This window comes from Symphodus melops, assembly GCF_947650265.1.
Source record: "Symphodus melops genome assembly, chromosome: 10".
NCBI classification, from domain to species: domain Eukaryota; kingdom Metazoa; phylum Chordata; class Actinopteri; order Labriformes; family Labridae; genus Symphodus; species Symphodus melops.
This window is the reverse complement of record NC_136700.1, coordinates 14,002,890-14,289,681: the sequence shown is the minus strand read 5'-3', so window position 1 is coordinate 14,289,681 and position 286,792 is coordinate 14,002,890. Positions and strand designations below refer to the sequence as shown.

Below are 286,792 nucleotides of genomic sequence, written 5' to 3'. Positions count from 1 at the left end.
AGATCTTTCATAATCATAGAGGATACAGTACAAGTACACACTAGTGAAGCTCGAATACAAACAAGTTGCTTTAAAACTGTCAAAAGGCTGTTGGGTTTACTAGCGAGCAGATGTTAAATATCTTTTATAGATCAGAGAAAAATAAAGTTCACATCCATCAAACTCCCAATGTTCTGTGCGTCTTCACACAATAGATTCCCATGTTCTTTGTAGAAACATCAGATGAGGATTTGGTCTCTCTGGATGTAAATAATGATGCGAGATGTTTAACTGCACACAAAGAGGCAGAGCAGAGTCAAGCAGAGGTGTTTTAATTGAGGTTAAACGGACAGTTTCTGATGAACTCTGAGAACAAAGGAACAAATCGAGAAAGATATGCTGTAACGGGATAGCGTCATGCATATTTCTACCTATAGATTAAAATGTTTCTGTATTACTTGCATCGATGTCTCCACCTCAAATTTCAATCCAATCCAATCATTAACCATCATAAACCGCTAAGTGCACAAAAACATGTGGCCCTTTTTGACTGGCCTGTTTCACTGCATGTGTTAAGAAAAGGCTAAAACCTTCATTGAGCACTGATGTGGAAATAAGAAATACCAGCAACGTACACTCGATGTATTTCAACAAATGCATCCAAAATAATTCAGTATTTTCGTGGTTTTCTTTTTGTATCTGACAAACCAATTAGTTGAATTCCAAACTGAATTTGATGAATTAACTAGTTTATCAAAACTGCTAAACAGACGTTCTCATTTCACTTTCCATGATAGTAAAGTGAATCCTCTATGGGGTTTTAAAAAAATGAATACGCTAATAAAACACAAGGAAGACATTACTTCTGCTTCTGTGAAGTTATTATTGCTGCTGATGATTACTTTCTATACCAACGTTTTAGGTACAAATTAATTAGAGAGTGTCTGGCAAATTAATTGATAATAAAATAATGTTAACAGGTGTTACAGTTCCACACACACACACTCTGCTTCAATATGTGAGCTCACTCACGTCAATAACATAAACGCATGCCCTCGACACATCCACGCCTAAAAAATAAAACACACCTCAATCACATGTTTGACCTTGAAGCACTCTGACCTCTCTTCCTCCTCTCCTACATTTCTCACTTTCCCTCTTCCTTCCTTCCTTCCTTCCTCCCTGCTCATGTCTTTCTCCCTTGTGGCATCACGTCTTTTCCTCTTGTCTGACTTCAGCTCCTCCTCGCCTCAAATCTGTTGTTTTTTCTGTGTTCTCGCTCTAGGTATGCAACGTCAAACAAATCACTGCTGCTGTCATAGTGCCCCCAAGTGTACAAGTACCTATACCGCAATTCTACTGCAAATCAGATCAGTAACACATCGGATATAAAACATCTTGGTTGCATCTTTATAGCATATAAATTGAATAGAAATACATTTTTTCACATTTTTTGACAAATTTATATCGTATTTTTCTTTTTTCCCTTCTTTTAACAATAGTACAACACACTATGAGATTTATTTTCCCTGCATGAACTCCATTTAACATGAAAAAGGGTTACAGTCTAAAAAAATATGTAACCCTAAGCGTATGCTATCAAAGAAAAATTCCAGCTGCATCGGGATTACCCGTCTCAATCTTACTTGGATCTTTGTTGATTAAGACTGCATCGCTCCCTGTGCAGACACAATTTTTCTCAAAGGTGTTATGATCATACAGCAGCACCATTAAAGAAGAGAAACTTCTGTTTTCATTTCATCCGAAATGCCCCAAATCAATTACAACTTCAGTCCACCCCCCAACACACAAACTTCAAAGTCTTACAAGTGTTCTCAATCCCTCTCTGCTGCACTTGCAGGACTCTGTAAGGAATACCAATCAGCTCATTGTTTGCATTTCAAAGGGAAGCTGCAGCCTAAAGAAAGTAAGAATTAAGAATTAATCACAGATGTCCCCCAAAACAGGATTAAAAAAGACAAAGAAAGAAAATTATCGAGAAAAGTAAACATTTTTATCCATCAAAAGGCTAGGAGTCAAGTAGGCCAGGTTTATGGTACAGTATAATGCAGACTTTGTCTCTTTGTTTAGTGTCTCTTCATCTTAGTGGTATCCTCTCACGAGTAAGTCTGATTGACTATGACATTGGTGTTCCAGGATACAATCATATATGTGTGCCACAAGTGCGGAGGGAATATTTCTACTCATAATTTACATGCAATATATTCATGTGTGCATGTGAGTGTTAGAAAGGATCAGGGTCTCACTCCAGCAGGAACTCTTCAGTCACATGAGGTCGAAACAAGAATAAGGCCCATTCTGTGTGTAATGCATGTGTGAAGATGTGTCTGTGTCGCGTTTTGTTTAAGTCACAGGACTACAATATGATGATCTTCTATTAATGTGTCTGGTTTCATTTAGAGCAGGGGTCTTCAACCTTTCTGTATCTGAGAGCTACTTTGACAAAGTGAGCCAAGGGCTACTTGCATGACATTGTTTGCATTTATTCACACAGCACACATCAGCTGAAATAAGCTGCTCTTTGTATACGCGTGAAATTGCAATAAACCAAAGTTTACCAATAATCTGAAATTCGCATCGAGGGGAATGTTTCACACTTCTTAATGTGCCACGTAGTCAGCTATGTTACTGTCCAAGAAGACATGACTACTTTACAGTTGTTTTATGGGCCAAATATATGAATAGTGGGAAGAGGAGTGTTTACTGTTGTGGGGTTTATTCATGTTTTTTGATATGTTGCCTTAGTTGTGTGTTTCTTCGAGTCCTCCAGTTCTACCATTTCCTGTGAAGTCTTTTAAGTGAATGACCAATTTAGCCTGTTTTTTTTAAATTCAGCTTTCCCCTTTGGATTGTTCCAGATGGGCAGGCATTGATTACCCATCTACCCACCTCGGACTGGAGATTAAATTCAGCCTGTTTTTGCCATACTCTGCTCTGTGTGAGTCATGTATTTTTGTCTCCATCCCCGTTTCCATTGGTTGAGTTAGCTTTCAATGACTCGACACAAATAAGGCTATGATGCAGATTAGGAATGCTAAAAGAAAGGCAGTATGATAGTGTAGTATATACAGTATTAGAAAACTTTTCTATTTGTCCTATAAATGTGTTTGTCAGCGTGTATCAGGTGATCACCGGCTAATCCTAACAATGACTACTTTTTCTTTTTTAAATTTTAAGATTTTTGCCTGATTACGGCTCAATTAGTGCCCTGGACTCAGAAGAACCAGATTGCATTTTGAGAATAACCTCCCCAATCCGGTACATCACAGAGATTAAAGGATAAGAGAAGTGATTCTGCTCCCAGATTAAAACAGTTTATCTCCTGATTACTATCGCTAGGCACTGCTTGTGGCTCTACAGCATTAAAGTACAGAAAAAGTGTGGCTGTGAGCGAGGGATACTTGTGTGTGGATGTGTGTGTGCACGTGTGGCAGCTGTCCAATTTCCTTACCACTCCTGAGGAAATCAGAAATCATTTTCTTTCCAATTATCCTCACCTGTCTCCTCGCTGCACCTTCCTTTTTTTTCTTCGTTCGGAAGTAACTTGAGCCAAACCTATTTTCTGTTCTCAACGCTGTCCACTAAAATGATTGTTTCCGTACATGATGGGGTCTCTGGAAAATGGTTTGTTGCTGCCATTTGTTGAACTTCTTCAAATCCTCCTGTGTCTCAGTTCTCCCAACACGCATCTTCCAGAGAGACGATAGCTCAGTTAGACACACGTGCATGCAAAAAGTAACGGACACAAACGGCGCACGTCAAACAGACATGCATTTAAAACTGACAGTATGATTCAACACATACACACATGCAAACACCTTTTTCTTTATAACAGCCAGTGATCAAGGCTGGAAACCTGCTGTCACCATGGTAACCTGACAAAAACAACCTCCCCCAGTCCTCCTGATAAATACATACCTGATTCTCCCATGATTTCTCTCCTTTATCTGCCCCTTCTGAGTTTTCTTTCCACTCGTCATTTCGCTCCATATTATCCCTCTTTATCTTGCTCCTCATTTTCCTTTTTCTAACTCTTCATCTCCGTCCTTTTCTTTTTGTCACAGCCCTTCACTTTTCCAACTTCTCCACTTAACGCCTTTCCCTCTGTTTTCCTCTTGTTGTCTATACTCAGGAACTTTCAAGTCACAAACACCACACTATGACAGCCGGGAGGACTGAAATCGAGGAAGATACAAAGAAAACTATCCGGGAAGGAAAGAGCCATAAATGAAAAGGACGTTTTTTTTAGAGCTCTCCGTTTCAAATCTGTTTTCACACTGATGCACTTAAAGAAAGCCCTGCCAAAATGGAATATTTAGTGTGATACAACACTAGGCAATACTGATGATGAAATATTTTCAACAGTTTCATTTCAACACTGCTCACTAAAACACATCAAGGCTGTGGAACGATCTGCCTTAGGGTCAGTCGAGTCAGTAATCTCTTTTAAATCCATTCTTAAGACAAACTTTTACCCATGAGCCTTTCTTGATTTTGAATTTTATGTATTTTAATTCCTTTTAAATAATGGTGTCTCTTTTACAGTTCTTGTAAACAAATTTACTTAAAATGTTGATTATTTCTTAATCATTGCCTTTACTTTGGATTGTATGGCCTGCATTTTTCACATTTGTTTTATTATTGCTGTCCATGTAAAACACTTTGATTTTGAAAAATGATTGATTTTTAATAATGTGGAAAAAAGCAAGCTTGCCATTCTGTCTAGACTTGATTAATGCAAAACAAATCTGAAATATGCAACCCTGAACTGATTGGTCTTTATAGAAGAGGGAGAACTGACAAACTTAACTTCAAATGCATAACTGTAGTCTACTACCATCAGAGTGAGAGCTGCCTAACAAGTGTTAAGCCCAAGGTGTTGAAGATAAACCACATGGCTGTAAATTAAGATATGAGTGTGTTGAAATTGTTCCAGCTGCTCCGAGGTGAAGCCTGGTCTTTTCTTTGATTTCAGGCCAGATATATGTGATATGTGTGAGCCTTTGTTCTCCTGAAGGATGACAGACAGGTAGAGAGAGGAAAACATGAAAGAAAAACAGAGGGGGAAAAAAGTGGGAAACAGTGCTCTCAGATGAAAGTAATGCATGTCGAACCAGGTTTACCCATGTACTGAGGTCTGCATGTTTAGTTCTGTGAACCTCTCAAACGTTTTCCTGGTAGAAGTCAGTGTGGCTGCATGTATTGAACAAGTCTGACACATGGGTTAGAATCAGTGTAACAGCTGCCTGACAGAAGTAGCCTCACAGAAGGCAGCGTCAACAGCATGACATTTCCAGGCATGTCAAAACCAATGGATTTTGCTCGGCTCTCCGTTAGATTTGCATACAACTGATCTGGATGTCAAATTTGAGTCCATGCCACTTTGCAGACAGAAAGAAAGGAAGCCCTGCTGCTCAGTCACATTTTGCAGGTTTGAATCCAACATAGATGTGAGTAAGAAAGTTACTTTTAAAACTTGTTTTGTGATTGTAAATGTTCCCGTTTTCTGTCTCTGTTAAGATGCAAATTGAATTATTTTGTCAGTTTCAAGCCTCAGACTAATGTGTGTACAATTTAATACAAGTTACTGTAAAGCACATAATCCTCTTTAAAGTCAAATAAAGACAATGGTTTTATATGAGATGAATAATATAGAAGCGCCTCTTTTCTTGTTTTTGAAGGTTCAATATTCAAAGTTGATGATAGACTTCTGTTTGGTGCCTCCAAGCATGCATGGCCTTTTCAATTAACTCCATCAGAAGAGAGAGAGAGAGAGAGAGAGAGAGAGAGAGAGAGAGAGAGAGAGAGAGAGAGAGAGAAAGAGAAAGAGAAAGAGAGAGAGAGAGACAGAGAGAGAGAGAGAGAGAGAGAGAAAGAGAGAGAGAGAGAGAGAGGAAAATGATTGAACTGTCACTCTGCTCAAAACTCAGTTGTGGATGCAAATGACTTGAAATCATCTTGAAAGGAGAGACGGCGTATGTAAAGGCTGCGTGTGTTAAACGACATGCAAATGTTGGTGTACGAGTGTGAACAGGCTGATAAAGAGTTCTTTTTCAAAGCGAGATACCGTTTCTTTCATTCTTCAATTATTGTCCCTCTTTTTCTCCATTCTTTTATCTCCCCCCCTTCCTCTCACTTCCCCCCTCTTATACCTCACCATGCACTCACATACCGTTTTATCATTTAGCTGACATTCTTATGAAGAGCGACTCATATACATGCCATGAAAAAAGTGAACGCTCCTGTGCAAATATGAGGTGGCAGTTTTGACGTGCTCCTGCAAAGCTCAGTTTGTCTTAACAGAATGTGGCTGAATTATTCAGTATTTGACCTTCAGCGTAAAGATTCTTCCTAATTATGCTGAATTACCATTTTCATCGATACATTAATAATGACTTCTTACTGAGCTCTATGCTTAAAGGCAGCTCACGTACTCCGGTAGGTGACAGTAAAGTGTTGCTAAATGGGCTTTAAAAACAGCTCTATGTCATGCACTTTCCTACCAACCAAAGCTTCGTCCATTTTTTTTCCTGAATGTAGTTGGTTCCGAAACAATTTCCAGTTTTGTGACGTCTACAAAAATGACTCATGAATATTTCTGTTGCCTCTGCGGCATCAAACATTTTGCTTAAGGTCAGGAAAAGGTCATGGTCATTAGGAAAAGATCTCCATCCCGTTACATTGTTTCCGGTGTCAAAGTCACACAGTTTGTGTCACACATTACACAGTCCACTCTTTACTTGAGGAGATACATAGACTGGTTATTTGACTCGTACTTGAGTCTGTACACCGCTGATTACCATAAAGGGCACTTCTGAAGCGGAGGATTGTGTGTTATAAATAACAGCATATGCCTAAACTTGAAGTGCAGTTTGTTCTGCTTACTAAAAGGCCATTTATTTGACGCCTTTTAAACAAAGAGCATTGCCAAGGGAGTGACTGTCCCGACTGTAATCACCTTCAACTTCCACGCCTGTGTAATTACCCTCATTAATTTCTGAGGATTTACCTGTGGGATTACAGCTCATCAAAAGACTGTTATGGTACAGTCACATCATGTCAGGAGACAGGACACTGCTGTTTGATCACTGACTCCCCTAGCTGTGTAGCATTCACTGCAGCTCATTGTTTCAAACTTTGATTACTGTGTTTAATGTCGAGCATTCCTTTCATACTCACAGGGCCACATTGTCATTTTTGCAAATGAAACATATGGTAATGTCGTACTTCATCACCTACTGCTTTGGCACAATTGTCTGCCGATGCTTCTCTATACTATAAATGCACTCTATAAACATACTTTGAATTCCCTGTGGGGTCGTAATGTTCTGCCATCGGTTTCATAATGCAGTTCATCCTGTGCGTAACCACCATAATAAACATTAATACTTAGTGACTGAGCTCTCCCTCTCTGAGCAAAATAAGAAGACACCAGAGACAAACACTGTGAGACTGCAGATTTGACCGCATATAAGAGTACTTCTGTCTGCTTACACCAACACTAAATTAAACAAACAAAACAAGTTAGGTTACATGGATAACACCAGTTCTCTGAGCAACATGAGTGAGTGTCTGACGTTGGGAATGCCTCCACAGTGACATCCAAAGAAGCTCATTCTGCAAACAAGTATTGGCTGGAGTCAAGAGTCACACAGGGTGGATTCCCTCCCCCTGAAAAAGGGGTTGACACTATGCTGCCAGTCGTTCAACAAACACTCACCTGCTACGAATAAGCCATTAGGGTCGTCTGGTGAGACCCTCACCCATCCTACTTGGATAACTGGGTTTACTCCAGTTAGTTTAGTAAGATAATGTTTTCTTGCATAGCATTAATTTTATGTCACGTTGGAAAATACTGATTCCTGTATTGATAGGCAGATGTTACTTTGAAACTCACACTCACCAGCAAAGACTTACTGGGTCTCAGGAACACTTTGCACAGAATGGGCTAGAGGAGGAGCTGTAACATCAAACCTGTAGAACCTGGCAAAGGTGTGTGGAGACGCCCAGCATGCTGCAGCAGAAATTTTGTTGGAATGGAAATCCAATCCTCTTCACTTTGAGTGTAGCAGCGGGGCTCGTGCACACATCCTGCAAGTCTAAGTCGAATACCAGGGGAGAGGAAGTGCCGTCTCCCGTCGGCGTAGTAATTGATGGCTGGGGCATTGCGGCCCTGCCCAACAGTGCCAGTGAGTCACCGTCCTCCTCATTGTCAGTCATGAGGCCCACCATCTGAATCATTGCATGCCATTATCAGCAGACAATCCCACGCATCGACTGCAAGGCTTGGGTCGTCCAGCTCCTTGGCCAGCGGGTCAAGTTGAGCTGTTCCCAGCAGCTCTGTCCTACTTCAGCTTAAGGAGCGAGGGTATCAGCGAGATCTATCGCTTCCTGAGCTGCGACAGTGGAAACCATTATTGGGTTATCATCAGACAAATTCATCAAACGAGCCGGACAGCGACGAAGCACTTTAAGGGAGAGTTGTCACAGTGGGTGCAGTTGTCCTTGGGCTCAAAGAAAGCTTGGGCATGCTTCAAACTGAGACACATCACACACATCTGCTGAGGACCAAACTCGATATTTTATTCAGGGACAGGCTGTTTTCTCATCTGCATTGATGGGTATCATAGCCATGGTCATAGGTTTACTGTATTTCAGTCTCACTACTTTAGGTGTGATATTGCTTCCGGACAGTAAACCTGTCTGGCAAAATGGAAAAATGACCTTCTGATGACATTTCCATTTCCAATCCCTTGATTGACAATGTCTCCTGGGATCTGGTTTTTATATTCAACAATCCATACTAGCCATATATCAGCGTCAAATAAATGTCCTTTTTAACAAGATATTGAAACTTTTTGATATAACACAACCGGTTGCACTTTGAAGCTAACATGCTTGAAATAACTGCTACTACTCTGATGGTGGCTAACTAATCTCAGCACAGAGGAAAATACTGTAAAATAAACAAGAAAACAGAATAACATAACTTTATTTCAAACATCTGTTTCACCCTTCAAACATTCATCCAACACAAGACATGCCTTTTACATCTGTCTCCGTCTATAAAAAAATGTGGTGAGTACTGGACCACAGTCAAATATGACAATAAGAACAATATGGTTAGATTATATAACAATCTCTTACGATTTAAGTTGGTACACCATTTTCACAAATGCACAAGATAAGCATTTGGGAAGAGAAAATCAGAGCGTCTTTCGAGACATTATTGTGCCATCCACCAACAGGCTACATGTCGTCATGGGTCTTTATGTGACTGCAACTGAGGTGGCTAGTGGCCACATGTACAGCAAGAGCATACATAGAAAGATGAGGAAATGTGTCTGATGGTTGCATGAAGATGTACAGTTACAGCACCGTTATATTTTATAAACATCCGAGCGATAAAGCTTTCTCTGTTTTTTTTTTTTTTAGCCCTGATCCAACCCTTGTTTTGGTCAAAGCTGCTGATTTGAATCATCTTGTTGCACTTCTATGAAATGAAAAACATACAACACATTTCCCATCTCCCTGCTCTTTGCACCACATCATCACCTTCACACATTAATTAAATAGAAAGTGAGCCTATCAGATATTTCTTTCTGTGTAAATACACACTGCACAAATTAAATCTGAAAACTGCAACCACACATTGAATCTGACCTTAAACCAACCACATGTATGACCAACCTGCATACTGTAATATTATAACTTTTCCTGTTGTAACATAGTTGACACTGTATAGGCACATAAACCCATGCACACAAACTTAAACACACATACACGGTGTACAGTCAACACTGCTTTGGATGTGTGCACGCTTGTTTGAGTAAACAGTGTGGTGGGGTTTGGAGTGATAAGGTTTCTGGTCGTCTGTTGATCCAGTTCCTATGTGAAGCTGATGATAAGAGAGCGCTGCCTGTGTGCATACACCCATACAGAAATTTACAAACATGATATATCACACTTCCAGCCATAAACAGACAAACCCACATAAACAAAGCACTGCAGTTAAAGACATAAACCTGTGTGTAGTATATAACGCTCAGTGACAGACACACACACACACACACACACACACACACACACAGACAAACAAAGGATAACGGCGCAGTGTCTGATGTTCACACACAAACATTTACACATGAGTGAATGTGTCGGCTGTATCCTGACGGGAATCCGCTCCGAGTTTAAGCGGCTCAGGACACAAATTCAGAACACGGGAGAGAGCATCACAAAGAATCCATAAATTATCCAACGGGAGGTTTCAAGATTTAGCTAAATGTTCTTCAATTTTACTTTCTTGAAGCAAAAAGCTCTCAGGCTTTCCCTTGGACTCCTTCTCTCAGCATATTCACTATTTACGCCTGTTTTTCATAAAGTTGTGTCACTTTTGTTGTTGCTTGGGATTGTGTCAAGTCGTAATTTCAAGATGAGCAACAGAGTAAGTCCACCTAGCTCGCCGCCGTAAGTCCAGTGAAAAGCTTCTGTAGAGGATTTAGAAAAAGGTTTTCTTTGACTCCTCTCAATCGAATCTAATTCTGTTTAGTGATCAAATGTGTTCACATCTACTTGCATAAAAAATGACAAAGGTTGAGCTTGATGTTTTGTCAGGCCATTTTAATAATTTGAGACCTCTGATAAAAGATACATACTAGATCTTATTTTAAATGTAAGGTCTGAATTTCTCCATTACAATGATTGCTAATGTTACAGTGTTAAACGTCGATGTTTGAGAATAATGGGAAAATTAAATTCATTTGTGCACATCCATTGTGAGATTACAAACAATAAAGTTGCCAAGTGAACTATGTTTAGTTTTGCTCATGAAACAGGGTACTGTAAACTCCATGAGGGGATGGGAATGTTGCTTAAAGAAAAACATTCAAGAAGATTTTAAAAGTTATGTGATGTTTTCTTTATTTTCTAATGAAACTGGAACATATACCTCCCTTTAAAATGACTGCATAGACTTATAATGAAATGAAATGCAAACTTAGTATATATGATTCACTGTTCCAAACAAACGGTTCCAGTGTGTACTATTTGTTGAGATCTGAAATGGATCACAGTTGATTCATGATTCGTTCAGATGCCAGAATAACTTCTGTTTGGCCTTTGTTTGTTTTTTGCATTCTAAGATCATTCCTCATCTTCTTAAGAAAAGAGCTAGCTGATCAGTCAGGATCATTTGTATTGTACACTATGCGTAAAAGCTTAATTAAGAGCAGATTTTTATAGATAATGTAAATATCTGATCAACAAGAAAAGAAAAAAAAGCAGAGAGGTGAAGTGAAGGAATGAGGACCTGAGAAGTGACAAAACAAAAGGGAAAGAGAATGAGACCGTCAGGGGAGGGTGGGGAAGAAAGGAGATGCCAAGAGCAAGTTTAATAAGCAACTGCAGGATGATAAAACAAGGCAAATAACACCCACAGAGTGAGGTAACACACACACACACACACACACACACAAGCAGTAGTGAAGTAAATGGAGCAGTGATGACGACTACCAAAGAGTCAGGGAAACGTGTGAGATGATGGCTACCGGAATTGACATGAACCCATGAAATGACACACACACACCTTTTCAACAGTCAGACAGGCACACACAAAATACACAACCAAACGTGCATTGACACACCGTTATACATACACACACAAGTGCTGTGCAGTTGTGCTGACATTTAATCTGGCAGTGCGAACATGATTTTCAGTGGCAAGGTAATTAAGCTGCTCAGCAACCTGTTGACCCTCTCTCTCTCTCTCTCTCTCTCTCTCTCTCTCTCTCTCTCTCTCTCTCTCTCTCTCTCTCTCTCTCTCTCTCTCTCTCTCTCTCTCGCTCTCTCTCTCGCACACGCACACACAAGCGTATAAAGACAAAAAACACAGATCTACATGTACACACAAATGCGCACACAAACTCTAACTCAATTCAACACAATGCAGGCACAATTTAATGACTCCAGTTTAGATTCATCTGATTAGCCCTGTACTATTTATTAACAATGACACAAGATTAAACCTGCCTGAGAGTACAGTGTGTGTGTGTGTGTGTGTGTGTGTGTGTAATAAAATATCTGTTTAAGCAGCCTATTGGATCCTTAGACAGAGAGCAGGGGCTTTCTCCTCTTCCCTCCCAGCTTGACCTGTGGTACAAAAACATATGGGAGCAGAGTGTTTGTGTGAATGTGTTGTGATTGTTCAGATACCAATACGTGCAGCCAAGATTATACATGTGTGTTCAGGGCTGTTTGCATTGGCGTATGCACAGGAGCTACAGCATGGGACACTATGTCTGTGATTTGTCAAGTCATTTAAGGAAATCTAATGAGGATCAATAAAGGGTCATGGCGACTCACAAACCCCTTAATAACATGTTATAGACTGGCTGGCAGACACACACACACACACACACACACACACACACACACACACACACACACACACACACACACACACACACACACACACACACACACACACACACACACACACACACACACACACACACACACACACACACACACACACACACACACACACACACACTCTCAGGGCTCACATTCACAAACACAATGACATTTCAGAGGTTAATAGCATGTTCAAATGCCTTGTGCTCCCAGTCATTTGTCAACATTATATCTCTTAAAGGGACAGTTCACTGATATGCAAAGGCCTGGCATTTTACACAGTCAGGTCATTTATTATTAATACTGTAGCTGTCATGGACAGCGAGGGGGCAGTAAAGAGAGAAAGAAAGAGGACATCATAAATGAGTGATGACATCAGGAAAATAAACCCTCATGATATCAAAAATCACTGATTACTTGCATTTCTTCAGATATTAATAACACTGTCCTTGGAGTTATCTATCTTTCAGCTATTTGGAGCTGCCATGGAAAGACACAGCAGCGTGTCTGTTCAGACATAATATCATGCTGCTGTATTCAGGTTTTTGGTCGGGCATTGCCACTGGTTTTAATTCAAGGCACTCACAAAAAGGTGTATTGCTTGTTCTTCATACATTTACCAAGGATGTCCTGGAAAGCAGGATTGATGCAACTAAAAGCAAAAGAATTCATTTTATATGGTCAATTCAGCAGCTGCTCTGGAGCGTTGAATCGTGACACATGATCTCTGTGCGCACATTTGAGCTAATAGAGACTACACTGCAATGAAATTATTCAATTAAATATTAGTTTATAAGACCTTTGATTTTACAACAAAGTTGTCTGTAATGTCTGCAGATTATAGTTTTTAAGGTACCAAGCAACATCTGAGTCTAAACTCAGGTTGTTAACCTCCTACACTAAATTGCAATTCTGGGATTAATAGAGCTGACAGAATCTGAATCGAATGTAGGATGACTGCCAACATTTTGTACATTTTAACTTAATAATTGATTGATCAATTGACTATGAAAATAGTGGTTCATCCAGTTTTTGTCAAGCACTAAGTGATTTATCTTACTGTGTATTTTCTAGTGAAAACAAACAAACAAAAAAATAATTCACATACACTCACACTAAATCCTGATGTTCGAGTGCTTGAGGAGGCTTCAAAAGCAAATGAAGTTAAATGTAAATGTATTAGTTTGTGCAGGCGTGATATCAGCACTCCACCTGAAGATTGTACAAGTGTGAACATACTTATGAGGAGAGAGGGGGTCATATGAGACTGAACTTCATTAAAAAAAAAAATCAAATTATTATGTGACATGTGATGATAAAAACCTCCCAAGCTGAACTCCAGCAATGATCCATAAGAAGTGTTTTGTGTTTACAACCTGTCACACCAATTATGCTGGAGGGACTGGCTCGGGATTGAAACGCTGTGTGTTCAATCTGATGTCCTGTTGCCGGTCAATTTGGCTTCACTTGTCTCTAATGGGTCTGTGTGTGTCCTTTCTGCTGGGAAGCTGATGGAAGACACACCTCACAGATGCACACACATGCACGCACGCACCCACCCACACACGCACAGGAAACAATTTGGCCGCTCCCTGGGTAAAATGGGTGTTATTGGACAATATAGTTTAATGGTCATCCTACAATGCCATCAGCTACTACAAACACTACCCTTTTCCACATCCTGTCTATAGTAACCATCAAGGAACAATGAACCATGACTACGCAGAATAACTGTGTCTGATTGGATGCCGGATGTTAATTGAAAGTGTGTATCAGGGCACAACAAACACAGTTCGAGTTTATATTATGGCAAAGTGTATAGTAAACTGCAGGTTAGAGCACCAGGGGCTTTATTAGCTAACTGTTAAAATTGATAAACCAAGAACCAAAACAACACAGCAAACTATTTTCATAGAAGTGGATTTACTGTAATAACAGAGTACTTCCAATTATTTAGAGAAATACTTAATCAGTAAGTGTTAGATTTCATGGCCCCATAGCCTCACCTAGCTTGTAATGTTGGCCCTCCATGCAACTCAACAATGCAATAAAATGCCATAAAACTTAATGACTATATTCATAACTACAGCCTCACCCCTCGGAGAAGCTTCATATCATAATTCCCTGAGCAGGGAGGAACAGTCAATCCAAACAAGGTTTTACAAAAGGTCACCTCACAAATCCCCATAACTGCACCCCGGGTTATAGGTTTGTTTATACTTTGACCTATAAACACAGAATACAAACATTCATTATCCCCCAATATCCTTTCCCTCCACAAAAGATACTGCCCATACCACAGGCAAAAATAACCTTTAAAAGGTTTTATTGGAAATATATCAGGAAAGCATACAAGAGTGAATAAGGGCAGAACAAAGCCTTAACGAATATGAGAAAAGGCAGAAATGACTAGAACAAGTGTTTAACTGTTGTGTCACAGTTGTAGTTTACATCCATTCATCTGTCTCACAGCATGGTGCCTTATAATGGATTTTTATTTCAATAAAAAGACCTTGACTTTTGACCACCCAATCTCAAGTCCAATTTTTTATTTAACCAGGAAAAGTCCAAGCAGACATTTAGGCCACAGAAGACATTAAATAAGTCACATTGAAGTTGACCTTTAACGTTTTGTCATCCTTTTTGACAAAAGAGGTTTTTAAAGTTCAAAGTAACCATGAACTAAACAGGATCACCGATGAGAACTTTTAACTTCCTTTAATTCCTTGAATATCTTATTTACAACGATGGGTCATAGCCCTTACAACGCTCTTTAAAGGCCGAATGTGCAACTTTTTGCTAGATGTCACCCTTGAGCACCAGTATGAAACCAAAACAACTCAAGTTGAATTGTTGTGCTAGCAGGCTAATGGTAGCGCTCTTGGTTTGTTCGTAGCTTCACACGTGTACATTTACATTAAATGACCATGATCTAAAAAGACTTTCATGGCATTTAAATAAGCAGTGAGTACAGTACGTTATTCTTCTTTTCTCTAGTCCCTTACTTAAACAGCTTTTAAAGGCAAGATAATGTTCATGTAAACATGACGTAGATATGGCTCAGACAGCCTCACAGACAGCGGGACTCTGGTGTCACACACATAGACAAAAATGACTTAGACAGTATATTTTCAGAGGATGTACTCGATTTCTCCTATATTCATAGAGAAGCAGCAGCAAAAATAGCAACATAGTAAAATGTTGCACATTCAGCTTTGAAGTAGAAAGAGTGTTTTGCTTTGATTTTACTCGGATTTAAAGTTCAATGTGAAGTTCAATTATTGAAAGGGAGTAACATAAAGAAGAATATGAAAGGAGGGCTTCTTAAAACACTCAAGTGAGAGTGATGTCACAAAAAAAGATACAACGCTAAATTAATAATACAAACATTTCTTCCAGAATACAAATCCCTGTGGAGTACAGCTGATATTAATAAAAGACCACTTAAGAGGATGTGTCATTTAATATTTTCCTCTGGCCCAAAGCCAGAATTAATCATCCATGAACTCATCATGCCGACTAGTTGGGTGACATTTCATTGTTAGCACTTTTTTGACTATGTAGCATAGAAAAAAAAAAAAAGAACTTTGTGAACACCTCCTCTGTGGTTTGTGCAAACAACATTAATGAATAGGTGTGATCTCTTTCTGCTCACAGGCTCAGATCTCAGGGGATCAAGTCTGATGTGCCTGCCATCCATCACCAACCTTAACCATCTCTTTTCTGCCTCCTGTCGGACATCATACGGCGACCAGTGTACCTCAATCAATCAATTACAGCTAACAATGCCAACTATACAGAAACACAAAACAAGCCAGAGAAAGACTCTGGGAAACAGGGGGAAGAGGGAGAATAAGATTGATGTTGGGATAGGAAGTAGGTGAGGGAGGAGAAAGTTGGATAAGGAGAATCGACAGGGAGAGAGAAATAGGGAAAGGGGGAGGGAGGAAGCCCACTTGGTCTCTGTTGTAATGTATTATTTATCAAAATGGGCAGACCAGCAGGAGAAAGCATATGAGGAGTGTATTCTAACAAGCTCCAGTGTAAGTCTGTGTATTTATGTGTCCTGTATTTGAGCATGTGTGTGATACTGGTATGCACAAAAGGGATTAATAATAAAAGCACGCAGCAGGCGTTTGTACTTGTTTTGACCAGAGCCATAGAATAGCTATTACATTTTAATCTGTCAATCAATCAATGTTATTTCAATCCATGATTCAAATTCGAATTGTTGCACCGCATTTACTTCTTTACTTCATTTTATTTTGTACAATTCTACAAATCTGGGAATAACTTTTGTCCAAAGCAACATACTGTACATCAGAGAGTAAGTACAACAAAAGCAACTTCAGGAAGTGCAAACAAACAATGGACACAGATCCATTGTTTGATTGCACTTATTGATCTTTCCTCCTGTGACAGGCAGTGCAGAGGCACAGCATCATCAATCAGCATCACAACCATCATAAATACCCCCTTACCTGCTACTCCCTGATGCATCCACAGCGTCTCTGTACACCATTATTTTGGAGTAGCAACTCTTGGTGTGTCTCGTCTTGGTACAAGGAAGTATGCTCTTACTACAGCAGCTGATCTTCTTGTTAGAGCTTCTATATCAGATCCCAATCTGACCGCAGAGACAATTCTTCACAGAAAGGCCCAAGGGACGACTTTCCAACTCAGTTTGCCGCTTCGCAATCGAGCACATCTCATCCAACAGCTGATCGTTCTCCTTGGCTTCTGAGTTTGACCCCACCCTCTGCCTCATCCAAGTGGAAAGGAAGAGGCTTCGTAGAGCCACTGATCTTGACCATCCATCCCATTGTTTTGGATCCCAATCACCACATCCCTCAGCTGCTGACTAAAGATTATGATAACCCTGTTGCCAGAGAGAGTCTTCAGCGAGATCCAAAGAGCAAACTGGTTGCTGAGTGGCAGAGCAGCTGTTCGAAAGTTTCAATACTCATGTAAGCAATGTCAGAGGTGGCGAGCCTCTTCTGATGAACCCCAAATGGCTGACCTACCACCAGCCCGATTTCGTCTTGTCAAGCCACCGTTCTGGTCAATTGGAAGTGATTGCTTTGGACCACTAACGATCAAGTTTCAAAGACGAATGGAGAAATAGCGTGGCATTATCTTCAAGTGCATGACAACACACTGTGTTCACTTCGATGTCCTTGAGAAGCTTGACTGTTAGCCTTCCGCACTTCATCTCAAGGAGAGGTCTGCCCCATGAGCTCACATCAGACTGAGGCGCTAACTTCCGTGAAGGTCAAGCAGATAAAACATTCAACAAAATTGCACCAAGCCTCATCAATAAGAGACCCGGCCTGTAAAGGATGCTCAGTGGGAATCCTTGGAGGCCAGTCAGTCTCTGAAGCTATACTCTACACTGCTCTCATAGAAGATGAACTCAAATCCACTTGGATACATTTCCTCAGATGCTGCAGACCCTGATCAGGTCACTCCCTCAGGTGGTGAACCACAGTGATGATCTTATTGGAAAGAGACGTTGGCTTCAGAGTCAGATACTTACCAACCAAGTGGCACGTCGACACCAGCATCCTTTAATGTAGCAAAGTGGTGCCGAATGTAGACTATTTAGTTAATGACTTTGGTGATTCAGTTTGTTTGTTGAGCATATGCAGACTTTTATTTATTGTTTAATTGATGCACCTTATGTTTAAGTATAATTCTATGCTCAGCTTTAATTTGTTAACAAGGCAAACAATTAATTGTCATTTACCTTATTTGTTGTGTACAGGATAATCATTTAAGAAATTACAAATCTGTACTAATAAAAAACCTTGAAGTAGAATCATCATCTCATTGCTGTCATTGTTTTGTCTGTTTTAGTTGTGTATTTCAGAGTTTTGATTTCTTATATTGTTTCAGTTCTCATTTTCCCTGGTGTTAATTCCCTGTGTGTTAATGTTTCCGTGTTTGGCGTTAAGTGTTACTGGTTCAGGATTTAGAGTTTCTCCAACCGGTGCTCTGTGGATGTTAAAGGAGTAGGGTCTTATTGTAATGTAAAGTTGTAATAATAACAATAAGAAGAAGAGTCTCAGACAGAAGTTATCGCTCTCAGGATTCTTCAGAGATTTGGAAAGGTCAAAGTTTATAAGATTATGCCAAATGCAAAAAGAATATTCATTGTACTTGGTTTTAAAGACTTATGTTCCTTTTTCTTTCTTTTGACACTTTACAAGATCTGACAGATCAACACAGTATCAGGAACTTACTTGATGTGCATTTAACTGTCCCCCGAAGAATTACATCTAACCACAGCATTTCTTCACCCTAAAGTCCATAAGTGTTCATAACTGGTGAATGAAATTTAATTTCAACAAAAACATCTTTTCAAGTGCTCATTAAAACTTCTCTTAGATAAAAGGCTCCAGACCCAGAACTAAGTTTTATTTTCTTCTTGAGGCCTCAGGCATGAAGAGTTTTGACATCCTTTTGAAGCTTTTTTCCTTTATGTTCTGTAAACTGTTGTAAATTGTGTCTTCTAGCAGTGGATTTGGATGAAGGGAGAGAAAATCTGGGTGAAAGCTTCTTTTCTATTAATGAGCTCCTTTTTTTAAAGAAAACATTCCTGGTCAAGGATCCCAAGAAACAAAGAGGCAAATGAAAACTTTGAAACTCCATGATCTATGAAAGTTGTGGCTAAATGAACAGGCGTAAAGCTGTGAACACGCACAGAGGTTCTAAAGAATAGGAGGAAAAAACGAGGATGACATCACACTTTAAATTGTGCAGTTCCTTACTCTATTATGAAAACAACAGGAAGAGAATATGGGGGACCTTAAAAATAAAACCTGCCAACCCAAGTCTTGTCCTTTAAATGACAACCCAAACAAACAGCTGCATATTCAGCAAGACAGCATCCTGACTAGTGAAAGGATCAGAAAGGCAGAAGGTAGCTTATGTAATTTATATAGAGAGAAAAAAATGAGCATATGCCAGGATGAATCAAAGGTTGCATGATTTCAAACCGCAAATATTGGATATTTTTCTTGACTGTTGCTATGGCAGATAAAGATCTGAGATGGACTGTCACTTTTGCATCACTTTATTTTTCAAATTGTTCACCTTGATCAAATGGTTGATAGGAACTTTTATTCCTGATAGTTGTACCATAAACAAACTGCTACAGGGAGCCATCAGAGCCTCTACATACTGAGATAATGCAATCTACTGCAGTTTTCATATACGCACTCCTGAAAATATCCAAAACATTTCAGGCAGACTCCTCTTACATTTAATGAGAATGAACGTTTTTTTCCCATTCACATCAATGTTACCTATAGTTTGACACAATCACAATTATCACAAACGAGTAGAGAGGAGCATTCTGGTGAACAAAATACATCATTAAGAAGTCTCAGTTGAATGTATCAAAGGCTGTACATGTAATGCACAAACAGTTTTATGCAGGTCCAAAGGGTAAACAGTAAATGTCACTTGCTTGCGTTGAATTTTCAGACACATGCGGCAATATCAAAAGAAAAAAAAAAGCTATTTTTGTCTTTGTATATCCGTGCACACCAACAACTTTTTTTCCAGCCTGATTCTAAAAGTTTGCATCTCAGTTGTAATAACAAGGTTGTGTAGTTGAATTGACTTGCTTATGGTTTGTGTGTTGTCGTAAATATCTGTCAACTCTTTCCCTAATGCTTCATAGACATCACGCTGCGATTGGTCATCAAGTCAACCAAATGTTTTGATGTATTGCTGTCTGCATTTATCACACACACACACACACACACAAAAATCAAAGTAAACAGCTGGAGGCAGACACGTACAATGTTGTCCCTCTTTCAGCTTTGTTTAAGGGCAGCTGTTCTTGATTTGTTTCATAACATCAGAGTGTAAGAGGTTTTGCAGAAGCAACCGTCTTTGTGGGGAAAAGGTTCCGACAGGCAGCAGACCTGCCTAGTTAGCTCTGCCTGGATGCAATCTCACTGAAACAGGCGACGGTACGACACACAACCTCTCTCCCTTATCCAGCACGCACGGATGAAAGAGACAGGCAGGGAGGGATAAACGGACTGATGCAAAAGTGAGGAGAAAAAGATAAAGACACAGCAGAGGCAGTTTTAAGATGAATAACAAAACAAAAAAAAAGATGAAAGCAAGTGTGCCCCCTATTAGACATCAATGAGGGAGATTCTCAGAAAGACTTAAAAAAGGTGCAACGGGCCCATCAAAGACTTAAACTCTCCCTCCTCTCATGAGACCACGGAGGTTAGCATTATTAAAGATGCAAACTCTCTCCATATTGACTTTCATGTTGCAAGGGAGGCTGCACCTGAAGCCATCTCTGTAAATCTATGACACACATGTAGAGCTGCATGTAGATAAAAACAACAACAGCCAGAGGCGCATGCCCGGAGACACACAGCTTCCCTCAGGAGTAACACAAACACAACAAAGTGAGCTGCACGGCTTCATTCATATAATGACTGGTATTTCTTCGAATGTGCTCATGCACAGCTGTGTGCACATTGATGTACATTTACAGTTTGTTTGTGCAAGCATGCATGAATACAGGCATGTACTGTACGTTACAAATGCATGCATACATCCCTGCTAGACCCCCTACTGGCGGTAAAAATCCTTCATTTTTTTGCTTGAGTTGCTTTGAAAGGGGCATTTCTCACAAGAAAGTAGTAAGGGAAATAGATGCAAGAAGAAGTGCATCGAGAGGCAGACTTGATCTTAATGGAGTGAGTGTGAAAGATGAGCGGTGGGGGATCAGTGACGACAAGGGAAGGAGCAGCGAAACGGTAAAACGTGCGTCTGTGATGAAGAAACGTCTGCTGGTAACACAACGTAAAACGCATAAAGAAAATAATAATACACACTCGTTTTGTCTTGACAGTGGGGCAACATAATGAGCATCAACTCTAATGAAGAACTTCAGAGTCAGGCTGCACAACAGTGCATCTGTGTGTGAGAGTGTGTACATCTGTGTGTGTGTGTGTGTTTACAGATGTCTGTCCCTGTCTTATCCTTTAGAGGTTAGAAAAGTGTCAGAGGGAGAACTGGTTGGGATTGCGCCGTAGCAATCCCATTAGCATATGATAGAGCTGCTGCTTTAACAGCCAATCAAACTGCTGACAATGTTGTCTGAATGCAAATGCCTTCCACCCAAGCTTACCAAACTATTACAAGACACTGCTGCAAGACTTCAGGACAAATCAGCAGCAGTTTCGAGAAATCAGTCTTGTGACTTTGCGTGTGTGTATAATTTCTTCTTTAGCACACACGTGGCCCAGGGCAGAGTACGTTCCCATTGGAATACAAGCAAGCATGGGTCAAGGACAACCTTGTGTGTTTGTCTGGGAGCAGTTTATGGTCCACTGTGTTATACGCCTGTGTGTTAAAATGTGACACAATAGGTCAAACAAACAAAAAAAAGAACTGTCCATGCTTAAAGGGGAAACACATTGCTGGAGAGTCTTTTCATGAATCTAAACCATCTAAGCAGCATGAAGAGGATTGTTTTATTTTATTTTAATCTATGCAATAAAGCTGTGTAATTTCTCTGCCCAAAGGGATCAGTTAATCCGAAGCCCAGAATGCACTGGGCTTGTTGTCTTCCAAGGCCACGCCCAGGTCGATCCCTATTAGCTAAGCTTGACCTGGGCTACATGTGCGTGATGAAATTGAACTAGGAAGCAGGTTTCTATGCATCATTTGTTTGTTAAAACTGTCTCGTGTTTTCATAATGAAAATAATTCTGTTTAAATCAGACTACAAGCCTCTCATCCCACAACCTTACTCCTAGATATGTGTCTTGTATGTTTTCTAAAGCCTGTACGCTTGTAAAATAAGACGTGACACATGATTTCTGAGAAACGTGGCCAGCAACTATTGCCTCTGTGCAATATTCCACATTTATTCACAGGAGCAATCAGAATGAACAGCCACAGAGAGGGATACAGACAGAGACACAGAGCAAGAAATCAATGAAACGAGAAGACGATTACCAGAAAGATAGTCTTTAGAAGAAGCTTTGGCAAAGATTCCAGAGATGTGATTAAGAGAACAGCGCAACCGTTTGAGAAACTGTGAAAGCGGCCGACAAGCTATAGGCTAAACTTTAAAATCACTTTCACCAACCAATAAGAAACTATAATGTAGTCTCATGTAACATCTGAACAGGGTGATCTGTGCATGCTGAGCTCTGAGAGAGATCAGACCTCATGTTCAGGAGGAACAACATGAGTCAGTTTCTGTTTTGTCTATGTCCAAGGCAAACGGCAGACCAATACACGAGGGTGTGACCTCTTTTCTAAAACCTAACGTAACAGAGCTCAACAGTGAAAACAGCAGCTGAGCAGAGCACGACTCGAACATCAAATGCTCCGTCCATAGATTCAGGATCTACAAATACAGAAACTATTCCAAAGTACACCAAAACCAAAAACATTTCTGAAATAAGTACAGACAAATGCAGTTACAGAGAGATGAGGAGCATGCGTTAATAAAAAAGTTTCCTGTCATTATTTCAGTGCTTGTCTATTATGTCTTTTTTTTAAATGCATAATATAACCAATAACATAGAAGATGGAGGGTTGTATGTATTTTTTATTATAGTTTATTTTAGACAATTTTCCATTTCAACAGAAGACTGGAAGCAGCAAAAAATATATATATTATGCACGGTATAATAATACACAAATAATAAACATACAAATGAAAGGAAAATGTGACGCAGTCGCAACATATGAAATGCTGGTTACTATTTAGTGTGTTCTAGTTACCTCTAGGGTTGTGTTGTCGGTAAGAAAACCTCTGCATAATGTTTGCTATTATTAGTCACCGCCAAGGCTGGATTGTCAACCATGGAAGCAAGCAGTCTGACCTCAGAATACAGAGGGACTCAAAAACACCTAGTTCATCGTTCAGCACTTGGGTGTGGGTTATTCTTTTTTAAATGTGTTTTATGTGGATGAATTTACACGATTAAAGCGCAATATCTACTCACATGACAACTACCTACTACTCTGGAGCTTGGACTTTGAGAAATAAGGTTAGACAGAGGTCAGACATGTAATAACCAATTAAAATGATAAAGATGCATTTAGGCAGAAACATTTCATTGTTAAATGTTTTTTTTTTTACAGAATCAATCTAAAAAACTTAAAACCATATACTTTTTGAATTTATGGGACTTTTGGTCACACAAAAGAAGATTTGACTTCACCAGTTTGGGCTCTCCCTCTTTTCTCTCGTGTTTTATGCATTCAGTGGCAAATCACTTGATCAGGAAAGCACCCATCATTTCAATGGACACTGTCTGATGTAAATATTCATTTAAATCTAATCTAATTGACACACAGCGGGGGGCTCATTAGGAGCTCAGCAGCTCATTTTTGTCCTGGGGGTAAGCTGATCCAGCTTTGGCTGCAACCTTTATTTAAATAATCATTACTGGATATTCATCAGTAGATGATTCCGTTAGAATCGTCAAATGGTGGATAACACATACTGTGTGTTACATGGTCACGTGTTAATGTAGTCCATTTACAGATGAAGATGCTTCATAAAATTATAATATTTTATAAGTCCTGTGGTGAAATGATATGCCTCCAGCCTCGGCCTCAGTTCAACTAATGCGTCTTGATTTAATGTGTATCAGAAGCCTCTACATGCACTTTACTTTTCTGTCCATCTTGATGTTGCATTAGTTGGGAGAAGGACTGAAATAAAGAGCACTTAGCGACGGTGTGGTACACATCGTTGATTAATAGTTTACATTATGTCCAATTAGTGTCTCCAAAGCCGTTATTATTTTAGACGGAGCTGTGAAGATAATTACAAACATATGGCCCCATATACACAACCTCAACCATTAGGAGCAGTCTTGGAAGCCTCTTTACAAAAAATGAGTACACTTTAGAGACTGATTTTAGACCTGCACCTCCTCTTCGTCATTTGAATCGTGACATTTTCTTTTTTCTGATAGTATAAAAGTCTTGTTTTGACTGCTGCACTGGCTTTTATTCACATCCTAATGAAAAGATGAAAACACAGCTGCAGGCTGCAAGTGAACACGCCGCACTAGCTTCACTGAACTGTATGAAGATAAGATCCTGGACAGATTTAAAGATCAGACTGCTCGCATGTAAAGCCTCACAAATATATGTCCATTTGAGACAGGGCTGTAGATCCACATGCTTTTAGGAGCTTAGCTTCCTCATAAAGTCGAGTCGAGTATGTTCCTCTCATCTTGAACTTCAAGTACCATGGGCAAAAACTCTAATTGTGTCGTAAAGCGGAATGTCGCTTTGTCCACCACCTGCATAGTGCCTCTCTGAGACACCCCTGCAGCTCTCAGTTTCCTGTTGACAGTTGTGAACAAACCACTCAGGAGGATTTCAGGGGCTACACGTCTGAAATGTTCTAGAAATAGTGAGGAGTGCTATGTCAATACAGCTCATGTTACATTTTGAGTTCTCTCTGGCTAATCTGATTCGTAAAGCATTGGTTCGGTTATAGGAGGCAAACAAAAATGAAAACTTGAGCTATTGTACTGGATAAGTAGCTATGATAGCAGTAAACATGTATACATATATATGTTAAACAAAACAGGTCGTTTAGGGATTGATGACTAGTTTGTTTCATACTGTCACAGTATTAAAGTGCTAAATTCACAGTGGACTGTTCTGCTCTCAAATGCATCGCTTCATCCTTTCTCAGCAGCAGGAAGCAGCGGGGAGCACAATGCTCCTGCTGGCTTTCTATCCGTGCAGCAGTCAAAAGCAATCACCTGGTGTCCAGGTAAAAATGAATCTGCGTTAAAGGGTGAGAATGAAAACCAGCATGACTTCAAATGCTGAAAAGAAAGACAAACAACTAGTTCAGAGGGCTAATAATAAAAGGAACAGTGAAGAAACTCATTATCAGTCACATTTACACATTTACGTTACATTTGAAAATTGTAATAATTTATTCGACATAACGCGTTTTGTTAGTATTCAAAGCATAGAGAATTAAAACTGTTGAATAGCTTCTCATACAAAATCTAAGCTAGTGGTACAAGCATCTTTTTCATTAAGTGGACATACATACTTCCAAACAGCAGAAGCCTTTTTAATTTAGTCAATTATGTGACGCTGAAGAGGAAAACTCTCAACATTAAAAGGCACAGTCAGCATTAGTGCATACATTTATGGCAACAATTTATGTTTCTTTTAATGAAGCTTTTTTTTGTAAATTTGGTTGTGCAACATGCTTTCTTCATTTATAAAAAACATTCAGAGTTATACAGTTGTCTAACTGTATATCTGTTCTGGGTTGACGCGAAGAAAGATTGATTTATTCATGTTCCATATTGCAGTCATACTGACAACTTAATCAATCAATCGATCTTTATTTGTATAGTGTCAATTTACAACAGGTGTTATCTCAAACACTTTACAAAAAGCAGGTAAAGGACCTTACTCTTTGTCAGTTAACATTAACAAAAGAGAAGGTAACAAGACCATGCTCATCGTTATGTTTACAAAAAGCAGGTAAAGGACCTTACCTTACCAACTGCACAGATGAAAAGTGCAACACCACGACATTTCAGATTTACAGATAATTTAAAGGGGAAAATACAACATCCAGGTCTGATAGAATATAACACCCCTTTATCTTGGGTACCCTGTGATACCATTAGTTGCCAGGCAACCTTTCCTACGCTTTGGACAAAAACACCTGCCCTTTCCCTATCCAGCCATCTCTACAGCCTCTCCCCCCCGCCCCCCGTCACACCTGTCTCCTTCTCTCTGTCTCCATCTGGCAGGTGAGATTTCAAGGGCGAAAAGGTGAAAGAGTTGGGGCAGAGATGTGAGAAAATTAAAAAAAAAAAAAAAAAAAAAGGACACATAGCACATAGCTATAAAGAATGGCATGCACGCAACTGTGGTGCAAAAGAAAGTTGACAGTCAGCAGGAAATTAAAAAAAAAAAAAAAGAGTGAACCACCGACAGGGGGCACAAAGAAGGACAGAGGATGGATAGATACTGTAGACAAACAGTCAATAGCTTATCGCCCATGTGATCACATGATCATCACCATGTTTCCATTTGGCTATCAGCATAAAAATAGCCGCTGAGCGCTGCAGGAGCTCATGTAAAAATAGTGGCTGTACAGTAGACCGTAGACAGAAACACAAGTTTAATGAAAATGTTTACAGTATGTTTGGAATGACACATGCGTCTTTGCGTTTGCATACACTGAAGTCTATTCATGCAAGTATCTTTTCTCTCTGCACACTCTTTCTACAGTCTGTGTGTATAACAAGTAATTTCATTGGGCACTACAAGCCTCATAAAACCCCTGAATGTCTCAAATGCGACACTTGCAGCCTGTCAGTAGCTTTATCTCTGTGTGAGTTAATCAATAGAGCAGGTCGATGAGAAAAAGGCCTGCAGTCAGAGCAAGAGGAGCCTGAACACAGAAACACATTCTGCTGCTCACCGAGCACAACAATTCTCACACTAACAAACAACAATAATGACCGCTGGAACAGCGTCGACACAGTGTGGTTGGACAAACTGCTGAATGTAAGAGGGGAAAAAATCATCTGCAGCGACTTTAAGAGCAAATAACTGCTTCGACATCTGGAGCAACACAAACATTATCTGTGGGTTCACATCAGCAGCACAGGACAAATATCTGTAATATCCGTAATAAAGTATTAAAACAGATCACGAGCACAGTGTAGTGTATTTAAGTGTCTACCCACACTGTGGGCAACTGTGGTTCAGTAGGGGAGTTGGTAGTTCATTGCCCAGCTCTTACAGCCACATGTTGATGTGTTCTTGTCCCATCTCCCCCATCCCATTTTCAAGCCCAGCACAGTTTAGCAGATGGCTGTTCCGTCATGAGCCCGGGTCTGCTGAAGATTTCTGCCTGTTAAAAGGAAGTTTTTTTTTGCCACGCCATGATTAAGCTGGGCTCTTGTAATATAGCCATCAGTAAGGTCCTTTACCTGCTTTTTGTAAACATAACAATGAGCATGGTCTTGTTACCTGCCCTTTTGTTAATGTTAACAGACAAACAGTAAGGTCCTTTACCTGCTTTTGTAAAGTGTCTTGAGATAACGCCTGTTATGAATTGACGCTATATAAATAAAGATTGATTGATTGATTGATTCTTGTGCAACACACTGAATCTCCAGTTGCTCCCGCTGCTCCGTTGGTGGTGAGTGAGTGTGTATGAATGGATCAGTCATACTGATGGACACTTTACAAAGCAGCTTCTGTCATACATGTGTCAATGGGTGCTGCGTAAAAAGTGCTGCATTTACATCCAGATTGTAACAAACATAAGAGCGCTGTAATATATGCATGTATGTATGCACTGAACAGGCCCCCTAGAGGAGACGGGTGTCACAATGAAAAAAAAATCTATCTCTATATTTTCCTGAATCAATATTGAATCCGTAAAATAATAATTGCACTGCACTGATGAATCGCTGTTTTGTTTTTTTTGTTTTTTTAACCAGTCCACACTGTAATATTTAACTTTTTTTTAACTTTTCACCCTCGCCTTTAAACCAGAATGACCGAGCTTCAACATCTCTCTGGCAGGTTACACCAGGTTTACTTCACATGATTTACTCTTTAAGTTACGAGTAAAGACCTCGCTCACACACACAAGCACACACACACACACACACCTCAGCTGCCTGTCAATTAATATGAAGTCATGCACATGGGGATACTTGATACCATTTTATAAATCAACCAAAGCTCTGTATCAAACACTGCTGCAAACACACACACGCATGCACCACACACTGACAAAAAACACTAAAAACTGAAACACATGTAGTCGTGCATATACACTACAAAAGCACATTCACACTTCTAACACACACACAAACACACACACCTAAACACACACACACACACACACACACAAACACCTGTTTGTGGCAACAGTCCATAGAGATAGGAAGGCTGACAGGAGCTGCTGAAGCTAACCATGGGAGCTGTCAGGCTCATTTTCCTGTAACACTTCTAGGCTTACACACGCACACACACGCACACACACACGCACACACACACACACACACACACACGCACACACGCACACACACACACGCACACACGCACACACACACACGCACACACACACACACACACACACACACACACACACACACACACCACTTAGAGCTGCATATTCCCAGTAAAAGTGTTAAAAACTGAATCCAAACTTTAAATGATTTTCAACAAACATGATCATTACTAATATCTAAAATCTGCAACATCTACAACATGAAACTCAAGGTAACTGTAATTCTAGCCTCTGTCTTTAAAATAACACCTCCTAATAAGGTGTGAGAAAACTGTCAAAACAAGTGAGCAGCTGGCAAGCTTTTCTATTCTTGTGAAGAACCCACAATAGAAACCGCAGCGACTGGCTTCCCAACTTACTTGGTTTAAAATAAAACTGTGAAACAACACCACCTCTCCTTACACGTGCCCTGAACAGAAGTGGAAATAAGTGTTAAGAAGAGGAAAATATATATAACAAGAAAGAGAGAAAACAAACACTAGGATGTTTTAACATGAAATATAAAGATGATAATTTACTACATGTATGCACTTGGGTTTTTTTATTATTATTATTGCACTCAATAAATTGCACCAATCAGAGTTACTGATAAAAGTGTGAAGAACAACAACAAAACTAGAAAACACTGTCAACTTTCTAAATTAAATCTGTGCTGTTTCCACTGCCTGAACTTAACATGTGAGAGAGAAACATCTGTCCCTCTAAAGCTCGACTCGACCTTGTAGACTCTGCGCTGGCGCCATCTACATCACAGTTAGGTTGCACTGAGTCTGCGCGTCTGTATGCAAAGATCCGATTTTTCACCATCGACAGCGATTATTGTGATTCAATTAGGATAAAAAGGAAATGACTTGCAGACAACAGGACAAATGAAGGAGAATCAAAGAAGACTAAGTGAAAACTAATGATGGGAAATGATTTCCACTCTCTTAGAGATATGGACAGTCGTACTACATCGTATTACATTGATAAGCCCGTTTCGGAAAATCTTCAACAGCTTCTTCTGCATTACTACACCTGCGATGTGTGACCTCCACAACTACGGGGTTTTTTTTCAAGCTGAAGTTTATGGAGCAGGCAGTGTGCTTCACACTGTATTTGTTCTTGGGGTTATCTCTCGATGATAACCTCAGTGCTATTCAGAACCAGGACAGACTCATGTATAATAGTGTGATTCCAGTCAATGGTTGTAATTTCAGCTATGTTTTTGAGCTATAGAGATAAATACTTCAATTTGTTATTGGCCCAAGTCCACATATATCTGTCCCTGATCACCCACTAAAGTCTCGGTTCATGTTGTGGAGGGAGATAATGATCTCAGATTCATATCACAATTTTTCCATTTGAAATAATAATATGACATTGCAGTATTACATTTGAATATTAACGCACTATAACCCCCCCCCCCCCTCCCCCCGTTTTCAAACCTGTTTGATGCAACACTCAACTCATTTCTGTGTGTGAGACCACAGCAAGATGTTTTACGTTGGAGCTTTTAACTCAACGGTTTGATCCAAAAGCCCTGAAAGTCTATGCCTATTTTAACGGGCTAAAAAAAAAAAAAGTGCAACTGCTTGATTCAAATAAAGTAGTCAGAGTACGCATTTCCAAAATGGCGATTGCCGCTGTTAGGCCTTAAAACTCCACTTGAGAAACCAATGTGTTATGTCATTGAGACTACGTCCTTTTTTTTTTTTTTTTTTTTTTTTACAGTTTATGGTTATTATACACTCACAATGACGGAGGTTTGATAGATTGTAAAACAGTACATGATCTACAAAAATCCTGGACTTTGTGACCTGAAGGAAATCAGGTATTCTTCGATTTTACACAGTGAGTTATGCTGCACCTAGTTTGAGGATAAACAAAGCCATATGCAAAAGCATTGAAACACACAACACACGAGGTTTTCTCTCTGCTCTCCGTTTCTCCATCTTCCCTCCCTGTCTCTCTCCCTCCCTCTGAATATTTTAGTATTGATGAGCCCATTACTGATGATAACACACTGCATCGTCAGCATCCTCTCTCCTTTTCTCCCTCTCTCTCACACACACACGCAAACACACACACGCACGCTCATGCTCAATCATCAGGAGTCGAGTTACAACTCGGCTGCTGCTGTGTACTTCTGGATGTTTGTGTCTGAGTGTGTGTTGAGTGTATCTATTCAGCTGTGGGGATCTGACTTCCTGGTGTCGGTCCAGCATATTGCTATATGTTTCAGGCTCTGGACCGGGACACACGTACACAAACCCAAACGGTGATTGTAGGGGAGATGTTGTTAAATAAGTAAAGATAATGATAACAGTCAAAGAGATTGAATTGAAATGTGTTCTCCTACAAAGACTGTTTCAGAGCAACAACAAAAAATAGCAATAACAAGAACTTTGGGTGGAGGGAGGCTTGTTGTGGTTAGTCAATATCTCTCATGATAAATAACTTGCAGTGAAAACCGCAGTCAAGAGATCCAAGGCCCAGGACCACAACCCCGATAAAAGAACCTCTGAATGCTTCTGTAGCTCGTTTCTCAGCCTATAGGTGTCTATCATATACTGATGCTCATTTTCAAAGACGAGCTGTATCCCTGACATCCCATCTGCTCGCGTATACTTAGTGACAGCATCTCACTTCTCGACATAAAACTTAGACCAGAAATGCTCAGGCTGGAGGGAAGCAAGTGAGAGAAGCTACAAAGACTAATTGTGTGTCAGAGATCACCGACGTCTTCCAGGCAGTTTCATTATTTCTCTACAAGGCTGGTTATTTTCTCCTGGAACTGCAGAGAAAATGCTCAAAGTAGCCTCCTCCTCAGGTGACTAAGAGACATTACTTATCCACTGATTATGGTTTGGAGATTTAAACATCAAGCTTTGAGTTGTCAGAAGACTAGAAGAGTGCTATAAGATCAAGTCTTTTTACCACTGAACTAACATAAGGCTATAACTTCAGTGTGCTTCTGGCATTTAAAAGCTCATTTTTCAACACTGAACAAGGTTGTGACACCAACACAACTAATTGTTTGAACAGTTATCACAGATTCTAATTAGCAAGCCTTTGAGAAAGGCTCAGAAGCGAATAAACACTTTGTATAAAGACATTATGCAGGGGCTTGCTGCTTTATCACATTGAAGTTGTTAAAACAAGCAAGTCAGCCTCCTTTCAACCGTGACACATTATTTACAGTCTAGGGAAAACAATTTATTTACAAAATGTCAACGTTCAATAATAAAAAATAAAAAAAAACCCTCAGGGTTAAGATTGAATAGCCTTGTTTAAGCAACCTTGCAAAATTTGTAGGAGAATGTAAGCTCTTCTTCAAAACTTACAAATCAGCTGCATAAACAGTTTTATCTGTTATGATTAATAATGAGGACATATTTTGAGAAGTCTATAGACTGCCTCTTTGGTTTTATCCTTTACTGTTCATACAGCTGTTACACATTTCATTAATGTATACATTTATAATAATTGTGTCCTGTGTGGAGCACTCAAAAGCTTATTTATAAACACTTTCAAGGGAAGATTCACTTTACAAGATTTTGTAAATGAAGCTAAACTCATACAAATCTGTGATGTAGGATAAGGAGAGTTGCCCAAAGTCAGCTCTTTAAAATCGTTTTAGCATAACCTGCTATGGACAGAATCTGTCCCAGTAGGAATATAAGAGTGCTAATAGCCTATCAGAGTGCTGTTATTATGATCCCCTGGAAGATACAAAGGCATGATAAGGTCACTAACCCGTCTGTGGAGCAGACATAAACACTATGGGAACATTAAAAGGGATATTACAGTGTGATGGAGGTGAGCTCGAGCTCTGCCCACCAGTGTATAGCCCTATTGACAGCTGCGTGCACAACTCAGATGGGGTAGACTATTCACTGCCAGGAGGGATAATGACAGCAGGTCACACTACTACTACACCATCGCTCTCTGTTGGGCTAAATATGCGCCATGTGTCTCGTCACCCCGTTCAGTTTACACAAGAGACAGAAAGCTTCAACATGAAACACTATATACAGTTATTTACACTTACATCTCAGAGGACGGTGGCTGGCTACGACAGAGGAGCGCGTGTCCACACGCTTGTCCCATCGCGCATCCTGCCTCGCGCCTCTCCAGTTGACCCGAACAGCTGCAGTCAGGAGAACCTGACAGGTGAGAGGAGGAAATGAGAGGGAGGGAGTTGCTGTCTGTGTGCCGAGAGGGGGGTAACTGAGGATAGACGGTGGCTGAAGAGACAGAGAATTGGTTGGGTGTGTGCTCCTCTTGCCTTCTCCCCCTTCTCTGTCTGCCTCTCTCCACTCTGCTCTCCGCTCCTGTCTCCTCTCGAGCTCTGACAGCGCGCGGGGATTGGTCGGGACCCGGTAACTGATACTAGAGCTGTGGCGCGCGAGGATATAACGGCTCACGAGAGAGACAGATGGAGAAGGGAGAGAGAGAGAGCCTCGTTGTTGTTTCCACGTTCACGCCTCATGGACACAACATTCAGACGCATGTGTCAAACAGGAGCTTGTGAAATTGGTCACTCTTTCGGGTGCTCTTCCTCTGGTCGTGCACAGTCTTCCGTGAACTGCATTGGCTATTTCGCCCGTGAGGGAAAAAAATAAAAAGTTATGTTTTCGTGAAATGTAACTTTCACTGTGTATCTTCGCACCTCTGCTGAGCATTTTCACACAACTCCCACCAGCTCTTCTTCTGCACCATGAATCCTGCTCACTTTACTTTTCCTGAAACGTTATTCCCTCTTCTCTCCAAAACAGAGATCTTATCTCCTTCTTCTTTACTATAAACTACATACCGTAGGACTCCTCTCTGTCTATTGGACTCGGGTCTCAAGGTCCAGAACATATCTCTTTCCTTATATGGCCTTTCCAGTCTACACACAAGGACACAGTGATTCGCCAAAGAACAACACATAGGCCTAGTGAAACAGGAGCCTTTAAAATGTTTGTTGACATTCAAGACCTTAAAATATCCCTCAATTGAAGCACATGTCAGTTGTTTCACATTCTGAAGACTATGGATCGCTGGTTATTAACATAAAACCAATAGAAAATCAGAAGCCTGTTTTATGTAAACAATTTGAAAATGTGAAACTTCCTGTTAGCCTATATATACAGACATATTTAACCTTAACAGGTGTTTTCAATTATTTTTCTAATTAGTTCTCAACTCCAGCTGCATTGCAAGAGCATGCACAGACGATGATTGATTGACAGTTTTGACACTGGCATAACTTTAATCTGATTGGTTTCATCTGTTTTCCATTATCATCATCATCATCTCTATCATTCCTTTCAGTTAATGAGTTTGGTGACCTGAAGCAATTTCTCAGAGTTCCCCAAATTCCAACTGAAAAGAGAGCTAATCAGCCATAACTGCAAACACCTGTATGAATGTGATGCTCGAAGGCCTCTAAACAAATGTGTGTGTTTTTAAAGAATGAATACGTGTTGTTCTAAAGACTTTAAGTTCTGCCAAAAAAATGTTTGGATGACTCTCTTTTGAAAGACCAGCTTGATAAGTGGTCAGCTGTGATATGTTAAGTTTCAAACATTACTTGTCACTGCACAAAAGAAAAATATACAGATGTATATAGGAGAATTTTACAATCAAGCAGGTAAGCAGGACCCTTAAACTAGCAAACCTAATGGAATTAAGTCAATCATTAATAAAGTTATCAGTGACAACAACAATGTATTCCATATGTCACAGGCTATACACACTGAATCCAAAGATCCTCTAGGCTTTAGGTGCATATTATATGACCTCTATATCACTGTCTAAAGAGATGATTACTAATTAAGCCAAGCTTTCTCACTGTAAGAGGGGAAGACCAGAAGCAATCCAAAAAAAAAGAAAGAAGAAGATAATTTCATCGTAGTATCACTGTCCATCCAAAAAAACCATCTATTTAATTATACACACATAATGTGAATGTAAATTGTGCTTAAACATAATAGCTGGCATGTTTTAACATGATATTTATGGGCCATAATTATAATGTTGATGGGGGAGTTCATTTTTTTACTCTCAATTAGGAAGCCATTAACCAGTGGGATGTGGGGACCAATTTATTTAACAGTAAATTACAAAATTCAAAGGGACAAGGCTGTGTCTGAGAAGTAATTTAAACAGAGGCATCTTAGGTCAGGACGCACAAGCTGTCAATCACCAGGGGGTGCGAGACAAAGGGACAAAGATGTTTAGAGGGGATGAAGACAGAACAGGAGAGTGTGACACCATGGTGTGAAGAGAAGGATGATGCAGGAGTGAGAGCGATGGAAAACGGTCAGGAGAGGTTTGCTGCAACAGAATGATGAAAACTGTGAACCTTATTAGTGTCATGTCAAGTTGGCCAGCGTGTGCATGGTTGCATAGATGTGTGCACATGTCACATCTGGTGTGCTGGCAAACTGATCTATGGTCCTCAGCTGTGTCTCAACATGTGTGTGTGTGTGTGTGTGTGTGTGTGTGTGTGTGTGTGTGTGTGTGTGTGTGTGTTTGTCCAGCAGAACTTGTGTGCCTAAGGCTCCCTGGTCTCAGATCAGTCAGTGTGGGCACTAACAGATCCTCCACCGGGACTCAGGTCAAAGAACTGTCTGCAATGGACACTCAACACCAGCTGGAGCAACTCTTTACAGTGTTTTTGAAACTCCCCTTCTCTAGCATCAATAAATGAACAGCAGCAGCTGTTTGAATTTTGAAATTGACTGTAGAGAAAAGGAAGTGACCCCAATCTTTTTTAACTTCAACGACAACTTTCTGTCTTATACCTATCCATAGCAAAATCTTAATACTTTCATTTATCTTTCATCTAATATTCCCTATAAAGACTGCACAGCTATGCTTTTTACTTTAATGTCAGCCATTTTTCTCTGATGTCATGCTTAGCGTCTGAAGCTCAAATATCATAATTTTGTTGCTATATTTTAGGTTGTAATGCAAAGTAATGTGATTGATAAGCCACTAAAAATTAAAGAATATGTTTGGGGACATTGGCCATCTCAAAATAAAATAGCATATTTTATCCAGTCATAAGCTACTGTTAGACAAGAGCTATCGGCATGCAACCACTTCCTGGCCTACATTTTGGTGGAAATATATGCCCTTCGTATTGAATTGTATTGTGTATCACTACAAAACACAGATGTTGGCTTTTATCCTGAGCTAAGTTTGTATTATATACTAAATTACATTATACTAACATTAGCTTTAGTAAAGCTTATCCATGGGTAATCAAATGTGTTGTTTTAAATAAGAATATGGCCAATGTCTTTGTGGATTTTTACTGTTCATAGTCTTCTTTCAGTTACTGATTAATCAAGATGTGGCAAATTATAAAATTTGTTGCATACCCTAAATCTCTACGACTGACAACCAGAAGCACAACAGCACTGCCTTGTAACGGCCAGTAAATATGGTCAATTGACTATGTGAGACTGCAAAAGCCTACAGAAATTCAATAAACAACGAGGCCAAATGAAGCTAGTTGTATTCCAACAATACAACTGAAGAACACAGGGGGGAAAAAACCCAAAGAGGATCCAAAAGAAAAACAATAGAGATACCCATGGGAAGGGCATGCAGAACAAACGGAACAGACCGAAGAGAAGGAACTCAGACTAATTACATTAGAGGTAATCAGACACAGGTGAGAATAACAAGAAGACACAGGTGAAATCAATAAGGACAGGGAATACAATCACAAAGGACAGACACCAAAAAGGCAGGAAGTTAAAAAAAAGACACCAAACATATGGGGAAAATAATAATAATAAAACAGGAAACACTCTAATCCAAACTCAATAATGGTCATGATTTTATAGCTGAAATGCTGATGAAAAGCATGTATATAATCCACAGGTTCATAGGATTAGATCCATAGTAGACCCCAAAAGAGTGTGGCTTTTTTATTTAATCTGTAGATTTGCTGTTGATATTTTAGACCAATGACAGAACCTTTGTTGAGTTTACACATATTTGCCGCTTTTTTTTTTTTTCATTTCACAGAAACGTCTTAGAACACTGAGTGTTCAGAGAAAAATAAACATTTGGTACAGAAATGGGTAGTATAGTAGTGAGCAGCTGTGATGTGACAGTGTCTGACTAGTGCTCAACAATAAAGTGCAGTGAAGCTGATTTTTATTCGAGCGGAAGTTCCCATTGTTCTATACTCAAACACACTGAACAGAGCTGCTCTTGTAAATAGCATGATACTGATGAGCAGAGCAGGCAGCCACTGTTTGTATAAAAACTCTTATGTGATTAAAACTGAAGCGACCCATTATTGTGACCCTAAACAGTCTTACCTTCGTTAAACCTGGTTTGTGTGTTGCATAAGTTTAAAATAAGCGAAATTTTGTCCTGTCTGCGACAAAATCAAATGTGTTTAAAGTTCATAGACGTGAATATAGTTTGTTAAATCTGGCAATAAAAAGGCAGACAGAATGTGAGATGTGCTTCAGTTTATGGCTCAGTGGGATCAATATCACTACCAGACGCTGCGCTCATGTTGAGCCTCCCTTGGTAAGGTCTGTGAGTCAGATAAGAGAACAACAAGAAAGGACAACTCCCATGGCATCAATATAAAAATTTAGTGGCCATAAAGCTAAAATCCTCTTGTTGTGATTCAACAAAGCAGGAGAAAAAATCGTGTCACGCTTCAGCTGATTAAGTTCCCCTGAGTGTTGTTCTCCTATCAGCTCCTCGACTTGATTACACCAGACCTGATTAGACCTTCTGTCCTCAACCTGAAGTGTTGACTGACATTTATGAGCAGTCGAATCTACAGTTCCAATCGTTAATACTTCCTGGAATTTCAAAGTGCCGACCGATTGGACGCTTAATTATTTATGATCCTCTCTCTGCCCATGGCCTGATTGGTAAATAGCTTTCTGTTGAGCCACAACATTAGTGATAATGTTATCTGCCAACAGTCTGTGATAACTGGTGTTTGAGACATTGCTGTGAGCTATAGTGCCTGTGGCAAACATATGTAGTGACAGCATGGCTGTAAATAACAATAAGGACAACAGGGGTAATTAAAGAGTCTTGAAAGCTGTTGTTAAAATATAGCCCGGTTATGTCTTGTCCTTCTCATGAAAAGATTCATCTGCTCCCTCTGTTGTAGTAGGCTTAAATCATACACTGTGGGTCAGACTGAGAACAACCTGAGAAATTGTGTTAGTATTTATTGCTTGAATCACTTCCTTCCCTTACCCCCCTCGATTAATAGACACATATCTCCCACCTGATCTTCTTGACACTGTTTGTGTTTGATTTTGGCACACAAATGATCCAACCTCAAAAGCACTATTACAAACAGACAGAAACAGAAAAGCCCCCTGTGTTTACCCCTCAACTTGTTCCTAGCTTGTTCTACTACTGTAACATGGGGTCTGTTGCAAGCAGCTAAGGACTATTTGACTTGAATTTCCCTCGGGATCAATAAAGTAACTATCTATCTATCTATCTATCTATCTATCTATCTATCTATCTATCTATCTATCTATCTATCTATCTTTTTGTGGCCGATTCTGTGGCCCTTTTTGTGAGGACATAAAAAAAAAAACCCACATTGTAAGTATATCAGGACTAAAGAGTTTTTTTGGAATGTGGGATGTCACCTCTTTGGTGGGGAATGAACCAGAGTTGGATCAGGAGTACTACAAGTTATATGGAGTTGGGCCGACCTCCATACACACCACAAGTTTTGGAACAGAACTTATGGGGAGGGGCTGGACTTTCTCCTATTCTGGAGTTGCCCACGGTGAGAGGTGCAGGTTGTGTGTTGGGACATTGAAAGCTGATTTGGATAGACAGCCTTACCAATCTGATTGTACCTAAATGGTGCTTTGGTATTGGACTTATGTGCTTGTCGTGGATTGGCCATAATGAATACCACGTTCGAGCAAAGGGATGTTTATTAGTGTACCTGGTTACAGAACACTCTAGACCAAGGCAAACTTGACCTTGTAGTCGTATCAGCCTATCTGGGGCCATATGTCTTGAACATTAGGATGAAGAGAGGAGCAGAGCTGTTAACTGATCAACAACTGGTGGTGAGTTGGATAAGATGGCAGGTAAGGCTGCCAGATAGACCCGGTAAGCCTAAAGATGTAGTGTGGGTGAACTGGTAACGTGTGGCAAAACCCCTGTCTGCAAGGTATTGAACACCAAACTCCAGAAGAACTCAAGTGGTCTATGCTCCAAATGTCCATTGTGGAAGCAGCTGCTAGGAGTTTAGGCTGTAAGAACATTGGTGTCTGTTGCAGCAGCCTTGACCCGCTGGTGGAAGAATAGCATGCTTATCAATAGACCATAACCACCCTATGTTGTTGTCTTGTTTTCTTTGCTTGATAAGGTGAGCTCTTATTTCAAAAGGTTTTTGTGTGTGGTGACACACAAGTAACATAACTGTGACCATAAGCTATTTGATTTTATTTTTAAATAAAGTACATTGTTGTGTCTCTTAAACTGAACTGTCTGATTTATTTTTATGCAGGTGCCAGAGTTGCTGGCAAAGGGCCGAACCAGGTTAAGTAACATGAGGATTGGGTTTTGTTTTATCAAAGCAAAATAGACTTCAAATCCCAAATAATAGAAAGTTTGATTTTGGATTTCTTATTGTAAAAACATATATTAAAAAGACTTGCTTCCTGAGATTATTTCTGATACTTTCTTATTTCACATTTTAAAGTTAAAAAAAGAAAGAGAAAGTCGTTTTATGTTACCAATATCCAGAAAAACTTCCTCTGACCACACTCTTTATACTACATGTAAAGTTCTCCCAGGTGCCAATCAACTGAACAGATAATAGCACATTAAAATAGACCCTTCTGCACCTATATGTGAGATGTGCCAGAGAAGCAAGGTGCTAATCTTCAGATTACTGGACAAAAGCAGAGTGAGCCACAATAGCATTTCTTGTTTCTTGAAATCAGCAGCGTATAGCCATAAGACTGCCATGGGACTAACACAATAAGAAGGGCTTTCTGTAAAACATAAAAACCAATGGGCTAAAAGACACTAAGGGCTTTGTATAGCGATTAAGAATGGAGTCATTTAATCCATCCTTAATATATAAATAGTGATTATAACTGAACAAGTACTTTCATGCGCTTAAAGCTAGGCCAGGAAATTCACTGTATGTTAATATGTCAGTTTAACAATATTTTCAGGAAACGGTCGTATGAGTTGTGGTGGTCTAACCATTTAGGTGTGAAGAATTCTTGAAGTAAAAATAGACTTCTTATAACGAAAATGAGTTCTTGTTGAGCTCCCAATCTTTTCTGACATTTCTCACTCCTCATATCTCTCCCTCCTTATCTTAATCCCATCTTTTCTTCTGTTTAAGATCCCCCTCCTCTTCCCTGCCCATCTTCCTGCTGTGCCATCCTGAATACCGTCCTGTAGGCCACGATAACGGCTTCTTTTCCCCATTCCTTCTCTTTTGACATACTTCCTCTTGCTTCTACCTCCAGTGAGCATTAGCGTCTCCATACAATCCATCATCTCAGCACAGAGTTAAACCCTATGGGTGCTGCCACCTTCACTTGATCTTTTCGCAGTTTTATCATGTTGAGCTCTTGCTCAGTGTTATCCTCAGCCCTGGGCTGAGTTATCCCAAACTAATTAAACCCCCTTCTCAAAGTATTCATCCTCTGCAATTTATATTTTCTTTCCCAAGTTCAGGGCTCAGGGCTTGAAGTAGAGTTAGCGCAAGCAGTACAAAAAGCTTTGCTTCATTGGTTCAACATAACATGAGTATTGGAGATAACCTCTTAGAATCCATCATGAACAAAAACATATCCTACTGTTTATTCTTGTGTATATATGTACTGTATACATTGTCTTTTCAAGTGGGTACAGTATTTCTGTACACTTGCACTTTATGTTCTGCAAGTGCATACAGTATTCCTGCATGCTCCTCTATGATCTTTAACAGTGCTGACATGACTCTGCCCCCTTGAACTTTGCCAGAGAACATCTACTTGATTACATCAGATCAGCACGTAGAGAAGAATTCACTGCGAAAAGGGATGCTAGGCGTAGTATTGAAAAGCTCCTTCATGTGAACTGTTTTCTGTGTGCATATTTTAATATTTTCATCTGCCAGGGCACTCTCTTGATGCATAACTTATCAGAGGAACAGAGAGGGTTTAAAAAGTTGCTTAGCAAATCAAGCCTCAGTCTGTAAACTGAGCTTAAAGTGGCCTCGCAGTAAGCTAAAATGAAACTGCTGAGTGATTTATTTTTTATTGTAGAAATGGGTTGCATGTTTGGGTCCTCTTTTCTCATCTTCTACTGTACATCCCATTTCTCTTGGTTTTAATATTTTTTCACTCTGGATTTAGGAGAAATAAATAAAAAATTAAATTTGAACTGTCTACTGACACGTTTGTGTTGGCGTGGGAGACCTTAAAGGCAACATGAAACGATGCTGTGTCACAGTACTTCATTTGAAATGGAAACTTTTCTGAGGCTATGTTGTCAAAAATCTGCCATCATTATTCAACAAAACCCCACAGTGTTTGATTTTCATGTCAGCAAAGAGCCAACTGACCACAGTTAGTCATGTGTCAAGACTGTCATTTCCACAGGTTCTCATCTTAACATTGATTTTCACAGCACAACAGTTAAGTCCTTTTTTGATTCCCTACCATGTGTCACATGAGCAACTTGTACATCATTTATTTGGGTCTCAGCCAGAGGCAAAGCACCACATATTGTGTCGGGCTCCAACATATTATCAAGGAAATCTTTTGAACCCTGCAGGGGGGAAACACAACAGCTCTCCTATTACCAGACACACACACATAGTGCTGCCTTTTAGTTCCTTTCAGTTTTTGCTCTAGATGTCCTTGATGGACTGAGGCAGGTTTAGTAGACATGTAGCTTTTGAGTCATTTAAGAGCCTCAAATGGTTTAAAAATGTGTAGAAGACAGACACAAAAAAAACACAGAGCATGACAAATGATTTTATTCTCCAGGCCCTTCAAAAAAAGAACAGGCTTTTTCTCATGACTGTCAGTGTGTGCGTGTGTGTGTGCGTGTGTGTGTGCGCGAAATAGAGAGAGGGGTATGAACTGTCTGAGTGCCCCATCAGCCGGGAGTCACTGTCACTCTAGCCTGTCTTAATATCTTCTCTCTGGCCGCATGCCCTCAGATTGTCATTCCCATTGAGTTTGTTATATGCTTGTGTGTTCAGTATGTGTGTGTTTCATGGAGAGCAAGATGACTACTGGCTGTCTTAGAATTAAAAGTAAATGATGAGACAGTTCTGCCTATCTATGAAAAAGACTGATTGTGTTTGGTTTTTCCTGAAAATAAGTATTTGACAACCCCGATTATGTGCTCATTCTTGCATTTTCTGTTATTCAATGTCACCAAACATTGTGATTAGATGTGCAGTTTAAGGAATGATTATATTGGGAGGTGATTTGAATGATACTTTTTGTACAAATTACAGTCCATTTAGAAAAAAAGGAAGACAAACCCAGCCACATACTTTACAATATATATTAGAATGTTTGTTAACAAATGAAAGGCCGGATGTGGAGAGTAATGCATTATTCATATATTTAACAGCATTTTTTAATGACATTAAACATAGTTGAGATATTCATAAACACAAGTAGAATGTGAATTTACATGTGTCTTAAAATGTTTGTGTCTTTGTGTGTCATGTCCCTGGCTTTAAATGTATTAAATGTCTTACAGGATACTATTCTTGAAAAGTGTAATCTAATATGGTAAGCTATGATTGGTTAACGCTTGTGAGTAGATCCTGTGGTGAAAAAAAGAAAAAGATTTTGCAGTTCAATTCATCTTGGCAAGCAACATTTTTAATTAATTCATGCACTCAATCATCCAATGAGTGTTCCTCATTTTTAAGGCTTAGTCCCAGCAACACTCACACTCTTATTTAAGGGTGTATTCACACCAGGGAAGTCCTTTAGTCCGCGTTCTTTGGTTAGGACCAAATACAATGTTTCTTTTTTTGGTTTAGTGCGGTTTGTTTCCACATTGCACTTTTCGCACGAGGTCCAGAATTCATTCAACAAAACCACATGTGTGCAAATATCGTTCAATCATTGGATAAAAAGGTTTAGGGCGGGGTAAAGCGGTAATCGCAAGATGAAAGTAAACAATCATGGAGAACTCGGGTGCTGCACTCGCTGTCCTGGTATTGAACATTTTAGCAACAATTTCATCCATTTAGTACAGGTACGAAGATCTACGTGTGGGCAATCAACCGGTTTTATGATGAATGTGGCCGAGGTTATCAATGAAGCATGTAGCGCAAGGGAAAGGAGGAGGATCAGAATGCCGCCAGGAAAACTCTGCTACAGCTGCTGTTCTGTTCATAGTCTGTGTGATTTCAAAGTATTGGATAATAAAAGAACAGACCAATGAAACACCAGTGAAAGTGTCTGAAAGATAAACTAATGATTACCTCCGCGTCTTATATCAAAGAAGTAGGCAATAGAAACAAACAAGAACACTGTGCTGCTAACCAAACAATTATTTCCCTTAATGCACGAGGCAACGGGAGCCTGTTATGTCCAAAAAGCCGTATGATTTTTAGAACTGGGTCGGACTGAGGTCTGGTTGCTTTAACACCTCAAACAAACGTACCAGGGTTCATTTGTAAGCGAACCTCAATAACCTCTTTGGCTGGGTCTCGATCCGGCTGTTTGGTGCACACCTGAGTTCGATGGTTTGTATTCACACCTACCCAAAAGGTCCGCACCAGGGTTTTAGTTTGTTTCAAGTGAACCAAACAAGGGTGTGAATACACCCTAAGGCTCAGGCAGAAGCTGATTGATGTATCAACAAGTCAATGCTCGTGTTTTCTGTACATTATAACTTCCCTATAGAGACTGAGTGGAAACATCAATATCTGAAAACAACAGCCTCGAGGGAGGAAAAAAGTTAGCCCCACAATAATGCAACTCCAGGCTGAAATGCTCACCAAATGCATATAGCTCATAGTTTTTGAGAAATCTATTCAACTATTGTCAACCTAAGTATAACAAGCACTTTTAAGGTAAAGATAAGTTTAAGCTCTGGCAAACTCACTCATTTGGGACAAATTAAAGAGTGCATCTCATTTATAGGCAAGGTAGGTCATTTTTCCCAGATACATTTCCCAGATTTTGGTTGAAATCATATATATTTTTATCAAACATTTCAAACCCAATTTGCCTTTTCAATCTGCAGTGAACACTCAGTTCATATACATTCAATTACACTCTCAGAAGTCTTCATTCATTGCATCTGACTTATTCTGCGATACATTCATTTGTATTTGCAGCCTGTCTGCTCTGTTGCTTCTCTCTGCTGAGCCTAAGCCAGCAGTTTTAAAGGTCTGTGTCTCCAGCCAGCACCTCCTCAAGCTCTTTGGCTTCCACAATGACAAGCAATGACCACCTTCTGGCTATGGATTTATGCAGCTGCTCCCGTGATGGAAGTTTTAAAAAGAGTCCATTCAGGCTCATGAAGTTTGAAGAGAACTGAAAGATGAAATAGTTCTGGGCACTGTCATCTAGGTGTTCACAATATGTTTGGGCTTTCAGGGCCTGAAAGGCAGCCCACCAAAACACTGTTCCAAATAGTTTATTGACAGTCCAGCTTGTTTCAGCTCAAATCTACATTAAGGAGTTAATCTCTCAGCCCAGATTTATCCAACCTACTGAAATAAAGGCAAAACCAGTCATTGTTTTGTTATTCACATTTAGGGAAATGTTGGTAGCCAATCATTACTCAAATGTGTTCTCGTCTTAATCCCAGCTATCATCTGTATCAAACAGTAAAGGGAAGGGATTATCTCTTAAGTGCAGACGACATAAGTACACAACACCAAGGCATCAGAGTCTCAAACAGATGGTGGCATTTTCTGTAAAATGCTGATGTGTTTTCACAGCTAAGCAGGGGCCTGGTGCGTCACACATCAACATACTGTGCAGCACAGTTTGTGCAGCCGAGACATACACAACACAACAAATAATGAAGTGAGAGTAAGAGCAAGTGAGGATGGTGATTTTACAGAATAGAGAGACATGAGGAGGGTAAAAAAAAAAGATGACACTACTACTACTACCGTACGTCAAAAGTTCTGCACAAATTAAAAAAATTGGCCGAGGAATTAATTATGAGATTAGAGGAATAGCTGTATGTTGCCTGTGCGTGCATGTGTGTCTTTGTTTAATTAAGTCCGGGTCATTTTCAGAAATTGTAAATTGTCATTTCCCTCATTTTACTGTACACAGTATTTCCCAAGCAGCTTACATAAGTCAGTACGCACACGCACACGCACACGCACACACACACACACACACACACACACACACACACACACACACACACACGAGAAGGCCCCTGTGGCTGCATCATCTGCAGAGCCTCTATTTTCACTCCCCTTCCCTGAACAGCACCCATGTGGTTTTGTGCTCCGAGGGCTGATACTAACAGCATACATATGATGCATGAGGGCCTCCTGTGTCTGTATGCTGTCTATCTTCATGACTTAATTTTCAGCACTTCAGCTCAGCCCAGTGCAACACGACTTATATGACACGGCTATAATGCAACTTTAAGAAGATCTTTGGACTATTCTTCTTCTTTTAAGTTGTGTTTTTAGGCCTTTTTGCCTTTAAATGACAGGACAGCTGAAGAGAGACAGGAAACATTGCGAGTACAGTGGGGGATGACATTCAACAATTCAACAAAGTACCAAAGTTGGATTCGAACACAAGGTCGATTTGATGAGGATTGTTATTGCCTCTTGACATGGGGTGCACAAAATGACTGCTAGGCTATATTAGAGCCCCAAGGATATACTGTAGTAGCTTCAAGATTCCCTTCAAGTAAGATTTGGCCCACAATCTTTTAGTTATAATAAAACTAGAAAATACAGAAAGGAATTAATAATCCTGAAATAACTTTTATTAATTTGTCATCACATTTACGAATGGGTGACAGACCAAAAAAAGCAAGCTTTTTTTAATGTCTCAAGAACTAAATCAATAATTAAACTGTACATTATGGATGAACAAATCAAACGCATCTAAAGTAACAACCACAAACAACTTCTGCAATTTATATCCTCTATGACAAACATCTGTATTTAGCGCATAACAAAATGAGCACACCTTCAGCGAATGGTGATGGCCTGCATTAGCTGGTTTACAAAGTTATCTCCTTCACTATCCTCTTTAAAGACCTCATTATCCTCCATGTTTGGCATCATGCTGTCATGTAAGAAATTAGCATCATTGTTGCTGGAATGCGCAGGCTAAGATCACCAACGACATCATCCATTCCCCCCTTGTTTCTTATTCAATATAGCACGGTCAGATAGTGGCAAGACCTTTTTGTGTGTCACCAAAGAAAAAAAGTTGGTTTGCTCTACCTCTTACACTACAAACTTTTAGTAATCTCTTACACATAAATAAGATGTTGTAATCCCATGAACACCATTTAAATAGTCCAAGCAGCAAAGGTCAACAGTACTCATCACTCGTGTCACTGGAACTTCATGATATGAAAAAGAAAAAAAGAATTGGTTTTATACATGGCAGGTCAAACCACAAGTGCACGAATTAAAAAATATATATATTAATAATAATATGTTCATCATTACATAATTTATTTTTTGCCTGAGTAGCCTAAATAAATATGTTGATGAACACCCTTCACCAAACCAAACACAAATGAGAAAGACATGCACATTATGGCAGATGAGAAATGTCTAAAAAAATTCAAGTTAAACAAGGAAACAGTTGCTACACCATCACTTCAGTAGCTCACCTTCCAGATGCAATCTGTAGCTAAACAGTGTTAGAAAACTGCATGCCCTTAACAAATGTTAAACATGAAAATACAATTCTTACTACAACAAGAGTTTGTAATATAAGCCAGATTAAGAGATAAGTGAAATTTGCAAACATGAAATGTGCACCCAAGGGACCAGAATAAAGAGGAATAAAAGGAGGGAGACAAACATAAGAAAAGGACAAACTTGCTGTCAAAATGTTAGAAGAGATAAGTTGTATTTATGCCACTGTGTCAGGAAAAGAAATGTGTTTGCTGGCACAGATGACGCCATTACTGTTCCAGCTGCCTTTACAATATAATACTGTGACATCATCTGGCCTGCGGCACTGTGTGTGTGTGTGTGTGTGTGTGTGTGTGTGTGTGTGTGTGTGTGTGTGTGTGTGTGTGTGTGTGTGTGTGTGTGTGTGTGTGTGTGTGTGTGTGTGTGTGTGTGTGTGTGCTCTTGTGTGTGCTAATCAAGTCAATCAAGTTTAATTAAACTCAACAATGATAAAAGGGAAGATTCTTCATTCTGTCAGTGTGTACATGTCCTGTTTCACCCATACTATAAATTAATACACACACACGGAAGCACGCACACACACACACGGTGCTCTAACCCAGAACAGCTTTAGTGTGACTTATCTACTATAAGCACTTGTCTCCAAAGGACCTTTGCTCCCCCTTCCCCCCTGAAACACGCATACTCTTCCTCTTCTCAGTCTCCTCACTCATCGATGCAGTTCCATGCTGTTCTCTTGCTCTTCCTCTTTTTGCCCATCTCTCCATTCTTCTTCATTTCCAACCTTCAACACTTGCTCCTGTGTTCCTTTATTGTGACTGTGTGTTAGAGATAAGCTGGGTGTCTGACATGAAATGTTACTAATTTTCCTCTGTCTGGAGCTGCGATGGAATGGACAGACTGAAAGATAAAGTCAAAGAAAGAGTGCAGAGGACTGGAGGGGCAGAAAAAGAAAAAGAGTGAAAATACAGAGAGATACTAGCCTATGGGCATATGGAACAATAGGACATAAAGGCATATATATGTTAATGTTTATCGTCAGTCATCCTGATCTGTTGAAGTTGAGAACAACAGAAGAAGATGCCAAAAGAAAATACTGTTCAATTTCTTGTGGATACAGGTGATTTAGATCTGTAAGATAAACAGGTATTTGGACCTCGCAGTTGGTTAGCTAAGCTTTGCCAAAAGACTGGAATTAGCAGTTTAACACTGTAGCCAAGAAATATCTTACCCCACGTCTAAAAACAAAAAGTCATTAACATTCATCTTTTTTAAAAACTAGATAAAGAGGCTTTCAAGACACACTATATGTGTACCCCACTGTTGTCATCAGAGCATTGGCCAAGCTTTGTTTGTTAAAGGCTGATAATCAGCTGGCCTTAACCGTTTAAAGAATCCTCTAACAGCACCGCCTAAGATATAGTTGTAGGCAACATTTACCTCATCATAAAACAACAAACCCTACCCTTACCTCTTAACACTTATTTTTTTTATATGGGCATTAATTGAGTGGCTGAGAGAGAATGAATTACCCTTTGAAAGAGCCCGTTTTCCTCTGTTTCCAATCCAGCTTTGCTAAGCTAAACTAGCATACCTGGCCACTAGCTGTTGCTTTAGGCTGTACATATTTGGCTGCGGTCAATCTTTTCAACAAAATTTCAATTTTCTGCAAGTTAATTATTTATCCGTTTCCAAAATGTCGAACCATCTCTTTAATATTTTATATTGCAAGATGCAAGAGCCAAAACATGACTGCACAGCAGGGAGAAGGGAAATGGGTACAAACTAACGATGAGATGCAGATACTAAAGAGATTGACAAAAATGGTGCTGACCAAACCTCTGAAAGTGATATTTAGAACCCATGTGTCTGCTTTCTAGTCGGGCTGAGGCAGAGCAGCCAGAGAGTCATTGTCTGATTGATTTGGGGGGAGAGCTGTTGCCATGGGGATGAGGAAAAGGTCCTTTTACCTCCTTATTTCTTTCTCTTTTGAGGGGCCAGTAATTGGTGATAAACTTGAAGGGAGGGGCTGGAGGGCGAGAATCTGATGCAGTAAAGCATGACAGCTTTAGCACGGCTAAAAAAAAGTGCTGCAGGACAGAGGAAGTGTACGACTGTGTGACACAAAAGTCACACGTGTTGTTGATAGCAAAGAGAAAGCTGGAGAGGAGATTGCATGTAAGACGGCAAGTACTTTACTGTGAGCTGATGTGAGTGGATATGAGTTGTTAGTGTATTGTGTTGGAAAAAAAATCCATTCTGACCTTATCGATCCATACACATTCACAGATCTGGACTGGTAGACTATAGGACACAGAGTGGAAAGAAGTGATCGACATTTATTATGCTGTCAGAGCTAGAAAATAATGATAATATAAATAATAAAAGGTATTTCCCCATAAGGCTCCAGGCGGCATGCTTCTTTTATGTTTCTTTAAGATTTACATATCTGTACAATCCCTATATTACACACTGGAAACCAGAGTACATAATATGCTGTGTGATTCATCGTTTTATATCGGGTCTTTATGTTCAGGATCACGAAGAGTGATATATTGGGCCAATTTTGCAATCCTCTGATACTTCAGATTCTCCTACAAGACACCATCAGCAGATGTGCTGTCAGAAACACAGGTCACAGCCTGTGGAAACAGTTAATTGTGAACAAAGCCTCACTTCATGGTTCATTTAGCAGAGGTTGTGGAGCTTATGATCATATTATGCGATCTTGTCATAACAGTGCAAATGTGAATACACAATTAAAGGAACACTCAATTGTCACATTATAACACCAACTCTGTTACGCTTTAGAGCTCTCAGTCTGTCCATTTAGCACATTGGGAAACCATTTCACAAGCTTAGGTGCATATGATAGAAACAACAGGTGTAACAGAGGCAAAAGCAAGCTAACCCCCTTAAAGGAAAGGGTATCGCATGTGGAGGCCAAAGAAAATTTCCCTCTCCCTATCATTCAAGATTGATTCTTCTCGAGTTTTGTGAATTGTTAGTTTTCTTGTCAATCCTGGGAGCATTAATGTGGTGTATGCCAACCAAGTTTCACAGGTCGTACAGCTCCTCTAGGATGGTACATATATATGTGGTTTGCTGTGTCCCCTAGCACGGTCTCAAAAGAATGAACGAGATACCAGGAGGCTACAGTAGCAGTTACCAAAGCAGGGCCGTAAAGGGCATCAAACCAGCAGCAGGACCGGTATCTGCTTTGTGCATGGAGGAACAGGAGGAGGAGCGCTGTCAGAGCCCTACAACATGACCTCTGGCAGGCTACCGTGTGCATGTTTCTAACCAAACTGTCAGAACAGACTCCATGAAGGTGGCATGAAAGCCCAACTCCCCCTTGGACCATGCTTTCACACCCCTGAACTATACAGGTCGATTGGTGTTGGAGAACACAAGTACAGGCATTTCCGCCATTGGCACCCCGTTCTCTTCCTACGGAGTCCGTTTCTGACAGGGTGGTCTGAATCATGCACACCGGTAGCCTGCTGGAGGTCATTTTGTAGAGCCTGGGCAGTGCACCTGTTGTCACTTTTCATTCGCATCAAATCTACCTCTCCCTTTTTTTGCATATGCAACCTTCAGGGAACAAAGTTCCTGGTTACTGTCCTTTTTGAAATTTAAACAGATGGGTGTCAGATAGTCAGTACGGTTATATTGCACACCCCCCATGTATGAAGGCATGGTATGGTATAGTCATAGTCCTCGTAGCATCAGCTGTAAGTTTGAGTCCTACCTCTAACCTTTGCTGCTTGTCTTCCCTTACTCTCTCCTGCCAACATTTTCTGTCCCTTCTGCTGTCCTATCTAATAAAGACAAAAGGCCCAAAGAAAGTAAAGAATAACAAATTGAAACAGATGATAGTCCTCCTGTTTACAGTATGTAATGAAAACATGGCGGCAAACCAATAGTCGGCTGGATCGCCGATGGGGAACCGGGAGAACTGGGAGTCAGCCAGAGCTTAGCTATCACATGTGGCTGGATTCGCTCAGCAGGCACTGGGGGCCCGAGTAGCTCAGTAGGCAAACAGCGCTCCGCCGGAATTGGTGGCAGATGATGCCCTGCTTATCTGGAATAAAGGGAAGTTGAGGCCTGGGCTGATGCTTAGGTTGAGCCAAGGCTTGGACTGGTTCACAGGCTGCTGAAGTTGAGGCTTAGGCTAAGGTTTGCGCTGAAGCTCGGGCTTGGGCTGGTTCATACACTGCTGAGGATGAACCAGCTCAGAGGTCTATACGCCTGGGAAGAGGAAGAAGTGAAAAAGTCTATTGTCTACTCAAGGAGAAAGTGCCTGAGCTGTGGCTTTGAGAGGAACTCCTTTTGACCCCTGGAAACCGCTTCCTTTCTGTCCCCATCCAAGCAAGCATTCTTAATACACATGTGGTTATAAGTAACCTCACGTAATACAAAACAAAATAATCCTTCCGCTGGGTCCATCGTTTGGCAGATCATGGATGTGGAATAAAACAAAACAAAGGAGGTCAATCCAATTGCAGAAACTAAGAAAAAGATGTATTAAACAAAAAGTCAGAAACAAGATTAACTTCTTAAAAAGTCCAACTAAAAGAATCACAAGTCGATATGAAGAGACCACACAGGAGCACGAGGAAAAAATGGACATCTGACGTCTGAAAAATGCAACAATGATCTAACCACAAGGGGGAAGAAACACTGAGACAAAATAGACAATGAGTAATTGAACACAGGTGAGACCAAAGACAGAGGTGAAGACAATGAGGGCAATAAACAAAACACAGAGGCAGGAAGGAAATACAAGAAACACTGAGGACAACTACAAAATAAACCATGACACACAGAAGACATGGAGAACTCAAGAATGTAACAAAAAAAACACTAGAACATAGAGAGAGAAGAATAAAAGATGACACCAACACAACAAGAAACACTCTAGACTAAACTAGGAAACACAGAAGGGAAACAAACTCCAGGAAAGAATGAAACAAACTACAACAATAAAATCAAAACTCAGAAAATCTACAAAATAAGAAATCAAGTGAGACCAACTCAAAACACTATGTTTGTAAAAAAAATAATAATTTGACATGTGATTTGATTTTCTAGTCATCTGCTAACATGGTGAGGGTACATGACCTATCGTGCAGCAAGTCATTAAGGGGAGCTCCAAATGTTTTGTATCTTTTTTTAAAGACAGTGTATAATATGACTTCATTGCAAATATTTTAAAATGCATGTTCAAGTAACCACAAGCTGTGATGATACAATTCAATTATATCTGTAAAGCACATCAATGGTGACCTGCATGCGGTTCGATATTGATATTGTGCTGTTACAGGTTATGATAGACAGACAGACAGACAGACAGACAGACAGACAGACAGACAGACAGACAGACAGACAGACAGACAGACAGACAGACAGACAGACAGACAGACAGACAGACAGACAGACAGACAGACAGACAGACACTTTATTGATCCCGAAGGAAATTCAAGTCCTTATAGTAGTGGAAAGCTTGACATCTACAGAAGCAACATGCACATTGATTGTGTCTTTTTCTTGTGTTTTTTTGCATTTGACATGTGAGACTAAGGTGGCAGCTTTTACAATGACTGTAAGCATCAGGCCCAGGTGTTCTCAGTCAGACTGATCAGATAGACACACATACCAATGACACAAACAAAAACAGAGAAGGCACAACCTCAGACTTTCAGTTTTTAACATAATAGAATTTTACTTTACAAATGCTTTGCTCTGAAACTTGAACCACAAAGATGTATTCCAAAAGGCAAAACCAAACCCTTTACCATTCCCTTTCATTTCACTCTACACCACTTTTACTTTTTCAAGTTCTGCTTCGATAGTATAACATTAAATATGAATCGACAGTGTAATAGTCCAGTTTTCATTGGCTTCAGGCCTGCTGTTTAAAAAGTAATCATCTGAAAACAGAAAACATTAATCAGTATTTGGCTCGCTCGCTACAGAGTCACTCGGGAGGAGCTCCTTTTACTGTCATCTCTCTTCTCACTGTCTTGTAGTCTGTTCTAAAACTGACATTAATGCTGATATGTCAGTCATTAGAACTTAAATTTAAAATCTGAAAAACCTTTAAGTGAGCTGGAAAAGAGTTTAACATGTTCTATAAACCAAGCATGGATTTTTGAGCAAACAGCATTTTGTTACATCTTCGTGTTGTTTGTTTTAATGATTTTTTTTAATTTTTTACAAGACTTTTACCTTCGACAGTAGTGGAAGGTTTTTTTTCTGCATTAGCAGCAGATGATTGATGCAGTTCGGTTGTGTTCATTTCTCATGTCTCATTATATTAATATGAATGACAAGTTATTCACAGATCCAGGACACGAGAAAGAACCAAAAGGATGGCAGCTGTTGCACTCTGTCCTCTCTCACAAGAACACATCTCTTTTTACACTTCTTTCATCTTATTGAAAGAAGGCTTCAAACAACTTTTGCTTCTGGGGGAACTCAGATATTACAGAATAGGAAAAAAAAAGGCGCGTGCTCCCCAAAGAATGTGCAAACCTTCGAATGCAACTTTCTAGATACCACAAGCTCAATCCACACATCAGCTATCGAATAAAACACAGTAATACCTATATTCTGCTTTCATATGAAAAATGCTGCAAGGGTCAGTTTCTGAGTCATTCATGCTATAGAGCTATCTTGTTTCCTTGACAACAAAGCCAAAGATTTTAAGATTGAATGAGAATCAGACAAGTAGATGCAATGGATTATATCTGTTCAGCTATTCTGCAGCTCATCAGGGGTGGATTAGAGTTGTACTGGGGGCGGACAGCAGGTTCTGGCAGAGCGCAGAGTCATTACCCAAATGTGGACTGACGTCTCACGCAGCTAAACACTGCAGGTGGATGTAGAGGGTGCAATGAAAGGCGTACAGCGTGACAAGAAAATATGATTTATAGTCGGAGCGCAACTATGTGGCAGTGTAGCGAAAACATGATTGATGATGATACAATGTTAAAGTTATATTTTAGCCCTTAAAGACAACTGAGCGTTAAATATATTTATTCAGACATTAGGCCTACTAGACAACGCTAAAACTATGATGACCAGAGAATTAAAGTGTAAATAAAACTTTTTTTCCCCCTAACTGTGAGCAGTCATGTGAGCATGAATACATAACTTTACACCTGCACGTATAGCACTAGCATTGCTATCAGTCCGTATGTCAGAAAAGATCATTATCAGCAGTAAAATAGCCAGTACACTCACGTTATTATTAGGGGCGCACATGTTGAGGACACAGACAACAGGTCCTCTTTAAGGAATCCTTAAGTATTGAGCACTTTATTTTCTGCATTCTGGTTCATTGATGCCTGGATTGGTACAGAATTGCATACTGGGAACATCTACATTGTTGTAGGTTTTTCAAAGTTGAAGTCCTTTTTATATTTCAAGTGGCACTCCATATAGCCACAGAAATCTACACCCATTTGTAATTGGAATTCAGGTGCTACATGTCTTCTGTAGAAAGTGTGTGGAGACTTAAAGCTTCTGCAATGGTACACCGATCAAAGTGCAGGGACCAGGGTAAAGCTTCATTGATTTAATTCCACTTTTAGTGATGAGGTAATCAGGTGATTTTAAAGCTTGAAGGAAAACAATAAATACTATTTAGAGGCACACCAATAAATCAAATAATGAACTTAACAGTCTTAAATGCACAAAACGATATATTTACGCAAACAAATTACTCACTCAATAGTGCACCTCTAATCAACACTAAGGAGCACTGAGCTGCATGTCCAGCAGCTCAGCATGTTGCAGCAAACAAAAGTGAGCATGGTCTGTTGCAGGCTTCTTAATTACCGTAAATTCCGTACTATTGAGCGCACCTGGATATTAGCCGCACCGGCTAAAAATAAGTAAATAAATGTATTTGTACATATATAAGCCGCACTTGATTATAAGCCGCAGGTGTCCACGCTATAACAAGAGCTATTTACACAGACGTAGGCTACCGGTAACATCCGCAAATACTGTAGCGTCCGTACGGACGTTAAAGGACGACGAGAGCGTTCAAATAATAACTTAATAACCCGATCACTGTCGGCCGTGACCACGCCGTTTACAGCAGAGAACAACACATAACTTGCCGTAACAATCCAACTCTCTCCCCCAGCGTTCTCTCATACAGCCACTCAACACGTTCTCGCTGGTGCATTCACTGACTCTCCACATAATCGGAATTATGAACACATTATCAACTACTGACTTTACATCATGAACCGTTACAATACGAAGCCTAGCCGACGGTGTCTGTAACACGGCTGATGAAAAAGATGACCGTAATATATTTCACAAGAAAAAGTCCATCCATTCACTGCCTCAGAATGACTTCATTACTCACTTCCTCAGTCTCTGTTGTCGCTGTCAGTGTCATCTTAACGTGCAGCAGCTCTGTTAGCTTCTTTGACAGCCAGGTCGATCGCCTTTAACTTGAAAGCTGCATCATATGTATTTCTCCGTGTGTTTTCCATCATGAGGGTGCGTGCATGAAGCGCAAAATGACTGATATTAAGATCCGACGTGACGAAGTCAAAAGTTTTTTTTTTGCAGAAGCTCATTGTCCCCCATAAAAAATCCATAAATAAGCCGCACCGGAGTAGAAGCCGCAGTGCTCGAAGTGTGAGAAAAAAGTAGCGGCTTATAGTCCGGAATTTACGGTACACAGGTGTGGCCTGATAGGCTAAAGTCAGGAGAAGGCCTTAAAGGGGTAGCGCTATCTGCAAAAATGTCTGACATAAAAAACTTCAATAATTACAATCATCATTGTGACTTCACATTTGTGGACTCGAAATCTACACAAGGCTGGGTAAAACAAAAAGCAGGCACAGTTTATTTTCCAGTCCAAGATTCATGACAGAAAATATCGGTCAGCAATCAAACCCAAGAGGGTTGACAAAAAAAAAAGAGTCAGACAACAGACAGAGGTCAATTTACAGCAATCACTCACAGGCACTGGATACAAGAAGTGTGGCACAAAGGAACAAACAATGAACTGTCAATGAGAGGGAAGACGCACAAAGACAATCTAGGAGAAATTGAGATACAGGTGAGATCAATTAAGGTGAGCAAAGGAGGCAGATAGTGGAGCACAAATCTAGAAATGAATGAAACAGTTTTCTGAATAGACTTTTTTTTTTCTCAAATGAATTAGTAACACTTCTTAGCTTACAAAACAAATAAAGCATAAAGAACACCAAGGTTCAGTGTGCAGTATTTATTATTAAGGCCAGTTTGATTTCTCCTCCTGACTAGAAAAAAAAGGAAGTATAAATATCTTTTAGAAATATTACACTACAAGACAAAGGGAAGCAAACAAACACGTTATGGAAGGTGGTGTATCTCAGGATGAAATGTGAGAATTAGGGCTCTATTGTGCACAAATCAGGTGTCGTGTACCTTTGAGCAAACAATGATCACAGTCTGTCATTATGCTCTCAGACCCATGCTGGCTTTTTGTTGTTGTCTTGATTCAAAAGGTGCAGAAGCTTTCATGTCTGCTGATGCAGCACAGTGCGAACAGAAAGCCAATTTAAGTGTCACTCACTCACGCTGCTCTCGGTGCCGTGTGCTCTGAGTGGAAATGAAGGAAATTGGCGCACACAGGTGGATGTCCAAATTTCTGTGGGAGGCAGCTGGCTGCTGCTGTCCCTCCTATTATGTGTCGTTTTTTTCAGGAGAGTTGGCACACTAACTCCAGAGAAATTTACATTTTATTTTTTGGAGCTGGCAGGTCTGCAGGCAGGTCCTGGCTGTGAGTCCCTCCATTCCCAGTTTGGACTTTATCTGTGTCTTTCATTCATGCCCCTTCTCTGACACACACACATTACTTTCTATCCCTCTGTTTATTCAACTGCTGCGTTAACCTATCTCGTAAAGGCCATATTAGCGTGTTTGTTCATTCCCCGTGGGTCTCCTGTGTTTGTGTGTGAATTTTATTGCAGAGGCCTCCTATGTGAGTCGCTGTTGGGGCTCTCTTGTGTGTGTCTCGAGGTACAGAGTGACCCTGATGTGTCAACTCTGCTTAGAAGAAGGAACAGAGAACTGGTGGACCACCATGAGTCACACACACACACTCGTATGGGAAACCTCCGGAGGCCTCTCCCTATGACCACTGTACCCCACCCACACACTCCTGACATTTTTCCTCGAAGCACATCTATAGGCTTCCACTTAATGCTTTTTCCACTGTAGCATGACATTGTCATAAAACCTGGAGGCCCTGAAAGTTTCTGGCCATATACATTTGTGTACATGTACACGTGTTATGTATAGAGTATGTGGTTTGAAAGTTATCCTTTAGGGTATGTGTTTAATAGTTCTTGCACTGAAGAAAAAACAGTGTATTAAGTGGAAAAAGCAGAGCCATAGGCCATCAACCTTTTATAAAAAAAACACATTTTTGTGACTACAAAGGGTAATTATATGCATGTTCACAAAGAGAAACACACACAACTAGCTGGATGTGTTTAATATAGTTTCAGAGATGAAAAAAAAGAAAAAAAAAAGACTGCTTACAAAAAGAAGTCATCACCCCTCTCTCTCTCTTTGTACTCCATTCTTTTACAACATGCATCACTGTGATGTATTGAAGAAATGTTGACAGTAATCAATGTAAAAAGGTATGCAGACTTACGACCAAAAGTATCCAAATCATTTGTGGATATAAACAGAAAATAAATGATTGCATATATATTCATCCATCATGGCTTCAACCGATTGTTTTTCTGAAGTCACATATATAATTTGTGAGTAATTCCATGTGTGGACGGTTACATAAAGGAGCAATGTGTAAAATATCTACAAAACGGAATTATATAATGACCTCACTGTATCATCAGTCATTGAGAAAGTGCTGGCTTCTCTGTCAACAGTGCAGAAACCACCATGTCCTCCTTCACGAGACTGTTTTTGACAGTTTTGACTGTTTTGGACAGTTTTGGACACGCTTTTGAACATTGGACATGGTTTTGAAAACAAAAGAGAGAGGTTAGAACGCAGAAAGGTTTCAAGACTGATGCACAGCTGGGAAAACACTGAAGCTTCTGTGTCCGCAACATGGCAACCCGTGCAGGATGGAGGGGGCGGAGGGAGACAGCTCTCTCAAATGTTTTGAATTTTGCCTGCATTTTAAATGTTACATGTTTAAGTGACATATTGCTCCTTTAAACACACCTCTCTCTCTTCATCCATTAACATGAAGACAAACAAGTTGCAAAGAAAGATGCACTGAAAAGTTCCACAAACTGAACCATCCCTTAGAGCACAGTAAAAACCATGAAGATACAAGAAGGAAGCAGGAGCAACAGATAATTTTCCTAGAATAACTGACAGTTTAAGATTGAGGGACCACATAAAGGCCTATGGAGTCATTATTGGAACGGTGAGCACAACAACTAGCGCTTTGTGCTTCACCAGAGGCCGCTTTATGACTGGAGAAAGACATCCCACTTTGAAAACGTCTGCCAGAGGGCATATAAGAAGAAAAAGGATAATCAATATTAAGTTTGTGCTTATAGACTGGAATAATTAATATATTTTTTGTTTTCATCATCATACGCACGCACGCACGCTATGGGAGGTGCACGCACACACGCGCGCGCACACACACCGTAAGTATGTTTTACACAAATAACTGCTTTGAAAAGTGTTAAAAAATTAACTTTGAGTTAGGGGGCTGGTGCCATAGTCGTCTGTGCTTGTGCCCCATGTACAGAAGCGTCAGTCCTCAATGAGGGCAATCGGATACGACCTTTCTCGCACGTTGTTCTCTCCCTGTCCCTGATTTTTTTAACTCTATCCGCTGTCCGGTCTTGACAATAAAAGCATACCCCTCCAGAAGAGGTGGACCTAGCATTCTCTGCCGTCCAAATAAAAAGGAAACTTTCGGACAGGTCACACCTTAAGGTGCCACACAGGCAACATGGTTTTGAGGGATATGCCAGCTCATTCAAGCTGGTTAGGCCTGTTGACACGTTCTTGCAGTCCATACAGAATGTTTCGTGGCTTTTCTTCTTCTTCAAAAAACAAAAAACAGTTGAAAAATGTAATGTTTTTAATCCACTTTAATTACAGATAATTAAATGTTACTTTTGTGCAATGTTAGAGGTGTTGATGAACTATACCTATGAACTGCTGCAAACATTTTTATTCTGAGCATGATAAACATATTTATTCCAATATGACTAATTCATTGTACGACTTTACAAATACAACTGGTTAATGACTAAACTGACTATTTATGTACAGAATAGTACGTCTAATAATAACAGGTTTCATTATGTGACCTATTTAAGTTAAAAAATATGTTTATTACATCTTAAAATTGTAAATCATTATATCACATTTTCTGAGTGTAAAACAAAAAAGCCACCTGGCCCTCGACCAGAACTTTCCTCCTTAAATCAGAGGAGAATTAGTTTTTCCACATGCATTTCCTTCATTCACACCCCAAAACAGACACTATGGAGACTATATAATACAACAACAATTTATACAATGTTTCATTCACAAACACACATACAGGACAAAAATATGGAAAGACAAATGGACACAAGCAACATAAAAGAAACTCTAAGGAAGGTTTTCAACAGTACTGGCAAAAGTCTTGCAGAGTAACAAAGATCTGTCACCTGTCACTCCTCATCTCTCAGTCCTGGTCTCAGTGGAACAACTTCTAGACTGAATTAGGTCATTGTCATCTCCGACATCAGCTTTGCTCCAAAAACCAATATTTACGCAATAGAATAAGAGTTAAACATATCAAACATTAAATTAGGATTCAGCTACAACTGAAAGTCAATAACCTTAATTACCTACACTCAGAGCTCGTGCTGACAGTGGTCCAAAGAAGTCTCTTCTGAAACAAATACATTTTCTCCAAATTATGGTTTGTCTGTCATTCCTGTGTCCCATCATGCAACACAGTGATTGTGTCCATCAATACTAAACAATGCAAACAGTGGAATGTCACGTGCAGACTTCCTTCATGTTGAGCACGATGCGAGGCACGACTTCATGATTGTAGTCCATCAAAGGTTCCAGTTCTGTACATCCAGTCGAGTCAAATTGTTCTGTGCATGGAAACCAGCGGTGATGTGTAATATACATGTGCTCCTGTTGTCTGTTTGCTTTATGGTCCGGTTCATTTTTAGCAGAGCAGACGGCCGTGTGAGGCCATAATCCAGAAACAGTATTATTGTCCTTCTTTCTGGTCCATACCGCCGCAGGACGAGGATGTCATTCAAATGTGTGAGGGCAACCGCCAAACCTTCAAAGAGTCAAGAAATCAAAGGAGTACCGTTACATTCTATACTTTTTTTTTGTTTCATATTTTAAAACTTAAACATGTGGTTTTAATGCCTAAACCTACAGTACAGGCCTTTTAAACACAAATGTCTCTCAGACTAATGAGCGTATGGGTGGGATCCATGGCAACCAGAAATTAGACAGGTGAGAAGAGGTGGACCAAACAGTAAGGGTCAGAGGGCGCATACATGCACAAACAGCCAGACGGATGGGACAGTGTGAAAGATAATCCTTCATTTTACACACAAACATTAGGATGTTTTAGTGCCACATTTTGTTTGCATGCTTGTTATTCACCTTCAAAATGATCTGAGAGATGAGTTGCCTTACCTGTGCTTCTGCAACCATTATCGAACATCTCTAAAGAGCTGAAAGATAAATGATAAATGGGGTTATGACAGGGAGGGAGGGCGAGGTACAGATGGAGAGTTGGGGAGGTGTAAAAGAAGAGGGAAGTGAAGACTCTGGACTAAGGGGTGAGAGGCATAAGAAGAGTGTGAAAAATGTTTTTTTTTTTAAGTCTGTGAGGAAGGAGTGATGTGGGGGGAAAAAAAGTGGTGTTAACATTTGAAAGTCATTCCAAACATCACAGATTCAGCTTCAGAGTCAGAACATGGCAGTCAACGATGTTTTTCCATTTGTCCCACACATACACGAGTGTCACACAAACGGACAAACCAACACACGCGGCCAGCATCCAATATTCATATCACTTCAGGTTGAAAATTGGACTTTGCATTGGATTAAAGTCAGTCTGTCACACACACACAAACACACACACACACACACACACACACACACACACACAAACATCCCACACAATAACCCAGGTCCTGCTGCTGCCCCATCACCAAAGCAATCCCACCTCCTAACGCAAAAATTGCACCAAAAAACCCCCCAAAAAAACCGTTGATCAATAGAAAATATCTGGAAGGCAGCTACACAGCAGTCTGATGGTGTCAGGGAAAGTCACAGCAGACTGAGTTGAATTCTTATGTGCTGCTGCAGGCTGCAGCAAACTAATGAGAGGCATGTGATGGCTGAAACAGCAGAAGGAGATGACTGCATCATCAGATTGTGGATATTCGGTCCCTTAGCACAAAGACTTAGTGCAGACTGAATATGTCTGGATGGCTGCACTCTATTTTAAATGAAAAAAGAACAGATGGTAAGTGGGGATGCTAATGCCGTTGAACAGGTCTGGTTTAATGTCAGTGCGCTTGAAATGTAGTCCAGAACACTAATGTTGATGATTTGCTAAAGCATACAACTGTGTGAGCTGATAAGGCCAGCAGTGCTTTGAAAAACAGTCTTAACCAGAGTTTGCCTGCAGGCAGGAGTTTAATTCAAATACGTTACGTCTTGGTTTCTGTCCTTGGTGTTTTTGCAGCCGGCTTTGGCAGAGCCTCGCCAAAATAACATTTCTAAATTCTGTTCAGTTGTTTCTTGGTTCAAACCTCCTACAAAATGAAGATGCAGCTGTCTACTCCTCTTAACTTTGTCTGGGTTCTTAAACACTTTTAGTGCCAGGCACAAATTAGTCTTTTTTTTGTTGTCGTGGGGAAACAAAAAACAAACGACAACAATCACTAGCGTATCTTAAAGAGCCTCAAAGTCTAATTTAAAGTTAAGAAAAGTTAAGAACCCAGATCCTGTCATGGTTTTTAAATTAATGATAAATCATGGATCAGAGACTGTTGATGCTGAGCAGGCGCAGCCCTCACCCTCTGTCTCCTTTTTGGACGACTTAATAACGAAAGAGAAAGAAAAATAATGAGAGATCACCGAGTGTGCATGTTTTAACACATTTTAATGCACGATCGTACATCTCAAATATTTAAACTTCTGAATGGAGTCCTGTTCTGAAAATGTAAACAGCACATGCTCAGAGTAAATTTGTTCTGCTCACTGAGGATTAAGGCTGAGGGTCTGGACCACCTGAACAGCATGAATGCCTCTGATAAGCCAGGAGCTTTCGACTGAGCTTCCTGGTTTGTCCGAGATTAGTCCCAGTGATTGGTAGGTTCACTCACAGCAAGCGGGTCTTGGCTGAAAGCCGCTACGCTGTTCCGCATCTCATTCTCACTGCCGCGCAGTGGAATCAGCGACACGTTACCATGACGCGCGTCCGTCGGCCTCTCACGGTTCACGCGTTTCTGCTGGATGCCGTCTTGGGGCCACACGTCTCCATCATACTGCGATGAGAGGTGGACACGGACAGAAGAGGAATAAAAGACAGATTTTACAATATAGCATTAACATGGTCAGCTAAACATTTAGAATCATGTCACCATCCTATAATGTTTTTGACTCAAAACTGAGGATGACCACATTCAAAATGAGGCGAGTTTGAAAACAGGACGAGTGAACTGTGTCGTAAACAGTGAGATATCCTGATGCATGAGTTTTAAACAATAAAAAACAGTGTGGTCAACTTCTTGTTTCTCGTGTGTTCTTTTTGGTGCGCGAGAGTCACAGTGAGAAAGTCACACCTGGATACTGAGAAAAGTAGCATACCACTCCCTCATCTCCGACTGCGTGTCACAGCAAAGATACCTGCAAATCAAAAAAAGGGTGACAAAGTGAGGCAGACAGCGTGATAATAATCTGGAGGTGGTGTGTGTGTGTGTGTGTGTGTGTGTGTGCATATGTGTGTGTAAGGTCTGGGGAGGAAAGAGTAGATAGGGACCTTTAGAAGGAAAGGGAAAAGTCGATAAACAACCAGAAGAAACGGAGAGAGAGAGAGAGGAAGTCAGAGATATTTAATGAAATCACCACATCATCTTTTAGGACCTCCTTCTTGTTACATAGCACTATAAGCACAACCACAGAGTGTTGTTCCTCATTTAAACTACCCAATCAGAGGCAGTGATCAGAGTGTGTGTTTGTGTCCATCAAAAAAGGTTTTACACTTCTCTGTGATGTCTGTATATTTATGCCCCTCAAGGTGTTGTGATCGAGCCCTCTGAGCCATCAGCCATGCTGAATAAATAGGTTTTATTCATGCCGTAAAGGTTGCTATGAGCTCACATGTGTTCTACAACAATTATGCAAGTTCTCTCCACTGAGGCGCAACGAATCACCGACTGGAGAGCTGAGCAAAAACACTGCGGTGCACACCAAATATAAATTTAGCTACCATCAAGAGATTTGCTAACTCACACACGCGCACACACCTCCTCCTTTTCCCAAGTTTACATCATTAAGGCCAGCAGAGCTTGATAGTGCTTGTTGGGATACGAAACAGTGCGGTGACTCTACTCGAGCAGTTCTGTCTTCTGCTATGTTCTACAATCACGTTCTCTCTTTGCAATCAACCGCGTCGCTAATCTGAACACATTATCAGCTGCAGAGAAAGGAAAATGCCTCTCATTTAACACTGATTCAAGCGTACATAATACTCTGGAGACATAAGAACTTCTTAAAAGGATGTCGGCGGCTACCTTTAGCTGATAAAATACTGCCACAAATTGTGAAAATTAACAAAAATTAATTAAAGTGATAAGAGTTTTAAAAGGAAAGAAGCTGAAACAGGATAACACCGAGCATAGAGAGCGGCTAGCTAAGTTAGATTAAAGAAAAAGGGTTTTTGTCAGCCCAACATTTCTAGATCTTTATCCATCTTTTCTAACATATTTTCACATTATTTCTAACTCTTACACTCTTTTCCTCACTAAGTTTCCTTCTTGACATACTGTTTCTCCCTCTTCACTGTGACATGCCGCCTTTCTTTTTTCCCCACTTCCTCTGCATGCCTTCTTTCACGCTTTCTTCTCCACTCCCCTCTCTCTGTCTCTTCCTCTCAGGTGTGTGTCTTTAACTTTTGTGAGTCCCGTTACAACAGAGCTGACGTCTCCTGCTGACACAGTGGAGCCCACTATAGCACGAACACATGGACACACACTGAGCGAGCACACTGATGTACACACGTTCATGAATGTAGTGTACATACAGAAGCATGTTTAAGAGAGGGACTCACGATCAGAATAGAGTCATGGTTACAGGTGTCGTCATGTGCATTTCCCCCCCCTGGGTGGAGACGACCTTTCATACGCCTCCTCTTCCAAACTCTCACGCAGAGATCTGACCCGTTTTCCCTGCCTACAGAGATACAGCTTGCTGTTTCTAACGTTGGTCATGTTTACATGCGCATCAAAAATGAGATTATGCTGCCACTGAGGGGAAATAAGACGGTGTAAACCAAGAACGTGACAGGAGGACTGAATCAGTTACGACTGAACGCGGTGCAGAAGTGCAGAGAGGTGAGAAAGGAACAAAGCATGTGGCTTTAACTGCAGGAAGAGAACTAGTTCTCGTAGTTCTCACCTGTGCGCCGACGTGAGTGGCCGCATATCCAGTAGCACCTGAATTTCCCTCGGGATCAGTAAAGTATCTATCTATCTATCTATCTATCTATCTATCTATCTATCTATCTATCTATCTATCTATCTATCTATGAATGACTGAACGTGAATAAGAAAATGACAGTCTTCCTCTTCTCTACTTCACACTCACTTGGGCGTGGAGATAGTTAAAGAGCATTAGGATGGCTAACTGTTCAGACCATGCACCAAATCTGTCTTGGGCTGGGATGTAGCACAGTGGAGAGAATTGTTTGGAATAAACCATCTATACTTGTTTAACTTTAAATTGCACATACAGTACATTTTCATTCCTGCAGCGTTCATGCCTTAAATTTCCCTCAGGATCAATAACGTATCCATCCATTAATCCATCTAACTTGAGTTGGACTCTGCTGAGCTCCGACGTCCTGCCTGACAGTTATGATTTGTATAGTTAGGTCTACAAGCTGCAGATGTAACTGTGGACACATACTCACCACTGCTGTTTCTCGGGCTTCTCTTGTTTCTTACTCTCATACACCACTGTCAGCCCCCAACTAGAAGACAGACAGAAACATGGAATAACAATAACAATCAACAACAATCATAAAAGCTCCAGTGCTTGTGATTCATGAGCTCAGTCTGCCCCCTAGTGGTCACTCTTTTCACAAGACCAAATTAACCATTTCAGAGGAGTCATGTCTGAGGAAATATTAGCTTTATATAAACAAAGAGGAGAAAGAACATCAGAAGTATATTAACTGACAACAATTGTAACTGTTATATTGTAACTGTTTTTAAAGACTCTTATTTATTTATTTTTATTTATTTGAACCAATGTGGTTGTTTATAACGTGTCAGTGGTTTTCTTATTTTGTACATTCATTCACATAACGACTAATGCATTCAAAAGATTTTTTCATCTACATTTAAACGATCCATCTTGTATTTGCCCTCCTGCTTTATTCAAACAGAGGAGGGGTGCATAGGTTTGTGTATACTGAAGTTACTGAAGTGGCGTACACTTCACCGTCTGAACACATATTTAAAAGCATCCGACTCGATAACTCTTTGTGTGACTGTATCGTCCTCATGTCACATGTGACGTGTGCTCTTTATACACGACAGGTATGTGGTATGTTCTGACTTTTTTTCATGAGTGATTGACAATAGTCGATATTTTCCCAGTGGGTTTCAATTTTTCTTTGTTGTTACTGGAATAGCATCACCGGTCACACTTTTCTAGCTGCTCTGTAGTGGTGTTGAGGATGATAGGAAGTGACATCAGTGCTTCTGGTGCTCACCATGTGGGAGGCCTGAGTTTCTTCTTCACTCCTAGGTAGACCTTTAGGTTTTTAACGGGCCATTCACGCTCTGAACGATTACTCTGAGAGACGAAGAGACAGAAAAAAGTCATTCAGCCGGACAGCGAACACACAGTGACGACTTGATAAAGATGAACTCGAAATCTTACTCGGATTTCTTTGTACATTCTCAGAGAGTTAGAATTGAGGATGAAATATCGGTCATGAAAACTTCCAGAGGAGAGTCCCAATCCCAAGATGCTTCGCTCTTCTCTGAATTTCATAATGCCGTGTTTGGAAGCATCCACTTTACTGGCTGAAGAGCAGATTGAGAGATTAGTAACAATATGAACTGAGAATAACAAAAGAGAATCATTGTCATCATTAGTCTGTTTGTTCACCTAAGTAGAGGATCATCATGTCCATTGCAAAATGCTTCTTGATGAGCAGATTGGAGTCTGTTCCAAAGGAGTGAAGGATGGGTAAGACTCGCTCCTGGTAGTGCAGCGGCCGCTCTGAAAAAAGCACAGCAAAATACAGACGGGTGTATAAAACAATGTGAGAGGCGGTCATTCTTTTTTGAAAGATTTAATTTATGGCTTGTAATGTAGGACAGTGGATCGAGCCAGAAATCACAGATTGAGAGAGTGGGGTTAACATGTGGCGCACAGGTCTGAGACGTGGGCTTGAGGACTAAAGCCTTTTGTACATGCGGTGTGCAAACCGAACACACCGTCGCTCCTGGTGCACAATGTTTTGAAAGCTTTAAAAAAGTTCTAGAGTTTCTATTTTCAAGAATTTTGAATTTAGTTGACAATGTGTTTATGTCTTGCTTTCACACCTACATACCAAGCTTAAAAATAGCTGCTGATATTGTTTGTCTTGAAAGGTGACTGACAGAATTCCCTGCGGCTCATCCCATGACTCATCCTCTTTCTGTATTCTTTATTTTCCTGATATCATTCCACAGTGACTTTCTCTAACCAGCAGGTTGGGTTTTCAGTCCAGTGACAGGAAATTTGCCAGATGAGTTGAGCGTTTCTGGCATTTGATAAGCCACCCGCAGGTTGTCTGGGTAGGAACCAGATGGCCCACATACCGTGGCTCAAAACAAACCACGACACACCGTCACATTGCTGACAGTGATCTCTTGGTCTCTGGAGTTTGTGTTTTGGCTTCAGGTAGGTCAGATTGCAGGTTGAGCTGAGAGCTATATACAAGATTTGAGGTCTTTACATTTGTTGAGTTGTTTATTGTTCTTCTTTAAAGAGGACATGTTATCCCCCTTCTCCACCTTTACAAACAGTCTCCTGTGGTCTAGATGGAACATCTGTGCTGTGGTCAAAATATAGCATGAATCAAGAACCAGAGGAGGTTTGTGACCCTGTATAAACCAGCTCTCTCAGAACACTTTGTTTTAGTGTGTGTCTCTTTAAATGCAGTGAGCACCCCCTAAGTTTTTCCCATTAGACATCACTCCTTCGCTAGCAAGAATAAAAATTAAAAATGGCAGACCTGTGCAAAGGTTTGCTCTATCAGCTGGGGGTGGAGTCTATGGGTGGAGATACCAGGGAAGGGGATTTCTTTCCCAGAACCCCACTGTGATGTCACAAGGAGAGCACATGTACCTCGTGTTTCCCCAAACATGTTAAAATACACGACATGTAGATTTTCCACAATATATCCCATTTAAATGTTAATTTTGCATTATTCATCATGTTGCTGTCTGAATGAAGAAATAATAATTGTTGATTTAGAGAGGAAGAGAGCGGAAGAATTTAAGAGGTCAATTAAGATATGTCTATGGACAAATAATTAAAAAGCTTCTTCCTGTATTTTTATGCGCCCTACCCATTTCCTCCTTGTCGCTGACCTCCCAGCAGCTCCAGTACTCTTTGTCTTTTACCGGGATGTTGCGCCGGTCCAGAACCTCACAGGTCAGCTCTGCAGCTGTCATAGAACCAGGGATCTGAAGGAGGAAGTCGCACGGCTACTCAGCAAAAGGGTTGACAGTAGTGTTACCCTGCAGCACTAATTTTAAGGTCAACCGGGTGCCAAAATTGTAAAAAGGAGAGTGTAACTGTCTCAGTACATCACCTTGACATGTTGCTCTGCTGTGTCCTTCTTCTCCTCCAGATAAACCGTGCAGATGAAGTGACCTCCAGGTTCAGTGCTCTGAAGCGTCCGTGGCAAATAAACAAAAAGAATGAAGTAGTGATTGTCATTTTTGTTTATCTTTATAGAATGACGATTTCTAAAAGATTATCATGTCACACTCTGACAGAAGTCAAAACACTGAACAAAAACAACACAGATCATAATCAAAGCAACAGATTATCCAAACCGTCTTCAATAAACAAGATCGTTACTTGATTTACATGACTGTGTAGGACTCACAGGAAACTTCATGTTGAGTTTCTCTCGAACTTGGATGATAACAGTAATCTCCTCGAGCTGCTTCTTTAGCTGCTGCTCATCCACCTGCAAACAATGAATCTATTATCAAGTAGCATAATACTTTAATTACACATCATGGCACTCTTGAGAGCTCGATCAGAAACCTCCACTCATTATCTGCTCATTTTTGATGAATGAAACGAGAGATTCATTATTGATGTTATGTGAGCTATTCATAATCATATCATAAAAAATGTAATGTGCTTACTGTAGCAGGGTGGTTTCTTTATATAAAAGTCACATTTACTCAGGAGAGGAAAACAGTGGGCATTTAGTACCTTCTAATATTTTTGAAATATATTTTTATTACAAACTGATGGCTTTAAGAACCACACAGTATCCCTGAACGCTGAAGTAAACAAATGCCTCTTGGAAATTAGCCACAAAGGCTCAATTTGCTCCTTTTCTCGTCCATGTCATCATTTAAGACAAAGTGATCGAAACGTTCTGTGCTGTGGTGTGTTGTGCTTTTAGGGCATTTCCTTTAAAAGGTGTCTTTTTTTTATCTACTCCAGAGATTCAGGACATTGCCCGGAGCATATTTCACTCTACATTTTTAACTTGTCTTGGAAAAATGTTGCCCTCCCATTAAGCCCCATGTCTGATAAGGTTAGTAGTGAGTCTGACCTCAAAGATGAGTGTGTAGAACTGGATGAGGTCCTCTATGGCGCGACCAGCAGTGTAGTCCTTTCCGTCAGTTTGGAACAGTGTGGGACCGAATACTATGGCCAGGTTATGGAGGTTCATCTGATTGAGCTCTGAAAAACGCTGCACGCTGAAACACACGTGGGACAAAAACATGAGCATACAACAGACACACAGACACGTACAAGAAGATGTGTATTCATGAGGGTTCCGCGTGTGTGTGTGCGTTTCTCACCAATAAAGGTGGTTAATAAGAGCTTGGAGAGTAGCTTTGTTGACCCGTGGCAGTCTCTTAAACAGCAGCTGGTACTGGGAAATTTTCATACTTTCGTCTTGGAGGGCTGGAGTCACAGATAAAGAGCGGGAAGGAGAACAGTGAAAATGGAGGGGACGGCAGGATCAAAAGGAGTGTCATAAAATGTGAGTGAAAGAGGAGGGAAGTACAAAATGAAAGCGGGAGGAAATAAAAGGGAGACTGTGACAGATATAGGAGTCTTACCGACACATACAGCATCTTCGAACCTCGTAAAATAAATATAACAGGCATGGTACCACGAGGTGTAAGTGGAAAACTGTGTTTTATGCCGCGGGTGAACTGACCTGTTCTTAAATCACAGCACTTGACTGCACTTAAGAGAACAACCTCAGTGTGGTAAGTCTTACCAGCAGTATTGAGCCAGGTGGAAGAATCCTTTGACGTGAACAGTCCCTCCTCTAACTCTCTGAAGAAGCGTTTGAGTGTGTTGGACACGTCGTCTACCTGGTGCTCTCCTTCCCTCAGGCGAACACTGCGAGCGTCCTGACGGAATTTCTCCAGCAGCGCTGCCACGCGGGAGTTCACTCCGCTCTTACGATAGATCCCCTCAGATGTCAGGCCTTTAAAGAAAACAAATACACAACACAAGAAACTCAACGACTTGGAAAATGCACATTAAGAAGATGGACCTCAAAAAGGAACATTAATGAAACACAAGAGAAAGGATATAGGGACAGCATAAACATATTGTATTTTACATTCTTCAGTGTCTTTAATAATGGATTGTTTAAAGACAAAAATAGAAAATATATGAAAATGTCCTGACAGTGAATAAGTGTTTAAATGACAAAGTACACATTATGTCCACTAGAGGGCTTCTGCCCATTACAAAACGTGTGTCACTTGTAGGGAAACAGATACCAAAGCTCAATGAGCTGCATTTCCTTTTACGGCTCCGTCATCAGAGGTCCAGTGTGTTTCAATAATTTGTCATACGGTTTAAAATATCCTGCACTGTATTACAACACAAAGGACAATTACATCAGACAATGCGTCATCACAAATGAGCACTATGACGAGAAGCCAAAGAGTTCTGCCCTGACATCCAGGAAAACTGACCAGAAGGTTTTATGTTCCTGACAAGAATATAGAGAACATCAGCATAATGACAGCCTTACACACACATACATGGAAACACACGTGCATACAGATAACAGTAGAAATGCAGGAGTTAGAGGAGGAAAGGATCCAATAGAAATAGACGAATAGTCAGAGTCAAAGAAGACAGGTCAGCTGTTAGAGGTGGGAGGAAGACAAAGAATGAGTAACAAGGGACAGAAGAGGGAGAGAAAAGGAAGGAGCAAAGGGAGAAACAGAGGTGGAACAGAGTAGTTTTGTTTTCTTGCTGTCTGCTGTTCTCATGCTGAGCCAGATATCCTGCAGTTTAAAGTCACACAAGGACACACACAGAAAAATAGACAGCGCCAGATCAGCAAACACAGTCACGCCAAGAAAGATACAAAACTGCTTACAGCTCAGCAGCCTGTGTACATCAACGTCTGTGATGTAAATGCATGTGTACATGTGTGGCAGAGATAAGGAGAAGGGTTTGAGGACTGTGTGTGTATTTCTTTGTATACACACTGTGTGACATGAAGGGAAACTCTATCTTTAAAAAAACATTTGTTCCAGCATCTTTGTCTCCGTGTCTCACCGCACTGCGTGATGTAGCCGATGCAGCTGTGTACTATGACAGGGATGTCTGTCTCTGTCAGCTGCTGCTGGCTCAGAGTGTCTCCTCCGCTACCCGCTGCCGCCTGGATGGCACTGCACCAGCCGCCAAAGTCCAACTTCCTCTCTCCCTCGATGTACAGGGTTCTTAAAAAAGAAAAGAGACGAGACGAGAAGGGTTAACAAGTGACAAAAACATTCAACAGCCGAAGAGAAGACGGCAAAAAATAAAAACATGTAATTGTGGGAAAACTTGAAGATAAGACAACAAATCATCTATTAAAGATTTGGCTGAGTTGCATAGATCTGAACACAGATTATTTTTTTTCTCCATGAATAACTAGTAAACTCTTCTCTCACCTGCCTTTCTCCACCAGCACCAGCACCTCATTGTCTTGTTGAATAGCTGTACAACACAAAAGCAGAGTTAGCATGTGTTTCTAACCTGAGCTTGTAACTGCTTCATTTTACTCCCATGTGTGTCTTTGTTTACTTCCAAATGACTTTCAGTCTGACTTCATGCGTGTACTGAGGGCAGTGTGTATTCATTCAAAGTGTGAGCGTGTATTTTTGTGGTTTTCAAACGCCACACTCACAGAGTTCATTCAGCTTGCGGAGGTGGATCTCCTCTCCGTGGCTGTCCGCCAGATAAGCGTGGAGCGTGGAGCCCACCAGAGCGAACCAGCCGACCTTGGATGTTTGTAGGTTCAAACCGTCTTTACACTTCAGACGTCCGATCCGCTCAAAGCCCAACCTCAATAAAGGCTCTGCAGAGGCTGGGATGAGGCTCTGCGAATGAACACAAAGCACCGTATTCATTTGTAATTCATTCATTATTATTATTTTGCAGTTCTTTTGATGACGATTTAACCACTTTAGTCGGCCTATTACTGAAACACTTGGCTCAAAATAATATGAATTAAGTTGTTTGAATAATGGTTAAAGCTCCTTCACAATAGTGCAATGCTGATGGGATTGCTGGTTACAGAGTGGTGTTTCAGTAACCATGCAACAAAATTCTCCTTTCGTTTAGTGTCACAATAAATAAACTTGTCTTAAATCAGCCAATTCAGAAATGTCTGTTTAAGTTCAGGTGCTTTATGATCCTCAGCCTAACTGACACATTTAAAGGATTTACAGATAACTACAGAAAGAAGAACACCTTGGCTGATGCATCTGCTCTAGAATAAAGCCAACACTGGCTTTCAACTGTTGTGAGCAGGGGATCAAATAAACCATAATGCAGCTTACAGTTATCTCAGCTGTTAAAGGGTGCTACTCTGAAGGAAAATATGCAACACAGGAAACAAGTCAGCAGTAGCCAGCCGGTCCTGACCGCGAAGCAGCACTTCCCGAATCAGCGATGTAGAACTCCAAACCTTCCACTTAGCGGTGCGCTCCAATTTCATTCCTCCCAAAAACTATGAGGGCGTCAAATCTTCTCTATCTAAATAAAGGCTCCTCTGAGTCTTTGTATATCTATGAAGTGTTTGGTGGTTACCTTCGCGATAGACTTGACCCATTCCTTGTGGCTGTCTGGGTCATCTGTGCCAAACAGATAGAGACGCTCTGACTCTGAGTAGAGTTCAAACGTGTGTTCATACCTGATGGTCAGGAAGAGGAAGTGAGGTGAGGACATGTCAAATATATTTCTAATCACAGAAAATTCTGGATAACACACCAATTCAGTTTTAGCTGAACATTTTATTACCGTGTGTAGAATAGTATTTCAAGACGGCCGATCGATAGATAGATAGATAGATAGATCGATAGATAGATCGATAGATCGATAGATAGATACTTTATTGATCCCAAGGGAAATTCAAGGCATCCAGTAGCAATATACAGACAGGCAGGACACAAGACATTAGTTACAATACACACCCGCTGTCCCCCCTCCCCTCTGTATACAATAATCCCCCAAACAAGATTTAGCAGCCCCTATGTGACTAAGAGTAAACATAATTACAGGTTAAACCTGTGCAGTTAGCATTAGCATTAGACTTAAACTTATAGAAGTTTAAGTTAAAGAGCCTTAGAAACAAAAGTGCTGACCTTCTAGAAACTAGTTACATGTGCATGTACAGAGGTGTTTGAGGTAGTGAGAGAGGTGTGAGTACAGTCATTAAACAGTCAATGCAGGGATGCAAATTGGGCCAGTATACAAAAGGAAAATAAACATGTTCGCATGTTTGTCTTTGTGTGTGTGTGTGTGTGTGTGTGTGTGTGTGTGTGTGTGTGTGTGTGTGTGTGTGTGTGTGTGTGTGTGTGTGTGTGTGTGTGTACCCGTGTTTGTCATGGGCATCAACAGTCAAGCAGACTATCTCTGAGGCCTTCAGGGATCCATTCGGGTTCGAGTTCTTGTCACTCTCATAGTAGCTGAAGGTGCCATCATTCAGCGTGCACCAGCGACGGCTGAACTCTACACAAACAGCACAAGTAAAGATGAAAGCAATCAAAAGAATACCATTTCCATCTATTCTCAATCAGTCTCTTCATCGTTTGAGCTAATTATCGCTGTGTTGTGAAAAGAATCGGAGACTATGTTAGACGTCTGTAAATACCTTCTCTGGTCTTGCGCTCTGTGGTTGCCCTAGCCATGGAAGCAGTCTTGAATAGGAAGCCATTGTGAGACACGCATGGTTGTGGCGAATAATGAAGCGCCTCCATGTCCCCGCCCACCTCTGACCGCGGCAGCTCTGCAGGGGAAAAAAATGGAATAGACAAAGTCAAATTATCTTCTAGTGCAAAACATACCATAAGAGCTGTCATGTGTTGGCAGTCAAAAAAGTTAAATGGGAAAGTTGTGAATACCAAAAACCTCCTTAGCACGGCAGGAATGTGAGTTTGGTTATGTAACATTTAGATATATCATTATTGTTGGGAAAGCAAATGTCACCGAGACAACAGCTTTATATCCAAGACACACTTTAGAATATCTTTTTTCAGTTTCAAACCCAGATAACAATCTGCCACAATAGCCAGAGTTATACTGTACCTGTGTTGAGATTGTGGCTAATTAGCTCAGCCTGCAAAGGCTGCGAGTGTGCGTTGGCCAGGGACAGAGGGGAAGGCCAACTTGCCATACCAGTAGAACAATTAACATCTGCGCCACAGAAAATCAGGCTCAACGTCTCGAGAACATCGCTGCACTGCACGTTTATACAGAGAGCCTGGAGAGATAAACAGAACGTCAAATGGTAAGTAAATCCTCATGTGCAAAGTAGAAGAAGACAGACACAAGATGCACGGTGAGCAATTCATCTAATAGTTGTATTCATTGCAGCCCTGGTGTCAGGGGTGGAATATATTGAAATGATGTGGACAGAAGAGAGTGAGTGTCCAGGAGTAATAGGGCGCCAACGACACAGAAGAGAAGAGGGAATATATAATAAAAAAAAGTAGTGGGAATAATACTAAACGGATAATAAAGTCATCACTTTTGTACTTTGGTCCTTCAGCTGACTGGGCTTTAACCATGGCATGTGATCCTCTGTCAGCTTTGCTACAGAGGAAATAGCTGAGTTCAAACTCGGGGTTGTCTGTGTACTCAGGCTCTGAAAACATGATCCAGAACTCGCAGTGCAACAGTGTAACGTGCATCCTGAAGCTAAGACTTGCCAACACTGCTGTGCCCTCATCTGGTGGAAATAAAGTCATGTGTGCACTGTTATTGTTGAAAAAAAAACCTAATATACAGTAAGGTCAATATATAAAAAATAACCTAATATACAGTAAGGTCAATATGAAAAAAAAAAAAAAAAGCTAAAGCAATTATTTTTGGAATCAGCAGGATCTATGGAGGTTATTATGATGAACAAACTACAAACAGGGTTCTCCCAAGCATTTCAAGTTTTGTTCTAGCTAGTTGAGTCCCCTTTAAGTCCACTCCATGCACTTTTAATAACAAAGCAACCCACACAGTCATTTTAGGGTGATTAGTATCCAAGTCCCAATCCTTTTTGGTTCAACCCAGAGGTTCACTGGGGGAAAGGGACACTGCACTAAGACTCAAGTAACTGCTTTGAGAGATGTTCGCTATGTTTGTTTATTGCTGCTGGATCCCTGCTGGAACATTTTTAATATATTCTTGTCATGTTTCTGGGTTGTCTTGAGGTGTTAGATTGACTACGAGGGTTGTCTCTTTGTGTCTTTGAAGGGAAAATGAGGACATTTCCAAGATATTTTCCTCTGAAAAGTTCCTGTTGAACTTTTGTGTGCAAGAAGCAGCATGACACAGATCTGCTGAAAAAAGAGGAAAACTGAAAACCCTTACAATCAGTTAGTGAAAGGTGAACACACTTGCCACCGACATCACCGGACTGTACAATCTCTGATTTACTTCATAGAAGTAGAATCATTTAAACAGCCCAACCATGAGAACCAAATACAGACTTAATCTAATTTATTGAATTTACTTAACAAGGACAGTGCACATTCATCAAGATATCGGCAAAACGTGTGTGTGTGTACATATGCTGTAATCAGAACAACAGTTTAACTTAATCTGTAGTCCTGAGGCGGGCACTTACAGAAAATATTTAACAATTCGACTATTGTAATACACTGCACAGGACAGTCCAAAAGACGGCACACAGAAAAGCACACAAACCGTTTTACAGGCTAAATTGACAACTTTGTCACATTACAAATAACAGGCCCACATACAATAAGAGATGAGCCAGAGGCCCCCGGCAAAAGAGCTGGAGACAGATAACATGTACGATATAAGGTGAAATACTTTGAAATTCAAAAAGTCAACCTCATAGTGTTATCCAGGGACATAACAGAACTTTATTTCTGTTTTGTTTTTTTTAAATAGAAAGTGTAATAAATGTTGACAAAGTTGCTGTATTTGGTTCAAATGCCACAATAGCGGGATCAGTGATGTAGGGTGATCTCTTCTGATTGGCTGAGTGAGGATCACATGCTTCTCGACCTTACTGAGGTGCAGAAGGCTGGCCATATGTAATGTTTGTGGAAATTACCAAAAATAGTCACTTGCCCTATAAAGGGTTAAACAGAAATTATTATTTCTCCTGGTGTAGTTACATTGTGTTGGTACTGAACCGTCTCTCCTAATTTGTCACCTGAATAATATTCATCCTGTCACTGTGCTTTTTCTGGATAAAACCCCTCAATGGTGAGGGGAACACTTCAAACTGCACGTTTGTTACCTGTACTTCTATTACTCATTATACTGAAAGTATAGAAAATCAAAAGGTTTCCTGTCCAAAATGTCTTTGTGCTCTTGGAGACAGAGCTGATGGCTTTCCATGTGCTCAACAGTACAGCAGTATGTCGTCATGTTTGATACGAGCATGACGTGCATATCGGCTTGTGCTGACTGTGAAGTGAGTAAATGTCTTAAAAAGTATGTGACAGACTTTTCCAAGAATTATATCACAACAAGCAGGATGATAACACCGTGCTGTCATCAGACTGTAGCCTCACTGTAAGCTATGAAGTATAAATGCAACCACAAATAATGAATCCACCTCTAAAGAAAGAGGAAGGAGTTATGGTAGTTATGAGTGAGTTATAAAAGCGTTTTGATTGGAGAAAAGGAGGATGCAGTGTTTTTATAGCTGTGGAACTCAACTCACAACTACACACACACACACACACACACACACACACACACACACACACACACACACACACACACACACACACACACACACACACACACACACACACACACACACACACACACACACACACACACACACACACACACACACACACACACACACACACACACACACACACACACACACACACACAGGATCGGACTGAGAAATTCCACAGCACTCTGTCACACATACAGACAGAACCCCTCCTCTATTTAAGCAACGTTGAGCCTCTGCACACACACACAGACACAAACAGACCAATTTACTAAGATTAAAATTACACAAGAGACCCCTCCACACACACACAAACACACACACAAACACACACACGACACAGTGGAAAACTTCATGTGTCTGTCTCACAGAAAGTTGATGACATTTGAATGTAAAATGTATGCACAGCCGAATGTAGTGAATCGTCGACAGTCCAGTAATCCTATTACATGGGTCACATGAGTTTCACCACAGAAATGGTAAACACTGCCGAGCTTGGTTATGTTATTTACATTCAGAGAGGAATTCTGGGTAGTTTAGTAGCTCCTATATGTATATATGAAAACAGTATAAATACACATAGATACATACGTGTGTGTGTGTGTGTGTGTGTGTGTGTGTGTGTGTGTGTGTATAAATATATATGCATGTATATTTATACAGTTTTCATCCATCCATTTCCTTCCTCTTCTCTGAGGTCGGGTCACGGTGGTACGAGGTGAAGTAAGACTTCCCTCTCCCTAGCAATGTTTTGCAGCTCCTCCTGGTGGACTTTTCCCAGGCCAGACGGGAATTATCCTGCCTCCAGGGAACTCTGGACTGTTGCTTGTTATGTTCACAGTTCAAATATTATCGACAGGTGCAATCAACGTCAGCCTCTTTAATAAATGTACTTAGTTCAATCAATCAGTTATGGTAGTTATGAGTGAGTTATAAAAGCGTTTTTATGGAGAAAAGGAGGATGCAGTGTTTTTACAGCTGTGGAACTCAACTCACAACTTCTCTCACACACACACACACACACACAAACACACTTTATTTGTATAGTGTCAATTCATAACAGGTGTTATCTCGAGACACTTTACAAAAAGCAGGTAAAGGAGCTTACTTATGGCTATATTACAAGAGCCCAACTTAGTCCATCATAGTGTGGCAAGAAAAAAAACTTCCCTTTATCAGGCAGAAATCTTCAGCAGACCCGGGCTCATGACGGAACAGCCATCTGCTAAACTGTGCTGGGCTTGAAATGGGATGGGGGAGATGGGATTAGTTGTTACTTCTTTTACTACACATACTCTAACTGAACTTGTAGCTATAAATATAATCAATGTTGTTGTTGTAGCTGCTGCTCTGTTTGTTTTGATCCTTATTTCTGCATCTCTCTCTATTCTACTGTCCGAGCCCAGCACCGTTTCTGTGGATGGCTGTTCATCATGATCATCTCCAGTTTTTCCTCGTCACTGTAACTTTGCTAACTGTTGCTTTGTGCTAACCTTCACGATGGATTAATGTTGGCTCTTTGTAGAGAATACAACATGTTAAATGTCTTGAGATAACATTTGTTACAAATTAACATTTGTTTTTGTTTGTTATGGATATAAATATACATTTATATATATATATATATATATATATATATATATATATATATATATAATTCCGTATATTTTTACGTCTATAAAAGCACCTACCTAACAGTACTGCTATAACTAACACAGCTTAAAGTAAGTCACATATAAAAAGTCATCTGTGTGTTTGTGTTGATCATTAATGTGCATTTCTATACAGCTGACCATTAGAAGCAGATTCGAAGGGAAAAGTTAAAGATAGCCTCTTTAAAACTTGGAGTAGATTGAAGTTTAAACAAGTGAAACAAAACCAACAAGAGTGGAAACAGGGAGGTGAGAGAGTTCAAAAGTACACAAGTGCCAGTAAGTAATCACACTATCAAGGAAAACTGGATTAATAGGAAACCATGTGCTCGACAGAGTGCTGATCTCAGCATGTTTCTTACCTTCACTTCTCTCCCTTTATCTTCGAATTGAAAAATATTAGCTTCATGTCTCAGGCGTTCTGTTAAATCTTCCTATTTCATTTCTGTCACTTAATTCACTTTCTCCTGCATCCTCCTGAAGAGAAACTTTTCGAGGGTTTTTAAATGATACGTTGAAGTCGAAAACATTTTAAATGTAGCCTGGAATTTGGGAAAACCATATACTGTAGACTCGCACCACACAAATAAAACCAAGTCTGCCGTCGTGGGACTGCAGATGTAAACTAGCTCTGAGCTAACTCTGGTGCAATACAGCAAATGGCAACATTTACATTTAATATTGTACGTGGTCCCTTTACAAATAAAGCTGGTAATAATAATAATCATAATAATACTTCAGATCATTGCCTGCAGGCTAACAGACACGTCTAAATTAAATGCTGATGTACAGAAATCTGGTCAGAAACAAAAACACAGATCAGTGTGTTCTGACGACACATTTCTTCGCCTTATAACTCTGTGACCATCAAAATAAATAAAATCAGCACTGCCTCATGTGGACGTAGACATTTAAAAGAGATGATATAGATCAGTGTCCTGTAATGCATCGATAGCCAACCAGGCGTCTTCTGACCCTGAGAATGGTCCAATCGGGAGAAAGTAGAATGAGGAAATGGTTTTGATTGTTTGAAGACCTCACATCCTCGAACATCTGCTGCCTATGAAACCGAGTAATGTAATAACACACACACACACACACACACACACTCACACACACAAGCTTGAGAGAAGGGAGGCGAGGGGAATTCAAGAATCCTTCCCACTTTTCCCCAGAGAAGGAGAAGGAGAGACAGAGAGAGATTTTATCTGGGTGTGTCTAAAAATCCTAGCTCTCCATCTGGCCTGGGCTCTTATACTGGACAGAAGTGGAGAAAAAAAAACTGATGAGCGGCGCAGACGAAAGAACAATATTGTGAAAGGAAGATGAAAGCATTTCAGTGAGGCACATTAATCAGACACTGATTGTACTTGGCTTAGAACAAAACGTTGTACTCAGACCTCCTATGTGTGCGCGCACACACACACACACACACATACCTTCTAATCAAGGACACACCCACATTTATATCTTGTGTATATTAAATCCAGATGAGAAAAGTGGATATCCACATTTGTTCCATCATTACCTCACCAGGAGAGAGAGAGAGAGAGAGAGAGAGAGAGAGAGAGAGAGAGAGAGAGAGAGAGAGAGAGAGAGAGAGAGAGAGAGAGAGAGAGAGAGAGAGAGAGAGAGAGAGAGGTCAAAATCCAGACAGAAGAAGAAGGGAGGGATGAAAATGACAAAGACACAAGAGGCAGAGAGATACAGTAGGCAAGAAAAGAAAACCTTAAGAAGTAAATAAGTAAACACAACCTCAAAAAAGTGGAGGAAGTGAGAGGATGAAAGCTGAGACAAAAGGACAAGGGACAGCAGGAAAAGGACTAAAAGAAAAAGGAGACGTGAAGCTGTTCTCATGTGGAAAACCAATTTCCCAAACTCTTAAAGCACAAAACAAACCCATAAAGAGTTTTATTACGACCTCTTTACGACGTCAGTGTGCTAAAAATAAGTCAAAAAGCATGATAAATTCAGTCCACACAGACACAAACTAATGACACAGGCTAATGCTTAAAGCACATCTAATGTGACATGACATGTCAAACCCTTATTACTGTGACAGTAATACGGGTTTAACTGAAGACAGACACTTCAGTCTGTGTGGAAAAACTCCTGTAACTTTTTTTCTTTCCTGTTATATGGTTGTCATCGTATACAAAATCCTACTTGCGGATTTAAGAGAAGATAGAGGAGCAAAAGGCAGAGAGAGGAGGAACAAAGCAGGAGAGGAGAGAGAGCCAGAAAACAATGATGTCCATTGAGGGAGGTGAGCCTATCATCTGCTCTGACTACACAGAGAACACACATGGACACACACAATCAGGCACGCACAGACTGAGATAGTAGTACAAAAAATGCAAAGACTGCTCCCATGCCTACACACACATATATATGCATGTCAAACTATCTCAGCCCCCTCCACTGAAAAAACATCTAACGTGCTCTGTAGCATACAGCGACATGAGCTCAACAGACTCATGACAAAACTATGCCCCACAAACAGTCAGATACAGGTTTGTGCAACTGTGCAAGATCACACACTGTCAGAGAGCCAAAGTCTATTGACACACATTCCTACTTTATACTGCCCCGATTCTAACACACAACCACTCACAGTCTTGACAGAAATAAGCTAAATACACAGAGGCAAAAAAAAAAACACTTCCTTCTCCTACACCTCACTAACACACAACCTTACCTGTAACTTTTCAGTTCCTTTTCAGTCACCTCTCAGTTTGAGTCTAAATTGACACAGAGACACTCTCAAGTTTTAAAACGAAAATGAATAAGTTTGTTTGTTTTTTTTTGTTTTCTCTAAAAGACAGTTTAGGGAAAAACTAGTCACTTACAAACAAAAGAGAGCCAGGAGTGAAGAGATCAACTTTCTTCGGCAGTCCCGACCAAACAATGAGGAGGAGATGAGAGAGAGAGAGAGAGAGAGAGAGAGAGAAAGAGAGAAAGAGAGAAAGAGAGAGAGAGAGGCGGGATCTCAGCACATTCCAGCTTAAGCTGTGAGTAGTGATGTCACATTGAGGGGGGAGAAAAACAAAGGAGGAAAGGAGAGCAGAGAAGTGGGGATAAGAAGGAGTAGGTGCTTACCTCACACAGTCAAAGACAAAGCTTTCTCTCTTTCCCTGAACTCATTTCTTTTCAGAGGCTGTCAGAGCATAAAGGTAACAAAACACACTGCACAGTCTGGTGCTGTTAAGACACACCCACATGGAAGTAGTAATGCAAAACTGAAAAAATAGCAAGTGATAGAGAGGAGGAACAGGTAAATCAGCAATCATTGAATATCCGTTTGAAAGGAGGGGAAGTAAAAAAAAGTCCCAACCTGAAGAGACAGCAACAGGAAGAGAGAGATAACATCATGGAGGAGGACTGAGTGAAGAAAGAAAACTTAAACCAGCGCAGGAGTGAAAATAAGAGAACTTCTTATGTTGTTCTGCACATCCCAAACACAGTGACTCACATACGCACAGGGGTTCCAAGGCTGAACGCTGGAGGCAGGAAAACTAGTACTCACAGTCAGGTGCTTAATGTGACTCACTAAAGCACTCAGTATGTCTCTGAGCAGTCCACATTGTTCGGAGTAAGTGGGTTAAGCAGCTAATGAGTGACCAAGCAAAGTCTGAACACTGGGACATTTAGCGCACAGCAATGGCACGACGACTAAAACGACCCCCGACTCTGGAAATACCCGACCTGTTCCCTGATGTCCAACTTCAAACTTTACTGATGCATTTAAAGGAGAAGGCACCGCTATATGTTGTTGTTGTTTTTTAGGACAGACACACTGAGGTTTACATCCTGACTGAGAAGGCTGATATCTATAGGTACTGGAATTCTTGGACTTGATTGTTAATATTTCTCCAACACAGAGGCCTCTGATATTTGTCTGACATGATTAAGTGACAGCACTTCAGTTTCGCAGACACTGCTAACTATGGAGCGCTCCAGACATTTCTGCAACTTAGTCTGACTGGCAATAACATCCCCCTGTCTCTGCTTCCATGTGTCACTTATTGATTTATTGGATTATTTGGCAGACTTTGTGCTTTATAGATGTCAAACTCAATCAGGGATTCAGACGGCTTCTGGAATCTAGGGGACATCTAAGGTTTCTCTCGAACCTTTGGCAGTTTAAATCAGTTCCTTGAACGCCCCGCATTGCGGGTAAGGACACATGTAGCTCGCACAAATCCAGTTACAAAAGGAAACAACTTCTCACCAGTCACTTTACTGTCACATATAAAAACAGAGCTAAGACAACATGCTTGTTGGTGAGGTGAGCATGCTGACACCTTTTACAATTAACTCCAAAGGTGAAATCTGTACGTTCTTCAACCTGAGCTTGAACTACGGGACTCAACTAGATTGTTCTTCTTTTAACTATTTTCATAGAGAGTGGTGTGTGTTGTTGCTCTGTTAGAATGTGTATGTGCGTCTTTGTCCCTGGACTCTTAGTCATGGTTTGAGTAAGTGTGTGAGAGTGCACACATGCACTGTATTGTGTCTAGCCTGTCAAGCCTGTCAGCTAGCAAGAAATGTCTTCTTAACTTAGCCTGTGCCCCTAAATGAGACATACACACACATGCTTTAAAAGAGCTTCATGGTAAAGGTAAATGTAGCTGTCAATAATACAACTGGCAGTAAGCGGTGTCTGAATGCAAACAAGTTGTTGAGCCATATTGGTTTGCGAAAATATCCATCTCAATTCCTTTTTGAAATCCTCCCTGCCTTTTTTCCCCTCAGGGTGTGCTGACTAACTCTGAAGGAATTCACAACATACAGCATGTGGATTTAAAGACATAAAGATAACACAGACAAAAAAAAGCAAAACAATCAAAATAGAAAGGTTAACTTACATTGTTGAGCTCTGTCTGGTTTCCGTACAGAGGGTGGTACTTTCTGTATTTGCCCTGGCGGTATTTGTTGGCGATGAAGCGCCGTCTCTCGTCGTTGCAGCTCGAAGGTGTCAAGGCTTCACTTGGTGGCACGTTAGCTGCCCAGAAACTGTTAACCCTCTCGTTACCAAGCAAGAGGAAAACCTGTAGCACAGTTTGGATTTAGTCCCACATTTAGAAAAAATAAATAAATACATAGAGGGTCTACATTGTGCAGAATTTATGTTGTCTCTTGATACTATGCACTGTGCAGTTTGTAAAGTGTGGCGATTTTTAGCTTTATTATTAGCATTGCAATTTTGTGGGGGGCAAAATAGAAGGAAACCTTTAGCCCTCTCCACATGTGGAGGTTGCTGCTCTCAGAGAAGGACCGAAGGCATCAAGAATATAATTCTGTACCTGTATTAGCCCCTCTGTCCAAACCTTCCTGTCCATCTTCAGACTCCGAACCTTTGAGATGCTTGGACCCAATCCTCTGTGCTCTCCTGTACAACACACGCACGCACGCACACACACACACACACACACACACACACACACACACACACACACACACACACACACACACACACACACACACACACACACACACACACACACACACACACACACACACACACACACACACACACACACACACACACACACACACACACACACACACACACACACACAGGATATATATATATATAACAGGATGTGAAAGATAGCAATGACAATACATCCCCATTACTGTCATTTCAACAGGCAGCAAAACAACAAGGAACATGTTTGTTGGTCATTTTTTGCAAATTCTGAACACAAATAAATTATACAAGAAAAGAACGCTTACAATAGAACTTGACATATTCTCTGACATCATATTTACTAATGTAAGCAAAGACCACTGAAATATTCACACAAAAATACACTCATACACACAAACCTGCACATCTTTTGCAGATCACCACACACAGGTTGATTGCAGCCCATTCTGGCTTTGAAGCGCCACAGTCGGCACAGAGGCTGTTGCTGGGCTCCATCCAGATCTGATCTGCCACCTCGCTATTCGACAAGGCCTCGCCTATCGCGTCCCGCATGGCTTCGACCCATTGCTCTCGCAGCTGTTCAGACTCGGCGATGAAACTGCGAAGAGAGACGCACACACGCCCGAGTGTTAATGCCGACATCATGGTGTCGATATCAACTCCCAAGTGACGGAAATAGAAAAGTATCTACGCTCATGATCCACTGAGTTCTGACTCCTACTCGGCTCTTGTGCTAAATCTTTTTGAGTCAAAGACTGGAAACTGTTCAAAGACAGTTCTTCCTCTTCTCATCCCTCAAACATGTTACTTCTGTGTTTCCTAAACCATATGCAAACATTTCCCACCGACTACAGACAAAAGCACACACGTAGACTGAGACACACACACACACTGACTCACAGTCCAACTCTTATACAAATACACATGCCATTTCAGATTTCCCCATCCTGTCAAGCTGAGCTCTTGCACTGCAGGCTTTGCACCGTCAGCCAAAAGACCACACACACAACATCAACACAGACACACACACTCACACAAAGGGCTTTTCACTTTCACAAAAGATGTCCAGCTGAGGACTCTGAAGATAGTTGGGTGGTGAGAGTTCTCAGTAAAATAACAACATCTTATTTCCCGAGGGCTACTCAGCCCGACTCAGACTTTCACTAAAGAATGATTCTCTTCGCATTTTAATCCTTTAATGATAATGTGCAGTTTACTTACAGAACAAACGTTCAAAAAGCACACATTCTGGTCAAGAGTATACATTGAAAGTATTTATATAGAATGCCACGCTCACAAAGTGTGAGTGTGTGTGTTGCAATTTTGAGAGCTTGCAGTACCTGAATATGCGGTAAGGTGTGGTGAGATCAAAGGTACGACGATCAGTTTCTTTAACATTTCCTACATTCATCTCAATGGATGTGATTCCAACTCCTATTCGATAGTCCTGCAGAAAGAAAAAAAAAAAAAGTTTGATCAAATTGTGCAATTTTTAAAACCTTAAATATTCTGTGTGAAGGTAAAGGGTGACGTGAACAATGATTTATCATACATGTAGATCAAGAGAAGACTTTGACTGGTTTTATACTAAACAATAAATAATGGCATATCACCAAAACATTATTTTCTTCGAAACATACAATATTCCAAAAAAAGACACCAAAATGCTCAAAGAAGATTCATTTCAAGTTTTTGTTTTAGATCTAACATTTTCAGCAAGCACACACAGAGAGGCTACTTACCTCTACATTTTTGTAGAGAAAAACTTTATCTAATGCGACAACAGTATAAAGTTTGGAGCGTAACCCCCTCAGTTCCAGATTGCCTTGAAAGTCTGGGGCCATAGGTGAGCCAGGGCACATGGTATTGCGTGTCTTGCGCCCCCTGGTGCAGTCTTGCAGTACAGTCACCCATTCGTTTCTTTCAGCTGGAAGGATGTGTAAACACAAATAAGAAGTCACAGGTTTGTATTACCTATTCGTATGATGTATTACAAACAGCAGCGTGCACATGTTTTTTTTGTTTGTTGTTTTTTTATGGGTGTCGGGCCACACAGAGGAGAACATGAAACAGACTGACCTTCACTTTCCGCCCTGAAGATAAACGTCCGGTTGTGAGTGACGACCTCAAACTTCAGCTCTCCCACACTGCCCACATTAGTGATGAAGGCGGTAGAGATGATCCCCTTAGAATACACCTCCTACAACATAAATCAGCCTTTATAGATGGAGTGCACAGTATGCAGGAAGTGTTTGAGTGAGCAAAAAATCCATTATGTAATGTGTCTGAAGTATCCTGCACATCTGTCAAACGCCTGTCTCAAATGAGGGGGGGACACACTTCAGAACTGACGCCACTGTGTGTAAAGCATGTCACCACAGGTCCCCCCACCTTTTTTTAATCCCTATTTTTAGCGCTTCTTAAATTCTTCTGAATATAAAAACCTGTTGAAGTAACACGCACACATCTCCCACTGCTGCTATCTTTCATTAATGGTCATGCCCCTTCATGCTTTCTAAAAAAAAAAAAAAAAAAAAGCACACTAGCACACCTTGTCTCATTCCTGCATTGAGCCAGACATCACAGAGACATTAACGCTGTCTGTTATCATGCTGGGAGATTTCCAGCTGTTGTCGTAATAATCCTAGTTTTGGTTGTGACTGGAGCAATAACAGCTGGGTTAGAGCTTTAAGTCGACTGAACAGACTTCAGTGTCTCCTGTTAGAATAATTCATGTGTTGACATGATGGACTTTACGCTTTGTTGTTACCTTGTCGTTGTCGAAGTATCTCAGGTAGTCGACATCCAGCTTTACCCAACGTCTCTGATAATAAAGGGCCCTGTGGGCAAGGACACACACACACACACACATTTTTTAAAAGGGTGTCTTTTGGCAAGCTGTCCTTTAATTGTAATGCTAAAGTAAGGCAGTAAGTAAGTTATTCAACTCTGAAACATCCTTATTGTTTGTTTTGAAATGAATGATGGCGAGTCTTAGATTCCAAAAACCAAACCAGTTAAACCAAACGTTTACAGTATGTTCTGTATTTACACCATGTTGGAAGTGCTATGGTCGTGTACTACGCAGATATCGGTGTGGATTTGTGTTTCGATCTTGGGATTCGTGTTCGGGGTTTGTATACGTTTTCCTTCCTACCCCTGAGGTGGATTCTTGTCCAGCCAGCCCATCTTGATGACAGCAGCGAGCTCAGAGCTGTCCTCTTTAGTGGCCTGAGACAGTCTGCCTGAGCTTGGCAGGTAGACACTGCCTTGCAGGTTACTGAGAACCTCATCCTGCCACAGGGTTGGCCTTCAGATACGCAGAAATAAGCACACAACAAACTATTAGTTTAATTATTAACAGAAAGAAAACTCACATATTTGTATTGTAATAATGCCAATTTTCGGGAACAAATAAATCTTTCACTAAATGTACGAGGAGCCACAAAGTCTTTTATTAAACTTAAACGTCACTATGTTAAGGGTTTCCTCTCAGTACTTTCAAAATCAGCTTTCAAACTGTCCTGCAAAGTTGCCCCTATGTAACAACAGTGTTTTTGTTCCACTGATGATTGGCATGAAGCATGATAAACCACATATTCATCTTGAGATCCTAACACATTCCTTTGAAATACTGGCACGACATAGAGAAGTTATACAGGTGTGCTAGAGGAGCATTCCTGTTCAAACAGTCGCTCATCGGAGATCAAAATGATTGCTGCGTTGTGAAAAGCCACAATGTAAAGCTCTCTAGGAGCCCTATTCTTATTCTGCACTGAACAAACCACAGCACTGTCAATAGCTCCCATTGCTGCTTATTGCATAAGTCAGATTTCTGCTCTACATTAACAGCTAACTCTACTTAACCAATGAGTGCAAAGGAAGTTTTAATTTACGGTTAAAGCCAATAGTTTAAAGTTTTCCCGTGTTTTATTTTGAAGGGCTCTATCTGATACTCAGAGGCTAAGACAAAAAGATTTTATTAAACTATTATTAAACAAAATTTTGGGAGGTTGATTTCAAAAGTTACTGAGGTTTTAGAGGGCATTTCTTTTAAGCTAAATAAGTGGAGCCAGGACAAATCAGATATAAGAAGTGAATTCTTGAGTGAACTGAAGTTACAATGATATACTGTGTAAAAAAAGCTTGTCATCCTTCTTCATTTGTATTGTATATTTGCATATGAGTTTGTGAGTTTGAAGTGAACGGTGTGTGTTTGTGTGTTGATGAGTGACTCACTCATCATCATCCAGCACTTCATCATCGCTGCACAGAGAGCTGTACCGTCCTTTTGTCATTCTGGGAACTTGCAGGGACATATCCTATAGGAGCAGACAGACTTCATCCACAATGTGCAGGAGAGGAAGAGGAGTGTGTAACAGATGGGGAAACAACCTCACTCACCCGGTCTGGTGTTTTCATGCAGTGAACACTGGGGAAAAACAAGTCTGGGTCTTCGTAGTCATCAGAGTCATTATCCAGTGAATCCAAATCTAATCGAGAAAATAAAATGAATTAAAAGACCCAGATCAGAAGCTACTTCTCCTGACTGAACCCAACAGATAGTAACTTTCTCGTGGGGTCATATTCCTGTACATACAGTTTAGAATATTAAGGACTCGAGACTGATTTTGCTTTGGAGCAGTATTGTTCCTTTCAAGCACAGGAGTTGAAAGTCATTGTACTATAGCAGACAGTTGATCAAATGCAGTTGTCCTTTTTAGCATCAGTAGCACAAAACTACTACACAAACTATCCATGTCATACTTCAGGGGTTCAACATAAAAAGGGACTCTACAAGAAAAAGTTGAGTCAGCAACGACATTGTGCTACATGATTCTTAATCTGAGCTGAACAGATCATCTGAATAATTTAAACGTATTCCCCTGAATCCTCATTTGAATCAAATATCAAAGAGAGAGAGACTCAGCTCACAGTGATGGAGGATGGTAAAGAGAGAGTTTGAGGTTCTCTTTTAATTTTATCCAACTTTGTGTCATTTCAATACTCTTCTTTTTTTGAAGAAAAAACAAACAAACATCTATTCATTTATTTGTTTTGTAACGTGGACATACAGTTTCAGTGTTGCTTTAATATTAAACCATGTGGAAGTCCTACATGCACTGCTCTCAGTGTTTAAGGCAAAATACACATTTGCCGTCTTTTTGAGAAAGTAATAAATAGAAAGAAGAGAACAAAACAAAAGAGAAGGAAACAGAAAAGGCATTGCAGTTTTGAATGCAATACAGAAACAGAAAACAACAGAAACCAATACAATTATTAAAAGAATAAGTATAAATGTGTATATTCGTCAAATTATCCTGAAATTTTAAGCTAAGAATCTGAGTGCTACATTTTAGTTCAACAGTAGATATACACAAAGTTGAATGTGATACATGAGTGAGATGCTGCAGTTTGACTGTTACCCAATAGATGTTCCTATCACAGCATTAAAAAGAGTCACAAAGATTATTGTTTAAAACCCTTCATTAAAAGCAGAACGTCTGCTCAACAAGAAAAACATTTAAATATATATATATATATATATATATATATATATAAACTATTCACAATTCTTAAACTGTATAGAGTATGGACTAACATAAAGCTATAGCAGGCTAAATCAAAACTCATGTTCCCAACCATTTTTAAAAGGAGCACAATCGTTATGCGTTTTATTTCTCTCATGCGTCTAAGTAAGGCGGCCCTGCTGCAGTACACGATACAGTCATTATTTCAGGTGTTGACACTTTATTTAAGCTCATGTTGGCGAGGGTTTCGTTTATTTTTCCAACTTTTATGGATAATTCTGAAGACATTTGGGCGCTAACATTTTGTCCTTATTCCATACACAACACGAGAGTATGTTTCCATCAACTTAATAAGCAGGTTAGCTCATGATGCCCAGGGCATAAGGTGCTACTTAACCATGAAAGTCACGTAAACATTTTTGCCTGTTGTTCTCCTTCTTTATCTCTGTCTCTTATTTCAATGTGACGCCTCCACTGTGTATCCCTTTTTAAAAAAAAACTATTATGCCGTTATTACGGTACTCACTTGGCTCATGCAGGGGCTGGGAGATCCTCTTATCAGGCAGAGCCTTTTGAAGGTCAGCTTGAGTTGGCTGTTGTGCGTTTTCCTGAGATTGAGGTGTCCTGATGCGAGGTGGGACCAGAGGAGTTTGTTCCCTGTGCAACTCATCAGCAACCGTCTTGGTGGGGAGTGGAGGAGAGCGGCTGGAGGATGAAGGGGAACAGGACATGTCAGCAGAGGTTTCGAGAGCAGGAGGTGAGTCCTCGGGCACCGTGTCAATCTGAGGTCTGGAGAGAATCCCAAACAGACGGCTGATTCTATACATGCTCTACAGGGAGGAAAGCCCTTCTCCTCAGCTCTTCTTCTTTTTGGTCCTTTTTATTCCATTGTAAAACTCAAAAAAATGAAACTTTTAGAATGTTTGATCCAAAAACAAAATACAAAGAAAAATGGATTGCTGGCAACAAAATTTGCAGCACTCATTGCAGGAACTTTAAACTATCCGAGAAGGTCATGAAGGAAAAGACAAACTGTGTATCCCTGAAAAGATCTCTAGTAATTGTGTTAATCCTCATTGTTGACGGCTGCTCTTAAGTCTTTTTTCAGCGGTGTAAGAATGAGTCCCAGATCTAACTGACATTCCCCTCTGCTTTGCTTCTCTGGTTTTCCCTCTCCTCCTGTTTTAAGCTGCAAGTCTGAACCTGCCTCAACCAGCAAAATCTGGATGTAAACACAGCATACCCCTGTAAACACACTCGCATGAAAACAAACACAGTATGTGTTCACAGGGGATCTGGTACGCTGGCGACACATTGTGTGATGGTTCTAGTACTGCTCATGCTGTTTTAGCACTTTTATTTTGATAACGTACAGTGTACAGGAGCACCAATTGGAAAGTCACACAGAGTCGCACATGCATAATGTACAAAGGCACAACATCTGATTGGCCACACCAGGTGCCACCCCTAAATCCAAACCTATGATTGGCTATTTGCCTAATCAGATCCAGGACTTAAGAACAAATCAATGATTCTGTTTTCAAACCTGGCTGTTTGTAGAACTTTTAGTTGTAAATAAATACTTTTGCTCTTTTCATGAAAAAAAAAAACTTGTGTACACTGTCCAACTTCCAAGCCAATATAGAACATTAATACTTTTGCAAGTTGCACAGTGTACACGCATGAAATGTTCCAACACTTTAAATTGTGATTTTGCACATCTTTGATTTTGAGTCTCTAAAGGATCAAGCTAAGAAGAAGTACTTGTTAAAAAAAATTGTGTAACTTCACAAGGACTTATTAGAGGAGACATAAAGGGTAAACATTCTCTGTATCTGTTTACTCTAGCCAATTACAATAATAAATGCTACGCTAACATTTTCAGTCACAATAAGCTGCATGTTCTTATCAAAGCTACACTTCGATACAGTCTATGGTGCACACTAAAACGTTAGAGAACCAATACTAGTGTTTCCCCTATATGCATTAAACAGCGGGATGCGCCTCTGCTGCAATATGACCACCACTGCTGATTTTTTAATTTTTTTTAAATTTCATTTTAAATATAAATGATTCATTTTCTTTGCAATTACCCAGGAGCAGGGTTATGACAAACAAATTTTTTTTTTTTGATTATTTTGTCCGATAAATGTAAATCATTATTTTAATGACAAATGTGTTTTAAAAAATTGAACGCTATTAAAACATTGTTCCACTTCATCTACAACTAGTACCGAGGGGAAAACACTAAATACAGTCCATCGGCTTCTCTGAAGTGACACCATAAACAGTCAACTCCACCACTTATTAATGCAGACATAAAAACTCCATAGTTGTGGAATTCAGTCATTCACACGATCTTTTACGCCCTCAGACACTATTGCCATGCAAATGGGAAAGTCGAGAGTTAGCACACATAACCTCCCTCAAAAGTATTGTGCAAGATCCTCTTTATTTGGATGTCTCTCGTGAATTTCCTTCTCTTTAATGTTACAATGCTTTTACACTTTTTGGTGCAGAGATAATTGTCACAGAAAACAGCACTGATATGGAAAGTTAATCAGCAGTAAATTCAGCTATAGGAGAGTCAAATGCTTGTAAAACAGCGAGTGGTTTTGAGAAAAGCAAGCTGTAGCAGATATTAGGACTGGTTAGTGAAGCTCACATGAGGGCACTGGATCAATAGTTTGATTCACTTCAGAGATAATCCTGCTCCACAGCAGCATTTTTCATATGTGACTATTGAATAGTAATGATATATATTATATACAATTGAATAGTAATCTAACACATGAATAACCTGCTCCATTGTGTTGGCTGTATTTTAAGTAACCCATCTATGGAGTAAAACTAATTCTGGCTCATCTGTCCATGCTAAACTCCAGCTAAGGTTTATACAGTTTACACTTGAAATCAGAGTGTTGCACTAAACATACACTAAAAATATACCCTCTTGTCATTAGCTCCTCTATTTTGGAATAAACCTTTATACAGATGGACAAAGTTCACAATGACGGGAAACTGAGCCGTTCACACAGTTCCTCCTTTCTCTCAGAGGAAGAGTGCTGAACTGGGAGCTGTTAGCTGGGTGCTATATTTAACCCAGCGAATGCTGGTAAATAGATGAAGGAAAGCTGAAGAAACAATGACTACCCCCTTTCTCTGAGCAAACCGAGTGCATGTGATCAGTTTTACGTGTTATCTCCAGATCGATGGCAACAGCTAGCATACACTGTTGTTATGATGTCGAATGATGGGACGTATTTTAACCCTAGCCTGTGTGTTGTTGCTGAACAAGAGGCATAATTCTTGAAAAAGAGGCATATTTTATCATTCAAAAAGCAGCAGCGAGCTGCTCCTTTAAGTGGCATTAAAAGTAAAAGCACGTTCTATGTGTGTGTTTTAAGAAAAAGGAGCACAAAGAAAGTGTAAACAACTTCTTTGTATGACAGCTAAACACAAGGGGCCCCTCCACATGATCTCATCTTAATACTTTATTAATTGTAAAAATAATTCATTTATATCAAAATCTGCGACCTAAACTCATACAACCTAAGGGCATGCGGAATAAATGGTCTCAATGGTCAATATCTACTCAGCTCCAGGTAAACCAGCCTCATGTAACCATGATGAACTTGACATTTTGTAGCATATTTCTAATCAGCTGAAAAGAAGCTGAACTCAACTGTAACACAGCAGAAACCATGACAGAGTTTAAAAGAAAAAGCTTCCTTGTTTAAAGCACTCAAACAGCGAGGTGAAGAGGGAGGAGAGGGCGCATTTTTGAGACAAGTACAAACTGAGAGGTTTAAAAAAAAAAAGAAGAAGAAAAAAGATAAGCATTGATGTTACCTGTTGTGACATGTTCAGAGGGAGTCCTCTTTCATGGTGATACAAGAGTCATAAGCACTCACAAACACGTAACGGGGAGAGGAAAAGAAAAGGAGAGAAGGAGGAGGAAATGACTGGTCAAGCAGAAGATGGGAGGAGACAACGAAGCACGCTGACGAGGAAACAAAGAGAGCGTGTGAGCGTGTACTAGTGGAGGCTTCCAAAAGTGAAGGTAAGTTCTAGTTAGAAAAGCCTTTGGGTTTCTTTGATCTTTTTGTGGTACTCTCTCTTTTCTTTGTCTGTCTGTCAATCACAGAAGCCGGTGAAGAGATGTAGCCACTCTGTTATGTTCTCCATTGTAACTTCCTCCCTCTTTCTACAGAATGTTTCCCTTTAAACACACGCTGAAAAAAATGCATGATACTCAGAAGTGAACAAACTCAAAGGCTGAACAAACCTGAAGTTCACTTGTTCCTTAAAAGTGACAAAACACACAAACAGGAAAAGAGCTCCAAACATTCAATTCTTGGAAATGCACAAAACAACAAATGAAAAAAAAAAAACGAATGCTAATGCTTCAGTGTGTGAAAAGATAAAAAGGGGAAGTCTTTTTTACAAACCTGCATCAGCAGTTTTATGACTTCTGAAATAAAACATCCACAGAGTCAATGTCCAAGACAGCACGTGAAACTACAAGAGTTGAACATTTGTAACATTTGAACCCTGCAAAAAGGTAGATTCACATATGTAGGAGTAATAGCTGAGAAAAGGTCACCACAGAGCCTTTATAACAATAATAAAAAAAAAAAACATCATGCATCTCACACTCTAGTGGTCAGGTATGAGCAACCACAAAAACAGACTGTGGCCTCACGGACAGGCAAGGCTCACTTTGTTTACACATGAAAGGGCTTGAGAGGGCCACTTCGCTTTAGTTCACTTCTGTCAGGCATAATGTGTCGGCCTCTCAGTTTCAGAACGATTCTATTTTCAACATCAGGATGTGTTTAAAGCCACCGATGTAGTGTGCTTTGTTGAGACTGCAGCACAAGTAAATATGACAAGGAGTTGCAGTTTTCCGTTTTGTCCAATAGATGGCAGCATAATACACTAGGACACAGGTGTCAAACTCCAGTCCTCCAGGGCCGGCTTCCTCAGACTCTCCCCGCTCTAACACACCTGCTTTAAACCAATGAGTTGTCATCAAGCTCTGCAGAAGCCTGATAACGAGTCACTCATTGGATTCAGCTACGTCCAAGTCTGCGGAAGCCGGCCCTCCAGGACTGGAGTTTCACACCCCTGCACTAAGAAATTCAATTTAAACACTGAATACCCGTCACTGATATTGCTTTATAATCTATGTTGCTGATTTTGATTAGGATAACATCCTATCATGAAAATTGACTGTTTCTTTTGTATTTACCATAAAGTCACCTTTTCCTCTGTATGAATCCGAAAAGTTTATTACTGACAAGTATTTACATACACATGAAGTGAGCGTGCACAAGTTAGAAGAAGGTACACATTTAAGGGGAAGCTTTAATGTCAACACTCAAAAGGCCCAGAGAGGGAACCATAAAACGATACTGATTGTAATAGTAAGATATGAAGTTTATCTGTCGCTTGTTCTTTTTTTTTCCCCCATTTAAAAACAGGGACAGGAAACTTCAGGTGGAGCATGTTTCAATTCAAACTCATGCCTTACCTTTTCTTTCTGGGAGACTGTGCTGGAAACCGCTGTGGGATTGGTGGAGGGAACTTTGGTCCCACTCCCACTTTCGGAGGGAGAGGTGGAGCGTTTCTGTCGTCGCTGGGCGAAGCCATGGGTGAGACAGGGGAACTTGTTCTTCCTCCATCACTGCCTGAACGTTGGGCAGGTGGCTGAATGGCTAAAGTCTGAGGTCGAGCGAGGGCTACGGGGAAACTTGGAGGGTGAAGAGGGGCGTGTGTGGGAGTACGGGAGGGGGTGCTGACTGGGGATGCGCTCTTGGGAACGGATCTGCTCAGTAGAGGCGGGGCCGTTCCGTCATGTTGGTCCGGTTTGGGCGACGCGGGGGAACGAGGGGGAGGCGAGGGGTTCGAGGGGGAGGCGCTGAAGCGCTGTGGGGGGCAATTGGGAGTGCTGCGTGGGGGCACAGGGGGGAGAGGGGTGTCAGAAGTTGGAGAGTCATTGGCACAGGGTTGGCGATCGACTTGAGCACTCGGGCGAAACTTAGTCCTCTCTTTAGGCACCGGCCTCTCCTTCGCTCCATCTTTTCCTCCATCGCTCTCTTCTTCTCGTCTTTTTCCAGGAAGTGGCGTCTTCTCTGCTCCTTCGCTAACTTCCTCTTTCATCCTTGAAACTTGTCTCTCCTTGGGGACTGGTCGCTCTTTATCTCTGGGAATTGCCGTCGAAGGATCTCCACCTTTCAGTTTCTCCCTTTCCTTAAGGTCAACTTTTTCTTCCACTGGGACGGGCACAGATCTCTCGCTCCGCAATATTTTACCAGGTCCCGTTTCCTCGCACCTCGGATCTCTCTCAGGATGCGCGACGTGAGATTGTCTTTCAGATTTTGCGCCGGCAGTCCCCTGCGTTTTGTTCAAGCTAGCCAGAATGCGTCTCCTGTGACCTGACAGGGTGATGCCCATCTGCTCCAGCTGATGCGGCGTGAGGTTGCGACATTGTCGTAGAGTCGCCAGCCCGGCACTCCGAAATGCCTCAGAGTACTGCTCAAGACGAAGCACGCACAACCAGTCCCACACCGACAAACAGGACTCAGACTGAGACATGGCTGCTGTGTGCGAGGGCGAGTGTGTCCGCAGAGGAAAGGCCAACTTCACACGCCTGAGATCATGGTGTACAATACCTGGGAAAGAAACAAAAATTAACATGTGCGGTTTAACAAAAAAACATTTAAGTCAGACAAAGAACCTATGTTGTAATACAGTTCCTAAAAAAAAAAAAAAAAAAAAGGTAATAGCAGAATTGCAGACCAGATGATGGGACATTTAGCGTTTCCAGCAGTGTCAAAGTTGTATGTGATTAATTAACGTCATAGCTGTGACCATAAAGGAGGAAGTTGTGAGGAAGCCTTAACAGAAAGATAGCACAGCAGTTTTATCACTTTGATAAGCGTTATCATTGTACACCATACTTCTGCTGAATTTCGTGTGCATCCTTTTGGTCGGGCTCGTGAAGTCGGAAACTCTCGGGTTACAAGTTTTACTCGCGAGTAAAATAGCTGCCATCGCCATCCTTACGTGCTGCACATGCACAGACCGTGCTATTAAAACACAGCAGATCACCATGGGAGGAAGTGTTACTGACACAACAAGCATTGGCACACACGGCACGTTCACACCGACTGGCTCAATTCTCCCAAACACACACTTGAAGGCTGCTTAAGAGCAGCCTCACAGAAAGCCTCCTCCTCTCCCTCTTTCTTTACTCTTCTCTGTGCGTCTTTATTTACGATTTACGTACATCATGCCAGTGTTGTAACTGTCTAAGAGTGAACATTTTACTTTCGAGTTTTCAGTAGGCAGATCAGTCCCCATTTCAGGCGCTGATTTGGAAACAGCAGGCAGCGCCGGCTCCCTGCGTTCACATGATTCAAACCTGCCTGACTGTGAGCAATAGCACAAGAAGGGCTGATGTCATTCTAAATCAGCACTACCGAAAAAAAACCAACACCAGCAAAAAGGAGTCCTGACAGCAAAATAACTTTGGACCTCCAAAAGCCATTTGTTTGCTTTAAGAAATATTCAAACATGTCCTGGATGTGCTGTGTTTTAACTCGACTGTAGGCCTATGCTCCACTCTTCATAGAGAGGAAGCTGATGGTTGGCCAGTCTGACCCACAAGCAGTCATTCACACACACACACACACACACACACACACACACACACACACACACACACACACACACACACACACACACACACACACACACACACACACACACACACACACACACACACACACACACACACACACACACACACACACACACACACACACACACACACACACACACACACACACACACACACACACACACACACACACACACACACACACACACACACACACACACACACACACACACACACACACACACACACACACACAATATTGCTTGCACTAAGGTATCTCAAATGTGCCGAAGCAAACACTTAAAAGTTGATTGCACCTGTTTTTTAAAACTCCATCTCAACGCGAGGTCGGCTAAAAGAACATTAGCGAACTGAGCTAACTGTACAACCGTTATTACGCCGTAATGAAAGTACACACACAGGACACTTCCCTGGAAACAGGCTGATGGATGTTCATTCACGAGGCCTTCAAAACAAAAGGAAAAAAACAATGACACAAACTTTGCATTTGCTTGTTGCAGTATTTGAGGTGTTTGAATGTTTTTAAATGAACACGTTTAAAAAGGGTTTCCCCATGAAAAAAAGGAACATTAAGTACACAAGTGGTAGATTATATCTCAAACTACTATTTTAAACTTTGAGAAGTTGCCTAAAGATGCTCCATTTAAAAGGGAATGAGCACACAGGAACCCACAACGTCCAGTCCGGGAAATGCCAACACGTGTTTGATGATGCTGAAATGAGTGCATTTCATTTCCTGTTTGAAGGTTTCTTCTGACACGGCTGAGAACACAAGACGCAAGGGACAGGGCTGGCAATCGCCTCTCTGATCAAACACAGTTCCTATTTTTAAATTGAGGAAGTCAGAAACACCACATTGAGCGGATTTTGGTCTTCTTGGTCCTTTAGCAGTCACTGGGGTGTTACAAACAAAAACACACGTATGCAAAGACAAAAAAAAAAAAAAACCCCCGACACCAGAATACACACTTCCAGATTGAACAAGCACGTCTCAGCATTTTTGACCAGACAAGCCCTTTATCGGCCCTTCATGATATCTGTGTGTGTGTGCGTGTGCGTGTGCGTGTGCGTGTGTGTGTGTGTGCCCTTTCATAACTGAGCCGTCTGATCTGTCATGAGCAGAGGAGGATGCTGGAATTACACATTGATCAAGTAAATAGACTCGAGCTTGGTTAGCGCTTTGCTAGGCTTCTGACTAGTCAAAGGGGTTTTTACGCCGTGTGTCACACCTGCACAATCACTCACTGACGGCAGAGGTTGCTACGTAGTGACACCATCACAAGTAAATAATCCCATTCATACGCCGCCGAGAAAGCAGCGGGAGCCAGTCGGGTGGAAGTGTCTTACCCAAGGGCGCATCGGACATGTTCTCCTTCCGGTTGAGAGACGCCGACTCCACTGCCTGACCCACAACCGGCCCACAAAGGGACCGTGTCGCAAGAAGCTTAACTGTATCTCCAAGGGAACCCAGTAAACTAAGGTCATGTGGTAAGAGGAAGGTAACGCTATAGTGTCATCTGCATGCACAGCAGTGGATTGGATCTCACGCGTGATGTGATACAGCTGTGAATTCAGCCTATAAACATCATCATCCTAAATGAGACAGTGGGAGAGGTGAACATCTTACACTAAATATCTTCCTGGTCTCCCTCGATCATGATGTGTAGAAATGGATTTATCGCAAAGCTTTTGCAGTGTAGAATTATTAGTTTGAATTTGCCGGCCGTCCTCTTGCAAAAAAAAAGAAAGGAAAGAAAGCTTGAATGTATTTAAAGAAATTGTTTGCTTGTCTTTTTTTTTTTTTTTTTTTTTTTTGAAGTTGTTGGAGTTGCTTTTTTATTTCCGTAGTGACCATCTACTTCCTCTGTCTTTGGCTCGTCTTCTGTGTCGTACAGACTGGAAGAGAGCAAGAATCATAAACATGTTTAATCTGACAAGGCAAAAAAACCCCTCAAAAAAACCCGCCCATTTTCAAAAATGTCAACATCCCATGAGCTGCTGAAATCAACAGAACTTTCTTATGAACTCACATAATACTGCAGAAAAAAACTGAAGATTGGTCCTAAAATCTGACTCCCTCTGCTTTTATTTGACTTTGCTCCCTGGACATTTCAGGTCCTTTATCTTTCCATACCTCCCTCCCTCCCTCCATTTTTCTCTGCTCTGCCTCCCTCCAACTCACAAAGCAGCCAATAACAGAGCCTCTGTGCTGCCTTCACAATGGGCCATTCTGTTGGCATGGGCAAGCAGCAAGTGAAGAGAAGGAGGGAAGAGAAGGGAAATACATGGTGGAAACCCGTTCTGGTAGAATCTGACTAAACCAGCGCTCACCTTAAAACACTGTCCGTGAAATGCTTGGTGTGGAAGGAGTGGACATCTCATTTCAATTCAGCAGACTTTCTCTCACTTTGCCTCCAAATGATGTCAGGCCCTCGTCTACTTACAGTGGATCTGGTGAAGTTGTTTCCTCAACTCATAAGACTGTGCTGAAAACACATCCACATCTCACACAAAGTTCTCTTTCACACATTACACAGTGTTTGACACCTCGAAGCAACGACTTAGTGCATTAGCATGCACAACACCTTCCCAGTGTCAGGGATGTTACTGACAGCACTAGAAACATCATTGTGTATGTTGACTGTTTTTTGTTTTTTTTTGGGGGGGGGGGGGGGGGCTTTTTAACAACTCTTCCAACGATGACAAAAAGGAAGGTGCAGGTCAAATATCAGCTGTGGAGTCAGAAATGTTTGGACGCAAAGAAGGAATTCTAAATTCAGTTCAGTTGTTACAGTTCGAACTGCTCCACTGAAAACAAAGGCGACGCATCAATAGTTCTTTTTGATTGCACAGACACAAACTGCATGTCCCAGACAGAGTACAAACTCACTGTTCCTGAATGATTCCACAACAATATGACATCATAAAATAACTGAAGCTAAGTAAACAGAACAGCGTCATTAAGATCACAGCAATATCACCTGCATTCAGCTGATGTTCACCTTTGTGAGGTCGGATGTTTACATTTGTAACCAGTCGGCTCTGGTTGTGCTGTCATTTCGACGACTCATGTGGGGCTACAGGCCACTTCGTCGGCTTCCTCTCACCTTCCTGTGCATGACAGTGCATCAAGTAGAAGCGGGCAACACCTCTCATTGAGCCACATTGTTTACGTCAGGATTGTGTTATTTTAGGATTTAGGAACCCTTTTCACAGGAAAAAAAATGAAAACAGAATGGGATGATTTGCAAACTATTACGACTCTATATTTCATTGAGAATAGCACAAATTCAAAATCAAATGTTGAAACGTGTGTAGACTTTATTTTATTTTTTCTTCTCCTATAAATATGGGACGAAAACAAGAAGTGTGGACTCGGCCGGTATAATGCAACAGTTCTGCATTAAATGATGTCGCATGAAGTTTACGATCTATAATAAACATCATGATGTGGTGATCAAACTGTCTGGTTCTAATTATCAGGATGTCCTTTGTTTAACCATGTAACCTGCATCACATTCAAGTAGGAAGTATCGTTTTCCAAAACGAAGACATTTCTCAGTTTCAACATCTGACATGATGTCTTTTTTTTTTTTTTTTTAATCAAATGTGGACTTTCAATGTTTGGCAAATCATCATTCTGTTCATTAACATTTGACACAACTTTCTCGGACATGGAGGCGGCTGCGGCTCAGTTCTACGAGTCGTTGTCTTTCAACTGGAAGGAAAAGAGAGTTTGATGCCCGGCTCTTGCAGCAACATGTCCAATGTGTCCTTGGGCAAGGCACCTAACCCCGACTCGCTCCTTCTGCGTCGACAGCGGTGTGTGAATGGGATTAGTTACATCTGATGGTCTCACTACATAGCAACCTCTACCATCAGTGTGTGACTGTGTAGGTGTGACCTGCAGTGTAAAAAGAGCTCTGAGTGGTCTGAAGACCAGAAAAGCACTTTACAAAAAGATTTATCCATTTACAAAAAGAGATTATCTTTAGAGGAAATCGTCCAGAGAAAACAAAACAAAACATAAGAACAAAATCACTAAATAAAAAAAAATGTTTGTCTCTCTATTCTGCATGTTGAGGGGAATCTAAGTTTTTAAGTTTTGCATGCTGATTCTCAAGTTGACTGATTTGCGAATAGACAAAAGTTGTTTCCTGAAGAAGATGCTATTTGTGATGGTATCTGTAGGAGCAGTCTGTGACTTCGACCTGAAGATAAGAGGGCTAGTTAAACCCACGTTTGCCCATGTTGCAGTGAAATTACAATAATCCATTCTCAGAGAAGCTGTAGTAGCTACTTGATTAAACGTTACCGTGACCCAGGTGGAAATAGTTTGTTCTCGTCAAGAAGTTTATCCAAAAAAAGTGACATTTTCTTGACCAATTTCTAAACGGGATTGTTTGTCGTTCAGAGTTAACATTCCTAGACGTTTTCGATTCTCATCAAGGTGCATTTCAAAGGACTTCTGTCAAGAACTGACTCACACTCACACACTCACAATGACTCATAAAGCGACCACCACACACTGCTGCTTTCAGCCCACTCTCAATGAGGACTCAATATAGTGACTCAGCCCTGCCAGTAAGGAAATGCAACTGAACAATGTCCACTGACGAACAAGCCTGAGTGTGTGCCTCCAAATCCTCCGGCTGCAACATTTCACAGCAGGATGTTTCCCATGTTGACCAGCCACTAACTAACCACATTTAACCTTTGGGTCTTGACAGGGGATCGAAGTTATCCGCAAAAAGAAAAAAAACAAGAAAAAAAACAATGTCTCGTCTCCAGTGAGTGTGATGGGCCTGCTATATTTAAGACTCTTGTGAAAAAGGGTATTTTGTTTTTTTATATGTTGTATGGCTGCCTATTGGACTTAGAGCCTGTAATAAAGTGTATATATATATATATATATATATATACACACACACATATATATATATATATATATATATATACACAAGAACAAACTGTGGATACCACGAAGTTAAAACCTCTTCAAGAGTTCCTGCGCCGGCCTGACCTTCAGCTTAGTGACAAGCTGAAACTTGAGCATGCTCTTCGATATCTTCAATACTACTCCTTTACAGCTTGGAAAAGCAGCAGCTCAACTAAACGTCATTTACACCCCTCAGACTATAAGAGCAGAACACATTACATCCTCATAATAACCATAAAGTTTAATCCCCGCCTCTCCTATAAACTCGTCGTACAATCATCATGTTGCCGTTTTGATCGAAGTCATTCCAAAGTTAACAATCGTTTGGTAGCTGCACCACCTCACCATTATTCATCCTGCAAACATCAGTGTCAAAATGTTACTGAGAAGGAACTTAGGAAGCTGTCTTTCTTTCACATCATTCTGATACAAAAGCATACGCTAGTGTGTATGTATGTGTGTAGTCAGTTTATGTGTCAATATTAAGTTTGTATCCTAACTTCATGAGCTGGGTGTCCGGGTTATTTGATCCCGAATAAGACACCTGAGGTTTATCCTGAGAAGTAAGTAGTGTAAACTCACCTGGAATAAACTCTTCAGTTGTTCATTTTAGTCATCACTTTGTGCACAACCTGGCTCTTCATACAGCATGTGAACTACAGCCGTCTGGCACTTGAAGGCTAAAAGCAGACATTTAAACACACTTATTTCCTCCTCTGACGAAAAAGACTGAAAGTCAGCAGGGCAATAAATCTGTCAGATATCTTCTGTTTTGCTCTTTGAATCAACAAGTTCTGGCACAGTTTTCTGCATCACCGCTGAATGCATGATCCTGTTTAAGCTTTCTTAAAGAGGGATAAACGCACCCGAGTCTCAGTAGAAATGTGCACCAGAACATCGGACCACATGATTCAGGAGCCCGGCTTCTTTGAGAAAGATGAACTGTGCACATATATTCCAAATATAACAGGCCTATTGAGCAAGTAATTCATGCAAAATGGACTCTATTCTTAGGCTTACCACAGGCAAACAAGTCTCACCCAGAGTGCTTGGGCTCAGGAAAGGGAAACACTATCAGAGTTTCCACTCATCTTCAGAACTAGAAGCTTATTTCAAAGGTTTCACTATTTATCACACCTCACCACTTCTTTGTATCAACTCAAAAAACACATGTAGGAGTAATGCCCCATAAAAGCATCACTGACCGCAAGCATGTATGTGGGTCTCTGTGGGCTGATAGAGAATTTAAAACATCTGGATTTAAATGCTGTATGGACTGAGCTTCACCTGTCCGGCAGCACGAGACGATCTGACAGGTGAAGTCGTAGCTGTGGTTCAAACCTCCATTTCATGCTCAAATCACCCCTTCAACCAGCTTCAAACAAATAATGAATTCCACTGGGGATAAAGAAAAACTTTCCAAAAGAAAGAAATGAGCGGCCAAGCACAACCAGCAAGTTACAATGAACCAGCTGAAGGTGGAGAATAATTTCCTGTTCTTCACTGTTAGGTCGACAACTAAAAGCAGAACTGGACACGACTAACGGATTTATATTTCCTAACATGTCCTCGTTTTGTATGTTGGGTTAATAAGACCTGCAGCTGACGTTGTTTTGGTCGCAGCAGGTCAGGCTATGGTCAGGACTTCATTTTCCCTGTACACTTCACATTTTCAGAGTTTAGGAGACTCTTGTTTTCAACTGTTTTCGGAAAGTTTCTATCTGGGAAAAGAATGATAACTTCTTGTCATGCACTTACCTTTTAAGTCTTTGACGTAGTCTGTTAAACTCACTGAAACCAAATTAAAAGTCGTTTTTTGCAGTTTAACAGGCAGCCACAACTCAGACACAAAGTAGCGGATAACATTTTTCACACGAATGAGAAGCAGCAGCAATAAATAGACAAGTGGTGTTAAGTTAAAGCAAAAGAGCTATACTACTTCCGTCCAATTATTCCAAAATAAAATCTCACATAGATAAACAAGTGATTACAGTTTTACTTTTAAATACACGAACTATGTTTTTCGTTGTGTCTTCGACTATTTCATTCTAACTTTGATTGCGATAAAACTGCAAAAACTTCCGTAAGTCCGTCATGTGACCACAGAATAACAGTGGACAGCCCAGTATTTTCTTGTAAATAGGTCTAACTTGGACTGGGTGTTTTCACACATGGGCCTACTTCTCTTCAAGAATTTCAGCTCACACGAGGCTAATTATGTTAATTACAAAAGGATTAGACTTAGGGTTGGATAAATATACAAAAATATTAAATCGTATACGAAATAACTTTTAAAAATACATATATTAAAGGGCTGTCATAAGAGATAATCACAAAGATTTGTAATAGTGTGATTAACTATTGTAGCTACAAACCACTGGAATAAACCACGGAGGCCTATTCAAAATATATTTTAGGCTTTTTTCTTAAGTTATATGGGAAACTATCTGGCATATTAAGCTACCATGATACAAATTATGGTGATGTTGAAATATGAAGATTGTATTGGATAAATTAAAATTTAAATAGGCCTATGTAATAACAAATGAAAACTAACGAAATTAGTAGACTACTTAAACCAAACGTGCATTTGGTATTCAGCAGGTCTTGGCTGGAGTTCATGGGGACATGTTGCCATGGCTGTGACTATGAACATTTCTAAATATGTTTGGAAGGAGTAGGCGCTGATGGTTAAAGCTGACATGTTGCTGATTTGCCGTTGTAGGCTCTCATAGGAACCAGAAGAGGGCAACCACTCATCAAGATACCATGCCTCATGGGAGGAGAAAAAAAAGCCAAAGCAAGAAGTTATAGAAAGGACTCATTTAAAAAAGCAGACTGGATCAGTAAGTAGAAGGTGAATTCTTTTAATTGCATTTCAGCCACAATGAAGAGTCCAAAAGATGAGAGCAATTGAGATAGGAGGGAGGCTGACAAAAAAAATAACAACAACAGTGCATTGTGATGTACCCGGAGACTCTTTGAACTTAATATATCTTGCTTCCAAGTTTACACATATATAAAAGCTCACATTGTGGCCATACTGCTCCTGTTTTTCACTGTGCTAAAAGGGAAATTGATTTTCTATAAAGGCTGTTATGTTTCACTGTGTCATGTGTAATTCAGTGTAGCCTCTGGGCTTAGTCAGGGGGCCCTGTCACCTGAAGCAATCCATGATTGAACTAGCGACTGTAGAGGAGATAAAAATGGGATTGGACTGAAATAAATGGGGGAGAACTAATGGTTTTGATGAAGAGAATGAAAAAGAAGGAGAAGAACAGATGTGAAGAGGAAAGGAAGAGATGGAAAATAGGATCTGAGGAGAAAAGTGGAAAACAGGATTGATGAAATGCAGAAGAGCAGAAAAGAGAAAGACATGAAAGAGAGCACAGAGAATATGTACTCAGGGAATGAATGAGGGGCAGATGATAACGGGGCAGGAAAAGAGTAGGGGGGAGAAAGAAAAAGGAGAGTGAGGGGAAGAAGAGAGGGGGGCGGGGGAGGTGATGAGTCATCACCAGGATACCAGCCCTGGTGGGCCGGGTTGCTGTGGGGGTGGCAGTGTGACACATATGCAGAGACACACACACAAACTGTGAGGGATGCCAGCCATCATGCTGCTTATATGTCTCCTCCTGCTGTGGAGGAGGATGGAAGACAATACAGGGATGCCACTGGGACACAGAGTGCACACAGACATTAGTGCACTCAGTTTTTCCTTTGACACACACACACACACACACACACACACACACACACACACACACACACACACACACATCCTCACAGGATAACTGAGCAAGAGGCTTCATTAAACTCAGAGGATGGAGGGATGGTTATTTACAAGAGAAGAGGCGTAAACAGACAATACGTTATAGGAAAGGACAAAAAGCTGGTATTGCTCTACATTGGTTATGCAGCTCTCCCGTACTCTTTGGCGTTATCATTCATATTTTATTGGGTGGTGCATATGCAAAGGCGGATGTTGTGAAAGGGGAACATAGAGCCACGATGAATTGCAAGAAAAAACAAACGTTTTTAGTCATTCTGTTTAAAGAAGAGTAGTGTCCTCTTACTGATACACACACTGATCGTTTCGCAATAAATGTCCTCATCTTGGGTTTAACTTGGCGAGTTTGGGACGTAAATATCTAGTTTCCTGACATCCAATTAACAGATCTAAGGGAAGCTGAAAATGCAGCCCTTACACACGTGCTGTATAATCAGTATACTATTCAGTTTCTCTCTATATGGTAAAGAAGAGGCTGACACCCTGCAATAAGTCTCTCTTTCTCTGTGACATGTTTTCGCTCTCTTCTCCGTGTCTCCCTTCACTGCTGAGTCGTTCTAGAGTTGCCATGCCAACAGATTGGGGGATTCCTAAATCTGATCTAGGCCACTGTGCACACAGAGATGTGTATGGCTGCATCTACACACATACTTTCCAGTGAGTGAAAACCCGTTTGTCAATAAAACTGTTATCTTTGGTAATCATGGCTGTGCAGTTTTGGAATCAATGCCTCTGTGTGTGTGTGTGTGTGTGTGTGTGTGTGTGTGTGTGTGTGTGTGAGTGTGAGTGTCTGAAAGAGGCTGCAGATCATCCAGTTGAACAGGTTAGTGACTCTAAACTTATTTTAGCATCAGCCCAACCAGGCAAACCTGCAGTCAGCAACCAAGCAAAGACATGTAAAAACAAAACCCACACATACAGTATATGCAGAATAAATGACTCAGATTACAAGTGTAATTTGAAAACCCTTGTAGGAATCTGTTTTTAATTTTCAAACTCTACATACATTCATACATCTCTAAAATAGAGGAGTAGACAGTACATCTGTAAGTAAAATCTGTTTGTGTGTGTGTGTGTGTGCATGAGGGGATTACAGGTTAGGATGAGGTGGAGTGGGGGTTCCAGCTGCCTTCTGCACACCTGATTTTTTTATTGTGTGCTTACACATAAATGTGATGGAGACAAGGAGTGATAGTAAGACAACTTGGGAATAAACACAAACTGTGTCTGGTGTGGAAATGTACAAATCAATAGTAATAATTGGTAGAAGTGAAGGAGAGTCCAATTGGGGTTGCTTTGTTGATTGACACGTTGTGCACTGTTAGGTTAAGTCTGTAAACATTTTGTCAGTAAATCATAATTATATATTTTGCGACAGCAAACTGCATAGGTCCAAATAAGAAAGCTTTATTATCGCTCTACCATGCAGGAAACATCTCGTTACTGGCCCTTCTCTGGTAACAACGAATAACAATTTACTGAATCGTATGAATATTTCTCACTGCCACTTGTGAGTGGATGCATTAATGTGAGTCCATCCATGTTTCATTTAATATATATGGTGTGTTCATACATTATGAACGTACACAAGGACGGAGTCGGTCAAGGATGCATCTGTCTGTTTGAATGAATGCTTACATATGACTGGAGATGCACCAAACATGGACAGTATGTATGTAAGTATGTGTGCATATACTCTACATACACACACATTTACATATAGAATCACATAAACATAGGTGCATTTATGGATGTGTATCAAGCATGCATGTAACCCTGCATTATTGTATGTGTGTGTATGAATTTATGACTGCGTGTGTGTGAGTTTCTGTTTTAGTCGCTGTCCTCTCTCTCCTGGGTGTCCGCCAGGGAGCTCTCGTCAATATTCTCCAGGCTTTCAGCGTGCTGGATGCTTAGCTCGGAGAGTGGGATGCTGGGTAATGTAGTCTGTTCCGGGTAGAGCCAGGGCTTGAAGCCTGGGTTGTGTCTCTGCTTCCAGTCTGAATACTTCAAACAGGCTTTGTTGATCTTTCTCATGGCCTAAATAGGAAACAAAGACGATGAAAGACAGAAAAACAGTTGGATTTATTGATTTTAGATTCAATAGATAGATTTTTATTGGGAACTAACAACTTCATTAGTTGGTTAACTTGCTCTCAAACAAGTGTTGAATAAGGCAGACCCAACTAAACTCATACACATTCAAAGGAGTGTTACTAATGTTGGATTTTTAAATAGTCAATGAAGCCAAATGAAAATTCAAGATAGCTGATGTTGTATTACTGTGTGGCAGACACAAGCCTTGTTATTTTCAATGGGAGCCGTGCGTCTCCCTGAGCTGCTATTTTTACAACTATTGCCAAGGGAATGTTTTAAACCCGCGTGGTCTCCGGGGGAATCTTTGCCATATCTCATGTGAAAACAAATACAGTAAACAACGTTTGCAATGTCTATGAGAATCTTTTACAAGCATGCAAGCTCTATATCCCTCATCTTGAAAAAGCCCTGTTCTGTGTGTAACATTATTCAACTGTCTAAGGATTCATTCATCAATATACACCAACAGACTCCTTTTTAATCTGCAAATTACTTACACGAGGAGCAAGGTACTGGGAGGACTTGTTGACAACCCACTTGGGTAATGAACCTGTAAATAAAGGATAGAGTTAACACTGGAATAAGACAGAAAGAGTTATAACATGTCACGTCATCGAGGATCAAAAGACAGATTTGTAACCATGACTGCAACGAGATGGCTTTCACACACAGCATACACTCACTCACTCCGAAAGAGTGGTCAGAGACATTTAGACAACCAGTTTGCATGTAAAAAAGGCAGCAAGGTATGATTGCATGGAAAATGAGGAAAAATGATAGATGAATCAAAGAAAAAAAAAAAAAAGATGGAAGGAACAAGAGGAAGGAGGATAGATCAGAGAAAGAGCAAGACAGAGATGGTAATTGTAATTTTATTGTTTTACATCAAATGCTTTGGCAACAATCATTTTTATCTGTTTATGCCATTAACGCACCTTCAACTGAAGCTGAAAGAGAGAGAGAAAGAGAGAGAGGCAGCAGAGTAAACTAGACTCTGTCCTTCATATGGTTTCCATGGCGACACAGATAAAGACAGGAGAATGAATCATTCATTACAACTTTAATCACATGTTATGCACCTGGGAGTGTTTCTGTGCATTTATACCTTTGTGATTAAATTTTTTTTTTCTGTTGCCCTTTGTATGTGTGTTGTGTGTTCCTGTGCGTGTGTGCGTGTGTGTGTGTATCGTTACCTCGTGGATCTACTTGGGCCAGATAAGTGAGATGGCAGCTTTTGGGTCCCTGGCACTGGATCAAGTAGCCTGTCTGAATGGAGACAGCTCGCACCATGTCCTTTCTTGGGGGATACTTCTGTTGAGACAGCACATGTGCACATCAGAATTGACATCAATCTCATTTCCAGCATACATCAACATTACTGAAGGAGAGAGGGAGCCCTATACGATCATTCCTTTATTCAATGCTTTTAATGAAATTTATTGCTGAAAGCAAAAATGCCAAACATGCATCCCTAAGCAGATACACTTAAAATTCACTGCTAAAAACAAAAAAATTGTTTTTTTAAATATCTAACTGTCATCATAAATTGTGCAGGGTTAGCATCAGAGCGTTTTTCTGCTACCTCTCAATTTGAATTTCACGCTTCACAATCATCTCTCTGATGCAAATCCAGTCCACACTATGTGATAAAGAATATTATGAGGGCATCATGTGTCTTGAGATCACCATCGGAGCCACATAGCTCGCTGCAATATCACACAAAGTGATAAGTAAAAACAAAGACAAAGAAACTGAAAGAGAAACATACCACCGAGGAAAGCTTATACTGCTGTTGAGAAAGAGTTGGAGGAGATCAAGAAGTCTCTTAACTTTATTTTGGATGAACTTAGCAAAGTGGCTGAAGCAAAGGCGTAGTGGGCTAAACAGCAAGCTATGATACTGAACCTAAGTAACCTTAATGTAATGTAACAAGAGCTCAAGAATTATTTTGATATACTTATATGAGCTTCATAAAATGGTTATACATTGTAGGTAAAAAAAATAAATATTTGATATCGTTAGAAAACATCAGAATAAAAGTCCACTGATTGTTGTGATATTGAAATATTATTAGTGAAAATTATTTGTATTAGTTTGTCTTCAGAGGAAATAGGTCCCCCTCATTGACCATGACTTAGTAATAAATAAACAGGGCAAATAGAGCGTTAACATACTTATGGTAAAAGACAGATCTCAATATGTACAACTAAATTATGTGAAATCAAATGTGGGGTTCCACAAGAGTCTGTGCTTGGCCCTAAACAGTTTATTTATGTACAAGCATTCAAGGTTTATGATTTTGTTTAACCTAAAAACAGCACATGTGCTAGCGTGTTCCATGTGTTCAGAGGAGCCAGTATAAAATTGGGAAACAGGTATCTTAATAAACAACAAACGTAAGGACACACAGAGGGGAAACCCTGTGGAATAGTTTAGATCAATCTAAAAATGTTTATTCAATAGAATTAATTTAAATAGGGTGATAAATATAAAGAGAACACATGATGATTGGGATCTATGGTTTGTTTTCTTTTCCTGATTCTTACTCGTTAAGTATGAAATACTGGACTTTCGGTTTTTTCTGTCCTTTTGTATGACTCATTTGGAAAGTTGTTTTGCTCCAGTGTGTCGTTAAACAGTTAACTAGAAGAGTATGTTTTGTAATGAGGGTGAGCATAACAAGCCACGATTCAGCTCACGTCCTTTTGGTCCGTTTATTCCCTGAATGTATTTAGATTTAACTTTCATGTGTCTGGATAGATAGAAATAATCTACTGCTACAAAAATCACAAAAGTAAAGGCCAGCTTCAGCCCTCTATTCCTTTGCTGACTCCTTTGACTTTACATCTCTGGCTAATTATTCATGAGGAAAGTACAGTGTACTGCTAACTGGGACAGGCACACTGCAGTGCACTCCAGAAGCACACAGAGCAGCAATCTCCTTCAGAAGTTTTTAAACAGAGGTTTTATTTTGTTCCTAATGTTTTTGGTGCTAGCATTTCTCCATCTAATATCACATTGTAGAACGTTCTGCTGCTCTCTGCAGTGACATTAAAGCATTCATTAATCATGACACAATTCATTGTGAAGGGGACTACAATCTGAGCTGTTTGATCACAAATCCAACGTCATGAAAACTTCATATACGATATCAATAAATTGGGAGAAGTTAAACTGCATGCTTTGGTATTTTGTAATGTTTGTTTCTTTTACATTTTATACTCAACAAATATTTAGAACACAAACATCTACAGCCTCACTAGCAGCTCTCCAAATCTTTCCTTACTCAAAGAAGTGCCAAAATATAATGGTAATATATCCTTGTGCTAATATTCCCACAATTACAGTGTTCGGTAATTACGATGATGTGCAGAGAAGGTATAATGTTGATGTTGATCATGTTCGCCATCATTCTTTAGCTATAAGTGTTTAAATGCTGTGAGTACAAAGTATAGCTGGGGCTGATGGCTCACCATTCAAATAAGGTTTGAATTAGTAAGACCTCTTGATGCAGCTACATGAAAAATTAGGGGATTCAGAAAACTGTGAAGATTTCTTATCGGGATAATTTGGATTTCTGAAACACAGGTCAGGTCAGTTTTACTTTTAATGAGAAATTTGACATGAAGCCTATTGAAAATGATTTGATAAAATTGTTGATTGAAATCCCTGTGCATTGCCTGTCGTCACATGTGTCTAATCTAACTTGAAGCTGTTTGTACAGATGTTTCCTCCTTTTAAGAGTCTTGCTGGTGTTGAACTTAGTCTCAGATGTACGTTGCTTTGGACACATTTGTCTGCTAAATTAAATTGCGGCACTGTTATATCGGCTGCATCCTCTGTGGAACACGTTGGTCTCTGATCAAAATCTCTTCCATCCAATAGTTGTTGAGATATTTCAGGCTGGTATTAAGCTGGGCATGAGACAACAGGCTGTTTGGCTGGTGCTGCAATTCCTGGAGCAATGGCGCCATTGTGGCAAAAAAAGGTACTTAACAGATGACTGATAAAATAGACATTAGTAGTCATTACTTGAGGCCTGCTTTATAAATGTATAGGCCTCTCTTCAAAGCACAAATTAGATTCTTTAGAAAACTGCACAATTTCAAGTTTTGTAATATACATTCAGCTCCGTGAATTAGCAGCTGAACGTCATATAAGCTGAAAACCTTCCCAGGTGTACGACCAAAGTAGTTGAGTTGAGTGTCAAAGCCAGCACAAGTGGACGGACTTATAGCAGTCCAAATGAACTCTACTACAAATCCCCATAAGCTGCAAAGCACAGGTCAAGTTCTCAAAATGTACTTATTATCAAGAGTGACCTTGGCTAATCACAGACGAGAGTCATGCACACACATGCGAAACACAAACACAAACCCACGCACTGTCTATTATGTTCCGAGCCACGAAACTGATGCAGGAATGCGGAAGGGGAGGAGGAAGTCAACAACTAAAAAGTCACATGAGAGGTCTTATCCTTATATAAACATTTGTGTAAAGAGCGACATTGATAGGGGGAAAAAAACAAGGGAGGATGAAGAGAAAAGCAAGAATAAAGAGAGAGAGGAAGGACAGATTGAGAGGCATACAGCTTGAACATCGACTGAGTTCACTTCAAATGATCGATCGTTGCAGCCCATGAGCGAGGTGTCGATTATAAGCCTTTACACAAAACAGTTCTTTAGCACTTCTTCCAGTTGGACAAGGAACAGGGAAATGGAGCCAAACATGAGGCTGAGGATTTTGGGACTAATTCCAAACTGAAAGTCACTCACACAGTCTCGGGTTCTCTAATCAGGCTATCCGTTTTACTGGCCTTTGGCATTCAAATCACTCAAGCTCGTAAAGAGGCATGAGTGGAAACACAATGTGAGTCAACTGAATCAGATTAACTGTCCCACACTTGATGTGAAGCACTTCCAGTGCTCAGTACATCCATCATCCCTACAGGTAAAAGCTTCAGGAAGCGATCTTCTCTTTGGAAAGACGCCAGGCAGACGAAATGGTTCTGTAAAAGATGGTAAGACGATTGACATGACTGATGCAAACACACACAGGGCTTTGTGCCGAAGACTATCCACTAATACATTCATACAATGCCCTTAAGCTTGCTAAACTGGATCAGCATTTATGACGGCTAACCCGATGTGCACTCATTTCTAAATGTGCCATGTGTTTCACAATGCACCTATGAACACACTTGATAGAGTTATAGAGGGGTGACTGAGCAGGTTCCCAGCGGAGCATGCATAAGTCCTGCATGCATATCTGTGTTAATGCGTATACTCACGGGATGTTTGACCGAGTAGTTCATGATGATGTAATCCTTCCCGATCGGCAACCAGGAGCGAAGCGTGATGACATCGCGGTTCCTCAGAGGTGACGGACAATGCCCTGTGAGCAGACGAGACAAATCTGTTGAACTGAACGTTGAAGAGCAACAATGCACTGCATCCGTGCCTCGGCCTCCTCTCACAGCCCCAAAAATCAAATGAATGCTTTTGTAAACGTTTTAATGCGACCGTGTTCGGCTGGAACATACATGAGTAGTATCCGACATCTGCATTGACCGTAAGTTTCCCGATATCGAAGGTCTCGATGACGTTTGTGTCCCATTTCCTTCTGTACTCCGTGTCATGGAGCACGTCGTACATGTTGTCGGCTGATACCTCCTTACACACCATCCGACACTGAGGAAGAGAGAGAAGCACACTGTTTATTATTTGGCATCCAAATATGTGCACAAAGCTAACTGCGAACTCAACTGAGTCTGGGAGATATTCAGCATACATTTCCTATAAATAAATAAAGCTCCTGCACAAATCCTTAAATGTTTCATAGCTCAATACAACGCAGGCCATGAAGCAGTAAAATCTAATAGATTTCAATGAAGCTGCATCTTATAAATACACGGACACAGTAGAGAAGGAGATCATTGTTGAAAAGTGAACCGTCCTGAACACATCGACGTCAGAAATTAGAAACTGGCATGTAAACAGCCAGACATCAGATGGTCACGGAGTGCCAGAGTCAGTAAAGCAGCGGTGTGTGTGTGTGAGCGGGAAAATATTATGAGGGCATCAAGAGACGGACCTCAGACAACAGATGAGTCATTACCAGAACGAAACCGCTCAGTGGGGAACAACACAATCAGTAACAGTGCACGGAGAGACAGACAGCACATTCACAGCCTGTCAAACGGTCAGTCGGTGTGAGTGATGAGTGCCAGATTAAAAAAGGAGAGCGTACGGGTCCCCTGCTGTTTGGACTAAACTATGAAGAGAAAAGTTTAGGGTTTTTTTTAAGAGACAGAAATAAGACCTAGTTGTTTAACACTGAAACACAGATTCAATAAAACATTAGTGAAAATGTAATCTAGGACAAAACAGGCCAGCACACAGTTTGGATCCAAAAAATCTAAAAAGAAAAACCTCAAGGGAAGTTAAATAGATACAATTCAAAACTTCAGTCTCAGAGGATTTTTTTTCTCCCCCACTTGTTGATTTGGAACATCTTCAGTGTATGTGTGTCACATTCGATAAATAAAACCATGGGGACTCCTGCCTATGTCAGCTTTGAAAGCGATGACACTGGTGTAAAGTCAGCGCTGCAGGCAGGCCCGGAGTAAAGCTGTTACTACAGTTACAATTGCCATGGGGGACTGGTCTTAATAAGAACAACAAGGAGAACCAGAAGAGCCACATGAAGGAGAAAGACAGATAATGAAATAGGAGGATGAGTGACACACGTAAACTAGGAACGAGTGAGAGGCACGGAGACACTACGAGAAGAAAAAATAAATAGAACAAGAGAAGACGAGTGGATGAGACAGAAATGGGCCGAGGGTGGTTGTCTGTCCCCGATGATTTCAGCTCCCATTATGAATCAGCCCAGAGGGTTTATGGCTCAATCTGCTTTGTCTCCTCTCCCACTGTTCCCCGAGGGCTTCACTTTAAGAAAATGATCACAAACTTCGCTCTCCAACTGTCTGTACTCTGTACGGCTGCTTAAACGGGAGACCGTGTCACTGTATGACAATAAACAGCTAGTGAACAGCACAGTGGCGCTAATATCAGCAGGCTAACATGATCTGACAATGATACAGCAGGTAGAATGTTTACCATCTTACTTTAACATGTTAGCTCACTACTTAAGGGAGAACTAGATGAAAGAATTTTCCATCCATAGAGCCATCTTGGCAAATACGTGTTTAGGACATAAAGATGTTGAGAAGCATTTGTTAGAAACAACATCTAAAGTGTCCATGTCCATTCTTGTCACACTACCTCTGAATAAATATATATAGGCATACATACAGTACAGCGATACATTGTGTATATATGTAGGTAATTCTATTACACACTAATTCAGCGAGGTCAACAGATGAAGCACGGAGATGGAGATGAGAGAGAGTTCAGAGGGGTAAAACACAGAGTGGAGGAGACAACAATAGGTGTGTGTTTGCTGAGTGTAGACACAGTATATACAGTATGTCATGCCTGTCTCGGGCCACACTGTGCCCGCTGCCCACGCAGAATAACCAATGACCTGCGATGCCTGCATCCACCCCCTGCAGTTCTCCCAACCCTTTCTCGCTCACTTTGTTCTCTCTCTCTCTCTCTCTCGCTTTATCATCTCTCTCTTGAAAATCTGGAACCTCTCTCTTCATCTTCTTCTCTCGGTGCTGATTGTGGAAGTCAATTAGGTATAACACACACACACCGATATCTATCTATCTATCTATCTATCTATCTATCTATCTATCTATCTATCTATCTATCTATCTATCTATCTATCTATATGCATATGAATATATGTAGGGGGGTGGGGGGGGGGGTACATTTGGGATTCCCAGCTGGTCTGCCCTGTGTGTCAGTAGGAGAGAAGGTAAACCCCAGTAGTTGCCAGTATACAAATAGCTGTGTACAACCTTCTGACAGCTCTTCCAATTATGTAAGCAAATAAAACCAACCACACACTGATTAACATGCACCCACATGTGCGCTGTGTGTGGCGGAGTCATGTGCTGACAAATGATATATCATGATGATATCATGATGGCTGGTGTGAGTGATTACAGCTGTGATATGGAAGTCATTATTGAGGGATACGTCATGGGGGGATGATTACAATGATAACGAGTCTGCTGATAATTACTCCCCTAATGATAATGATGATTGCCCGCCTGTTCTCTCTCACTCTCTGATTTCGTGTGCGTCGCACTTTGTCTTTACAGACACTTGTGCCATAATGTGGAGGCTAGAGGAAGGAGCGGAGGAGAGCTTTAAGTCTCCAAACTCACATTAATCATTCCACATGCATCAGCAAAGATGCATGCTTTTATATGGGCTATAAATAGAGGAGCCGTCTCTGTGGCATCACTGCATACCCCACCCTTACCAACACAATATTCATGAGCACGATGCATACACACAGCTACAATAAAAGTTAAAGAGGACATATTATATCCCCTTATCCAACAGTCCCCTGTGCTCTAAATGAAACATCTGTGCTGTGCTTTGGTCAGAACATGAGTCAATCACCAGAGGAGGTTTGTGGCCCTGTATAAACCAGCTCTTTCAAAACGCTGTTTTGGTGTGCATGTCTCTTTAAATGCAACGAGTCCCCCTGAGTTTTCCCAGTAGACATCACTTATTTGCTAGAATGAATGAAAATGGCTGACCTGCGCAAAGTTTTGCTGTACGCTGGAGGTGGAGTCATGGGTGGAGCTACGGGGGGATTTTTTTTTTTTTTTTTTTTTTTACTAGAGCCCCACTGTGATGTCACAAAGTGAGCAAATTTGAAATGTAGCATTTTTCTCTGTGTTGTAAGACACAACCATATAAAAACATTTGAATTAAATCAGGGTTTGGATGAAATGAGCTGTATGCGGTTGTCTGTATGCAAAAGAAAGAGACAGAAAGAGAATAATGCAAAATCCAGCGCCTGTAACTGTTATATTTACATAAAGATAAACTGCCGGGACAAGAGAGATACCCCACCCCAACTTTAAACGTCTGTGTGCACTTTCTACTTCTGTGTTTGCAGAGCTGATGTGAGGAAAGACACCTGTCCTGCTTTAAAAAGCATGAATAAGCAGAACCTTATCCTCTGCGCACACACACATTTTTTTTCCCCCTGCTGATGCAGACGTGATACACCTCTCCTTCGGCACACACAGGACTTACCCGGAGGAATCACATGGGCTTTAAGCAATCCTGATTGGCCACTTTTCTACCCAACACTCACACAAACACACACACAAAGAGCCTGTGTCACAGGTAAAATGATAGGGCTCTGGGATAGAGGGAGTTTGGAAAAGCCTGTAGCACCTTATGCATACAGAGACACACCCAAATACACACAGCACATTATTTAACAAAGTCAACACCTGGTGGCTTGCTCGTGCTCCTCAGACCCGGATACACCAACAGGAAGCACGCCACAGATATTTAGCTCGAGGATAATGGGCTTAGCTCCTCTGTCTTTATACAGGAGGAGAATGTATCCCACAGCGAGTGACGTTAACCAGATGTTTATGTCAGGTCCCATCAGTAAAGCTCTACTAAGTGTCGAAGTCTGTCGGCTGTAAAGCCTTATCGGTTTTAAAATGAAAGTGACAAGACTTTAATAAGTTTTGTATTGAATTTTGTGTCACTCCATTTTTAAGGTTACATTTAAAGCTAAATGAAGACGAAAGTGTCCCTTGGATCTATCTTTTCATTGAGACAGAGATCACAGAGATCCTGAAGACATGCTCCTTGTTGTTTCTTTGCACATGACTTGGCCTTTAGCTTATTCTTCATCTATAATAATCTTTCTTTCCACAATTACTTTTCAAGTTTAAACAATTTCCACAGGACGTGTGGAACAAGTCACACTGTTTGACTACTTGTCTATGAAGAATGCCCACATTATACACTGCAGCATGTGTATTTATTAACTTTTAGCAGACATGAATACAATCTTAACTCAAACAGGAATTTTCAGCCAATCAATGTTGAGAAGAATCAATAAAGTAAAATCAATTATAACTGCGCTCCGACCATTCTATTTACTTTAAATCAATTATTCATGACTGATTAACTTAATTATGTTTTTTTTGAACGGTTTAATTAGAAAAGGACGCTACACCCCCTCTATATTTCAAAACACTTCTGAGTGAACCAATCGTGTATTCAATGGATTTTTGTTTTGTAGCAATGTGCTGTGTAGAGTGTCGAGTGTGTATTTGTCCGTCCTCTGGCTCTTAAGACACAAACAAAACATTATTAATGACTGCTGTCAAACATAATAGGTTTGATGGTTCACGGCAGTTTTTCCACAGCTTTGAGTGACCTTGCTGTCCTGATGACACCTCGGCACCAACTCCCAAGACAAACACATTTGTGACAAACTACCACAGCTGCTATTTGGCTAGATAGCAAAGTCATCAAGTACTTTTACATGTTGGTCCAATAAAAACAAAGAGCAGGAACTACAGCATTTTTGGTACAACCTGTAATTGTATTATGCAACATGAATGAAACGTGGAATGTTCGACAACATCATTGAAGAGTGCACATTAGCTACAGCTCATAGCGTCAATGTGTTTTTGCTGTTATTTATGTTTTACATAAGAACTTTTCTTCACCAATAAATAGGAATCAATAGATTGGAGGGTAGTTGATAGGTAGATTAAGCTTCATCTGACAACATCAAAAAATGTTGCAAAAGTACAACTATTATGCTCTGGATTCCCTTCAATGGGTAAAATGTGCAAATATTGAGTCAAAAAGTATTGGTTGATTATTAAAAAAAAGTCTTGTTTTTTGCGATAAATAAATTCTGACTTATGCAATGTGTTTGGTTTTTTTGTTGCAAAGGCTCATGCTCATTGTGAAATCACATTGCAGTTTATTGTGCAATCTTTTTTTTATATAGAACTATAAAAGAGTGCACTTCTGAGGCTAGTTGATGATCTAGATATTAAAATATACCAATAATAGCATGTCAATCACACAGCATGCACAGCAACCTTTTAAACCCTTACAAATGCATTTGCTTCACCAGAGAACAATTCTTCTTCATCAGTCCACACACTTCGTTGGCACTACTGTACACCGCAACCAACCATAATGCAATCCAGGAAACCATCAGCCCACTGCTGACCCCTGACCATCAAACTAGCCTTTCTCCAATTTCTCTCTCACCTTTAACTGCTGCTCTCCCTGTTACATGATTACAGAAGACAATTAGTAAAAAACAGGAGTGCTTATATGACTCTGAACCAGCCTATAGCTATTGCTCTTATGACGATTTCGCTTGTTGTGTTCATCTCTATAAACAGACATCGCTATGCAAAATAAATAAAAATCTGCTCCTTGAAGTCGTTTCTGGACTCCAACTCCAGTCTTAATTTGCCAGTCATTAGAGAGTATTGAATATCACAGAAAACACAGTGTGTTCAGCTTGTTTCAGGTATTCAGCTTTTCAAAAGGTGTAACATAAGCTAAAACCATACAACAAAGTTCAAACTGGAATCTAATTGGTTCTTTGCCAATTTGCAAACTCATGTATTGGAACCTGTGTTTGCCTGAAAAAAAGAATTCTGACATTTAACTCAAACGTTATTCAATGAGAAGCAAGAAATTCTAAGAATTGAGTCTGTGATACTAAATAATTAATGTATCCCATTTCACCCGTTCCTTTTATTGACTTGTCAGACAGCTGACTCCTGTCACCTCTATTGTCTACTTTGCTTTTCCAGGATGTTTTTTATTTACTTTCCTGAGTGCTACATGTCTGACAGACTGCACAAAGTGAACCGACACTTGTCATCACTACCTACAGTAAATATGCTCTTTGTAAGAAAGTTGAAAATAGTTTCACTCGCAGACAGGATAACACGTAACCTCCCACTGAGCCTGCTCTCACTTCTGTCTACAGTGTGCATTAGGCATACAAATTCACAAACCTAACACTATACACACTTATAAATAGATCTAGAATCTAACACAGGATGCATTAACTCACCAAGTGGAAAGACAGCCTTATTGTACAACACTAATGTTACTCATACTGCACGTAGCATGGGCCTTTAATGTGCTGTATTCAGAAGTCTATGCACCAATGCAGCATGAAGCAGTGTTGCATGGTAGCAGTTTGAATCACTTGGGAATTTGCCAACTGGGTTATAAAGTGGTGGTTCTCCAAAACCTTTTGTGTTGCATTTGGCTCTCCAGCTTTTATTATTCATGTGGATTACATTATTCATCTTTAAGTGAGTATCCTACACCAAACTTATAGCGTGGCGTCTTTTGGAGATCAATGCATGTAAATACTGTCTAACCTTAAATTTGTGGACGGACTTCCCCTCCTCCAGACGCTGGGTCCACACCGTCAGGCCCTCCTTGTTGTATTTTATAGTCCAGCCCTCCTCGCACAAGCACTCCGATTTAAAGCTGGCGAACGCCCGATCGTCCGGGATGGTCACAGTCTGGTCAGACATGGCTCCTCACCGAGGGCTGGAGGTGGGAAGAGAGTGTTGTGCTCGAGAGACAAGTTGGGTCAAGGGAAGAAAAAAAAAGAAGGGAGGGCAAGAAGTACAGTAAAATGTGTCCTCGTCTTCTGTGGGAATAACTTAATCTAATTCAATTTCCTCCTCGCAAGAAGCTTGTAGAGGCTGCGCCGTGTCTTGTGACGATCACTGTGTGTGTGCGCGTGTATGTGCGCGCGCGCTCGGGGAGGTACAACAGCCGCAACCCAGCCCGCACAAACTAATCAAACAGAGGTGGGAGTACCGAAGCACACAGCTGAGAGAACAACGAGAAAACAAAAGTGTCCAATAAAAGAGAATGGCGAATCAAATGTTGGCTCTTAGCTGCTTGCGGGTGGATGAATAAGTTTCAGCAGCCCTCAAGCATATGTTTCTGTGTCTCCGCCTCTCGCTCCACGTTTCTCTGTCTTTCTCTCCGTCGCCTTCTTTATCTGTCCTTTCCTACCTGTATCTCTCTATTTCTATCGCGAATGTGCTCTTCCATGGGCTTACATCAGCATGCAGCAGCTCTCCATCTCTGCAACGCTACTGAAGCAGGTGGCGTAGGAGATGCGGTGAGAAATAGGAGGAAGAGGAGGGGATGAGGAGAGGAGGGGATGAGGAGAGGAGGAGAAATCATGCTCAACGAACAGGCAGGGCGACGCAGCGGCTGCCACGACGGAGACGCCTCCCTGTGCTGCCTTCAGGTGCTCCCTGTAATGTTTTAAACTCTGCCTGGAAAAAAACTTTCCAGATGGAAATACCAAGAGGATTTTCAAATACTATCTTTGAGTTGCATTATTCTTTGTTTTAGTGTTGCTGCTTCACACGGTAAAGGTAGCCAAACAAATAGATAGGAAAAGTTTCTACTTTGGCTAACAGGCTACAGTAATTGTAGATAAAGCAAAAATATCGCCTGTCATGTAACATTGGGCAAATAAAATGATACCATTAAGGAAAGTGAAACTTATAGGTGGTTTTGGCTTCCATATCTGTGATGTTAGTTTTTTTTAAATAAATGATCTTACTGTCTAAACTTACCGTTTGAAAGTAGACTAATAATGCCTCTGAGGCATATAGTAGACCTCGATCAAATTAAGGACAAACTGAGGTTGAAAGGTAGGCTAGTCTTTTATTTAACCATAGGACTAATTTTCATTACGTGTCCCTCTCAAGTTGTAGCTCACACGGAGCGGAAAATGTGTGTACGTTTTTTGCAGAAAACGTTTATGTCCAGGCAACTCTTGAAGGGCATATCACATTCCCGATAGTTTTTGAATGCACCCTGTCAATCCTTACCATGATGCATACACGCGCAATTTATTTAGTAAATGAGGTTGTAATGTAGCGGGGTCGCGCGTTGCTCCTTTTGGCCGACGTGCGAAGTTGGCCTGTATGATGTGACAGTCCTCTCTTGTGGGTTTATGTCTGAACTGAACACTGAAGTTTCCTTTTCGGCTACAACAAGGCAAAGTCACCTGTTGGCTATAGCCTACTACTACTACTACAACTACTTCTACTGAGAACAATAGACTAAAGTGTTCATACATTTCTTACTGGACTAGTTTATAATGTGTCATGGTGTAGGATAGCCTGCTATATTCTGTCAATCGGAGTTATTTTTCATGAGCCTCCTTCGGTTGGCTGTCCCTCATGTGTTGGCGTGTGTAAGCCCATTATTGGCCTGCTTCACTCTATTTCATTTGTGTGTTCTCACGACGTCTAGATGTATTAATTATCTGTAGGTCTATTGCAACTCGTATACTTTCTTTATATAATTCCATAGTATTACTATGGAAAAAAAAGTTTCCTACTATGATAGTAATGATAGAAAACAGGTCTTGCAAGTCTTACATGTGCGAAATTTACTCTTGTGTTGGGTTGCAGGTTGGTTACTATACAGTGTATACTGAATGATACTTTTTTATTTTTAAGGAATTTAACTAATCTCTCCAAAGATGCAGTTTCAACTTTGTGTAGGATTAATGCAACGTTTTAATAAAACCCTGAAATAAATTAAATAGGCTATCAACCTACCTTGAAGTATGACCTCATGTGATGGGGGAGTGACTTTTCCTTCCAAGATAAGGAATAAATGACATAACTAATTACTACATTGCAGTGGTTAATTGAACAGAGTGATACTAAACAAATTAAACTAATTGGTCCAGCCTGAGATTTTCCATCTGTGAGGCATCAAATTGCTGCCTTTGTTTGTTGTAAGATACTGTATCTTGTACATGTCACAAACACACCTTTAACAGGGTGAAAAATAAAAACTATACATAATTTATGAAGAACAGGAAAGCCATTAAATTAAAAATATGAGAATTAGTCTATCGTTCTTTATAGTTTGCTGTCTGTATGGTACAGTTTTGTTTGTGATGTCATCTCACTGCTTTTGTAGCTCCCATAGCCTTTATTTGCAGGTGAAAATGGATTGACAGAGGTGGGGATTACTTGAACTGTGTTTGTGGGTGAGAATTAAAATATTGCCAGGAGTCATCCACACTGACACCACTGTAGCATGGAGAAGATATGCTGTTAAAGGTGGAATTGGATTTTTGATAGCTCAGCAAGATGTCCCATGATTCACGACTGGTGAGGGGCAAGCCTGCTGCCAGTACACAACATTCCCACCTAATAATTTACAGCTCTACTCCATAGCAGGAGGCACTTGCATGCATGTCAGATTGGTTCTGCTAGTTTCTCAGTCACAGGAAAATGGCACTTGTGAATTTCTTTCTGGAATACAATACTACAATATTCACCTTATGAGCTAGTAGTTGTGAATGCAAGTGCCTTTAAGTAGAACCATCAGATTTCCTCCAGCCCTCCTGTTGCTGAAGCACCTTGAAGACAGAAAATATTCATTTAAATAGACCAGCTTTTATTTCATTTTTCTACTCTCTTTCCCTTAACTAATCCCATTAGAAAAAGCTTGTTGTTGAGCTTACTGCCAGTTTACAGAACATCAAATGTAGGTGCACATTAAAACACAGGATCTGATGCTGCTTGGTTTCAACATGTTTATTATGTTGACCACGTGGATGATTTTCTCTGTGCACAAACAGTAAAACAAATGAAAACATTAAACTCTTTAAATTATAATACCAAAAAAGTCAGAATAATCCAAATTATAGTCTTATCTTAAGTGTATCAAACTGCATCAATAATGCATCCACGTTGTCATGCATCCTGTTGTTGAACATACAACAGGAATGTTGGTTTCTTTGTTCTTCAGTCTTTCAGACTTGGTTCAGAGGGATAAGGGGGGAGTTTGAGGTATGGGGACAGGCTTTTATAATGTTGGGGATGTGGCTTACACAGGTGTAGAAGTCAGGTATGGTGATGCTGATTGAGTGGAGCTTGTGATTTTAATACCATTCATACACATTCATACAGCAGCGAGGAAGCAGCAGGAGCAACATGGTGTCTTGCCCAAGGACACTTTATGTGGCTGCAGTAATTGGGATAGAACCCGGCCTTTTGGCCAATGGCGACCAATTCTACCAACTGAGCCACAGCTGTCCCTTTATTTAAAATGACTCTCTCAAGATGCTCCTTGATGCTAAAGACAAGCCGGTGCATTGTTATGAAGTTAACAGGATAGTTTTTTGGAACAGAAAGACTGATAGTTTCCTCTTAGATACAACCCTGCTTTGGAGGGCATCAATGTGTGGAAGACAGCTTTCTTTTGTTAATCATAACTGGGCCTTTTTTATTGGTTGGCCTTTGAAAAACTTACCATAAAATAAAGTTAACAGGTGTGACATTATACAGACACCTGGTAGATTATAGAATAATTAAAGTTTAATAAAGGGGGACTATGTTAAAATAGATTTATAATATTAGTATAGCTAATATAGATTGTTAATGGCATATATGACTTAACAATCTATCCAGAAAATCCTTTTTTTCTCCTAAAATTAAAGACATTTGATGAAATAAGGACATTGGCCTCTGCCTTTAACCTTTTTGCCATGTGCTTTACTGCCATCTGGTGGCAATAAATGACTTTCAAAGGATAAATAGCTACACTGTCAAAAACACTTGCATCATCACATTTTCTGTTTAGGAAAGGACCAGAAAACCCAACAATGATGGTGTCATGAGATGTGCTAAGTTTATACAATACAATACAACACATTGGTCCTGTAAAAAAAAAGAAGAAAAATTAGGAAAGCTGAAAGCATTTTTATAATTAATGGGAATCATTTCTATAAGCACATTGACACATTGAGCATGCGCTGAGGTATGTGGACACTGCATTCCTTTAGCCTACCTTTCTGTCAAATTATTAATTACTTAAATTAATTACAGTTCATCCGTTCAATACATTGAACAAGGAAGCATGCCCGGCGCAGACAGTTTCAGTAAAACACAATTTCCCAGAATGCACCGCGCCTTCCAGTGACATCCATGCGACGATGAGGTGAAGTGGTTGTTTTCGTTGTCATAAGGTACCTGTTTACAGAGGTATAGCGGCAGATACATCGGTAGAAACGCCGTGTCCCCGAACTGTAGGGCACCAGTTACCTTCTGGACTTACCTCTTGACTAAGACGTTCATCCTTGCCTCTGTTTACGGTAATTTTACCACCATGTTATCATCAGTTCCCACTCGGCTAATTGCACGAAGGTCGCGCAGCCTGTCACCGTGCAGCCGCGTGCTCCAGACCAGTGCGGGCGGCGCTGCATGTCAGAGCATCCGGGAGACACCTAAGGAGACCAACCGTAACCCCATCGTTTCCACCTCCCGGGTCTCCAGAAAGAGTATTTTGGCTGACGAAAGTGCCAGTTGTAGTACCAATGTGAATCCGTCGGTGCAGTATCACAACCTTGCCCCTAGATGGCTGTCCAACCTGGAGAACCGCCGCAGCTCCTGGGCGGCTCTGGCCAGCAGAGGACGCGGCACTAACCAGTACTGGGAGGAGAGCGGTGGAGGTGAGGGCCGGGGGACAGGTGGAGGAGCCAACCGGGCAGGAGCGGCCTCTGTCGGTCTTCTGTCTGCTGCAGCCGCTGCTTTCTGCCTGAAGAAAGATTCAGATAACAAAGGTATGCCCAATCAGCGTTGTGCTGTCTGAATTGGTATTATTGTTTCGACTTTATTACGGAAGCCATTCACGAGTTTTGGTTGAAAATTATCCTAAATTAATATGAAAGTAACACAAAATAAAAACATTTTAAATTGTCATAATTCTCAACTGAGTGAGGTAAATACAAAGCAGAAATGGATTTGGACACAACAGATAGTATTGGTAAATCCACTATGAGCTACTTTGTTCACAATTTCTACTTTCTTGTTTCTTCTGCAATAACAAGGCGATGCACTTCTGGAAGCAGCAAGGACCAATAACTCTGAAGATGTGGCAAGGTAACACAAACACACCCATGCATTGACAATCTGAGTGAACACATTTTACTCTCTATGTGTGTATGTAACGTTTGTCTACTTTTACCCTAAGCATACAGTCTTCATATCCAGGGCGGCAGTAGCTCAGTCTGTAGGGACTTGGGTTGGGAACCGGAGGGTTGCCGGTTCAAGTCCTGGCACGGACCAAGTCCGGAAACTGGTCTGGTAGCTGGAGAGGTGCCAGTCCATTTCCTGAGCACTGCCGAGGTGCCCCTGAGCAAGGCACCTAACCCCAAAACTGCTCTGGAGCGCTCGCTGTGGGCAGCCCCCTCACTCTGAGACCTCTCCATTAATGCATGTCACTAGAACCCTGTTTGTGCATGAGTGTGTATCTCGGCCTATGTGTGTGTTAGACAGAGTGTAAACCGAATTTCCCCTCGTGGGATTAATAAAGTGTAAATTATTATTATATTTACACTTTGTGCACGCTTCTTTTACTCAATTAATTCTATGAAATGACTCTACTTTTATTTGGGACAGGTTTTCATGCGACACAGGCCTTTATTTATTTTCAAACAACACTCGTTAACAGAAAATATGAGAAAGAACATATCATTTAATTTGCACTTACTCCGGAAATAATGTGTAACAAATTGAGGATATGGAATAAACAAGCTACAACTTCATAGTGCTTTGTAAGTCTGTGAGACTGAGTGCTGTGCTGGCCTTTAGGACTGTGTAAGGAAATGTTGTTTTTGCCATAAGTTTAAGTGTTTGCACAAGAGGTGGAAAGAAATGTTGTCTAAATGTTGACGTTTATTTCCATCTCTAAAGCCAGCTCGAGCAGCAGAGTTCTCCCCGTCCCTCCTGTTTGGCTGTTTAGTCTTAATCGAGCAGGAGACTCTGAGAGGCAGTGTTCACTCTCTGTTAATAGACATGCACATTTGAATCAACAGATGACCTTTAACCTTCTGGACACATGTTGAAGGTCATCTATACTTTTAGTGTCTTGCTCCATATTTTTGTTCCGCAAACTAATTCAACACTAAATGCACATGTGCCTAAACTAGAGACCTGCCTTTATGCTGCATCACCAGACTAGCAAAAGGGATGGGGCCTTATGTTGGGATGGGCTTTAATGGAAGTTTTATTCAAGTTAAATGAGAAAGCACTTAGCTGTCTGATAACCATTAATCACACCTATGTAGTTTTCTGCATCAGTGTAATGCAGATTTGAGAAAGCCAGCGTTTTAAATCACCAGCAGTCGTAGTACGACCAATCACCACTAGGTGGAGGAAGAGCAGCATCTGTGTGTTTTTAACATCTGTCTGAGGAGCAGGTGGTGGCAGGATGGACTTCTCTTACAGCGCACACACACATTTCAACAGTGTGCATAGATTCATTGCTATGGTTATTGTTGCTTTTATATTTTTATTTTAGCTTGGTTGAGAATATTTCTCTCACATTGTTTATTTCACCCACAGCAGGGGCTACAGCCTTCCTCTGAGGCTCGTCTTACGCTCAGATATACTCAGAGGCAGAAGCAGCCACATAAAAGAAAAATGCTTTATAAATATTATATATTATATGACTTTAAACGCAGACGGTGTGATACAATTTTAATATATTAGTTCTACTTTTTATTGTTTGAATTAAAGATGGACATATTACTCTTCATATTAGTCAACTGCTTGATTTTCTTCCCACAGTAAGGCAATGATTACATAAAGATTATCTTGTACCTGCATTGATACATACTATATCAGTGTGTTAAAGGTTACTTGTGTCATTTATTTGAGCGCAGCGTTCAAGTGTTTATCCATGTGTGTCGCTCTGTAGTGTTGGGTTACCTGTGCCCTGTGGCAGATGGTGGAGGAGTGCAGTGAGACAGACAGCATTTACCAGATGTGTTAAGTGCTTTGGTTTAGTTTGTAGAAGTGTGTGTGTGGGTGTGGGGACAGATGTATTCTTTCACTGGCGATTCATAAAAGCAGCTGTAGTGCAAGTGTGTTTTTGAATTGTTATAAAGAGAAAGTCGATAAGTTAATCATCACTATAGTTCAGTTTAATTTCAACAACCTACATGTTCCCTCAGTTTCCGTGATCTTGTCACTCACATTCAAAATAGGCTCGACAGATTACCTTAAAGCTCTCTCGTTCTCTCGTTCTGAAAGGCATCTGACAGTTACAGTTCTGTCAGATGCGTTTTTGGTCAAACACTTTCAGTGTGCAGTTAGCAAACACGTTTAAAAATGTGTAAATTCATCTAAAGTGCTGTATCAGCTACTTTCAGGACGTATTTGTGTGTTTCTGTGATGTAGCTTCAGCGTTGAGCCTCCCTGTGCTAATGCTAATGTGCACACCAGGCAGTGAAAACAGAAAATCAGAGTGTCAGAGCTGAGTGCAGACTAGAGGCCACTCTGTTGACTGTAAACACACACACTGTCTGCCTGCTCAGCATTACAGACGACAGACGGATCTCTCTCTCACACACGCACGCACGCACACACACACCTTGTCACTCTAGTACCTGCCTGGTGTCCCGGCCTCAGGCAGAAAGCGCTACACACACCTGGCTCAGAGAGAGACACATTAAGTGGTCAAGGAGTAAGTGTTAAAGACAAAGACGACATGCTGCTGTGTCTAACAAGGCGTGTCTGTGATGCAGTCGCAAACAGCTGGCCACGACAATGCCGATTTAGAAGAGATGTGTGTTTCAATGAGCATCTTTCATTAAAGCAGATTTCAAATAATAACCATTTCTTTTTCTTTTTCTTTTTACCGTCAGGCTGTTGAAAGAGGGAGTTGACCCGAATCACCGGCACCGTCTCGGTTGGACTGCTCTCATGGTGGCTGCAATAAACCGACAGCACAGGTGTGTGTGTGTGTGTGTGTGTGTGTGTGTGTGTGTGTGTGTGTGTGTGTGTGTGTGTGTGTGTGTGTGTGTGTGTGTGTGTGTGTGTGTGTGTGTGTGTGTGTGTGTGTGTGTGTGTGTGTGTGTGTGTGTGTGTGTGTGTGTGTGTGTGTGTGTCCTCCCTGGTGAGCATATGTTACAGTAATGTAGCGATTCTGGCACCCTGCAGCTGTCTGCATTAGTAACCGTGTGAGCATATGTCATCCATGTCGCCGCTCGAGTTGTTACAGTAGGTCTTCAGAAGTGCAAAGTGCGACTTTCAGACCAACAGACGGTCTTTACTCGGGTCCCCCTTCTCTCTGTCGGACAAATTAAATTAGCCTCCTGGCCCCCAGAACACACACGACACAGAGGGGCCGAGGTTAAGGCCGGGCCAAATCCAATTTACAGAGCTTTTATTTTCTCCATCAGGACTGTGTGGCCACTTTTTGTTTAAGGTCCGTATGTGTCCGTGAGAAGCACAATGTGATATTTGAATATGGAGAAAAAAAAGAAAAGAGAAAAAAAAGCCTCAAATGTGCTTCTGTTACATCTCTGGGGTTTCAGTTTATCCATCGTAAAGTTTGTGACATAGTTGCGCTAAACTGGAAACATCGACGGTTTGAACCTGATAAGATCGCAACGCAAGAAATAAGAGACGAATGACCTTCGGAACATGGGAGTTTCCTCATCCTGAGTATTGTAGTTTTATAGAGAATTAAGCGTGGAAAAAGTCTTAATGTGTTAGAATCTATTTTTTAAATGTAAATGTCTTTAAATGTCTCAAATTCTGAACCAGTTGATTGAAAGACAGCTAAATTATATATTTTTTAAATTCTCTTTTATTAGTCCAACTTATTTATGAAGAAAAACATGGAAACCCCAATTCCTGTCTCGAAGAAGGTGCTGCATACTGGACTGTAAAATGGATATTGTTACTGCTGCGGTGTCAAATAAGGTTACATACTTTTATTTTGAAAAAAATGTGTCAAAATATTTTACCTCTGAGATGTCTTCTATGAGATGTGTGGAGGGATCGTCAGTGTTTAAAATATGGGTGCATTCATGTTTTTTGCATGTAAATTCAGTTGTGTGTGTGTGCGTGCATGTGTCACTGCACTTGTCTTTGTGTGTGTGTGTGTGTGTGTGTGTGTGTGTGTGTGTGTGTGTGTGTTATGAGTGCTATAACTCAGCAAGGCAGTGACACTCCTCTGTGTTTAATCCCGTCTCTAACCCCCCAGTGAGCCGTCACTGCTGCAGGGAAGACAGAACATCGGTTCACACACATCAGTCACACAAAGACATACACAGTCATTGCCACGCACACAAGAGGATGCATGTGCCACACACACACACACACACACACACACACACACACACGGGGAGTTTATACCAAATATCTTAGAAGCCAACTGGCTATTACTCAGTCAACCACAACTTTATTTGCAGGCGATAAGTGAAAACACAGGGAACATCCTTCATGAGGTGTAGCCCGTAGCTACAGAGCTAGCATGCATCTTACTGTTGAATCCCCCCCCCCCCCCTTAGGAAAAAGAAACTCTGAGATTTAAGCCCAGTGTGATTTCAGAGGAAACGTTTTTCTAGGGTTGTAGCGTCCAGCCTTTCCTGTGCTCCGAGGTCGAGGTGCGTCTGTGTGAGGGAATCAGGGGTGGAGTAGAGCGCTGTGTGAAAGAATTAAGGGTGAGACTCTTGGGGGGGGGCGTGTGTTTGTTTAGCTTTGATGTGAAGCTAAATCAGGGAGGCGCAGGGCCTTGGCCCACTGTTTGCACTCTTTAACACACAATGCCCATCTCCATCTCTCTTACAACCCGTCCATTCCTCCCTCGCCGTATTCACGTGCACAATGAGCGCTCAGCCGAGTGTAGCGCCTGTTGACCGTTCCGACCTGTCGGCCGAGCGACTCGGGGGGGGGGGGGATGAGTGGCTCGTTGGGGAAGACAGAGGGGAGAAGTTAAGCTTTGGAGAGAGTCATGTGGAGTAGGATTAAGTTTTTTTTTTGGTTGAGATTAACTATTATTGAAAAGTGAAATTCAGCAGAGAGCTGGTGGTGAGAGGTTCTGATGATGTGGTCATGGTTCAATGTGATGGGGATGGTAAGAAGTCAGGATGACTGACAGAATGTGTGAACATTTAGGGGATATCATTATTTAGAGTACAGTGATAACATAAACATCAACCGTAAGGATTTTTAATTTCTGATTTATGGGTCATGTAATTTTAAAGCATTTCACATCTTTTCCAGGAAAAAAAATGTCAGCATCTAATTTAAACTTGGTGAATCAGTTTTCCACAGATACACAACTTTTTGTCTTTGTGCTGTTTTCTGTTCCCAAAGGGTTTTCAGTGTTTTGCACATCATCTTGTGTTGTTGTTGACCTTGTGCACATCGTCGTCACTTCAGATGAAACAGGCTTTTATAATGTCTCTAAGTTATCGCCTCCTCTTTCAGAACGTCTCTGTACTGATTCCAACGTTTGCTACAGGAAAAGAAAAAAAAAAAGTCTTCAGACCAAACCGCAGCGACACAGCGTCACATCCTGACTGGCGGAACAATGCGCCGTGAGCTTCTCTCCCCTGGCATCTATTTGACCCCGAGTGTTCACCAGGTGACACGAGGTCCGACGAGGTCCGGCGTCTGGGCCAGGTGGTCGTACAGACATGGATGGTCAGTTCAGCTCGGGTGTCCGTTATAGCATGGGAGAGACTGAAGTGCCTGTTTCCTGTCTTCCCTCCGGGGCAAGGATGGGAAACTAACACCTGCTCCCCCCCCCTCACACACACACACACACACGCACACACACACTACCACAGGTCACCTGCTGGCACGAGCTAGAGGGTCAAAACTACCGACCTCAGCACCGGCTTGTTAAGTGAACATGCTATGAACGCTAACCCATGTTGGATGCTTGTAAGCAGGGACAATAATCTCTTAGCTGTTAGGGTGATGTACAGAGTACCAACTTCTGGGCTCGCTCCTTATTTAACTAAAGCCCATTTTGCTTCGTTACGCTAGGAAAGCAAAACAATCTTTTAATTTCCCGATAACATCGTTTCCATACTCCCAGGATCACATCACCAAGTAAGTAATTTTAGCTTTTGGCCTAGTCCTTCAAACTGTGAGTTTAACTGAATTAACCTCTGCATGCCTTCAGTTTGGCCTCAAATTAGTGCTGCAGCTCTCCTCCTCAACGTCCTAAATAAAGTTAGCCACTTGATCATCAGTTGATTAGTAAAACTATCAACTGTTTCAAAGAGCTCATTAGTTTTAGCACTAACTGTGTAATTAAATCTCCCTCCCTTTCATCTTTTTTTTTTTTTTTTTCTCATCCACTCCTCCTCCTCCTCCTCTCTGAAGTTTTCCTCTTCAGCTCGCTTCTTTATCCCTCGCTGTTTACCTTTCCGACGCCGTGGACGCCTTTTCAGGGGCCGCCCGCATTTCTTCACACAGCCCTGCCCAGCCTCGTGTGACCAACCCGAGTTCGGGGTTTGTGTGCGTCTGGATGTCCGTCTCAGAGAGGACGCATCCATGTGTTTGTAGAAGTGCTCGCAAAGGGTGAGAAGAGAGCCCACTGTGGGTCACGCCCCCCCCCCCCCCCCCCCCCCGCCCCCCTCAAGCCAGAGTGATACAGTAACAATGGGGGACCCCCTGATAGTCCTTTTATGCCCCCTCAGCAAGGTCAGACACAAAGACCTGGTCAGGATCGTTCTCAGCAACAGGAGCACATACGTTCGACAAAATATGCTGAGACAAAGAGACCGCTGCTTCTTCGACCTTTTCTTTTAGTGTTTTTTTTTTGCGCTCTGTTTTACTGTACTGTCATTCATTAGCATGCAGCATATATCACACAGTTAAGAGTGCAAGATTCTGAAACAATGATTTAATACATTTATCACCAAGTATCTTGATATCCGATATCATTCTTAATGCCTGAAACCATCGCTGCAGGCAGAAACATCCTCTTTTACTTTCCCCCTATTGTTCCTCTTACGTTTTGATGTTCGAAAGCAGGACGATGATTTGTGTTTCAAATCAAAACACAACTTTTTGTTTCTGTCCATTTTCTGTCAGGGGGGGAAATGCAAACAGACGCAATGTTTTTCTTTTTAAAAATCTTTCCAAAATAGGAACAGTGCTGAATCCTCATCAAACATCTCCAGAATCTGAATAGATGCTTTTTTTTGGTTAGTTTTATTTTTTTTGGTTAGTGTTTGTGATGCAGACATGTTAATCTGAACGTCACAAGCTCCCAAAAGTCTCCCACTGCCTAACTAGTCTGGTTCAGTGTAAAAAAAAAAAAAAAAAAGTAAGATAGGAGTACTGGATTGTTAACTTGATCATTTCTGCATCTCTGTACTCATGAAACAAGTGATGATGATTCTTCACCATGGGTCCTGGGTTATTGGGCATGGCCTCGATTTTATTTGATTTTTTAAAGTAATGCCTGAGATGTACCTGAAACATTTCAGAATGATCTGGACTAATAGAAATGTGTGTGTTCTTCATTTAACTGGTGACAAATCCTTGTAATATTTCAGCGCTTCAGCCTGCTGTCAAAGGACCGATGATCGCTGGACGCTCCTCTTCCTCGCCTTCACTTTAACTCTGACATTAGAGTTGTGCAGAACTTCTGCACCTCCTCACTTTTAAAGCGTCTGTGTGACTTGCTCCCTCAGCCTCCTCCTTAAGGGAAGCTGGAGCCCGTTAAGCATTTCCAACAATCGCTCCTTTTCAGACATGATAGCTTCCCGCTATAACCACGAAGCTGAAGAGCGCTCGGTCACAGCTTTAATGACCGCCTGCCAGGGTTCACGTTTCGGCCATGTTTCTTTCCTCTCGGTCAGCACACACTTGTAGAGCCGTTTGTTTGTGTGTGTGTGTGTGCGCGTCCGTGTCTCAATGTCAAAGACAACTGTGACGTTCATGGTGATGGTTCTGTAGACGGAGGGACGGTACCTGGAATGTCCGCCGGGTCACAGTCAGTGGTGTTGCCGAGGTAGTCGTGTTTGTTCTATAAGGCGGTACGCTCCAATGAAGGGCTTCACGAGCAGACACACACACACACACACACACACACACACACACACACACACACCCTTCTCCCCTCCACTGGCACCGGAAACAAGCCCAACCGCTGCCCCCCCCCTCCCCCTTCCCTTCCATGTGCACATACACATGTTAGAAAGCAGACACGTGTGTACATGAGGAATGATGGAGGCAGCCGTTGAATATGAAGGGTCATTGTTAATTTTGTTGTTTTTTGGCTCTGTGCTCAGCGGGTTTGTGATGGGAGCTTTTTGCATGGGGGGGGGACAGCCGGCGTGAAAAAAGTCTAGCAGAGGAAGAATGCTCGATCAGAGGAACCTCACCCTCCTCCAGCCTCTCTCGAACATCTCTCTTCACACTGAACTTCCAGCTCTGATTGTTTCCCTGCATGTCAGGGAATATGTTGATATTATTAACACACCAAAGCAGTTCAGCTGCAAATACTGAGTTCTTACAGTTGAAAGTCTGCCTGTGATCAGGTGTCGATTAGCACGCCACACGTTTGTGTTTTCTAAGTGTCCCTGCGTCTCCTGTTGTCTTCTAGTGTGGTGAAGGTTCTGCTTGAAGCCGGCGCCGACCCGAACACTGGAGATCACTTCAACAACGTTTACGACACCTCGCGGGAGAAAGGCATCCACTCACTGGAAGGTGAAAGAAGTGTGTGTGTGTGTGGTAACAATATTACACATATGAATCCTAAGTGTTGAGCCAGATATTACCAGACATTATGATTTGCATAAAGATTTGCATATATGTACATGTTTCATTTCTTCAGTATAATTTACTTTATATGTTCTGTGACAAGAAGTCTTTGTTTTATTTGTTTTTCTTCAGAGCGGCAAACACAGATAGGACAACACACACACACACACACACACACTCCCCCCTCCAGTCTGTGTTAGGTTTCTGCCGACATATTTATATGGGATATGTATATTGCAGACATTTATATGGCTGTCAGGTTTGGGTCCACGTGGGGCCGGCGTAGCGTGGGGAAGCGTTTCCCAGACGCACACTGATGGATGGGCTAGGGGGGCCTGTGCGACGCTTTATTGGGTTAGCTATGATTATCCTGCCCTGTCTCTCTCTCTCTCTCTCTCACTCTCTCTCTCTCTCTCTCTCTCTCTCTCTCTCTCTCTCTCTCTCTCTCTCACACACACACTCACACACTGAAGAGAGACTGCCAGAAAAAAAGAAAAGAGTGGGATGGGAAAGACTGATGAAGGAAAGAAGAATGAGAGGAGGAAGGCAGTGAAAGAAAGCAAGGGGGCCGAGAAGGAGGGGCGACAGACGGGTAGTGAGAGAGAGTTTGAAGATGGAGGAGAGGGAAGACGATTTGGATGTTGCGAGGGATGATAGAGGGAGGGAGGCATCGAAGGAAATGGGTGGGATGATGAGGCCGGGAGAGGAAGTCAGGAAATGGATGAGACAGAGTTATTGGGATAGAGGGAGCAGGGAGGGGAGGGGAGGAGAGGGTGCGAGTGATGATAGCAACTGATGGGTAAGGAGGAGTAAAATAAAAATGGATGATGGAGGAGTGGCACGAGATGAGTGCGCTTATGAAAAAGATAAGTAAGGAGAGAATGATAGACTGCCTCTATTATCTGTAAGGAGCGAAGCGGAGGAGAGCCGAAAAAAAACCCCAAACGCTCTTTACTCCGATCACGTTGGACAGTCGAGCTTAAATATGTGAAAATGAACAACTGCTCCGGAGCTGAAAACAAGAGGAACAATCTCGTAGTCTGCAGTCTTATTATTACAACATGTTACGAAACCTAACTGTTCTCCGTGAATCCGTTTAAAGAAAGGCTTCCAGAAATCAAAGCGCAAACTTTTATCCATAAAGTTTGTAAATCATCGCTCTTGTTCAGATTTGGACGTGTTCTTGTTCTTTTCCGTCGTTCAGTAAAAAAAAAAAAGTTTGGACGGTTTTGTCGACTTTGTTTCCTAGTTAAGTAATAAGACGTCAATCTTCGGCTGCTGAAAGCCAGGCAGTCATACTGACATGTAGAGAGGCTACAGGCCTCGACACTTTCTAATGCTGGAAGCCACAGTAGTACAGACAACGTGTAAGAGACATGCATCACATATGAAATCATCGCTATTACAACTCTAATAATGATACAAGTGTGACCTGTGATAATCGACCACAATACTGGAACAGTATTTATTTATTTATTTTTGAATCTTTTCTTCACTGTCCTCTCTCTCTCGTCTCTCAGTCCTCGTGTCCAGAGAGGATGAATTCAGCAGCAGGCTCAGCAGCAGGGCCGGCTTCCGTGGATGCACAGCGCTTCACTACGCCACACTGGCTGACGACACACACACTGTCCGCATGCTGCTGGAGGCTGGTACGTCTGACCCCCCCCCCCCCCCCCAACACACACCAAACCTGTTCCTAAGCCCACCTTAAACGCCCCCCACCTCTGAGGGCCTGCACATCAATAAAGACATAGGATTGATCCTGGCACCTCTTGCATATAAAAAAACCCATTTCACAGCATCGGTGGTATGAGCTCATTCTTGAACATGCATCACGTTTCAAAAACGTTTTGAGTTGATCTCGTTCGGCTGGAGCTCAAAGGTTTAGCAGGTTACTGAAGTTTCATTTGGCACAACTCTGAAACCCAAAATTGCTCGAGAAGGCAAAACCATGGAGGTATGTTTATGATTAGATTAGATTCTGATGAGCAGGCTGGCACTTTGCAAAGCAGCCTCTGCCATCAGGGTGTGCGCGCGCGCGCGCGCGTGCGTGCGTGCGTGTGTGTGTGTAGTGTAAATTGATTTAAGTGGATGGAAAACTGCAAAAGCGCTACACAAGTGCAGCACATTACGTTCATGATTGTATCCCATTGATGAGCTCTATTTACCTCACACAATGAGAAGAAGAGGTACAGAAGATTAGTTTTAAAGTCATCTTATCTGTGATCTTTGAGCGACGGTTCCTTGGCTTATATAACCTGCAAAGTGGGTTTGTTATCAGTCCTGTCATGTGGTTGTTACAGGACACAATTTTGAGTTGGCCGAAGAGTGAAAAATACTTCACAATGATTGGACATTTTCATTTATAAATGTTAATAGGCTGTTCCCGTTTTTGTGCTGCAACAATGTAGCTTAAGCTAAACGTGTCACCAGCGGTCCGTCCTGTTTTAATTTAGTTCTGTTTACTGATTAAAAACGTTTGTGCTTTCTTTAAAGGCTCTCTGTTATTGGGCGTTATTGAGTGTTTCTGTGTTTTGGGGCATGCACACTTTTACAGTCCTCGTCACAGGCTGATGGCAGAGGATGCTGCGTGAAGTGCCCAGCTGTCCTCCAGTTGCATTTAACACGCTGCAAGTGCAGCAGTGGGAACGCTTCGACATGAGACCCCGACAAGGCCCGACCTTCCAGTCGAGACATAACTGACTCAAACACTGCGCTACAGCCGCCTGTAAAATCGGGGAATCGAGATAAAAAAAAATCAGCTGAGTTTTGTCCAGGCACATGTCAGGCTCCTTGCTTTTATCTTTGCTTTCTAAACTTAACTGTTTCTCATAGTGCCATCAGAGCTGAATGGTCTCCATCAGCTTTTAAAAGGCCTCCATGTATCACCATCTTCCTTCTTCCACCCTGAGTAATATAAACAGTATTACAAAGCTCATTTGAAATTGATCACTCTTTCATAACGACTCCCCCCCTCCTCCATTCAGCCCCATTACGCTCGCACCTGTCGTTGACTCAGCTCCACACACACACAGTCGTACAGCCTCAGGCCAGAATATCCCCCTCAGTTTGCAGGCGAGCAGATCTTAACCAGGCCAGGCCTAGTTGAACTGTGACCTCTGCACAGAACAAGCCCTTGGGGTAACTCCATAATCACAGGATGTGTGTGTGTGTGCGCAAGAGAGAGCATCTCTGTGTTTGTGCACTCAAGCCTCCTTTTTATTTCTAAGTTTATTTGAATATTCATGAATTCTTTTTATCTTTTTGACACACGCCTCTTTGAATCATACCGTGGTCATCTGAGGTTTTTAGACTGATCTGTTTTTAGTCTATAAATGTTTTCTTTTTTTGGGGGGGGGGGATCATTTCGCCCAAACCAATGTCATTACACAAAGTCTCTCTCACACACACACACACACACACACACACAGTCTTGTATTAATGTCTTGTTTATGTTTATGATGGATGGTGCGTCCAGAGCTCTGCCCGTCTCACCCCTGCGTCTGTGAGTGCTCTGTACGCTTAAACAAATCACTTCGTCTAACTCGATCAAATGTTCTGCAGACGCATTTTTGAATTAAAAAGGTAAGAAATTTCACAAAGCAGAGACATTCGTTATAAGACAATCCTATTAAAGACGCAGCAGGTTTTTATTTATCCAACTGGGCCGTTGCTGGATCGGCGCCGCTGTCACGCCCAATCACAATCATGACATCGCATTCTCTCAGCCGCGGCCATACATCTGTCCATGAGCAGCGTGTCACTCGACGCAAAATCAAAGGCTTCGATGGGAGCGCTTGATTATGTTCTTGACAAATCTTTTGTGCCATTTCTTCTTCGTAGACACATCTTCATCTTCTTTAACATCCTCGCAAAAAGTCATATAATGTGGCACAGCTTCAGGACATTCATTTGGATTAGTGTACGTGTGTGTGTGTGTGTGTGTGTGTGTAGTGTGTGTAGTGTGTGTAGTGTGTGTAGTGTGTGTAGTGTGTGTTTCGTCTTCCCTTCATGTATGTGCATCTGTCCCGAGTTGTGTGTTTTCTGTGCCTTGTTATTTCCCTTGTGTTTGTATCCGTCAGTGTTACTCTGCTAGTCGTGGGTTTGCTCTTTTGGCCTCAGCCGGCCCTCCACTCACATGTCCATCCATCACAGTCTCCAGGCCCACCCTCGGGCCTCTCCTCGGCCCACAGTACCCTCACATTACCTGAACATCCTCTCCAGCTCCTCCCCAGGCTCCACATCAGGCCCGCAGCCAGGGGCACTCGGTAATAGAGCGCCCAGTAGGTGGTAGCAGGCCAGAAGAAGACACACATGCTCCCTGACACACAGTACAAAAAACAAGGACACACACACACACACACACACACACACACACACACACACACACACACAAAGATCAGCAGGGGCTCTCTCCCACCAGCTGCAGTGAAAGAGAGGGAGGAGGAAATAGGAAAGAGGAGGGGACTCCTAATAGGCATAACTAAAGCACTCCTAATGAAGGGATCGTGTGTGTGTGTGTGTGTGTGTGTGTGTGTGTGTGTGTGTGTGTGTGTGTGTGTGTGTGTGTGTGTGTGTGTGTGTGTGTGTGTGTGTGTGTGTGTGTGTGTGTGTGTGTGTGTGTGTGTGTGTGTGTGTGTGTGTGTGTGTGTGTGTGTGTGTGTGTGTGTGTGTGTGTGTGTGTGTGTGTGTGTGTGTGTGTGTGTGTGTGTGTGTGTGTGTGTGTGTGTGTGTTTTGATCCTGTTATAAAGTGCGATGGCCCAGAGGGTTGGCCTGATATTAAAGCCCTAAATGATGCTATTTATTATGTCCACTGTCTGCGTGCTCCTGTGTGTGTGTGTGTGTGCTTTATTGCTTTCCTCCCTCATGTTTTTGTCTTGTGTGTGTGTGTGTGTGTGTGTGGGGGGGGGGGGGGTTAGTGGTGTATTGTTGTCAGGATCGATAGCTGTGTGAGCAGGTTACAAAATTTAGGAGTTTATCGATAAACGTTATCACAGTGATTATTAGTCTCTGTGGTCAAAGCAGCAGCATGTGTTGATTAAACAGCCTGATACAGTGTTTGTGAGGGGAGCTCCCTCAGAAGAAAAACATTCAATATGTTTTTAACCTCTTCATGCACCATTCCACCGATGACCAAGGAGCACGTGGAGGCTGAAGTCTGCCCTGCTAGATTCAGTGAAAAAATCTCTTTGAGCAGCTGATGTTCTAAATTGAATCACAAAATGACGTCACTATATCATCAGACATTATAGTAACATGCTATGTGGAGGTGCTTCTTCTTCAATTTTGCAGCAGCCAGTATGTCCTCCTCCTAAGTTTAGCTGCCCGTCTGGAATCCTGTGTTTATTTTCACCACAGAAGGTTGGGGGGGGGGGGTTTTTAGTCCCATGTGTTTTTGTGTCTCATGTCTCTGTTTTGGAGGCATGAGACACTTTACCACAGGACACCAGCAGTAAAAGCAATGGAAACACCAGTCCTAATAAACCAACAACAAATTCCACGACCAGAAACTACATTTGATCAAATTAGGATGAATATCGGAGATGATTTTGAAAAATGGTTCGAGGTTATAAAGTTAAAAAAAAAAAAAAAAAAGTTTACCGGATCGATGCAGAGCTGATTTTATACTGAAGCTACTGTGTGCACAACACGACTCTTTGTTGTTGTTTTTTTGCACATTTGTAACCTATTTTGCACACCAAAAAAAAAAACCAATTCAAGTTTACATTTCTATTTAGTCTGACACTGGTGCGGTTCAAAAGCTGCACTGGCTTATGTGGAGGCACGTGTGGTGGGCTGACTCTGGCACAGGTCAGGGCACTGCTAACCACCTTTATTGACAAGCCCACTACGACCCAGTCCTGGCACACTTCAACCATGCTGGGACATCCTGCCCCGGCCCCTCTGTCTGACTAAACCTTTCCTCCGTCTGACCCTACCTGCTGTGTGAAAGTGCGCCTCAATAAAAACCCCAACCTGCAACAACCTGCAGTGTGTATAGATTGTATCATAATGCGGGGTCTTTGTTTGCAGGTGTCAGGGGTCAGAGAGTGTGATATTGGCACACGTTGCAGATATGAGACCCCCTGTAGGGTCATTGCTTTGCCCTCTTTGCTTTAATGCGATGACCACGGTGACCCTGGTGACCTCTCTCCCCTCGCTTCTCCCTCTCCATCGACGTCTCGACCCCTCCCGCTGAGGTCTTGTTCATTTTTTTTTTTTCTTGCCGTACCTCATGCAACAAAACCTCTAAACAGATTGTGTTTACAGGTGCAAACCCCCTGCAAACCAACGGTTTGGGGCACACAGCGCGGGCCTACGCCAAGGAGGGAGACGTGGGCGCAGTGCTGCAGGAGTGGGAAGGAAAGGTACATGACGCTCATCACAATCACACACACACACACACACGAAAGTGAATTTTGTTGGTGCAAAAAAAAGCAACGGTGAAAACGTTCGGGGTTTTTTTTATGCCTTCTGTTTGTTCGGACACTGCAGGCGTTTCCTGTTGCCTAGACTGAGTGACTCTGCAGAATTGAGTCGGCAGACATCTGCGTCATTTAGCTGCCGTCATGCACACAGACGCACACTCGTCAGGAGGGCTGTGTGAGGCCGGTGATTGACTGACAGGTGCTATTGAGGACGAGAAAGGAGAAAGCTGCTCGGGGGTTAACCAGGGTTAATATGTGCCGAGGAGTTAGTTTAATTATGTGCCTGTTTTTTTATCACAAATATTACATCCTGGAAATACACGTGTGATGTTAAGATTTTAGAATCTGGGGTTGTCACTGAGGGTTTTTTTTTTTTTTTTTAAGTTTCCGTAGTTTTCTAGCAGCTTGACAGCAGGACAGAGCGAAACAAGATGGAGGGAGAGAGAGTAAACCGCCTGTTTCCACTGCAGGGTGGAAACCAGGAGTAAGAGGGGACAAAGAGGAGAGGATGAATGATGCTTCGGAGCTCTGTACAAGAAACAAGGAGAGAAAAACTTAGGAGGGGGGAGAAGAGAAAATGATACACAAGAATAAGGAAGTCAAAGAGGTTCAGGTGAAGAGAGAGAAATGGAAAGAACGATGGAACCAGTTGAACTGATTCATGACGAATGTTTTATTGCAGAATTATCTTGTGTTAAAGATTCAAGTAAATTTAATTAAAATGTCCATGAATCGAATCAGGCTTTACAATCTGACACCGTTCAACCTTCATTACATTTCGATGAAGGGAGAACGTGTTTTAAAGGGGGAAAATCCGAGAGAAAGACAAAGACCTAAAAACTCCTGGTCCTCATTCGTTGGCTGTCTCGTCTGTTTTCTGCATGTTGGCTGCAGTTCCAGGAGGCACAGGCTCGGCGGGAGGCAGAGGAGAGGAGAAGGTTCCCCTTGGAGAGGAGGCTGAAGGAGCATATCATCGGACAGGAGGGGGCCATCAATACTGTGGCCTCAGGTAAACAAACGCACACAAGACACATGAAGTGTTTCTGTAAGCAGCTGAACAGACTGACACACCGAAACTTTCTATGAGCAAAAAAAAAAACATAAATACAAGCAGCCCAGTCCCCGTCCTCCTTTTTTCTTTCTTTCTTTTTAGCACGTTTCTTTTAATTCTGCTCCTCTTCTATTCCCTCACTCTCTCTCTCTCTCTTCCCTCCCACAGTAGGCGGGTTCAGACAGACCGGCAGAGGCTGTAATTGGTTAATTGTGATGAATGAGCTGTCTGTCAGGCATACACAGGTGCTTTGTGTGTGTGTGTGTGTGTGTGTGTGTGTGTGTGTTTGAGTTTGAGTGAGACTAGGCCAGGCTTGGAGCCGCCAGTTAACTGGATTACAGCGAGAGGAGACATACTACAGACCCCCCCCCCCCCCCCCCACTGCAACCCCTCCTCCCCCTGTTTTCTCTTCCTCCTTTTGCCTCCCCCCTTCCATCTCTCTTCTCATCCTTCACCTCAGTCCCTTGCTCCATCTCTCTCTCTCTCTCTCTCTCTCTCTCTCTCTCTCCTTTTTTTCCCCCCTTTCTATTCTTCTCTATGTGGCCTCTTGTTTGTTTGTTTTTTTTGCCATCTTTCCACGGTTGTCCCGCCATGCTGGGCCATCCACCTGCCTCCATTTGAAAAGTCAAAGAGTGCAGGGACGGACAAGTGAAAAGCTAAGTGACGGAGACAGGAAGAGGGGAAACAGATGAGACAGGTGTAAAACAAACGGGGGCGGTGGGGGACAAAAAAAGAGACGTGGACGCTGATGAGAGACGATGGCAGAGAAGTAGCTGAGAAGAAGAGAGCTCGGCGCACTGACAGAAAGACGAAGAGAGCGAGCGTAATGCATGAGGAAGAGGAGGGCGGATGAGTTAGAGCACAATAACACAGCAAACAGTAAAAAGCTGATATTACACCAGGCATCCATGGAGGCCATGTATTGATCCGTAGCTGTGTGTGCGTTGAGATTCTGCAGTGAAGGAAGGGGCTGCGTGTTATTTTTATGATCTCAGACAGATTTGTGAAAATAATCAACTCACTCCCAAAGCAGATATTATAATGTGTAATGTTCATGCGAGAGCGTTTACAGCTAACAGGAGAACAACAACTTCTAAACTCTGCGAAGAAGACAAAAACACACGACGACACTATTGGCAAATGTAGGACTGCAAGCCAACATACAAACGTGTACTTTTGAAAGGGTAGATTCTGGTTTGACTGAGCGAAAGAAGAACAAGGGGAACATGGGATTTGTTGTTTTAGGAGGGGGTGATGAATGATTGTCGTTATCGTGGCAAATAGTCGTGAAAGCCATCGAAGACATCAAGCAAAGTGATAAAGGAAAAGCCTATTGATCTCTTAGAAGTATTACAGTGACTATATCACACACACACACACACACACGCTGTGAACACGTGAGTTGTTGTGAAAGAGGATAAGACAAAGACAGACACAAATTATTTAGGAAAGCACACATTGGACACTTTTGGACACAATTTGTTTGGTTTATTTGCTTTTTTTTTTTTTTAATCAAAGGTGAAGGGAGCAGGAAGTCAGAGAGAGAGAGAGAGAGAGAGAGAGAGAGAGAGAGAGAGAGAGGAAACTGCAGATAAGGAGACAACAAATGAGAAAGGGATGTAGAGATAAAGAGAGAGGAGGGAGGGACAGATCATGTCACAGAAGGAGCTGCACATACAACCACATGTTGTCCTACATGATATGAAATGAGTTTTTTTTTTTACTGGAATGACTCAAAGAAAACAGCTGTCCCTGATTTAGTGTGTTTCTGTATTACTAACAGAAATTATTTTTTTTGTTGTTGTGGAAATGACAAGACCGGATTGCTTCATTCCCACTTTGATTATAGGCAGACATCCTTCACCTTCTCCATTCACTTTAGGTTATTTCAGAAGCTTTTGGTGATGTAATGTAACATCTGTGTCAGATGATGTTGGCCCTGTTCACAAACATCCCTTCAGAAAAATGATGTGGCATGCACTAAATGTCAGTAACTGGTGTGTGCGTGTTGTGTCGCATCAGTTTAGTGCTGCCAAGTTAGGACAGCTTCCTGCTGGCTCGGAGAAGAAGGCTTTTTCTTATTATTGTTATTTTACCACTTGAGTCTTTTTAAGACGACATAACCCGCCGTGGGGGAATCCCACTTTTACATTTTAAGGTTTGCAAAAATTATCCCTTACACTCTGTTTGATAAAAACCATGAACATGACAATCAGTGCAGAAAAGAAGATGAACGTGTTACCGATCAGAAGTTTAGAAAAAACAAAAAAATCCATTTCATGTGTGCGTTGTCATGTCTCCAAAATGACTGTTTTCACCTGAAACTTCTCGTGAAGAACAGCTGGCCTGCAGCAAGAGACACACACACACACACACACACACACACACACACACACACACACACACACACACACACACACACACACACACACACACAGGAAGGAGGTTAGATTGATCCAGGTTTAGCTCTCAGGGCTAAGAGTTATTGAAGAGAATCATCCCTCTGTAATCATGTTAGAGCCAACCAGACCTGCCCAGTACACACTCCCTGTTTGTGTGTGTGTGCGTGCGCACGTGTGTGTGTGTGAGAGAGAGAGAGTGTGTGTGTGTAAGACAGAGAGAGAGACAGCTTTCATTTCTTGTGCGTCTCTTTCCTTTCCTTGTTGTTGTCAGGGTCCTCTGAGAAATGTCAATGTGCCCTTCTGTCAAAGTCGCTCTCAATCAGCTAAAACCCAAACACACACACACACGCACACACACACACACACACACACACACAGAAGGTTATGCCGTCATTCACACAGCCGTTGATAAAGCAGACGGAGCTTTGGAGCCCCTCTTGTCACTATTCATCTCCCTGTCCATCTCTGACACACCGGTTTGTTTCTCTACCTCCTCTGTCTCCTTATCTCCATCACTGCACTCTCTTTCCTCTCTTTATCTCACTTCCTAACTCTTCCTCTCTCTCTCTCTCTCTCTCTCTCTCTCTCTCTCTCTCCCTCTCCTCTCCTTATCTGAGCTCCTCCTGCCACTGCTCCCCTCATCTCTCCATCTCTCCACCTCCTTCATTCTGCATCTCCCGCTCTCATCCTGCCAAAAGTCTCTTCTCTATGATTATCAGCTATTAGAAGCTAGTTTAACACTCGCGCCTCATGTCTGTAAAGTATTTCAGCCTCACAACAACACACAAACCACTGTGTCCAACCACCGCTGGACACATTTTAATGCTCTACTATTAGTTTGGACTTTTCTTTTTTTTTTTTTTTTATCTGGTTGTAGTCGATAACATGTATACTTGGAACTTGTGACTTTTAGGGACGATGGAACTATAGCAGAGTAAGTCTGTCCAGAAGTCGATGAATCAAGCGGCAAGTTTCTACAAGGTTTGTGTTCTGGCATATTGTTCAAAATGATGAACAATGGAATCCTAAAATAAAAATTTAAAAAAACCTATTGGGACAAAAGAATTCACATTTAACAAGGAGGAAACATGTCAACCACACACAACAGATACCACAACTTGTATTAATCGTCTAAATCGCTGAAATGATGTTTTCAAACAGCTGAAGGTGTGCTCGTCTTTGTCTCGTCACATTTTCGTTGCTGCTGTCAGGCTGGCTGTCCAGGGGAAGCTGATTTCACCAATGGGGGAGGAATGCTCGTCTCATGCAGCCACGCCTCTATCTGATACATCCAAGTGTATACATTTATGGCACACGTACATTAATGACTTTGTATTATTGATGCAATTCGGGCAGTTTTGTCACTGTGTTCATTAAATGCGTTCATATCACATCGGTCGTAAAGACGTGACTTACTTGCAGCTCTTATTGGAGATGCATGCAGGAGTCGAGGCCTGAAATTGTAACTACAAATTGCAAACTCGTACGATATTAATAATTATGCTTCCCATCTGGCTGTACTTGTGTCATCTCCTCGCATTTATTCTTCACATGACTGATGCTAGCTGTAGAAATAGTCACTCTGTGGATGCATTTCGTGTTTACAATCAGAAAGGAGGCGGCGGCTTGCAGGATGTTGGACTGAGCTCACCTCATCACGGTGGTTTAGGTGTAATAGCTCTGCAGCATCTCGTCTGCCCGCATCCCTTCAGAAGTCCTGAAGGTGGCTAACACAGGAAACCGTGGTCATTTCTGTGTCAGCTTCATCAACGTTTAAACACTAACTTCCCCGAGTATCACAATCAGGATAAACACATCCACTTCCTATACCTCCATATTGATCTGACATCTCTGGTTTTGGCTCTGGCCTCTCAGCAGTTTCAGGTATGGATGAGTTTGTCCGCTTCTGCCAAATACACTCTTTCCTCCCCTTCGGCCCACCTCATCATCTTGTCTTTGTGTATGTGTGAGTGTGGTTGCTGGGGTGATGGCAGGCCTGGGTAGGCACTCTTCTTTAAGCAAGTGTGTTTGTCTGTGTGTGTGCGAGGCTGCGATCCATGCTAAACTGATTTCGCCATGGCCGCGCCAGGGAGGCTAACACAATTACCGCCGGCTAATGGCCCCACTGACTGAGGGGGGGAAGAGAGGCGTCGTGGGTAGCTTTCTGGAGGTCTCTCATCTTGCTCTCATGCTCTGTTTTCTCTCTGCTTTTCCTTTTTTTTTTCGCTCCAAATGTCTCTGACCCCTTTCTCATCTCTGCTCTCTTGCTCTTTTATCATAGTTTCTGGGATACCCGTCGCCCTCAGGTCACCTCGGTTCAGCCCAGACTTGGAATAATTACAGCGAAAGCAAAGTCAACAAATGCAAATGACCACAATATTTCCTCCTTTTCTTCCCCCCCCCCCCTCTAGCCATTAGGAGGAAGGAGAATGGTTGGTACGATGAAGAGCATCCTCTTGTGTTCCTCTTCCTCGGCTCATCGGGAATCGGTAAATCACTCTTCCATCTTTCACTCCGCACACTTCCTCTCATCAACCGATAGTAAAAACACAGATCTCCACAGTGACTCAGAAGCAGCTGCCAAAATAAACAGAGCACTTGAGGAAGTGAAGTTTCCGAAGTTTGGTGAATGAGTGTGGAGTGAACTTTCGTGCTGCCAGTCGACCGACTTCAAAAGAGTCCCGACACACGCGAGCACAAAAGCACGCGTCACACTGTCACAAGTAAACACAAGTTGGTGAAACTCCATTTAGTATTTAACCAAAGGGGATGAATCAGAGTTTAGACTTCCTTTAAAATCATTTAATTATTTCAAAATAAAAGAGTTACATAAACTTGATTTAAATCCAGACAAAATTAGGGGGAAAAAAGGTTGCTTAGTCCAGTTTGTCGGGGTAGATGTTTTTTTTTTTGGCTAAATGATTAACTGATGTTAGTCCTGTTACCAACCTGAGTCAGCAAAGTTTCAAGTTCTTGAACAAGGATTTCCACATATATATATATAATGATCGGGTGCTGTTGGCCGAGTTGTTAGGGTGCACGACTCATGTGCAGACTGTCCACTGTCCTATCTCTCCATTAAAGACTCAAAAAGCCCAAAATAAATATTTGAAGAAAAACAAAAAAAAACAACTCTCAAAGCTTCTGATTGGTTCTCTTATTAGCCAATTAACTTCCTTTGGCGATAATATCATTTGATTTGAACGGTTTCCAACCTGAGAGGAAGAAACAGACAAATCTGGAGACAATGTAAAGTGTTGAGTCGGCAAAACTGATACTGTTTTTTTTTTTTTTTCAAACCCTTCTCGAGAAATCTGCGTTTAGACAATAAGCATAGAGCACGTGACGCCAACTTCAGTGTTGTAATAAGATCTAACATGTCACTAGTACAACGATAAACCTCTCATCAGCATAATAACGGAAACGGATAAGTCAACCCCGATATTCACATTTACTGAATGTGCAGAGAAGACGAGCTGACATAAATGTTGACTGGAAATATGCAGCAGTTTATTTATGTGGAAAGAGAAGGCGTCTGTGAGCTGCTGTAGAAGAATGAGGAAAGCAAATAGATAATGTGGAGCAGATCCACAGGGCTAAAAAAAAAGGAAGCTGTTTTATTTACTTACTCCTGAGCACTGGTTATGAAGTGAGCTGTCGTACAGACACACTCCTGATCACTGACACTTAAAAGAATAAGAACAACAGAGGCTCACTGAAAAATGGGGCGTGTCTGTGACAACGCCAGTGAAGTCTCGTTTTCTCGTGCCTTAAATCGCCAGTGTTCTTCTTCTATATTATAACGCAACATTTTGACTTGACAAGGAGGGGTTTTATGAAACTTAAAAATGGCTGCTTCTTCTACTAAACGCAGATCACTGAGAGCGACAATTATTTAGAGCAAAAGCCTCCGAGGATGAATTGCAGCTGTCTAAACTCGATCTGGTTGTGCTGTGTTTTGAAGGAAGCGCTCCGCTTTAAGCTATGTTCTTGTATTTTATTTTTTAAAGACACTTGTGGGGACTTCTGTAGTTTTTGAGAAAAAGCTCAAATAAAGGTGAAGAGAAGCAGGAACGTGTGAGTTAGGAAGAGAGTGGAGGAAAACTCTGGCAGGATATTACAGGTCGGATGGAGGGCTAAAAAAGAAGGGAGAATGTGAAATGACAGGCCAGAGAGATAGATGGAGGAGAGACGGTGTTCATATTCTCTGTTGCCTTCAGCGACAAACAGTGGCCATAAGACATCAATATTAAACACAGCAACAAGACACACACACACACACACACACAGTCTATTCAACACACCCATATGCATACCAAACACAAGACATCAATATCATATATGAGCATTTCTATGCAGAATATTTTACTGACAAAGACGATGTGTGCTTGTGGAGAGGAGGAGATGATTGAAAGCTGGAGAGAGGGGAGATCGTCTTTGAGTTCCTGAAATCTCTGCACACTGGTGTTTTTTTTGTTTTTTTGTTTTGTTTTTTTTCTAAACAAAGAAATGAAACAACTTCTCCGTTTAACGTGGACGGCCTCGACTCTTTTCACAGGAAAGACGGAGTTGGCCAAACAGGTGGCTCGCTACATGCACAAAGACGTCAAAAAGGTTTGTTAATGTGGAAACCCAACGCACACACACACACACGCACACACACACACACGCACACACACAGTCTGTCAATAGGAGGAAAACAGGTCCTCTCATAGACATATGAAACACCAACATTTAATCTTCAGGCTCAAAGAAATGAAAGAGAATTCAATTTGTGCTGGTTTCCATGGTAACTATCAATAGCATGTCCAATACAGCAATACACAGTGATGCAGTGTTCGGTTGCGTCTCTCCTGGTGGATATATGGTTAAACACAGAATGTGATTTCAGGGTTTTATTCGTATGGACATGTCCGAGTTCCAGGAAAAACACGAGGTAAGAAGCTTTTGATCTTTCTCCAAATACTGGCGTGTGAACTCACGGAGGGGCAACAGTGTCTGTCACAGAGGTTTGTCTCACAGCGTCTGTTGCTGTGCTGCCACGACTTATTGTTCGTCTACTCGTAATGCTGCATAAACTCAAATGATGTTTGTGTCCTCTCGGTGGCGTTTTGTGATTCATACATTTAATCAGTTCAGAGTTCACACAGAGTTAAGAAACAGCAGTTTAAATCAAATCTAATCGTGTCACTTGAGTTGTTTTTCTTAATTATGTTTATTCTGTTTTTATTATTGCTGCTAAGTCTGTAGCATGGTAGGTTCGTCGTGTACCTAATGATTTAACTGTTGGATCCATCGTGCTCTCTCTTTGTCTTCAAGGTGGCAAAATTTATCGGCTCTCCTCCTGGGTACGTGGGACATGAGGAAGGGGGTCAGCTGACCAAACTGTTGAAGGCGTGTCCCAACGCCGTGGTCCTGTTCGATGAAGTAGACAAGGCCCACCCGGATGTTCTTACCATCATGCTGCAGCTCTTCGATGAGGTGAGTCCACACTCGCACAGGTGTGTCCAATTTCATTTCTTCTTGCATTTCTGATCACAAAATGATGTCGTCTTGATGCTCCTCTCGCAGGGTCGCCTCACAGATGGGAAGGGAAAGACCATTGAGTGTAAAGACGCCATCTTCATCATGACCTCGAATGTTGCAAGCGACGAAATCGCCGGGCATGCTCTGCAGCTTCGCCAGGAGACTGAGCAGGTCAGCCGCAGAAAGCTGGCTGACAACCTGGGTGAGAGGAAAAACACAAAAAAACACAAACTCTGTACATGTAAGAAACTCTGAAATGATTATTCGGTGTTTGTTGATTTGCTGTCAGGACTTTAGTGCCACACTGTGATGACAAACGGCGAGCAATCAACAAACAAAACAGAGATAAAAAGCATCAGAAATTAAGTAACTGTTTTTTTTTCTCTCCTCCAGAGGATGTACAGAAAAGCAATGACGTCAAAATCTCTCGACAGTTTAAAGAGTCTGTAATTCGACCAATCCTGAAGGTGACATGTTATTGACCACACTAACATGAGCCCCCCCCCCCCCAAAAAAAGTCATAATCCACCTTGCTTTGATTTGAGGTAAACGTTGCACTTTCAAGAGTTTGCTTTCTTGTCATTGTTTTTTTTTTTTTTTTCTCCCTCCCCAGTCTCAGTTCCGGAGGGACGAGTTCCTCGGGAGGATAAATGAGATCGTGTACTTCTTGCCGTTCTGTCACTCGGAGCTGCTGCAGCTGGTCGGAAAAGAGCTCAGCTTCTGGGCTAAAAAGGTAAAAAAAAAAATAAAAAAAAACGTGAGCACAGGCAGGAACCTCCAAATTCCATCCATCAATCCATCCAACAAAAACAGAAGGCATATAAAGGAATCACAAATAGTTTCTGTTCACTGCAGTTTGAAAAAAATCTGAACTTTGTACAAAAAGCCACTAATTCAAATTGTAACTGATAAAACTAATCTTACCTTCATTTTATAATCTCTGTACTTGAGACCCATCTCTAACAGGCTGCTTCTGAAGGCTTTTTCTCTACGATCCATAGAATAAGACTCAAAGTGCGCTCTTTCAGCACCCTACATTTCTAACATGGGTGTTCTGGAGGCAGACTGGGAGTCCTGCAGCCGCCAAGCTGTGCAGGAACAGATCGATATAACGTGCCACTACGACTCACTGTAATGTGATTAAAGTGTTTAACATGTGGAGCCTTCGTCAATACTTAATTATTAATATTCCAGCTGCTGTCCTGACGGCAGGGACCTGACTCCTGGCTCTCCCCTCTGCGTCTCTAAGATTTGCGTTTTATTTCTCGGCATAAAGTTATTTTGAGGTGTGTCTCCTGAAAAGTGTTTTCTGTGTTAGATAATGAAACGCTAAGTAATCTCATCATTGCCTTTAATGTACATCAATACTGCTGTAATACTTGTTTATTTCTCTGGAGTCAAACATGGCGTCTTTATTGAATGGAGTGTTAACATCAGGAGCTAAATGAGCCGCTCAGAATGCTGCTATTGACCGGAGTTTGATTCAGGCGCATTAGGGGCCTGTCGATTAGCGCAGTAAGACATGCTGCATGACAGAATCTCATCACTCCTCTTCATCCTCCTCTCCGAGGTTTGACTCTTTATGATGCCGCGCTCACCCTCGTCCCTTTTTAACATCCTTATCCTGCCATCAGGCCAAGCAGCGCCATGACATCACTCTCCAGTGGGATCGGCCAGTTTTGGACCTGTTGGCGGGCGGGTATAACATGCACTACGGAGCGCGATCCATCAAACATGAGGTAACGCCAAGACTGCAACTTCAGCTTGTCTGTAGAGGTTTATATTGTAATCTTAAGGCCTTGAAAGTTTTTGAAAACAACCCTGAACAATCTGGGTCTTCACGTTGTGACAACATTTGACACATCTGCAAACAAAGATATACGGCAGCTGAGTAGAACATGATGTATGGCCCTCTAAATCTTAACGCATGGATTGAGTACTTAGAGAAGTTAAGATCACACGCTGAAACTAAAAATAAAAAAAGCATCACTAAATCTCAGCAGTAAGAAGTTTTTGGCCAGGTGTGGCGGGAGTTATTCGCTTTCTGACACAAACAGTAAAATGATGAGAGAAAATGAAAGCAGATAAATCCACACTGACTCTGACTACGTTGACGTTCGTTTGTTAGGTGTGAAACTTTCTTTAAGACTACAAACATGAGGCATCATCAGGGGACAATGAGGAGATTTTTTGTTATCAAGAGTTTGCCAACATCACCTGTGGCCCCTTGTCCACCCGCTGTTTTTCTTCAGGGCAGAGAAGTGCTGACTGAGCGCTCAGGAGCGTGAAGCGATTGTGCGCTGAAAAGAGAAGCGCTGTGCGTCCGTTATGTGCCTATGACAACAGCTGCTGTATGGCTGACTCTGCTCCTTGGCTTTTTTTTTAATTTATTTTTTTTTTTTTATTGTTGTCCATACTGTATATTTCCCAATCAGACGCAACAGAGAGATCCCTCAGGTTGAATGATGAGTTGCACTTTTTCTCCAGGCAGCTGCCTGCTGCTGCGAATACTCCACTTCAAAAAGAAGGTGAAGTAGACACGGGGGCCTTGGATGCTGTTTTAGGAATGAAGCAACTAAACTAAAGAAGAAGAGATGTAGAAAGCAGTAGTGGAGAGTTTCTTAGTCTGGTGTGAATAAAATATTCTTAATTCTGCTGAAGCACTAACCTCACCACGGATCCCTCAGGTCGAGCGACGAGTCGTCAACCAGTTAGCTGCAGCCTACGAGCAGGAGCTGCTACCTAAAGGCTGCACCCTGCGTCTGTCTGTCCAATCAGAGGACGAAGAGAAGCGGAGTGCGCCCAGTCTGCGCCTCGAGGTGCTCGGAGAGGATAGCTCATCGAGAATGCTGGACATTCGCCCGCCGCTCAGTCCTGAACACTAACAAACACAGGAACACAAAGGAAAGACGCATATTTATGCCCATACTTACACTTGCCACAACCACACCATACCATCTTCATCCTCCTCATCCAATGAGGAGGATGGATAGTTCTTATGGTTCTCGTTACCAATAAACGTACCTCTGATAAACACATCACTGCCTCTTTGTTTCAGTTAACACAACAAGTTACAACAGCCAACTTTGCAGCACGCTTACTACCAACAAGCTGCTGTACACAGTCAGTTCACCTACAGCTGGACGTTGACGTTTATACTTCAACGAATGTTCATATCATTTGGGACATGATATCAGGAGGGTGAATATGTCCAGAGACTCTCAAAGTAGCATCGAGGCCTCGACAACACCATCAAACATGTTTTCATCAGTGTGTTGAGTCATCGTATCAGCTGGAAACAACTATGTGCTGCTGCATGTTTGTAGTGGTTGAACTTAGCTGTGACATGTATTGTCCACTTTCTTGTGTAGAGCACTAAAAAAAAAACAGCCAAAATATTTATTTAGAGGAAATAAATATATGAAAGTTAAAGACGAGAAAAAGAAGATGGGCCGCTCGATGGCGAACAACGAGGTTGTAGAATGTCTTTGAAACACTAGTAGATGTTTAAAGTAGAATATAAACTAGCAGTAACACTTAAAACGCTTAAATGTGAAGTCATTTCATTTAGAAATATGACATGTTAAGCCAGTATTTGTCCATGTTCTGTGTAAGAGCAGGAGGTATGAACGACCAAAGACAGCTGTCCTCAGATTGTTTCTGTTCACTTGAAATGCACATTTCCTTAGCAGCAGACGTTCACTGAGAAATGCCTGTAAACGCAACCTGCTTCTTCTTTTCACTCTCCGTCAAAGAAAAAACACCAAGCAGAAAAGCGGAGCAGCCCATTGAATGATGGGTAATGCATAAATGCCACGTGAATTGTGTCTGTTGATGCATGTTGATGTGTAAAAATGTCGTCCGTCATGACGCCGTGTTCTGGTGCTTTGCAGGCTAGTCCGTCAGACGTTTAGAGAACTTTAGAGTCATGAAGAAATATTATTCAAAGTGTTAGGGGTTTTTTTTTTCATAAATGTTTTAACAGCATGTTGACGAGAAGCAAAGTGTAATCGAGCGACATTTTTCATTCTTGTATCCCAACCTCCACCCTGTAAATAAAGTCGTGACAACAAAAAGGAGAATTCCTGCTTTTTTTTTTTTTGTGCTGCTTGTGTTTTACTGACACTCCTGATGGATTGATGGATGTGGTGTGTGTGTTTGTGTGTGTGTGTGAGTGTTAAAGAGAGAGAGACAAGTCTCTGGGTGGGAATTCTGCAACAATAACGCTTGTCCACCTTGTAAAGCGACATGTCAGAGGAATTTCCTTGGAATTCTGCTCTGTGTGGGGGGGCGTGTGTCAGACGCCAGAAGGGAATGCAGCGCACTAAATACCACAAATGTAAAGGATATCACACAACACACATACACACAGCAGGAATGACTTCCCTATGGGGAGGGATTAGCATGCAGTAGAAAAAGACAAACCCACCCTTACTGTGCTCTGTCTGGACCCCCCAACAACAACAACTCACTGTCACAGCCTGTTGAACTCATTTTTACAACTGTTTTTAAAGAAACTGCACAGTTTTCACATTATTCTCTATTGTAGCAGTTTTACAGGATCACACCAGCGGCTTTTATTCAGAATGTATGGAATTAAAAGTGAGCTGATTAATAGTTTGTTAACAAATTAATCCATCCATTGTAAATCAAAAATGCCTTACATTTCTCCTAAGTGTAAGAATTTGCTGCATTAGTCTTGTTTTGAAAATCAAAAATCTTGTTTTTCATGTAGGGTCATTCTAGGCTCTTGCATCGAGACACTTTTAAAGACTGTCTCAAATATTATGTAAATGAAAACATAACAGATTAACCTGATTTAAATAAAAAAAAAACACAATACTAACTAATAAAAACAACTCATTGGAATCCTTTTTCATTCATTCCAAATATCCTTTTTGATATTCATGAATATTTCAAATCATTCAAGTTTAGTGGCCTTTACTGTCATGCACATTATCAGCGAGCCGCAGCAGAACTTATGTTTGGTTCAAATATTCCTCTGTTCTTTTTATTTGACTCTCTCCCAGCATGTTTGCCTGCTTCTTACTCATGGATCTCATCTCTTTTGTGTTCCACAGCTTTCATTGTACACACAAGTGTCTGAAATGTCTTCTGTGTGCGGCTCACTCACGACACACCCACAGCAAAAAAGGAAACAAATGTGAGATTTTTTTTTAAAGTGGGATTCTTAAAGTGGCTGCATCTGGGCAGTAGATCAGGTTCAGTTATGATACCTCAAGGCTTTTCCCATCTCCTCTAACCCTCAAACACATCTACACGTTATGGGTTTAGGAAGTAGGGCTGGTGTGTGCTGTGTGCACACGTGTGTATCCATTTACCCTCCCCGAGGAGGAAGACGAGAATAAGAGGAGGAGGAGAAAGAGAAGAGGCTCTTAGTCTGTCCGTCAGGCTATTTCTGACTGCTGCCATTTCTCTGATTAGATTATGGAGAAACAGAAACCTGGCCCCGCATCGTCCTAACCTCCCTCTCTATCTCACAACATTTCCCTCACCCCCTCCTACCTCCACCTCATGCTCCTCTTCTCTCCCTCTCCTTCACCTTTCTCTCAATCCTTACCTTTTACTCTTCTGTCCATCTGTCTGTCTGTTTGTCTCAGTCCTCCTCTTGTCTCGGTGCTTCACTTCCCCTGCTGCTGCTAGTGGACAAAAAGTAGACAAAGGGAGAAATGAAACATTTTTTATGAGTATTCCTTTGTGGTATTTCATTCGGATATTTGACTTTATTTAAACAACGCTGTGTCCAATAATAATATTGAACTTAAAATGAATGTGGAAATTACTCTAAGAAACTGTTATTGACCAAAACTATGATAGCCCATTTGGGGGGCCCTGGTTGTTTAAGGGCCACTGAAAAACAGCACTAGGGGTGGGAGGGTAACTCACAATAAATGTATTGGGTGACCCAGATGAAGGATTACATCAGGATACTGCTATTCTGGGATAATTGATGTAGGTTAATCATAAAATGATCGGTCAACATCATGACATCCGACATACTGAAACATTTGAATTGTCACTAAAAAGGAAAAGTGCAGGATGAATATATTTATAGAATTGGGGGTCCGTTTCACCTCTTACAAAGCTTCCCCTTCCAACTTGGTTCACCGCTGTCCAGCATTATCCCTCTGTCTCTTTCTTCTGTTATCCTGCTGTCAACGTCCTATTGAGACCTTACCCTCATTCATGTCAGAAGCGCCACTGAGAAGTCATGGAGTGGTTAGAGGGTTAGTTCAATAGCCAAGAGACTTATCCTTTTATTTTAATATGTGTCACCAGCGATTCAATAGTAATATCACACAATCAATCTGTTTTCTGATATTTCGCTGTATCCAGATTTTGTCCCACCCTACATGTTTATACTGGGAACCTCTCTTGAGTGCGTTCACTCCCCATCTCTCTCTCCCCTTCCATGTCTCATCTCTTAAGCCAAGTCAAATAATATCTTCAAAAATGGTATGTAAAACATTTCACAATATTGCTTTCCTGGGCTTCAAGGCACTTGCCTTCTTTGCAGAGTTTGTCAGCCATACTTGCATGGTAACTTTTAAAATGTACAGCTTTCCTGATCAAGATTTAAGACCCAAGTTAAGGCAATACAACTTGCAAACATTTTATTCATGTGAGAGATCTGCTCCTTTGCTCTGCTACCTATATAATGTTATAATGTCATGGTTTGAGTGTGTTTGATTTCTGTGCAGTTGCACTGCGGTGCATTGAGCAGTCAGAGAGGTACAGCAGCAGCCAGGTGGAGGTGCTGAATGATGAACGACTACTAGCAGCTCTCCCATTATCATATCTGTCCCCTGCTCTTAACGCGGGATTTTCATCCGTGTCCCTCCGCACTCCACTCATCCCTCCCTCCATTTCTTTCCTCATTGTGTTCCCCCAGGAAAGCGATCGATTTCACCTCCATTATACCTCTCTCAGTGATCCTCTCTGCTCTCACTTAAAGATGCTCCTCGTCCATACAGCTGGAAAGATGCACAATAACACCAAAAAGCGTTCCTTTCATTTGTTTGAAATGTTAGAAGTTAGATTCCTGACTCTTGGTTTATCCCCAGACGTATTTTTGGGATGAACCGGTGGTGTTTCTGTGTATGTTTGAGGGGAGAGGGACCGAATGCTGTCCGGTTACCCACAAGGAAATCACGTGAAAGTCCCTCGGGAAAATTTGCATGAAAGACGCATAAAGAAGCCCAGCAAAAAAAAAAAACACAACAGTCTGTCCTCCTTTCTTTTAAAGAAAAGGAACAAATCCATTCCGCCTAATTCGAACCTTGCTCAGGGACAGCTCGCGTGGCAGATTGCAGCCTAATTAGTTTAGAGGGAATTTAATTCAATTAACTTTCCACAGCTCCGCGCGCCCCGCCGCTGGGCTGCTTTCAGAGCGCGGGGCCAGAGCTCGAGATCTAATTAGCGTGTTTGGAGAAGCTCTCCTGCGCGCGGCTATCCCTCGCCGCTCCAGCTGTGGCGTACGTGCGCGTGCGTGGGTGTGTGAGTGTGAGCGTGTGTGTACTGTGGTCTCCCGAGACCTGGTTTTTATCCTAAAAAGCTTCTTTTTTAAGTAACATGTCGTTATCCATTAGGGTAATACAGGTCTGGTGCCGCAGTGGAGGGATGTAAGCAGCATGAGAATCAGCGCAGCTGCTTTGCGTCATGTTCTGGCTGCTCACAGCGAGTTTGACTGATGTTACAGTGGATTTACAACTGGATGAGTGCAAAATGATGGAATATTATTAATGACCAGCCTTTGAGCAGGACAATTATTGTCTTACATTAGACAGTGTTGCATTTTGATTCACATTTTTAAACCAAATAGGCACAGGTTCCTCTACAGGCGAGTCCCAATGATGATATATTCAGCTATTTTTCAACCTTGTGAAAAATAGTTGCAATATGATGAGATTTCATGTCTTATAAAGAACAACCTAGCATACAATTTGGTCCTCTTTTCTCAATATTCAGCTGAATCTGGGCATGTTTTTCGGAGTTATTCCAGCAGGTTGTTTTTTTAATCCATATAACGACACCTTTCAGACTTCAGCTTGTCTTTATGAATGGTAAACCTACAATTTGGCCAATGTCAAAAGAAACAATGGTTTAATAGTCATAATCATAGTCAATAATAATTATAATAATAATCAATCAGAAAATTCATTTATTTCCTTTCCTTAGCTGATGTTGATCTTGTGTATCAACTTAAACGGGGGAGTCCAATGTTACAACACACTGACTGCTGTTGCTTTTCGTCTCTAACCCGGTTAGGGCGCGCGCCGTGGTCTCGAGCCGGGGCGTCACGCTACATTCCCGTAATTGGGGATTGAAATGCGGAGACAGGCACACCGACGGGACTACCACCCCCGGCAACGGGCCCCACCTCCACCGCACCTCCTTCCCTTCTGCACCGGCTCTCATCCATCACCGGGCAAATCAAAGGCACCACGTGCCTCTGCTGCTGGAACGACGCAAGCCGGATGTTAACGGTGATCTGTGATTTCTGATTTAATTGTACGTGCGAGCAAATCCACCTCTGATGGAGGAGGGTCTGAAGGGGGCCGATGACACAACACATTTCAGCAACGCAACATGCGGGGCTATGTGGATCACGCAGGCCTGTCGGCTTTTACATAGTCAGCAGTCTTGACTGAAATAACAAATTACAAGGAAGGATTGAGCCTAATAATCACATTCAATAACAAGGATACTTAGATTAAAAATACTTTTCAGGTTGTAATTTCACAGCAATAGACACATTAATATGAAAGGTAAACCTGTTGAGAGTTGTGAGCCTGAAAGAGGAAATTCGATCAGTCGACTGTTGCGCGCACGAGCGAGATGTGGCAATCAAACCAACATTAGAAAACTCATTAATAACGCATCACAGCCACTCTTTTGCTATCGGTATCTTCGCTTAGCTCGCTGTGGGTCTAATCATTTATTATGCATCATAGCAAAGTTTCCAATCAAATGTAGCCTTTTAATATGGCAAATAATTTTAGTATAAATTGACATGTTGCTATTGCTTATAAAAGGTAAACGAATGCCATTATAGGCTAATTTAAAATAAACTTATCCTGATGCAAATAAAATGTAGATTTCCAGTTAATTGCTGAAGCAATGATTTTAATTAGAGCTGGATAATGCATCGTCGGGAAATTCAATCGTGAATTTGAAAATAAATCAAGCAAACCATGCAAACGCTTTCGTTACAGAATAATTATGCAGTCTCTGCAGGGAATGAATTGCCTGGGCCTGATTTTTTTCTTCTCCGGTTGCATTTTTTTTTTTTTTTGAAGCACATAATAGCTCTGCACTTTTCATGCAATATGAAAAAAATTCGATAGGGGACTCATCGGTAGTAGCAGTCAACCTATAGGCCGATTAGATCGCGTTCAGCTGCAATCGTAGCCTACAATTAAAAAACAAAAAAACAATCCTCACTCTGATTTAAAGTGTCACTTTATTGCAAGTGAAAAATGTGTTTCTCATTCGGCTCCCTCAGGTTCCTCCAGAATAAAATCACAGTAAAGTCGTTTTCAGTGTACGGCTGATTATTTATTTTCTGAATGAGAAAAAAAATGACTTGATTTATGTATGATCAGACCATTATCACGGACTCCAGTTAAAAAATACAAAATAAAAGGCTACTACTAAATACTCCATTCTTCTAATGTGCTCACACATACGAACGTGTGGTACAAAGAGGAGGTTCCACCCAGGACCAATAGCTGCATCACTCTGAAGCAAGACGAGAAACATGTTCCTCTCTGAGCCCCCGTGATGGATGAACCCGGCAGGCTGACAGCTTCACTCGTTTTCAGACCAACCACCGCGTGTCACGGGACAGACACCGGACTGGGCCTCCCGCGTGGCTTTTCTTTCAGCCAATGTGACCAGTGTCTCATCCTTTACTCATCCCTTATGCCGTCTCTATCAATACACCTTTCTATCTCTCCATCAATACCATCCATCATAGATACCAGTCACTCAAACACCTCCAACACACACTTCTTGTTCGTTCAGGCCGATCTGCATGCAGTCCTGCTGATCTCCAGCCGGTGTCTTGTGGATGCAAGACCATCAAAAACAATTAGTGTGGCAGGGAGGATGGGAGCACAGAGAGGACAAATGTCGAGACATAATTTACAGATCATGGCCCTTTCGTGTTTAGAATGAGCAGAGGAAGACAAAAATTATTCATGGGCTCAGTTTGCTTTCCCCCCGGAGTCAGAAATTGTTTATCAAGGGAAAAAAAGGAAATCTGCAAAACGCTTGATTTGTGTGTTTCCAAATAAACCCTTAGAACTACATTTAGCTTGTAAAGACCTGAATTGTGATCTTCAAAACGAGACACTTGATGAATCAATAAATGGAAACAACATTCCAATAAAACATGAACTTAATTTTTGCAGCTTTAACATACCTTTTATTACATTTGCATTGTCCATCAATGCTTAATGCTATCATTATCACTGACATGGTGAAATGGCCCTTTAATGTCCGCTGAATCATAACTCTGGCGAGAAAAGGGCAGAATAAGTTATATAGGCCTAACCCAGTCCTCCTTTCGCCTATAATCCCTATAGTCGTGGTTCCCCTCTCAGCGACCCACAGGAGCCTCTAGGGGACCATTGTGTCCCCCTCTGTTGACTCAGACGTCATGAATGCCAAAGATCCCCGTTACTGTTTCCGTCCATGAATGTAAAAGTCCAAAGTTAAAGCCTCCGCATGCAGAGGAGAAGTCTCCCCCTGCGCAGGAGCTCTAAGGGCGGATTAGTGGCCTGGAAGAGAGCGCTCCCGTCTTTGAAGGGATTAAAGTTGAAATGCTTTAAAGCGGGAGTGCTAGGGTCGCTCCTGGATGCTCTTTTTTTGGAAACAGAAACGGCCTGCAGAGTTAAACTTTAAAACAATTTAAGTTTCTTGGTAAACTCACCTCTGAACCCAACAGACTGGACGAGGACACACAACAGACGGCACGGCCTGGGAGCTGCTGCTTCATGTGGGAGCCTGAAAAGTCAGATGGCTTATTAATGCAGACTTTTGGATAATTGATTTAATAAAGTAATGAGATAATAGAAAGATAGAACTGAAATGCAACTGAAATGTGTACATTTGGTGCTGCCTTAGAGTGACGTTAAGGCACGTTTTATGTTGATTGTATCTTAAAATATCATGGCTTTTAGGCTAAAAAGATGAATTGTTACTTTTTAGAGGGAGGCAGGTGAATACAATCTCCAAATCCTTCTTATTAGATGCACTGAAGGTGAGAAACTATTATGTAAAATTGAACTTAGGGTCAATATTTTGGATCAGTTATTGGTTATAATAGATCTCTTGAAATAAAAACTAGAAGAGTTCAAATTGCCGATTCAACTCAACGTCCCTCAAAATTACCCGACATTGTTGTGATTCCTCTGAGTTGAATTTTTCTTTATATTTAGACTAAAACATGCGTCAGACCCTCGGAGGGAGCAGCAGACAGTGAGGATCACACCATCAGCACGAGACGGACATCAACAGCTCCACGAGCCACTCCTCCCCAAACCTTCAGCATCTCTCACCAGCCACGTAATAACAGCATTAAATGACTCTTATTATTAATTCTTGTTTTCTAGTTGAAGTGAGCACAGAGCGGATAATGCACGCATGCGCTCGTGTTTGGAGGCTTAATGACATTAAGGAGCATCTCCGTGCGCGTGCAGCCTCCGTTCGGGCAGAGATAAGGAGGCGACCTTTGAGCTATTGCGTGCGCGCACTACAGCCAAACTAAATTAATTTCTCTCGTGCACGTTCAATGTGATCTTTGGTTGTGGCTTAGACTATATACGACTATTTGGTGAAATCTACAGGATGAAAAGTCATTTAATTTAAAGAACAACGACGAATAAAAGAGCATCAAGTTGACGTTTTATTTTCAAAGCACCAGATTCGGAAATCTCATGGAGAGCCTCTGCCGATATCAGTGTGTGTGAGTGAGTGAGTGAGTGAGTGAGTGAGCGTGTGTGAGCGTGTGTGTGTGTGTGTGTGTGTGTGTGTGTGTGTGTGTGTGTGTGTCTGTGGTGGGGCCGTATGGGATATGACTTATCACATTGTGACACCGAACAATAAACTTAAACCAATTTATGGAGCGTCAATGCGTTTATGGTTAGCCTGTCGCGGTGGCTCCGTTGTCTCCGCTGTTCCCTCTCTCGTCCTATATCAAACTAACGCTTACTCTGGTGACATCTCCGTGAAAGTGATCGGAATCAAATCAAAGCTTTTAATCTCAGCAATCACCGTCACATCTGGACGTTTTCCCCACATAAAGACTTCTGTAGCTGAGCTGCTCTTACACGAGCCTTTTGAGGGCCACTGAATCGCATATTGACCTAATACATGGCATAGTCTAATAATCTGTGATTCAATTGTCACCTGTTCGTAAACTGCAGCAGCACATATACAAAAGTTAAACAAGCATGTATTATATGTACGTGAACCTATTGCATAAAGAAAAAAGTGTAGCACATGACCATATCAGAACAGAGAAAGAAAGAGCCCAACCCCAGCGCCTCATGTCTCTTCCTTATGGCTCTATTCGAAATGTCTTCATGCTTAAACAGGCTTGTTATGATATTTATTCATGTTCTGAAAACTGCAACACTACAAAGCACGGCCCAAAACACTTAAATGGGAGAAAATAGCCAGCATGACCTCACAGTTTTGCGACTGTGTTGCAGCCATAGCAGACTCCATATGCTACAAATATGGCCTGCAATTTGCCAACATAGCTATCGATTACAAATCGAAACAGCAAATGGTTTATGAGCATTTTAAAGGTTTATGGTCGGAATCTTCGTGACAAATAAGATAAAACCACATGTGGTGCATCTCTTCCTTCAAATGGAATAGCCTACATGGGGAAATATCATAACTCAGTCAACTGTAAGGAGGAAAAGAAGTCTCTTATGAAAACTGCTGTTTTTTGCACCAATTTTAAAATTATTTTAAAATATTATGAAGAATAGCCTAAGAAACGCAATTCTAATCAAAACACTATTAAACAGGCTAGTAGTTCATTATAGCTCTGAACTTGGGTTGTTTTTGGCCAGATGAGACTCGACTCACTAGAATGACTTTACAGACTAACTGTTTTAAACGCTGTTTTTTAGACTCATTATTTAACTCTGTTGACACCTGCGAGCTCGTGATGTTCTGCAGCGCGTGGGCGGTGCAGAGAGCGGTGGGAGGGAGGGCGGGGGGGGGGGGGGGGGGGGCTGTCCGTGTCCACGCTCACTCACTGGTGGCATTGTCATGGAAACTAGACCACCGCCTCGCCATTGTCTCGCGCTCTGCCAAGTTTATTATAAACACCGCGCGAGCCGCAGCGCGCTGTCAAACGGGGCGCGAGAGCAGAGCGAAGCAGAGTCCAGAGGACGAACACTAAGGACGCGGAGTCAGAAAGATAAACCAGGAAACAAAACAGGGGAGAGTGAGACGGAAGAGAAAAAAAGGGGTTAACATCTGGATTATTTACAGGAAAAGAAATTTGACAGCGAGAAAAAAAACCCATCTAAAAACCGGAGGAGTTTTGAAAGACGCGTCCACAGTCCTCGTGGAAACTGGAGAGAAACACCAACTCTATCCAGTTTGAACAATATCATTTCTGTTTTTCTGAAGTATAAGAAAGACTGAAGACTCACCCGTCTCAGAGTCAGAGTATACTCTTCGTCATTTATTTTGCAGCCCGGTGTTTTCACCGGCTGATCTCCATGTATAAAATGGATTACTCCTACCTGAACTCCTATGACTCCTGCATGGCAGCCATGGAAGCGTCGGCCTACGCGGACTTCAGCTCGTGCAGCCAGGCCAGCTCCTTTCAGTACAACCCGATCCGGAGCGGACCCTTCTCCAACCCGGGCTGCACCCCCCTCAGCACGGCCAGCTGCACCCTGGGAGCTCTGAGGGAGCACCAGCCCACTCCTTACTCCTCAGGTACAGGGGACTATTTTGGTTTCCCGAAGGTCCACCGGGATTACAGTAAATGTTATATGAAGACATTAATGAGCGATGGAGTGAAATAGTCCTATAATAAAAGGAAATAGGCCAATATATGTTTATTGAATTGTTACATGGTTTACATTTATAATCTTCATTATTTAAACATGTAAAAACTGGAGGCCTTGATTGTTACACATGAATCTGTAATTTAATAGATTTTAATTATATTTTTAATTGAATAAGCCGGGGCCTATGTAATAATTCATATCTTAATGTATGTTCATTTTTAACGAGAAGTTGAGAAATGTGAAACAAAAAACCCCTTTTAAACTTGATAAAACAACAGCAAATATATGATATATGCATTTGCGTAAAAATAACCTTTTTTTTGTTTTTAATTAATTGCAAGCACAATAATAATAAATTAAAAATAATTATAGATACATAATATATATACAATTAAAAACATTGTCGATGAAAAATTTGAGCTGGACAGCTTGCACAAATCTACCTTAATAAATCAAGCGCGCGCGCACCTTTGCACACAATTTAGGAAGAGTTTGGGTCTACAGCCTTTTTTTTAAAATTATACAACACCTAGCTTATGCATTTAAATAACGATCATTTAATTTAAACACATTCTTCAAGGCTAACCAACAATGCTAAAACCCTGTTTTTCTGTAAACACTGAAAAAATAAAACGTGTAATATATGGGCTGTAAAAAAAACCCTTTTCATCTTTTTTTTGTTTTTATTATTAATTCTCTAAACTATGGGAAATTACCAAAAACCCTGATTCAGCATTGTCAAATATAGGCTGGCCTATAATTTGGACAAAAGGGGAAAAAACATTTAAAATCTATTCATTAAGCAGATATGGTCTTTTAATTATGTTGAGGTCTCATAGGCCTTTAGTTTTCAGAATCTTACAAAATAAGAAAATGGTTGATGATGTGTTTTACTCTCTTGTCAGTTTGTTCCAGCTGTTAACATAATTAATAAATAACTCAATAAATCACTGAATCTGTTCTCAACAAATACTCAAATACATAACACACCAGCTTGTTATACAAGATTTTGTGAGAGGTTGGGAAAAAAATTCTGGATAATTGCCTTTGAAAATAACTTTACTTGTATTTCAAATATTTGACTTAGCCTGCTTTGCTTGATGAACACACAGGGCCTCTTTGGTTTGTGGGTTACTGTTAAACTTCTGGCATCTGCTTTTATAATGCATCAGTCAATCTGTATTGATTGATTTGTTATCTGTTCATTTGACTTTTAACTCATAAGCTTAAATTATTTCTCTCCTTCAGTTCCTTACAAGTTTTTCTCGGACCCCTCTGGCCTGAACGAGAAGAGGAAGCAGCGGCGCATCAGGACCACATTCACCAGCTCTCAGCTGAAGGAGCTGGAGAGAGTCTTTGCCGAAACCCATTACCCCGATATTTACACACGAGAGGAGCTGGCACTGAAGATAGACCTGACTGAGGCCCGTGTACAGGTGAGAGGATCACTACAGAAGAGCTATAATGTTCTTGTAATTATACTTTTACTGTCTTTTCTAATCAGATGCTTATTTTACCTCTGTCCATTTTAACCAGGTGTGGTTTCAGAACCGACGTGCCAAGTTTCGTAAGCAGGAGCGCGCAGCCAACGCCAAAGCCAACAGCTCTGGGGGTCCCAACGGCAGCAACAGCAGCAGTGGCAGCTCTGGAGGGAAAAAGAGTGGTGAGCCGAGATCTTCATCTGATGATGATGAATCCAAAGAATCCACCTGCAGCCCCACACCCGACAGCACGGCCTCCTTGCCCGGCTCAGCCAATGGCAACCTTGGCAGCCCTGCCAGCCTGAGCCCCAGCCCTGCTCCTGTCAACAGCATCTACACTAACACCTCCAGCTCTCCGGTTCTCCAGGGACTGAAGCCGCCCAGCTGGTCCAGTCTGGGGCCGTCCAACCCGGCCGTGGCTCAGCCCGCTGTGCAGACTCAGGAGATCCTGAAGGCCTGGCAGCCGGCGGACAGTATGACCGGGCCCTTTGCTGGAGTCCTGTCCTCCTTCCATAGAAAACCCAACCCTGCCATCAAGACAAATCTGTTCTGAAGCACAGAGGAAGAGAACATGGGAACCAAACATTATGCGGTACTACAGGATCAGTGTTGGGACAGTCTGGCTGAGTCCAGTGGTTCTAGTCTGATGTAGTTCCACAGGGCCCTCTTACCTTCTCTAAAACCTCTACTGTTAAACTGATTCAAAGCTCAGATGAACTGAAATGTCCGATCATCATCGCTCACTAAACAACCAGGTGTGTCAGTTCCTTTCCTGCAAGACTTTTACTCTTCACATTTACCCTAAAACCGGAGCTAATCACACAGCTAATAGAGAGTGTTGTCAGCTCGTTTTTAGATGTTAAACCTTTCATGTTCAGGCCATTTTCCCTCAGAATGAAAACGGATGATCGTGTGTTGCTGACTCGGAATAGTTTTTGGCTGAAAAAAACACATTAGATAACAACACGTACAAATCTCTCTTTCTTCGCCTTTCTTTAACTCAAATTCCCACACTGGCTGCATTGCAAACGAATCCCATCCTGCATGGCAGTCAGGTACGATTTTAAAGCAGAAACCCAAACATCATGCTCCAGTTTCTGCTGGGAAAACAAAACAAACAAACTTTTACCCTCAAGCACAACTCCTCTAATCCCTCTGACACACAGTACCACCATAAAGACAACAGGGTCCCCCTTAAATCTCTTTGCCTAACCGAGCAGAGCACCCAGAAATCCAATTAAAGCAGCCGGGTCCAGACCAGACACATCCCCAGTTCATTCCTCCTCCTTGTCCTTCTTTACTGTATCAAGTCATGAATCCCCCACAAACATCCTCTATGTGGTCCCCATCCCTTCACTTCCTCTGTCCCATCATTCCTTTCTCAAACAGTGGGCACTTTGTTTAAATGCAGCAAGGGAAAGATAACTATAACAGACTTGGTATCATGGTACTACTGGTTTCTCACTGTCGGTGAGAGTTTTTGGATGATTTCTTTTCTGGTTGATTAAGGAAAATGACTGAGTTTGTTGCATCAGTTTTGTGCTTTGAGCTCAAGCAGACCTAAAGTGTGTCCCCGACTCTGACTTCTTGATCAGTTTTTGAGTGCTGCCGCAATATATATTGGTCAATCTTGTTTCTTTTGTGGCAAATCACCAAAAAAAAACAAAAACTGATTTCTAAGCAGTTTTTTTTTCCCGGAAGGGTTTGCTCCAGATATCTCAAAGAAGGGACACAAATGTATTTATTAATATTCTTTAATATGTTGGTAAAAACCCCACAGATTTTATTGGACTGCTCCTTGAAATTTGTGATTGTAAATCCCGTATTTAGTAATATAAATATTAGGTAGGGTTTGGATTTATTTCTCTCATGATGTTGCTTTACAGATTGATTTCATTGCAGAGCGCCCGTGTCCAAGACCAACACGTTCATGAAATCTAAGAATTGACAGACGCTCCGGTGAATGAGAAGTTATAGCACTACTCTGATTATTCTAATAAATCTACATTATGGAAGCACTACCCAATGAGTTAAATGATCTGATTTCTTATGTGTGTGATAAGTGTGATGTGCAAAAGTCAGACACCAAAGATTGTCAAATCTGTTGAAAAGTGAGGTCAAATTTAACCTTAGAAGACTATGACTTATTAAAATGTTACCTCACACTTTTCCTTTCCTGTACTGAGGTGGGTTTACAGCTCATGGAGTGGAACTGTTTCATCCCCTCAGCTTTCCCTGGGGGCGATAACAAAAATAAAAAATAATGAAAACAGAATTTACAGGGTAAGGAGAGAGGTTATATTTAATAGAAAAAAATGGCATGGTTCAACAACAAACATTAACTTAACATAAGTAAAAGAAAAGAGTAGGGACAAGAAAAAAAAAAGGAGTGTTAGAGAACATGAGCCTCTTTTTCAATCGCGCACTCACTTATGCGCGCGCACACACGCACACACGCACACACACACACACACACACAGGGCCAAGAAGGCTCAAAAGACTACATTTAGTAAGTTTGACAAACTAAGCTGAATTTTCTATTTTAAGGTTGTTTGGCTGTTGATGAGACACATTGCAGAACAAATAACACAACAGGCAAGTACAAAAAAAGGGTCATAAAACGGAAAAGGGAAGAAAAAAGAAATCATTTCCAGACATGAATTAAACTGTTACAATGATTTCAACATGTTTAGACGTGTTAAACATGTTGGTTTAATGCAAAAACACATTCATTTAGAGTTCTGTTTTCTGGCAGTGCCTGCATCAAGACGTCAATAAACTGGCTCATCTGTTTAGCTTCTAGTCGGTAGAAAATAAGGCAGTGTGACCACTAACAGGTAAGAGAACTCGGGTTTGAACTGAACACCATATTGATAAACCAAAGAGTAACTCCTTTGACTTGATTGTTTTTTTCTGACAGTTTCCAGTTAGCGTTTGTTGCAGAGGTTTATGGACTAGCAGCGCCGCCTGCTGGTGAAACCAGCGAATAACAACAGCCCTTACATCATCTGGATTCTGAAGAAACCTGACATTTCTGTTTTATGAGAAGTGACATCTTCGTCCACTAGGTTAAGTCTCTAGTTATATCACAAAAAGAAAGAAACCAGACTATTTTAAAGAAAATGTTTTGGTTTCTACAGGCTTATGATAATAATAATAAAAAAGCTTTTCCATTAGAACATTAGTTTATCTATGTGGCTATGCTAACCAGTTGTCTAAAACGCCACTACATAGACTGTAATGAGAAATAATTAAAAAATGTGACAGATCAAAACTGGGTCTTATTATTCTAAATGAAGATTTGTCTTACATATTAATGTTAAACCGATGTGAAATATTCCAATTTAAGCTTGTCTGGTTTGGCTTGTTTGCTCCAAATTCCCTTTTTCATTGAATAACAAAAAACAAAACTCTTAACACATCACAGAAAAAAAGGGGTGCCACTCTGCCTGAGCTGTGTGAACATGTCTTGACTGCTCGTAAACAATTCTCACAATTGACAATTTCTACAGAAAAAAATAAAATAAAATAAAAGTAAGTATAAATAGATTTTGAAATGCAAAACACAGGTGGTGTGTTTTCCAGGCTCTGGTGTCCTTGGAGGAGTCTTGACCTCTGTCACTCTTCAGTTGAGGTTTCTCAGGACAAAAAAAGGAAAACGCTTGAAGGCGCAGGTCAGATCTGATGGTACGACATAAACATGACGCAACATGAAGGCCTTAGCTGCTCTACACGAGAAAATAAGTTTCTCATCTGACATCTCGTTCACTAAGTTTATAGCTGAGGGTTATGTAGTTATTCTTGATGGACTGTGTTGATAATTAAATAAGGCCACCTATATGACAAAAATAACACACATACAGTACATGTGAAAAATACAGATGGTGGTTTGACAAGTGTTTTTTTAAGTACAAATGAAGTGCAAATTCTCTTGTGGAAGGCACAGTCTGGCATCAAATGGCACGGTCTGCCTCAGTTCAGTTCAGGTCAGCTTTAGCCTTTTAGTTTAGTAACAGGACCAGTTTGGACCAGTTTGAAAGAGTTTATTTCTGTTGCTGCTGCGGCTGCTGCCTGAGGCTCTCCAGCAGGATTCGCTTGTGGGCAGGGTCAAGCACTCCCGCCTCCTCAAGGTCCTCCTCAGTGATGTCACTGGAAACACAACACAAGAGGTGAGACTTTCACAAACAGGAAGTGACAGGATTTCAAATAAAACCTACTCGTCACAAAAGTGATAATGTCAGACTAACTTTAGGGTTACAGATTGATGAAAGGACACACTCATCTGAATTGATATGAACATGTTTAAGTGGTGTTACCTGAGGAACTCCAGGTCGTCCCAGCCGTTGTGTAGAAGTCCCTGCTCATACCTCTCCAGTCCGAGTCTCAGCAGCCACTCCCCTACTGATGACTCGCCAACAGACAAAGACGAGCTGCTGCTTCCCCAAAGTGCCTGCAAAGGGAAATAAAACATATGATCTGCTGAAACATGCTAAACTAAAGAAAACGGAAAGAAAACACCAACAAAAAGAATACTCAACATCTCAAATGTAAAAAAAAAAAAAAAGGGATTTAATGGTAGTGCTCACCTCCTCCGGCATGTCCTCCGCAATACTCTCTGTGATGGGATTTCTGGGCGGGAAAGTGCGGCAGGCATCCAAACCTAAACCCATCGGCTGCCCTCTAAGTGGTGGTGGCGCAGACGGAGCACGAGGAGGCTGCCCAGGAAATTCACTCTCACTCAGTGTCTTTGCCATCTGGAGCACAGAACACGACTGGTCGTCCAGCGCTCCTCCGCCAACTCCTCCTCCACCTCCAACTCCTCTTCTGAAACCCTCTCCAAGTGCCAGTGGGGTAGCAGGACTGGCTGCTGGGATCCTGACCTCAGCTAAGTCTGGGTAAATGGGACGGGGTTTGGGGAAAGGGACCTCTGCAACCATCTCGAGTGCTCCCTTCGGGAGAGGAGGAGGGGGGAAGTCAGGAGGGGGGCGAGTCAGTGTTGTCCCAACTGTTGTTACGATACCAACCACCTGTGCTCCCGCCGCACAGGTACCTCCATCATCCTCCGAGGAGCCCTCCTCGCTTATAGCACGCACTGGATGCCCAGTCATGGGCCTACGTGCGTGAGAGGGCCCTGGGGCCCCATAGGGGGGTTTTGTGCGAGCTACAGCAGAGGGAGGAGGGGGTTTAGCTGTCTGAGGGTTTGCAGAGTTAGGTGATGGGAGAAGCTCAGGCGACAGAGCTGCTGCTGATTGGTTGGGGACACCTTCCAGGATGTAGTAGGCGGGATTATTGTAGCTGTTCTTGCAGATAGATGAATCCCCATCAGGTGCGTCCTGTTTAGGCCTTTATAATATACACAGAACACACACACACACACGATCCTTTAGAGCACTGGGGTACTTGTTGAGGAATTTATTTATTGTGTTATTAACTAGTACATTTCGTATCAACGTGTGTAAAGTTCATATTTCGCCCTACCTTGCAGCAGTTTCCTCCTTGCTGCTCCTTTCAGCCTCCTCGCTGACCTTTCCAAGCTCTCCAAGCTGTTTGCGAACCACAGATGGCCTGTATTGATTACACATAATAACTGTGTGAACCTCTCAGCTGCAAGTTGCAGGACATTTTTTTCAATGAAGATTCAATGGAGGGCATCAACACGCTACCATCTACACAAGTACCAATGACATATAGTTCATAGGTCGCAATTTAAAAAAAAAAAAAACACTTGTACAAGTACTAACTTGACATATTCATGGCCCACTCTGGATACCAAAGTGGATTTCCCTTTAGGTCCACCTGTCTCATCTTTGTCCACACTGATCCACTCTGGAATACAACAACAAAACAGATTTTACAAGAACAATGACAAAATGTAGCTCAAAAACATGAACATTAAAGCCATAAACTTCGGAAAATATCTCTTCTAAAGAGCGAAATTATCTTCAAACAGAACATAAACTTTTTTTTTTTTTTTAACTAAAAAGTCATTTCTGTAAAGACATGACAGTAAATCGTTTAATTTTGTAATTGTAATCATCATTGTAAATTGTTACAGACTTCGTTTTTGCCTCAGTTCAGGTCAGGTCAGTTATTCGTTTTTCTACAGTTTACCTAAAAACAAATACATTTCTCTACATTCTTAAAACTGAAGCAAATAGTGCCTTGATTGAAGACCTCTTTATTTCTTAACACTCTTACAGTCTGATACCATCTCTTTTGATGGTTGTTTGTGTAATTTTCATCGTCTGTATAAAAAGAACAGTTGACTCTCCCCACATTAAACTACACTTTTAAAACCTTACCATAGAGTCTCTCCCTAGTTCCCATCCTCTCGGAGGGGACTCTGACCCTCATAGACCCCCTGATATTTCCCGTTTCCTCCCCACGGTGAGACAGGTAGGTGTGGAACTGCTGTGCTGTGCTGCCAATCATAGACTTCAGAGCCAAAACACACTCCCCTAACAGGAGAAAACAAATAGTCATTTGACAGACAAAATGAGACATGGCCATCTCCTACAAATAGCATAGCCACACTGCAACCATGAAAGCTCTCTTCATACCGTAGGACTCGTATCCATCCAGGGATTTCACAGTAAGCAGCAGATGTTGGTCCTGCAAGTATTCGATCTCTGAGAGAAGAGGTTTGAGCGTCGTCAGCTGCTTGTTGGACCAGCCCACACGCAGGAAGTTGACATTGTCGCTGCTCTGACTGTCGTTCTCGTAACTCTTCTTAAACTCTACAGATGAGAAACAGAGAGAGAGAGAGAGAGAGAGAGAGAGAGAGAGAGAGAGAGAGAGAGAGAGAGAGAGAGAGAGAGAGAGAGGGAAAAAGATAGAGAGATGCAGGGTAGGGTGGATGGGAGAGGAGACAAAGGGAACAAGGCGGAAGGCAAAAAGAGGAGGGAGATGTTTCTATTGCATTTCATTCAAAGGTACATGGTGAACAGGAGGTGGGGATGCAGCACAGGTAAAACATGGATTTGAGCTTAAAGGTATACTGACTGCCTGAGATAGGGAGGGAGGGAGAACATACAAGAAGAAGAAACAGAAACAATTTTATTACATCCATTAAATCCACCCTGTCTGTGCTTTGTCGCCTGCTGGACTTTGGTGGATCGTTCTCTCACCTTCCAGACAAGTGGAGTAGAATTCAATGAAGAACTTGGTTCTGCTCGCCGTCTTTACTATGGCCTCGATGCTCTCAAACTCAATGTAGGCCTGCTCTGATGACTTAGGCAGACCTGCAGAGTAACAGTAGGCGAGGAAGGATTGATGGGGGGGGGTCGGAGGGGGGAAACAAAAGAGACAAATCTGAGAAAGGTGCGGCGACTAAACATCGGCTTGTGTGAGTATTATTTTTTCGTGTTGAAAGACGAAGGGGTGAGATCATGAAAGAAGCAAAATGAGGATTGAGTATAAATAATAGGCTTCAGTTTCCCTCTGGTCTGCTCAACTCATTTCTGATTTCTGACTTCTGTTCAGCTATGAGTCAATGGCTGGACAATCAGAGGTTACCAAAAAAAAATGTCTGGATTGGAGGAGGAAAATAAACAGATCATCCTAAATTTATTCTACAGAGCAAAGACTTCCCACTTTAGTTTGGAAACTCACTCCTCACGGCTAAATAGTGTTGTCTCTTGTCGTGTTGGAGTACACAGAGGGAAGAAGAAGCTAAAAAAAAAAAAAGAACAAAAGAAACTAAGAAAAGGAAGTTAACCTTTCTTGGAGACAAACTGGGACGTCACTCCAACCTCGAAGGTAGCAAAGACAGGGGAATGATCACTGGTCACAATATCATCTGTACAGCCTGAAAAACAGAAGAGCAAACACTTCCTGTTGGTCAACCGGATCAACACCTGTGTGATAAGTATAAAGAGGGTTTATAAAGCCTCAGTGAAATTGCTGGTAGCGATCTCTGTAACAGTGAGTTTGATCAGTTGTTTCTTGAAGGAATATCTCACCATAGGAGTTGCAAACTATGTGTGTCTCTGGGTATGACTTCCACAGGATCCTGTCACACCACGATGGAACATTAGTCCTCATCTGGGACAGACGCACAAGAGGAAACACTGAGTTATCACAAATAAGTGGAGGAGTGGGTTAGAAACAGGTGGGTTTAGATATGTCTGGCATGGTGTTGAGGAAAGTAAACCTACCCCTGTGGCCTTCTGTTTTTGCCACACATACGTGTCCCTCGAGCCCCGTTCGTAACGGTAGGTTGGTGGGAAGGAGATCTCCTCCTCCGCTGCATAGAGTTAGACACACATTCACTTGATTTTGCAGGTTAAAGTGCATGTGAAAGAGAGATTTCCATCCTCTGTATCTTTTACTAACCAAAGCGTAAAAAGACTTTGTTCTTCTCTCTCTCCAAGTTGAGCTGGTCCACCTTGAGCAGCGGATCAAACTCCTTCCTGTTAATGTAGTTTAAAATCTCCTACAAACGGACACAGAGGAGAAACAATCACCAATTAAGGGGACTGATTTATATCACCACTCAGTAAATGTCTCAGAGTATGAGCTTTACCTGTATGTCCATATCCAGCCTGTAGTTAAGGTCTCCCAGCCAGAAGAGGTGCGTGAAGCGAAGTGAAATGTCAAAGGAGCTCAGCTGTTTGTCTCCCAGTGACAACAGGCGGAGGATGTCAAGGTAGTTCTGGTTCCTCCTGTAGGACACAGAGGTCACCCCAGACAATCAGAGGACAAAAAGAGAAGTAAGTGTTGCGTTTCAGATGTATTCTGAAACAAATATCTCAACAAGATATTGCAATTTAGGAGTAGGAAAACCATATCAACGTTTGTGTAGGACTGTGAGAAGTACCTGGCAATCTTCTCATTCCCTGATGTTAAGTGACAATTCACAAAGCCAAAGGACGTCCCATTGAACATAAAGGACACGCCCACTGCTCCTTTGTTACCTAGGAAACCATCAAGACATACACGCTTATAACCAACACCAACATGCTAACCAGCTATGCCAAACTTTTTACACTGAAACATAATTGTATTACCTGCACATTGGAAACAGTGTATGCAGATACTGTTTTGTACTAACATCATCCATAACTCATATCACAGTATGTAATATATACCAGTGTATATACAGAATTCACTCCTAGACTAGATTTTTTATTTATGTTGTTTTAGTAACTCAATAAAATGTTAAGAGGCGATGCTTTGGAAATCTTAAATGCAGGATAAAGAAAAATCTAGTTTTACTTTCTTATTTTTATGTCTTCATTATACAAATAAACAAAGCTGTCTTCGTAATTCGGGCCATGTTATTTAGTGTGATTAAAAAAGATCCTGTAATAAATAACCTTTTTGTCAATGGAAACATAAGTGCATCTGTTCAACTTATTCCAGTGTTCAAGTATTTCTCCAGATTTCAAACAGGAAGTTAAGCATGTGAAGGAAAAAAACAAAAAACAAAGAGTGAATACTGATGTTACCGAGTGTGTTGGCGATGCCCGTCTTGACACTGGACATCCCCACATGGCTGATCCTGTTCTCATGTTCGGGCTTCACCAAAACAGCTATTTTTATGTTCCACAGAGTTTGCACAGCGATCTACGACCAAAGAAGACAACAGACAAGAGCAACCGTGAAGTAAACCCTAATACAGAAAAGTAAGGCCTTTCTTTGCTTCATATCCCTCTAATAATCTAAGTACAAAACATCAATGAAATACAACAGCAGTAAATTCATGCATATTAGTATAACAGTCCTACGTTTAAAAGCTCAGTTCACTTTAAATCCTTATTTGTGTGTGCTTTCACCGGTTTATAATCCAGTTCTGTCTGTTCCTTCAACATGGCACGCAGACATTCAACCCACTCCCGATCACACACAGAGTTTTCTTGGCTTCCGAACACATAAAGGTCATGCGGGATGGTGACCGTCATCTCGTCCAGAGTCTTCCCGAGGCCGCGACACAACACCCACGAGGCCACAGACTTGGGAGACGGCACTGAGCCTAAAGACAACACGCACATGTGTTACTTTCTTTGAATGCGACACATAACACGCTTTCACAATGCAGTGTGGTTTTCTAACAATGTAGCTCATGTGAATGTGTGCGCGTCTAACCCATATTCCAGGTGCCTATAAAGATGGAGATCATGTCTGGCTCGTCCTGGTTGGAATGTTTGTTCTTCATCAGTTGCAGCAGCTGGCAAAAGGCCTCCCGCTTCTGAAACACACACACACACAAATTACAGAGACTAGGGCCAATAAAGGACCCTTTAGTAGTCTATCAAAAAGAAGCATTTTTTCCTAACAGCGCCATCCTCTGTCAACTTTTTTTAGGCATTGTCCATTGTCTTTTTTTTATTTTTATTTTTTTTTAAATTTAGATACAAATTGGAAGAAAAAATAACAACTTAGGGTTGAGAGTCACATGACAGAAAGAGTTTCACAAGAAACTGAAATTCAGATAGAGAACAGAAGAGAGTTTTGTTTGAATAATTATTTGCTGAAGATTCTACAAATATTTTCGAGACAGTGCGAGTGTGTGAGTGAGTGTGTGCTGACCTTGGCACTGGCAAAGATGAAGTCTTTCCTCTGGCTCTTGTCCTTCTCCTTCTCAAAAACAATCCCTAGTTTATTCTGCACCCGCTGAGACTTGATCAGCTGACGGACTGAGACAGACAAAACAGTCGGAGATAAGGAGAGAGGGGCAAGGTCAAGTTAGTGAAAAAGGAGGGAAACAAAATCAGAGTCAGAATTATAAGCAAACTGTGATTTCAAAGATACTAAGTTCTAACTCCCAAAGTCCAAATCCAAGTATTTATGTCTTTACCACAAAAGCTTCTCACACAGTGATGTAACTTTCTGATAAGTCATGAAGGAATATACTTTTACAACATAAAACATGAACCATGAAGTCAAGGGGGTTTGTAGGCTTACTGTATGTGAACTGATTGTTAAGCAATCCTTACTTTTGTCATGTGTGAAGGTGGTCCAGTCTTCTTGGCTGTCCTTCACCTTCTTCATCACCACCAGCCGTCCTCCCTCCACGTCCACTGAGAGTGTGTACTTCTGACTCTTTCCAATCTTTGTCAGCTCCGCCAGGTAAACATCCAGCTTCACCTGAAGACAGGCAGAGGAGACAAAACACAGAGGGCTGTTGTAAGTGTACATAAAATGTCTATTTGAGGCTCTGAGTCAGTGGTTACCAAGAGGGGGTAACCCTTTTGCTCCTAACCCTTCCTAAAATAAATTACAATATATTTTATTACTATGCTCTGTTCTTTTGTTTTATGTGCTTAGATAGGCCTATTGGTCCATTTGTGTAGCTGTGCGCTACGTTATATGCCTTAACCACATCCAGGGACAGTGGGGGTCCTCAGTCTCTGGTAGCCTTGTTTTTGGTCTGCAAGCTGAAAGGTTTAAGTGACCGTTTTCACATTATATCAAATCCTCATAGCACCACCAGGGGTCTCCAGAGGCAAAATATTTGACTCGCCAGCGCTCCTTTTCTCATCACACACATCACAGTTTATGACACTGTTTTTGAGTGAGTGAAAAGCAAACCTTTTTTTTAAATATATTTCTGTTTTGTTACACGCTTTGCAAATGCGCTGTGCTCTGACGTGTTGGGCTTTAGGATTGCGATTCCCTTCAACTTTGAATAAAACACACAAGTTCATCATTAGTCAAAATACAGACCAGAAGATAGACCCTATCTTAGTATTACTTAGTCTGACTCAAAGTCAGAACATATCTCTGTTTGTGAGTCAGTGGGTGAATCAGGAGCCACATCTGAAACGTTATACCTTATCATCACACCATGTCTGTTCCTGTGCAACAGGAAGCTGCCGAACCACCACACACTATGAGGACATTGCTGACGTTTAATATTTTAAATAATTCATTTATTCTCCTTTTCTGAGCATACTGTATCCCCAGAGGTAGTATCCTTGTTATGGTTTCTTTACTCTCTTTTCATTTATATTTTTCTTTCTCCATTTTTTCTACACCGTAGTCTCTTTATGTGTAGTAAATGTTAACATTTCAGTTACATAGTCATACTTGCATACAGAGTGTGGATATTACAAACAGTGACGATTACTAATTAGAACCTGACAAAGCCACTGGTGCTGCATGATGATGTGCATTTCTTAGGTCTCTAAGAAATGCCAAATACAGTTTGGACAGTAATAGCATTTTGAAATGTTTGATTGAAATAAAAATAAACCTTCTTGGCAGCAGATTCTGTGACATTTTTTTTCTGCATTACATGTTGGAGTAAAATGTTTTTATATCTGCATATATTATGAAACATACACTGTACATAAAAAACACTGATGCACCCTGATGCATGAGGCATGGTAGAGCTTTACTGTACCATGAGATTACTGAAAGCCTTGCTAAGGAAACTGAAGTTTGTGTGAATGTTGGTGCCCCCTGTGGACAAAGCACTGCCTCTAATCTCTTTGCTGATCTTGTTCTGTGCGTGTGTAAATAACGTTTCTGAAATCACATCCTTTGACTTTAAGCATTTAAGCATTCAAAGGTTTCACTTATCCTAAAGGAAGACATCTTCATGCTGATTTGTCTTTTTGTCCGTTTGCTTTTGTAGGTCATAAAGAGGCATCATCATTTTTTTTTTTATTTCAGTCACCTGCTTAAAAAAACAGCTCACTGTTGCTTTAAAAACAGGTTGAGTTTGACAATAACTGACAATAAATGCAGAGGTTATTCCCACCCACTTCTTGACAAAAAGAAAGACTACTAGTTTTCATTTTATGCACTTCCTTGAAAAGTCAAAAGCCAGCAACAAATGACATCATTACCATTTCCTTTATACTAACTTCCTCCTGAAGTGTGACTATTTAATGAATACCTCAAATGCCTGCACAGGGATGGCTTTGCTGTGACGCATCGACAGAGGAGGAAGGGAGCATGGGGAGGACAGACTCATGTCCTGTAGAGCTTTTAGAGCCTGCAGGAGCAAAAAAAAAACAAAAAAAAACAGAGAAGGGCAGAAGAAAAAATTGAATGGGAAAGAACACATACACTCACACAGACGCTAAAGGAAAGACAAATGGACACAAGCAGATACATTGGATTGTTTTCAGCTCAAGTGTTAGTGCTCAAAAGGAAACAGTTTCCCATTTCCTGGATGTGACCTAACAGGAGCAGAGAGAAGGTGGAGCCGGTGACATCACATGAGTCAAGAAGTGGAGTGTGATCGCAATGAGGCCTTTTCCTCTCTGGGCAGCTGAAGGCCCTCTTTACAAATGAAGCTCAAAACTTGAAATACAGAAGAGCTGATTCAAGGAAAAAAAAAAAAAGTCTTACAGGAGAGGTTTTCTGCCAGAATATTTGTAGCTTAAGAAATGGACAAATGACTGCTCTGCCAAATTCTCTAAACTTATCTTTATCTTTGTCTTCAAGGAGTTGTGTCTTTTCCCACACACGCTGTCTAGCCTTAGCCTGAAGTCATCATGCTGTGAAGCGAGCTGGACTTCTCGACAGATGATCCATCACACTGCTAGGGTTATCAAAACTACCCACTTCCACTCAACAGCTGCCTGTGTGTGCTTCTGTGTGTGTGTGCGCGTTTGTGAGAAACTGAGACGGAGCCACGTGATCACGTGTAAGGGTGCACGCTTCCAAATGACTGTATAGTGAATGTATTATTGACTATGTACCTTCTTCTCTATGGAGGACAGCAGGTCTTTGAGTATTGCCAGCTTGGTCACAAGGTTCTCCAACTCCTGGTCTCCACCCTGATTCACCGACTGGTGGAGGGGGGAAAAAAAGGGAGAACTGTTGCAAGCAGAAAAAGACTTTGGTCGGTTTTCTAAGGGATGCAGACGTTTTTTTTGTTTTTTTTTTAAACAAAGGAAGACAGAGACTATCATTGTTCAAAATAGACGTGTGAAATTATGCATTAAATTAAGACACAAATAAAACATTCACAACTTTTGCAGTGTGTTATACTGCACAGAAAAAGAGATGCAGACTGTTATGCAAGTTGCAGCACCAGTCTTCCAATAAATCCGTTTTTATTCAAACATTAAAACAATATGTAAGTGTGTGCATGATGATCTCTTCAACAATTATTATTGTCAATAATAATTGTCGATATGCAGGAAATTCAGACGGGACCATTAACATCTTGTCTAGGTACTAAGAGCTGTGTTAACAGCAACTGCTGGGAGACCATTACAATTAAGACAGCCACACACTCACAGATGAGAGTTTCCTTGTGATACGCTATTTTAAGATCAGTGTGTATGACTGTGGTGTGACTAAGTCGACCGCAGCTGTCCTGAGAAGACCACAAAGAGAACAAATGAAGAAGGGAGGGAACTTTAATCTGCACATGAGGTCGGTTATTGCAGCTTTGAAATGTACAGTGTAGTGTAATATATACAGTATTTATACCAAACACATCAAGTAATATGCTGTACAGCACACATACAGAAAAAGGGTTTAGATAGAAAGATAATTTATTGATCCAGAGGGAAATTCAAGGCTCCCAGTAGCAGTATACAAGACACAAGACATTAGCTAAAATATACAACCGCTGTCCCCCCCTCCCTTCTGTATAATAATAAACCCGATAGCCTCCTATATGACTTAGAATAAACAAGTTACAGATTAAAACTGTGCAATTGTACATAACATGTACAGGAAGGAAAACACATGTGCTATTTATTTAATACTAGAAGCTCAGTTGTTCAACATTGCAAGGAAGAGAACAGAAACACAGGATTACCTTCACTTGTTTCAACTCTAAGTGTGAACACATACACACTGACACAAACACACAGGAAGTAGCAAAGATGCGTACCTGCTGGATCATCTTGGAGACCATGAAAGCACTCTGCTGATCAAATACCTTGGACAGAATCTCGAGACCAGACAAAACCTTATCCACCTCCCTACATGGTGAAACAAAGAGAGGACAACAGCTTTGGTTTTGAAGCTTAAACTTCCTGTCATGCCTTGCTCTTATTTAGGGTTATAACAGGAACACATATTGCAGTGGCTGTGCAATTCCTAGATTACACAGATACTTTGTTTTTAATTCGTTCGCAAGTTAATTTCCTTGGGCTTACCACTCTGTTTAAATTTACAACAAATGTCATGTGGCCAAAACAAAAGTTGTATTTAGATAGCTAGATAGCTTCAGGCTGTAAATCCTCACATACTGTAGTTTGTCCGTATCTTTGGAAAATGTGCTGATGTGTCCATCTTACCCATTAAGGCGCTTGCAGGAGGCCACTAGTGTCTTGTTGAGGTGAGGTAGGGAGCTGGCTCCCTGTTTGACTGCTTCAAGGTCCAGAGCATAGCTGCCCTTCAGGTATTCATGGGAGATTGTGCTCAGGCCGTTAGCTGCTGGAGCGCTGAAACAAATTCAAAGACAGGGCAGAGAATATATATTCAACCAACTTCACACCATGCTCATGCCTGAATCAGACACGAATACAGAATAAAATCAAAACAAGTTTCGACAGAATCATTGTTGTTCCATTCATATTTCATATAAGAAATGTTCCACATTGTCAATGCTACTACAAAAGCTACAATCCTGAAGTCAGAAATAAAACTTGAAAGCCCGTTTTTCTTTTTCATTTGTTTCTAATTTGTTCTGTCTTTCTGTTATGTCCTGTCCTATGCTATTTCTTTCATGCAAACAGTAAATCTGGTATAATTCATACACTATTTCAGCTGATGTTTGGGTTCTTACAGTTGCACAATAGGATGGCCTTTGTATCAGAAAAGAAGACTACCTTGGATTCCCTAGTAGACAGAATAGCACGAGTAAGGATTTTCAGAAACACACACTTCCTCTAAATAGAGCGCTGACTTATGTCTACCTTGCCACCCACAGACACACAAAAACCACTTACACACACACACACACACACACACTCACTAATGTAAGGCAGCAGGACTACCCTGGTCCCACACACTGAACAACGCACTTAACTCTTCTGACAGATCATACACCTCGTTTCAACATTAATGTTTCTTACATCCCATACAACAACAGCCAGTCAAGAATCTCCAACTTAAACTTTTATTATTATATTATTATTGTTGCATCTGTAACTCTCTGCACTTACGTTCTTTTAAAACAGTTCACACTCTAACTTAGATATCAAGATACCTACACTTGATAAAACAAGCTTTGTTTTATCATGAACAGTCTACAAAAAAACCCAAAAACAAAACAGAGCTTTGGTGTTTTCAGAAAATTCAAAGAGGCTTTCATTATGAAGAATCAAGGCTGATTTCCATGACTGATTTTTCCCTGAACTTGTCAAACAAGAACCTCTGTGCCTGAGAGGACGATGTTGATGGATTGATTTCACCCACAGTTGACATTGTGACAAAAGTAACATTACACATTTTTCTCCCTCCTTTAAGCTTTCTGGGAGAACTCCACTATAGCTAACTAATTACATCCTCTAAGACCTTTAGAATCTTTCAATGGCTACAAAAAATGGCTGAATAATAAATACAGCAACATACATCGAAACAGAGGAACTGGAGCAAAAGCATTTATTATTACTCATATTCGAGTAACTTCTCCAAATCTGCAGAACTACAGTCTGGGACTTCATCGAAGCCTACATCATCTGGGTCTTCAACAGGATGTGGTTTTCTGTCTTAATGTTGACAGAAGGGAGCTTACAAGAAGAGTAGAGATTATTAAGGTGTGTGTGTTTACACTAATCAACATGAGTTTAGGACAGTTTTAATTTTTCATCTATATTACACACAACTGATTCATAATGTGTGCTTGTCATACGACAGAAATAGTCAAAGTCAGAGTGTGCGTGTGTGTGCTCTGTGCAAATATGACTATGCCTATGTTATGTATTTGTTGTTATTGTTATTGTTCTCACATTACCTCAAATATTTCCAACAGTTATCAAAGCTTGAGAAATCCTTCATTTTAAACCATCTGTCTTTATTGCCGCAATGTTTATCGTTGTCATGGAAACACTGGAGGTCACGTAAAAGACCGCTGTATAAGGAGGTGGGCGGTGCTACGGAAATCTGTCGTACTGTTACTGAATCTTGTAGGCTGCTGTGTAAATTACACTTGGATACATCGTCTGTAAACATACTCGGGTCTGTTTCGCCCGTTCGCCTGGACTACAGTCAACCTAGAGTTGGTTTTCATCCAAGTCGTGGAGTAAGAGAGAGAATCCCTCTCATGATTCCCCACAAGCGTCAGTGTACATATTTGTCGATATTTTATACAAGTTTTAATTGGAACATACACACAGCAGGTAGTTTGTTATTTAAGCGGCAGCACTTGTTGACAATCCCACTAACTGGATACCACAAAACTCCTCATATAGATCATGTACCTTTCAGTGGCTGTTTCTGGTCCAGGAGGAGTGGAGGTGGAGGCGGAGCGAGGAGGGAGGGGTGGCTTCTCATCCTCCCCATCTACCAATCACAGACAAGAAAAGTTAGCGCGTGCATGAAGTGAGATAAACGCAGAGATCCGACTCGAGACATACCTGAATAGTCCCGGTCGTCGCTGACGGCTGTTTCCTCTCTGTCCACAGGGAAAAGCAGGGTGGTGACCAGACCCTGGCTGGGCTGAAGGTACAACAATACCAACTCTGCTAACGTTTTAAAGCGCTTAGGCTGCACACCCTGAGATGTCTGGTAGAGAGAGCGAGAGGAGGGGGAGGGAATACACAGAGGAAGAGTTTTTTCTATATCATATCAAGTAGCAACATAACAATTACATCCTTACTTCTAGGCAGCAAGTTATCCTGTTACTGAAATCTCTAGTGGCCTCTATTGTTCCACATTTAATGTTGGGGAAGCAAATATGACCCAGTGGTCTAAATATACTCCAAACCAGGAAGAGGGGTTTTGGTAAACATTAATTCCAGACATATTTTTCTCCTGGAAGCAAAATTAGACTCCCTTCAACGTTAGACCCTAAAAATCACACAGTAGGGAGTCAAGGCACAGATGTCTGAAATATGGCGATACGAATCGACAGAAGCCCCATCTTGTGTGTGTGTGTGTTCGTCGTGGGGACTTCACAGCTGTTGAGCATGACGCACAAAGAAGCTGCTGTTACTGTGTCTGTGTGAGTGAGAGCTCAGAGCCAACAAAAGCATCTCTGCCCGCCAGCTGCTACTGAAGCAAATACAGTGGACACATGTACACACACTTAACCTTTCACTGTTTGTGTGTACGCCTGTGTGTGTGTGTGTGTGTGTGTGTGTGTGCGTGTGTCTCCTCTTTTACCTGCACAGCCAGAAATCCTTCTTCATCTGGGAGGATTCTGTATGTGTGAACATGCTTCTGAAATCTGTAGGGGAAAAAAAACATGGTGTTTAGGAAGAGCTGGCATAAAGAAAGAGAAATATTAACAAGAGAAGGATGTCAGATATGTGTGGCAAACAGAGTGAGAAGGCAGAAGAAGAGATGACTTGTAGAGTATTGTTTTGTTGAACACACACACACTTGAACTTGACCTCAGTGGGTAGGGGAGTGTGTATCCATGTATGAGAATGAGGGGGGTTCAGACACTGCAAAGAGCTTCAACCTGTTGCTGTCTGTCACAGCAGTGAGCGGGCTTTATCCTTTCAGTAGGGCAGATCAGAGGGTTTTTTTTTGTTTTTACATATTAGACGTTAGAATATAGATTATATAGTCCTTCCTTGAACCATTCCCACAATTTCTTTCATGTACTTTAATGTATCCTCTGTGTTAAAACAAAGTTGGGATTGCAGTTCTGATTGGACCAGCAGCACATTTTCCCTGAAACCTATTGCAGATCAATGCTCTGGCATTGTGAATGCAGCCCTGACTACATGCCTGCAGCCACAAGCTGGAGTTGAATGATTTCCATGTCTGCTCTTCTGCTCTGTGGACCGCAGCGAAAAATCCTCAATTTGCAAAGCAAATGCTGTTTATGTCTGTTTAAGGTGCATTACGTGCAGTATGTGTGTGTCATGCTTATTCGTTTGTCCAGATGTGTGGGTGTTAAGGAAACGCAAAAAAAACAGTAGTAATGCTTTCACCCTCAGCCGATACGGTGCCTTTTTTTTTTTTTTTTTTTTTTTTTTTTAACAGCATGTGCTTGTGAGAGGGAAGGGTGAATCCATGCCGCATATTCATCCTGCTCTGTCCACTCAGCTGTTTTTCCGGTCTTTCTAGGTCAGTGTCCCACGGGAACTAAAACGTGGACTGGATTCAAGTCCAAAAGTGTACCAACAACAAACTAAGTGAAGACGATTTCTGTTCTACAAAGAAAAGTTTTTCGTACATAAACATACTAAAGAAGCCATTTCTGTGTTTGAATGTGATCTCACTGTTTTGACCTTTGGCCTCTTTCCCCCAGAAAACCAAAAAGAGGGTACAGTTTTTTGTTTTTTTTGTTGTTTAATGGGCAATGTGTTTTTTACAGCGTGCCTCTACTTTATTCTTGCTGTACTTATTCTAATATACAAAAATACAAAACGGTTTCAATTTACAGGGCCGGTATTCTTTCTATTTTAAGAATGTTGTCTTCATCTGAAAAACTCCCAGTGGAAAGGAGGGAAGACATGCAGCAAAGGTCATGACACAGATTTGATATCAAAGCATCAGTGAATGATAACTGTAACAAAGCAGAAGTTGCCATGATTTAATGATGAACGTGCAGCAAAATGTATCCAACTGATGCTAATAATAGCTCCATATATAGCATGACTCCTGCAGTAAAAGTGAAGAATATCTGCTCTCGTATGCCAAGATCCTGCAGTACAGACAGTCAGTAAGATCATGACGTGAACTGCTGCTTTTGTCTCTCTGGCCTCACATACATTTATAACACAATGGATAATAGATCGAGTGGCACAGGATCCATACAAACGAGTTAGTGCAGTGTACAGTGGTGTCTGTGTGGTTGGGTGTTTTTTATCTTCCTGTTGGCAGCTGAGGAGATTCTCTGCAGCCTCTCAGAGTAAATACTATTGTTTCAGAGGCAGCAAAGTCATATCGGGGGAGGGAGATGAGGAAGGAGAGGGAGAGGTTTATTATGGGATGGACATACACCCAAAGCACACAGTGTGTGTGTGTGTGTGTGTGTGTGTGTGTGTGTGTGTGTGTGTGTGTAAGTCAACAATGGTATGTTTCGAGAGTAATGACTGCATCACTGAGTGCCACCTCCTCTTCTTCTGTCCTCTTCATAGAGTCTATGCAGCACCTAGGTGCAGTGCACTTTTAAATATTTCTTTACACAAAGACATCGATATATAAATCAAACATATCGAGATCTTTTTGGTCCACATCGCCCAGTGCTAAGTGATACAAGGGGTGGGGTGAAATATCGATTATTCTGCAATATTACATCATCTGTAGTTATGTAATACATTTATGGAATCGTTGATGCCATGTATTGATTTCTTTTATTTAAAAAGAGTATAGTGCTCTCAACTAACTACTGGGATCATTTCTGAAGGTGCTGAGAAGACGTCGAGGGATGAAGCTTGTTGAGAAGTGAAACCGAAACCAAACCGCAGTAAATACAACATTCATCCAGCATTCAACCTTTGACCGGCAATTGATATTTTACAGTTAATCAAATATCATGATGTATGACAGGATTTTCTTCTTACTTTCTTATCACGTGTTGGGTTAGTATCATTATCTCAGGGCCACGTATCCCTGAACGCATCAATTCATGATGTGTGTTAACTGCTTGTTGGAAGAAATTTTTTTTCTTCTGGTCTGTTTCTTCAGCATGTATTTACTATAATCTCTCCTCTGTCAGTTTGTCCTTTGTTGTCATTTCAGAGGAAAAGTGATAGGTGGAGATGGATTCAAACGCTGCTATTAAGTTCCAAGACTTGAAAATAAAAACACACAATGAAACCCCTGCCACACACACACACACACCATGAATCCTTGCAGGCTAACTGCTGATTTCAATTCAATAACATGCATCTTATTTGCTCATCTAAGTTGCTCTCCTGGTGAAGAATGGCTTCCCAAACACTTTTAGGTTTCAGACACACTGAAACACAGAGGGCCGCGACTGAACCCCTTACATGTTAAGACAAGCTCCACTCATGTTAAAGAATACCTTCCTGAGAGTAAAAACAAAAGACAATCTCGGTACTGTAGCTGTCACAGTGGTCCATATGAGCTCATCAAACATGTGCTGTCAGCTGATGGTCAACATCTGTCACAAAGGAATTCCAAAAATGTGACACTGAAGCTTGACTTAATGTGAACATTTCTTCCGAAGCAGCCTCGGAGAGCCAGTCTGCAGTTTACGGGAATAATTCCATCCCAAATGTGACAGCTATCTGTAGCACACAAATCCCAAACCCAGAAACCAGTCTCTTGTGTGGCTGCAGATATTCTAATCACGTAACATTAAATCTGCCCTTTGTGTTCACTTCCTAAAAAAAGGGTCAGAGAGTATCATCTTTAATCTTGCATGCAGACACAAAAGTCTCCAAACTGAAATGTATTCAGGGAGGAAGTGAAAGGCCCAAAAGACCAACAGACCCTGATCAGAGTCAATCGCACTGCTTCTTTCTTTGGAGTCGCAAAAACCCCCCCCACAAAAAAAGACACTCTTGACACACAGCAGCCTTCTCAGTCAATAACAGAGTGGAAACACATAATCAACACAACGGTGCTTCCGAAGCTCTCAAAAAGGAAGTGTCAGTTTATAGAAGTCACGAGGAAAGGCTGAACAGAAAACCATGTCTGGTAGAAGCGCTTCAGGTCTGAAATAAACAACATTTTGGCCTGTGTGTGGGTGCGTGTGCAGGGATGTAAAAGAGGTCACCTGATTTGATATTTAAATGAGCCAGTTTTCCTCTTAAATTCTCACAACGACCCAATTTGGAGCCATGTCTCCACTGTACCATCTTGCTGTCCTCTCGGTAAAGACGTTTGACTGCATTCATGGAGTCATTCAGTGTCAAACAGTCAGCTTATGTTCTGTTATTAAAGTACAGGAAACAAATACTTCACTGAAATATTTCATGGAATTGACAAAATGTAGTCCTAAAATGTACAGGCAGGCTACAAAACAATATTTAAACTTAAAGGAGTTAACACACAGCCTGCTCTCTATCATTTTCCAATTTTGAAAATTAAAAAAAAAAAAAAACTTAAAGAAAAAAAGGCCAGATATTCAACTTCATGTGCGTCATATTTGTTGCAGCCATAACTTTAACAAGTTTGCCATATTCTCTGGAACATGTTTCACACTTCCTGCAATTTGGATTTCACTTCCTGGAAATGCATTTACTAAGTCATTAACATACAGTAAGTGCATAAGACTGAGATTCCACTGCTTGACCATGTCATCTTTTCCATGCACAGCTTCAGGGGTTGTTGTGAAATACTGGGAAAACCTGTTCTAAAACATATTATTTATGAAGACAGACAGCCTCTGTCTCTGGAACGACAGTGATCTGCATAACCGATGACAAGGCATTAAGATCAGGAGATGCTTACATTTACTAGGGGTGGATAAAGACTAGAAAGCACACACTCATTCAACGGTTTTCTGAAATACAATTTAAAGGGCCAGCGCAAGTCAACGATCATAGTGAGAATGAAACTAAGGTTTCATGTTTCAACTGGTTTACAAACATTTCCCTGTTTCTATAAGGACAAAGCCAAAAACCTAAAAATCACCTTCACAAAATCTATTCATGATGAATACAGTTTAAAGAGAACGAAAACTACAATTCCCATTAAATACCCTCGGCTAATCAGTGGAGTTGAATTGATCCACTGTCAATAACATTCATCACACATTGCACATCACATGATCGCAAAATTAACATAGCACGTAGTACTGCAATGTCGAGCACACTGGAGGCGTCTGAGCCTGCTTCTCTTGATGTAATGAACATATAGATTGTTAAGTATTGAATGACAATAACTGTGTCATGAAAGAATACCTTACATGACTGAAATCAATAGAAAACAGCTATGTAACAGTAACAGCTGCATATATATTAACTTGTGTTTCTGCGGTTGCTTAAATATGAATTTTAAACAATTTAGGAAAATCTGTGTGTGAGTGTGAAATTTACATTTCAACATAAAACATGACTTCCTTAATTTAGTCAATGAATGCAATTCCAGGATCTTCTTATGTGGCTATAAGAAAGTGATACATGTAAATAGAAAAAAACAATATCATGCCCACATTAGGAGATTATAGCAGTTTCCTCGCTCTATGACCACTACAGAGTGACAGCAAATCCAAGGGTAGCTAAAATATTCGCAATATTTGTCATTTGCTCATATTCAGGTGAAGATGAGGCCAGACTTTAAAAATAAAAGTATCATTTGTTCACACAGTCTGGCTGAATCCTGTCCCATAGGTTGAATGAGGTCTCATGTAAGGAACTGTCAAGTCCATGAAAGGTCAAGGACAGGCGAAAGAAGGCAGGAAGGGAGAGGTGGAGGTGTGAATAAATCAGGGAACATGACGCATGGATGTCAGGAATGTTGTGGGGACAGAGTGACCTACTGAATTACTGGGGAATTCAGCAATGTATGAAAAAGGGATATTGTCTTAGCAACATATAGTACGTGCTCTGATCTAGATTTTTTTTTTTTTTAAATACAGGGACCAAAAGGGATTGCAGCCCTGTGTTTCATTGGTTCTTTTACTGCAATGCAGTGAGTCTTTGGAGCTCGCAGAGTGAAAAAACTTCTATTTGGTGAGCGCTTCATTAAAAGTGTAATCAGTTACATATGTAGGCGTTGGTAGGTTTTGGTTTACATGTACACATACACACACACTGAACTCAGCATGGGGTAAACAACAAATAGGGGATGTAATGTAGGTCAAATCAATGTGAGAGTATACTGCATCAAATGGCAGCATAGACCTTCATTGCACATTCATGTGCATGACTCAATTTCCTTTTCTTCATTTAACATCCATTTTCCAGGGGTTATTTGACTTGTCGAGGACACAATGAAGTGTGTGTGTGTGTGTGTGTGTGTGTGTGTGTGTGTGTGTGTGTGTGTGTGTGTGTGATAATGGCACGTGTGTTGAAGCGTAACCATGTGCTTGTCAGAGAAATGGTCAAGATTATTTTATATCAGTTCAGTAGTGGAGGATATTGAAATATTTTTTGCTGAACATGGAGTGGCAAAAGTTCCCTTGCAAAATGTAGGGATGGTCAACCACTCCGCCTCTGTCTAAACAGAGATGATACAGCCCTGACATCAAGACCACGCTGTTGTAGATTTGTTTGCAGTTTGAATGTGAGAAGATTTAGACGTTGTGACTCCACAGCTGCTTCCCTGCTGCGCTCACTTCACACGAGTCTTCAATTATAAAACATCAGCAAGGCTTTACCAGCCCATAGATGCTTATATTTACATCCACCACCACCATCCAGTTTCAGTGCCCTGTAAAAAAGGGCGCTGCAGACGACCACATCAGACACAAGACATACAGGGACAGCCCAGAAGCTGTGTGCCATGCTGGAGTTTCACTGCTGGGTAGACAGACAGTCTCTCCCTCTCTCTGCTTCTCACTCACTCACACAGAAGAAAGTAAACACATGCGTTTAAAGCAAGCTTCAACTTAGAATACTGTACAGCTTGGCAAAGAAACAAAGAAACAAACAAACAAACAAACAAAGCGGTGACAATGAGACTTCTCAGGATGATCCGCTGTGCAGTGGACTTTAAAAAAAAACACGGTACAAACTAAAACACCAGCAAAGTCCAAACTTACCTGTTAATACAAAGCAAAACTTGGTCGTGCATCAGAGTTAAAAACTCAAAACAATCATTTCTTTCTTGTGGTAAAGTGACTTACAGTACACACAAAGCGTACGCTCCGTTGACGCTCTCGCTGTCCCGCACCAGGAAGCTGCCGTCTCTCCCGGCTCTGGCCAGCAGCTCTTCGGCCGCAGCTCGACTCAGGTCCCGGTGATACCACATCGGAGGTGCGGGCCCCAACGGAGAAACCCCACCACCACCGCCCCCGGCCATGGCCACAGCCCTTCAAACCGGGTTTCAACTCGATCCGCTTCCAGACCTCTTCGAAAACTTCGCTGCACTCCTCCAGTCTCCAAATGGATCCAGTCACGCAATTATTGAGAGCGTAAAGTTGCGTTAATCCGCTGGTTAGGAGCTGCGGCTCAGCCAAAGACGAAGCTGAAAGTTGTCCATTTGTTAAAATGCGCTGTTTGCGTCCGTTTCCTCCAGTTCCTGAAAGGCTCCTCTTAGGCTTCCCAGTCCCACGGAAATCAGGGTATGTAAATCCACACAGGAGACTGGGGCGCAACAGTGGGGGCGACCCGAGTCAAAGCACAAATCGTGTCAATGAGATACATTTCCTGTTGAACAGTTCAAAATAAAATAGGCTTTGAAAGAATTTACACCGAGGCGCTATATTGTAAAGGGAAAGTTGCCCAAACAGCTTGTTTCTTGTTTGGATCTTCGGATGGCTTGACAGGACAGTAGCCTTCTTGAAAGATTGCTGAAGGGATAAAGTGTATGGGATGACCATCACTGTGATAGATAAATACAGAGTGAAGGGGATTGTACAGGGGAGGAAAAATAAAATTAGACTATTTTTACCCATCTATTTTACACATTTCTGTAATTTTACACACAAAGAGAAATAATATAGTTTACATACACTACATTTAACTTGAAGCTTCATACAAGTAAATTTGCAGGATCATGTTTTATATAGCCAACAAAATGTAACATCAGCAATGAAAAATAATGCACTTTATTGAACTTCTAAACAATAGACACAATAAGTTCTGCTCTCCTCTTTGTTGGAGTAGGCCTATGAACACATCTATAACCTGGGTACCCATGGCATGGGCTCATATTTCAGTGATTTTATAGATCTAAGTACAATTAGACCTGATTGAATAATTGGGGATTTTCTAAAAAATAATAACCTTGTTTATCCACACACACACACACACACACACACACACACACACACACACACACACACACACACACACACACACACACACACACACACACACACATTAAGCAAAGGGGAGGGAGAGTAAAAGTGAGGGAGAGAGAGGGAGAGAGTTGGGCAGGGTGGTTTGTGCTGTCAATGACCTCAGAAAAGCTGAGTATTAATAGCCAGTGGGACAGCAGCCATCCCAATGTTATTTCCAGCAATGGCATCATACTGTGTCGTGTGTCTGTTTATGTGACTGTGTATGTGTGAGTCGAGCAGAGTGTCAAAAGACTGTAAAAAGACGTGGCTTGCTTGACAATATGTCTGCATGCAGAGATCGTAAAAGTGTACTGCTGCATGTCAAATCATAATTAAACAACTTTGCCAGAAATTCAATAAAAAAACTAAATTTCCAAATGTTCTTCTTGCCTCTTACCACAATTTCCTGCTGTAATATAGACAAAAGACTATAACCAATGTTAAGAGCACAGGAAGGCTGAAATAAATTATAATCTCAAAAGCTAAATCTTTGAATGGATGAACATTGAGTGCAGTATCGTTGACTACATAACCAAGGCTTTACACGTTTTTTGTTTTTTTTTCCCAATTTCATTTTCTAATGATAGGGTTGGTTTAGGCCACTGTATAAAGACCATGCTCTTTTTACATGACAAAGTAAGTTTCAAATGCAACTTGATCAGCTTTACTTTGACAGGCATAGCAACCCTTTTAATGGCACCACCTCTATATGTACAATAATTTTAGTGCAGAATCAACATGTTAGCAGAACTTTTTCCTTTTCATGCAACATGCAAGTGCATCGATACAGTGTCTGACCAGTAAACCGGTATAATAGGCTACCAATATACAAATGATACATTATTATATTAGGTAAATATTTTATTTCTATAAGCAAATAGTATTTAATTCTAACATCAGCGTAAGCCCATCTCCCAAAATAGCTTAACCTGTAGTATATTTTTGCACTTAAATGGCCAAATCACACAATCCTAACCCATGATTATTACTGTGTTTTTTTGTTTAGTGTTAGATACAGCGCATCGGTATGAGACAGGAAAGACTGATCAGGAAGGACGTTCTTTTCAGCATCAGAAGTGGAGCAGCACTCTGATGTGTTTGATGTCCATCAGAAGGTAAAGCCACATCTTCCAATAGGATACTGTTGACTGCACCAGCTGTCCAGCTGTGTCTTTTTAAAATCATGACACCAGTCATCACAAGCCTCAAGTATAACAACCCAGAGCATGCAAGAGTTGAATTATATCTTCATCAACCAATGTCCTTCCTGGTCGCATCACTGCAGCTAACCAATCACAAGGTTTCAACAAGAGATCTGATGGAACACATTCAGACGTGGCACCCACACTTACACACACTGAAGGCTCCACTCCATAATTACCAAGCAGTGGGGCCCCCTAACCACTAGCTGGCCCAGGTTGGTCATATGACAAAATGATTACAGGAGCCAAAACTTTTCTCTGGATCCAGGTCCTTGGTCAGTTTCACTGGCTATTAAGGTTATGAAGGGGTTATTAAACTGATCCGTCGTTTGTAATTAGAATAAATATCATGCCAGAGCTGTGCGGTAATACAATATGCTGCATGTGCCTTCATGCCCTGTTGAGAAGCCAAGGTTTATTCTAGTTTTTATACTTTACCCACACAGATTTGCAAATCTGCTACAATTTTCCAAGTCACAAAACTGCTGTGCTGCCTTCCTTTGCATATTGATGTTTAAACTAGTACTGGGTTATTTGTGTTCATGCTTTATTTTTCAAGTTCTTTTGTTTCTATCCCGAAGAAGAAAACAATATGCCATGTTTCCAGAATGGCTTAATTTGATCTTGTTTATTCATATTATGTTGAAATGTCATAATCTAGAGTAATAGACATATACTTTGTAGTTGGCTGTACAAGAAACTATCAGACAAAAAACAATGTAAATAATAATTAAATGCAGGATAATATGAGTTTTGTTCAATTGGATGCAACACAGAGGGATTTTTTGGTTAAAATAATAACAATGATAAAATAACAAGTATGAGAATCACATTCTTCCGTCATATGTTAAACCAACCATGGAGCAGAATTTGAAGAACAGTAAAATGTTAATGGTAAACATTTTTTTCCCCTGAAACTGTAACATGGAAATGAATGCAGAGGGGAAGGGGCAGGATACGATTACACTACATTACAAATAAAGCTGTGAAAGCCATAAAGAGAAGTGATATCAGGGCAAAGCGTTGGTGTTGTTGAGCACTGTTCAGGTAGTAGTCTGCCACCATCCTGTTGGGGTTTGTCCCATTGAACCAGAGCTGCATGCAGCGGCCTGAGCTTTTTGAGTGGGTGGTATAAATGTAGGAGTTGGACCAGATTTGTTCGCACATATCCTTGGGTGTGGGGTAAACATCCGTCCATTTTCTGCATTTACTGTCAATGGGGCATTTGTTATTACCTGAAGAGGACGGAGAGACAGGCAGAGAGAGAGAGAGAAAGATCATTTTGGACTTTATACTGTAGATGATCATAAACAGTCTCAGAAACGTCCTTACACTCAGTAATGAAAGATGTCAATGCTTTTATGGGTAATTGCATTGTGTTGAAAGTTTGTTTGTAGAGGTGTGGGAATATATGCAAACTATATGAATTTATTTTATGATTACATAAAAAATGTAAGAAGGTCTGTGTCTATTTAGCCTCTTGTTTGTTTGAATGGATGTGTGTGTCTGTGCATGCATACCAGAGGTCCAGTCCCATCCGTAGTGCCAGTCAGTTTTGCAGGTCATGTCATACTTGCAGTCTTCCCACCATTCATGGCAGTCCTCCTTACACAAAGGCACATCCAAAATACGCTCCTTGCGCCAGGACTGATCAACCTTCAAACAACATATAGCAACTACATCATATTAGTTTGTCTGATTTGTAAGATCTGTCTGTTGAGTTATAAATGTCCTTACAGATTTAACAGGAGAACACTACAAAGTCCCTCTTCTTAAAAAAAAAAAAAAGTTATTAGATTCTAATAACTGCGATTACTTCAAAGTATTTTAAATCATTCTGGCTTACTACTTTGAGGTCTTATGCTGCCCTCTAGTGTTGCAAGCACACATATACTGAGAGAGATCAAATGCGCAACAACAGACAACATGTTACCTTTTGTATCCAGGGGCCCAAATGTGGTGAGCACTCATAGAAGCAAGTGTCCTGGATGAAATGTTTCTTGCACCTGGGGCTCATGACACCACAGTGATTCCAGTTGAAGTTGTACAAGTAGGAGTTATCGTCATGGGCTTCTTCAGTGGTGTTGGCAGTACAACATGCATTGTCTTTCCATGGAGCACACTGTGGAAAAAAGTAATAGAATATAGTCTGTCGTATATGTTTTTTTTGTCTCTGAGTCAGCTGTGTACAATATGTTCATCAATTCTGGACAACACAATAATATTACATGATTTTGTTAATATCTTCGACATTTTGGCACCAAAGTAAGCTACTAATTACCTGAAGGTACAGTTTTCCTTCAGGACCAGGTGACACTTTGTGGTGTTTTGCATCCATACACATGTTTAGTTTATCCTGAGAAAAAGCCCCACAGGACAGGGCTAGCAACAAGGCCAGAGCAACCCACATGGCTGTATAGCAGGGAAGGCATTAAAATATACATCAGTGTGGATTTATTTATGAGTCTATCAAGAAGTTGGAAAAAGAAAAAGACACAGTCAACATACATCTATAATGAGTCAAACAAAAAAGTATTGTCCACCTTTGTAACTTTTTTACATGCAATATTTGCATGTAAAGTAAAGGACACAGAATTGTTTTTTTAATTGCTTTGCTTCTATATGAAAGCATGCAAAAGTAAAAGTGCTTTTTGAATCATTCCCTTCACTTGTTATATTCTTGATTCTACACTCTTAATGAAAAAAGCATTTTTTTTTAACAAAACAAAATGTAAAAATTGTCCAAAAACATGAAATGTTTCCCCCAGAAATCATAATCTTTGATGGATTCTGTATCTAGTGATTAAGATTTCTGTTTTCCTCTCTTGGCTAGTTCTTCATTAATCTCTCTCACATTTCTTCATAGCTAATGATTAGAAATATGGAAAATTAGGTGTTTATACAGACACATATTTATAGATAAACTATGTGTATTATGAGCATTTCACCTGAATTAAACAAGAACGCAACAAAAAGAAGAAACATAGAATACAAAAATAGCTATACTGTACCTGGTTAGATTCTGTGATGAGTCCTTCTGAAAGAGTTGATCCTTAAAACCTGAATCTGCTGTTCCCTCTTTAATGCTTCACAGGAGTTAAGAAACAAACATCTATTCCCGATGTTGCCTATGCATGAGTGTGTGATAGTGGAGTGTGAGAACTTGACACACTTTGAACTAATACCCATCCAAAGTCCAAAGTCATCCTTGTGTGTGTGTGTGTGTGTGTGTGTGTGTGTGTGTGTGTGTGTGTTTGAGATAAAGAGAAAACAATTCTAACAGGTGGTGTGTATTTGATAATCTGTTTTATAATGTCTTACTGAGAGCAAGGTTGGTCTTGTCTCAAGGTTCAGACAACTTTGTCACACACACAAACACACACACACACACACACACACACACACGTGATTTGGCCTTTTGTGTGAAATGGCATTGTGACCTTCAATGTAATAAGAAGTGTAAAAAGCTGGCAGTTAAGATAAGTTTCTGCTGCACCTGTATTGTTGGTCACCTGATTCATGATTCATCTGAAACTTAAACATAATAACCATGTTCACGTGGGCTGCAAATTAGCTGAACTGTTCAGTTCACTCACAGTTGTCAGATACATATGTTATTATACAATCCAATTAATAGCTTACATTTTTAACAAACAAGGCAGACTTGCATTACCAACGCTGCTAATAGAAGTTTATCGGCATATAAAGGCTACTGCTAATACCATTGATACATCAGCGAATATATAGTTAGTCGTCCTTATCAACACAGAGGCCAATTTGTGAACATTTCTGTAAGCAACGAACCGCGTCTCCAATGCGGAACCTTTATGAAAACACACCAGTCTACAGGAGACCGGAAATATTAAAGTGGAACACTCTCCGTTTCCGGTTATGCTTTTTGTTTTGAATTTTGAAAAGCTTGAACGACAGGCAGACCAGGGCTTACTATAAGGTAAGATATAATTTCGCTTTTGATTACGGTTAAAATATTAATATTTATTGTGTTTTATTTTCTAAGAGTAATCGTTGAGTCGACAAAAGTTGTGTTTTAAAACAAGAAGACCAGTACTTCAGTACCACCCACGCGACCTTTCGCAGGCTTTGAGTTTTGGCTCACCCTTTGCTTGTTGTTGTTTTTATATATATATATATGTTTCAGTCATGTCCACGCTGTTCCCCTCTCTCTTCCCTCGGATCACTGAATCCTTATGGTTCAACCTTGACCGACCCTGTGTGGACGAGACCGAGCTGCACCAGCAGGAGCAGCAGCACCAAACCTGGGTAAAATACTGTTGTTTTGTTTTTGTTTTTGTTTTTTGCTGCTGAAACAGACTTACTACTCACTGTCTTCTTTCTTGTATTTTCACATGTCCCCCTTTTTATTTACCTCAGCTACAGAGCATTGCTGAAAAAGACAACAACCTGATGCCCATTGGGAAACCTATTTTCGATGTTTCGGTGTGTAACTTAAAGACAACATAAATGCTACAATAAATAAAATGCCATTATAGAAATGAAAAACTGTGCTTGCATCGCTCCCTCAATCTGTCTTCTGAATGTATTATGTTGCAGGCAGGATATGATGAAGAAGAAGAAGAGGATGACGAGGACGAAGAGGACAGTGAGGAAGACTCTGAAGATGAAGAAGACATGCAAGACATGGATGAGATGAATGACTACAATGAGTCACCTGATGACGGCGAAATCAATGAGGTGCTTTAGAGTATGATTAGAAAGAGAGTATTTGCCCGCCAATAAAGCAATGCAGTTAAAGTCTGAAGTCAACTAGATTGTAGGAATTTCTACAGCGACATTGACCTGACAGCCCTAAGAGGTTAAATGTGTGAATTCCCCAAAAGTTTACTTAAATCTGGTAGATTGTCTCATCTTAAGCGCTAAAATGACTCTTAATAATTAAAAGGGTTGTTTTGCATCCTCTAGCAAGGAAACACACGCCTTTAATCTTTAATTCTTTCTGTCAGGTGGACATGGAGGGACCAGACCAGGACCAAGACCAGTGGATGATATGAGACAAAAGACTATGTTAGTCTCCATGAAGCTGTATGGCACAGGATACCTGCCACACACGTATAATTTGAAAGCTACCCCTTTAGTCTTGGATGTAGATATTTTTGTTATCTGTGTGAACAGGACAAGAGAAACGTAGACTCAAAGTGTGTACCATGTGATCTTGGAGGGTGGTGGCCATGAAGACTCTGAACATTGTTGGACTTGGCTGTGTGTGTTTCTCCACACAATCACATTGTTACAAAGTGGGAGCAGTTAAAACAGTAGCACAGGTAGATGTTCAGGCACCTGAGCAGTGAGTGCATGTCCTGTTTGGCATTTCTTAGTGTGAATGCTCTATGATGGGTACACACACACACACACACACACACACACACACACACACACACACACACACACACACACACACACACACACACACACACACACACACACACACACACACACACACACACACACAGGCGCCTACTTTAACCAGTTGAACACATAGCCACACAGTGGCAGCAGTAAGCATCAACCTGCTCATCCTTTTAAACTTTAACCATGTCATGTAGTGAGTCATGTGCCGCTACTCTGAGTTCCTCCGAACAGCTGACTGAGCACAGACAACACTTCAGTCAGCTAAACAATATGTTACCTATTCAGGTGACTTGCAGAAACTTCACTATGTTATCCAATCCAGTTCCACGTGTACATTACCTTGCATATTTCTAGTTACAAACATCAGGTTTTTTTTTTAAAACTTGCACTATTAGGTTGATAAAATGCTTTTAATATGCTCTAATGTTAAGTAAAAAGTTTAAAGTAAAAGCCATTTCAACTGAAAAATGCTGATTGAAATGTAAAAACATTACATATCCATGACTTTCTCTTGTGTTTAAGACAAAGTTTTTTTTTACTAAAGCTTTAAATGTTTATATTGAAATAAACACGTTTTTTAATATAATGAATGGAGACTGGTCACACTCATCCTCAGGACATAAGTGTGTCCACTTTTTTTCTTATTCAGTTTGATGGAGCTGTTTTTTTCTGCTTTCCGTTCTCATGTTTCTTATAAATGAAACACAAAAGGAACTTGGTAGAAAATGATCTGTGTTGGATTAAAGCTTACTAGTGTTCCTAATACATAACTTTAAAATCCTGTACTGACAGTACTAATTATTAGTGGATAAAATCTGCATAATCCTAATTTACATTATTTAAATCCTATAAAAAACAAAGAACCCACATTTAATGCCAAAGTACAGACACCAACAGAGCATGTACAAATAAAATCGATCTTTGACTCGATTGTATTTAAGAAAAAAAAAACACAGTTCACTTTGTGTAATTTCAAAATTCAATATCTGGAAATATTTGAAAAATATATCAGCTACTTACAGCAGTTTTCAGTATAAAACATCAAGAACTTTTATTAAAAACCTCTGAATATTGTGTCATTTGGCTCAATTAGCACAACATATTTAACTTGCTCATTGCTTTCTTTTTTGTTACACATTTAGTTGTAATGTTTCAATAAATAAGGCCTTTTATTAGAAAGTAACTTCACTCTAATGACATTTTTGTGATGAATAACAAAGATTCACGGCAGGACTAAAAAAGTGGATATCATTTCTTCATTGAGACCAGTATTATGTGACAGTCAAATACAAGCATGCAGTTCTATCAGTTATGATACAGTGCATCTCTGAAATAGAGAATACATAAATGGAACTTTTCAGGAAAGACTTAACATCTCTTTTAAACATTTAGCTTTTAAAAAAAAAGTTTCAACATGATTAATTCATCCCTTGCCACTTCTAAAATGAAAACCCATTTAATGATACCCCAGTTTGCAGGATCTACTTGATTCCCTCATATACCAGCTCGGCCATCCCGTCTCGGATGCCTTTGCTGTACTCCAGTGTGGCTCGGTGGACCTTCCATTTGTACAGACCGCTCTTGCGAATGTATCTCAGGAACTTCGGAGCTCCGGGGAACAACACATTGTCAGCAACAATCATGGTCCCTTTACCCAGAAGGCCAGAGCCCTCCAGCATCTGAAACACACACAGAAGTATAGGAACGTAACTAGGCGAACGTAGGGAGGATATGAACTACATAGAAACAGACTACGTCAACCTTCAAATAGATAAAAGCTTCTCTAGCTTGGAAATTAATAAATGTTATTTAAACTGTAACTGTCCTTTCTGATGATTTATTCGAGTCACCTGTAAATCTGGGGCATAGCATTTCTTCCAATGATCCATGAAGACAAAATCCAGCCTTTCCAAACCATATTCAGAGCGCAGCCGAGGGATGACCTCATCAGATGGATTGCAAATCAGTTCCACCTGGAAAACACACAGTTAGGATGTCACATTGGTGTTTAAGTTTTCACAACTAATTCATGAAATGTAAATGTTTCAGAAAATAGGCCTAATGTAAAAAACAATAATGGTTACAGCCGCACGGCTTGTTTGTTGTTATCTGGGAGGTGACTTGTGGCAGCATGGGCCCCCTATGGGCAATTCATAATCCTAAACCATGGTTGACATAATATCAAGCATGGAAGATATGCTTTTCATGCCAGCCCTGAATGAAGTCAAAGCCCCACTTGGGCCACCCAGGACAGGAACTCTGGCTGTGCCTCAGAAGCTTGAACCAAAACCTGAACTGGATTGAAAGTTCAGGCATGTTTGTAAATAGGTTGTTAGGAATTTAAGCTCTCTCACCGTGTCATCATCAAAACCTGCCAGACGGATGACTTTCTCAGTGATGGCAGCATTCCTCTGATCCATCTCTAAGCTGTAGAGCCTTGCACCCTGGGGAAGAGCTCGGGCGATCCGTACAGTGCTGTACCCACAGTGGGCACCCAGCTCTAGCACTGTAAGAGGGCTCTGCTCCATCAGCAGCCGGTCCAGGATCTTCCCTTTACACACATACAGTCCAGGAAGAAAAAGATGTGAAATCATACCTATAGACATATAACCTCTCTTTAAAGGTAACCTTTTTGCTATGCCCCCACCTTTTTTAGGTCCAATGTTGCTGATGTACTCCACCTTGCTGCACCAGGCATCGAATGCATCCAGGATGCTGTCAGGGTCTCCGGGGGTGGCATGAGTGAGAACATACTGGAAGACTCGCTCCTCTCTGCTCAGACCGGTAACACAGTCCTTCCATATCCTGACCAGGACAGCCCGATAGAACAGCACAAAGTAGTAACGGTACCTGATGATAAGTGTCAGCAGGAGGGGGAGGAAGGCCAGAGCAATAGCAGGAGACGGCATCCTAACTGGTATGAAGAAATGCACAAAACCAGGTGGGTCATTGGTCTCTTATGCTCATTTCTTTGAAGAGTGCTGTGTCTACATGTGACTTTTCAAATCAACAATGGCTTAAACGCTGTTCCTTTAATTCACATGGCATGTGGGTCTCCTGACTCTCGGTTACATTCATGACTTACAGTCATATTGCCTGTCCGTAGTCGAAATCTAACTTCATCAGACAACAAATCACTTCATTTCAGTCTCATTTCATCAAGCAGCAGTAGATTGTAAGTCATATTTCTCAATGTGCATTTAGTTTTTTTTTTTTTTTCAGGAGTGAATTTGATTGCTGCTTGTTCATTTTATCATCACTGCTTTTGTACTTGAGATTTTCATGTGCAGTAACCTTGACGTTTGTTAGAATTCGATTGATGCTACGCGACCTTTTTGCAAACTCCTCTGATACTGCACATCATTCAGATATAAACTGATGAACACACTTAACTGCTTTGCACATGTACGAAGTAGTGAAGTGTGTGACTACATATTCTGTATGTATCTTATTACTGCATGTATACAAGCTACAGTGACTCCACAACACTTCCTGTTGTACTTTGTGGTTAAAGCAATGAAGCTATAGTCCTATGCATATTCCATGCATTTTTGATCAATAATTAATAGAATCAATCAACTACAGAAAGATCCCTCCCAGTAAAAAAACAAAAAACATCCTCGAAACTAAAGCTGGCAATTATCAGTCTATGGTGAGACTGCGATAATAGTGCCAATCTCTAATCACAATCACTAATGCCCATTTGAAGACCAGTGCTTCTAGGATCAAATATGAAACACACAGGAGTGATCTTTCAAATCCTTCCACAAGTGTCATCTCTCTAAAGATGTTTCCCCTACCTTAGGTTACTCTAGACTGTACACGCTGAACTGAATCAAATCCATGACAACCTATAGAATGAAAGTAAAGTCTCCCCAAACTCTGATGAACAACAAGTGTACTCACCTGGTCTGCTGGCGCACTTGAATGAAGGTGGTAACTCAGCTGAGGTGAGTGGAGAAAGGCAGAGAGCCCTGTGTATGTGTGTGTGTAAGAGAACGTAAAAGACCTGGGGGTTTGAATAATTCATGCATCACATGCGAGACAAAGTATTTTTTTAAATATTATTCTCTATTAAAAGACATTAACAGTATCATGACAAACATAGCCAATAAGTGGTTGTTATTAATACAGCCTTTGCTAAACAAAAAGAGATCATATATTGTTGATGGGAGCAGAGATAGTGAGACAGAAAGAAGCAGTGTGAAATAGATATCTGATATATCAAGTTAAAGTCAACAGGTGTGTGTGTGTGTGTGCGTGTGTGGAGAGGAATCAAGTGTCTTTCTTTGCAAAGTCATGATGGGAAGTTCCAGAAAAGCCCCAGCAAAACTGGAGAGTGTTGATGCAATTTTTTTTATTAAAGCTTTTTAAAAAAAAAAAGAAAATCAATAGACATTTAACAATCTACAATAAGACAATGAAAGCTACAAAAACGTAATAATAAAATGTAAAAATAGGAAAGAAAAAAAGTTTTTTTTTTCCTCACAAAACATGATTGAAGCCATGCATGGTGTAATGCTTAATGTGCATAAAAATATAACAGTACAGTGACAGAAAAGACAGTAACTAAAAAATTCAACATAACAGAAACATCAAAAGTGACTCTGAAACTCGTACATGATGTTTTAATGGAATAATGCGATTAACCACATCCTTGCAGTTATTACTAAAACTACTCAACACTTTGATTAATTGGTAACATGTTCTCTTTTATATAGACAAATGTACACAAAAATACAAAAAATGTCAATAATAATCTTCACACTCTATAGTTACTTTTTAATAATGCCTTGCCATTACTTCTATCCTGTGTGTGATTTACAGAAGAATAAAGATTATTCAAGAAAATGGCCATTATGCAGACGAGCTAGTGTATGAGCTGATTTTTTTTTAAAAACTGTTCCCGTAAAATGTATCGAGCAATCTGCATTCATGTTGTTTACTCAGTGTTATTCCACGTTTTTTATTAGCTGCAGAGAAAATGGAAATGGACAGGAGCAGTTTGATAAGTCCCTATCTACAGATCTTGACAAGGCTGTTTAATGAGAGCTCTGATAAGCTTCTTCAGCTCTTTGTCCCCTCTGCTCCATCTCACCAGACGAGTCAACACCAGCCTTCCCTCTTCTGCCTGAGCCAACGCCAAGTACCACCCGCCCGGGGCCCCATTACCCTGCTTTCCTTCTTCTTTTCCAGGTCTCTTATTCATCTGGTCTTCCTCCAGTCCTCTGTTTGTGTTTGTCTCTGCAGAGTCTAAACCAGGACATGCACAGGTGCCTCCTTCTTGGAGCCACAAAGCGCTGTGGGCCATTGCGCCTCCAATCCCTTCTGCTCTCTCTGCACCTCCCCCTGCCCACCTTAGGATGCGGCTGCGGGCCATAGGCACAAGCTGCCGGTCTCCTCCCACCGTCGACACACTGCCCAGACGCATCTTAAAGGCTGTGGGATAGACAGAGGATTGCTCTTTAGTTGGTGAGATTTCAGACACATTGTAAAACAACCATCTATCTCCACAACTTTCTGTTCTTTGGTAGGTTTGGAAGAACCAAGATTTCTTTGAACAGAGAGAGTTTTGCTGTACTCTACTCTATAATGTCATGTTTTTTTTTACTGCACAACATGAGTTTTTTTTACTCACCATATGGACTGTTGCAGAAGTTTTCCTGGATGTCAGTCTCTCCTTCTGCAGCTAGACTACAGGCATCACAGATAACACTGCCTGAAGGGGGGGTTTATATACAAATGTTGACATGTTCATGATCAGAGCATGTCGAGCAACAGAAAGATAACACAATAAGGGATGTAATTACAATTCACACAATTCCGGGAGGAAAATCCAAATGTTACAGCTTTCCAAGAAAACAAGTTTAAGAGCTTGGAAAGACATTAAATGTTTTATTGAACATGAAAAGCTTTACACATTTATACCTTGAGCCACATAAGCATGATTATAATTTGCTTAAACCAGCTATGAGTTGTATTTTAACAGAAATATCTAAAATCTAACATTTTAAATTTAGGTAAATACTGATATGTGACCAAGATGTTTAATTTACTTATATCAATGACATTTCCTACCACATAGCCTAAGCCCTGATTCTTATAATAAACTAATATTGGCCAGGAGGATATTGTTGCTTGCTGATATTTGTTTAATTTAAAAAAATTTTAATGTGGAAAATGAATCACGCAGGGATATACTATACACTATTTTAGTAGAATGTGCAATGAGAGCAACTCACCATTATGACTCTATGACCGAAATCTTTCAGTCTATGGAAATATATGGCATATGATTTTATTGTGACATGTTTTTAAATGTAATTGTCAGAACAATGTTTAAGTCAAAATTATTTGACGCTGGTAGTTTTCGTTAAGGCAAGTCCTCGACTTGCTTCACTCTGTTAAGCTGAAGTAATAAGTGAACATTCAATCACTGCACTGACCTTTCATTGCCTCCTCGTGCCTGACCTCTTCAGGTGTCCTCCCCTCGTGCTCACCGGTTGCCGCAATACATAGGCCGGTCCCGCGCGGGAACCGGCTGCAGTTGAACATCTCTGGCCAGGGGAAGCCGAAAGCACTCATCACGGGAACGCAGCCGTCCCTCACTGCCTCACACAGACTCCTACAGGGGCTGACTGGCCCGCTGAGCTCCGGGAGACACACCGGGGCGAACAGAGAGCACAGGAACTTCTTGGTGTCTCGGTGGCACAGCTTGGAGATGAGGGGCAGCCACGCTGCTGACTGCTGCTGGGCCTCCTTCAGGGTATCATGGCCGAGCAAGTTGGGGATCCGCATTTGTCTGTAGCCGATCCCGTGGCACAGAGAGAGGGTGCTCGGGATGGGTTTACACACTGAGCGGACCGAGGAACTGAACCCGAGAGACTGCGGCTCCGGAGCCATGTTTTCAGAACAGTGTGAAACCCCGGAGAGCAAAATAAAGCTCAGCACAGAAAGAAACATTTTACTGTAAGAAGAACAAAGTGAGTTCTGCGGAGCTGCCACACTTCTGCCCGGACTTGACCGGCCTGAAGGTGTAAACAAAGAGGTGTGGAGGAAACGGGGGGTTAATGAGAGGGCAGGCGCCTCCCAGTCATCCTCCCATCAGACTGCTGTCTGCCTCCCCATTTCAAAGTGCCAGAGGGGGCAGAAAGTTTGTTTTTGTAGTTTGGCATTCATGTTGTCATTTTTAGACTCTTTTCAATAGAACAAATTAAAGTTATAAATGACTACTGTGGAAAGCCAGATTCAAATTTACATTTAATGCATACAATTAATGTTTAATAAGTCAGTCATATGCTTCAGGATTTCTAGGACTAATTAGCCTACATATGATCCTTATATTAGACCTGGTTACCATGAGCATTACATCAGCCTATACTATTTGGTTGAGGTTTACAAAACAATTGTTCAGACACCTCCCCTGAATAAATTAGTGTAAACTAGGTCGCGAAAAATGAACACTATCTTGGCTTCTCGAAAAACAATGATGGACTCTATTGTGATCGGGGTAAAATGTAACTAGGCCTACAGTTTGTTAGAGAAGTTGTGGGTTTGTGTTGCCTGTCATCTTTAATCAGCCACATGGTCTCTTTCATCTGTGTCAAGGGAGAAACATGCCTCATCCTGCATCTGCTGCTGTCTACTGAATTACTGTATCACGTTATAAGATACCCTGCATTTTAGGTAGAATTGACACTTTGCAGTGTGTATGCTTGATCTCATAACATTGTTTCTGGCTACCACAAAATAAGAGTTGAATTAAGTTTATTGTAGGCTATAATAAACAAGTATGGAAGTTACACAATACTTGATTCAGCAGGCTACACCCCATATCAAAACACTTGCAAGTTGACGCATCAATAATATACACAATGTAAATATTGCTTGATTACCATAATGCAACTGTGGTGCACACCCTATTCAACTCCATAGTTACAATTCAGACAATAATCACATTACGTTACGGTAGCATTATGGCCTTTGTTTTTAAAAGCTTCCTGCCTCAACATTTATCCACATTGATATAAGAAGTTACTTTCAAAGCTTCATATTAATGCTAGTATTTGAAATGTTTATTTGTGTTACACTTATTTTTTTTATTTTAAACAGAGCTCTGGTTTTGCAACTCCTCCGTCACGTGACAAAGGCCACGGGTGCTTCTGAAATACCGGAAGTGCTCGCCGTGTTGTTTCCTGCCTCACCAGAGCTGCTGTCATGTGATAGTTCGTCCGAGGAGCTGCTGCTGTTGACAGTAGCTTCCCACTTTTAGATGAAGCTGAAGTGAAACGCAGACGGAGAGAAGTTGTATGAGTGTTGGGAGTAGATAAAGGTGTGTTATTACTGACGGAGAGCAGGGAAGCTGAACCCGTCGGACGCCGTCATGGGATGCTGTTACAGCAGCGAGAACGAGACTCCCGAGCAGGTAGCTGTTAGCTCGCTGAAACTGACCTGAGAAATGTGTGTTTTTTGTTGAGTAACACACTGTATCGCAAAACTCTATTGAGACTGTTTCATACATATCGTGTAGATAAGTAAGGCCTGATAACGTAACAATGAGGAGGTTTAAAGACGTTTTTGTGATCTTAATAAGCAGCTTTAGCTGCCTAGTTTGAGCCTTAAGGAAAGGCCCGTGCCGAGGACATGCTGTGAAATAAAGACAATAAGAGATCAAACAAGTGCTCAATATCTCTGCAGACTTGTGAACGAAGAAACAAACTCTTCATAGGGTTGCACAACGTTTGTTTATGCCCCATTAACTGCTTGCAATATCAAAATGTGCAACTCTGTAATTCTCTCCTTGAAGCAAAAAAAATGTTAAAATGCGAAATTAAAATACCTCGAGCAAATGCACATCTGTGACATAAACAGTCCCGAATAAAACATCGTACGTGATGTTTAATCTGGATACCGTGATTTTTATTTTTGTGTTTTTGTCATGTGACACTCACAAATCCTGAGCTATTTTTAGTTTGCGGAAATAAGACAGACTCTTATAGTGAATTACTTCCCTTATATGAACTAAATCTTCTTTTGATAACATATGGAATGCGGTGAGGCATTTCTAATTTATTGATGTTTACATTATCAAACTTGTTTCGTAATAATGTAAGTATGATAATGTATTTTTTTGTATTTCCAAAGCATTGGCTAAACTAACTAAAGTGTAAGGTTTGTATACAGTAGGTGAGACATCGATTACTTGAAGTGATGTGTTTAAAAGTCCTTTGTTCCTGGGAACAGTTACTCTAGTGTTGGATTACAGATTAATGTTGGTTTTAGCTGATTGTGATTATTGATTTGGTGATAGTGAGTTGGTGTGACGCTGTGATACCATTCTTGCTACAGAGAAATTACACAATATAACTGAAATGTGTTAAACTGTCATGAACTGGTAACTTCTTTTGTAATTTATTTAAACTTTGAATGATCTGTTGTAGGACCATGAGGAACGTAAGCCGCTGATCCCCCCTCCAGTCAGCAAACCCCCAAATGGGACAGACTGGATCACTACCAGTGTCCCCTCAGCGCGGACAGACGAACAGGCTCTCCTTACGTCCATCCTCACCAAGACAGCACAGTAAGAACCTCCGTCACGTGTCCATAGATGAGCTGGATTCTGCCTGTTTTCGATGATAACGCCTCATGTTTGATTTGCTGTCTGTCAGGAACATTATTGATGTCTCAGCAGCTGACTCTGTCATGATGGAGCAGCATGAATACATGGACAAAGCTCGGCAATACAGGTATGAGGGGGAAGGCTGTTGCTCCTCTGCAGGATTCGGTTGAGTTTTTTACATGGGTATGATTAGGTGGGGTCTATTTAGTCTTGTCTTTTAAAATGAGATGTCTCTATTGTACTTATCTAAAGATAGTTAACTCTAACCAGCTGAGTCATGCATGTAGGTCACCATATAAAGATAGTATGGTTGTATTAGTCAATAGATCAATATGATTAAGAAAAAATCAAAGCTTACAAGACGTTTAACTTAATTTTTATTTTATTTTATTATTTTTTGGGGCTTTTTTTCAGCCTTTATTGAGAGAGAGAGAGAGGCAGTGGATAGTGTAGGAAATCAGGGAGAGAGAGGGGAATGACATGCGGGAAAGGGCCTCAGGCTGGAGTCGAACCCGGGCCGCCCACGTGGGGACTATAGCCTCCAGACATCCCCGTTTAACTTAATTTTGTTCAATGAACTTACACCCAGTCAGAAGGAGATTATTTTATTTTTTTTGTAACTTGTGTATTGGTTTAAAGTTTGACAGGTTTGCATGTACTGGCTACTCGGAGCACATAAGGTGGGAAGATTAGAGCTGTTTATGATTTAAGAATTTCTACATCTAGACAAAAAGCTAGAATCTGCAGAAGAGACAAAGAAATCTGCCATAGCATAAACTGACTGCCTTCAAAAACACAAATGTAAGATACAATGTCCGCATGTGGCCAGATTACTACAGACACAGAAGCCATTGTAGGTGTGAGCTTATTAAAGCATTTTAACATCAGGATGCCATTACAGAAGATTCATGTTTATAAAAATGAAAAAAGTATACATGTCGTGGACAAAATTCTTCACAAATGCAAAAAGTAAAAACAGGAAAAAATGCACAAAAAAAAGTAGGCAAGAGGAATGGTAATTGATTGCAAGAAGGATTGTCGGTACAGGTGAGTTTTTAGATCCTTAATTAGCTGTTGTATGTTTTCTTTTCTATTGCAGTACCAAGCTGGCTGTTTTAAGTAACGGTCTACCCCAAAAGAAAGCCCTCGCTCTCCCCTCCCTCACCAGCCAGCCCCACCAAGTGCTTGCAAGTGACCTGGTGCCATACTCAGATGTTCAGCAGGTAATGAGACACCAGCACACATGGAAGATTCTGTGTTGGCATGTGTTGATTCCTTGTTGGCTACATTTAGCATTTAAGAGTCCCTCCTTTCAAAGTGGTTTGTCACACGTTTAGCTTAGTACCATTTCAGTGTGTGAGGATTGTTAATCTCAAGTTTTTGGCTAAAAATAGGCCTCTCTTTTGTTGATGCTCTTTTTTTTTTTTGTCTTCCTTTTGCAGGTGTCAAAGATCGCGGCGTATGCTTACAGTGCAATCTCTCAAATCAAGGTGGATGCAAAAGAAGACCTGGTGGTCCAATTTGCCATTCCTTGATTTTGTGACTCTGGCCTGCATACTGTTTTTTCCCATCCTGCCAATGTGTGTCTCTTCTGCATCCTCTCCCTCCAGCCCACCCATATTCAAGCATCCTGGTCCTTATGCTTTTTAGCTATATGCCTCTGAATGCTATAAAGACATATATGACGTTTGACTGCACCCTATGGCGGTACTATGGTGTTTTTGTTATGGGTCAGTGACTAATTCTCATCATAAGCAACCATTGGGGCTGCTTGCATACATACATCAAGGCCTGTTTTTTTATACAGTATATTGTATAGAAGAATATTTATCAGAACCAGCTGTAGAAAAATCCCTCTTGGTGAGATCTACTTATTTTTCAACGGTTTTAAGGCGGTCTCAGTGTCTTTATTTTTTTCCCTTTAGGCTGTATACTCTAAGCAAGCAAAGCGAGCTACACACCCCAGATTACTCTAAACTGCAGGAGTTTTAGGACAAAGCAGTAAGCATTGGCTTTGTGTGTATAGTGTTGTTTCAATCTCTGCTACAACAGGAGCTATGAGAGATCATTCTGTCTTGGATGATTTGAATTGATCACAGTTCCATTAGAGTGCCTGGTGGTTGTGTAGACATTACCCAAAGTTTGGACTTCATTTTGTTCCCCTTAAGTGACACTGCCCATGCCTCAGTGACTATGTAAAAACAGGAGCTAAAACAGCCTAAAGGATGTCTTCTCTTTTTAAGTTTAATGTCTTCATAAATAAAAAGGTAGTTACAGCACTACGTGTTCCTGCTCCAAAAACCATATCTCAATCAACATCCAGTACCCAGTGCACCGACCAAACTTGATTACGTTTCACTGTAATGATGTTTGAAAAGTACCTGAAACAGATCATGTTGAGTTTTTGTTGTTCTGCTTGCGGCCAAATCATGAAAGACCTATCAATGGGGGGGGGGTTTCTTCTGGTAGGGGAGGATGCAAACACAAACGAGGAGGGGGGATGCTGTATCCTGCTGATGTCACGGGGGGGGGGGGGGGGGCGAGAAATGGAGCTTTCTGGCGGCAGAGATTTCTCCTGTTGACTGAAAGTAATATGTCCCCTGCAGTTTTCTAGCACTAACAAAATGAGTTGGCAAACTCTTCGAATCAAATCAAAGAGCTTCACTTAAAGCAGCGTTCAGAGATGAAGGGGGCGGCTGTGTATGGAGGGTGCAGGGAGGATTATCGCATATTCATGCCTTTGTACAGAATTTTCTGATTGAATATAGAACTGATGATGTATTGTATGAAGTTCCTCTTTTAGTTGAGAAGATTTCAATGTTCAGGAATGGCTAAGATCTTGTGATGACAATAGTTTTTATGAAACTCAAGAACACTTTTAAGGCTCGCCTTGGTTAGCGTTTCAGATCTCATTTTGTTAAAAGATCAAGTTGTCCATAATAATCAGAAACTAACCGTTGTAACAGAGTGGGAGAGCATTAACAATCGATGTACCAGATAAAATGATCTCAGACCTTTTTTTGATAATTTATTTGTGTTTTTAAATGTACGTTTGCTCTTTGGAGGAGAGCATGTGACTGTGCGCGTGGGCAGGGAGCACAGTGAGTCTCTAAGAAGGGATTATCTGCAAGGCTGTGATTATTTCAACTGCGCTTCTGATTTGAGCTTTTTGCAATGGGTTCTTGGCATTTTTTTGTTTTGTTTTGTTGGTTACTCACATGTGTTATACTACCTGAAATATGTTTGTAATATCTTAGGCTAGTACCAAAAAGTTTTAAGATTTTTGTGTTTATTTTTTGGTTTAATAAATTCATTAAAGATTTTCAACTGAACAGTCGTGTCTTAAAAGATAAATCTGCATGCGCCTATTCCAAAATGATTGGTTTAATAATAATGCACAATCAGTGATTTAATTAACTTGATTTAATTAACTAGCTCATATGCTTCTTTGTAATGTTATACACTACTCACAATAAGTGTGCTTTTCCTATTTGGTCTGAATTATAATGAAATAAGTAAAAGTTCCCTTTGATATTACTTTTAGTGAATGAGGAGAAGCACCATTTTCATTAGTGCAACATTTATTACCCCAATAATTTAGACAATAACAAAGATAGCCCTAAATAACCAAAATTGACAAGTCAGTAGCGGGTGTTTCTCTTCACCATTAGCGATAGCGACGTCTCATGCTCCTAATAGCCTCATGATGTTGTTCGCAGGCAATGCGATCCACTCCTCCACAAGTGCTACACTGTTCTGCTTCAAACATGCTCTATGGGGTTCAGGTCAGGGGACATTGCTGGCCATACCACATGAGGCACTCCAACTTCCTGAAGTTGAGCTGTGACAGTTCTGGCACGATGTCGTGGAGCGTCATCATCCATGAACAGAAAGTTGAGGGTTGTGCTGGTGGAATTGGGGGATGATGATGATTGGTTCTATGATGTCTCTGAGGTAAGAACCTGCAGTGACTGAGCTATCTACAATCACCAGATCTGTTTTGACTCGGGATGCCTGCGCAGGCCGTTGCACCTCCTTCAACAACCCTGGGGACCATGTTGACCTCGACGCATCGCCCACTTTGCCTTCTCCAGCAACACTGACGACCATAATTTCTGTGCAAGGTGTCCGGATACTCATCAGTGAACAGGACGATACACCACTGCTGCATTGTCCAGGTCACATGGTCTTGTGCCCACTGCAATCAGTAATGGCGGTGTCTCGGTCTCGGTGGAGACACCTGTTGCAGTCGTCTGGTATTCAAGCCAAAGCGGTTGAGTCGGTTGCGAAGGGTTTATCTGGAAATACTTGTATCCCTCACTTCTTGTAAACAGGCCTGCAGCTGTGTGGCAGTAGCATAACAGTGTCTGAGTGCATAGGTCCTTAGGTACTGGTCATCATTGCGGTCCATCACTCGTGGGGCTCCACTCCTGGGTCTGTCACCAACACTGCCAGTAGATCTAAGTCTTCTGATGACACTTTGAGTCTCACCAAGTTCACAAGCAACATCTGACTGCCTGCTACCAAGCTGAAGGTGCACTATAGCCAGGTGGCGCTGCTTGTCCATTAAGTGACATTGTGTGTTCATGGCTGCTTGTATAATGCACTCGTAATGACTTACTGACAATACCAACTTTTTATACCCCCAGAATGTTAAAATTGATGCCACATTGAAAAGGGTTTTGTTTTTGTATATTTTGGAATTGGACCCAGTATGTAAGGCACACTGTACACAGTGAGACCATTACAAGGAAAACACAAAATTAGGTGTGTCTATCACCCTAATACAATTGCCTCCCTAGTCCAAAAATCACTCAAGTGAAACCAACACCTTATGTATGAAACCCCCTGACAAAAACCCCCCAAAACAAACGGATCAATCGGAGCATGTCATAGCCAATTTATATAAGGGATCATTTGCATCATTTTTAAAACTGAATGGCAGATTCAGCCAGCTCACCTCTTTCATTTGTATAAATAGAGCTAATATAAGAGACAGTACAACTGATTTCCCCACAGACGCAGTAGATGTGGTACACAGGACATTTGGGTGACTCCAACACACCATGACAGCGATCAGCCAACTGTCACTGGAGAGTCTCCTTTCTGCCACGGCTGCGCCTGTTGTTGCTGTGACACCAAATCTTTGCCAGCACTCGCTCCTGGTGTGTTACTGCACTGAAGTCCATCCTCTTTAACCCAGGCAGAGCAGAAATGATACGAGTCCTACATGTTTCATGACATATTCGTGCATTAGCAATGAATACTTTCAATGAAGTGTATGTGTCCACATATACAATTCTTGCTAAATACTTCAATAAAGATTCATGTGTTTATCTCTACTTTACAGACATGTATACTAAAACAGGTATTATTTCATCAACAAACTACATTGATTCATGAGAAAAATAAATCATTGGAATAGACTTTGTAACTCGTATCTTTTCTTGTGTGTGCAGTGTTGCTAAGCAGACTAGGGTATGTAATACAAACTTGTTCTATGTTTAAGCACTTGTTGCAGTGTTATACCTACGTACTTGCCAAGCAGTCGTACTACACACTCTACACACACTGTTAGTTCTCTCTTGTGGGATAGGACTTACCCCTTATTAATACACAGTAAAGCTTCCATTGTGCACTCACCTACTACTGTGTAACTGCCAAATGCTTATTGTAAGGAGCATAATTCAAGTTCATTTTTCATCACACATTAAAGATTAAAGTGTTTCGACTTGATGTGCATGTGACTCCACCTGTATGCCTTGTTGGTCTCGATGACATTTCCATGCAGGGTGATGGTGTGAAGATGGGGGAGCACCCCCAGCCGGTCCACCTCAGACAGAATATAAATGCTGTTACCATGAAGATACAACACACGCAATTCCTTGAGGTCGCACAAAACCTGGAACATAGGGACACGCATATGGAGAGGTTCACTGTTACTGATGGATAAAAGGATGCTTAGTTGATGAGCCATGGCGAAAGGAAACGTACTTGATCTATGTGTGAAATTTTGTTAAAAGAAAGATCCAGCCAGGTGAGCTGCGATGGCTCAGCCAGGAAGTGACTGACAGTCATCTGGAGGTCATGAAGTTCAGTGATGTTGTTGTTATTGAGACGCAGTGAGCGGCTTTCATACTTCATCACAGAGTTTTTCTTTGAATCTCGCAGACCCCTGCTTGGCTCCTCTTTCCATGTGTCTAAAATAAAAAAAATAGGTAATGCAACTATGCAGTTAATGATTGGGGGGAGCGGGGAGCATGTTATTATCATTTACAGTAAGTATACTGAGCCTTTTAGTATGCAGACAAGTCAGTAAGAAAAACCACTTGCATGAATTTAAATGTAAATTTACCACAAGAGTACCTGTCAAACAGATGATGTTTTTGAAAGATAAATCCACTGGTGCTTCGTTCATATTAACACCTGTAATCGATAATCATGGTGAGTTATTTAATTAGTGATAAAAAATAAACAATTGAATCAAACTGCCTTAAAACACCCCTATATGAAGAGACTATTAACTAGGATGCAGTTCTTTAACATGGCCGAAAATCAGACCAATTCAGCATTATTAAACAATCTCAATAAAATGATCAGTTTAAAGAGCATATTGCAGGTTAAAAAAAAATGTTAATTAATATTTTATATAGTCTGTTAATGGCTGTAAAATAAGTAGGTTATTTTTTTAATATGTTCTACAACACATAAGTGCTCTAATTTAGAGGAGAAAGTGGCTGTTTTAGCATAGCCGTTTAGAACGTGCTTTTTTTTCAACAACGCGTCATATGACGTAACATGAGGGAGTCCCGTTCTCTGACTCTGCTTTGATCGGCTTTATGCGTCCGTGTATGAATGAATGAATGAAGCCTTTATTGCCCCTGGGGGAACTTGTCTTGCACCGAGAGCATCAAACACTTTACAAACAAACATTTAGAAGGCAGCACAAAAGAATTAAAGCACAAAAAAACAGGCTAAAACATGATTAAAGAGGAGTAATGATACGTGGTAGTGAGTGAGAACAGACAGGATGCCTCCCTGCTATAGTTTGTAACTTGAGCGGCGCACATTCAGGTGCACAGTGTAAGTGGCTTGATTATTCATAGTGTGTTTTGGTGAATTATTCTCACAACCTCAGAAACGATCGAACAGACACGTTGAATATTTCGGTATCAGACACAAAAACGTTTCCTTATTAATGATTTAAATCTCTGGCTGTTTAACATAAAATATTATATACGCAGACAGAAAGCGTTTAATGATTTGATCTGCTGGAATCCTCTGTATATTCTCTAGTGTGAGCGTAATAGACACCGGACAGTCTGTTTTAATATATGTAGTCATACGATTTATTATAAATCCAACTCTGTTACAAGAGAGCGCGTGTGTGTGTGCGCAGTGGGGAAAGACGGAACGCGCAGTTTGGAAACGAAACGAAACACAACCTTTACTTCTGTCGGTCCTTTATCCCATTAAAACTTTAAACTTTTTGTAGTAGCCTAATATATGTGCACGCATTAAACTGTGGAGTGTGTGTGTGTGTGTGTGTGTGTGTGTGTGTGTGTGTGTTTGTGTGTGCGCAGTGGGAAAAGACGGAACGCGCGGTTTGGAAACAAACAGAAACACAAGCTTTACGTCGGTCCTCTATCCAATTAAAACTTTAAACTTTTTGTAGTAGCCTAATATATGTGCACGCATTAAACTGTGGAGTGTGTGCGCTGTTGTGCATGTTTGTGTGGATTACGTGCGCCGTGATCCTGCACCATACACTGTATTTTCTATAACAACGTGAGCACTGGGCTGCATGAGGAATAAACAATTAAGACATGGTGCTGCATTTGCACAGGCCGTGTAATCGGGTTCTATGTCTGTCTGTCTGTCTCTCTCTCTCTCTCTCTCTCTCTCTCGCTCTCTCTCTCGCGCGCGCACAGCGCGGCACCGTAATACGTTGTACAGATTTGCCGTTTTTACAAGCAGCTCCCATACAATGTAAAGGTGAATGATCGTCACTTGCACCTTCTACAAATAGTTTTTTAATTGATTGAATGTGATTACAAACTTTACATATGCTGATGTGAACACAGCACTCGCCCATATATGGCGAGCTGACACCTGTCACTCAGCAGGACGCCTGCTCCGGGTCTCTCCTCACACCACAGCTTCACTTCTCTCCTGAGGCCGTTATTCCTTTAATCCTGCCTGTTTCTGCTCTCTATCACATTTAACAGGTTCAGAATAATAAGCCAGTGGACCATTATATGTAAAGGAATACATGTCTTCTTCCTCTTTATTGACGGGAGTGACACTCGGATCCATGATTTTCTATGTTAAACAGACGGGGATTCAGCGGGACTCCCTTATGTTACGTCACAGCCGAATGCGGAAGTAAAAAGCAAAGACGTGCGAAAACGTACTAAAACGTCTCCAGGAGACCCTGTGGGTTATTAATTTCAGAATTTCTTTAAAAACAGTATTGTTAACGTATTTTCCTATGATTAGTTAAGTTTTGTCTTTAACCTGCAATATGCTCTTTAAGCTGCAGCCTTGTTAATATTGCCTTACCTTTATGGCTGCAGTGGATACAAGTATCAGGCGTCGTCCAATATTTACTCGTCACAAACACAACTCGTTACCATGATAACGAGAGGTGCATTGTGGGTTTTGTAGTTTAACGCTTATGAAGTTATATCTGTCTTTATTAATACCGAATTCACCGCAAACGCTCAGTGCTAAATCAATATTTCATGAATAACAGGGACACCGTGATCTCGATAAAACCAAAGTAGCAGTAATAGCAATAGCATAAATAGTTTATTTAAAAGTGGATTTGAAAATGTTTACCTTGCCTGCTAAAAATCACTTTAGTCAAAATACGGCGTATGCCGATATACATTCTGAAGGGCGGGGTTTGACAGTTGGCCTACATAAAAGATTTTTCATCAGGCCCCAAACTGGCGTTCACTCAAAACACATTCAACTAAACATAAATGTGATCTAATTTAAAAAATCGTGGATGCATTAAGTACTTTTTATTTTCTTTAACCTCTTTGTAGATGAAAAACGAGCGCACCCAATGTGGGACGTAATTTTTTTTCCGGTTTTTAAACGAATCATCTTCGTCCTTTTTAAGACGCGTCTATATGTGCACGCGGATTGGCTGGTTCAGTCTACGTAAAGCCTGTTTGAATTTCGTGTGGCACATATGGGACTGTTTGTTTCGTAGCAGACGCTTGATTTAAGCTGTCTAAAGAGCTGCTTTTTTCTCTCGGACAACAACGATTTTAGTCGACATAGTGGACTAAGTTTTAAAAGACTTTAGGGTGAGTCAGCGGATGCATTGTTTTAAATGAGCAAATGAGTGCTTGCTAAGTTAACGTACAGTTAACGTATACGTGACACTGCGTTATAATGCCAACTACATTGATTGATAATTTTTCCCCCTTCAGACTTCTTGTTTTTTTCTGCTTCCAGGTTGAAATCCTCCTTCAGCCAAAATGGCAATTAATTTGGGTGTTAAGGCTCTTCTCGGCTGGGTAAGAAGATTATTAATATTGTACATGTAATAGTGCCATTAAGGCTCATTAGATACACAGACCTTTCAGCAAACTTTTCAAACACTCCTTATGTTTGCAGGTTAACGCCATGAAACTGTCTGATCGAGAACTAACCATTGTAGATCTTCAGGACGGAACAATCTTACTCAAAATCGTATCTAAGTTGTAAGTAGGAGCAACATGTGTGCATATGTGGCCGATGTAAACAAATAAATGTCATTGGCTCATAATGGCTTCTTGAATGTTTAAAGATGCTAATCCTGTCGTGAACCTCTGTTTATTCTTTTTTCATCTCGACATTATCTCAGGAAAAAGGACTTCTGCACCAGTTACAGCAGTTGTGTTGATGAGAACCTCAGACGCATTGCAGAATTTATTGAAAGTAAGTTTCCTGTCGTTTTTTTTATTTATTTTATTTTTATATATTTAGTTTGTTGTGATTGTGGGAGGTTAGTTTTGGACTTCATCATTAATACAATTAGGTCCCTGAATCTTTTTACACTATTATTTGAAATTCACATCAGTCTTGCATAGTTCTGGAGGATGACTGAATGCTACTTTCAGTCTTTTTTAAAGAGATAAGACTTACAACTGTGCTGACTACAAAAAGCGTTCTGTGTTTCTTCAAATCCAGCGTGGTTGCTCTCAGCCTGCAAATTTCCAGACTAGAATGAACTTTGCTTTTCAAATCTGTTGCACCTTTACCACGCCTACATACTGTAGCTGTTGGGTGTGGTCTGTTGTGTTTGTAAAGATGCCAGCAAATAATTCAAGGGTTTTAAAAAAAAATGCAACATGAATCTTACCTTTTCCTTTTATACAAAGTCGTTCTTTAAGTTTTATAGACTCGTGGTACTCTAATGAAAATCTTTTTTCTGATTTAGGGGATTGCAGATTTAGTGGAACAACCGGCACTTCACTGTCTTGGGCCAGCATAAGAGATGGAGTCGACCTTACAATTGAAATTTCAAAGGTATACAGCAAATAAGAAAGTGATATAAAAAAACACATAAACGAGGATAGATTCTGACCCATACTTTTTGCTTCCAGGTGCTTTTGTTGCTGGTGTACCATGACATCATGAATGACCGCTGCACTCTGAACATGCTGGACTGTGATGTGGAGGTAAGCGGGGATCCAAGTATTTTGTATTCAATTTTTTGCCGCACACATAACATTCAATTTATCAAGTTATGTCTTGTGTTACCATTTACCGGTAAATCTGTACTAACTCATGCTTGTGTGGTTATTTATAAGGGAGAGATAGCAAACCTAACAGCTTCCTTTGTGATGGAGAGCGACGGCTGTGTTAATCTGAGCAACAGAATTGATGCCTATTTGGCAAGGAGATGTAAGTCACACATTTGTAAAAATGTTCCTCCCACTCTGTATAATGAGTTTTGGTTGTTTTGTCTAAAAGTATGTCTCCGTGAATTTCAGATTTACCCTTGCCCCGTGAAGTTTTGGAGCAGTCGATATCCTCCTCTAGCACATCTAACTGTACTTCCAGCGTGTCATCTCTCTCCGATGACGAGTCCCCCATGTTCTTCCGCAAAAAGAAAATCACATTCGTGGATATGCAGACTGTGGCTTCATCTTCAGTCAGGTACCAAAGTAGATGCACATTATAGTGATTCAGGTCAGTTTATTGTTTTGTTGTAATGTAGAAAAGGCTCTTTATGTACAACTTTGATCTAAATTTCCCAAAAAAGTCTTCCAAATAAAATGTAGCAACTGACCCATGAATAGTCACTTGGACATTACAGGATAATATTTGTGTTTCAGTGGGATGGTTTCAGCTTTATTTGCCAAATGTGTTGCATTATAAGGCCTTTAGTCTGATATAATATATGACAGAAAATACATGTAATTGTATTCTCTGTAAGGTCTTCACTTATAGGATTTAATTCCTCGATTGTACTCTCCATGCAAGTTGTTCAGTACTGTACTGTGAGTCTTTTCTAACTCTTTTTTTTTGTTGTTTTGTTTTCCCCCCCAGCAGCTCTCCTCTGCAGGATATCATGAACACACCTAAGTTCCAGTTGAGGAAGATGCAAAGACAGATGATCAAAGAGAGAGACTACAGGGACGGCTTGGAGAGGGAGCTGGCCAGCAAGCAAGCACTCATCGCACAGAGAGGTAGAACATTTCAGTGGTTGTGTTTACATGACATCATCTTCAATAATGGGGGGGGACAACTTGGTGCTTAAGTTTTGTGTTGTAGACTACAGTTTATAAAGTGTCGCTTTAAATTAACCTTTTACCTCACCGTTTTTTTTTTCTTCCCCAGAGTCACAGATAAACCAGCTGCAATACCGTCTGGATAAGCTCAAAGGAGAGCAAGGTGACCAGGAGCAAGCTATCAGGGATAAAATCAATGAGTTTGAGAACAAGAACAACGCGTAAGTACCCAATGCCTTGAATTATATTTGGTTTTAATGTAAGAAGTAAACGTGCTACTTTTTTTAAAGTTCAGAAAAAATCCCTGTTTCTTGTTAATTTAGCTTTAAGTCAGTCATTCAGGTTGTTAACAAATGGGATGGCTATTGATTTTAATTAGTCTCACTTTTTTAGAAAATAACACAATGTCATACCGTCTCCCATCCAAACTGAAGTCAATGTGATTTAAAACTGTCTTTTTTTCTGTCTTAGGTTACAGATGCGTCTTAATGAGACAATGAAGCAAAACAAAGACTTCAAGAGCACCTCCTCTCTTATGGAGAGGAAAGTGGATGAGCTGACAGAGGAAAATGGTGTGCTCTCTTCCCAGGTAATGCCATTACAAAAACAAAAAACGATGCATTAGCATGCCTTTTCTTTATCTAGGTCATAAAGAAACTCTAGTTTTACCTCATCTTGAGTAAAGCTTCTTTTTTTTTCTCACACAGATGAGAGCAGTGTGTTCACAGCTGGCTGTCTTTGAGGCAGAAGTTGGCCGGCTGTCAGAATCCCAAGCGTCTACTCAGGAGGAATGGAGAAGCAGAGAAATCCACCTTGAGTCAGAACTTCACACAGTTACCGCTCAAAAGGTAGTCATGTCCTCACATCAGAAAACCTGTTTGTGAGCTTTACAAATCAATTACAAAGACCACGGTTAAGACTGTAGCTTCAAAAACTACCTGCAGTTGCCTTTATGAGCTTTGTGTTCATTCTTTGTCAAATGTATTTAATGTTCTATCATTCTGCTTTTTTCCAGGAGCTGCTGACAGAACAGATTCAGATCCTCCAGGGAAAGATTTCCTGTTTGGAGGATGAAATAAACAGGGCCACCCAGGAAGAAGTAGGAGAGAACATGGGACCAGTGATCGAGGTAAAGTCTACAACTCTTTGGGAAGCTGATGATATAATTATGATCTAAATTTTGGAGTTAAAGTATTTGATATATTTGTATTAGGTATATTTGGAAGCTATTTTGGATTTAACGGTTCCATGTGTCATTTTTTTCTTCTTTAACAATCAGAGAGAAAAGTTTGAGACTGAAATAAACAGTTTAAGGAGAGAGTTGGAGAGCACAGTTGACTCCCTGAAAAAGACCGAGGAGGACGTTCATGCCAAAGCACAACAGCTTTCAGAGTATCAGCAAGAAATTTCTCAACAGAAAGATCTCCTCGAGCAGCAAAAGTCCCAAACAGATGAAATGATTCAAGCAAAGGATGAAATTCTTGATCGTTTGCAAAAGCAGATCGCCGAGCAGAGAGCCACTCTCCAGGAAGAGATCCAGGATCTGAAGCTTCAGCTGGAGCAAACTCGGGAGCAGAACATTGAACAGGTTGCAAAGCTGCAGGATCAAATTACAGCTTGTGAACGAGAGGTTGAAAAACTAAAGGAGATCAAGAAAGAGAAGGAAGACCTCCTCCAACAGACTGAGGAAAGGGTTAAAGATCTTGAGACAAAGTTATCTGCTGCGAGTTCTCTCCTGGCTGATAAAGAGCAACATATTAACAGCCTAAGGGAAGAAATCGACATTCTTACAGATGAAACCAAAAAATCTCAAAATGAAATTCAAGCCAAAGAAGAAAAGCTTGCAAAATTACTTTTGGAAAAGTCTACTGAGCAAGAAATGCTTAATAATACAATCCAGGCCTTGACAGCCAAAATGGAAGGACTTAACTCAACTCTCAAGCTGGCTGAGCAGGAAATTCAAATAAAGCAAAACATCCTGGCTAAAACCCAAGAAGAAAATAGCCAACAAAGAGAGGGACTCCAAAAACAGATAATCACCTGTGAAGAGGAGGCTCAGAGGCTAAGCCAAGAGATTGATGTAAAAAACGAGCAGCTTGTTGTCCTGAGGAATGACAGCTCTCGACAGTCTGAATTGCTGGAGCAAGAGATCAGAGGTCTGAAAGACCAGCTCGAAAGTCTGCACGAGTCTCTCAGAACGGCTGAGGAACATGCTCAGGCTCAGGAGGTTATGCTAAAACAGCAGGAGCAGGAAAATGCTCACCAGGCCGAGCTTCTGAAGCAACAGGTGTGTTCTTCAGAAGAGAGGGTAGAGAACATGAAGGAGGAGATCAGGACTAAAGAGGACCAGATGAACGCATTGACAAAACAAAGTTCTGAGCAGTCCCAAGAACTACATCAGAAGATCCGAGATTTGAAGAAAGAAGTCGAGACTCTTGGCTCATCGCTAAAAAAAGCCGAGGAGAATTTGCAATGGAAGGAAAATCTGTTTGCTGAACAGCAACTGCGGCGCAACCAGGATGTGGAGGCACTGCAGACGCAGATGAAAGAATCTCAGGATGAGGTGAAGAGGTTAACGGCAGACATTTGTGCGAAGGAGCAGAAGTTAATTCTGCAACAGGCCGAGTCCTCCTCACACTCTGAAGGGCTACAGAATGAAATCCAAACTCTCAGGGACGAAGTTCAAAGTTTGAAAGAATCTCTGAACACTACAATGGAGCAGTTACAGGCTAAAGGAGACCTATTGTCTCGGAAGGAAACCGAGATTTCTGAGGAGAAGAGTAAATTTCAAAACATGATGAAAACCTTTGATGAGGAGATGAGAGGACTTAGGGAGCAGATCCAGGCTAAAGATGACCAGCTGACCACCTTAAAACAAGAGGGCTCCAAACAATCTGACAAGCTACAAGAGGAGGTCAAATGTCTCACTAAACAACTTGCTGATACGTGCGAGTCTCTCAAAGAGGCCGAGGAGCAGGTTCAGACCCAGGTTGCTGAGCTTTCCAAACAGGAAGAAGAGAACACTCGTCAGATGCAGCGTCTGTCGGCTTCTGAAGAAGAGGTGAGGAACATGAAATCAGAGATCCAAGCGAAAGAGGAACAGATGACACGACTGAAGAGTGAGAGCTCAGAGCAGGAGGAGCGACTAAATGGAAGGATCCACGATTTAAAGAAACGGGTTGAAAGTCTTTGTTGCACCCTAGAGGAAGCTGAGGGAAACCTGCATTCCAAGGAAAATCTGTTTGCTGAACAGCAGCTTCAGAGCGGCCAAGCCATGGAGGCGCTGCAGACGCAGATGGCGGCATCTCAAGATGAGGTGAAGAGGCTAAATGCGGAGATTCTTGCTAAGGAGGAACAGCGAATTCTGCTGAAGACTGAGTCCTCGTCACACTCTGAAGGGCTACAGCGGGAGATTGAGAATCTGAATCAACAAATAAAATCTGTGACCGATTCTCTTCAGCTCGCCAAGGAGCAGGTTCAAGCCAAAGAAGACGTGATGGCCAAGCAGGAACAGGAGAGCACTTTGCAGATTGAAGCACTCGGAAAGCACAGTTCACTCCTTGAGGGGGAGGTAAATCAGCTGAGGGAGGACATGCAAGCCAAAAAGGCCGAGGTAGAGATTCTAAAGACACAAAGTCGCAAGGACTCTCAGGAACTCCAGGCTGAAATCCAAACTCTCAGGGGTCAAGTTCAAAGTTTGAACAAATCTCTGCAAACTACAGAGGAGCAGTTACAGGCCAAAGAAAACCTGCTGACTCGGAAAGAAATGGAGATTTCAGATGCGAGTTGTAAATTTCAAAACATGGTGAAAAGCTGTGAAGAGGAGATAAGAGGACTGAGTGAGCAGATTCGGACTAAAGATGAACAGCTGAGCAGTGTAAAACAAGAGGGCTCCAAACATTCAGACATGCTAAAGCAAGAGATGGAGTGTCTTCAAAACCAACTCGCTGATATGGGCGAGTCTCTCACAAAGGCCGAGGAGCAGGCTGAGACTCGGCTCACTGTGCTTTCCAAACAGGAAGAAGAGATTGCTCATCACAAGGAACTTCTCTTGGCTTCCGAAGACGAGGCTAGGAAGATAAAAGAGGACATACAGTCTAAAGAGGAACAGATGATGCAGCTCAGGACTGAGAGTTCAGAGCAGTCGGACGTGGCGCATCAAGAGATCCTAACGTTAAAGGCGCAGCTGGAGACTCTTGGCTCCTCATTGACGAAAGCCAACGACGATATGCGACGCAAAGAAGACCTGTTGGCTCAGCAACGGCTCGAAAATTCTCAACAGAAGGAGGCCCTCCAAGGTCTGCAGGACAAGGTCAAAGAGGTGGCGATTCTGCAGGAACGGATGAATTCACGCGAAGAGGAGCTTCATAAGCTAAGAGAATCGCAGAGCGAGAAAGAGAGCCTTCTTCTCAGAGCTGAGGAGAAGCTTCAGATCCTCGAGACAGAGCTGTCCGCTGCCAACGCGCTTCTATCGGACAAAGACCAAAATCTGGTCACTCTCAGGGAAGAGGTCGCTGCCCAAACTTGCGTGGTTCAGAAAATAAAAGGAGAATCTGAAACCAATGAGAAACGGTTGGCTGAGATTAAAGAGGCTAGCTCCAGACACGCAGATTTTCTTCAACACGAGATCCAAAATCGAAAAGGCGAGCTGGAAACCGTTACTCAAAAACTTCTGGCTAAAGAGCAGGTGCTACATGAAACTCAACAGGAGGCTTCTCGGCAAAAAGAACTCCTCCAGAAAGAGCTCGTCTCTGTAAAAACAGAGTGCCACACTGCGCAGGAGCTGCAGGTTGTAACTTTAAAGGAAAACGAGGCGCTCATGTCCCGGATACTCCAGGCTGAAATGGATCAGCAAGCTCTCGAGACGCAACTCAAAGCCACAGTTGTCGAAAAAGAGAGACTGTCTCAAACCATGCAAGCCACGGAGAGGCAGAACCTAGCCTCTCGTAAACTGGAATCTGTGCTCCAGAAGGAGCTGGAAATATTGAAATCGGAGAACGGCAACTTATTGAAAGAGAGAGAAAAGGCTGATGAACATGAGACGCTAAGACGCGACCTGCAGGAACAGCTCGTGGCAAAAACGGAGGCCGTCGAACACTACAAAGCACAGGTTAGTGTATCCACAAACAATTCACTTCCACTCCTTGTATTGTTTTACATATTCAGATATCTGAAGAACTTTCCCTTTGCATGCTTGAGTGCTTTATCCGACTATCTCACAAGCATTAATGACTCATCGCGTGATACTAAAATGACTTTTATGCTGATGTTGCCACAGATGGAGAAGGCATTCAGTTTCTACAATGGCAAGAAGCAACTTCTGCAGGAAAGCCAAGATCAGGTGGCCGAACTGAAGAGTTCCTTAGCAGTTAAAGAGCGTGAAGTCAAAACCGTTGCCATGGAGAACAAGATGCTTCAACTGGATCTGGAGAAGACCCAAACCAATGAGAAGAGACTGAGTAGCACAGTGACCAGTTTGCAGGCACAGGTTAGTTGTTTATAGAAGCAGTATAGCTGAATATAGAGATCATGAACACAAAGCTGGAACACTGAATTTGTAATTATTGTCCAAGAAAAATGACTTAAGTCCAAGAGCAGTGACAGAAAACTTGCACGTCATGTTGAAGTGTATCTTTGTATCTTTATACACTTAGCTGGCCTTTGCTGATCGTAACCTGCGAGCACAAAACAAGATTCACGGAAGTGAAAGACGTGCAACAGAGTCATGTTACTTGGAGGTTCCCAGTGGACACTCGAGTGTTCACACAGGGGCAGAAGTGAGGAGGGCTCTGAGCTCTGACAGTCTGGAGCAGAGCACTCTGGAGGACTCCCTGAACACCACGAGGTAAACCACTTTTTTTTTTTTGTCTGCCAATGTTTTTTTTATTTATTATTGAACAGTTCCCTATACATTCACAACATAAGACGTTTGTTTGATAAAAGCGACATAGCTTAGTTTAAAAAAAAAAAATATGTACAGTATATACATACACACACATCGTTGGAACAAAGGAGGAGTGATTGATCATAATAATGATTGACATTCCTTAATATGGCTCTTTCATTCCTTTTCCTCTAACAAAAACAGTCTTTTAGAAAAGTAATTAAGGACACAGTACAATGCTACGTGAATTTCATGGTAGGACAATATTGATTGTAATCGAATACTTTCCCTTGTTTCCTCCCTCTGCAGGAAGCTGTCTGCACCTGGTGAATCGAGCACGCCGCTTGTTCGCAGTTCAGAGCGCTTGGCAGCCAAACGTCATGGCCTGCAGGCTGAGTCATTAGAAACGCTGTATTTCACACCAATTAACAACAAGCAGATCAACAGGTATGTCACACCGTTGAGGCAGACTTGGTGTTTGTCAGAAAAAAGACACGTGGGTGTAGAAGAAGCTTTCAATTGCTTTCGTATTCTGTGATCTTGAATTCCAATTATTTTATTTGCTGTTTAAGTCCTTTATTTTGAGTCATTTATATTTAGTATGTGTTGGGAATCGCTGTAAGTGAGATTCTACCTCATGTTATTTTTGTCTCATAGGACTGGTACAGAACACAGAATGGAATTGGATTCTTCCCTTAAAAACCCGACTTCATCGGTAAAGCGACGCAGGACCACGCAGGTTATTAATATCACCCTGACAAAGGTGGAGGAAACTCACTTGCACTCTCCATTGCATGTATTGTCATTTCACAAAAATGCACAGTGTTGAATTCACTTCATTTGAAATATCAAAGCTGGTTCCTTCCTGTCATTCATATTTAGTGTAATAGATAAGGACATTATCTTTAACAGAAAAAATAGTAAACTAATTTAAACGATAAAGCTCTGTACACTTTTCTGGCTGTTGCAAAAACTTCTCTTCTCACTACTTGACAGTAAGATGAAAAATATTTGAACTTTTCAACTGTAGAAAACTCCGGGCGGCAGTGATGAGGATGAGACTTTCCACAGTCTGGCTCGCTCCCAGTCAAACCTCTACAGTGGCCATTCTGCTAGACCCGTTTCTACAGAGCTGTTTGAAACTCCTGCCAAAATGACCGGCTCAACTAGCGACCAGCTCATTGGTCTTCCAGGCTACAGACGGAGCACAATTCACTCGCAGCGTAAGTGGACACACACCGAATGGTTTGCAACATAAAAGTAGGGCGACAACTGACATTTTTTCTCCTTAAATTTGTTTGATCTATAAGAACACTTGATAACATGAAAAGGCGGATATGAGGATTTTTCTTCTTTGAGTAAAGGACTTGTGCCATGGAATATTCCCACATTTAATTCCAGAACAGCCCTCTGTTTCCACAATGTTTTTCTTAAAAAGAAAAAAGAAAACTAACTAAAAGAGAATTCAAACACAGGTCTTGCAATTTCAGTCAACAGCTTCTGCATTTAAATATTTGTATTGGTGCAGAGAAATGCACAGCAATTCCATGAAATTTCCACTAAGATTTAATTCTTGGATGTCTTGACTGATTGCTGACTTTTCAAGGGGTTCCTGCCTAAATGTGTATCTATTGCAGATAGATAATGCAATGTCAAATGCTTTATATTTCTTCTTGCTTATTTTTTTTCATTTGACTCTCTTCAGCAACGAGCACATTCTGCGTTGGGTCAGAAAACGAACCAGATGGTTTTCCTGACGATTGGGTGAGGATTGCCGAGCTTCAGACGAGGAACAAAGCCTGCCTCCCTCATCTAAAGAGCAGCTACCCTCTGGAGTTCGATGTAAGTGAAAGGGGTGCTGAAGGAATACAGTTGCATTTAAACATATTTTCATAATGACAGTCAGAATGTTACGAAACTTTGAACACACCAGGGATGGCTATAGCTCCAAGTAATTACACGTTTATACATCAGCACTCTTAATTCCTATAACTTGACTCCTGTGCACCATCCCAACAAATGGGTTTGGTAGTTATTCTACCAATACATTTTATGGGAACGTGCACAGACGGGTAATTGATAATTGAGTAGATAAATAAATTGCCTTTTATTACCAGTGAACACACACTTAAATGTAGCACGAGTGAAGAGGTACCACAGTGCTACAGTGTCTCACTCACATGTTTCACAACAGGCAACATTTTCTGACAGTAGCTTAAACGCATTGAATTTTACATGATGCAGATGTTTTTCTTCTTCATTTCCTGTATTGGTTTAATGAATTCCCTCTTAATCTGCTCCTCTAGACGGGCCATAGCGGTCCTTTCCATTTCACAGATGAAGAACTCCGTATGGGCGACCCGTCTGACACGATCCGTCGGGCGTCCATGATGCCCGGCCAGCTGCAAGACTCTCTCACCTCCCACCGGCACTCCCTCATGGTGGGACACTCGGCTGCAGCAGCCAATACTCGTTCACACCGTCTGTCTTTGATGCCAGGACAGCTGCCATCTAGATCTGTCAGCTCCTCTCAGCTGAGAAGCCCGAAAGGCTCCAAGCGGTCTGCATCTTCTCTGTCTGTTCGTCAAACATCCCCAGAGGTTAGTTTGCTTCAGCATGCATAGGGACACATGTTGCATTTTGTCTTTCTTTTTGTCTGAGCCACAATGAATACAGATCAGCTTCTATATTAGCTTTTAGCGATTTATTTATTTTGTCTTTGCACTTTTCTTTCAAATGTTTTAACTTTAGTACACTAGGTTAGATGGGATGGGGAGGTTTTGGAAAGGGATTTGGATCACAGAACCTTTTCACTAACTTTGGTGATCGTTGTTACACTGTACGTTTCTGTGCAAAAACCAATAATAAAAAAAGTTTGGATTAAATGTTTTAACTTACGTGCTCAAGACCTTAAACATGTATTGTGACTACAGTCATTGAAAATATATTTAATTCAGTGAATTTGTTATCATAATGTATTTCAGAGAATTGATGAAAGCATGCACTTTTTTCAGTCATTGGTCTGGAGAAATGTTGACTTTTTGACATTTCATTTCTCACACAGTTTGACTTCCTTTACTAAAATTAAAGATGTCTCTCCCTGTCTTATTCTCACAGAAAAAGGTGAAGGCCAGCTGCTTCCCCCGTCCTTTAACTCCCAAAAACAGGAACGTGATGAATGCTCCTCTAAGTCCAGTGAGTGAAATAAAAAAGGAGTTGTAGTCAAAACAAGTTATCTTTTTGTCATGTAGCCCTTATGTGTGATTTTTGTTTTTTCTAACACCTTCCCAGGCTGAGCGGAGACAGTCTATGATGTTCTCAATCGACAACACCCCTAAAAACGGCAACTCCCTGAAGAAAAAGCTGAACAAACTGCGTAGTTCCACTCGAAAGTCCCCGGGCAAAAGCTCTAAAAAGTCTCCAGCTCAAACATCCGCTCAGAAGAGCGTGGAAAACAAAGCTGGAAATCCTCATGCTAGGGTCGGAGGGGCCGGCAGACTTGGACAGAGAAAGTCTCCAAGAACAGCCAGCTCCACTGCAAAGTCCCCTGGGCTTACTTCAAGTGCACGAAAGGTACAAGACACACAGAAAACTCAATTTTAGGAAATTTAAGTTTAAGGTATGCTGTGGAGTTTTCTCCTTTAGCACATCATTTGCACTAACAGGTCTGATAAAGACTCTGTCATCTGATAAGCAGCAGATTATGGAGATGTGATAATCTATGTCATCCTAATACAGATTTTAAATGATTGAAGGTGCAATTAGTAGAGTTGGTTGTGAAAGTTGGAGACGTAAGACAGTTCTCTGGATAAAGTTTGTGTATTCAGTTCAGAAAAAGTAGCTTTTTAGCTCCTAACACTAATGAGAACTAAAGTATACTAAACCGCTGAGCCTTGTTATAATTTAAAAAAGGTATTTTAACAGGAGTTCACACTTATTTAAATGATTTATTTAATTAATGGAAATGAATTAATTCCCTTGATGAATGGTAATTGTTGAACTAAGTTAGAAAAAATTCAAAAGTAAAGTACAAATACTACACAATAGTTAAGAGGAAGTGCCATAACATCTTAGTAACTGCTGAATTTGGATGCTGTTTTTTTCCAGAAGCATGGGTCTATAAATGAAGAGAATTTAGCTGGAAGTCTTAAAAGGTCAATACTTTTCAGTAAATTTATTTGAAATTACCTTTTGGGTTGTGCGTCTTTCCACTGGCTGCTTACTGGTTTTTAACTTTATTTCATAATTACTAATGGTGTGTTCATTTCTTATCGACACAAAGGGTTTCCACATTTCTGTATAACGACACTACACACTGGGAGCACTTGGTTTCAGCTTTAATTACAGGTTCTTTTAATGTTGTTTTCTTATTCTTATTTCTGAGTCTAATCAACTTGTATTTTTTCCCCACAGATGATGAGGAGGATGAAGGTGTGAGGGCCAGTTTCTAAACTGGAGTGGGGGTCTTTAAAAGTTCTACTTTGTATCCATTTATTTTTCTTCATTTTATTTTCCATCACAAGTTTTAAGTCTGTTTTTTCCCCTTCTTTGTATATATTATGTTTGTCAATAAAAAGTTTTAAATGACCCATTGTGGTAAGATTATTCCTTTAAACTGTTCACACAACTTTTAGCTCTATTTATAATAATAATAATAATAATAATACATTTTATTTGTAAGCGCTTTTACAAGGGCTCAAAGGCACTTTACATGTAAAAACAGTATACAGTTAAAAACAGTAAAAAACATTAAAAGACAGAGAAACAGAAAGAAAAGAGGGGAAAGAAGAAGTTAAGTATTAAAAGCTAGGTGAGTTTTGAGCATGGATTTGAAAGTTGGGAGGTGTGTGCAGGAACGGATGGGTTTGGGGAGTGAGTTCCAGAGGGAGGGGGCAGCGATGGAGAAGGCTCTGTCTCCCCAGGTTCGGTGCTTGGTCCGTGTAGTTGGGGAGAGGATGTTTCCTTTAGATGAGCGGAGGTGTGGTGGTGAAGCAGGTCAGTGAGGTAAGGTGGGGCCAGGTTATTTAGTGCTTTGTGTGTGAGGAGGATGATTTTAAACTGTATGCGGTGAGTGATGGGGAGCCAGTGCAGGTCACGGAGGACGGGGGTGATGTGGTCTCTGGAGCGGGTGTGGGTGAGCAGGCGTGCGGCTGAGTTCTGGATGTATTGCAGTTTATTGAGGAGTTTGGATGGTAAACCATGGAGGATGCTGTTGCAGTAATCTAATCTGGATGTGATGAATGCATGGATGAGGGTTTCTGCAGCAGGGAAGGTGAGTGAGGGGCGGAGGCGGGCAATGTTTTTGAGGTGGAAGAAGGCGGTCCTGGTGATGTGTTTGATGTGGAGGTCGAACCTTAAGTTATTGTCAAAGATGATTCCTAGGTTGCGGGTGTGTGGAGAGGGGGACAGAGTGCAGTTATCAAAGGTAGATCAAATGGTCATGGTAGTTGTCGTTCCAGTTGGGAGTGGGGTGAAAGCAGTGTCCTTGAATCTTTAATGGGTTGTTCAGATCAAATATTTTGAATGCATGTAAGCAGAGAAGATCTTAGAAAAAGGTTTTTTTTTTTTTTTTCATAAAGTGAGCAAGCTCATTCTCCCTATGCTTACAAAGAAATCCCATGTATTATAGAGATATTTAAATAAATGCATGATTCCTTTTATTTTTTTTAAGTTAAAGATTTGGTCTTCAAAAGATGTGTATTGTTTTTAAAACGGGAACTGAACAGCTTGTAGTTGAACATCAACATAATGTCAATGTTTTTCTATTTCTAAAGTAACCCAGCGCTTTAAAGATTTGAGGCTTTATGCTCATGTTGCACAAAGAGATAAGAAGTAAACCGCATACATTCAATGTCGGTTGAAAGCTTCAGGTGGGTATATATGGTGGGTAAACTGTATGTTTAGGTATTTTCATAGTTAAGGCTTTTAGTAGATGTGATTTTATTTTGAAGGTGTTATCCGGAAGTTCTGTCTGCGGAAGTCAGACTGCAAACCGAAACCGAAGTTTGCAACCTTCCAGAACAATACAGAGATAGTGGGACACTTCGTGTACTGGTACTTTTCTGATGAGTGTTTAATTGTTTAATTCGACCATGTCATTTTAAAAGTCATTATTATTTATCTCACGTGTATGTTAATGTTGGCATTACATTGCGATCAGCTGGATTACGGTACTTTTTTCTTTTAGGCGTAAACTGCGAGTAACCTGCCAGCCAGACATCGATATATCCATCTGTTGGATAGCTGCTGAGTGTTATCAGAGTATGGACCCGGACACTGAAGTGGAGAGGTGGGTGTTTTTATCAACTGATGAGTTCAGATATCATCGTTATCTGTCAGGCGGTTTATACACTTTGGACAAACAAAGCTTCCGTACTTCCTCGATATATTCTAAATCATAGTAAATAACATGAACTTTTGTAGTTGAATAACCAACCTTGTGTTGGATGTCTGGTATTAATGGACCTTTACTTTGTAAGTCTTTGGTTAATTTTACTTACATGCTGTCAATCTATCTTTTTAAAGATAATTAAAATGTTGCAAGTCCTGCTTAGCAAGGAAACGCATTTACCTGATACATACAGTATGTTTCTTTCCCTCAGCTTCTTTAGGAAGGATGAAGAGGAGGAGGAAGATGAGGAGGAGAAGAAGAAGTGGAAGAAGCCTTCCTCAAGCTATGGTTCAATGAAGAGTGACAGTGATGACACGGAGGAAGAAGAGGAGAAGGTTAAATGTAAAGAAGAGTTTGCTGAGGCCTTCCGTCCTCCCCTTCCTGTGGTGCTACCAGCTGTTCCTTCTCAGGAGGGGACATGGTACTGCTTTTATTTCTCCAAAACTCAACTACTCAACATGTTGCCTGTGTGCAGCACAGACAGAAAGTTCCAAGAAATGCACAAAGCACGGGCTATTAAAGCCATGTAAAGTCAGATATTTTAAATTATTTTATTAATGATTGCCACCATGTCGTAGCTTGCAGAGGAATCGCTCAGAGTATCCAGAGACCCTCTACACCGTGAATACTGACCTGACCAAGCCCCCAGGAGCTGTTGTCATTGAAACCAGGTAGAGGACCCTCAAACACAAATGCATGCATACAACTCTGATAAAACTGATTAAAGTGAGACAATAGTAACAATAGCTATAGTTACTAGGTGTTTTTTTTAATTATTGATGCCTATGAATGAATACTATATAGTTTTTATTTTATTTTATTTTATAATAGCATGTGTTTATTTGAATGTCAACATGATAATAATCTCTCCCCTTCATATGACAGGTGTAAAATAAGATAATCCTTTATTCATCTCACAAACAGAGACATTTACAGTGTGACAGCAGCAAAGCAGGATAGCAGAAGAAAAATCACAGAGTGCAAAAATTAAATTACCGGTAGATAAAATATAAAAAAGGAAAAAAAAATATGCATCAAGAATATAATATAAGGATGGACATGTTATTGCAAAAATTGTCCCATAAATTATTATTGCAATTCAATCTAATTTAAAAATTAAAACACAAATAACATCAGGTGACATGTATGATAAAATGCCCACGTTTTTTTTTTTTTCTTTCTTTTTGAAAACATGTGAAATGGGTGATCTTGGCTAACTAGAACTACTATGCGGCGCTCTGTCTGACCATGCTGTGGGGTCTGGGGATCTGTTGTTGCAGGTCTTCTGATCTTGAGGAGTTTCCTGAAGCAGACGACAATGAGGAGGAGGAGGATATGTATGAAATCAATTCCCCAGAACCACCTGAGCCTGTTGAATTAGTTTATACGATGCAGACAGATGAGAACAGCCAGCCGGGCACACTTCACCCAGAACAGGACCTTCCTCATATATTCAAGGTCAGTGCTGCACACAGTTTTCTATCCTCACAGAGTAGGTTGATTTGGTTGCTGGACTCTTTTTAACCTGATCATGCATGTGTTACTAAAGAAAAAAAAAGCCAATGGCTATCAAATTGTATTTGCAACAAAACAGTTCTCCATCTATGTTTAAAAACATTGTAAAGTTGACCTTTTTTCTGTATTAAAAAAATAAGATTGTTGCATCTTTTCTTGGTCCAAACGGTACATGCATCATTGCTGCACAACAACATGTAAACTTGGAGGTTTTGTGTTCATGGTTTTTTGTCTGCAGAGTATCCAGGACTCATTGACCGACCTCACTAATGAAGAGCTTTTCAGATTTAAGATGGGCTTTTGCAAATGGGAATCCAGCATAACCCTGCCGCAGGTGATCGAGGGAGATCTTCTTGATTTTGTGGACAGAATAATCGAGGTCCTGGGTAAGTAAAACATGATCGCAGGACACACACAAGAAATGCCCGATCACAGCGCGGTACAACATTTTGACTTCTAGATGTGATATGCACACTTTGACATTTTGGCAGTTTTTAAATGTAGAGTTTTGGTTTGAGAAAATCCTCAAATTGAAGACTTTTTGCCAACAGAAAAAAACTTTGTTTAATGAACACTTAAATGGATTCTTATGAATAAAACAAATGAAATTTTAATTGCTCACATTTCTTATATTTCAAATAAAAAAAAAAAGTTTTTAAATTCTGTCCTGCAGGAATGGATCGATCTTTGACGCATACTATAAGTACTCTGAAAAATATCAACAAGACAGAGGCGGCAGAAGAACTGCGGAACAAGTGCAAAAGAGGCAAGTTGAGATTGGGTTTATCCCAACACATATTCTTGTTCTGGCTTTTTTTTTGTTGTTGTACTGAAATAGTTTAAATGAATGTGTTTTTTTTCTATTCCAATTAATTCACAAGAGCCAAGTAGGCAAACATTGACTGCTTTCTCAAACAGTTTGAAGACGTTAGGTGTATTAAATGTACTTTCAAACAGATAAACGTTTTTATACTTAGTCCCGAACTAATCAGTACTTAATGCTTCTCAATGCTAGTTCTAAAGGTCACATGTTATACTCCCTTTCAACACGTTAAAATACGTTTAAGAGCTTTCTCAAAACATGTCTGGTAATTTTCTTGTTAAAAATGCTCTCTGGTTCTGTATTTGATCAGGCCTCTGAACTCCTCTAAATCTGCCCTGATCAGAACACACTGTTTCTGAGTCTCTAGCTCTAAATGCAAGTGAGCTGTGTTCGGCCTCAATGAGGGCTTCGGTGGCTTGGGAAGTAGAAAGGCAGACTCAGAGGGCAGAACAAACACCTATCTGGGGAGGGGTGACTGCCCTTTGTGATGTCATGAGGGAGTACATCTCCAAACAGCCTGTTTCGAGCACACATTTTCTGAAAAAAGTGGAGCTAGCAAAAGATGGACTTTTCTCATAATTGTTTGTAGACAGACCAAGGACACATATTGGAGTGAGAAAATTATGGTAAAGTGTGTTTTGCACAATGTGTGACCTTTCAGACAGTGGTTATATAGCCTCCGTGAGTGAATACTTTTTACTTCACAGAAAGACATAGGAATTTGGTTCATAGAAATAGCTAAGCATCTTATATATGAATCAATAAAAGTGTTTGTCTTTTCTCCCCATCAGCGTTGTTCCGTTGTCATCTCAAGCAGTATTTAGTCAGAAAACATCAAGTCATTCGTGAGGGGGTTGTTCGAGCTGGCAAGCAGAATCTTCTAGATACCATTTACGTTGAGCCCCAGATTTCCACGTGTGGTTATGGAGGAGTCAACCCCGCCCACGAGCTGAGACTTCACCCTCCGTCACCTCTCCAGGTCCCCAGCTCTGACACGTTCGTTAGCTTGAATAATCTGTTCCGGCTGCAGAAGGAAGATGGCTCACCGGTGAGGACGGTGATGACCACGGGGATCCCAGGTATTGGTATGTCTGTCTCTGTGGGTAAATTCTCCCTGGACTGGGCAGAACAGCGTGCTAATAAGGTAATTTAACAAACAGAAGAGTAATGTTAAAAACCAAGTGAACCCTACCTGCCCTGCTTTAAATTACAATGTTCTTCCACTTTTGTTTTTTTCAGGATCTACAGTTTGTCATCAAACTTTCTTTCCGAACTTTTTGGCTTCTACGGAATAAGAACCCTCCGCAGATGATGTCCGTCAAGGAAGTGATAGAATACTATCATCCTGAGTGCAAAGACATGAAATACCTGGAGGAAGACGGCTGTAAATTTCTCATCATAATGGACTCCTTTGATTGTTACCAAACTTCTCTGGACTGGGAGGTATCACATCAACGCGCACACACACACACACACAGATCTATTCATGTTTTTATGATTAAACATCAAGAACCTGAATTATTAAGACAACCCTACATTCAGGTTTAAGTTGTTTGATTTGTACCTGTAGGTAAATTTGGTTGCAGGCAGAGTCGCATAACAAACAGACAATACTGCAGAGCATAAACTTCTCTAATTCAAATCGCCTAGAACATTAAAATAAATGAACCATTAAGAAGCATGACATCAGCTGTCCCTCCATACAAGACCTTCACGAAGTTACCAACAACCACATCAAGGAGCAAAGAGGAAGAGCAGAAGGAGAAAAAAAACCCCAGAAAAACCTCCATGACGTGTTTCGCTCAGTAATGGTTGCTGGGACAAAGTTGTGTACAAAGTCTCCGATCAGTTTACTGGACGGCCTCTCAATCTGGTTCAGAGAGTTTTTCACGACAACTTTAGAAATCACTTGATTTGTTTGTGTAAATGTGATGTTAACCACACTTTTCCATGGAGCGTTTTCAGTTAACTCAGCAGGTCTGAATGATGGCTTGTAAATCATAACTCATAAGACAGACTTTTGTTTTGTTTTTTTATGTTGAGAAGAAAGTGATGTACTTTTCTCTGTACTTTCTCTGCAGAACACTCCAGTAGTAAGTGACAATGACGCTCAAACACATCCAGATGTCATGATCGTAAACATCATCAGAGGAACTTTGCTCCGGGGTGCCCGCGTCTGGATCTTGGGAAGACGGGCGGCTGTCTCACAAATACCTTCCAAATTCATAGACCGTGTCACAGAAATTCAGGGCTTCAGGTGAGTGTGGAGATGTACTCTGCTTCCATCCTGTGTGATCAAGTGTGTGTGTGTGTGTGTGTGTTTGTGTGTTTTCTCAATTAAACCCTTTCTCTTGTTTCTCTTTTCTCCAGTGATGTCATGAAAGACGACTTCCTGAAGAAACGCTTCAACAATGTGGAGCTCTCGCAAAAGATTGTGAATCACTACAAGAGCCTTTCGACACTCCATATGCTCGCTGGCCACCCCTTCATCTGCTGGATGGTGGCCACCGTGTTCGAGCGCTGCTTCCGTTACCAGGGTTATGGGGTGCATCTGCCCAGGCTGACACCTTTCTACATCAGCGTTTTAATTGTCCAGACCAATCGCAGACTGCAGTTCTACTATGGAAAGGCGGAAAACGATCTGGTAATTAGCATTTGTCACTCTATCATTTATTTTTGTTGTTTACATCTGTCTTACTACTTTTTGTCCACTGAATGTTTATCACATATCTCAGATGTCTTTTAATTTATAATTTGTATATTGTTGTCTGTTTTTGCTTGCATTTTATTGTCCTCTTTCTCTGTCAGAAATGGTCTAATGACGACAGGAACCTGTTGAAAAAGATGGGGAAGATGGCCTTTAAGATGCTGGAGAGAAACACCAGTGTGTTCTTTGAGGAGGATGTCAAAGAGTGCGGTCTAAAGTTGACGGAGGTGACGGTGTTTTCTGGCCTGTGTACTGAGCTCCCCACCGCAGCCTCAGACGGACGAAGGACTTTCTGCTTCATTCACTTCACCTTTCAGGTAAGAGGCGTTATTTGATGTGACATTAGTGCAAAGTCACAATGAAAATATTCAGAATTTAGAATCGAAGCAAAGTGTTGTTGTTTTTTTCCTTTTCTGCGGTGTGTGTGAAAAATGATCGGTTTCTCTGCCGTTATGGCAGCGTTTCATTTGTACTTTTGATCTGTTGCGACACATGAAATGCAATCAGACATGTTTGAACTTTGAACTTTATTTTCTTGGATGTGTAGCTGCTGCTCGCACTTACTGTGAAATGGAAGTCAAATCCTTTTTTAAGTTTTAAAAAGAATGAATAAAAAAATGTTCCCATTATAATTGAATGGCTCAGCATTGAGTGGGACTTGGTGAATAATGAAGGGGTCTAGACCTTTTCAACACCTCGCAAACTCACATCTCTGAAACAAGATGTCAAGAGAGGTGGTGCAGGTTTCACAACTCGCTCCAAATCTTTTTAAATGATTGATTGAACATTTTCACCATGAAGTGTATATGTTTTCAGCTTCATACAAGAGAGAGGTATGTACATATTGTATTTAAGGTCGTTATCTGATTTAGAGGCTGAGGCTTTTGAAAGGAATTTTTTTAGAGGGTGTTTTCTTTTAGGCGTCCTTGGTTCTAAATGGGTTGATGTTGAAAAAATCACAACTGTTCTAAAATTATAAAACTTTGCTGTGACTTGCAAAAACTCCACAGTGACTCTTGAAAAAAACATACACGCCTTTTCTCCTCCAGGAATTCATGGCCGCTCTGTACGTCTTCACAATGTTTCGCACGGAGTCTAAGAACGTTCTGGAGTCAGGGGGGTTGCACAAGATCTTCGCATCCAAGGACCAGACCAAATCTGCCGCAGCTCTGGTCGACTGTGCTCTGGCGCAAACTTTAAAGTCCTCGCTCGGCCACTACGATATGTTCCTGCGCTTTCTGTGCGGCATATTTTCCCCAGACTGCCACCACAATCAGCTCAGCAGGTTTCTCTACTCCTACAACGCACCAAAGCTGGCTGGGCTGGATGAAGTGCAGCAGCTGCTGAAGCAGGCGATACAGACTGCTAAGGAAAACAACAGAGACCGTGTGGAGAACTTAGAGGAGTGTCTTAGAGAAATGACCCAGGAGGATGAGTGAGTTTGGGCTGAATGGAATAAGTGTCAGGAGTTTGTTTTTGTTTTTAAATCAATCAACATAACTTCAAGAAAGTCCCAAATTATTGCACTTTTGTGAGCCTAGATTTTTTTTTAATGTAGTAGTTGTAGTTCTGTGAATTTGTATTATTTTTTTAACACACACACGCGACTCAAATTCAGCTTGACTTCATCCAGCTTTCATTTCATAATGAAACATGGGAACTAAACCCTTCCAGCTTGAAAACAAGACCTGAGCTGTCACAGCAGAGATCAGACATCGAACAATGTTGCAATGGGTCAAGCTTAATAGTTATGTTAATGTCTGAAACAGATGTGCCTTTGTTTCTATTCACTGCACCGTTGAGATTCTCGTTGAAACAACCCATGAGGCCTGAAAAATGTTTATTTATTGGAGGGAATTCTGTCACCACTTTACAAAAAGACATCTGGAAGCAAAGTCATGTCAGGAATGAACAATGAACTTTATTTTTTATAAAGGTTTATAGTTTAAATCAGACTTTTTTTTTTAATACACATCTGTGTGGATCTTTTGAAACTTATTTTATTGAAGCAAAATTGAACATGTTTACATATTATATTGGCTACAGCACATAAATATACAGTGGTGTGAAAAAGTGTGTGTCCCCTTCCTGATCTCTTACTTCTTTTGCTTACTTTGTTTTCCACACGTTCAGATCATCAAGCAAATTTAAAGTTTTTAGGTTCAGGGGGCACACACTTTCTCACACAGGGCAATGTAGCTTTGGGTTTCTTCTTCCTCCATTAATATAATATATACCCTTAATTTAAAAAAACACTGCATTTTGTGTTTACTTGTGTTATTTTTTTGTTTAAATTTGTTTGATCTGAAACATTTAAGTGTGGAACACCTGCAAAAATAAGAAATCAGGAAGGGGGCAAACACTTTTTCACACCACTGTATGTAGATATTATATATATATATATATATATTTTTTTTTTAAAGCGAACGAAATCAAACAAGTGGAGATAAAAGAAGCTCCAGTAGACAATGTGAAATGTTGACGTTGGATTGTCCATGTGGTTTCCAGATCACCATGTCGTCCTTATGTAGGATCTGCTGAGAAGACCTTTATGAAAACGAGCACTTGTGGTGTTAACCCTGAAAACAATTAGGTGTGTTTACCTTGAGTGCATCTGTCATGAGTGGGACCTGGAACAGAATAAAAGCATTTGATTTAATGAAATAATCTGATGGCAGATAGGATTCTATTGGGGGAAACAAAACATCAGCCTACTTTGGCAGATGAAAGGCAATGTTGTAAAGCAGTTTTCATCCAGCCACTTGAATTCCTGCGTGGTGTTAACCCTGATGATCTTTCCGCAGTGGTTGTTAAAGGGGTCCACATGATCTATGCTGTTCCAGTTGATGTAAGACACAAGTTTTGACCCTGAAGTCCACACCCACTTAATGTTGCAGCCAAAGATAGGCCGCTCCAGACCGATCCAAACTCCTTCCGGCATGTCTGTATTGTTGGTCAAGAGACTGCTCACTTCCGTCTGCACAGACTCGTTACAGATTTCAACCAGAGAGGAGTTGTTACTTTGGCAGTACTCCAGAGCCTCAATCCAGCTTTTGCGTTCACTGTGGAACTGGAGACCTGTACACAGGCAAATCGACATTCAGCGAACATCTTACACACTCGAGCTCGACATCTTTTGGTGTGCCACTGTCTTTTTCCAAAGTTTCACCAAGGTATAAAATACAAACTATTTGTCAAGTGTATATTAAGTCTGTTGCATTTGATTAACAAAGACCAAGTCATATAAATAACAATGACAAACATAATAAATCACAACCCACAATATTAAGAACATGAAAGATAAACACATTTTCTCTATCTGCGAAAATTGACATGATTTAGAAGCTTTTTTTTTTTATTCCTTCAGATTAACAGAATTCAGAGGATTGTTCTTTTTACATTTATTACCATCATGGAGAGCAGAATTGTAGGTGTAAGAGTTTATTATAAAATACACTGTTTAAAACTAGAAATGAAATCACTTGCCATAGATGTTAAGTCTGTTGCCTTTTCCAGAGGCCATATTTGAAATGTTGTTTTTGGCCATCTTTGTTTTGCATGTCAGGATGCATTGATTGAGTCTATGTAAAAGAAAATATGAGGCTGATGAGATATCTTTACAGATTCTGATTTACAAACTATTGTAGCGGTACACTATAATTTCTGTAAAAATAGATCACATAAGCTTTCACAAATGTTTACCTAAGTGTGCTCTTTAGGCAGGTGGGTACTGTAGCGCAGAAAAGCTTACACATTTCTGCAATGCTTGCATTTTCTAGTCCATTGAGTTGAGCTTCAGTGTTATCACTGGCACAACACCACACCATACCTGAAAGACAGAAAGCTGAAAGAAGCCACACCTAATTGTTAGAATACTAGTGCAGACGGAAACGGTTATTTTCCTCTTCATTTCTTCTGAGATATTCTAAATTGTTACAAGTGCTGAGAATGTAATCTTCTTTGGTGCATGTCCTTCTGTGTGTGGTGACATTTCCAATATAAACTAAGCCATGATTTAAAAATAAATATGTTGAGCTGCAAAGATTTTACAAAGATGTAATAACCGTCTATAAACAGAGTCCTGTATAAATCAACACAAGGTCAGGTAACAAAACCTACTCAGCAGCAGGGATAGATGGATGCTGTGTGCCATGGTCCAATGCTAAAAAAAACCAAAAAATGAACAAAACAGTTCAGACGTGACAAAGTGAACATTTTGCATAATTTTAAATAATTGACTGTCAAATTAGTATCCACACAATAAGACTGTTTGTTTTCTGCTGTTTTGACAGTCAAATAATCTTTCAGTATGACGCCATCATGTCGCAAAAGTAACATCACTGAAGAACCTTTATTCAAGTATCGTAGTTACATGAGCAACATACCTCCTGAGTGTAAAACAAAGCTAATTAGTCACAGCTAAGTCATTAATTCACTTTTTTTTTTACAATCTAATATATTTCCTCATCTAAATTAAAGTACCTTTCTGATTAACTATAGCCTACAAAGCATGTTATTACGTTTAGTTAGTAAGATTAAACTGCAAATTAGCAGTTAATGTTAATCAATCTGATAAAAAACGTACCCAGTTATTGATGCCTCGTCCCGTTCCAAACTTTTTGTCAGAGGGTTTGTCAGGAGATGTGAAATAGAGCCTTTCAGAGTGCTTCTCTTTAAAGAGCTGTTTCCATGCTCCACCCACAGAAAAAACACCCACTCCAATGTAATGCATGTCTTTTTAATTAGCAGCCCGGTAACAGTAAAGATTTGTAATTTTTATACACAAAGATTCTTACCCAATTAAAAGTAAAAAGAAAATAATTTTAATGGGAGAGGAAACCCTATGTTGTATTGTTAATGTATTGATTTACCCACTTCAGATGAGCCAGAGTCATCTGACAGTACCTCCTCAATCGCCAGAAAACATTTCTATTTTCCAAATTGTAGAAGTTCCGTAGATGTTTGAGCAGTCATCTCACAGTGAGGAGGTTTCTGGTTTGAGTCCCAGTCAGACAGGAGCCTCTCTGTGTGGAGTTTGTATGTTCTCTCCGTGCATGCGTGGACTCTCTCTGGGTACTCCGGCTTCTTCCCACAGTCCAAAGACAGGCTTGTTAGCAGGTGTTTGTGCCCATTCAACCTGGGGGGGCTGGATCCCCCTCTCACAACTTGTTATCAAAAAAACATTGATTTTTATATGTTGTAATGATAAATGATATGAGTATGGAAGAAATCTGCTATGAAACGGGGTGTTCTGTCGACACAACAACTGGGACACAGTTGTCTCTGTAAAATGTAAAATGTAACATGTTTTCTTTGACAACTTTCACAAACCAAACGTGCAGAATGTTCATTTCAAGCAGTGGGTTTGAAACTGATAGTTATTAGTTTTCCTTTATTAGTTTGGTTTATTTTATACATCAAGAAAAGTCGTCAAAAAAAATAAGTTTTACCCTTTTTTGCAAAACATATTAATTAAAGTTACTGATGCACACAAGCCTACATTACAGCCGTTCATATATGTGATGTTTCTGTGTTATGATCCTAACAAACAGTATTTTCCTCTGAATTTAATGTTCAAAGCAGGAAAGCGCAACCCACATTGAAGTAATATGAAAATGATGTGTGTCCATCAAACAACTACTCCCTGTTTCCTTCAGCCATATTCAAATCCATAGCAGTGATGATGTTTAGTTTAATCATCCAGCATACAAATAGCTCTTCTCTAGAAGACGCATGTAAAGTATCTGGTTGTATACAGCATCATTGTGTCTTTTTTGTTTACAGTACATTACAGAGGTGCAAAGTATCAAAGTATTAACTTGGATCCAAATGTATCTTTTCAATTTTTGATACTGTACTTACAGAGTATTAGGTTTTATTTTCTTCTGCAGCACCGTCTGCAATAGCCACCCTCGGGCTCCAGTTTACGATGACAGGTGAGAATACACACAGAACAAACTGACCCCTAAGTTTCAACAACAGTCTACATCGAGCTTCAATCGAAGTGAAATAATGGAGGGTCAACGTAATTATTCTGATGTTGTGTGTCTTTCTGAGCCAACCTATACCTCTAAACTGCCTGTCTCAGTCTCCACGGGATGAAGGTGATGCTTTGTGGGTGTGACTGGTGTCAGAACAGGAGACATGAGGTCATCGTCTCAAGATGAAACCATCAGAACCTCGGTACAAACACTCATGACGGGCGTGGAGACGTGACAGCATGCTCACAGTAAGCATTCTCACATGTGTAACTTTTGTCCCCAGGGCTGTCCAGCTCTTCAACCCCTGACACACCCCTTTTTCCTTGCGCCTGCACCATAACCCCCTAATGCTTTTAATTATGTTAATTTTAGTCTTTGTGCACTACTACTTTTGTAATTAATGACTATTGGTGTATTTAAACTTTGTACTTACATTTTCACACGTTATTCTTTTGTTGACACTTTATCTTAGCTTACATTTTAGTATACCTGTACTGTCGTTCATTTACTGCTCTGTATGACATTGAATTGCCCCCCGAGGACAAATGACGTTTATTCAATTGCATTTCAATTTGAACTCAGTGACATGTCCACATAACTCTGCTCTGTCTTTGACTGTTTAAATTCCAGGAGATTATTGAGCTCAAGTATTATGAAAGAAAATTCATCTTGGCAAGGTAAGTGAACATCTTGCTTCATCGGAAAAATTAAACTTAGTTCTCTGATAATCTAAAAAGAAGTGGTTTAAGAGCAGATTCAACTTTGGTACCTTCTAGTGGTAGTGTAAAACACACATTATAGGTTATGCATACTTGTATTGTTTGAATCATGGAATTATAATAATATTTGCAATTTATAACGTGCCTTTTAAGGGACCCAATGCCATTTTACATGGTGCAGGGACCAAATAAAAGAACAAAACAAACCGGAGGCAGGAAGGACTGTAAATGATGGTAGACTGATAGAGAGGCAAAGTAAAGTGTGGCGGACAGATCGAGTTTGAGAAGATATTTAAATGAGTCCAAAGGCGAGGCAATGCAGATGTCTGAAATCAACATTCAACAATATGAACACAAGAAACAGAGCTTGTACTTTATATAAATGTCAAATTATTGCAGTTGACACTAAAAAAGTCTAAATTGACCTACAGTGTAAAACATTTTCTTTTGAAACAAATGACCTGACCACATATTCTGCCTCTTATAACAAACTAACTCCAGAGGAGCTGCTTGTCCACATGCAAGCCAGGCAACTGCTTGGGGACCCAGGCCAGTAGGGGGCCCCCAAGGGCAGATAAACATGAAACCTCAGCAGTGGCTCAAAATGTGCAAAGTTTGCAGAGACAGTAGGTAAATCCCACTAAGTGATATGACAGCACTCACTCATGCCTGAATGATGCTTGTCTAGCGCTATGGGGAAGAGACACTTTAATAACATAACTTCCACTAATGAAATGTGTTGATGTCAGATTATTTATTACATGATGGGGACAAACGCTGTTCGCTGGAACCCACTTTCAACTTTTCTCTGGGGCCCCAACAGTCTCCAGGATCGCCACTTGTTGGCTTAATCGTGTAGCTGATAGATTGACACTTATTTAACCACCAAGTTTGATCACGCTCGCACAAAGTCAGATTTCCCTGAATATGGATTCAACTGAGATTCAATTGATTTACTCTTTAAATCTGCAGGAAAGTCTATCGGCAGTTGCAGCTCTTCAAGCAATACAGCTACGATGAGCAAATATGGAAGTGTATCTTTGTTAATCCATTATCACAACCAAACAGTCTATGATCACAACACAGTAAATAATGTGTAAGTAAACGAGCTGTACAATTCCTAACTCTGTACAATGTTTTGAATTGGACTGATATGAAATACATCTCAAACACTTAGTTAATATCAAATGACACGCTTATGAAGGTTTGTTTGTAAAGTGACGCTACAGCCCGGTGTGATCTGATATAAGCACCACGCGATGTTTGCTAAGAGATGCAAGGGACACCTATGTATGTAAGAACATTACACGTCTTTAAGGAACCTAAAGAAAGTCATTTATTCAAAAAGATTAGTAAACGCGTAAATTCATTGCTGTAACTGTCACGTTTCACTTCCTTTTTTCCCTCGAATCATTTCATGCTGGAGATATCAGCTGTCTTTCGTTCATGTAAAGGAAGCCTTGATTTTATTCGATGGTCTTAAAAGCCAAATATTATTATAGAACAATAGCAGCAACAGAAAAAAGAGAAAACCCCTCATAAATTATTTTTTCTGCAGCAACGTAAGAAGTTCACTCAGAGTTAAACGACAGATGTGAAATTATGCTCCAGTAAGGACATTCAGAAAAACACACAGAAAATTCATTCGTTATTACTGAGCTTTGGACGTTTCTGAACATGTCTTCATCAGAAAACGGCAATGTCAATGCTTTGTGTGTGTTGCAGGCGATGTGTTGTTCTTTTCCACCACCGGATTTGTAACATAATCTTATCGATTTCTCAGTCAGGTTACGTGTGCCTCATGCAGGTGGTGTTAGAGTCATGGCAGCAGCATGAACGGTGAATGCTGCGATGCTGATTTGACGCTTGACTTCCTCCCAGGACTTCTGTGGTTCCGCCGAGTTCTCGATATCAAACAAAGCATCGTAGATCCCGGGGAAAGACTCGCCCGCGTATTTATTGTGGCTGCTGGGGGCAAAGATCACGTGTCTGAAAAAGAGAGAACTTTAAGTTTTTGGATTACACGAGAGGTTTTTATAGATTCAACATCTTATCATAACCAGGTCAAAGGTGATAGTACTGAAAGAGAGGAAATCATTTTGGCACACTTAAAAACACTTGTGCAGCATCCAAACAATAAATAGTGTTGTCCATGAAAGATAGTGTCTTTTCTGAGCTGTGCACATTAAAAGTAGAGTTTATGCTGCTTTTAAAATGCAGCAAAAGTATGTTTCAGAGTTCGGCAGTTAGTCCTATAGTACCCTTTGAGTAACCTCACCAAGACCACAGTGTTACACAGGACAGTCAGTGTCTTTATCTTCACCTCTCATATGACTGCAGCAGCAAAAAGCAGGGCTGCTGATATGAACAGAGGTCAGACAAATGAATGAACACTGGCATTAATGAATGAATGTTAAGTCTATGAAGCCTATGAGAACACTGTGTTTATGATATATAGTTTAGTATTCTCTGGTCATACAAAGTAAAATATAAACACAATGCCATGGGGCAGCTGTGGCTCAGTAGGTAGAGTCATCTCTCAACTGGAAGGTCAAGGGTTCGATCCCCAGCTCCTGCAGCGGCATGTCTGACGTGTCCTTGGGGAAGACGCCTAACCACAAATTGCTCCCACTGCTTCGTTGGCCACGTACGAATGGGATTAGTTTCTGATGGTCTCTGTGATGGGGTAGGTGTGACTGTCACATGCGGTGTAAAAGCACTTTAAGTAGTTAGAAGACGAGAAAAGCGCTTTACAAGCTCAAGTCCATTTACCATTTTTAAAATTATAATTATTTTTTAAACTTTATTTATACCCGTGGGGCAATTTAAAGGTACAGAGACACGCACCAAGCGGTCGACCACAAGCGACCCACATACACCCCTGACACAGCAGGGGGAGCAATTCGGGGTTAAGTGTCTTGCCTAAGGACATTTATTACAAGGTAATCATGTAAACAAAATGTAAAAACTCGACTGTGTTTTGAATGTGTTGTTACTAACCGGTAGAAGGGTCTGCCGGGTAATCCCAGAGGGTCTATGAAGGCTCGCTCCAGATACATGAGCTGATCATTCATGACTCGTACCTGCAGAGGACTGATACACACACACTAGTCACATTAGACTAATGGCCTTTTCTGGACTAAACATTCACTCAGCAGTTATATCTGAGGCACACCTGCACTATCAATGCATGCAGTCCAATGGAGTTCTGCCATGAAGCCAACTTTTCAAATGACTTGTTTTACAGTTAAATTCTTTATTAATTAAATCATATGCTTCAGCACATGTTCTAATGATAAAAATAATTTTAATTTTAAATTCCAGATCATGGTGAATGTGTAACATTCAAGTCCAGGACCAACAAAAATAAGAACAATTGTTGCATACTTCTAGCAATAACCTCATTACAATTCTCTTTTCACAAATACTATTCCTTTACAGCTTTGTTACAGAGTAGCCTAATATATGTCACAGGTGTGATATTCTTTGTAAAAAAATTAAATAAAATTGCAATTAAGAATTGAATTATTCAATATACTTTAATATACTTTATGAAAACGTAAATTCCCAAAACATATTTACATACTTGAACTGATAACACGTATGAAATGTTAAACCTTACTCTGCTCTATTGAGAGTCTGCAGGCGCTGATGAAAGTCACTAGCTGAACCAGTGAAGTTCTCCACAGCAGAAAACAAGGAAGCTGAAAGAAAGATACGACAAAGATTTACCATGCCGAAAAGTCTGCTGGCCATGTAAACTTTACCTTAACGTAATATTTATTTTGTTTTATCCAAAGCACAAAATGCACTCACCAAACGACACCTCATACATCCCCATCTCCTCTGGGTGCCTCTGTGCCAGTTGTGCGATACTGTGAGCATACTTCGTCAGTGACTCTGCATACTGGTTTACGTCCAGCGGGAGGAGTTGGGAATCAGCCAATAGGAAGACAAGCCCACCTCTCACCTGGGCCACCGCCCGCAGCCTCTTAAAGGAGGGGTCGTAGTACTTCTCCACGATCTCAAATGTTTCATAAACACTGTGATAGACGGGATAGCTGCTGTACCGCTCTGTTTTCTGAATGGACTCACAAGACACTTCACTGAGTTACATAGAGGCCCATGGCAGAGACACTTTACAGACCCACGCTCTCATGCTCTAATAAAACTCAACTATTAAGTGAAGACATTTTGTTAAGCAAAGGACAGGAGGACAGCAACTTTGCCTCAGAAAAGTAAAAAAAAATACAATGCGGATCAAACAATGACACTTGTAATATCAAATTTTAGATGGTACTCAAATATTAAAAGCTAACCAACACATTCTCCATACATAAACAGGATTATATAGAAAACACAGACTTTGACATAAATAGAGCGTATTGAGATGATCATATTCAGCCATACAAGTTCAACGAGTGTGGCAAGATACATTTCACTCAAAATAATTCCTTCAAGAAGATGTAGTAGACTGACTATGATTTGCATTGGACCCCCAAAACACAAAGGGACACTCTCAAAGACACAAGTTCAAATACAGTCATATCAATGACTTATTCTATGCAGACCAGTCTCTTAAGGGAAGCATGTCTTACCTTGTTCTTGGTGTATCTTGCTCTGCCTGCAGTGATTCCCAGTCGAATAAAGTAGGCTTCAAAGTCACTGCCTGACCCAAGTTTACTGATTCTGCAGCACAACAGAGTGGAGGACAGACAAGTGCAGTCATTTGTGTCATTTATTTTTACATCACTTGGTTGACTGCTACTGACTGACAGAATGACTTTCAAACTTCACTTTGTACCTTGGTGCATCGCGATTGTTGGTCCAGTTGTCCCTCTTATGCCAACTCTCGTACAGAGAAACTCCCTCCTCTCCTTCTTCTGGGCTAATTATCTACATGCAAACACGGAACAAAAAAAGACAGACAGGCAAGGATAAAGATGGAGGGACCAACAGGACTGCTGCATGAGAGTAAACAATAAACACAAAATTAATTCACCCATTTCAGTGGTTCAGTTGTGAACAACTCTGCTCACCTGTTTGGTGAGGTCGTACACCAAAGTGTGCAGTGACGGCGTGCAGTCAACCCTCAGTGTGTACATACCTGAAATCCATACATTCACACACATGAGCAATATCAAGTAGGCCTCAATATTGCCTTTTTTGATTGTGGAGAGTAAGCAAACACACTCACCCTCGATAGCAGAGTCAGCGTTGATGTAGGCAACAGCTCTTTCCTGCAGCAGTTTGGCATTGTCCTGTAAACACGGGTTAATACAGTAAATTTCTCTTTTTGTTAGCATGTATTAGAAATGTGCATAATATTTCAAATACCTCTGCCCATTCTGTAGATCCCAGCAGTCCGAACTCCTCCGCATCCCAGCTGGCAAATATGACAGTCCTTCTCGGCCTCCAGCCTATAATAATTAAAAATCAAACGCACGCTATGTTGACATTATGTTTGTGGCACTGTGGGGGACACCAGACCAGAACTTGCTTTACGAGAGCCAGAAACAACAAAACACACAGTTGTACCTTTGCTTAGCAGCTCGCCGGCGCTCCTCACAGTTTCGTGAACCACCGCAGCACCAGACATGGGATCAATTCCTCCAAACACCCAAGCATCCCGGTGCCCTCCCAGAATCACATACCTGTCTAAACATCCGCACACAAACACACACACAGTCGTTAGGTTACAACATGGTAGGAATCGCAATTTTTCAATTTATTACAAAGTATCAATATTTGGTTATCAAATGCAAAGCTGCAGCTTGAAAACACGTGGGCTCTGTTACTATTATCTGAGGAGTTGCGAAAAACAATTTACCAAAGATCAGCTTCGAAAACTTGCTGATCAATATGACACTGGAATTATCAGTAGTGACAAAAGTTTGAAAAAGAGCACCAGAGAAGCCCTTAAGGCTGTACTGATTCAAAGTAGCATCCTTAAATCTGCTTCTTTTATCAGAACCAAAAGGCCCACCTGCTGAATTGTCAGACACAACCATTGTGTCAAGGCTGGCTCTACAAGAGTTGCACTTACAAGAAAACCAAATGGAGAGGGAACTTTAGAGAAAAGAAACTGCATTTAGAACATGAAGGATTCTTAAAAGAGATGGAATTTATTAAACAGGTCCCCCATTTTGTGGGGAAAGATGTGGAGAAGTGTTTTCCTCATTTTGTGGAAATGTGTTCAAAATGGCCGGAACATGGATGGACACTGCTTTTACAATGTGTTTTGGTAGGAGAAGCACTTGAAGCTAACTCCTCCTTTGAGTCTTGACAAAAGCAAAGATGACAAAGTTAAAAGCGCCATATTGAGATTGTATGAGGTAGTTCCTAAGACTTATTGCCAATGTTTTAGAAACCTCAGCAGGCTCGACCAGCAAATTTATGCTGAGTTTGAAGGAGACCCTTTAACAGGTTGTGCAAATCTCAGAATGTTGAAACAAACGAGGATCTTAGGCAACTTGTGCTTGTGGAATTTAAACCCTGTCTACCTGATGTTGTTTGTATTTACCTTAATGAGCAAAAGGTCACCCAGATAGACAAAGCTGCTGTTCTGGCAGATGAGTTTATTTTGACGCACAGAATGATTTTTGACAAAAACCAAGTAGAGCAAGTGGGAAATGCTGGGTTAAGAACTTGTTATCTGTCTTTACCTCTTTTAAAAAGACTGTCAGTGGAAATTACCCTTCAGAGAAATCTTGTTTTTATTCCAAGAAACCTGGACACTTCATCACTGAGTGCCCTGTTTTGAGTTAGAAACATAGTTCTTCAAAACCTGTAGCCTTGATAAAAACTGTTAAACATACATATTTGGCACAGGCTGAACAGCATTCACCTTAAAAGAGTGAGCTAGCTGGTTCTTCGTCTTTTCTTATAGGTAGTTTTGTTTCCCTTGGTTCCAATCCAGCAGACATGAAACCAATCAAGATTTAGAGAGATGCTGGAGCTTTCCAGATAATATCAGTCTGTGTCCATATTGTTATCACGAGTGGGTCTTGTATGTGCTGTTTGTTTATATAATATTGCTTCAACATTAACTACAGGATAAGGACATATAAGCATGCTGTACCTGGCTCCAGAGCTCCTCTTATCCGACCTATGACGTTGTAGATCCTGGCTACCTGGTTGTTAGTGTGGATGTTCATACGCACCTTCCTGTGTCAGACCGAAAACAGACAGGAAAGACAGAGACTCAGACACATGAAGAGACAGAGAAGAAATTATTTAAAAAAGTACTAATGTTTCAAGTTTAGAAAGCATTATGAAACCAAAACAACAACATGAACAACATTCTCAAGCACATGTTCATTTTGTTTAACTCCTTCACTTACTGACGCACTAGAGAACAGTGACAGAGAAATAAAAAGAAACTTGTCAACATCGAGATCTCAATTTGTTTGTCTTTAACTACAATTTTAGTAACAATTAAGTACAGAAGACAACATTGAACAATAACAAATTATTGATTGTATTTGCTGTAAATGGGATAGTGTTATGGTACATACAACAGTCTTAATGCCTGGATGCCTGCAGCCTGGATGTGTATTTATGTGTATTTGTGTCTCTCACACAGATACAATGGCCTCTATTGTACTTCATTTGGCTACTTGCCACTGGGTCAATAAAGCTTAGCAAGAGGGGAGCCTCTATTCAGACACTTTAACACAGAGAGTAGGCGTTGTTGAAGCAGAGGAAGGAGACAATACTAACTGGAGAGGAAGGTTTGATTGCATCAAATAATTCCATCACTAGATAAAGAGGACACAAGTGATTACTTATTAGACAGTGGACATGATTAAAGCTTCATGCTGGCAGCACTTACTGGATCTTGGACTCCTCCGTAAAGCCGGGACCAATCTTGTAGGAGACGTTCAGAGCTCCTTTCCAGTTGTTGGGGGGAGTCTGTCCTCCCATGTTCCTGTTACACATAAAATAGCCATTGGGTGGATGTGTATTCATTTTGTCCAACTCTTTCTGCATGACAAATTACCTTCACAGAAGCACATAATAAGCCAAACATTACTTCAGTAGCTGGATTGCATCGTGGAAGCCTATTGGATGCACAGGGATCTTGGGAAGTCCCACTCCGTCCTCTAAACCGAACCTGTAGGTATAATCTGTAAATGAGGAGACACGACTTTAATAGATAAAATCAAACATCTAAACACTTTGTCCAGGTAAAAGCACACAGAGACACACACCTTTAGCAGGGTACCCCGGTGTTAGCGGGTCTCCTGCTCCATTCAGGTTGAGAACATTTCCTCTCTGAGCTCCTCCACCAGGCAGGTTCCAGCCTTCAGGGTAGGGCTGCACACATACAGTTAAAGAAATGATTTATTTGAATCCCCAGTATGCATTTCTCTCCTGAATTTAAATGTTCCAAAATGATATCTAATTTTTTGAAGGCTCTCTAATAGGCTCAACAGTCATTTCCGTAATAAATTAATGTTGTTACTGCAGTTCCTTTGATTTAAGCGCTTTGTTTAGAGGGGAAATCAGGGTTTTAATATTTAGTACAGTAAATATCATTGTTTCTAACAGTTTCACAGATTCTAAATGTTTTTGTTACAGATTGTTGTACCTGGACTCCGTCAGCCCAGTAGTCTGCTGGGTCTGAAAACATAATGATCCCCTTTGCTCCGGCTAGCACAGCGTTCTTCACCTGGTGGAGCAGATCAAATGTGTTGACAGTGAGTAGTTTTGATTGTGTACAACATGTCAGTTTTGCATGTCCTTTTTTCTGTGCGAGTCACAAGCTACATTTGATTGAGTTGACATTTATGAATTACATTAAATGTCACCAAAATGAAACCATCTGAACAATGTTTTCAACAAAAATAAAAAAAACTATATGAATTCAGCCATATTTGAAATGACATTTCCAGGACATTGTTTATTTTTTGTCCTTGAGCACAAGACAAAAGTGTTTCTTACCTTATTGCCTCTGAATATTTTGCCATATCTGACAATAACAATCTTCCCTGTGGCATTGATGCCCATCTCCCTCTCTAACTGAAAAAAGTCTTCGGTGCGACCATAGTTCACATAAACCAACTCCCCCTGTGGAGAAAGACAAAAAAAAAAAGGGGGGACATCTCAGGCACAGCGAGAATGGGTACAGGTGACCTTTAAAATCCATGGCGACTACTTTACTGATTCAATTGTATTCAGTGTAATAACATTATTTCTGTGCATGTGTGTGTGTACCTCAGGTTGTCCCTTGGCAGAGAAAGCACTGTATGGAGGCACAATGTCTGAAACATTTTCGTACCCCTGTGGAACCGGTTCAGCCAGGGACGTCTTGAAAACCTGGTGAGACCAAATCACCAAGTTAAATAAAATATTAACAAACTGGTCCAAGCTAACTCCGTCTTCAAGTTGTATATATTCACTGTCAGCAGTAAGCAGGGATGAATACCACATGAAACCTACGTTCACCCAAAAACTGACATTTAGTTTAAATTTAAAAGTTCTTTTACTTGATCAATATTTTCACGTGGATTTTCTGCAGCACTACATATTAGAGTGATGTAATGGGGCTTTATCTAAAATCTGCAGCTTGTTGGTTTAGAATATGTTTAAAACACTACAGTTTTGATAATAAGATGCTGTTTAATATTCCAGACTATCATAGAGTATATCTTTACAAAAACTTAAAAGGAAAACACATAAATTGGCAAAAATACTGAATATTTCAGCACTTTCGCATTATATGTGAGTTCTACTATTGAAAAAGAAAACATCTTACGTCTGAACATCTTATATTTATTTATTGTATCTCCTGTCCTGACCCTTGTTACGATCATTGCCTCTATATTGCAGTACTCTGGATTTTGTTTGCTTGCCAAATAGTTCAGAAAAGAATGCATTATTATCTTTTCTGATACTGAACTGCAGGTCATTCTGAGGTCAGTTTTTCTCTTTTTCTGAAATTTGAAGACTCAGACAATCAATTTATCAATACAACAGATTCAACCAAGGGGTGCTGGTGGCACAGTGGTTGGTGTGCGCGCCCCATGTGGAGGCTGGAGGCAGGCCGACCGACCGTGTTTTCATATCTGACATGTGGTTCCATTCGCGCACCACATTCCTCTCTTTCCCTCTCTCTCTCTCTCTCTCCCTCTCCCCCCCTGATTTCTAAATCCTCTATCCACTGTCCTATCTCTACAAGAAATGCACAAAAAGCCAGAAAATTCAACCATGATAAAACAACAATAGTAAAAAGATTTAACAATCACTTAAAATCACATTAATCCTGTTTTAGTCTAATATTACAACTACATACTTTTCATTTGCTGTTACATAGTTTTAAAAATGTATAATTTTTGACCTGTAAAGGAGTATTTTTCCTGAGTTCGATTATAAAAGCTCTGTGGTTTTCAGATTATTGTGTATACAGTACATAGAAAAACAAATATGGAGTGATTTTGCTTGCAGTTTAAAAGTAGACTTTAGGCAGACCTGGTTACTCTGAGAAACATGGCGTAAGCTCTAAATGTGTGCTACTCAGTGGATGTTTTTCAGCTGAGATGAGAAGTAACTCTGAAGTCTCTTATCTCACAAAAAGGCTCTTAAAGGACTTTGGACTTAAACCGGCTGTCTTGCAGCTGTGTGACGATGCGAGATAAACATGAGGCCTAGTGCAGAATGTCTGTGTTTAAAATACAGTATATACATGATCTCGATTTTAGCTGCAACGTTGTTAGCCCCACAAACAGACTTTTGTTAAAGTGCATGAGAAAATAAAAAAAATCCCCTGGAATTTAAGGGCTGTTTGACATTTCTGAAACTAAAGCAGAATGATCTGAACAGGAGGCGCTAGTGGTGAACTGCATGTCTGAGGCATATGACAGCCTGCCTAATGCTCTAAAAGATGAGCGCAAACTATTATGATACAACTAGAAACATTTACAGAGGCTGCAGACATATAGAAGGTGAGGTTTGGAAAAGTGTGGAGCCTTAAGGCTCATTTAAAAATGTTATTGAAGCATCATTGAGCATTAACTGTACCTCGTTGCCAAGCTGATCTATTATTGAGATGTAATTTGGTTGGGATTTGTTGGGATAGGACAACAGGACGTCATAGGGCACCATCTCTACTGAGTCCAGTCCAAACTCGAGCCACTCTTTCTTGATCTGTTCGGCATACCTCAGATTCTGCTCAGTGCCAGCCAGGTGGGGAAGTCGTGTAAATTTCCTGTGGAGAGCACGCCATCAGTCAGTGAATATTAGTTTGATGATTATTTTCAATGTATTGAGAGTTCTTTGTGTTTCCTGGAGTAATTTCTGCTGTTCTGTGCAGCTGGTGAGCTTACGCTTTTAGTGTCTTTGAAAACTTTAGGATCCCTTTAAGTTTTTGGTAAAGAAAATTCCGGGGGGTTTGAACGATGTTTGGCAGCACGACATGACTTCCCTTCTACGAGCAGGGGGTCACTGGGTTTACAGAGGTTAGGTCGATGTAGGTTTGTGTGGTTAACCACAGTTAAGCATCCTGTCAAGATCGCAGTGCTGTGCATGTGAAAAGACTTGGCCTTTTATAGGAGCTGTTACATGAAAAATGAAGGGATTACCACAGTCATCCTCATGGGGCTATAAACATTTATTGACTTAACTTAAAATTGACTGTAAATGTTCATCTTTGCATGATCCTGAAGAAAGTGTTGGACATGTAGATTTTAAGCTTTCTACTTAATTCAAACACAAAGAGCTCTTGCATTAGATCTGGACTCTTTCATATTGCATGCTGAACTTTCCCTACTACTTACTATTACTACTTTGCATTACTTGTACTGAGCAGAATTACAAGGTTTTCGGTAAAGGTGGTGCTTTTTCTCTTTACCTGAGATGCTCTCGGATGTTTTCTGGCTTCATGTCATCCAGAAACTCTCTGAGGTACTTGTTGGATGTAGTGTGGTTTGCATCGTTTGGATGTGTTGGCTTTGCAAACCAGCCTATAGTACACACAGGACACACACCACCCACAAACACACACAACCCCACAAACACAGACACAAAGGGCGCAAACAGTAAGTCAGTAAAACATCCTTGTTACTGTAGTTCTAATTACAGTCTCATGGCTTCACAGTGACATTTTAAACATATGACAGTCTTACAAGGAGGGGTAAACACAAAGAATACCTGTATATATGTCAATAAGTGCCCAGCAGTAAAAGCTTCCAGTTATGTTAGTAAATAGAATCAAATAGTGTTGTGGTCATGGAAAGTGTGTTTCAACCTGCTGTGAGCCAACAGATGTGAAATATATCAGAGTAGTGACAACCTGAAACTCAACCACACAACAGAGAACCTTCAGAATTAACTTTGAACAGCACTGAATAGATTTGAGTTGTCAGATCATTTGAATAGTTTTAATCCTCCAAAACAAGGATTTTTTTCTTCAAATGCATGCCGAGTTTACAGTTGCATCACTTCTGTATTATTTATATCCAGTCTTTCTGTAAGCCATGTCATTACGTACCTATGATGAAGCCAAGTAAAAACAAAGCTGTCACAACAACAATCCACCAGATCCACTGGATTAAACTGCTCTCCTTTCTCATTCTAAAGCAGCACGTTCCACAGGCTCCCACACTCTGACACAACTTAGTCTGCAGTTCACGTTCCACAGAGATAGAGAGAAAGTAATTTGTTTTCTGTAGTGCAGAGTTGGGGCATGGCTGAGAGATACGGAGCGAGAGAGGGAGGGAGGGAGGGACCGGGCTGATGACAGAATCTGTGGCAAAGAAAGAGGCAGTGAAAAGTAGGAGAGGAATACAAAAGGGAGCTACTCATTAGTGTTGTGTTTGGCCAGTGTAATGACTGTATTGTGCACCTTGGACATTTCAGTGCTGACTCAGTGTTACTCAACCATAGTTTTCCATGACTACACTCAAAGGACTGTTCCTCTCATCGCATTAAGATGCATGTTGGACTTGAGAAGTAACATGTAGTCTTCTAAGATGATGCCAAGTTCATCAAGCTGTACATGCAGAGCAGGAAAAGTAAACAAAAAGTCTCACTGACATATAGGAAAGTGTAAAAACTTTTTACACAACCCATGAATCTATTGATCTATTGAATCTATTCTTTCTTTCTTCCCACCTCACCTCTCACATGCACACTAGACTAAAACTCAGGGAAACTATTTAGATGATACACACACACAATTTGGTTGTGGCTTTCTTTTGCATTGTGTTTTTTTGATTTTTTAAAATTTAAATTGTAGAATTAAAAAGCTCTTAATCTTTATTTAAAATGACATAATTTTGACTCATTTTGATTGTAATTTCAGGTTAGTAATCAGAATCAACGAACAAAACAGACAGCAACAATAATGCATGAGGTGTCATGTTTGTATATAGCAATTATGAATTTTACTTGATTTTTAGTTCAGGATACATTTTGCCTTATATGTTGATGGATAGTTGTATCGTTGACATATTTTCCCACACTAACAGACACACGAGCCCTGGTCTTTCTGACCCCTCCTGGTTCTGCGAGCAGCTGTGTGGGGTTAAGGACGTGTCTTTCATGCGGTGGGCTGGAGCGTGAAGTGGGAGGGGGCTTCCTGTCCTCAGGAATGTTGGGAGGACACAGACCACAGATCGGTCTCTTCCTAATAACGCCGTTTGTCTCGAGCTGTATGCGGAGGTTAGTTTTGTTTGATCTACTGTAACTGTTTTCATACCTCAATTGTTTTTAAAACCCGTACACTAGATTGAAGTGTTCTTACATCATCCATTGAGCATGACCAAGCTTTGATGATTACATGAATCAGACTGATGTTTGGTGGCATTATGGCTCATGCCATTCATGCAGAACAGTACAATAACCTCATCTTTTCAATGTTTTAAGGATTTTGATAGTCAATGGGACAAAAAAACCCAAACTATTCCAAAATTGTGTTGATGCCCTTGACATCATAGCATCCTCATCAGTTCAATTTAACTATATTGATTGAATTGAATTAAAGTGCTAAATTCAAATAATTTTTCTGACTCCGTTTGTATTGCTATTAAATATTAAATGGCAGAAGTAAAATTGTTAGCACAAAAACATTAGGAAGCGAAGCTTCAAAAGATACATTTAGACATTACATGAGTGCAATGAGGAGTGGCCTGATGGAAACCATGTGTTCATGATCGACAAAACATAACTTTATCAAGCTGTGATAAGGACCAGGAGAAGAGATCTGAGTAGGCTTATCCTTCCAAATCAAACTCATAAACCATTTATGAAATAGGCTTTGGAAATGAGGGAACTATAATATTTAAATAGGAGAGGATACCACTTGACTGCTGCCACAGAGCTGAAGGGAAATGATAGTTGATAAAACTATTTCATTTATTTGAAGATGATCCAAAGCTTTGTTTATGTTCTGAAGAAGACTTTGTAATCAAAAGTGCAAACAAAACTGCTGGACAGAGCTTTAAGGAAAATGATTTGACCGATCAAACAAGAACTAACAATGAAAACTTAAAAAAACCCTCAATATTGTGAGTGATAAAATGTGTTTTATTGCATGTGGTAGAATTAAGTTTCCCATATTTGGAACTTAGTCCACTATAACCCAGAACATTAAAACAAAAATAAATATGACATTATGTTGCACATATGTACACATGAACAAATTGTCATGTTTATCATGCCCTTTATTTCCAAATAAATCTGGGGTTTGTCAGAAAAGTGCAGCTGCATTTCTGATCAGAGACACAAGATGGAGCTAACAGCTGTAAAAGACTCCATGTAGGTGAAGAACCTAACGTTAAACTCATTTTTCTCATCTCCTGAAAAAAACAAAACAAACTATTGATAGAAGGATGCCTCAGCAGTATGACAACACCCGATATTAACTTACAACCAGTAGTGTCATTGTTTATATCACTTTCTGATGAGTTATCCTACGCAATATTATACATTGAAGCAAATGAGTTTAGGAATAATTGATCTATTTGTTTTGGCATATAGATCAGAATTATAATTCTTTATTTTAATTTTCATATTGTTCTCATCTTTTTCATTTTTTTTACTTAATTGTCCTTCATTGTAGTGTTTCATATATTTAACTGCCTCTTGTTACCTTACTGTTGTCTCTGTCGTATTCGTGTTATTTATATTATCATATTTTTATATTGTTGTTGTACTCTCTGTTAGGCCTGACTGTTGATGTCTGTTCAGTCCTGAGTTTATGTATCATGTTATGTCTGTCAAAGCACTTTGTGAACATTTCTTTTAAAAGGTGCTATATAAATAAAGTTATTATTATTATTCTTAATGAAAGTTAGCTTTGGCTTGTAGGTAGTGAAAATCTCTTTGGCAAGGGTTCACTATTTTAAAAATGGTCATACGCAATTTGATAAAAGATAATCCATCTCTCACTTAATATCATACCTGCAGTTAATGGGTCATTAACAAAGCCAATCATCAAACCTTCTCTTCAAATTTAGTTTTAATTAATTGTTTAAATTTAATTAAGTACTTTAATTATTGTAAATTGCCATATTTTATTAATTATTACCTTTGTACTATAGGCGAGCGAAAAAGCATGGTTAACCTAATTGATTAATCCAGAAAATTATTATCAGAATTAAAAATAGCGTGTAATTTTGAGTCAGTGTTACCTTTACCTCTGATGACGGTCATTTAGGGCACACTTCATTCAGACCTGTTTGACTGTGGCGCCCTCTAGTGACCGAGAGGAGCGGTGAAGGAGAGCGGACTAATGCTTATTGTTCTCCTGTCTTCTTCTTTTTTTGGTGGTTACATTCACTCTGCCCACTGTCATTACAACCAGAATGCGTTTTATACCAACATAGCGTCCAGGCCTGCAGTACAGCAAGCAGAGAGGCGTCCACGATGCGGTGAATGTTTCGGACAGAGCTTCTCACGGCTCAGGCTGTTTGTTGGGGGGCACGACAAGTCAAAATGCGCTCAGAGCAGAAAGGAGCGACGGTGTAACGGAGGAGTGCAGGGGGGGACGGAGCAGACACCGGCCGGTCTGGGGAAAGCTGCACACAATCAGTTAGAAGGAACGACTTGGAGTCTGGGAGGACGAGTCTTCACTTTCTCCGCCACTTCTTACCGAGGCTCTGCAGAAAAGTTTGGGCAGCTGCTGAGGAGCCAGTGAAGTGATCATGGTTGTGTCGGTCCGGAGTTGGGTCGCCAACGAGGGAGGAAAGCACTTCGTCCTGGTGGGGGGAACTTTCTTCAGCTACATTTCAAAGCGCTTTGATTTCACTTTTGTCTTGCGCTGCGTCTTTTTCGAGCCTGTTTCATCTGTTTTGACATCGTTTTTGGACATGAAGTTCAGGTTGTATTTGCATCTACCAGCGCAGTTGTCACTTTGACAATTTGTGTCTACTTCAAATGCTGCATCCATAAAGCTCCAGCAATCACCAATGATAATGAGTCTCAGTGTGTAGCCTACTAAGGATAAAATGACAATCCTGCACAATGAAATGTAAATCAGCAACAAACATTCATCAAAAAAAAGTAAGTGTTTGGGATACTTTGTGCAAGAATTGCCTGATGATGGAGGTTTAAGCTACTCTTCTGTGTGTGTGTGTGTCTGTGTGTGTGTGTGTGTGTGTGTGTGTGTGTACAGATGCTGTGGTTGGGAGTGAACATCTGGCTGTTCATGAAGACCTTCTTGCTGTACTCCACTGGAAAGCAGTACCACTACCTCTACAAGATGCTGGGGGTAAGACCTCGAACATTAGCGTATGTCAGCTGCATTGAATCATTTCCTTTGGTTCAGAGTGAATCAGACACTCATCCGATATCTAATCATATATTTTGAATATGCTCCATTGACCATAAAAACAAACTTCACAGGAGTAAAGAACATTCAGCTTGAGGTCTCCTTTTAAAAGGGAAGAGAATACATCAAACTTGTAGCAGAAGTGTGTTCTTTATCATTTATAACTTTTCATTACACACATGTTAAGATATGTTTCTCCTGCTTTCTGCTTACGCTCCCACAATTCAAGGCAGCACATTGTGTGCACAACAGTCTTAGACATTTCAAACTAAACCTGATAATGACACAAAATGCAGACCGTTTATTAAAGTCAAGTCGATCACCTATCTCTTTATTCCTCACTGAATCTGAACTGCTGTCTCTTATGATTTAGTAAGGAGTAACTATGTTTAAGTAACTTTTTTTCTAGCTTCGAGACACCTGTGACACCGGTGTTTGTTGTAGCATGAGTTGATCTGCACTGTGTGTGTGTTATAATGTCTGCAGTGTCTCAGCAGCGTATTCTTGGAGGTTTTGAAACACGTCTAAATAGTTATCAAACAGCCAGAAAATGTTATGAATTAGGAGTCAGAAGGAGGCAAATAAATCTGGTTACGATCATCATCATCATCAGCAGTACAGCTTTTTGATGAAGTGCATCCTCCGCTGTGACTCTGTCCTCGAAGAAAAAAAAGAAAAAAAAGAAACACTACTTGATTATGATGTTTGCATAAAGGACATTGAATGTGAGCCTTTCTGGTGTCTACATCAGTGCAGTGACTTAATGTCTGTTTATTAAGCGACCTGCTCCTCCTGGCTGCACAGACCTCTATTTATATCACAGGAACAGGCTTTGTGATGGATGGCCGACTGTCACATGAAGGTTTTAATGAGTCCAAGTTGTGACTTTCAACTCTTTGATGGCAGTTAAGCGCGTGAGTGCTCACAGGTTGGTCCCTTTGCGCTGGCTTCGATAGATATAAACCGTAGATCGCAGACAGAATCAGGAGCTACATTTTGCTTGTTGAACCATGTGAGTGCGTGTGTAATTGTTGTCACAAGCTCATGATGGTTTGCGCGTGTTTGTTGGCGTTTTTGTGCCAGTAAAGTTGTTTCTTGCGGTCAGAGAAAACCCCACGTTGTTCTATTTCGACTTTTTCCTCCCTCATATTCAATACCTGTATTTGTAGTGTCAGTGGCTGTTTCCTTATAGCGGCCTTTTGCATATATAGGACTTATAGCACTTTTACTGATTAATCTTTGATCTCAAAAATATACACGCGTACATTTCAGTGGTGTGGAATAATAATCACACTGCCAACGTTGTAAAAGCAAGGACACAGTTTTTTCTCCCAGGTTCACCTTTTCTCTCCTTTTCTTCTTGTTATGTGGCAGAGTAAATAGTGTCTACACATGTTATTTGTTATTAACAGTGCCACAAGCTTCATTAAAATCCTGTTCTTGTGAGATCATCTTTTATTATAGCAGAAATAACAATTAAATACAAACAAGTACATAAACCACAAGCTGATAATCAGAACAGGTTAAGCACACACTGTGGGAGAGAAACTCATTCTTTGGATGTTTATATTTTTCTTGGTGACAATTGTAAGGCATATTGAGTAACACACTTTTCTATAAGGAAATGGATTGAGAGCGATGTGTGTGAGTATGAAATAAGATGGAAAATACGATGTGGCAGCAAGCAGCATGTGTGAGCTATTCATGCATCGCCTGTACAGTGGGAGGCACAGGGGAGAGAGGGGCAAGTGTGGGCACGCCGCTGGCCTTGACTGAATGCCTTGCCAGAGGGCTTAAGTTTATGTGTGTGTGTGTGTGTCTGTGTGTGTGTGTGTGTGTGTGTGTGTGCGTGCATGTTTGCATATGCAAGTTAGAGATGTATTTCAAAGCTCAATGCTGCTGAAGGGAAATAAGATTTGACTTCAAAAGGTGTTTGTGGTTAAGTACATGCATGTGTGTGCATGTGCGTGACATGTGCATGCATGTGTGTTTGTGTGTGCATGCGTGTGTTAGGTGTCCAGTATTTTCAAGAAGTACAGAAAGCTGGATATCTGATCTGCTTGTGGTTTTGTAATCAGCTGCTTTTCTATGGAGGCAGTGCTGGAGTGTTTGTGTAGGTGACGTTTGTAAAGGGTAAAGCTATCTGGCTTTATCGTCGTTGATCTGTGCTAACTGTAAACTTTCTTAATGTTGAGTCTTTGAAACTGTTTGTGGGGTCCACTTTTCTATGTTGGTATACTTTGCACTTCCTTCTTTCTTATTTAGATATATAACTTGTAATGGTCCTTTTTATAAATTTTAACAGGCAAATCTGTGGACTGTGTTTTCTGTGTTTCTTTTAGCTGAATTTGTTAAAGCTATTTTAACACATTTGCTATCAAGGTGATGCTTCCTGGACTGACTGTGCTGTACACAGTACATCCACTCCTATATATTCTTAAATAAATATTTTATAATAACACTATCATATGAAAAGGTTACCTGCAGAGTTGAGCCTACAGATAGTTACCACATGGATTTGTAGATTCCCTCGGCCATACACAGGTTCAGAGTCAGTTTCAACTGGTCATTGTGCAAACTCAGAAAAACTGAAATAAAACTCTTCTTGCTGTAAGTGTATCATTTTCGGAAACATAAGGTAATATAATATAGTTTAGAGGCTCTAAAAAAACATGTGACCCTTCTTGTTTGTGACAAAAAGACAGAATCAGACAGAAAGGCAGAAAACAACTGGTGGTGAAGGAGCATTTAGCAGCCAAGTATCTTCAAGGTGTGAAAAAAAACAAAAAGTGAGCTCAAAAATAGTTGCAGTGACAGCTGAAAGTAAGAGGATTAGATATGTATTTGTATCTTATTCTCAACTTTCAGAAGAGATTCTGAATCTGGGCTTCAGTAGGAGTATATCAAGTTTAAAGGTCATTAATGTACGAGTCACTGCATTCGAAAAATAGCCATTTAAAAAAATTGCAGCCACCTATTGTCTATAAGAGTGTGAGAGCTTAACACTTGAAGGACTCGAGGTTTCTAGACTGATCGGACTATGGTTCACACGTGATCTCCCTCGAGCTCCCTTTGATACGGACTCTCACACACCTTCACCTTTCAGTGTCTGGGGGATTATGAGAACAGACAGCACCTGCAGTGCTCACAGAGGCCGTCCAAGAACGTTTTTTAGGTCTGCTGAATTAAGTAGAACCCCATCTCTTGTTTACGCATGAACCAGTTTCGATTAATAAGCTGTAGCTCAAGATTGTTTGAGCCTCGTTACATTACAAACATCACACCCATTCCAGGCAACTTGTACTCTTTCATTCTGTTGTCAGCAGATGTGTCCAGACATACAGGAAGTTGTAAGATGTCGAAGGAATCCACAATTTAGATGAACGGATTTTTCCGATACTTTTGATGAAAGCTTTGACAAATGAAGAAGAAGATTTAAGGACAGGCCTACAGAGTGCTGTTTAAAAAAACGTAGCAAAGTTATTCTTTAAGAAATATCTAGAAAATGATTGGACCAAAGAGAGACAGAGGATAACGGGGTGATGAAGGAGATACCACACAGTGAAAGAAGTGAACCTTGATCTCTTCCTTGTCAAACTACTTAAATTATCAGCTTGGGATGTAAGAAGGTGAGAAGTACATTTTTAGCTCTTCCTACAACAGAGAGGCTTATTAGATGATCATAGTGTTAAAACAAATGTCTATAGAGACATTCATAAATGTGCCTTAGCACACAGCTTGTGTTATGAAAATGTGTTTTTTTTCTTGTTGTTAATCATTTTAAATGGATCACCCACAGTTTTTGTATTTTGATACAAACTGTGGGTGCTCTGAGCTCCACATACTGTGAAGGACTCAGAGAGTTTTAAGTGACCCTGTGTGGGAGGAAGTCATGCCTTAGTCCTTCAGTGAGCACATTCAATACTCCAAATCTAAGCAGGAAAGGCTCAAACGTTTATTTCTTTCACCAAAGGAACCGTATCGCTTAACATCCGCTAACACAGACCCAATCTCAGCAACATGCCTGACAATGTTTTCGTTGCTTTTTCTTTTCTCTTCCAGCTCGGGCTGTGCATCAGCAGGGCGTCTGCGTCAGTGCTGAACCTAAACTGCAGCTTGGTGCTGTTGCCCATGTGTCGCTCCCTGCTCACCTTTGTTCGAGGAACACATACGGTAAGAACAGTTTGTAAAGGGAGGGGGGAAAGCGAAAGAGAGAGGTGTCCGAGGAAGAACTACAGAGCAATCCGTAAGTTTTGGACTTGTAAATGGTTATGACAGGCCCTTAGTTGCCACTGCCACCAAATTCAGCATTGCCAACTTCAACAAACCCAGGCTGTGTTGATACGTGCTCCAGGTAGTGACAATGCCGAAACTACCTTCTGTACCTCATGGCCTCTCCTGTTCCCATCATGTTACTTTAGCCTTGGCCCCTATAGGGTTTGCATGAGCAATTTTACTTTAAAATTGTAAAATGATTGTAAGATAAAAAGGCATTTCAAAGGAAAAAAATATTTTCAAGTTAAAACTTTTTTTTTTTCTTATGCCATCTATTCAAAGAGGAGGAGCTCCAGAATTAATGAGAGCTGCTGAAACGTCCTGTTTTCCATACCCTACATAAGCCGACAAAGGATATTAAGTTTAGTAGAGAATGTTGTGCGTTTTTGTTTCCTGAAATAGCAGCTACAAAGATGAAATACTGATGTGTACTCTTGCAGGTATCGAGCAGAAAGACTCGCAGACTCCTCGACAAGAGCAAGACCTTTCATGTGGCGTGCGGGGTTGCCATCTGCATCTTCTCTGGTAAAAAAAAAAGTGTCACTTATCACCACTGATCAAATCCCCTAATCGATCACAATGTATGTCTGTGAGTGTATAAGGAGTGTGGATAAATGGACCCAGGCTGGCTCAGCATTCCTGGAGTACCAGCTGTGATCTCTGTCCAGCTGGTCACGTGTGTTTTCCAGTGCAGTTGTGTGTGTGTCTGTGTTGTTGCTCTTGTGAGTCTGTTCTCATGACATCATGGGAGCTTCTTGCAGCTGTGTGTCCTCTTTACAGGCTTCCTCTTCTTTCTCATTCATGTCGGGAGTCTTTTTTTTTTTTTTGAGAAGCCTGGCTTCAGATCTGTACAGTGACACGTTACTTTTATTTTCTCACAAAAAGTCTGATGGAAAGTGTCCATCAGTATGAAATCTATGTCATACATATTAACACAGCAGGAATTTGGTGTTCAGTATCCGAGGACACTTCAACATGTGCTTGCCGTAGCTTAGGATAGGATGCCTTGACTTCCTTTTCATCCTGAAATGTTCATACTTAAATGTTTTTTTTCTTTTATCGTTTTGCTGATTTTCCTGTTACAAAAGAACTTTTGTAACAGGAAATGTGTAACCACTTTGTAAACTTAAACGATTTAAAGGTTTAGCCATAATTTCCCTACTACATATTCTGATCCTCGCACCACGTACCAAACACAAAGTCATTGGAATTAATTCTCTTGAAAAGGTCTGTAACTGCACCATGGGCAACATATTGAACACTGCAGACATTTTGCTCAGACCCATAAAGATGAAGCTCATAGTGATGTAAGACATATAGGATTACATTTTTGGAGATAATCAACATCTGCACAAAAAAATAAATCTGGAAATGCATCAAGTACTTGATTAGATATTTCAGTCTTGTTTGGATATTTCAGCATGGGATCAACCGAGCAACTTCAATTAAAAACTACAAGCATGCTATCTGTTCTTCACCGTTCCTGTTTTATTAGCAACCAAAAGACACACTGGGAGACGCACGTTCACACACACAAACATCCTTTTCAAAGCGCAAAGCTTTCATGTAGTGCAGTTTAAAAGTTTTGACACAGCAAGAGTTTGAGATTTTTCAAGACAGAGAGACACCAGGGATCACTCGGAGATACGAAGAGTCTGACATGAGAGTGAACGACAGACAAGAAAGACAGAGGGGGGTCAGTAAGCTGTGGGAGTGGGAAAGGATGTTAGGGAGAAAAAAAGGACCCTTGTGTCCCGTGATTACGCCCTCTTATTCCATCAGCTGTCGAGAAGCTGCATGGTTAGCCTATGATGTCAGAAGGGAGTGTGTGTGTGTGCGTGTGTGTGTGCGTGCGTGCGTGCGTGCGTGCGTGCCTATGAGTCAGGAGGATGTTTTGCTGACTTTCTGCTGAATAGACAAAGAAATGTTTGTAAGAGTGTCTGCCAGCAGTTCATTTTGACCTCTATAATTAACTCCGTGTGTGTGAGGCAGCGAATATGCTCTCTGTTGTGTTTCAAATCAGTATTGTGTATCCCTTTCCGATCGTCTGCAGTTGTGCACGTGTCTGCCCACCTGGTGAATGTTGTCAACTTCAGTACGAGCTACTCGGATGACTTTCCTGCACTGAATTTGGCTCGCTACAGAGGAGAGGTGAGCTCCATTTACTCACACATTTATGTTTCGGGTCTTGAGAGTCCCCTCAATAACTTTTCACGTCCATAAAAACTTGTCGAACCCAACATTTTTGAATTGGGGTCAAAATTAACCACGAATGCTTGAAACATCATTCAACCCCATTTGAAATGAATAGCATTCCAACATGGTCTCATAATTGGAAGAAAAAATGGCTAAAGTGGCTGACGAAAGATATAAGAGCTTTTAATTCTTACAGAGCACTCCTGGCTAATCACTGCATAGCGCAGATAAGACTTTTACTTTGTCTTTAAAGTAATTGAAGCTCCAGTCTGAAGTACTAAAAATGCAATGCAGGGTGCTTAGTGATGGGCTGCCACTGGGACGTCTAAATAAAGTATCACACACAAACAGTCGTAGAAGATTACATCAACAAACTGTTATTTGTTTCTTGTTTTCTTTCCAGGACCCAAAACTCATCATATTGACAACAAGTAAGAGGGGAAATTACTATTTTAAATGTAGTTTGCATTTGTATATTTGGTGGTGTTGAATGGTGTTATGCCAAGGAGGGCGTAAGAAGTCATGCTGTGCGTAGTCCCTTCTGTCACTTTATTTTATAAAGTATTTGTTGTAAACGTAAAAAGATGGGTTACTGTTCAATAGCTTCATATTATTATTTAAATGTATAAATATCATAATAAGGAGACCTCACTTGTTGAAGTTGAGTTCAAACATCTGTGTCTTAGGATCTAAACTTGTCCCTGCTCTTTCATTGGCTGATTTGTTTTTTTCAGTCCCTGGAGTCACTGGTGTCCTTTTGGTTCTCATCCTCTTTTTGATGTTTACATCCTCCTCATACTGTGTGCGGTAGGTCAAATGAAACCATCACACACAGTCATTATTGGTGTGTTTGTGATCTGTTGTGCAGTGGATGTTTTTAAAAGAGTTGGGAGGCAGTATTTTCCACATTGTAGAACTATTGTAAACATTTCCTGAAGCCGAGAAAACCAATCTTTCCTGGGATGTTTGTCTTTTCTTCGCCTTGCCTGTTTGCCGCTATCTCTCTGTCTGGGTGTGTGTGTGTGTGTGTTTGTGTGAGACAGAAATGTCAGATGGAAACCATGAAGAGACTTGCTAACAGAGGTCGGTTTGCCATGAAATCCCCACTAAGTGTTCCACTCACAGCTCTGTCATTACAAAGGTCATAGTAGGTCACCCACTCTGCATGTGTGTTACCTTGTGCAGGTATTTAAGACGTGAGTTGTGTTTGTGTTTGCATGCTTGCTTGAGCGACAGAACAAAGGATAGGAAGCTTTTCCAGACATCTTCAGGCTCGATTAAAGTAATGATAAGTGGCTGGAGAGGTGAATAAAGACTGGTGCACACTGGAAGAAAACAATAAGTCACAATGATCCAGTGTTGGTAAAACACATTCTCACAATGCTGGTAATATATATTTCATTTTTCTATTAATGTCATTTTTAGGACCTCGCCTTTATTAGATAGGACCGCTGAAGAGAGACAGGAAATGTTTGAAGGAGAGAGAGAGAGTAGGGGATGACATGCAGCAAAGGGCTGAGGTGGGATTCAAACCCTCGACCGCTGTGACCAGGAACACAGCCTCTGTACATGGGGCACACGACATAACCATGTTGGCGCGCCAATGCTGTTAATATATTATGAGAATAATAGTTTTTTTTTTTTTTTTTTTTTTTTTTAGCATTTTAACCCTTAAATAACTTGTTTGTAACAACTTTTGAGGATTTGTTAAAATTAAGTGTTGACGAGCATAACTTTCTGACCTGATTAAACTGGAAATCTCGTTTTTTTAAAGGTTTTCCTTTAATCAGAAGGAGAAAAGAAAGTACACTGAAGTAACATCAACTTACCCCTGACCAGACAATGTGTTGACACTGTAATGTTTACTACTGTCTTTTAATTAAATAAAATATATTAAATATATATCCTGTGACAGAAAAGACTGTATCAAATACTTAAAGCCTTTTACACCAAATTCTTAAGAGCTATTAATTCAAACATTTGAAAACGTTTCAACTCAATCTGATTTACTTCCAGCCAGACCCCTGGTAAAATGTCCTCAAGAAGTCGAGGAGAGCTGATTTGTGAATGCAACAGATGATATTCAGGAAAATAAACTAGTGGGCAAGGTTACTGAACCACAGTTTTTGATCCTGATGTTGGTAATGACTTGGCTTTGTAATGTTTTCTGTTTGACAAAATGTCCATCTCGCTTTTACTTTCTGAGCGGCACTTTCCTTTTTAGAATTGTATTCAGTGAGGAAGGCGTGTTGGTGTGCATGTGTGAAGAGGCCTTTGGTGTGGTTTAGAATTCAGACATTTGTTATACACGAAAGGGATTTAAGCAGAAGCTACTCTGTATGTGTCTTTTAAGCACAGACAATATGACACAAAGAAGAACACCCTGAGTTGTGCTATTTTCATTGACTGTAATGCATTACTCATATTGAAAACACACGAGGCAAAAATATGATGTTGGATGAGACTACTTAAAAGAGAATCACTTTGAGGCTGCCCCCACTCTCTCCTCCTGACATTTCCTGTCTCTCCTCAGCTCCTCCATCATATACAAGCAAAACAACTGACATTGGAATCAATGCTCTTACAATTTGAATAATTTGCATTCAAGTATAATATTTTAAGCTAACTATATTTTTGAGTTATAACTGGCTTCTAGAATAGTGAACATATTAACCAGGACAGGTTTCCTTTGCTTTAAGTCACTGGATTACAAGGCACTGACCACTTATCATGGTCTGAGACTCAACAGATTGATATGTGGTGACGCTGTTCATTAACAGATATGTAAAAGAAACAGACATGAAAGAAGTTTCAGTCAAGAGGATGAGTAGAAGGTCTGATGATGTCCTATGTTTGCGACGTTTACGTCGTGTGTAATGACCCCTTAGTTATCGACCTCTGAAGTCCTGCTTACTCAGACTCTGAGCTCGGAGTCTGTGCGTCTGGTCCTAAACAAACCCTCACCTCGCTTTTTTTCTTTCTTAGTCCCTGCTGTCTTTTTGTTTTCTCACTCTTTTGCTTCCCTATGAGATGTGACTAGTTTATCACTTCTCATTTACATCTGTGTTTGGTCCTTATGTCTGCTTTAAAACATCTTTGGTATGACTTAAAGGTGACAGCGCCTTTAGAAATAACCATATACTTTGTCTTTTCTTTTTTTTTTTTTTCAGGATGTCAAACTATGAGATCTTTTGGTACACACACAACCTCTTCATCGTTTTCTACATCATCCTGATGGTGCACATGGTTGGGTAGGTAGATCTGATGGTACAGTAGCACCAAATCTACACGTTTTGTTTGCTGTGTTCAAATGAAACATCAGAAAATATTTGACTCCCAGTTAAAGCAGGAGCTGTCCATTCAGTCTCACTGACAAAACAAGAATCCAGAAACGTGTTTTGATTTGACTTATACCAAATACAATATCACATTGGCTACTCAAATGAAATGCTTTATTATTCTTATGTACAAACTAAATCGTACTTAAATGAAAAGTTTCACGCTACAAACAGCAGTTTACCTGTATTTGTTATATTAGGAGGAGCTGTATAAAGGGGACAATGACGTTCCTTATTTAGGATATAGATTCCAATAAATAAGGGTGTTTATTGATGTTCTTCCAATCTCAGCAATCAAAGAAACATACGTTGACCACGTTGATTCTTCTCTTTTTTTAGAGGAGCTCTAAAGTATCAAACCAACTTGGAGGCCCATCCTCCCGGCTGCCTTCGAGCCAATCAGAGCAGCACAGAGCGGCATGGTGAGGAGCTGGGGCAGAGTGAGGACGAGGAGAGGAGATGCATAGAGGCGGCTCACTTCCAGCCACACTCCCCCCAGGTGCGTCTGTGTGTGGGCGATGGGCCTCAATGTCTCGTACCTTGGCATTTGAGCACATTTGCTGCCATATTTGGGACTTTTTCTCATGTCTCAAAGTGTCTTTTGTTGTGGGTGTGGAAGTATTGTACTTGTGTTTGAGTATTTGGGAGGTGTTGGAGGGAGTTGGTCCTGTTATTAGAGGTGTTGTGCTGAAGGGAGGGGCAGGCATCCTCTTTGTACTTCAAGGCCCGTGCTTGTGTATGTTTCTTCCTGCCTGTGTGATTATGTGTTTGCACATGGTCGTTAAGCAACAAGCTGGGTCCATAAAATCCCCCTTAAACCTGATGGGCTATGCAGGCTTTATGGGAGCTGCGAGCAATTAGTCAGCTACAGGTAACAAGCAACAGAAATACCACACATGAGGATGGAAATGTTAAGAGACTTCACATATATATCCTCATTGGTACTTTCTCAGTGTGAGAGAGTTTGATTCAGAAACCACATTTTTTTTAAAAAGCTTCCTTTATTAGGGCTATGGCTGCAGCCTTTTCATATCACTCAGACAAAGCTGAGATATGTTCACCTTGGTGTTCAACCCAAATTTGACAGAAATGTGTTGGAATTTTTCCCTTAAGAAAAAAAACAACAACTGCAGTTTCATCTGAACTGCACAATGAATCACGGTTTAATCTTTATAGAAATATGATTATTCCCAATAAAGATATTGCAAAATATTATAACAAATAAAATAAACAGTTTTATTTTTATTGTTATATCAGCCATGCTTAAAACAGCTCAAGTAGGTATCAAGTAGGTCAAGTAAGTTTAAATTAAGTGGTTAAAAAAAATAAATATATATACATATATATCCCTTGCTTAATTATTTTGTATTCAGGAGAAACTGAATACAGGTACTGTATAAACCCAGAAGAACTGCAGATTTAGCTAGGAGTATTAGCTTATGTGCTCTCTTAATATTTACGTTGTATCACATACTGCGTGTTTTTCTCACGTTATGCAGCCTTGTTTTTGTTGCATCTGTAACTTTACACTCATCAAAGTGCTCATCTGTGTGTGTGTATATGTACTTGTAGACTTGGCTTTGGGTGTCCGGTCCTCTCTGTCTGTACTGCGCTGAGCGTCTCTACCGCTATATCCGGAGCAGCAACCCTGTTACCATAGTGACGGTCATCAGGCATCCCTGTGATGTCATTGAGTTGCGCATGCTGAAGAAGAACTTTAAGGCTCGTCCTGGACAGGTTAGATGACAGGTCTTCATCTCTACATCTTTACACCTCTGTTTTTTTTAAATCATGCGCTGTGCTAATGACTTCATCAAATGTTGTTCTTTGAGGGATTGCTGTAAGTTTAGTTTGTTCCTGATGTTTTCTTTCTTTTTCTCCACATACCTCCTCTCTAATCCTCTCTTGTTCCCAATCCCTCTGTCATCCCGGCGTCACTCCGTCTCTTCACATCTCTCTTTGTCTCTCTTCTCAGTATATTGTTCTTAACTGTCCAGGTGTCTCCTCATTTGAAAACCATCCTTTCACGCTAACAACGGTAAGATTTTATGCAACACATTCCTATCTAATGACCCAATGCAAACACACACACACACACACACACACACACACACACACACTATACACACGTGTTTTTACAGTTTCCTAAACACTCATCCCCTCTGGCAAAGAACATGCAGTTCTTTGCCTTTCTCAACATCTCATCCCCTCTCTCTTGCTGGGCGGTGCTTGAATGACAGCTTGGATGTCCGGTAGTTCTCTGAATGCATTTGTGTTTTTATTTTTTTTTTTCTGATGTTTTAAAATTTATCAAGGTTTGTATACGAGAGGAAAAACAGAACTCAAAGAACTATCCTTTTGCTTTAACAGCATACAGAGATGGACTCATGCACACATGGTCTCTCTTTCACACACACACACACACACACACACACACACACACACACACACACACACACACACACACACACACACACACACACACTTATAGAGCTCTGAGGAGCACAGCAGAGAGTTGCACTGACAGAGAGCAGACAGACCCCTGAGGCTAGTAACATTGTCTGCCAACAGGAAGACTGTGTGTGTGTGTGTGTGTGTGTGTGTGTGTGTGTGTGTGTGTGTGTGTGTGTGAGAGAGAGAGAGAGCCATGTGCTACACTTAAAATTGAGTCTGTGTCTGCGCCAGATGCACGTGCATATTCTTGTGCTTTCCAACAAGTGTGTGTGTGTGTGTGTGTGTGTGTGTGTGTGTGTGTGTGTGTGTGTGTGTGTGTGTGTGTGTGTGTGTGTTTTGCTGTGAGTCATTGTCTGCTCTCTCACTCCTCGTAGTGTCCCACAGAGATGAAGGCAACTTTTGGCGTCCATCTCAGAGTCGTGGGAGACTGGACTGGTGGGTACACACAGACACACGCATGCACGCACACAACTATAGGATTTACCATAGGGCTTACATGTGCAAAAACACACGGATAATACGAGATACGCAAACACTTTCTTTTCCCTAACAGAGTTGACAGGACAGAATGTATTTTTTTCTTCCTCTTTATTCTCACTTTTCTCCAGGTACAATACATTTCTAAAAACAACACTTAAATGTGTGTGTGTCCACTTCCCTCTCTCTCTTTCTTATCAGTATCACAATTGGATTGTGTTTGGGTTCGCCATTTACTTTGAGGCTAACTCACAAAGCCACATACTAACTTACTGGCCACTTCACACTAAAACAGTATATTTTGCATACTTCCCTTCCACATAGTAATGCACCTATTAGACTGGCAAATTCTCTCCCTTTTTTTTAAACTTTTCTTATTTTATTATTTGACTGCACAACCTGCATTGGTATGCAGCTCCAAGGTGACTTATCTGAAGAGGAAGCTGTGGCCTTTTGGAGAATGCAAGAACATGAACGCTCAATTCCACTTGCTACTGTACTCATCCATACACACATGCTTTCATAGCACAGGAAGGGAAGTGGGTTTGTTTGTGTTGGCCCCTTAATCGGCCATGAGTGCATGTTGTGTGGTGGAAAACACTGAACTGGAACATATAGATACCTCTTAATATGGCTGTACAGTATATAAAGAGAACAGGTTTGCATTAAAATGTTTCTGACACTGTTCATTCTTGCAGAGTTAGATCAGAGGATAACGTCATGTGCATTTGAAATGATTCTTCTCTCCTTTGCTTAGAGCGGTTCACACAGCTGTTGCTTCCTGAATCGAGGCTAGACATGGAGATCCTTCCCATGGTGCAACAGAGGAGATATCCCAAGTATGTTTGTGTGTGTGCTCGCATGTGTGTGCGTTAGGAGCGATTTGGCTGACATGATTTCTCATGAAGGCACTGAATCACAGCGGGGTCAGAGGTTTTGACCTCCTGACCTTTGAACCTGTGCTCTTCCTGAGATAGAGAGAGAGAGAGAGATATGGGTTGGGGGGAATGCAAGTTTATTTTGTGACAGAAAACCAAAGCTAAACAAACTATAAACCCCCCCTCAAAACCCCCTCTTAAATGGCCTACTATGCAATCTGCACTTTTTACTACTAGACACCACTTATTCCTTCTTGCTAGTCCTTTAATTTTTTTAAATTAATCTGTAATGTTGAATCTAGCTTTAGCTCTGTGTTTTTTTCACAGTTCAGAGAAAGGCTCAAAACATGTTAAGCTTCGCTTAGCATGAAGACAAAAACAGGACATTAAACAGGATTATGACCTTGTAATTGTCCCTGATCTCACAACGCCTGTTATGATGTGACAGTCATTCTGAGCCAAGCCTCCCTTGGCTTTGTATTGTGTGTCAGGGTGTGTTAACACTGATTCAGTATTAACAGCCATTTTCTGGTTTTCATTTCAGAATATATTAGATAATGTAAAAAAATGTCTCGGTTTGACTGTCCTATTTTTTCTTTTCTTATTTCCCCTTAAGAGTGTGTTATCCATGACACAAGTGTTTGAGCAGCTGCTGTAGAAATGATGGCTGTGTGTGTGTGTGTGTGTGTGTGTGTTTTATTTATTTATTTATTTATGTGTGAATCAGAATATGGCCTTTTTACTTTACATGTATTGATCTCAGATCAAAGTTAAACGTATGTGTACTTTGTTCTTACAAATACAGGATGTTCAGTTAAAATTAAATTGTTTGTGTCTGGTGAGATAACCGTGGGAGAGCTTCATAATAATCCTGCTTAGGGCCCCACTGGGGCCACGAGCAGCCCTGGTAACTTGTTGTCCATCCACACAAAAAAAAAACCTCACACTGATGCGGGCTGCAGGATGTTTATCTCTTCACGTCTTTTTCTCACAGGGGATAGTATGAATATATGTGTGTATATTTGTCCAGTTTGTCTCGTAATAGTTGTGTTTTCATCCATACTGTATATTCAGGCTTTACGTTGATGGCCCCTTTGGAAGCCCATCAGAGGAAGTGTTCAACTACGATGTCAGCCTTTGTGTAGCTGGTGGAATAGGAGTCACCCCGTTCGCCTGCATTCTGCATGCTCTGCTGTGAGATAAAATCAAAATATCTACTGACTAATGATGAACCTCAAGAGTATTTGCTATTGGTGTGATTCTTTTCTTTTTTTTCTCCTTGATATACACCTAGTGACGGCTGGACTGGTTTCAGGTTGCAGAGGTTGTACTTTGTGTGGGTGTGCAGGGAGCTACAGTCCTTCTACTGGTTTGCTGAACTCCTGTGTGCCGTTCATCATAAGGTCTGCGAACATTTTTACTCTCAAGCCTTCTTTTTATTTGAACTAAAACACATAAGGATGTAAATTGAGTTAAAACTGCAGTTTATAATCATAGTTTGATAACTGCTTGATCAGAATTCAAGTATCGTGTTTGCTTGAATGTCAAAATAAGCACCGAGGCTCTGCAGCTCAAAATGTCTGCATATGCCCCTAAACATAAGGCTAAACAGAAAATGAGCCACTTTTCAGCAAAGAAAGTCCACTTGCCACAGGCTACCAAAGATAGAAATGTTGTGTGGCTCCCAGTCAGATCAAAGAAAGTTTTGTGGGTTGAAATTGGAAGAAGAGGGTCAAAGGTGAAAAGTGGTAAAGACGGCAGATTAGCAGGGAGTCATAACTGTGGCACCTGTGATTTCAAAGTCTGTTAACATCAACCTCTGTATACTGTTTACACAAAAACATTCACTGAGTGACAAGAAATAGTTTTTTAAATCTATAGTTGCAGAAATGATAGATTAATGTGAATACACTGAAATATCAGACTGTTGCTAGTGAGATTTATTGTCTCTAACGCCATCTTGTGGATGTTTGTGTATTACACAGTTTTGTTTTTTTTAAATTTAGAAACAAATGTTGTACGACTAATAACTTTATTCGATCAAACCTGGTGTATCACAGCCTCATAAAACAATTCATTTTAATTCTTAAATTAATTCTTTGTTTGTTATTTAGCTTTGGCAGGAAAACAGACCAGACTACTTTAATCTGAAACTATACGTCAGTCAGCCGGACAGCCTGCAGGTAGGACTCACGGACATACGCATGCGCACAGACACGCACACGCACGCGCACACACACACACACACACACACACACACACACACACACACACACACACACACACACACAACATTGTCTATTTTTTTATGCATACAATTTAATTTCATTGCGTTTCCTTATCTCTCCATCCAAACATTCATCCATCCATTCATCAATACACTGTTTGTAAGTCCTTCTCCACTAGAGGGAAGCATAAGACAGAGAAGGACGTTGAGGCCTTATAATGCTTTTTTTTCCAATGTAACATTATATTTACATTTTATATTGACACTAACTTTTTTCTCTCTTCTTCAGTTAACAAATAACAACAGATAGAGAAAAGAGCTAAAGAAGAACAATTAACATTACAATCAATCTCATTTCATACTCTTGTTTGATAGTGCTGTTCAATCACTGCTAATGTTTCCCTTAGTCTTTATAAATTGAGCTGATTTTAAACTGATTTAAAATCCCTGGTCTAGGAATCACACATTCCCATGTGTCGCTGCCTTATTTTTCGTTGGGTCATATGACCTCGGGAGCTCAGCTCCTCGTTAGTATAGTGGTGAGTATCCCCGCCTGTCACGCGGGAGACCGGGGTTCAATTCCCCGACGGGGAGATACATTACCTTTTTAAAGCACAGGCTCTGTTCACAGTGTGTAGAAGAAGCTGTAAAACCAGCCTGACATGACTCAGTGGACCGTCAGAGGGAAGAAGCACCACTACAGGGGAAAATGTTCAGCACTTGATACAGAATCTTTCTTTATTTACTATTCGGGTCTCATGGTCTTGATGCATCAGGCTAAAAGCTTCGACTTTGCACAGACACAGTTTTATTGATCTTGACTGTAAGACAGGCCTTGTCGATTATATTTATTGGTGTTTCCCTTAACCTGTCACAGGAAGACCTGGACCTGGATCAGAGTTTCTCTGGGACAGAGACTTAAACTTACTGGCTATAAAAAATAAAGCAAGTCAACCTCGGTGTGTCACACCCAAGTCTTTAGGAAATGGCTTGAGAGATTTTTAATTTATAGGCTTGTACTCACAAACTGAAACAGCTGTCCCCGAGTTGCTCTGCTGATAGCTGACCACAGCTGCTTTTAGTACAGATAACATTTAACAGCTCTGAAATCTGTTTGCATGTAGGCTGGCAGTGGAAAGTAAGGAAAGTGTAGAAACTGGAAACAGATGCTGGATCCTGTAGATTGGAAAGTGTTGATGGTAGCAGGGCTATTTTTAAGAAAAAATAGCGACTGATCATTTGTATAATGTTATAAATGAAACTGCTGCTGCAGGGAGATAACAGATGCATTGATAATTTAAATGCTACAGAATCATCCTTTTTCGATAGCTAAAGTTCTTGGTGTGTGATACGTTTGTTAATGAAGGATGAGTTTTTTCATGAGTACACATACATTGTTAACACATTCACATGTACAGAACAAAATCCTAGACCTAATGAATCATGGACATAGTGCATTCACACCCATGCTGTTTATAAGAATGTCTTTGCATGTTTGTTCCAGTGCATGTCTGAGGAGAGGTACCGTCCGCTCGCATCAAGACTGCTGGTTGGTCGTCCCAGATGGAAGTTACTGTTTGATGAGATTGCAAAGACCAATAAGCAGTGAGTAAAGGCAGAGTTTTTAGCAATCCACTATGACTCAAGGTGTATATTAACCCTTTATCTGGCAAGTGACTATTTTTGGTGAATTCCGTACATATTATATGGCCACCCTTCTGCACCTCAGTAAGGTCGAGAAACATGTGAACCTCACTCAGCCAATCAGAAGAGGTCACCCTACGTCACTGATCTTGCTATTGTGGCATTTGAACCAAATATGGTAACTTTGTCAGTGTTTATTTTTCTAAATGAAATTACATTTTTTTTAAATTTTCTTTCAAAATAAATAAAGTTCTGTTATGTCCCCCAATAACACTCAGAGTTATTTCAAAGCATTCCAATGAGTGTCCTATAAAGGGTTAACTGATGACATCCCGCTCACTCTGCCTCTCTCGCTGCCTTCAGGAAGAAAGTTGGGGTTTTCTGCTGCGGACCTAAAGGCATCTCCAGCACTCTCCACAGACTGTGTAACTCAGCCCGATCCTCTGGAACGACCTTTGAATTCAACAAGGAGTCTTTCAGCTGAATAACCATCACAGATGACACCACTCTGTGGATAGATGCCTTTTCAGGACATTATTGTGGCAAATGTTCTACATTTGAAGTCAACCTTGGTTAGTTTAAAATGTTTTATTTGCCAGCTTGACATAAATGGTGCCAACCGGCCAAAAGATTTTGTATACACACTGTATTTGTATTTCCTATAAATCCCTGCTCATAGTCCAAAAATCTTCAGCAGGACACTTTTCGTTCAGCATTCAGGGCCTTCTCCTCTCCTCAGACCAGCCCGACCTCCACTGAGGGTGCTAGAAGCTACACCGGAAGCATCTGGTCATACCTACTGCCATTCACCTTGTTCTTTCTGAAGTTTTTTTGGTCACTCAGGAGGCGATTCATCCCTTTGTGGAGCAGAGCTGCAACAGCATGCAAGGATCTGACAAACTGTCCCCTAACCGGTACCAAACATCATCTCTCCACTGAAACCTTTAAGCTATGGAGAGTGCCACATAATATCATTAAAAGGTTAACTCGTTTTGCTTTTTAATGCTCAATTAACACTTTTGTGATCCCAATCTTCTTTGAACTCAAAAGTAGTTACAAGGAAACCCTCTACATAAAACGTACACAGTTTGACCAATTAAAACAAAGTCAAGCTGGGTAAACTGACAGAAGTGAAGCTCTCCAAAGTTGGAGTTTTGTGTTCGACTTCTTTTGTCTGATCTCAGATAGAGAACCGAGTATTGGATCGATCTGTCACTCATCAAAACCGAAGTTCATCTGCTTTCGTCAGAATGAAGCTGTCAAACCAAAATGGACTTTTAATGGACAATGTTTAATGTTTTTGTTCCTGCTCATGTACTGTATGTGGATTCAATATCTGTTTTCTATACAAAGCAAACCACTACACCTCATGCCAGTATATTTGAGTTAGTTTATTACAATTTATTTATATTGTTAAATGCTATTTTAATATTGTGTGAAACGCTTCTGCAGGGCTTTGGCAATTTCTCCACAAAGTGTCTTTTTTTACATGTTCAGAAATGAAAGTTTCTGTTTCAAAAAAAAAAAAAGGATATGGTGGAATCAATAGTAATTCATTTAAAATGTTATTTGTAATACTTTATATTAAATGGTTAGCTATTATTTCTGAAAGCGACATTCAGCAAACACTGTAAAGTAATACTTTTATGACTGAAACAAGTGTTTTCTTCCAATATGTAATCGGCTCATTTTTAAAATTGTAATGTTTCAATTTTGAATTGCACGTCTATTTTCAGGATTGTCCTCTTTTTTAAAGAACAAGACAAAGCCTGAAATAAATCCTGAAACAAATCAAATTTTGTAATTTTTTTTTAATACTTTGACAGAGTTAGAGAGATTTTTTTACCACAGGAATTTATTAGCTTGGCATCTTATAGCATTATTATCTCATGAAGTGTGCGTGTGTGTCACAAAAAAAAATTCTGAATCTGATTTGATCTTTTAATGTGTTATGTACAAATTTATGATTCATCCTACAGACTGTGTTCTGCACAGTGTTGTTCTTTAGCACCAGTGATATCACACAAAAGAGTGTTAACATGACGTCACTTCATCTTAACAGAGCAGGGTTTAAAGTCAATCATAACTGATTTGGAATCGAGGAAAATCTGAGAATTTTCAGACCGATAGAAAGTTATACTGGACACGTACATTACCATTCTGCAGACATATCTACAACGCAGTTTGGTTCATAGCAACTTTTAAAATGACAAAGTAATGCATTTAATATTATCATAAATGTTTCATTCATTTTATTCTGACACTGATTTAATAATAATGAGTAGGTGCAAAGAACGTGACTTTTACACCCTAAGGTGACACTGAATCTATAGTACAATAGATTAAGGTTATCTTAGATGCTTGCCCTCCATACAGCCTTCACATACAGTGTATGATTTGTAAATAGAATCACAGATAAAAAAAAAGAGCTCCATTCAATGGATTCAATAAATTATGTTGTGCAGTTTCAATCTGTGTTTCAGGCTGGAAGGAAAAACAGTTGCCAAGGAAGGAATATGCAGCTCACAGTTCATTGTTTGATGATCAGACAACAATACAGTCAACTGCTGAGCAGATCATGCAGAGAGATACTCCAGGTAAGTGCTTCAACCTGACACAGTCACAGCTTTAATATACAGGAGTTTAATGTTCTGTGTTTATACATCCTACATCTTTACATCCTATTAAACCTAAGTTCTGAAGTTTCTATATATCCTCTAGGTATCTAGTTTTAATTTAGGGACTATATCAAGGAGATATATTAAATACTGTATGCTTCCCTATCTATCTTAACATTTGGATAAATGAGTTAATACTGTATTTGTTAAGGGAAATCATTAAGAAACAAAGTCTTTCACCAGGATCCCTCTCATTCATTCTCCATGTAGCGAGTGTCCTTAATGGTTTGTGCATTCTCATGCAGCTGTATGCTCAGTATCTGTGTGTTTTACAGAGTATTCTGATATGAAGCTGATCCATCGTCTGAGCTGCTGTGCAGGAGCGGCTGTCTCTCTCCAAAGCTTGGCACCCTCTTCCTCCTCTGGTTTCGTTTCCACTTCTTTCTTACGACAACAATAATTCCAGCAACGATTGCTGCAATCAGCGCTCCGAGCATCCCGGCTCCCAGCAGCCACTGCCAGATGCGCTGCGCCTGCTCAAGGTATGGTGTTATGAACTCCTGAAGGAACCTCTGTCCTGTAGTGAGGAACAAAAGACAGTTTGCTATGCCTGAAATTTTTACGAAACATCCATCTACTGAACATGAACTGAGTTTTGTACATACCAGGGTCCAACAGGTAGGCATACTCAAATCCCAGAACCTTGTTGGACAGAAAGTAATCTCCGTTTCTGTAGAGAGGCAGGAAGGGCACCATGTAGTAACCGTCGTTATGGCCAATAGGGGCATTGGCAGTGGGGTAAATGGTCCGGGGAGGCTCGTGGGTCCTTAGCCAGCGCTCAAAGATACTGGAGGAAGCAAAGTGATGAAAAGGAGCATAACAAATAGAGATGAAAAAATACATTTTCACATCTGAGTTTTCAAAACAGCATTTACAGCAGTTTCATTTTATTCATTTAAAAATAGGGATGATGAACGTAAACGTGTAAATATGCAATATTGTAGCCATAGGCTTATTTCATCTGGTGACATCCGCAGAAGCACTCAAAGTGAGTTCAGCTGAGTTGTCAGAATTTGGTAGGCTTGCATTTGTCCCGTACATCATACTTAGAGAAGTGTGTTTCATCACCATTGTACCTGTCAATAAAAGCATGATGCAGCAGGAATATGGGATCGTTGGCTGACCCCTGAACTGAGGACATGGTGCCGTTCATGAAGAGGTGCAGGGCGTTGTGCATTGTGCTCTGACCCGGCACTGCCATGCCGGTCTCTGGACTGGCAAAACCTGCAGCAGGGTATGAAAAGAGAACTAGCATATGAAAGAGGATGGAGGGACATATGGGCTTTAAATACATTTAGACGAAATGTGCACATAGACTGAAACAACATACTCTAGAGTGGAGAAAATGAACCAAAAAGAGCCTTTACGAGCATGGATCAACAATTATCAGATGTAAGATTTATTGATAAGCATGGATTTTAAAGCCTTTCTAGTGTGGGTGCTCCTTTGTGTGTGTGTGTGTGTGTGTTGGGGTGTGCCTGTGTATGATTCCTACCCTCCAGAGCATTTCTAAAGCTCATATTGGCGAAACGGTCCATGGGTCCCGTCTCGTACTGTGCGAGGCCCACAGTGAAGTCCACGTCACCTGATGTGGGAATTCGTGACACACGGGAAGGATCGTGATTACCAGGGTTGCGCAACAGTGGACCCTCCCCAGATGCATTGCACAGGACCTCTCGGTTGTTGTAATCTTCTGGCTGTGTGCAAATCACCTACACAGAAACACACGCACAGATTGGATGAGTTTACATGTACAGTGTTTAAAAACAAACCATATAGACGTTCATCAAATCCATCGATCTATTCAGGTTTAATGATAGAGCCTGTCATAGGAATATTTCTTGACACACTGAAATGTAAGCAATATACTATTCTGTTGTTTACATAATTTCAGATATAGTTCAGTCTGTGTAACTTGTAGTTAGCGATGAGAAATGGCAATAAAGTTAGTGAGTGCTGGTTTAAGTTCAAGCTACAGACTGCAGAAAAAAATATGTGATTGATTTCACTAAATTGCTTCAAATTAAGAATCTGTCTTTGGTAAAATTGTTCATGGATGTGGATACAAAGTCTCTCAAGTAGGATTTTCTATAAACTGGATCACTTAAGAGTTAATATTTTAATCTCAGATATTTTGCTCGTTAAGGGAAAAGAAAACATCCAATGTTCACCAGTTGTAGATATTTCACACGCCTAATAAAACGTTAGATCTGCTAATATTACACACACACACACACACACACACATTTATACTTTAACTCACATCTGCAAATGCTTCTTACCTTCCATGAGGAGAAAACTGAAGCAGGGCTGATCATGTTGGGATTAAAAGAGCTGCGTGCACCCATCAGAGAATCGGTGCATACCTCACAGGTCTTGGCGTCCCTCCAGTCCCAGTACGGAAGGGTGAAGTTAAAATCTCCTGTGAGCTTCCGAATCTCGTTCTCCCACATGAGCAGGAAAACTCTGTGCCAGGGTAGAAATGCTGCAGATTCATGGGCAAAATCAATGTCTGCCCAAACGTTTCCTGGCCCTCCTAGGAGGGCGTCGCGGGACACATAGTAGTGCATCCAGACAAACAGGTCATAGGTATTGATGTTGGCAAACAGGGGGTTCTCTCCGTTTTCCCCCATCTCTTTTCTTGTTCCTGTAGTGATGACAAAGTCTCTGCTGATGGTGTTCTTGGCCAGATTCAGATAAGAAATAAACTTCTGTTGCTCAGCAGTCGACATTGTCAGGATGTTCCTGCGCACAGACACCCTGTACAAGGCACAGTTTGAACCCCAGTAACCAAACCTGCATTCACCACAATTAAAACCTCCATAGTTTCCAGCACAACGGCATGTCCTGTTGAAGAAAGCTAAAGGCCAGCGCTCTCTGTCATCAATCCCCCTGTGTGGGTACTGGGGCCCATGGGGCTCCTCAGAGACCTCCACATTAGCACAAAACCCGCGGCCTGACAGGGCACCACAGGCTGAGCCGTCACCATCCCACACCGGGCAACACACTTTGGTCCGTAGGCCCTCTGAGGTGGCACATGCGCGAGGAAATTGGCAGAAACAGGTCCCAAAGAGTTGTAGCAAAACTAAAGATACAAATAGGATCCTCATAATGAAAAGTCAGAGCAAGTCAAGCACAGCCGAAAGGTAAAGTCCTGCTGAAAAAGCGTACAAAACACTCTACACAAACTCTGCAGCTGAAGAGGATCTACTAAAAAAAACAAAAAAAAAACAGCAGCACAGAGGAGAACATTCACCTCTCTCTAGTAGAGAAGTGGAGAGTTCTCGTTTCAACCAAATCTGATAGAAGAAAAAAAAAACATCTACTGAATTTAAAATAAGGTACTAAATATTTAATGTTAAAATACACAACTTGTATGTTTCTGAGACAGGCTAATCCTCCATTCTATCATCTAAGTCACTAGAAAACCTCCTTCCAGCTCTTTCTTACAACCTGCCAACAGTCTCTAGTTCTCCCCCTACTCATTGAGGCGTTTTAGGGGCCGTCCTCTACCAAAGTGTTTGATCTCATTGGGATTTCACACACTTAGTAAGGCACCCACACACACACCCACACCCACATAGAACAAGCATGTGCGTTCACAAACCATCACATGCTCAGGATAATATTCCTGATTCCGCTTTTATTTTGTCTTGAGACCAGCTGACCTCTGCTCCACTATACCTCAGGCTAAAGTGGGGTTGTGTACGTGTGTTTGCACACAACCCTCTCCACTTGGCCTCACTGGAATTTCTGCATGATCATGTGTGAGGTGGATGAAAGAGAAAAAAATAGTGATAGATGAAAAAGGAATTGAAGATAAGGATGTGGGAAATAGTTATTACATAGTTTATAATTTGAATTAAGAGAATGAGGTGGGCCACAGGCCTGACGTTTTTCTTTAGTTACTCAGTCTTACCTTAGTGAAAAGAGGGCTGACTTGTGTTATTTTATTGAATTCTTTAATACAAAGTAGTTTTTTTTGTTTTTGTTTCAAGAGATTGTTTTTTTTTCTTTTTTGTTGTTAATTTCCCATTTAAGAAGGCTAATACTATACGTTTGTAGGGACACTAAGCTGAAATCTTGAGAGATGATTTGAATACAGAAATTTAGCTTATTGTTTAACACACATTAAGCTATTTTTTTTTTAAAAATTTAAATGTATTAAAGATAGTCTGTTGACTTGCAAATACTAGATCAACTTGTAGCCTATAAATGAACATCATCAGCATAAAAGTGTGAATACAATTTAATGAAGCTGAGAAAATATAAGTGCTTAGGGTGAACAAAAGAGGACTAAGAATAGACCCTTGTGGGACATCTTATAACATTAAGCCCACTTGATTATAACCATGTTAAAATGCAGATATGTTTAAAGAGAAGTAACCATGAAACAATTAAATGTGCTGTTCCCTTAGTCTTCACAAGGATTGCTCCTCTGGAAAAATATCATGACCCGCAGAATGAAAAGTCTTAGCTCTGTAAAAAAAAGTGCATCACAGTGCTGATTATTGTCCAGGGCATTAACAAAGCCAAATCTAAGGGAAAACATTTTGAAAAGCACAATACATACAGATCTTAGATCCTTAATCACAATGGATTAAATAGTTACAAATGATCAAATCTGCTGTTTGTACTGGCTAATTAGGTTTATTCAGACATGAAAGAGAAAGGGCAGAGCTGCAGCATGAAGAATGTTCAAATGCATTATCATAAACATTTTCATATGGCTATCTGTGGATAACAAAGCTAAAAAAAAGTCGGAGCACAGTTTAAACACAATCTAAGTAGTCCAAAGAATAATTGATCAAAAAGTTTAAGCTTTCATGGTTGTATCTTAATGCTACAGCTGATACAACGTTTTGTGTTGTAGGTAATAAACCGTTTGGGTAATGTATATAAAACCATCAATTTTTCTGATAATTATATTCCCTTTGATGAAGGTATAGTGCTATTATTGCTATTTACTTAAAAGGAAAGAAGACGCCTTTGACTTCTATCCAACAAGACGAAGTCACCATTATAGCCTTGATTTTTGAGCGCATACAGTGAACATCAGTTTCACTAATTTATGTTTTGTTTCTGTACATATGCCTGCCCTTTTGGGAAATCACTTCTGTTTAGCTTTTAACATTACAACATTAAGCCTATTCAATTTAATCATGTAGTAAAATTAAATATAGTAGATTAATACTATACATTTTGCATAACAGTATTTTGCAGTCTGACAGTGTTGAAACCCACAGTCTAAGTAACTTGAGTCCGCACGATGCAAGAACGTACACTGTAAGGAAACTTCCATGGGAGAGAGGGAGAGAGAGACAAAGATTATCTTCTCACATTTTTTTGTGTCTTTGGGTTCTGCAGGCTCGTACAGTGGGGCTCAGGGGCAGACAGTCATCTGCGCAATCCTAGGGATCACAAGTCGGTCACATGCTTCCGTAGCCAGGCACGGGTTGCAGCTTATCCTGCTGCAGGAACGCAGTAGAGCGCACAGGAATGACCATCACAGGATAAACCTGTCCTCAGGGCTCCTCTGTACAGACAGTGCGCGCGGGTGTGAGTGTGAGAGAAAAGGGCCTTTTTCATTGAACCTACTGAGAATTTCACCTTATGTTAAGCCCCCAAGTACACCAAACTAATTCTTGAATACTTCAACAGCCATGTGAGATCAAGTATGCATTTATGCTCTTTAATCTACTTTTCTTTTGTCTCTACCGGCCACTAGAGGGCAGCACGACCGTTTATAGCACAGCAAGACACTACAAGTGACAGGCAGTCAGAGCAAAGTTGGTGCACCCAATTCAGAGTTTTCTCCTCATCAGCTGTTACTAAATACAACAACGGAGGAAAAAGTTTACGTCTGACCAGCTGCTGGTATTTCTCCCGGTCATTTCACTGGTTTGATCGAGATCAGTAGGCTACTATTAAAATGCACTGTGCAGCGAAGTACATTTCTACAACAGGGAAGAAACATTTGCAAGTGGCCAAAGGAGATCATTTGTTTTTCAGCAAAACAACAAAAAAAAAAGAAGCTTTTCAGCCAAGTTTTGAATTCAGAAGCAGCTGTACCTGTACTTAACTGGTTTGGTCTCTATTAGAAATCAAATAAACATCTGGACATTGTTTGTGTAAAGGTATTGATCACAAGCGTGTGTGTGTGTGTGTGTGTGTGTGTGTGTGTGTGTGTGTGTGTGTGTGTGTGTGTGTACTCTTGTAATTAGCTGTAGATCTGAATCAGAATCCTTTTATGTATCTTTTTTTTTAAGAAATTCAGAAATAAGATATTAAGATGTGGTTTTGTGGCTCCGAGGCGTAAACGTCAGAGGATATTACCTCCTGACCCCTGACTGGACGCTCTTTTCAATTAGATGAAGAGGAAGATGGATTGACTGTTCGGATGATCAATAAGTTGATGGATAGATAATCCATCAGCAACTACTCTTGTTCATTTATAAATAGCTTAATAACAGGGTTTTGTGCAACATTTTACAAGTTCCATTGACTTGTTTTTGCTATTAACTGCTATTAGACCAGACCAAGTAAGTAATCAATTAGTTTAGAAAAATAAGCCAATTAATCAATGATGAAAATAAACAATATTGCAGCCCCAAGATAGAAATTGAAATAGCATCTTTCAGTTCATTTCTGCTGGGTAACATTGCTGCAGTATCCCCAGTTTGTGTGCTGTCCCTGTTATCAGGGCGTCTAGAGACAGCATGGCAGCTTGTCAACCTGTGCTGACAGTTAACATCGACACTGAGGCGGCTAGTTTGTATGCACCCAGGCTCTGGAACAGCCTGCAGAAGGATATGAGGACATTCTCACTCGATGAAGTGCACAGTATTTGCATTTCTTTGCTTAAAGAGTGACAAACAGACAGTGATATGTAGTACATACTAAACGTAGGCTGTCTCATAAGGGAGATACAGTACATGTCATCTTTTCATGCAATAATAAGGAAATGGATCAGGATAAATGTTATTGTCCCCTGAGGGATATTTGTCTTGGACAACACTGAAACACAAAGCTGTAATCATAGTGGTAATCTTATAATAAGGTATAAATCTGCCAAAGAGTTAAGACTTTTTCACGTGATTGCAATGTATTTCAAATAATGTTCACATTTGCAATCTCGCTGTATAATGTTGAGATAGATGGACGTATCTGCCCTCTTGTCACAGTGTCACTTGAAAATAGCTTCTTCATTATTAAAAAAAAAAAACATTT

At 40.8% G+C, this 286,792-nt stretch overlaps 17 protein-coding genes across 26 annotated transcripts in view; 7 read left to right on the top strand and 10 right to left on the bottom strand.

The window, feature by feature from the left end:
• Window positions 1-33,263, bottom strand: part of pde2a (phosphodiesterase 2A) — a 138,982-nt gene extending 105,719 nt beyond the window's left edge. The window contains exons 1-2 of the mRNA XM_079353914.1: window positions 33,155-33,263; window positions 32,534-32,648 (exon numbers count right to left, since the gene is read on the bottom strand). Coding sequence (XP_079210040.1) covers window positions 32,534-32,648; window positions 33,155-33,167 — 128 coding nt within the window. The 5' untranslated portion in view covers window positions 33,168-33,263. The remainder of the gene's footprint in view (window positions 1-32,533; window positions 32,649-33,154) is intronic.
• Window positions 33,264-58,424: 25,161 nt separating this feature from the next.
• On the bottom strand, window positions 58,425-103,269 carry arap1 (ArfGAP with RhoGAP domain, ankyrin repeat and PH domain 1). Its single transcript, XM_079353321.1, has 33 exons — window positions 103,084-103,269; window positions 94,215-95,355; window positions 89,205-89,383; window positions 87,552-87,640; window positions 87,387-87,469; window positions 86,305-86,457; window positions 85,918-85,987; window positions 85,227-85,347; window positions 84,890-85,074; window positions 84,488-84,594; window positions 83,546-83,745; window positions 83,020-83,105; window positions 82,582-82,764; window positions 73,430-73,604; window positions 72,996-73,130; window positions 72,718-72,853; window positions 71,933-72,035; window positions 71,028-71,220; window positions 70,792-70,837; window positions 70,415-70,578; window positions 69,108-69,320; window positions 68,680-68,785; window positions 68,427-68,574; window positions 67,740-67,823; window positions 67,440-67,517; window positions 67,194-67,311; window positions 65,744-65,857; window positions 65,513-65,658; window positions 65,343-65,425; window positions 64,536-64,595; window positions 62,188-62,251; window positions 61,729-61,890; window positions 58,425-60,063 (listed from the first exon to the last, which is right to left on the bottom strand). Exons 2-33 carry the CDS (start codon window positions 95,276-95,278, stop codon window positions 60,043-60,045), a joined length of 4,869 nt encoding a protein of 1,622 aa, XP_079209447.1. The 5' UTR covers window positions 95,279-95,355; window positions 103,084-103,269; the 3' UTR covers window positions 58,425-60,042.
• A 2,800-nt stretch (window positions 103,270-106,069) lies between these two features.
• On the bottom strand, window positions 106,070-122,578 carry stard10 (StAR related lipid transfer domain containing 10). 3 transcript variants are annotated; one of them, XM_079353913.1, is made up of 7 exons: window positions 122,501-122,578; window positions 119,544-119,718; window positions 112,755-112,902; window positions 112,503-112,606; window positions 108,406-108,523; window positions 107,710-107,762; window positions 106,070-107,155 (listed from the first exon to the last, which is right to left on the bottom strand). In XM_079353913.1, exons 2-7 carry the CDS (start codon window positions 119,700-119,702, stop codon window positions 106,949-106,951), a joined length of 789 nt encoding a protein of 262 aa, XP_079210039.1. In that variant the 5' UTR covers window positions 119,703-119,718; window positions 122,501-122,578; the 3' UTR covers window positions 106,070-106,948. The 3 variants fall into 3 exon arrangements, with proteins under 3 accessions (XP_079210039.1, XP_079210037.1, XP_079210038.1); XM_079353911.1 differs by lacking the exon at window positions 122,501-122,578 and adding an exon at window positions 120,196-120,392; XM_079353912.1 differs by lacking the exon at window positions 122,501-122,578 and adding an exon at window positions 120,243-120,392.
• Window positions 122,579-124,017: 1,439 nt separating this feature from the next.
• On the top strand, window positions 124,018-153,229 carry clpb (ClpB family mitochondrial disaggregase). Of its 2 annotated transcripts, XM_079353909.1 has the most exons (16): window positions 124,028-124,786; window positions 125,054-125,105; window positions 127,874-127,960; window positions 133,588-133,691; window positions 135,266-135,394; window positions 140,017-140,114; window positions 141,069-141,183; window positions 146,039-146,116; window positions 148,186-148,241; window positions 148,519-148,563; window positions 148,947-149,108; window positions 149,199-149,355; window positions 149,547-149,620; window positions 149,767-149,886; window positions 150,788-150,892; window positions 151,841-153,229. In XM_079353909.1, exons 1-16 carry the CDS (start codon window positions 124,333-124,335, stop codon window positions 152,036-152,038), a joined length of 2,034 nt encoding a protein of 677 aa, XP_079210035.1. In that variant the 5' UTR covers window positions 124,028-124,332; the 3' UTR covers window positions 152,039-153,229. The 2 variants fall into 2 exon arrangements, with proteins under 2 accessions (XP_079210036.1, XP_079210035.1); XM_079353910.1 differs by lacking the exon at window positions 127,874-127,960 and having other exon boundaries at window positions 124,018-124,786.
• Window positions 153,230-162,581: 9,352 nt separating this feature from the next.
• phox2a (paired like homeobox 2A) lies at window positions 162,582-166,724 on the top strand. The gene is made up of 3 exons (XM_079354010.1): window positions 162,582-163,148; window positions 164,471-164,658; window positions 164,759-166,724. The coding sequence occupies exons 1-3, from the start codon at window positions 162,926-162,928 to the stop codon at window positions 165,254-165,256; spliced, it is 909 nt and encodes a 302-aa protein (XP_079210136.1). The 5' UTR covers window positions 162,582-162,925; the 3' UTR covers window positions 165,257-166,724.
• A 263-nt stretch (window positions 166,725-166,987) lies between these two features.
• On the bottom strand, window positions 166,988-189,994 carry inppl1a (inositol polyphosphate phosphatase-like 1a). 4 transcript variants are annotated; one of them, XM_079353903.1, is made up of 28 exons: window positions 189,503-189,994; window positions 182,947-183,010; window positions 182,199-182,346; window positions 182,043-182,124; window positions 179,916-180,062; window positions 179,507-179,597; window positions 178,359-178,448; window positions 177,548-177,646; window positions 175,641-175,791; window positions 175,234-175,340; window positions 174,790-174,892; window positions 174,480-174,676; window positions 174,153-174,270; window positions 173,522-173,618; window positions 173,228-173,366; window positions 173,038-173,137; window positions 172,860-172,948; window positions 172,665-172,746; window positions 172,421-172,510; window positions 171,831-171,944; window positions 171,264-171,440; window positions 171,006-171,161; window positions 170,445-170,529; window positions 170,182-170,268; window positions 169,290-170,046; window positions 169,020-169,153; window positions 168,374-168,852; window positions 166,988-168,316 (listed from the first exon to the last, which is right to left on the bottom strand). In XM_079353903.1, exons 1-27 carry the CDS (start codon window positions 189,676-189,678, stop codon window positions 168,747-168,749), a joined length of 3,786 nt encoding a protein of 1,261 aa, XP_079210029.1. In that variant the 5' UTR covers window positions 189,679-189,994; the 3' UTR covers window positions 166,988-168,316; window positions 168,374-168,746. The 4 variants fall into 4 exon arrangements, with proteins under 4 accessions (XP_079210029.1, XP_079210032.1, XP_079210030.1 ...); XM_079353906.1 differs by lacking the exons at window positions 182,043-182,124; window positions 182,199-182,346; window positions 182,947-183,010; window positions 189,503-189,994 and adding an exon at window positions 180,650-180,715; XM_079353904.1 differs by lacking the exons at window positions 182,043-182,124; window positions 182,199-182,346; window positions 182,947-183,010; window positions 189,503-189,994 and adding an exon at window positions 180,596-180,709.
• A 2,481-nt stretch (window positions 189,995-192,475) lies between these two features.
• On the bottom strand, window positions 192,476-195,070 carry folr (folate receptor). Its single transcript, XM_079353640.1, has 5 exons — window positions 194,874-195,070; window positions 194,144-194,274; window positions 193,796-193,984; window positions 193,383-193,518; window positions 192,476-193,097 (listed from the first exon to the last, which is right to left on the bottom strand). The coding sequence occupies exons 2-5, from the start codon at window positions 194,270-194,272 to the stop codon at window positions 192,829-192,831; spliced, it is 723 nt and encodes a 240-aa protein (XP_079209766.1). The 5' UTR covers window positions 194,273-194,274; window positions 194,874-195,070; the 3' UTR covers window positions 192,476-192,828.
• Window positions 195,071-195,710: 640 nt separating this feature from the next.
• On the top strand, window positions 195,711-197,828 carry anapc15 (anaphase promoting complex subunit 15). The gene is made up of 5 exons (XM_079353280.1): window positions 195,711-195,814; window positions 196,022-196,143; window positions 196,255-196,320; window positions 196,435-196,575; window positions 196,845-197,828. Exons 2-5 carry the CDS (start codon window positions 196,024-196,026, stop codon window positions 196,890-196,892), a joined length of 375 nt encoding a protein of 124 aa, XP_079209406.1. The 5' UTR covers window positions 195,711-195,814; window positions 196,022-196,023; the 3' UTR covers window positions 196,893-197,828.
• A 502-nt stretch (window positions 197,829-198,330) lies between these two features.
• tomt (transmembrane O-methyltransferase) lies at window positions 198,331-200,159 on the bottom strand (the record flags this gene model as incomplete). The annotated part of the gene is made up of 3 exons (XM_079354532.1): window positions 198,331-198,929; window positions 199,101-199,223; window positions 199,605-200,159. The coding sequence occupies 3 exons, from the start codon at window positions 200,157-200,159 to the stop codon at window positions 198,732-198,734; spliced, it is 876 nt and encodes a 291-aa protein (XP_079210658.1). The 3' UTR covers window positions 198,331-198,731.
• A 1,431-nt stretch (window positions 200,160-201,590) lies between these two features.
• sfrp2l (secreted frizzled-related protein 2 like) lies at window positions 201,591-204,923 on the bottom strand. Its single transcript, XM_079353991.1, has 3 exons — window positions 203,697-204,923; window positions 202,889-202,969; window positions 201,591-202,689 (listed from the first exon to the last, which is right to left on the bottom strand). The coding sequence occupies exons 1-3, from the start codon at window positions 204,211-204,213 to the stop codon at window positions 202,271-202,273; spliced, it is 1,017 nt and encodes a 338-aa protein (XP_079210117.1). The 5' UTR covers window positions 204,214-204,923; the 3' UTR covers window positions 201,591-202,270.
• Window positions 204,924-205,345: 422 nt separating this feature from the next.
• lamtor1 (late endosomal/lysosomal adaptor, MAPK and MTOR activator 1) lies at window positions 205,346-210,201 on the top strand. Its single transcript, XM_079353992.1, has 5 exons — window positions 205,346-205,675; window positions 206,691-206,830; window positions 206,919-206,996; window positions 207,969-208,092; window positions 208,312-210,201. Exons 1-5 carry the CDS (start codon window positions 205,634-205,636, stop codon window positions 208,402-208,404), a joined length of 477 nt encoding a protein of 158 aa, XP_079210118.1. The 5' UTR covers window positions 205,346-205,633; the 3' UTR covers window positions 208,405-210,201.
• A 1,544-nt stretch (window positions 210,202-211,745) lies between these two features.
• lrrc51 (leucine rich repeat containing 51) lies at window positions 211,746-215,686 on the bottom strand. The gene is made up of 5 exons (XM_079353902.1): window positions 215,432-215,686; window positions 213,236-213,295; window positions 212,864-213,069; window positions 212,623-212,771; window positions 211,746-212,095 (listed from the first exon to the last, which is right to left on the bottom strand). The coding sequence occupies exons 2-5, from the start codon at window positions 213,285-213,287 to the stop codon at window positions 211,957-211,959; spliced, it is 546 nt and encodes a 181-aa protein (XP_079210028.1). The 5' UTR covers window positions 213,288-213,295; window positions 215,432-215,686; the 3' UTR covers window positions 211,746-211,956.
• Window positions 215,687-216,011: 325 nt separating this feature from the next.
• numa1 (nuclear mitotic apparatus protein 1) lies at window positions 216,012-229,075 on the top strand. 3 transcript variants are annotated; one of them, XM_079353900.1, is made up of 25 exons: window positions 216,012-216,189; window positions 216,341-216,402; window positions 216,503-216,588; window positions 216,732-216,805; window positions 217,308-217,396; window positions 217,474-217,548; window positions 217,681-217,774; window positions 217,864-218,029; window positions 218,426-218,562; window positions 218,714-218,825; window positions 219,076-219,193; window positions 219,312-219,452; window positions 219,620-219,733; window positions 219,884-223,714; window positions 223,883-224,092; window positions 224,259-224,449; window positions 224,798-224,935; window positions 225,146-225,227; window positions 225,519-225,711; window positions 226,194-226,330; window positions 226,795-227,088; window positions 227,606-227,683; window positions 227,780-228,061; window positions 228,596-228,642; window positions 228,902-229,075. In XM_079353900.1, exons 2-25 carry the CDS (start codon window positions 216,364-216,366, stop codon window positions 228,903-228,905), a joined length of 6,732 nt encoding a protein of 2,243 aa, XP_079210026.1. In that variant the 5' UTR covers window positions 216,012-216,189; window positions 216,341-216,363; the 3' UTR covers window positions 228,906-229,075. The 3 variants fall into 3 exon arrangements, with proteins under 3 accessions (XP_079210026.1, XP_079210025.1, XP_079210027.1); XM_079353899.1 differs by having other exon boundaries at window positions 225,146-225,251; XM_079353901.1 differs by lacking the exon at window positions 228,596-228,642 and having other exon boundaries at window positions 225,146-225,251.
• A 1,397-nt stretch (window positions 229,076-230,472) lies between these two features.
• On the top strand, window positions 230,473-237,999 carry nlrc3l (NLR family, CARD domain containing 3-like). Its single transcript, XM_079353907.1, has 12 exons — window positions 230,473-230,777; window positions 231,091-231,300; window positions 231,458-231,550; window positions 232,160-232,337; window positions 232,633-232,780; window positions 233,068-233,160; window positions 234,009-234,361; window positions 234,457-234,660; window positions 235,299-235,474; window positions 235,588-235,861; window positions 236,026-236,241; window positions 236,974-237,999. Exons 1-12 carry the CDS (start codon window positions 230,752-230,754, stop codon window positions 237,361-237,363), a joined length of 2,361 nt encoding a protein of 786 aa, XP_079210033.1. The 5' UTR covers window positions 230,473-230,751; the 3' UTR covers window positions 237,364-237,999.
• A 5,360-nt stretch (window positions 238,000-243,359) lies between these two features.
• naalad2 (N-acetylated alpha-linked acidic dipeptidase 2) lies at window positions 243,360-255,275 on the bottom strand. Its single transcript, XM_079353908.1, has 20 exons — window positions 255,115-255,275; window positions 254,476-254,587; window positions 253,647-253,833; window positions 251,844-251,945; window positions 251,571-251,696; window positions 251,218-251,298; window positions 250,838-250,943; window positions 250,660-250,753; window positions 250,459-250,554; window positions 249,706-249,791; window positions 248,163-248,282; window positions 247,962-248,044; window positions 247,822-247,885; window positions 247,664-247,731; window positions 247,429-247,520; window positions 247,223-247,313; window positions 246,441-246,705; window positions 246,247-246,328; window positions 245,625-245,717; window positions 243,360-244,613 (listed from the first exon to the last, which is right to left on the bottom strand). Exons 1-20 carry the CDS (start codon window positions 255,194-255,196, stop codon window positions 244,424-244,426), a joined length of 2,220 nt encoding a protein of 739 aa, XP_079210034.1. The 5' UTR covers window positions 255,197-255,275; the 3' UTR covers window positions 243,360-244,423.
• Window positions 255,276-258,558: 3,283 nt separating this feature from the next.
• Window positions 258,559-278,658, top strand: nox4 (NADPH oxidase 4). 2 transcript variants are annotated; one of them, XM_079353989.1, is made up of 19 exons: window positions 258,559-258,826; window positions 259,240-259,335; window positions 263,458-263,568; window positions 264,111-264,195; window positions 265,724-265,821; window positions 266,270-266,297; window positions 266,601-266,673; window positions 269,037-269,117; window positions 269,544-269,703; window positions 270,777-270,941; window positions 271,180-271,242; window positions 272,033-272,093; window positions 272,893-272,974; window positions 274,088-274,207; window positions 274,308-274,416; window positions 275,128-275,196; window positions 276,745-276,845; window positions 276,970-277,062; window positions 277,248-278,658. In XM_079353989.1, the coding sequence occupies exons 1-19, from the start codon at window positions 258,770-258,772 to the stop codon at window positions 277,366-277,368; spliced, it is 1,773 nt and encodes a 590-aa protein (XP_079210115.1). In that variant the 5' UTR covers window positions 258,559-258,769; the 3' UTR covers window positions 277,369-278,658. The 2 variants fall into 2 exon arrangements, with proteins under 2 accessions (XP_079210115.1, XP_079210116.1); XM_079353990.1 differs by lacking the exon at window positions 276,970-277,062.
• A 191-nt stretch (window positions 278,659-278,849) lies between these two features.
• tyr (tyrosinase) lies at window positions 278,850-283,112 on the bottom strand. The gene is made up of 5 exons (XM_079354751.1): window positions 281,845-283,112; window positions 281,058-281,274; window positions 280,639-280,786; window positions 280,168-280,349; window positions 278,850-280,079 (listed from the first exon to the last, which is right to left on the bottom strand). The coding sequence occupies exons 1-5, from the start codon at window positions 282,670-282,672 to the stop codon at window positions 279,832-279,834; spliced, it is 1,623 nt and encodes a 540-aa protein (XP_079210877.1). The 5' UTR covers window positions 282,673-283,112; the 3' UTR covers window positions 278,850-279,831.
• Window positions 283,113-286,792: the final 3,680 nt, after the last annotated feature.

Bases quoted from the DNA above. Each gene is read 5' to 3' on its own strand.
- arap1 (XM_079353321.1), bottom strand. From the start codon at position 95,278: ATGTCTCAGTCTGAGTCCTGTTTGTCGGTGTGGGACTGGTTGTGCGTG. The intron at 85,988-86,304 runs GTAGGAAGGAAA...CCTTGCCCACAG, and splicing joins GACAAGAATCCACCTCAGGG to GGCCCTTTATTATCAGAGAC. The intron at 72,854-72,995 runs GTATTTACAGAC...CTGTTTGTGTAG, and splicing joins AGAGCGCAAGACCAGAGAAG to AGTTCAGCCGTCGCTGGTGC.
- stard10 (XM_079353913.1), bottom strand. From the start codon at position 119,702: ATGTCTGACCAGACTGTGACCATCCCGGACGATCGGGCGTTCGCCAGC. The intron at 108,524-112,502 runs GTGAGTATACGC...CTGTCTCAACAG, and splicing joins ACTACTCGGTCAAACATCCC to AAGTATCCCCCAAGAAAGGA. The intron at 107,156-107,709 runs GTAAGTAATTTG...TTTCCTATTTAG, and splicing joins CCCAGTACCTTGCTCCTCGT to GCCATGAGAAAGATCAACAA.
- clpb (XM_079353909.1), top strand. From the start codon at position 124,333: ATGTTATCATCAGTTCCCACTCGGCTAATTGCACGAAGGTCGCGCAGC. The intron at 125,106-127,873 runs GTAACACAAACA...TTTTACCGTCAG, and splicing joins AACTCTGAAGATGTGGCAAG to GCTGTTGAAAGAGGGAGTTG. The intron at 127,961-133,587 runs GTGTGTGTGTGT...GTTGTCTTCTAG, and splicing joins GCAATAAACCGACAGCACAG to TGTGGTGAAGGTTCTGCTTG.
- phox2a (XM_079354010.1), top strand. From the start codon at position 162,926: ATGTATAAAATGGATTACTCCTACCTGAACTCCTATGACTCCTGCATG. The intron at 163,149-164,470 runs GTACAGGGGACT...TCTCTCCTTCAG, and splicing joins GCCCACTCCTTACTCCTCAG to TTCCTTACAAGTTTTTCTCG. The intron at 164,659-164,758 runs GTGAGAGGATCA...CATTTTAACCAG, and splicing joins TGACTGAGGCCCGTGTACAG to GTGTGGTTTCAGAACCGACG.
- inppl1a (XM_079353903.1), bottom strand. From the start codon at position 189,678: ATGGCCGGGGGCGGTGGTGGTGGGGTTTCTCCGTTGGGGCCCGCACCT. The intron at 170,269-170,444 runs GTTAGTACTTGT...TAATCAATACAG, and splicing joins GTGGGCCATGAATATGTCAA to GCCATCTGTGGTTCGCAAAC. The intron at 168,853-169,019 runs GTAACACCACTT...TTGTGTTTCCAG, and splicing joins GACGACCTGGAGTTCCTCAG to TGACATCACTGAGGAGGACC.
- folr (XM_079353640.1), bottom strand. From the start codon at position 194,272: ATGTGGGTTGCTCTGGCCTTGTTGCTAGCCCTGTCCTGTGGGGCTTTT. The intron at 193,985-194,143 runs GTAATTAGTAGC...TTTTTTCCACAG, and splicing joins AAGGAAAACTGTACCTTCAG to TGTGCTCCATGGAAAGACAA. The intron at 193,098-193,382 runs GTATGCATGCAC...CGTCCTCTTCAG, and splicing joins CGGATGGGACTGGACCTCTG to GTAATAACAAATGCCCCATT.
- anapc15 (XM_079353280.1), top strand. From the start codon at position 196,024: ATGTCCACGCTGTTCCCCTCTCTCTTCCCTCGGATCACTGAATCCTTA. The intron at 196,321-196,434 runs GTGTGTAACTTA...ATTATGTTGCAG, and splicing joins AACCTATTTTCGATGTTTCG to GCAGGATATGATGAAGAAGA. The intron at 196,576-196,844 runs GTGCTTTAGAGT...TCTTTCTGTCAG, and splicing joins ATGACGGCGAAATCAATGAG to GTGGACATGGAGGGACCAGA.
- sfrp2l (XM_079353991.1), bottom strand. From the start codon at position 204,213: ATGTTTCTTTCTGTGCTGAGCTTTATTTTGCTCTCCGGGGTTTCACAC. The intron at 202,970-203,696 runs GTCAGTGCAGTG...CCCCCCCTTCAG, and splicing joins GCACGAGGAGGCAATGAAAG to GCAGTGTTATCTGTGATGCC. The intron at 202,690-202,888 runs GTGAGTAAAAAA...TCTATCCCACAG, and splicing joins CTTCTGCAACAGTCCATATG to CCTTTAAGATGCGTCTGGGC.
- lamtor1 (XM_079353992.1), top strand. From the start codon at position 205,634: ATGGGATGCTGTTACAGCAGCGAGAACGAGACTCCCGAGCAG. The intron at 206,831-206,918 runs GTAAGAACCTCC...GCTGTCTGTCAG, and splicing joins ATCCTCACCAAGACAGCACA to GAACATTATTGATGTCTCAG. The intron at 208,093-208,311 runs GTAATGAGACAC...TTCCTTTTGCAG, and splicing joins CATACTCAGATGTTCAGCAG to GTGTCAAAGATCGCGGCGTA.
- lrrc51 (XM_079353902.1), bottom strand. From the start codon at position 213,287: ATGAACGAAGCACCAGTGGATTTATCTTTCAAAAACATCATCTGTTTG. The intron at 213,070-213,235 runs GTACTCTTGTGG...TTTTTATTTTAG, and splicing joins AAACATCATCTGTTTGACAG to ACACATGGAAAGAGGAGCCA. The intron at 212,772-212,863 runs GTACGTTTCCTT...CCTATGTTCCAG, and splicing joins AAATTTCACACATAGATCAA to GTTTTGTGCGACCTCAAGGA.
- numa1 (XM_079353899.1), top strand. From the start codon at position 216,364: ATGGCAATTAATTTGGGTGTTAAGGCTCTTCTCGGCTGG. The intron at 219,194-219,311 runs GTAATGCCATTA...TTTCTCACACAG, and splicing joins ATGGTGTGCTCTCTTCCCAG to ATGAGAGCAGTGTGTTCACA. The intron at 227,089-227,605 runs GTTAGTTTGCTT...TTATTCTCACAG, and splicing joins TTCGTCAAACATCCCCAGAG to AAAAAGGTGAAGGCCAGCTG.
- nlrc3l (XM_079353907.1), top strand. From the start codon at position 230,752: ATGGACCCGGACACTGAAGTGGAGAG. The intron at 231,551-232,159 runs GTAGAGGACCCT...CTGTTGTTGCAG, and splicing joins GCTGTTGTCATTGAAACCAG to GTCTTCTGATCTTGAGGAGT. The intron at 234,362-234,456 runs GTAATTTAACAA...TGTTTTTTTCAG, and splicing joins CAGAACAGCGTGCTAATAAG to GATCTACAGTTTGTCATCAA.
- naalad2 (XM_079353908.1), bottom strand. From the start codon at position 255,196: ATGAGAAAGGAGAGCAGTTTAATCCAGTGGATCTGGTGGATTGTTGTT. The intron at 251,946-253,646 runs GTACAGTTAATG...TGGTCTCACCAG, and splicing joins TAGATCAGCTTGGCAACGAG to GTTTTCAAGACGTCCCTGGC. The intron at 245,718-246,246 runs GTAAGGTTTAAC...TGTGTGTATCAG, and splicing joins CAGACTCTCAATAGAGCAGA to TCCTCTGCAGGTACGAGTCA.
- nox4 (XM_079353989.1), top strand. From the start codon at position 258,770: ATGGTTGTGTCGGTCCGGAGTTGGGTCGCCAACGAGGGAGGAAAGCAC. The intron at 263,569-264,110 runs GTAAGAACAGTT...GTACTCTTGCAG, and splicing joins TTGTTCGAGGAACACATACG to GTATCGAGCAGAAAGACTCG. The intron at 271,243-272,032 runs GTAAGATTTTAT...CACTCCTCGTAG, and splicing joins ATCCTTTCACGCTAACAACG to TGTCCCACAGAGATGAAGGC.
- tyr (XM_079354751.1), bottom strand. From the start codon at position 282,672: ATGAGGATCCTATTTGTATCTTTAGTTTTGCTACAACTCTTTGGGACC. The intron at 281,275-281,844 runs GTAAGAAGCATT...GTTTCTGTGTAG, and splicing joins CAGTTTTCTCCTCATGGAAG to GTGATTTGCACACAGCCAGA. The intron at 280,080-280,167 runs GTATGTACAAAA...TCCTCACTACAG, and splicing joins TGCCTACCTGTTGGACCCTG to GACAGAGGTTCCTTCAGGAG.